Source organism: Ctenopharyngodon idella, chromosome 13 (genome assembly GCF_019924925.1).
Source record: "Ctenopharyngodon idella isolate HZGC_01 chromosome 13, HZGC01, whole genome shotgun sequence".
NCBI lineage: Eukaryota > Metazoa > Chordata > Actinopteri > Cypriniformes > Xenocyprididae > Ctenopharyngodon > Ctenopharyngodon idella.
This window is the reverse complement of record NC_067232.1, coordinates 33,994,035-34,231,333: the sequence shown is the minus strand read 5'-3', so window position 1 is coordinate 34,231,333 and position 237,299 is coordinate 33,994,035. Positions and strand designations below refer to the sequence as shown.

General features: G+C 37.7%; 7 protein-coding genes across 16 annotated transcripts; 3 read left to right on the top strand and 4 right to left on the bottom strand.

The window, feature by feature from the left end:
- The first annotated feature begins 31,636 nt into the window (after window positions 1–31,636).
- On the top strand, window positions 31,637–158,855 carry tjap1 (tight junction associated protein 1 (peripheral)). Of its 4 annotated transcripts, XM_051917016.1 has the most exons (12): window positions 31,637–32,079; window positions 63,482–63,598; window positions 79,037–79,185; window positions 88,467–88,577; window positions 96,998–97,058; window positions 104,438–104,633; window positions 107,185–107,213; window positions 122,094–122,255; window positions 131,513–131,579; window positions 145,301–145,408; window positions 146,958–147,041; window positions 155,347–158,855. In XM_051917016.1, the coding sequence occupies exons 6-12, from the start codon at window positions 104,478–104,480 to the stop codon at window positions 156,781–156,783; spliced, it is 2,043 nt and encodes a 680-aa protein (XP_051772976.1). In that variant the 5' UTR covers window positions 31,637–32,079; window positions 63,482–63,598; window positions 79,037–79,185; window positions 88,467–88,577; window positions 96,998–97,058; window positions 104,438–104,477; the 3' UTR covers window positions 156,784–158,855. The 4 variants fall into 4 exon arrangements, with proteins under 4 accessions (XP_051772976.1, XP_051772975.1, XP_051772977.1 ...); XM_051917015.1 differs by lacking the exon at window positions 88,467–88,577; XM_051917017.1 differs by lacking the exons at window positions 79,037–79,185; window positions 88,467–88,577.
- Window positions 158,856–170,055: 11,200 nt separating this feature from the next.
- On the bottom strand, window positions 170,056–184,713 carry lrrc73 (leucine rich repeat containing 73). 2 transcript variants are annotated; one of them, XM_051917033.1, is made up of 6 exons: window positions 183,867–184,713; window positions 181,696–181,856; window positions 181,144–181,266; window positions 180,640–180,740; window positions 174,313–174,508; window positions 170,056–171,904 (listed from the first exon to the last, which is right to left on the bottom strand). In XM_051917033.1, exons 1-6 carry the CDS (start codon window positions 184,136–184,138, stop codon window positions 171,831–171,833), a joined length of 927 nt encoding a protein of 308 aa, XP_051772993.1. In that variant the 5' UTR covers window positions 184,139–184,713; the 3' UTR covers window positions 170,056–171,830. The 2 variants fall into 2 exon arrangements, with proteins under 2 accessions (XP_051772993.1, XP_051772992.1); XM_051917032.1 differs by having other exon boundaries at window positions 170,954–174,206; window positions 183,867–184,709.
- Window positions 184,714–184,958: 245 nt separating this feature from the next.
- Window positions 184,959–192,204, bottom strand: LOC127524943 (serine/threonine-protein kinase pim-2-like). The gene is made up of 7 exons (XM_051917030.1): window positions 191,991–192,204; window positions 190,143–190,346; window positions 189,823–189,917; window positions 189,614–189,664; window positions 189,030–189,411; window positions 188,752–188,931; window positions 184,959–187,461 (listed from the first exon to the last, which is right to left on the bottom strand). The coding sequence occupies exons 1-7, from the start codon at window positions 192,097–192,099 to the stop codon at window positions 187,436–187,438; spliced, it is 1,047 nt and encodes a 348-aa protein (XP_051772990.1). The 5' UTR covers window positions 192,100–192,204; the 3' UTR covers window positions 184,959–187,435.
- Window positions 192,205–194,951: 2,747 nt separating this feature from the next.
- yipf3 (Yip1 domain family, member 3) lies at window positions 194,952–203,894 on the bottom strand. The gene is made up of 9 exons (XM_051917031.1): window positions 203,624–203,894; window positions 202,876–203,085; window positions 201,936–202,042; window positions 201,793–201,838; window positions 199,814–199,906; window positions 199,567–199,698; window positions 199,343–199,456; window positions 199,130–199,253; window positions 194,952–195,915 (listed from the first exon to the last, which is right to left on the bottom strand). Exons 1-9 carry the CDS (start codon window positions 203,693–203,695, stop codon window positions 195,785–195,787), a joined length of 1,029 nt encoding a protein of 342 aa, XP_051772991.1. The 5' UTR covers window positions 203,696–203,894; the 3' UTR covers window positions 194,952–195,784.
- An 844-nt stretch (window positions 203,895–204,738) lies between these two features.
- On the top strand, window positions 204,739–216,772 carry ncoa4 (nuclear receptor coactivator 4). Of its 2 annotated transcripts, none has more exons than XM_051917020.1 (10): window positions 204,739–204,906; window positions 209,147–209,273; window positions 210,008–210,148; window positions 210,377–210,465; window positions 210,654–210,762; window positions 211,261–211,332; window positions 211,424–211,555; window positions 212,336–213,292; window positions 215,363–215,455; window positions 215,547–216,772. In XM_051917020.1, the coding sequence occupies exons 2-10, from the start codon at window positions 209,148–209,150 to the stop codon at window positions 215,550–215,552; spliced, it is 1,725 nt and encodes a 574-aa protein (XP_051772980.1). In that variant the 5' UTR covers window positions 204,739–204,906; window position 209,147; the 3' UTR covers window positions 215,553–216,772. The 2 variants fall into 2 exon arrangements, with proteins under 2 accessions (XP_051772980.1, XP_051772979.1); XM_051917019.1 differs by lacking the exon at window positions 204,739–204,906 and adding an exon at window positions 205,937–206,204.
- Window positions 216,773–216,958: 186 nt separating this feature from the next.
- timm23b (translocase of inner mitochondrial membrane 23 homolog b (yeast)) lies at window positions 216,959–228,342 on the bottom strand. 2 transcript variants are annotated; one of them, XM_051917035.1, is made up of 8 exons: window positions 228,006–228,342; window positions 227,723–227,834; window positions 227,590–227,648; window positions 227,404–227,497; window positions 227,028–227,112; window positions 224,316–224,374; window positions 224,031–224,141; window positions 216,959–217,720 (listed from the first exon to the last, which is right to left on the bottom strand). In XM_051917035.1, exons 2-8 carry the CDS (start codon window positions 227,832–227,834, stop codon window positions 217,608–217,610), a joined length of 633 nt encoding a protein of 210 aa, XP_051772995.1. In that variant the 5' UTR covers window positions 228,006–228,342; the 3' UTR covers window positions 216,959–217,607. The 2 variants fall into 2 exon arrangements, with proteins under 2 accessions (XP_051772995.1, XP_051772994.1); XM_051917034.1 differs by having other exon boundaries at window positions 227,723–228,341.
- An 822-nt stretch (window positions 228,343–229,164) lies between these two features.
- On the top strand, window positions 229,165–236,960 carry LOC127524940 (zinc finger protein 135). 4 transcript variants are annotated; one of them, XM_051917021.1, is made up of 2 exons: window positions 229,165–229,326; window positions 232,817–236,960. In XM_051917021.1, the coding sequence occupies exon 2, from the start codon at window positions 232,901–232,903 to the stop codon at window positions 234,299–234,301; it is 1,401 nt and encodes a 466-aa protein (XP_051772981.1). In that variant the 5' UTR covers window positions 229,165–229,326; window positions 232,817–232,900; the 3' UTR covers window positions 234,302–236,960. The 4 variants fall into 4 exon arrangements, with proteins under 4 accessions (XP_051772981.1, XP_051772983.1, XP_051772982.1 ...); XM_051917023.1 differs by lacking the exon at window positions 229,165–229,326 and adding an exon at window positions 229,396–229,623; XM_051917022.1 differs by lacking the exon at window positions 229,165–229,326 and adding an exon at window positions 230,077–230,236.
- Window positions 236,961–237,299: the final 339 nt, after the last annotated feature.

Here is a 237,299-nt window from a genome sequence, read left to right as displayed (position 1 = left end):
GAACATTTATTAATAAGCAATTTAATAAATGTTTATTGTTTAATTATTATTCATTAATAAATGTTCATTTCCAACATATTTTGTATTCATTTTAAGCAAGCAATACAGTAATTTTTAAACAATAGTTGAGTTAAATAAAAATACCCAGCAGGTTGGGCAAACATTTAACCCAACCACTGGGTTTGTCCATTTTCAACCCAACTTGAGTTGTTTTTAACCCAGCATTTTTTTTAGTGTTCACATATTACTTTAATAGTCATTTTGCATGATATCTCAGCTCGAAACATCTCTTCCGACCACAGGGGAGCTGTCATTCCTGTCAGCTTTAATTGAATATTGTGACACCATTGAAAATGCAAGAAAATGTGGGTTCTTGAATAAAATGCAAATATGCTATATTTAGTAAAGTCTAATCCTTCTGTGTGACATCAAACTTTTCACACTGTAAAAAAGATTTGAGATCAATTTGAGATAAATCCAGTTAACCTGGGGTGCGTTTCCCAAAGCCAACTACGGGTGCAAGATCCATCATTACCAACACAACTCAACGACCATAGTTGGCTTTGGGAAAACGCACTCCTGGTTTGTTAAAGGGCCAGCTTAGCCTCAAATCACATGACCGCAGCAATCTCAATGGCAGTTGCTGGGCTGACGCATACAGCCCCAGAAGTACACACACAAAAAATATGCTTTTTCATAATGGTGCAGTTACAGTATAGCAGCAGGGACTAACTAGAAAATGATAAACAGCCAAACTTTGACCCTATCAGCTATTCCAGATAAACTCACTCTTAAACAGCACATCAAAACAAACTATAATTGATTGTTTTTTAATGTCACATGGGTTAGTTTTCCAAACTGGACCAGACTTTACAGACTGTCACAGGTTTGCCTATGTAAAACTAGTTAAAGTGAGCTCTGTAATGCTTAGCATGTGATCATACCGTTCATCTCAGAGTTTGATTTCCTGTCTTTTAGCTTATGTTAAACACTTCATTATTTATTTAGTAACATTTCATAGCATTTAATAATTTATAAATAAATATCTGGTGAATCCATTCCTAAAATAGTGTGATGAAGAAAGTCTTTTTTACTTTCTTCTCATCATACGCCAAACAGTTTTGCTTTCTCAGCACACGTGTCTGCGCTTGCTTTAAAGTGTTTAATTATGTTTAAATGCCACAAGCTCAAAAAGCGAAAACATTTACCTGCACTCGAGTGTAAAATGAGGGAAACCTTAAACTGGCAGTCCCAAATTATCCTCTTTTTCCTCCAGATCACCATCACACTCCTCTATGACAGCAACAAAAACTCTCTGAGGCTGTTTATTGCCCACTGCAATATATCAGCTTATTCACTCAGCTCTCGAGTGCAACTGTATGCTCAGAACCACCTGTCTGTTGGCCGATCCTCTTCCAAACGTCACACTGATATTAAATGATAATGCAGATGTGACATTGCCAATGAGTGAGACATGTAAAGGCCAACTAAACATTTATAGATCTCAGAGTGCATGATAAATGTGCTTAGAGCTGAACAATATTAGTCTTATAGTCACACACTGAACGCAGTCACGATTTAGGCAGTTCATCATCATTTAAGGGAAAGTGTAAGGAGATATATAGGCTATCAGATCTCTGATTTCACACACTATTGAGTGACAGCCACTGTAAATGAAGGGGGAGTTATGGGTCTGAAATGCGTCTGTGAATGAAATCAGGTAGTGATAAAACCAGGCTAGAGTTAATAATCCCAACAGTCAAATGTAGTTGTTGACCTACCATATTTTACATGGATGATGTAAATTATCACATGACCAGAGCTGTTTAAATCCAGTTTGAATTCAATTTAAATGGTACACTGCTCTCAGTAATCTCAAACTATTATTTTGCTAATATTGCTAATATTTACCATTACAATGTAAACCCTAAAGTTAATCTATTTATAATTCTAGTAATTTATTTATGAATTTAACTAACTATTACCTAACTATGACTATTCCTTCTGATGATCTTCAGATCTGTTAAATTCAAGCCATTTCTCGCCATACAAAAGTGAAGTTTTATGGACTCTTGTTTTGAGCAGGATCAAGTGTTGTCCTGTTGTCTAGCTGTAATTTGCCTTAAGGTGTGCTCACATTAACGAAATTTCACAGGCAAAAAGGATTCATTATCAGTATTGGCGAAAGTTACTTTTAGAAGTAATGTGTTACATTATTGCGTTACTCCCTGAAAAAAGTATCTAATTGCATTGCTTAGTTACTTTTTATGGAAAGTAATGTGTTAAGTTACTTTTGCTTTTCTCATCTGGGCTGGGCTTTCTTGTTTGTTGTTTAATTTTGACAAATGCAAAGGCTCTTTCACACCAAAAGTGAAGTGAATAAGCCTCAAACTGAAGGAAATGCAAATTCACGCCTGTACAGTAGAGGTCGCAGCTCAAACAAACCCAGATAATTTGTTGTAAATTTAAAAGCAATACATTACTTTGTTACTTGAAAAAAGTAATCTGATTACATAACTCAAGTTACTTGTAATGATTTACTCCCAACACTCTCTATTTTCTATGTAGCATAGCGATATATTAGTCACTTTCAAACCAAGCAGCTTTCTGTTGGTCCTGTGTGGCAAATTCACGAGACCAACTGAATCCGAACACTGTGTGGGAAATTGTTTCGCATTCATGCAAAAGTCCTGATGACGTGGATTCCTTTTGAAATTAATTACCTGCAAACATTTGCCAAACAACATTAAATGTGACTGCATTTTAAGGCTTTAATATGACTATTTCAAATTATTTTGTTCTAATTCAATTTAAATGTTTTAGTAAAAACAATAGGGGTGTAACGGTACATGCATTCATCCCGAATCGAGCGGTACGGACGTCACGGTTCGGTTCATGCAGTCACACAATGAATACAGTCGGTCATAGGCGATCCACACTCCAATCCAGAAGGGGGCGCACATGGTAATGCAACGCTGTTTGCTACCAGTAAAAAGCGCAGAAGAAGAACAGATGATGATCGGTATGTTTACCAGTCTTTCAACTGTGGAAAGACATTGATAAAACTCCTTGAGAATAGTCTCACGCAGCATTACATTCACCTCAGGCAAGTCATTTAGTGTCCACAGCATGTTAGTTCACTAGAGAAATGAACATTTCATTAAATATATGCACTATATTAGCTTAAATATTAATTTTATTTACTTTACCTGTTAGTAATGTCTTGATTATTTAATGTATGTTTAAATAAATTTGTCATGAAAACAAGTTATGACAGTAACTGTATAAATGATATTTCAAAATCCTTCAATCCTTCAATACCGAGGTATGTACCGAACTGTCATGTTTGTGTACTGTTACACCCCTAAAAAACAATAATACTATAATCACAAATGTAAGTCTACTTGAAAAAAGATAACTTTAATGGTTAAGGCAACTCTACATTATGTGAACAGGAGAATGTAATTCCTAGTTCAAATTAACTTTTTTTATGAGCCAAATAAGTTAATTTATATAAAAGACAATTTTAGTTTGTATGCATGATTTTGTATTGTTGTATTAGATCAAACAAAGCAAAAAAAGATATTCTTGTATAATTTTTTATCAAGTTATTTGTCATTTCCTTTTCCCCCACAATTGCCTGTTAGCACAAAATAAAAACGTTGTTTGCAACTTTCTATTGGGTCTGTTTGACCCATTTTTGACTCCCCACTGACTGTTTCCCACAGTTATTTTCCATGTTTGGCAGTGAATAGAGATAGCTTAGATTGATTTAGTGTTATAGTGTTAAATGAAACTGTTGATATAAGTACAGATAATGTATGCACACACCATCTGTCTGCTTTAAATCATTTGAAGTCTGATTCCAAGAAGGAGTCTTCAGCATAGAGGACTAGATACTGAGCACCACCATCATGTTCAAGCCCTGACTATTACCTCATACCTCTGTCTCAGACCATTTCTCACAGAGATGCAGTTGTCAGCGAGTTCACACGTCCAGGCCTCTGATGTACGCCGGTATAAATACGCCCTCAGGCTATTTTGGAAAAGTGCAAGATTTGGACTCAAAGGACAGAAGAAAGTCTCACATATGTGTTTCCCCCCGTGACGCCCAGAGCAGTCTGCGTCACCATTAGACGCTTATTATAACTGGACACCTGATCCCTGACTACTGAAGATGGGGGTGAAGATGCCTCGTAAGACATTGTGAATCAATCATACAGACAGAAAAGGTGACAACTAAGGGCAGGGCGATGGGAGGGAGCTTGTCATGTGAAGACAGATGCTGCTGAGAAAGTGTGAACACAGAAGGACTCTAAACCATCTATAAATTTCACGTTCATTTAAAAAACATACAGTTTAATATATATTTCCCTACCAAGATTACCAATATAAGGTTATTGGAAAACAAGCTATAGTAAACAATATGCTCATTACTGTAATGCAACAATTCTCATTACCATAATCAATTTGGTTTTAATGGAAATGTGCGTAATTGCCATTACGTCCCAGTGCATTATATACAAATATTTACACTTTCTGCATATTACATTGTTATGACGACAAGTGTCTGTCTTTATAAGTGAGTTATTTGAATCATTCACTCAACTGATTTGATTCATTCATGAACAAAGCTGTATCTAAACATGCCAACTATATAGTCAGTGCGGGTATTACTTACTAATTGTAATCGGTTACTGATTCCAAATTACATGACAAAAATTGTAGTTAGTAACATAATCCATTACATTACACATTTAATGCAATATAATCTGACTACTTTTTGTTTAATTTTAGACTACTTTTGACCTAACTCATTTATCACATTGATTTGAATAGGTTAACCTTGTATATTGATATAAAATACAAAGATAAAGAAAAAATATTCCATTCTTTGTTATCAACAACATGAAGTGCATTAAATATTACATTATGTCAAGGAGGGTTAGACTGGGGTTCGTGAGTTTAATGAAAAGCTATTCAATAATTAAATAATACAAATTTAAAATCAAAATAAACATTTTTAAAATAAAAACAATTAAAAATAAAACATAACTAAAAAAGATAAAAATTATTTGTTTACTTGCATGTCATGTGACTATTAACCAACATCACAGAAATGTGAACTTAATTTGATTTATTATTAGTAGTAGTAGTATTAACTTAATTTTATTATTGACCTAACTTATTAACTTAAATCTCAGGGGGTACATCAAGTAAATATATTAGGTCAAAGAGGTTCAGCTGACAAAAAAAGTTGGGGAATTCCTGCATTGCATGTAAAAATGAAATGACATGAATTTGTTTGAATTTTAATATGTGTGAAAGACAAAAGCCTTCCAAAGACAGTAATACATGGCTACGTTACTCACTGAGTGATAATTCAAATAATAATTCATGTGTTTGTAAGGAGCTGATTAAATATGTAGTCTGATTACGGGTTTTTTGAAATATAATATAACCAGGGGTGCGCATGCGCAGTAAAAATAAACGATGCGCACCAGAAAACATGGAGGGAAGCGCTTTTAAGTCAATTTTTGAGTACCGTTTCACAGGGACACATTTACTTACTGGAGTAGGATTTTTCTCCATCTCTGGTAAGATAGCAATCATGATGATAAGTGTGTTCTTTAATTATTAGGTGTGCAACGGATCGCAGTAAATCCGTCCAACGGTTCGGCACGCATGTAATTCGCGGGTTAACTGCTAAATTTAACCATCCTAGAGTGAAAGTTTATCATTTGTTCGTGTTTTGTCTCGCCAATTAACACATTCAAACGATTTTAAAAGCGGAAGAAGGGGCGAAAATCGAGACTCGCAAGCTGTTATCTGCACAGCCTCATGCTGCGTTCACACCGAACGCGAATCGCGCGTCAAATTCGCGTCAGACGCGTCTAGTTGGACGCTTGAACATTTTGAAGTCAGACGCGCGTCAAATTCGCTCTATTCGCGCGTCTAAACAAAGTGTGTTCAGACGCGAATTCGCGTCATGGGAGGGGCTTCTGCCTGTGTCCCTCAGACTCTTCCATCTCTTTCTGCACAGATCCTCTGAATAAACACATCATCTCGTCAGTTGGAAACTAGTAGCGGCAATTTAGCTCGGTTATGCCGGCCGGCTTTTGCTAGCTAGCAGGCGGGCTAGTATCAACGGCTAAATTCATGCAAAGCGTTTTACAACTTACCAGATTGTCCGATTTCCTCGCTTATCCTCTTCCAGGCAAGGTCATTTTATATGATGACACATTATAGAGCTCAGGGTGGCCGCACACAGCGATTATTAATTTATCTTCCATGTTTGTTCTAGTCTCCACTGCTGATCACGTCATAAACACGTGACTACCAAAGCAGAGTCCCTGATTGGTTAACGCGCCGCGAATATTCGCCAAAGTTCCGATTTTTCAACTCGGGCGTCTAGGGCGTCAGACGCTTGATTCGCGCATCAGACGCGTGAACGTTCAATTCGCGCCGCGCCATTCGCGCGTCAACGGCCTATTCGCGCCGCAGGACGTCTAGACGCGCGTTTACATTGACTTAACATGTAAATCAGACGCCCCAGACACCCCAGATGCGTTCGGTGTGAACGCAGCATCACACCCCCTAAACGCGCGCATGCAGAGAGAGAGAGAGAGAGAGAGAGAGAGAGAGAGGCGCGTTTCAGACAGCGCTCGAACACCGAATTAATTCCTCTTTTGCGTTTACTTGTGCTTGAATGGACACGTACACGCAAAATTATGTCAAAATACCTGTAAGTATTCTCTCGGTTACGTCATACGTGAACAGTTGAGAAAGAAACCAGATGTGTGTCAGTTATTCGGTCCGTGCTTTCCTTCTTAAAGTGACAGCAGCCTTTGCTGTTCTCTGTGTCATTAACCATTTGACGCGTACGATCACACCGGTGTGATTAGAACGTGCAGCGCCTCACGTGATCATCTGCCAAATTCAAATGTGTTTGCGCGCTTTGGCTGGTGCTAAACCAGAGACGGACGCGCGCAGCGCTTTCATATATCACATATATGCAGTGTTTTCAACCAAATAATGTTTATTTTAGGTTTCAGACATTTAAATACACATGAGTACTAACCAAACAATATATTTAGAGTTTGTATAATACACAATGATGTCTATAGAAGTGGAAATAACAACCCTTTCCATTATAATTAGACGACATGTTTTATTCATATCAGACACACATTGTGAAAGTAAATTTAAAGTTTACTCTATTCTTCCCCAGTTCACCGACTCACTTACTTTCATGTATTTCGGGAGAAGTGGATGAATTCACGTGTTGTAAATCCAACAGATCCGATTCTCTGTGCGGCGCAAACTAACATGGCGGCGCCCATCACGCATATGGCTCAACTAACGCGATCGTTATAAAGGTGTTTAAACAGCAAAACACATCCACTTGCACGTATTTGACAATCGGAATATCAGATAATTCATGCTATAGTTAACAAATTTGTGAATATTTTGAATAAAAAAGGAAAAATTAAATAAAAGCAGATCATCAGTCATGCAGCGCTGTGGTGTGTTATGTGACAAGCAATGACGCGTCACCATGGAAACAATAAAGTGATACGTTCTAAATAACGGTCGCCTTAAAAAACTCACGCTGGGGGGTCAGCCAGAATATTTTAAACTTACGTGCGAAAGGGTTAATGTTAGTAAAAAAAAAAAAAAAAAAAATTAATTAATTTACATCATCTACCATGTTCAAGAAAAAAGAAGATAGTGAGGAGAGCAGTCAGGAGGAAAGTGATGAGAACAGCTTTTAGGATAAGTGTGTCACGTAAAGTGTGAGTATCAAGCAACATCTCCAGGTACTCCCTTGAGAACCAGACCAAAAAAAGTTATGTGCACCCCTGTATATAACCCAATTACAAGTACTTAATTTATGGAATCTGATCACGTAATCCAGATTACATGTAATCAGTTAATTACCCTTGTGGGATTACAAATTTAAGAATCTGTTTAAGATCTGCTGATCCTACATCCTGACATAACCTCACATGAAATATTAAGGTGAAGTATATTGTATTTAACATTTTGAGGTAAAGATAATGACAATTTAAGGAGATCAAGGCAGGCAGCCCAGGTGTCTGTAACATTAACCTTTTGTCTTCATGCACTTCCTGACCATTTGGCTCAAGATACAGCTGTGCCTTTGTCTCTATGATAATGTAAAGGTATGGGCCATACTGTCAGACTGAGTGGATTAGCACCTATGCATTTGAATGACACCGTTATGCTGATTAGATCATGGCTGGGAAATGTAGGGAATGGGCTGATTCCTGCACTGCATTTGCATGCTTTGTTTAGATTGTCTCCACCTCTACTCTATGTATCCCTCCCCCTTGAATGTATATGAACTACCAAGTACACTGCCTTGGTTGGACTTGGATGACTACAGCGACCCACAGCACGTTTCTCAATAAAGAGTAACTTCTGCTTAAAAAATATCCCAACGTCTCCTGGTCTCTGCTTCGACGAGGAAAAAGTTTCCTACACCCTGCACTGTATACAGTATGTGAAAAAAGAGTAGTATGTTCGAATTTACAGTATTCATAAAAAAGTAGACACAAAGTACCCGGATGAAGTACTACTACTTCCGGTGAGTTTCTTATGTAAGTGTGCATCCAATGGACATTTTTTACTATCCTATGAGGGGTTGTGAATGGCAGTGAAGCGACACAACTGATGCTGTAGTTCACATTACAATAACAACATGACAAATGTAGTATGTCCAGATTACATTCATATTACACATCCCCACCAGGATTTCACTGTGTTTTTGCGGCCTAAAATAACTAAATATGCTGTGGCTTTTCTCAAAAATTGTTATTTTGCAGTGAAAGCCAACAGATAATCATGATGTACTTATGTAATTAGTGTTATTGCAGTAAAATTATCTGTAAATACTTTTGTGCATAATTACTGAAATTTCCTTCTCCACGCATATGGCAATTGTGACACTAGCATAGAAATACTCATAATTCTGTTTTGCTGAAAATTGTCACAGTCACCAGCTCAGTCCCCTTCCCTGCACTCCATTTCCCAGCATCCCTTCTGTTCCTCACCGGTATACCATCATCAATCACCTGCAACTGAAAGCTATCACCATTGTTGGCACTCATCAGCACACCACTACTTAAGCCCCATGTTCACTCCACCATGTGGTCTGGTCTTGTCAATGTTACACGTACCTGGACTACTCCCCTGCTACTTACCCAAGCCATCCGCATCTTCTTCCTCCTGTCTTCCTTTGTCTGTTCTCCATCCATTGTTGATTCCATTCCTGCAAAGAGATATTCCTCAATTACTCTTCAGCTAAGTGACTGTTCATAAGTGCTTATGCCATTACTCACCTGCATTCTCCGTCTGCCAGTTTCCGTGCCTCTGATCTAAATAAACTACCTGTTATACACTTACCTGTCTGCCTCCGTCTGTGTCCCTGACAAAAATACACAATTGTGTTAGACACACCATACCTTGCACTTTGTTGCTAAATCAGTATGAATAATTTACATTTTAAATTTTATAAATTATTTCCTGTTTTTACAATTTAACATGATTTTTTTTTTTTTGTTTTGATTGCATTCACTAGAAATATTTTAAAAGTGCATATCCAGTAACATTATGTACTTATTTAAATCTAATTTAGGCTACTGGTGAAATCGGGCATTATGGTGACTGGCAGATATTTGCCCCAGTATACATTAGGTTCAGTACTACATATAGTAGCTTAAATATCATTAAACCTATTCATATCATCCCACACGCTTCACATAAATATAAACAAAGTCTTGGACAGCTTGTGAATACTAAAGAAAAGAAAAGATCACTTGTAAATATTAAATATTACCCTATCCGTCACTCAAATGGGCCTCATGTCTTTCCTTTAAATATAACCGGGTTTCCCAGTGCACAGTATGGTCAGTCCATCCCAGCTCACTTTACATTGGAATTCACAGCAATGCAAAGAGAGGCAGGACACTTGAACATGTATTGATTAATTAGATTGGACTGTAAATTGTTTTTTATTAGTTAGCTAACATTGTTTCCTGCCCTCTCAGGTTTTCTTTTGGAAAAAATGCAAGCTGCCACAAATAATGTGGAGTTTGATAGATTGTGCATTAAATTCTGTGATCGCAGAATCGTGAAACCCTGGAGGGACTGACTACACACGTTCATACATACAACTTTTTTAACAGTCGCAAAGTAAGTGCTCAAAAAAAGTAATTAATCAGAGACTGTGTGATTTCAGATGCAGCCCAAGTGACGCGAGTCACTGAATAATTTATTCAACCGATTCGAACAAATGAACATGTTCTAACATGTTACTTAAAGGTGTGTAAAATTTGGGAGGATCTATTGACAGAAATGCAATATAATATACATAACTATGTTTTCAGTGATGAATAAAGGCCTTACTTAATGAACCGTTATGTTTTTATTACCTTAGAATGAGCCATTTCTATCTCATACACCACGGGTCCCCCCTTCATGTCAAGTCGTCATTTTGTGCCGGCATGTTTCTACAGCAACCCTAAATGGACAAACACCCTACAGAGTGCGTTTCGTCACTATGTTGTTGTTCTTCTAAATTGTTCATGTTTTTAGATGCAGCTTGCATCGTCACTACGTTGAATACGCACAAAGTACTAGTAGAAGTAGTAGTAGTAGAAGTAGTAGTAGTAGTAGTAGTCGTCTGGTTTATTAGAAGCAGAGACTGTTCTTTGTTAGAAGTAAGAAGAAACCGCATTGATTGACTGGCTAACGTACTCTCTGCTGTCTCAGACGATGACATCTTTGACTTGTGTCAGCCAGACGGCCACCGTAGCTTCTCTATTTTGCATCGAAAGGGAGGGGTGAGCTGCCATTGGTTGCAGTTCGCAACCTCAGAGCTAGATGCCACTAAAATTTACACACTGCACATTTAATATTAACTATTTTCCATAATTTATGACACAACACTTTAATGCCATTGACAGAATTTTCCATCATTTATGCCACAATGCTTCCACACCATTCATAGAATTTTCCAGCGATCCATGTTATACGGTAGGGGGCGCTGTTACACATCTTCTGAAAGAGTGCAGAATCTCCAGATCAAAACACAGACAAAGAAGAAGCAGAAAAAAAATCGATAGAACCATTGCTTATGCTCATGTTAGCTAACGCGATCATCAAACATTGAACAGTGTATGAATAAAAAAAAATTAAGGTTACCAAATGAAATATCGAACCCATAAAGAGGTACAGGACTGTGGAGCTTTGGGGGTGTTGATGGACACGATTTCTGCGAAAATTTTCTGGGGGCCATGAAAGTTTTGTGAAAATGATCAAAATGCTGGCGCTGGCTGGCAACTTGACATTCTATGATAATGTCAAGTTATCAGAAGGCGTTATGGCCATATTTCAGCACGGTAGTGATTCGATATACATTACCATTTCAGTCGGATTCGACTCTTGGTGATTCTATGGCCATCTCTTGCCATTCACAAGAGACTATCCATGAATTTTGTTTTTCCGGGGACTCACACACACATGCATTCACACCTATGGCCAATGTGGCATGACCAATCCACCGAACCTGCATGTCTTTGGACTGTGTGGGGGAAACCGGAGCACCCAGAGGAAACCCACGCTGACTCAAGGAGAACATGCTAACTCCACACAGAAAGGAGTCCTGGCTCAGCCGAGGACCTTCTTGCTGTGAGGCGACAGTGCTACCCACTGAGCCATGGCAGTGATTACTGTACCTGCCTAAATATTATTAAATTTAAATTCTGTCCTCTTTTACTCATACTTAAGTCGTTCCAAACCCATAAGACGTTCATTCATCTTCGAAACAAAAATTAAGATATTTTTAATTAATCCTGAAAGATGTCTTCAAAAAGTTTAGAAGGACATCGTAAAAAGTAATCCAAATGAATTTAACAGTTTAATCCAAGTCTTCTGAAGAGACTTTATACAGTATGATGAACAGCATTAATTTAGGTTTTATTCACATATAAACATTGATCAACACACATACAGTACATACAGGGCACATCAAATACGGTCATTGGTTCTCACGGAGGCTCAAACGTGCTTGCTTGAGAACAAACCGATTGGTTCTTGCACGTCAAGCAAAGATGATGTCATTTTGTGAACTTTTTGAAGCGACAAAGCTTTGGTGGAATTGACTTTCAATGGAGGGACAGAAATATCTCAGGTTTCATTCAAAATATCTTGATTTGTGTTTCAAAGATCAGCAAAAGTCTTAAATAATGAGAGAATTTTCATTTTTACAGGTGAACTAACCCTTTAAGTTACCCTTTGTACTTTCATCTACTTCTGGAGTTCCTGTACGGGCACTACCTGTAGAGTTCAGTTCCAATTCTTATTAAACACTTCATAACCAGCTAATCAAGCTCTTCAGAATTACTTGATTATTACAGGCAGGTGTGTTTGACTGCGGTTAGAACTAAACTCTGCTGGTCGTCGCCCTCCAGGAGCAGAAGCGAATAGTTCTGCTCCAACATCTAAAGCAAATTTTGCCATATTTCAAATGTAGAATTTTTTTGTAATCTGCAATATCATAAAATTGCTCATAATTTAACTGCATATAATGAGGGAGCACATGAAAGGTACACATTTCTAACATTCTATGATAATGTCTAGCCACCACAGGTGTCTGGAAAATTCAGCATTTACACTGAACATTATAAGAAAGTTAATTTCTTCATTCAGCTGCACCTGAGCACCTGTTATGCTCCTTTAGGAGTTCCCATAATGCAACCGGTCTTTGTGTGCTGCTCAGTGGTGGTGAAGGTGGTGAAATGAGGTCCTATTTCAAGTTTGACATGGGGCTCTTGGCCTTTGAAGTCTGAAGTACAAGAAGATTACTTTTATACCGATGCTGTCATCTGTCAACAACCATATATTGAAAGATGAGCAGCCTATCTCTCAGTCCTGCTGACCTGCACAATCTAACTGAGTTTTCCATTAGAGATGGGTCCTCTGGACAGACCAATATCACAGGCCTTCTAAAATAACGCAGATGGCTGCAACAGAGGGACCAGGGTCAGAGCGAGAATGGCAGCTGCAAGTCCCCTGCAAGTGATGGTCATGCTCGCCATTGACGTTCTTCAATGCATTGTTCTCAACAAAATGGCTCATGTAGGTATTGTCTTTCCCTATGACGAATTAAGCTGCACTTGTGCTACAACCCGTTGGAATGCGAGAACGCTGATGCTGAGGGGCTGTCTCTAAGGTCCCTATCGAGATCGACCTGTCTGTCATTGTTGCTTTTAAAAATAACCACATCATTCTTCAGAAAGCAGCTGCCTACACGACTGCAGGGTGGCAATCAACCAGCACAAGGAGGAACAAAATGGAGCGGCTCCCTGATTACTGATGGCTGCTGTCTGATAACAGGCAGTTTTGCGTAATGAGTGTTAATGAGTATCTGCCATCTTGTAGCCTAATCAATAGCCCCTGTGTAAGTACTACGAAGAGCCATTGCACTGATTATTTGTTTGTATGGCAAAATGGGGAGTTATAAGAGGAAACATTGATAATAAGCTGAGTAATTATTCAAGAGAAATTAAGCTTCTGAAGACTTCTTTGCTTCTGTTTCCCTACTGCACCTTGATTTGAATGAATCTTCAGCCGCTAACAAAAAAGTACCACAATAATACCATATGTTTTGGCATAATACACCAATCAGGTATTACATTATGAGCACTGACAGGTGAAGTGAATAACACTGATTCTCTCTTTATCACGGCACCTGTTAGTGGGTGGGATATATTAGGCAGCAAGTGAACATATTGTCCTCAAAGTTGATGTGTTAGAAGCAGGAAAAATGGGCAAGCGTAAGGATTTGAGTTTGACAAGGGCCAAATTGTGATGGCTAGACGACCTGGTCAGAGCATCTCCAAAACTGCAGCTCTTGTGGGGTGTTCCCGGTCTGCAGTGGTCAGTATCTATCAGAAGTGGTCCAAGGAAGGAACAGTGATAAACCGGCGACAGGGTCATGGGCGGCCAAGGCTCATTGATGCACGTGGGGAGCGAAGGCTGGCCCGTGTGGTCCGATCCAACAGACAAGCTACTGTAGCTCAGATTGCTCAAGAAGTTAATGCTGGTTCTGATAGGAAGGTGTCAGAATACACAGTGCATCACAGTTTGTTGCGTATGGGGCTGCATAGCTGCAGACCAGTCAGGGTGCCCATGCTGACCCCTGTCCACCAACGAAAGCGCCAACAGTGGGCACATGAGCATCAGAACTGGACCATGGAGCAATGCAAGAAGGTAGCCTAGTCTGAGGAATCACGTTTTCTTTTACATCACGTGGATGGTCGGGTGCGTGTGCATCGCTTACCTGAGGAACACGTGGCACCAGGATGCACTATGGGAAGAAGGCAAGCCGGCGGAGGCAGTGTGATGCTTTGGGCAATGTTCTGCTGGGAAACCTTGGGTCCTGCCATCCATGTGGCCATCCTTTGACACGTACCACCTACCTAAGCATTGTTGCAGACCATGTATACCCTTTCATGGAAACGGTATTCCCTGGTGGCTGTGGCCTCTTTCAGCAGGATAATGCTCCCTGCCACAAAGCAGAAATGGTTCAGGAATGGATTGAGGAGCGCAACAACGAGTTTGAGGTGTTGACTTGGCCTCCAAATTAACCAGATCTCAATCCAATCGAGCATCTGTGGGATATGCTGAACAAACAAGTCCGATCCATGAAGGCCCCACCTCGCAACTTACAGGACTTAAAGAATCTGCTGCTAACATCTTGGTGCCAGATACCACAGCACACCTTCAGGGGTCTAGTGGAGTCCATGCCTCAACGGGTCAGGGCTGTTTTGGCAGCAAAACGGGGACCAACACAATATTAGGAATGTGGTCATAATGTTATGCTTGATCGGTGTATAATACATGGCAATACAATTGGTATTCTTTGAAGAACCTATACAATGTCAAATCCTGTATGCTGCATCCCTAGTAAATTCAGTACCAAGCCTTAAATTGTGCTGCGTCCCAATTCGCATACTATCCATTCCAAAATAGTATTCAAGATTAGAATTAGTGTGTCCCAATTCGTAGTATGTTGAAATGAGTATTCCAAGATGACCAGATGGTCTACTTTTTCCAGTTAGAATCCGAAGTGTATATCCGTGCACACACTAACTGCTAATATTTTAACCCATTGCGGTGTGGACGATGATTCAATTAGAACTACAAACACAAATAAAAAGTGTTAAAAACTACAAACATGACGGATGTGCGAGACTGACGGCTAAGCAGAGTGGTTAAGATAAATGGGTTTGAGTGATTAATAATCAGTATCTAACCTGATGAAAAGATATTTATTAAATGTGATCCACATCATATTTCATCTGCAACAGCATTGTGAACTTTTATACAGATGCGATTGGTCATTAACTTTTAAATGCATCATTATGCAAATATGAGGAGAGTTCTCCTCATGAAAGACCCATGACTGGCAGATCAACGTGCGACTACATTTCTCTCAGAAATGGTAGGAAATTAAATTTAATTTAATGTGGAGGATTTTATCTGTGACAAGATGATTGACAGGGCAGTTTAAAGGGTGACAGACAGTGACAGAGCGTCCGTTAAAGACGCAGTTATGACGCAGTAGTGTATGTCCCAAAGTTTGCATACTCTTCTGCTACACACTCAAAAGTATGTAGTTTTTCGTCACAAAATACTTTTAGGGCATAGTAAGAAGACGAATTGGGACGCAGCACAAATTTCTGAATGCACAGCCATCTTAAAATTTGTCTTTGAACTTCCGTTTTTGCGGTAGCTCTGTATATTTCTATGTCATCGCTGTCCTTAGCTGGTGAAGTAGATTTTCTTATTGTAGAGTTAATGAAAGTCATCATGAGCATTGTAATGTTTGAAGTGGGTGTCATAACAAATGTAAGTTGTCTCCCCTGAGAGAACTATTTTGGATAATGCTGTTAGTACAAAAGGTACAATACTTTTTACTCTGACTCAAATTGTTATGCTGATGATATTAAAGTTTTTGTAATGACAACATTTGTATTATATTAAAAATAGACTATTGGACCCACTGAACCCACTGTACCTATAATCATCTGATCACTGTGCTTCACTTAAGGATCTCTCATTAAGCTGATGTCAATTTTGAGTAAAATGATAACTGGACTTGCTTGTAATTCCATTAATATTTGTAATATTTTGAAAGAGCTGGTGTCTGTGACCTCCTGTGGGGCTCAGAGTTCAGCTGTAGTGTTGATCTTCCACAGCAGACAGAGTCTTTGAAGTGAACTACTTATAGTACTCAAGGTATTATGAAGCTCAAGGGTCAAACCATTAGGAAATCTTTGTTCTTCCGCCTGGATGAATATGTTTGGAATATTAATGAAAGGTTTACCTGCTCAGACAGAAAAGGTAAAAATGTGTGTCTACCAGTGTGACCTAATACAAAAAACAAGATATTGTGCTTAGAGCACAATTTCATATATCTATTTTGTTATGTATATTTTTAATTTATGTCAAATAATAGTATTATTTACTTTTCTAGTAATCCTGAAGACATTGGTTAGCTTGTTCAGGTGTGTTTGATTAGGGTTGGATCTAAACTCTGCTGAAAACTATAGTATAACCCACCATGAATTCCCTATTCGTCCAGGCTGGTTTATGCTGGTTAGAGCTGGTATAGTGGTGGTCTTGTTGGGGACCAGCAAAACAGCAACCAGCATCCCATGCTGGTCCCAGCATGCAAAACATATCTTATGCTGGTGACCAGCAATGTTGGATTTTTCAGCAGTGAACTCCACAGGAAAGTGGATCCCTGCTAGAGAATACCCATACACTGTGAGTGTCGTGCTGAATCATGCCGTCTTCTGACACTCAGTGTCCAAATCCACTCACTCGTTTTCATCCACTCATTCAGTGGACTATATCAGTGGATTAGTGGATACAGCACAGTTTACACACAACCATTTTACAGTTTTTAGATTCATATCAGTCAGATGGTCTCTTCCTAAGCAAATTTTATGCAGATACTAAAATATCAATCACTCAAAAAAGTAAAATTCAATAATCATTTACTCACTCTCATGTCATGACTTTCTTTCTTCTATGGAAACTAAAAGAAGATGTTTTAAGAGATGTTTTTGTCCATACAATAGAGGTCAATGGTGACTAAAATGTCTTCTTTTGTGCCACACAGAAGAAAGTCATGCAGGTTTGAATGGAAGCTTGTTTCTGCCACAGAATAAAAAACAAAAAAGGTAATTGCGATTTTCTTTATTTCTTGCAGTTCTGAGTTTACAGTCGAACCTAAATTTATTCAGACACCTTGAACATTTCATTCATTATTACAGTTTATTCACTATAGTTAAAAAAAAAATGGTGATAAAATATGACAAGATCTCAGAGTTAAACTGTGTCAGAAAAAAACTAATCTTAATTATGTCAGATAACACTTAAGCAAAACATGATCAGGTCAAAGTGTCTGAATAATTTTTGGTTCCAAATTTAACTGGTAGTCCACTGTATGAAGAATTTTTGGGTATAATATGTCACAGTTTACTTTATTTTGCTATCCTCACTTACATAAATGAACTATAGTGTCCTGTACCTACTAGTAAAAATATATAAAAAATGTCTGAATAATTTTTGGTTTGACTGTATACCTCATAATTCTGAGATTTTTTTCAGAATTGCGAGAAAAAAAGTCAGAACTGTGAGGGGAAAAAATTCTCAATTACCTTTTTTATTCTTTGGCTGAAACGAAAAACAGAATTGCGAGATGTAAACTTAGTATTCCGTGAGAAAAACAAAAAAAATGGGAAAGTCAGAATTGCATGATATAAACTCTACACTCTAAAAAATGCTGGGTTAAAGGGATAGTTCACCCAAAAATGAAAATTTGATGTTTATCTGCTTACCCCCAGGGCATCCAAGATGTAGGTGACCTTTGTTTCTTCAGTAGAACACAAATGATGATTTTTAACTCCAACCGTTGCAGTCTGTCAGTTGTATAATGCATGTCAATGGGAACACAATCTATGAGAGTCAAAAAAACATGCACAGACAAATCCAAATTAAACCCTGCGGCTCGTGACGACACATTGATGTCCTATAACATGAAACGATCAGTTTTAAACGATACCAGACAAGAAATAAGGGTCTTATCTAGCAAAACGATCGGTCATTTTCTAAAAAAAATACAAATGTATAAAGCCCTTTGAAGCTGCACTGAAACTGTAATTTTGACCTTCAACCGTTTGGAGACCATTGAAGTCCATTATAAGGAGAATAATCCTGGAATGTTTTCATCAAAAACCTTAATATCTTTTCGACCGAAGAAAGAAAGACATGAACATCTTTGATGACATGGGGGTAAGTAAATTATCAGGAAAATTTTATTTGAAAGTGGACTAATCGTTTAAAGTACACCAGAGCGTGTACACACCTCACGTACCGGATGCCATGCGCAAGGCAGTTGGACATAATGGTGTATTAGAGGTAAAAAATTATATAAATACTGTTCAGTTTCTCGCACAAACCGATCGTTTCATGTCTTAGGACATCAATGTGTTGTCACAAGACGCAGGGTTTAATTTGGATTTGTCTGTGCATGTTTTTTTTTTTACTCTTATAGATGGAGTTCCCATTAACATGCATTATACGACTGACAGACTGCAACGGTTGGAGTTAAAAATCATCATTTGTATTCTACTGAAGAAGCAAAGTCACCTACATCTTGGATGCCCTGGGGGTAAGCAGATAAACATCAAATTTTCATTATCCCTTTAAAAACAACCCAAGTTGGGCTGAAAATGGACAAACCCAGCGGTTGGGTTAAATGTTTGACCAACCTGCTGGGTAGTTTTATTTAACTCAACTATTGTTTAAAAATAACTGTATTGCTCGCTTAAAATGAACCCAAAGTATGTTGGAAATGAACATTTATTAATGAATAATAAATAAACTTGACTCTTCTGTAGTTACATCGTGTACTAAGACCGTCGGAAAATGAAAAGTTGCGATTTTCTAGGCCGATATGACTAGGAAGTATACTCTCATTCCAGCGTAATAATCAAGGAACTTTGCTGCCGTACCATGGCTGCAGCAGGCGCAATGATATTACACACAAAAATCGCAACTTTTAATTTTCCGTCGGTCTTAGTACACGATGTAACTACAGAAGAGTCAAGTTTTAAATAGGAAAAATATTGAAACTCTTTGGTCATTTTTTAAGGAGATGCTAACGGTCTAATCAGATTCAATGAACTATGCTAAGCTATGAGTTATGCTAAGCTAAAAGTGGTACCGCCAGACCCGGAGATCGGCTGAATGGATTCGAAAACGGTAAAACTCAACTGTTTAACTCTAGGGGAGTTGGAAAATGAGCCTATATTCAAAAAAAAGTGGAGTGTTCCTTTAAATTGCTTATTAATAAATGTTCACCTTTTGGTTATTATTGTTGCCTCTAGTAATTATGTGTCTGATTTTGGGTTAATTTTAATCAAGCCATATAGTAATTTTTAAACAATAGTTGGGTTAAATAAAACTGCCCAGCACGTTGGGCAAACATTTAACCCAACCGCTGGGTTAAAACAACCCAATCGAGTGTTATTATGAGGGTGAAAAAAGGCTGAATTGTGATATATAAACTCACAATTTTTAAGGAGAAAAAAAGTCAGAATTGTGAGATAAAAAGTTGCAATAACTTTTTTAGTTATTTATTTATTTTATTTATGGTAGAAATAAGCTTCCATAGGTTTGAAACGACATGAGGGTGAGTAAATTATTATTAATTTTTGAGTGAGCTGTCCCTTTAATAACAGCATATACTAAATATGGACAAACTGCCTCTACAAATAGAAACAGTGATTGTTAGTTGAAGCTCACTGACAGACAGGGATACCTCAGGGACACAATCAGCACATCTCTGCCCTATTTCACCAAAGACAGTAAGTTATGAGCTGCACAAAGCTGGAATGTATGACACTGCAGCCATTTGGAAACTGCCTGTTTTCAAGGCTAAAGCATAACAATACTGACAGGAACCTTTTGCAAGCTGTGCTTACTCTGATGCGAGCAGCACACAAAACTGGTGCCAACTGTAGGGAATCCATAACTGTGTGGGCAGCTACTGTACTGTACAGTATATGGTGGGAGTCATTAGATTGGATCGGGTCATTTTGCAGAACCAGGTTCATCTTCTTGTTCTATGATGTTCCTTTTTATTTATACCTGTGAGAGAGGCTCCTCCAATAAGAGTAATACTGTTTCTCAACCTTAATCACTCTTCATGCTTATGGTGCATTTAAACGATATGTATACTATATTTGAAACAAACACAATTTCCACATCAGTTTATTATTACAGAAAATCTACTCTGAGAATCATAAATAATGAGAGTGGATGAATATGAGTGCGGTCCTAAATCACTGGCACACATCCTCCCCTTGTGGCTGCTTTTGGTACTGTCAAATAATAATGAGAAATTGTTCATTTTTGAACAGAATACCAAACACATCTGTATAAATCTATTTTACGACTGAATAAAAATAAATCTATTTTTACTATTTTACAGTGATTCTCAATTAATGAGTCAAAATCCAAAAACTGGAGGTTAAAGGGTCTCCTATTTGTTTTGTTGTTGATGAAAGTCTATGTAAAATCTAATTATAAAGTTTTGCTGCAAATGCAAAACTTTAATGCAGGTGCACTTGCAATGAGAATATAAAAGCCTCATGATGGCTGAATTCAGTCATCATTTACTGTCCCTCATGCTGTTCCAAAACTGTATGATTTTCTTTCTTCTGTGGGACATAAAATAATATATTTTGAGAAATGGCTCCATGATTATGTCCATAAATGGAGGTCAATTGTCACTAAAAGTTTGGTTTCCAACATTCTTCAAAATATGTTTGTGTGTGTGTGTGTGTGTGTGTGTGTGTGTGTGTGTGTTTCACAGAAGAAAGTCATACATGTTTGTATGGATGCTTATTTCTGTCATGGAACCAAAAAATTTTTTTATAAACTTAATCTTTTATCTCACAATTCAGATTTTTTCCTCACAATTCTGAAAAAAAGAAGAAGAAGAAAAAAAGATATAAACTCAGAATTACTAAACTTGCAATTCTTAAAAGAAGAGTCTGAATTGTGAAATGAAACGTCACAATTACCTATTTAATTTTTTTATTCCATGACAGTAAAAAAATATACAAAACTTTAAACTTGCAAAACTTTAATGCAGATTCACTTGCATTGAGAATAAAAATATCTTGTGCCAAACACAGTTAGTTTCATATGGTGAATTATTGCATGAGGAAACCATAAAACATAAAGAAAAGGTTTGTCAGTTTTCCTATTACACAGACCTATGCAGTTAATCGTAATACTAATACATTTTTAATGTTTATTTTATTTTGATTTAAAGGGGAAAGATGAAATATAAGTCTCTGGTGTCCCCAGAATATGTCTGTGAAGTTTCAGCTCAAAATACCCCACAGATTATTTATTATAGCTTGTCAAATTTGCCCCTATTTGGGTGTGAGCAAAAACACGCCATTTTTGTGTGTGTCCCTTTAAACACAAATAAGCTGCTGCTCCCGGCCCCCTTTCTAGAAGAGGGCGGAGCTTTAACAGCTTGCGCTTCAGTTGCTCAACAACAACAAAGCTGAGGAATCTCACGCAGCCAAAATGAGGATTGTCAGTAACGGTGTTCAGCCTTACATTGTTCAAACCGGAGATGGACACTGATGGAGAGACTCAGGAAGAAGATACAACTTTTAGAATAAAACTGGATGGTTAGTGGATAAATTAATGTAGTTGCTGTGGAGTTGATTCAACTCATCGACTAGCATGTGCCGTCATGTTAATCTTTTGTGCAAATCCAGCATTGAATTGACCCTTTGCAAAGACCCGCCCCTCTTAGTTACTGTTGCTTTGTCCGACAAGCCATGGTGCTGTCACGCCACACAGAGTGAAAAATACATCTCGGAGCAAAGAGGACACTGACAACACGTCGACAGACAAGACAGAGCAGGTTACTTCTGATATTAAACAAAGTCCCAGCTTTCAAATTGTGTAATTTTTAAAGAAATTCGAACAATAAAAACCGTTTTGTGTCGTGACAGATTGCTGTAGTGCCTCAGCTCAAGCGGCTCATGAACCGATCATCTCTTCCTACTAGTTAATTCATAGCATCAAATAAACATGAATGAACATGAGAAGGAATGTTGTTTCAAACGCGGAAAGACGTCAGTACACACCATTTTTCAAGTTCAAGTCCACCGAGGTTAATCTTCTAACTCCTGACTGCTTTGTCAGACAAAATGGCGGATTCAGCGTTATGATTGGTTAGATCACTTGTCAATCAAACTCCCGGCGAAGGGTCGATTGGCCCTCGTTTGTGAAGCAGTCCGGTGTAAAATGATGGCATGGTAACAACACTCTACTACAACAACTCTTCCTCTTCTCTAAAGCAGCCCAACATGGCTTCACCCCCTTTGTTGTGTGTTCTCAGGGGCGGGGTTTATGTAAATTTTAGGGTTAGTGATGTCACTAACCCGGGAAGAAGCTCGTTGTAGTCCCTACCAGCCGTTTGTTGTAGTCCTTAAACAGTGAATTCTTTAAAAGAAAATATCTCCCTTTGCATTGAACTTTGAGCATCGTAACTTTGCAGATGTTGTTTATGCTCAAACAGCAACATTACACACTAACTAAAGTTAAAAAAAGTGAAATAAAAATCAACAACCCCTTTAATTTTTGTTTTCTTCTGTACACTAAAAAATTTTGGTACTGTGCTTTGAAAAGTTTGGGTCCTGGAGCAAATCCAGCGGGGGACCACTGTTGTCTTGCTGCTAGCCACTTAGCCCAGCTGAAAGCATTATTTAAACCCCAGAAATCTCAGGTCTTTTACACTCCTGGTATACTAGCAGAAGAGATATATGCGTTCAAGCTAAGTAGGTAGTAAAATATCTGCTCTGTGTCAGAGAGCTCACCAGTAACAGAGGATATTTTTTTGCAAGAATTTTATATGACAGTCAAGACAAACAGGCTGACTGCATCATCCTTCCTGATTCACATTAGTGGCTGAGAGCTTGACTGTGCTTCTCCATGCATTGGTAGGAGTGGCAGGTTTTCCCGCTGTGCCACAAATGGGTTTTCCAACAGCCCAGAACCCAACCCAACTGTGGAAAACAAACAGCCAAAGGCGCCCAAAGAGGAAGAGAAGGGGCTGTATATTTGAATCACTGGCCCTCTGTGAAACCTCATTGTTTCACATAAAGTCAAACAGTCTGAATGTATAATTACAATCTGCAGTGTGACTTCTGGCGTGTTCATTCTGTATACTGTCAGAATAACTGCTGACATAATTTGTAGTCACCACCATTGTTTCGTGTTTTGCAAAACACAACTGTTTACACTAGAAACACAGAGTTAGATCCACCGCTATTTATCTGAGTGTGCACTTTCACCCTAAACAAACCAGATTCTCAAAGTATCATTTGACTGCTGCTGGTTAAACACTGGGTGAGTGAGAAAGTGGATTCAATATAATATCAGTTTGTTATCCTCCGCAATTACTGTGTGAATCACACAAAACATGTGACCAGGTTTTCATGTTTTTGAAAATAGTCTCTTCTGCTCACCAATGCTGCATTTTTTTGATCAAAATACTGTAAAATAGTAATATTGTGAAATATTATGTAAGCAATAAGGTACGAGAGGCTGTGCTGTATCGTGAATAAGTCACGGCTGAAGGACGTTGTTAGGCACGACGCGAAGCGGAGTAACCCCTTCAGCCGTGACTTATTCATGATACAGCACTAGCCTCGAGTATCTTATTTGTATCAGTGCAACTTTCATGAAGTAAAATCACTAAAAGCCTTAATTCCGCTAGGAAAAAAAAAAGTCCCTGACCATGAACAGCAACAGAATTACAGTAATTACATTATTACACCATTAGATGGCGGCAAAGACTGTCTTTATGAGCGAGTCAGTCAGTAACGAAGACTTTTACATTGAAAGGACCGAAACTTGTGAACATGGAACACAGGTATTGACCAATCAGAATCAAGGACTGGAACTAACCATTTTATAATACAATTTAAAATAACTGTTTTCTATTAGAATATATTTTAAAGGGTTAGTTCACCAAAATTTCTGTCATTAATTACTCACTCTCTTGTCGTCCCAAACCCGTAAGACCTTCGTTCATCTTCAGAACAAAAATTAAGATATTTTTGATGAAATCCGAGGGTATCTGATCCACACATAGGCAGCAACAACTTTGCACCTTTTGAGGTCCAGAAAGGTAGTAAAGAAATCGTTAAAACCGTCGACGTGACTGCAGTGGTTCAACCTTAATGATATGAAGCGTTGAGAATACTCTTTGTGCGCAAAAACAAAACAAAAATAACGACTTTATTCAACAAATTCGTCATTATCACATGCATGCGCCGTGCTGCTCACGAGATCAGATCCGGCCAATACTGAGCTGCCGTTCGGACGTAAACACTGAAGCTCTGCAATGAAAATACCGTAGCAGTATGACAGAGGACAGACGAATTTACTGAATAAAGTCTATATTTTTGAATTCCTGTCACTTTATAACATTAAGGTTGAACCACTGCAGTCACGTCGAAGGTTTTAACGATGTCTTTAGTACAAAGGTGTTGCGGGTTTGGGACAACATGAGGGTGAATACTTAATGACAGAAATTTCATTTTTGGGTGAGCTAACCCTTTAAAATATAATTTATTCTTGTGATCAAAGCTGAATTTTCAGCATCATTACTCCAGTCTTCAGTGTCACATGATCCATCATTCTAATATGATGATTTTCTGCTCAAGAAACATTTCTGAATTAATAATGTTGAAAATCTTTTGTAACATTATAAATGTCTTTGCTGTCACTTTATTGAATGAATTATATATATATATATATATATATATATATATATATGGGTATTTTCACTGTTTTAGGTGCTCTACTAGAGCCGCTCTGCTGTGGGTTGTGCCTAACAATGTCCTTTAGCAGTGACAATATTCACAATACAGCACAGCCTCTTGTACCTCACTGCTTACATAAAGAGTAGGTGCTTACCAAAACAACTTACGATAAAGACCATTAAATGTCATTTTTTCCTGCTAATTTCACCCAAAGTGCCTTATGACATACTGATCTGCATGTAGCAATTAGGGGTGAAGTGTTCAAGTGCTGAATGGTGATAAGACTATCAGTAACTCTGCACTTCATGGGATCAAACCTGAGATGTTTATATGAAGAGCCTTAATCACTAGACTCCCACCACCAGGGAAATTTATTTCCTACTGGTAAGCCTTACAATCTACTTTCTACAATCATTTTCCTTTGATTCTGTCTGCTTTCATATAAAATCCTTATGGAAACATCAGTGAAATTAGATTCATATTTCAGTCACCTTTCTTTGTCTAAACAGAGGCATGTTCCCTGTGTTCAAATCTCGTGGATTTGAAGGGATTTACTTGCATTTGTGTAGGCACTCTCTGACCACACAAGTCCGCAGGTGTTCTGAAAATGAATCATGCAGGGTTGGTGGTTTGAAGTCATTGAAGTCTCTCCTCTTTGCTTGAAATGCAAATGTTTGCCTGGCCAGCTTTTCGATACAAGCCAGCAGGAGGTCTGGGGCAAGCAGACTATGACCCCTTTAAAAACACATGCTTTGTGCCGGCTGTTCTGAGGTCAGCTGTCTGCCTTGGCGACAGAGCGGTTCAGCATTAGTATTCACCTGAGCGCTGACACTACCTGTCAGATGAAGGGCCTCACATCTGGAGAAAACAACTAAGACAACGGCACCTCACGGACGGATGTGTTTCCTCAGTGAATCGATTTTTCCTTTAAATGCTCTGTTAGACCCAAACAGTGTGGGAAAAAGTTTTTTTTTTTATTTATCTGCTCTGTTCACCACTCCTCTAAGGTGAGAAAAAGAAGATTGTATAGTGACATGATCTGATTTACTGATGTGACTCTAAAATGGGAGAAGAGGGAAAAAAGGAGGAAGAGAAATTAGAACACTTCATTTTCTGTTTATTAACTGTCAACATAATCTGCACACAGGAACCAGTGAGTCAGTGTTTCTCAATGACTGTTGGCCAGGTCTCAGTACACTCTCATTGATGACACAATTAACTACACAAACATTCTGCATGCTGAAGCCCTCTTGGCAATGAGGCGTAGCAGCACCCTTGACTGCCATCTGCTGCTGAGTTTTCTCTCCATGACATATTGTGTTCAGGCCTCTGTTTGAATGCCATTTGTTAAGTTCTTCCCTTTTGGATAAGGAAATGGATCAGAAAAAAAATAAGATATGGATAAGGGAAAAATAAATAAATATATATTCATTTATTTATTTATCTAGTTTAACAATGTGAATATATTTATTTTTTCATATTTTATATATATATATATATATATATATATACAGTATCTCACAGAAGTGAGTACACCCCTCACATTTTGGTAAATATTTTATTATATCTTTTCATGTGACAACACTGAAGAAATGACACTTTGCTACAATGTAAAGTAGTGAGTGTACAGCTTGTATAACAGTGTAAACTTGCTGCCCCCTCAAAATAACTCAACACACAGCCATTAATGTCTAAACCGCTGGCCACAAAAGTGAGTACACCCCTAAGTGAAAATGTCCAAATTGGGCCCAAAGTGTCAATATTTTGTGTGGCCACCATTATTTTCCAGCACTGCCTTAACCCTCTTGGGCATGGAGTTCACCAGAGCTTCACAGGTTGCCACTGGAGTCCTCTTCCACTCCTCCATGACGACATCACGGAGCTGGTGGATGTTAGAGACTTTGCGCTCCTCCACCTTCCGTTTGAGGATGCCCCACAGATGCTCAATAGGGTTTAGGTCTGGAGACATGCTTGGCCAGTCCATCACCTTTACCTTCAGCTTCTTTAGCAAGGCAGTGGTTGTCTTGGAGGTGTTTTTGGGGTCGTTATCATGTTGGAATACTGCCCTGCGGCCCAGTCTCCGAAGGGAGGGGATCATGCTCTGTTGGCATTCATGGTTCCCTCAATGAGCTGTAGCTCCCCAGTGCCGGCAGCACTCATGCAGCCCCAGACCATGACACTCCCACCACCATGCTTGACTGTAGGCAAGACACACTTGTCTTTGTACTCCTCATCTGGTTGCCGCCACACATGCTTGACACCATCTGAACCAAATAAGTTTATCTTGGTCTCATCAGACCACAGGACATGGTTCCTTAGTCTGCTTGTCTTCAGCAAACTGTTTGCGGGATTTCTTGTGCATCATCTTTAGAAGAGACTTCCGTCTGGGACGACAGCCATGCAGACCAATTTGATGCAGTGTGCGGCGTATGGTCTGAGCACTGACAGGCTGACCCTCCCACCCCTTCAACCTCTGCAGCAATGCTGGCAGCACTCATACGTCTATTTCCCAAACACAACCTCTGGATATGATGCTGAGCATGTGCACTCGACTTCTTTGGTCGACCATGGCGAGGCCTGTTCTGAGTGGAACCTGTCCTGTTAAACCGCTGTAAGGTCTTGGCCACCGTGCTGCAGCTCAGTTTCAGGGTCTTGGCAATCTTCTTATAGCCTACGCCATCTTTATGTAGAGCAACAATTCTTTTTTTTCAGATTCTCAGAGAGTTCTTTGCCATGAGGTGCCATGTTGAACTTCCAGTGACCAGTATGAGAGAGTGAGAGCAATAACACCAAATTTAACACACCTGCTCCCCATTCACACCTGAGACCTTGTAACACTAACGAGTCATATGACACCGGGGAGAGAAAATGGCTAATTGGGCCCAATTTGGACATTTTCACTTAGGGGTGTACTCACTTTTGTGGCCAGCGGTTTAGACATTAATGGCTGTGTGTTGAGTTATTTTGAGGGGACAGCAAGTTTACACTGTTATACAAGCTGCACACTCACTACTTTACATTGCTTTACAATACTTTACAAACTTTGATCACTGCCTTAATCGTTTAAAGAACTGAGAAGATAACTGCATTTTATAAAAACCACCTGTCAAGTTTATAATATATATTACACCAGCATATGAGAGTTAACACTTCATCTATTGCCAAAATTATGAAAAAAAGATCGGTCAAGAATAGAAAATTATTAAAAATATTAAAATCAGGAATGTCAGAATCAGAATGCGTAGTTTGTGCATAAAAGTCTGTCATAATCTTTATTTATTTATATAGCGCTTTTTACAATGCAGATTAACCAACACATGCTGAACGATGTTCACTAACCCGGCAAAGTTTTTCAGTTGGATTGGCGTTTATTGTCTTTAGCATGCAGTGTGAAGTATTTTACTCAGTTCCCTGATCATTCCGATTCAGTTTCAGCGAGTGAGCGTGTGTTATGTATTATGCACATTATTGTCTCTGAAAGACGGCATGTTGAAGCCGCTCAGGCCGCTATTTTCTCCCTCTTCTCGGAAAGAGAGATGCAAATGACATAGTCAAAGAGAAAGCAATGACAAAACATCCGGTAGTGTGCGTTTTCCAGGAAATGCGTGACCTCTGCTTCTCATAAATACTAGTGTATTGTGCACATTACTTTTTGACAGACATCGATGTTGTGATATTCAAAGGATTTAGATCTGAAAACAGATGGATTGTGAAGAAAATATTATTTATTTCCAGCCAGCAAGTATTCAGTGATTGATGCCCATGGGCCCTATTTTAATGATCTAAGCGTATGGTCTAAAGCACACAGCGCAAGTGCACTTAGGGCGTGTCCGAATCCACTTTTGGTAGTTTAACAATGGGAAAAATGGTCGGCGCGCCCGGTGCATGGTCTAAAAGGGTTGTCTCTATTCTCTTAATGAGTAATGGGTGTGTTTTGGGCATAACGTGCAATAAACCAATCAGAGTCTCATTTCCCATTCCCTTTAAAAGCCAGTTGCGCTCACAATTTGCTATTTACATGGCGGATTTTACAAGCGGAAAGACTGAACGCTTCTCTAGCAAGTAAACGGATCTGCTTGTGAGCGAGGTTAAAGCACGCAAGCAGACCATCTACGGGACCAAGCCGGATTCCACCAAAGCATTTTTTAATCTTTATGCACACAATAATAATCTTTTACATTGTAATCCTTTTATTTTTAACATTTGGCATGTTTGTGTGCTGCGCGTCCCTGTGTGTGTAATAAGCAGCATGTACACGCGTTGTGCACTCGCCTATAGGCGCATATTACTAATGCGCCCTTTAAATTACTAAACAAATACTGCGCCATTGAATTTAGACCAGGTTTTTGTTGGTCAATGGTGCAGTCATTTTCAGTTGCCTCAAAATAGCAATGCACCAACAATACGCCTGAACACACCTCGTTTTCAGACCAGCACGCCCATGGGCGCACAAATGGGCGCAAATGCATTTGCTATTTAAACGTGGCGCAAGACGTGAAAATGATAACTGCGTCGGGCTGAAACTAGCAAAAAATCCCTTAGCAGGCAGTCGTGGCCTAATGGTTTGAGAGTCAGACTTGCAATCCAAAGGTTGATTCTCAATACTGACAGGAAAAATGTAGGTGGGGGAGTGAATGAACAGCGCTCTCCACGACTGAGGTGCCCTTCAGCAAGGCACCTAAAACCCAATCGCTCCCCAGGTGCCGTAGCAAAATGGCTGCCCACATTTCTGGGTGTGTGTCCATGGTTTGCAGTGTGTGTGTGTGTTCACTACTCACTACTCCTAATGTGCTTGCATTTACTTGTAGGGCTGGGACAATACTATCGATGCATTGCGATTCGTGGATTGTTTCTGATATTTTCCAAATTAATTGCAAATCGATTCTGAGCTTAGATTTTAACAGCAGATGGCGCTCTAGGCTATTTTTTAACCACATGCTCAAATTCTCACGAAGAAGAGCGCTCGTGCGTTTGACTGAGTCTGAGAATGTATTTGCACCTCAGAATGCTTTTATGACTCAAGATTAATGTAAACAGCCCACTGTAAACACACTTGCTTCAACCTTTTCGAACTTTATGAATGATTATTTTATAGAAGGTTAGTTCAAGTGGTGTGTGTAAGGTATTGAAAGGAAGCAGAGTACGGCTGTTCTAAAGCATGCAGTGCCGTCTGCTTTTAAAAACTAAGCTCAGAATCGATTCGAGAGAGAATCCCGATACATACGGAAAATATCAGAATCGATCAAGAATCGTTTCTCAATTTGCGATACATCCATGTATTGTCCCAGCCCTACTAACTTAGATTGGTAAAAGGGTTAATTCACCCAAAAATGAAAATAATGTCATTAATTACTCACCCTCATGCCGTTCCACACCCGTAAGACCTTCGTTAATCTTTGGAACACAAATTAAGATATTTTTGTTGAAATCTGATGGCTCAGTGAGGCCTGCATAGCCAGCAATGACATTTCCTCTCTCAAGATCCATAAATGTACTAAAAACATATTTAAATCAGTTCATGTGAGTACAGTGGTTCAATATTAATATTATAAAGCGACGAGAATATTTTTTGTGCACCAAAAAAAAACAAAATAACGACTTATATAGTGATGGCCAATTTCAAAACGATTTCAAAACGATGTCGAATCAGCGGTTCGGAGCATGATTTCAGCAGTTTGACATGTGATCCGAATCATGATTCGATACAAAAGATTCATAACGCTCCGAAGTTTAATGAAGCAGTGTTTTGAAATCGGCCATCACTATATAAGTCGTTATTTTGTTTTTTTGGCGCAACAAAAATATTCTCGTCGCTTTATAATATTAATATTGAACCACTGTACTCACATGAACTGATTTAAATATGTTTTTAGTACATTTATGGATCTTGAGAGAGGAAATGTCATTGCTGGCTATGCAGGCCTCACTGAGCCATCGAATTTCAACAAAAATATCTTAATTTGTGTTCTGAAGATGAACAAAGGTCTTACAGGTGTGGAATGGCATGAGGGTGAGTAATAAATGACATTATTTTCATTTTTGGGTGAACTAACCCTTTAAATCCAGAGGAATACTGAGTAAGGGTTACCATACTTACCCTTCACATCAATTTGTCACTTTTTATATAGCCTATATATATATATATATATATAGTCACATTTTCACAACTTTTAGGATTTAACTATTTCAAAATTCCAATAGGCTATAAATAAAATTATGATATTTCCAGGTTTTCCATGATCATAGCCATTATAATTACTATAAAACAAATTCCAGTTTACTAATTTGACCATGGAACCTTTTTGAAGACCTTGTGTAAAGAGTTTGTAAGGGGTTTTGTAATGTATTTATAGAGTCTGCAATTGTACTTAAATTGACAGTGACATTCTACACTTCTCATACTATGGATTATTAGGCAGCCTATTTGTTATGGTAGGCCTATCAGGCTATTTTCTGGTCCTTTTACACACTGGAATAGCCTACAAAATACTATGATGTATTAGCCTACTATGGTAGGCATTAACGACATTATGAAAGTAAAAGTATTAAGTAAAAAATGATCACATTTATGGGTAGCTCTACTATCATTTGATTTGCTATTGCCAGTATAAACTATGAAAACTAAATCATCATATAGACCCGAGGTGTGTGTCTGTATTGCCTAATGCTAGAAGTGAGTTGCACTGCTCTCCTCCTCTGCTGTGTCTCCCTGATCCCAGCAGCATTCCAGCACTCCAGCACTCCTGGACGAGCAGCGAACGCGTCGCGTCGCATCGGGATTCCTGAGGATTACCCGGCGTGCCCCGCGGGAAAGATGGCGCTGAACGGGAGAAGATGGAGATAAACTTTATCTGAAATCTGGAACAGCAGTTATCCACACCTGCGATCCGCGGTAACACTTCAACTCCTCAGAGAGAGATAACGGCGAGAGGACGCAGGATCGGCATTCGCTCTTGACGGCACGAATGGAGAGATTTTAGCGGCCGTTAGCAAGTGTGTTAGCCAGCGAGGAGAAGAAGGAAAAGCGGGCAAAGTTTATTCAGTTTGAGAGCGAGAGTCAAGACTGATCTACACCAAACTCTGGGTTTAACTGCGGAAAATTCACTAGTGCCAGGTAAGAAGTTCATGAATATATACCTTCGTGTCAGTAGTTCATTTTGGTCATGTACTATCAAATCTTATTTTCATATATTGTTGATATACGGGAGCAGTCACGGTTCAGATGAACTGATAAACACACCCAGTAGTGCTGGGTTTAATCTCAACATCATATCCATGTAATCAGACCTGTGAAATAATTCTCGATCAACATATCCTCAAGGTTCTGATCGAATAGCAGATTAGAGATGGTTACTAATCTTAAAAGTGTCGATGTCAGGTGTTTGACGCGTATTTATTCGGTGGAGTCAGTCATGGCCATGGGCAGTGAAAATAAACCCTTCGGCAATGTAGTCTGTGTAATGTGTCTTCTCTATTCGCATGGTTCGAGATTTAAATATACATATATTTAATTCTTTAATGCCTTTTTGTTCTTCTGATCACAGATGTACTCATTATTACTACCAGATCCGGTTGTGCAACCGATCCTGTTACGCGGTCTCCTTTAATACTCGACCGTTTAGCGGGTTGATCTATGATGATGATTATGTATTAAAGCGATGGGGATTAACGTTTTATTCACGTGTCCTAACATGAAATAGTTTAACTTCGTGGAATACTACTGGGAAGAAAAACGATGCGATATTTCGACGAATACTGTCAGTTTATGCTGAAATAACTCGTGGAGTCCATCATGGACACTCAGGTAACGAACGCCTGAGAAACCTGCGGTTATATATCAACCCTCCGGCTGTCACGATCCTGACATTTTGTTTGACGATTAATTATCATACAAATAATTACGATTGACGATTTAATTGTCTGTTTTGTTAATGTCGCTTAATACACATATACCTTAGGAAGAAATCATCGAACATGGACTCGCATTATAAATTCAATGGTTTCATTAAGGCTTTGTAAACAAATACCCTTTTGTTTAGGTGGATAACGTTATCAAATAATCATATTTTAAGTTCTAACACAGTTAAAAATATTTCTCCTTTGCATCCACTTGGGTTCAACTTTTAGTTCATTTTAATGTCTTTTGCAACACAGCCAATCTAAATGTTATATTTTATTAGAAACGCCTTAAATTGTTTACTTTTACATGTAATTTTAAAGGGATAGTGCACCCAAAAATGAATTGTAGTTTATGTAGTTCCAAGCCCATAAGACTTTAATTCATTTAAAGTCTTCTGAGGAGACTCTATCGCTTTTTATATGATTAACAAATTTCATTTAGGCTTTTATTCACATACAGCAAACATACAACAAATACTCAAATGGTAAACGGAAGCTCAACTGCACTTGTTTTACCCTTTAAGGTAGTTTGACCTATAACACTCAAAAAACATCTTCCATTATTACACAAACATTAAAATGAAGTGAAACTAGAGTGCTTTGCATTCACATGTAGACTTGTTGATACTTTAGCATGTAATGCTAACCGCCGCAGATGGTGCGGACGCAAAACCTTTTGTTCGTGGATGTACATTGTGTTCAAAAACTGCATTATTTTATGGCGGATGTACGTCTGTGGCATATTTACATGGTAACACAATTGACAATATGTGAGTATTATCAAAATGTGAGTGCACAATAATTGTGAGAAATCATAAATCGTTATCACAAATACCTAATCAACTCAATAGCAGTGCAACTCTCAAACTGTTGATTTTTATTTCATTTTCAGTCAGTGTGCTTTTTGTGAGCAATACTATCAATCTTTAAATATTATTTTAAAAAAAATGGTTATAAAAATGTGTATTGATCTGTGCCATTTAAGAAAACCAATTGAAGTTCATATTTACTTAAAGTAATAAAAGTAATCAAAAATTGTTTATTTGGTCAAGTTGGATGAGTGTCTTTTTTGACTTGAATTTATATGCAGTTGAAGTTACCTTACAACTGAATCTCCAGTATAGGAAGAGTCTTTATTAAAGGTCATCTGTATGCAATAATGTTCAGTTTTCGCTTTAAATCACCTGCAGTTTGCAACGTAATGCACAGACCTATTTCAGTAGCTGTAGTGTTGATATAAGGCCGGAGCATCACTAATCCAGCTCTGTGTAAAGTAGATCAGCATCCTAATGTCATTGACTTCTCTGGCACTGTCTCAAACCTAGTGAGCTGCCTACCTAGACGGCATGTTTCAGGCAGTGTAATGTTGTATCTTGGTAATTCATCACTGTGCATACTGTGCACAGATGTGAATGGGCAAGACACTTCTTTTTGCATAGTACATAAAGTACTTCAGAGAGTACCATGCTCCTCTTATTGTTAGTGTAGGCAGCTCACTAGTGTGAGACGAAGACTCTGTGTTGGATGCCTCTCAGGGGAGGTCGAATAAACCGCTGTTTCTCAGTGTGTAATGCTTGCTTGATATGACAGCCTAGCTGCTCCCATACCTCCTCCCTTTTTTATTGAGTGCACTTAAAGTGAGTTGATAAGTCATACATTTCTCATGCCATTACTTACAGATGGGTAATGTCGATAAATAATTAGTAAAGTGCTGTTTGTTAGGAGCTGAATATGCTGCTGATTAGGGCTAAATGTTTGGGCTTTATTGGGGTTGTACAACTAACTAAATCAATGTAAATAAGCAATTCAGTTTAGGGATGCACCAATATGAAAATGTTTTATGAATATGAAAACTGATAATTCTTTATATTTGAAAGCCGATAACCGATATATTGGCCAATAAATCTAAATCAAAATTTAAATACTTTTTGAGAGCCTGATTACAAAAACAAAAGTCTCACCATTAAAATCCATGTCCCAAGCACACAATTATAATGTTCTCATTAAAATATTATGTAACCTTAATGAGAGACTTGTGCTGTACATGTGGCACTTAACTGTATTTTCCTTTTTGAAGTGATTTCAATCATATTTCAAGCAATTCAAAACCATAATGGTGGACAGTGTGCATCTGAAGCGTCTCAGCTGAAAGAAATAATCAATTATTTATCGGCTTTAATATATCGGCCAAATTTTCTTATCAGGCCAATAACGATTAAAAATGAACACATATCGTCTGATACCGATATGGTGGCAGATATATCGTACATCCCTAATTCAGTTCATTGCAAATTTCAGCAAATCAATCCTGAGATATTGATAATTGCCATTATGACTCCAAAATATTAAATGTGTGATGAACTGAAATTATTTTTTTATTGAAACACTAAAAGCTTTCATGTAGCCAAAAACCAAAACTAAAATTTTGGTAATTAGATTTGCTTAATTGGGTAAGATCTCCTGCAATGAACCATCTATATATTTTAGCCGAACAAATTGTTATGGGTGTAACAATACACTCCTGTCACAATTCGATACAAATCGCAATACAGAACTCACGATACAATACTATTGCGATATTTAGAGATTTTGAACAGCCATTCAAAAAAAAAAATCTCTTCATCATATAAAGCCGTTGTGTCTTTTCAGAAGACTTTTATTTGGATTAGACCATTAGATTGATTGATTATTTTTTTTATGATGCATTTATTACATTTTTTGGTTCTTTTATGTTTTAGAGGAATGGACTTTAAATGGAGGGACCGAAATCTCTCAGGTTTCATAAAAATATCTAGTGTTTGTAGGTTGAAAGAAAATCTTATAGGTTTGAAACGACCTGAGGGTGAGTACATGACAGAATTTACATTTTTGGGTGAATTATACCTTATAAATAAAGTAAGCTAAGCCTTGGATAAAACTAACTTTTACATCAACGATACATGTTGCATTTTTCATATCGCAATATCTTGATATAACAATGTATCGTTACACCCCTACAAATTGTACATATTGCTCTACGGTTTTGTTCACTGTGATATACGTCCACACTGCTGATGTGTTTACTTTTTTTAGTTTATCTCTTGTTGTGTGACGAAATAGACAGAGAAGTGCTAATGGTTTCGGTCAATGATTTTGGCCATCCAGAACTATTTTGGCCAAAACCGATTTTTTTTTTTTTTTTTGCAGTTCCGGCAGAATAGATTTGGTTGCCGAAATTTCTGCAGCATTCTGCATTCTCTCTCATCCAGCTCCAGACACTGATGGTGTGGGCTCTGTTAGCACCTCACACACATACCGCTGGTGTGCGTTGACTCTTTAAGGCAGCCGGCGACTGGTGGATTTGTGCTAGGCGGTGTCGTATGATAGCGCAGCCCCCCGTGGAGGTTTATCAATTAGGAAACAGCCAGTGTGAAAATGTTTGGGGAGGGATTTGTTGAAAGATTACTCTATCAAGTGCCGCTGTGTGTAGCTGGGCTTAGCTGAAGAGATAGGGGTTGTGCGCAGTCTGGAGTGTTTAATTGGGTAAAGGTGGCTGAGAGTCGGATAATTGTTGAACGATTGATGCCGTTGAGTCTTCTTCCATTAAAGGGATGGTTCACCCAAAAATGAAAATTCTGTCATCGTTTACTCACCCTCGTGTTGTTCCAAACCTGTATGAGTTTCTTTTTTCTGTTGAATACAAAAGAAGATATTTTGAAGAATGTTGGTAATCAAACATTTGATGGTAGACACAGACTGAAAACGAAAAAAAATACTATAGAAGTCAATGGCTACCGTCAACTGTCTGGTTACCAACATTCTTCAAAATATCTTCTTTTGTGTTCATCAGAAAAAAGAAACTTTTATACAGGTTTGGAACGGCATGAGGGTGAGTAAATGATGACAGAATTTTCATTTTTGGGTGAACTATCCCTTTAGGTAAGATGTAATGGTCAGAGGACTTCTGCTGTTTCACTGAGGTTTTGCTACTGTTTGGGGAAAATAGTGACCATTATAAAGGGTTAAACAGCTGTTTTCATCGTTTTAAAAATGCTGAAGATACTTTTTTTTTTTTTTTTTCTTTCTTTCTTTTTTTTTTTTTTAAATTTGCAGATGATAACAGATAGGGCTACATGATTGAAATGAAACCGAAATCACAGCTTCTAGTAAATAGTGCAATTGTAATTTTATTATAGTTATTTTATGGTCATATTGGTATATAATCACAAAATCTTGGCCAAATTTTGCAGCCCTACAAGCACAGCAAACCTGGATTATTTTAAAACGCATTTTAAATCGCAAACACGATTTTTATCAGAAAATACGCAGTTAGATTTTGCCTAAATTGTGCAGCCCTAATTACAGAAAAATATTGTTAAAGAAACATATATTTACAGAAATCTTTGTTAGTGTAAAAGCCCAAAGTATAATATAATGAAAATAATAATAATTGTAATAATTTCATTTTAAAGCTGCAGTCTGTAAGTTTTGGCTCTTTGTTGCCATCTCTGTTTGAAACCTGCAATTGCAGTTATTTGCGGAATTATCATCTTTATGTGGGCTGTGCATCGGCACAGCTCCTCAGAGCGGATTAATCTATGGTTTGAGCAGAATGTGTGGCTGTCAGTCACCGCACCAGTGGATACTGTACTTTAGAATCACAGATTGTAATCTTGGAAGTAGAGATGCACCGATTGCAATTTTCTTGGCCGATTCCGATTTTTTTTGTTAGTGTGATCTGCCGATACAGATTTTTGCCGATTTCGATTTTCTTTCTAAGAACTATAATTGACAACATATACAAACAAAAATCTACTTTTCTTCAACGCAAAGTTTTATATTCATAGAAAAAAACACAAGTAAAAAGTCAGTAATAAAATATAAACAGCTCAAATAAATGCAATAGAATAAAGAGAGCTATGAAACTAAGTTTTTCAGGTTAACTGGGTTTTTATTCAGGTAAGAAATACTACAGAAATTAAGGTAACCAATGTAAAATAACACTGAATGTGTTATTTTACATTTGATTACTTTAATTTCTGTAGTCTTTATTGTAAATATTAATACAGATCAATTCTTACCATTAAAGTTATAAAACGTATTCAGTCGAGAGCAGAGAGTGATTTTCTTTGTCTTTTGTTCTTTGATTAACATGACAGACGGCAGCAGGAATATTGGACTGCTGACCCTTTAAGAGTAAATGAACGGCGTTCAACGGACCCAATACTATTACACACAACATGGGTTCACTTTCTTAGCTATTTAACGATTCAAAACTGACTGTGTTTATCTGAATACTCACTGAGATTGCCTGTTCCGCTGGTTTTGACATACTTTTGTATGTAATTGACAGTTTAAGGGCAGTAAGCCACTCATTTTGGTACTTGTGACTCTGTTTGACTTCTGTCTCTGTTTGAGACTGAGCGTGGCTTGTCTGCTCCACCTATATAGATCAGTGGTGCGTGCGCTTTTGGTGTGAGCACGAAACCTGCGGGAATGACTAAAATTATGCGCAATACAAGCACTATTTAACCGGACAGAATGAGACGAGTGAGAGAGGAGGCGCCCGCGCGGGTGTGTGTCACTTCACTGTGACAGAGAAGAGAGCGAGAACACGCAGCTGACGTTATTGCCTGTGCCGCTGGTAACAAAACGGATCGGCTCGGAATCGGTAAGAAGTGAGACTGATCGGCCGATTCACCGATCCGGGACAATCATGAGAGAAATCGGCCGATTCCGATCCCTGGCCGATCGATCGGTGCATCTCTACTTGGAAGTTTGACCAAAGTAAGAATTTTCACTGGAAAATGTCATCAGAACAAGTAACAAATTTGCCACTTTAGTTCTGACCAACTGAGGAAAAAAGCATTACAGTAAATTGCGCTGCCAATGGTGATTAAACCTAACAATCGCTTAGCTCGGATCACGTCAAACCGTGCAAATTATTATTGTTATACTTTGTTCTCAAATTGTTAAAGTTAACAACATCAGCATTGTGTGACTACGTGTATTTAGTGTGTATTAGCGTTACCTGTAGATTTCAATTTCTGTACAGTCTAATCTCTAACATTAATTTGTCATACCATACAATCCGCCATCAAAATGGTAAGTTTAATTATTGCAGCTGCTGTGAGAAAAGGCTATAAATGATCCGCCACCTGGAGCATCCTCGCATGCCATATACCCTACTAGCTGGGACTCCTTCTTTATGTAAACAGACGTGACGTAATGACGCAAAGACGAACGGCGGCATGCTCGAATTTCCCGCGGAAACCCACCAGAACCACCCGAATTATAAAACATTACATGCTTACCGTTGTGAATCGGGCTAAGGTAAGGAGATAGTTTTGAACACTGTCTGGTTATGTACTTCCTCACAAATTGATTTTAATGAAACAGTGAATTCAGTGTGATTTTATGCCTTGTTTGCCCTCATATCTAAGCAGAAGCAATATGAGATGTAAAATGATCCTCATATTGCAGCTCAAATCACCAATATTTGTCAAAACAAATACAATGTTTTTTTTTTTTCCTTGAAGCCCTGTTCCAAATTGTCACCTTCCAACACACATACTCAATTCAGGGCAGGAATCATCTGTTTTTTTTCTTTTTTCTTTTCCTTTAAAAACAGCACAAAGCAGGGCTGTTGAAGATGACCTTGGTAGTCCAAATTGGTTTAGAATTTCAGATACACTCTATTCATCAGCGTTTGCCCACACACTGCACAGCCTTTCATTTAGAAAAGCTACCAGACAGTCATTTTTAAAGCAAACATTTGAATGGTTTTATTTAGATGGCGTGAACAGTTGTTTTCACTCTATTGGAAGTATGCACCTGTGATTTTCCTCAGAAATGCCAAGGCTTTTGTGCATCTACATTTTTAGATGGCACAGATTCTTAGCTGATTTTGGTTTTCACTGTAATCTCATTCAAACCTGCATGAATGAACTTTCATCAAAGTTATTTTAAAAACAAAAAGGCGTTGTTGTATTTATGCATCATGATAGTAACGTTATTCTTTGTACTGCTTTGGATTACCATGATTGTTGGTTAAGACAAGATGTGAGGCTCCGGTGCCCTTCAATGCAACAAGTTCTTTCTTAGAAATATTTGAATTATTTTAAAACCTCATTTTGCTATCACTGAATAGACTGCAAGGACTTTTTGTGCTGAGAAACGACCTACATGTTGGAGTGTTTTGGAAGCTCCTCTGGAATTCGCTCAGATCTTTTTTTGAACGGGAAGGAGTGAGAGTCGTGAGGATTGTGTGAAAACATTCCTGTGCTTGGCCGAGCTCCCATGCTGGTGGAGCGCTCCTCAGTAACCAGCATTCAGTTCTTGTGCAAATTTACCCTCCGCTTGCTTGCTCCCTTTGTCAGCCTGTCAGGTCTGTTTTTATGTTTGTTGCTTGAATCCAATTATCCATGACCTGCAACATAGCCTGCACCTTTTTTCAGAGCTACAGACACAGGTTACTGATTCTTTCCTCCATCTGTTTCTTTCGTGGCACTTTCTGTTCTCTACCTTCATCCATTTTCAAACAGTGCTTGGAGAATCTCGCTTAAAGGTAATGAAATCACCCATTTGCCCATAATGACCAAATAAGCAGCTGAAATGTCTCGCAAAGGTCAGTACTTCAGAGAAGGAAGAGCGCCGTGTACATGTTTTCAGTTCCGAAATTCACCCTGAAATTAAATTCCTCTGCCTTAAATTTGCTTTTTTCTGTACCTACTGAACCTTAAAGAATGATTTAATTCTCAGAGTTGGTGTTTATGACGTCAAAGCTGACATAAATCATTGTATATGTAATAATTGTTTTAACATGCTCATGGTTTCTTAAATGAATACATGACGTTAGCTAACTGCATGATCTGTATTGTCTTAGAACTGTACATTTCTGACATATGGACATTATTTTGACACAGTCACTTGATAACAGATTACTCTTGATTGTAACGTAGAAACAAGGAATTTCTGTAAAGCTACTTTGAAACGATATGTATTGTGAAAAGCGCAATACAAATAAATGAGAATTGAATAAATTTCATGGGGTGTTAAAATGCGTTCAACAGTGAAAAGACATTGATTACAGAATTGAATTGATATTTATCGCAGTAATAATATATTAAGTGTTATACTTTTCATTTATGATCCAAAATATAGTTTTTATAAATGTGTACTTTTAAGTATCATTTTTATTTTTAAAAATATATTATACATTATAATATTTTTGAAAAGCATAGGAAGCATATTTTAAAAACTATTTTATAATGATTCAGATTTAATTTGGGCCTAAATTAATTATGACACCATTAGTGAGTTATGCATAATTTATTAACCCTCTGGTGCTTTTCGCATGGCGGTCAAAAATGATGTTTTTTTTTTTTTTATTTCAGTGAAATAAATTTATTATTTTTTTAGTTGGATAATGTTTATTTAATATTTTGTATTTGTAGGGGATTTTATGGTACTAAATTTTATATTTATGCAGTAGTTATACATTTATTCACTTTTTGAGCATAGACCTGAAAATGAAATTTTCCTTAATCTTAAATGCTTTGGAGCACAGACTTAAGTTTGATCTCTTTTTAAAGATGACACTTAGCAGATTATTGCTGAAGTGAAAAAAGTTTTAAAAAGTGAATTTAATGTTATAGAATTGTACTTTTATTGTTATGAAAAATGCACAAAAATACTATTTTACTATTTTATATGAAATATATTTTCAAAAACATGTTTTACTCTAAAACTGCAAGCAAATTAAAGCCATAAATCTAAACAAATTGTTTTCCAAATTTGAGCTTGATATCTAAAAAAAATGAGCTTTTAGTAATATTTTGTTTAGGCACAGTACCAAACGCTTCCACTAGCTGAAATTAGTTTCCTATTCATTTCCAATGCGGTTATTCTTGACTGTGAGGAGTAAAAGTGTGACTATTTTTTTCAGGACCATTTAACGTTTTTGAATCAGGTCCATTTTTTTTTTTTTTTCACATAGCAAGTGCCAAAATCTTTACCAAGTTCTGTACCATTTCAAGTAAAAAATTGGAAAAAAACCTAAAAATTTTTTCGGTCAAAAATGGCCAAAGAGCACCAGAGGGTTAAAAAATCATAATCGAATCCTTGATAAACCAAGTATTTACACCCCTATTTCTCTGTATTATTAGGTCATTAGGAACATCGTTGCTCCTATAACCGGAAATGTTTTTTCATACATTAGGAAGAAAACATGTTTCCTATAACTGTGTTGTCAAACTGTATCATTTCTGCAGCTCTCAGATGTCACATGGAATCCCAATATACAGTGTCCAGGAAGTCAGACTGTTCTTTATGAGGACAACTGGCTTTCCAGGGAGCTCAAGTCTCCAACATGTTCCTGTTCTTCCTCTCTTGTTTCTTCTCTTACCTGCACTTGTTTTTGCCCTGCGGTGTTAAGTGAAGCCGGGAGCGGTAATCCTCACCGCACATTCGGCCTGACTACACACACACCAGCTGCTAGAAAGAGCTTAGCGCTCTAGATCTCACAATGGCAGGTGGCTGTAGCCCACTGCTTCACCACTTGGGTCATAAAGAGTCCCGTAGACCTCAGGTTTGCAGTCAACATCAGTTCCAAGCTGATCTACTTATTTTAATTGTCTTCTCCTGCACTTCCTTTGGAACATCCTACTGTCATTTCATCTGAAGAAGTGTGCTGCTGGTCACCAAGGACATTTCATAACGCTCCATATTTCAGCAGTTATGTTTGCATGTGTACAGCATTACATGCCTTCCAGATTCATTATTATGCACTGTTAAAGGGACAGTTCACCAAAATAAAAGAGAAATTCTGTCATCATTTAGTAGGGCTGAGTATTGACACACATTTCATGAATCGATTTGATTCTGATTTACAAACTATTGATTTTTTTTAATGCCTTTAAAATTATTATTATTTTTTTTATACATGCGCTGCCTCTTCGCTTGAACTGAGTTGACAACAGCGATATGTCACGCCACATTAAATAGTGCCAAAATGCTATTTATTGTATGGATTTTGTGATAAAGCTGACAGAATTTGAAAGCTGAGATATTCTCAAGTCAAAAGTTGCAAAGCACAATGTTTATTGCGATTATTGGATGGGAGGCATGCTATATATAATGTTCAGTAAAGTTTTGTTCAAGCATTGACTGAAAACAGCATTGACTAAGAGAGAGATTCTTGTAGGATTAAGATAAGAATAGATATCAGCTCATCAAAATGAAGATTGGTTAAAATCGATTAATCAGTGTTCTTAACCCAGGCCTATCATTTACTCACCCTCATGTCGATCCAAACCTGCATGATTTTCTTCTGTGGAACACTTACTTTTTGAAGTGTTCTTTGTTGAAGCGTATCCTGGTCGTTCTGTTCTAGATAATGAAAGTGAGGCTGTCAAGCTCAAAAAAAACTCACCATTAAAATATTTTATTTTGGAGCTTGACAATCCCAGTCCACTTTCACTGATAAAACAGAGCAGATGAAAGGAAGTCAGATGAGTTTGGAGTAGGGATGCTAACGTCTAATCATATGCAAAACACGTGCAGCAGACACAGAAGGTACGTATTCTGAGCGTATTAATGTCTTCAAGCTATGTTTATTTCGAAACTAGTGTTGTCAAAAGTACCGACTGCGATACCAAGTCAGTACTGAAATTTTAAAAATGTGTGTTTGAGCGCTGTTGAGCACACATTTGTAAACACCTCTGATTGGTCTTTGTGTTCATTTGCTCAACATATATGTCTGTGATTGGCTACAATGATCAACGCACGGGAGCGTTTAATAGGAAGTTTTGAATTTGAAAACATTTTTGAAAGCGGGAGTGCATGAAAACAGGCGTCTATAGCCGCTTTTCCACCGTCTGGCCGAACGGTTCTTAGAATGGCAAGGAACGGTTCCGGTTGTGTTTCCACTTGAGCCTGAAACAGCACGGCATGATTACAAACCGTTCTCAGCCCAGAATTCTCGGCGCGGTTGTCTAACCATGCTGAATCGTGCTGGTAGAATCCGTGAAGTGATGTCGCCACTCAGGATTGGTAATTTTGTTTGTTGCCTGGCTACCAGTTTCTCTGTAGCTGGAAAAGCGCTCTCTTTGAGCGTCGTAACAAATTAATAATAAAATTAAAAGAAATATCTCATCATCCTTCATAACGCGGTCGTTATTTACATCTCATATCATCAGTAAATCGCTGTTACACCAAGGCAACAACTGACGCTTTTATATTATATTCCAAAGTGCGGCTGTTATCAGCCCCACAGTGGAAAAACCGTAACCGTAAACTGTATGAGTGATGATCTTCCAGCCCTATTTCAGCTGTGCACTCTTATTCTGTGATGCATGGTAAATCAAGATCTGTCAATCTGAGTGATTAAACCAATTCAAGTGCACTCCAGCTGTAAAACAGTGTCTGATTGGTCTCAACAGATCGTCCCTACCCACTGTACCAACCCATCCAGCGCCCCCGCTTCAGATTTAAGAGGTTAAGGTTAATGATTTATCGATTAATTGATCGTTCATTTAGGGGCTGTTTACACGACACCGTTTTCAACTAAAAACTGAAAACATTTTATGCCTTTTGGCCATTCATTTTTGGGGTTTTTGGAGGCCTGAAAATGCAAACTTTTGAAAATGGGTTCAAAGTGTAAATTGTAAACAACAAAAATCTGTGAAAACGGTGACAGCATGAACATGCGTATTATGTGTTCAGTCTATAGGCATGAATAATACAGCGTTTTTAGTCATTTTCACGGATCTGTGTGAACGGGGATCATTTTGACAGTGTTGTCATCTATACAAAGAAAAAACCTTTCCGTCATGTAAGGGTCGTGTAAACGTACCCTTAAACAACGATTGATTATGGGAATTTATGTAAATTGACATTGCTAGTTTGGAGTGACGTGAGTAAATGATGACAGAATTTAATTTTTTGGTGGGGGTAACTATTACTTTTAGAGAAAATGAAGGAAAATGTTAGCTGTAGTGTGTAAAGAACCCAAATCGTGATGTGTCATTTGCTTTTGCGCCGTTGCGAAACATCACTTCAATAGGCTGCCAGCTCACGGCAGGCTGTTCATTGACTCATCCCTGCCTTTCCTCTTCCTGTCCTTTGTTCAATATCTCACTTGTTTTTTCCTCCAGACATCAGCACTTTTACTATTTTTGTCCCCAATGGACATTGTCATGGAGCTATAATTAATATCTCTTGTTCCTGAGAACTACAAATTACCCTTTAGGAGTTGGGTTTTGTAAGCCTCGTCATTCTGTGAAAGGTCATAGTGGTTTGGATACCTTTTATATGAGATCGTATTTAGTTCACATGCATGGACAGAATGGCCTATTTCTGTCAGTGTTGCCCTGGAGCTTATGTTACAGGTGCAGCAGACGTCTTAAGTTATCCAGCTGACATAGTTGAGTATTGGCATTTCCATTAGTAGTTTTCCATTCACTCTCCTTATGAAGAAACATTAAGTTGACCTGTAGTTGACACCTACACTAAATAAAGTGTCTGGAGTTGTGGCAGTGGACAGAGTTCAGATTTGTGTCAAAACAATGTTAAAAGAATAATTCACTTAAACATGAAAATATTTAGGGAAAAAAATAAAAAATGAAGAACATAAACAACTGCAACATTTTTACTTCTTCATATTGAAACATTGCAGATGACTTGAAATATACTGTACATTATATAGTGTATTGTCCTTTTGGAGCTTGACAGTAAAAAAAACCCTCTACTTTCACTGAATGGGCAACATGAGCCAGAACATTAGGCAAGTTTATTTATATAGCACATTTTATACACAATGGTAATTCAAAGTGTTTTACATAAGGATTTAAAAAATAAAATAAAATACAAAAATAACATGCTTAAGTAATAAAATGAACAATGAAACGTAAAAAATGCATATTCTAATATTTTAAATAGTAAACATAATTAAAAACCAAAAAGAAAAGAACGAATAAGATGATGCAGTGCATGTTATTCAGAATGATACATTATTCAGAATTTCTCCTATTATGTTTGATGAAAGAAAAAAACAATAGATTCAGTACTAAATGAAGGTGAGTAAACGATGACTTTTACCCTATTTTGCCTGTTGCCTGTATTAGGAGTATTAGGAGCATTTCCAAGGTTGATTCAGGCTTGAGTGGTTCCTGGCAGTTGTGCTGATTGGATAATACGCCTGTGTGGACACACCCCCACCCTGCAGCAGTAGAAAATGAAATCACTCAGAGGAACTGAAAGAACCACCTCAGCTATAATCTGTCCTCCGACCAACCCAGTGCTAGCAGCTGGAGGTCCCATTACTACAATGCATAGTAATTACTGGTGGTTTCTAATGCAGGAACCATTGTCCTTTTAAGAATAACAAAAAACCTCTAACCCCAAATTTTAAACAGTGCTGTTTTTTGTTATTTTGCCGCTTGTTAAAATGATGTGTGTTTTAAATTTAGGTTTTGTAGGGTTGCACAATACATCGGCCGATATAAGAATTATTTTAACTTAAGTCAAGTCACCTTTATTTATATAGCGCTTTATACATTTCGAATTGTTTCAAAACAGCTTTACAGTGATAAACAGGAAGATATTGATCAAAGACACAAACCAAATTTGTTAGTGAGGCCAGCAGGGCCCTGTGGTCTGTGTCGGTCCGTGTCGGTCCTAACACCCCAGTATAGTAATGGGGACACTATACTGTCAAAAAGCACCATCCTTCGGATGAGACATTAAACCGAGGTCCTGACTCTCTGTGGTCATTAAAAATCCCTGGATGTCCTTCGAAAAGAGTAGGGGTGTAACCCCGACATCCTGGCCAAATTTGCCCATTGGCCTCTGTCCATCATGGCCTCCTAATCATCCCCATACACTGATCGGCTTCATCACTCTGTCTCCTCTCCACCAATAAGCTGGGGTGTGGTGGGCGTTCTGGCGCAATATGGCTGCCGTCGCATCATCCAGGTGGATGCTGCACATTGGTGGTGGTTGAGGTGATTCCCCCTTCCGTATATAAAGTGCTTTGAGTACCCAGAAAAGTGCAATATAAATGTAAGGAATTATTAGTATTATTATTAATTTAATTCTGCAGTAAAGCAGCTCTAAGAAAGACAGTGTCATTATTCAGCTGAAGTTGGTTCAGTGTTGATTGTGTCCAGTTCACTAACTGTGTAAAGTTCATCAAATTATAAATGAGTTCAATTCTGCAGAAAACAGTGATGTCATTGTCCAGCTCAGTTCATTTCTCATCCAATAGTTTCAGTGCAGTCAAGTCAATAATTTTGCTGAATATTAAGTGTCTAAGTCCTAGTTTGATGCCCAGTTTTTTCTCTCTAACCCTTTTCAACGTTGGCAAGTATACGATGGCTAGTGTTTAAAAGATTTTAAAACTTTTGTAGTGTACTCTAGCCTTAATAGTTTTAAAACCACTAATTTAATAGTACTGTTAAATATAATATTTTACAAATCTCAAAATGAATATCTAATTTTTCAGATTGTATCAACTGTACTGATTTTACTTTTTAATGTCTTATTTTTAAATATTTGGCCATTGATAAGCCAGTTGCCTACTGCTGCTTAAACGGCAGCTCTACCTTCATGTTTCAGCATGCCGGATAGATTACAACCCTACCTTTTCTAAACTAAGTTTGCCATGGTTTATCCCAATGTCCAAGCAGAAGGAGATTTTGAATAATATCAGTTAGGGCTGGACGATTAATCAAAAAAGTAATTGAAACCGAAATTCAGAACCTCTAACCGATGTAATTTTCCCATGTCGGTTATTTCGTTTTTTAATCCTGTTAACACTTCCCACTTAAAAACATACTACCTCGTGTGTAGCCACGTGACTCCGCCCCGTCCAGTCAACACGCAAGTGAACGGAGAGTCAACACACAGAGATGGCGTGCGAGTGGTGAGCCTTGCGTCTTCACTAAACTTTGTCAGTTGTATGTGTTTTAAGGTTTGCCAGTTTAGACATTCAAGCGATTTAGACGATCGGATGTGTATTATTATACCGAGCTACCATGCTCCTGCAGCTGCATTGTGGCACGAACACTCATAAACAGTAATGTTAGCTGCACAAAACGTGAAGATCGCGCACACTGAGGAGCAGAAACTAGTTGTCAGCGCTGTCCTGTGATTTATCACTAAAGTAGCTTAGAAACTCAAAAGTTATTATAGCATATATTTTCTACTTTTAAAGTAGCTATTTACAACCCACAGCTTCACAATTAATAGAGAGATGGTATGTCTAATTCACACACGCAATCACTCTCATTATATACTGGTACTGTGCTAGTTTATCTGTATCTGATTTACAACAAGCAGAAATCTGTAAGAAATGTTACAAACCATAGACAAAATAACTGCTGAAAGTGAGCTGTTATGTCGGAGCACTCTTTCATTAGGAAAAAAAAATCCCACCTTTTATAGTCAAGCATATTTACAGTACAAACCTTGTCAGTGAACTATGAGGACAAAAACCCCCAAAACAAAGCAAAACAACAACAACAAAATAATCGTTCATTAATCATAATCGAGATTAAACGTTTAATAATCGAGATTTTGATTTTAGGTCATATCGTCCAGCCCTAACTGACAGTTATTGAGCTGAATTGAATCAAAACTGAATTGAAACTAAATTGAGTTGGATAATCACACTGTTGTCTTCTGTAGAGCTGCTTTATAGCTGAATTGAATTCTTGTAATTGATGAACTTTCCTTTTGTTGGTAATTGGCCAAATAATTATCGGTTTATCTGTATCGGGCAGAATTTTCGATTCGGTGCATCCCAAAAGTGTTTGACAGTAAAACAGGAATAAAAGTCCCAAACTTACATTGAAGGAGGGATCCTAGCCATACCTTAAGACTTTTGACCTGGGCTAATAAGCAACAACCTAGCAACCAACCACCCAGAACCACCATTGGCAACCATCCTATGCCATACCTTTGCTTCGTGGCAGTGAGCTTTGCGCTGACATGTACTCGCTCACATTTATTTAATTTACTTCTGACATCTTGGAAAGAATGTCCTTTGTCCTGCCTTTGTAGGACAACTTCCTTAACCTATAGCAGCTCTATTTGTACAGTCTTCATTTTTAGTTTACACAGCAGACAAACAGCCTGTTCATTACACCTCAGCATTTGAGGTTATATGCATTGGCCGCTATTCTCAAAATGACATCTACTGAATTTAGTTCAAGTGTTTGTGTTTACATTTTTTTTTTTTTTTTGGTTTCTTTCTGGTGCGGAGGCATTGAATCTCTTTTGAGCAAGTTTTCAGTTTGCTCAGACTTGTCAGATAAAAGTTTTAATAAAACTTTGACTTCAGAAACTTTGCAGGATCAGAAAGTTTTGTACTAGTCCTGTGCATGGAAGAGGATGAGACCTTCCTGCCTCTTAAAGCTGGATTTCTCACAATCCCTTGTTACGGAGTCAGCATCTGCATCAATAAAATATATGACTTAAGTGTGATTTCTTGCTGCTTTTTCTATGCTTGGAGCATTTGAAATCCCATTGAATTCGTGCCTGAATATTGAGGTAGGGTAATGTGCTGACTTTGGCCTGCAGGTATGGAAATAAACGAAACCATCTAAAAGCAATAAATGAAAGAGCCCCATTCCGGATTAGAAGTGTCCATGTCCAATATTCTCTGTCGTCTCTTTAGGTATGTTCAGAGGTGATTTCTATATGAAGCGATGGTAAATTAAATTTCCCCCATGACTCCTGGTCTGGAGTTGGCTGGTGATAATATAGCGCTGATGAAAGAGGGTCAGTGTAGTCAGAACTGTGGCTTCCGGCATGGGATTTGTATTTACATGCCTTAGCACAGAAGCCCACTGAGCCTCCCAGAGTGTGAGAGAGTTGCTTTAAGACTGAATCCCCCTCACTCTTTGGAAGGAGCTTGGTTTAGACACAGGAAACCACTCAAACTTGCCCCTGAGCTCTGTCTGCATTCATACATGGAGGTCTTCTGGGACTTACTGGCATTCAGCTCTAACATGACATGGCTGAGACTGTCCAGATTTTCCAGTGTCCCGCTTCCTCTGCTGTTTTCTATCATGAAGAATCACAGCAGTGACAGTGATTGATGGAAGAAACATCATGCACAAGTCTGTAGGAAGAAGCAGGTTTGAATCGATTTCCGGGCATGTGAAAAACTACATTTTCATAATCGACTTTTCATACTAATCTTCAACTGTAACTGTTAATATTGTTTGCTAATGTTAACTGCTAATGCTGTTATGTCCAGCACAGTTGGTTTGCTCAAACAAACAGATTGCATTTCCGCTTGGTTCTGTGAGTGGCACATAAATTACACACTTCATCTGCTTCCTTCCATGAGAAAATGTTTTGGATTTCGTAAAATGGACACTCATTTATTACTGCTGGAACTAAGGCATTTCCAGGAGGCGTTTTAGCGCCGCAGGGGAACAGTGGTGAATCGGGATGCCTCCCGCAGCCCTGCCCTCATGTCTGACTACTCCCACAGTCAGGAGGTTCATAATAAAGGCCAACCGAGTTCAACCACTCAAATCTAGTAGAGAGATCGATGTCTGTCATGAAATGTTTTTCATCACATAACACTTTCCATCATCCTTGAAGCATGTCTTCTGTACTGATCACACACTCTGAAAGGCTTTGTATAAATGGATGTATATAAATCAATAAACCTTCTGGGAAATGCAGACATGTTTTCTATTCACTAAGGAAGCTCACTTCTGAGGTAACCAAATTCTCAGGATTGTATTGGCATAGAAAGCAATCCTAGAATGCAATATGTCATGCTCTGTCCATCCCAGTTTGATTGTCATTAAAATATACTATTCTACCCAATGCTTGTGTGCTTATTTTGTGTTGTCAGCTTAGCAACATGCTAACACAAACTCTGTTTAGTTTTAACCAAAGTTGCTTTAAGGGAAATCTCCAAGGTTGGCAAAAAAAAGCGTAATGCTGTGATACACAGGGATAAATACAAGGCAGTTTATTTGAATGGATGTCAGTGAAGGAGAAGCTTTATTATGTTGAATAGACTGATTTTGTGGGGAAACATCTGATCATTTAATGAATCTACAGCCTAACGGGTAATCTTTGACATATTTATCATTAAATGTTCAATTTATGTCTATTTTTAGAGTTTACACTGACAATATTGCTGTTTTATAAGAGACGTCAAAGACAATTTTGAGACAGGTAGGATTCAGTTTATGGCACTTCTCGTTCATTTCTATGGAATCCGCAAACAGTGATTCATTGTTGCACAACTCTGATAGAAATCAAATGATGTCAAGTATGTGATGTAATTGCTTATTACGGGCACACCTGATTTAAGTTGACCGTTACACCTTCTCCAATGGTAGAACCGTGAAGGTTGATATCTCCTAATAATTAGACCATGTCTGTTTTAACCTTACTGATTTCTTTCTGATTTCCTGTCACATATTGTAACACCTTACTTTGCATGAATAATGAACTAAATTTTGGACCATGCCTTACATATGTTGTAAAAAATATCCCTGGTATGTTTCTGATAGTACAGGATGGTGTATTGGTGCCTGTGTATTTTGCAATGCATTACTGTATATTTTAAGTGATATAATGTTAATGTACCAATCTATTTGAACTACCTAAATCTGCTCTTTACCATAAATGATGACCACCATATTAATACGGGTGGTAAAACCACATGATGAATCAGAGCTTATCGTTAGTGTCTTGTCCATAAAGCATGGCCAATAATCGATTCTTCTTTGAGAATCGATTTATTTTTTCTCCCACCCCTAGTATGTAGTGGACCAATTTGGTTCTTTGTGTTTTTTTCATCCTTCGTGGAGCTTGACAAGTGTGGTCACTGTGGTCACATTTGTTGTTTCATGGAAAAATGGGGAAAGAATCTTTAAAAAAAAAAAAAAGAGACACACACACAAAAAAAATGTGTTTGGAGCGTAGAGTAAATAATGATAATTTGTTGTTTTTAATGAAATTTGACATAAGCCAAATAATTGAGTTGTTTGGATTGCTAATGTTGACTTTTGTTTTATGTCCACCTTTGTTATTTGGATTTTTAAGTAAATGAAGCTAGTGTTGTCAAAATTACCAACTTTGGTACCAAGTCGGTAATGAAATTAAAAAAAAAAAAAGTGATGATACCAGCATTGGCCATTGATTGGCCATTGTGTTCACATGCTCAACATGTCTGTGATCGACGCTTCAAAAACATGTTGTAAATAGACCTCTGTGACGCTCTTCACCGAGAGCTTACACAGATACACATGGGAGCGTTTGAAAACAGGCTAGATCTGTCAGCGGATCCGTATATCAGCGGATATATTAGGGATCAGTGAAGAGCGTCAACGATGTCTATTTACAACATTTTTTGATCATTGACAAGTGTTGATCATTGTAGCCAATCACAGACCTATCTGTTGAGCACGTAAACACAGTGGCCAATCAAATTTTTAAATATTTAAAATGTTTAAGTTAGTTAGAATCAACATCACTCAAAATGCGAGGAGGAAATGCTGGTATCGCCACATTTTTAAAATTTCAGGACCAACTTGGTACTGAAGTCAGTTGTTAGACGACACAGCTAACAACTGAAAATCTGTGGAGAAAATCAGGTAGTGGGCTTCTAGTTTAAGGAGAGCTGACGTGGATAAGCTAGAACAGACCTTTCATTGTATGTGGTCTCTTTTCAGCTTTGCTTCACATACCTCAGTGTCTCTAGATGCTGTATGCTGTAGTTTTTCCTGAAACTCTTTTAACAAACCATACTGCAGCTGTCTTGTTCCTGACTGCTGGTGCGTCAACCTGGAAAACAGTTTATTTGTTTTCTGTTTATTCCACATCTTCTCTTGCCTGCTCTCTTCCTTTTCGTCATGCTCTTTCTTTCTACCTTTATTCTTTCAAAATAATAATTCTCAATATGTCTGTGTCTTGCTTAGTTTACTGAGAGCTCTTTCTAATTAAGCTAGTAGGTTAATGCTGTGTGGCTTGTCCTGTGTTGCTTTGGACTGTCTTTGAGATGCAGACTGTGGGAACATCTGTTGAATAGCTCCTGGATCCCGTTTGCCTCTGCCTCATTGTTTCTCCTTCGAAGAGCCCAGTGGTGCAGAGAGACAGATGAAGAGGGAAAGCGCTGAGGTTTGTAAGTTAGGCAGGCTAATATAAGAGAGACGTGACTTCACACATGCATGGGAGTCTCCATCTGTTGTTGTTCTTGGCTTGTCTCTGCACTTCACGCAGATATATCGGCATCACTATGCCACTCTTGCGAGGCAGTACAGTTCATTCTCTCTCGCGTTCTCCCTGGCTGGATCTCGGCGCACATTCCCCTGCTCTGTACTCCCTGGAATTGCCCTATGCTGTAATGAGCACTCTATCTGGCTTAAGCAGGCTATGAACAGTAGGGAAAAGACTCAAGGGTTTTCAACACTTAAAATTGTTAATCCAATCCATTTGGGTGAACCTAATCCTGGGTTATTTTCACGCTTGTCCATACTTAATTAGTTTATTATTTCACTTTTTATTCTTTTCAGGTTGGCTAGGAATGCAAGATATCTTGGTGCCATATCAATTATCAGCTGTTAATAAAGATTTTTTTATCATTTATTTATCTTCATACTTTACACTAATAATTTGAAAAGCACTGTAAACTGTAATCTATAGCAGTCTCGAAATAGATTTTTCGTTTCTGTACATTATAGTGTAGTGATGCTTAAATTCACTAAATTCACAAATGATTGTTATTAGTGTTTTATTTTTCATACTTATTTCAACAAAATAATATAGAATTTTAATATCTGTTCTCAGCTATGACATGGCAATAATTATCTGCTTTTTCAAAATTTGAATATCACTGCATCCCAATTCATAATCCCCCATTATTGCGGTGTATGATCTCATATTACGGTCATGGGAGTTGTATTATATTGTAATGTTGGTTAAGATAATGTTTTTGGCCACACATACTAGGTGGCATTAACTACTATGTACTAACATGAAATACCTACAAGATTACTGTGTAACTGCATGTTGTTCTGGAAGATTCCCACATTTACTGCAAATGCATTTGTGAGGTATGGTTAGGGGTTAGGGTTAGGTTTATAGGGGTTGGGTTATGGTTAGGGGCGTAACTACAAATGTCAATTAAATGCAAGTACATTAAATGTCATTACAATGCACCCCTATATATATATATATATATATATATATATATATATATATAATAAACTCAACACCCTTTTTTCGTATTTCTTCACGTAATTTCATTGTGAGAGACTCTTTGAAAGTTACAGGTGTGAAATGTTTCTTAAACTAGGGTTAAAGTGCCCCAATCTAAAGAAAGAACAACTCCCAGTATTGAGTGATTTGTGTGTGGTCACATTTTCAACTCATGGAGGAGGAAGGTGGTCGGTGCCAATAGCCTTGTGGGCAGCATGCCGACATATAGCCTAACGAGTTTGAGTCATGGCTCTTGGACCTTTCCTGATCCCGTCCCCCCCTCTATCTCCCACTTCGCTTCCTGTCTGCTTACTGTCCTGTCATAATAAAGGCAAAAACAACAAAAATAAATTTATTAAAAAAATGGAGGAGGAGGAAGGTGAGTTGTGGTTCATCTGAATGTGAAAAATTCTTTATATTTGATCGAAGAACACGTCATTTGACAAAGAATTATTGACAGACCTGTGTCCATTGCATTATGCTCAAACTCTCATTAGCATAATTTGGAAAGTCAGTGGTCTGGCATCAACACTGACATTTATAATGTATCAGCAGACCTCAATATAGTGCAACGATTAAGTCTGATGACGGGCGCGCTCGCCTGCAGACAGGTTAATCAGGCGGCGCTGGGACGTAGAATGTCAACTGTTGTGTTATATTCAAATGTCTCTGACATGCACATATTTTAATCCCATATTCATTTATTGGCTTTATAAGCCATTTCATATCAGCTGAGCTTTAAAGTCACTCATGTAATTACAGGTGGGTTATGTTAATTAGACAAAGTTCTGACTTTGACATTTAAGCGTTCTATATTTTTCCTGTGATAACTGCAGAGCGCTTTAACTTCATGAAGGATTACTCATGTGGTTCTTTCTTTCAAACATTTCCATCTGGTTCTTTTTCGTATATGGAATAACTAAGTTAGAGAGCTAGTCAATGTGTCATTTACACTGACCTGGTGACAGGGTTATCGTTGACAAACTAACACTGTTAAAAACATTTCTGTCAATTGAAATAAAGCTCAAAGAAAATACAATATTCGTAAATATTAGTTGAAAACTTAGACTAAACCAAAATTAGAAATGTTACCTTGGCAATATACTGTACTGAAATTTTGAACAAAGTTGAAGCACTTAAATTATTAACTGGAAATAAATAAAAAAACTAAAACTAACTAAAATTAAAACTGAAATAAAAATAAATGAAACCTAATAGCTATATATATATATATATATATATGACAAAAGCACATAATGAAATTACTAAAAATTAAACTAAAATTATCATGAAAACTAAAAATATATATAAAAAAAAAAAACACATTCTAAATAATCATAAAGCTATATTAAAATTAAATTAACTGCTTGGTGATTAGTCAACTACTAAAAATGACTTGTGTAATCCTTAATATAAATGTGTGCAAATTAGTGTTGTCACGGTACCAAAATTCCAGTAGTCGGTACCAATACCATGAAAATTTTACGGTTCTCGGTACTGGTTTTGGTACCACAGCAAAATCTGTTGGAACTGTTTTACTATTTTATATAGCCTATTTTAAAAACATATTAAATATGATTTGGAGCATGTGTGTATGTTTGTGTGTGTATATATAGGCTACCTCAATGAAATAAATTTTGAAATATAAAAAAAATAAATAAATGCTCAAACATCCATTTTGTATTGTTGAAAAAACCAGCATATGCTGGTTAAGGTAGGTTTTGAAGCTGGTATGCTGGTTTGAGCTGGTTTATGCTGGTCAAATGCTGGTCCTATGCTGGTCCATGCTGGTCCTAAGCTAGTCCTGGACCAGCATGGACCAGCTCAAACCAGCATACCAGCTTCAAAACCTACCTTATCAGCATATGCTGGTTTTTTCAACAGACGTGCGTGTTTATTTTAGCTATTCCGTTAGTGAAACTGAAGCAAAAAGGTTTCTGTCCTACGGTATTTTTTCTACTTTACCACAGTAAAGAATGCGAATAGCCTATAATAGGCCTAAATGCGAACGAAAGGAAGAAACGTTTATAATCTCCTTCGTGAGTGAAGATTTGGGAAAAGAAAGAGATTCCTTGTTTAGTGGAATAACTAATGGAATATTGTTAAATTCTCTGCTAATCGGGTGATCAGATCGCGATTCGCAAAACAGAATACAAAGCTTAAATTTATGGACTCACCTACCTCTCTCATTCGGCATGAACCAAAATGTTTCCATGGCTGCGATGTCACATTTAATTGCTAACGTATTATTTCTTTTGTAAACAAAGCTTTGACTTGTGTCATATTCAAGTAAATACTGGCACAGCCCTATCAGTGGGTACTGAATATACCCGGATTCTCGGTACTACCGGTACTACAGAAATGCTGGTATTGTCACATTTTCCAAATTTCAGTACTGACTTGGTACTGAAGTACCGGTATTTTTGACAACACTAGTGCAAAAATGTAGCTACTCTTTACAGTACATAATTCATTAACATCATGAATAGCTGCATGATTGAGTACCACCGATCTAAAGTATCAATGCAATATTTGCAACAATGTAATAAGGAAAATCGTTAGATTATCTAATTAGTTATTTTTTTCAGTTATTTATATATATTCGTTTCAATTTCCTCACATAGATATAATCCGAAATACTGCTGCAACCAATGCTTAGAGTTGTGGTCCTCATGCAGGCGTCTCAGCATTTGCCCATCCCATTCCCTCTTTTTCTCCCTCCATCTTTACCCATCATTTTCTCTGCTCCCCCTTAGAGTAAAAAAAAAAAAAGAATAACGAAAAGCTCACTTTGAGATGTGGAATGTCAGTATAAGTTAAGGAGCTGGTGAGCAGTGATTTACTTTCACCATTTATAAAGTCTCAACCCTTGACTTGAAATGTCACTCGAGGCACATGGAGCCAGGGTTAGTGCTGTGGATGTCAAACTGAAGACGTCACACACAAATGCGCACAGTTTTTCTTATGTCTTTCAGAGGATAGGTTGTATCAGCTCGCTGATTTATAGGGCTGCCCCCTAACAGCTGACTAAACATTAGTCGACGAGAAGAGGTGTAGTCGACCAGATTTTAATTAATCGGTTTGTTGCAGAAAATAAACCCCTCTACATGATTTGGTGAAGTCACGCAGTAAGTAGTAGCCTAACATTAGCCACTTAACATGGCTGCTCGCTCTACGTTAACGTTATCCTAGATAAATATTTGCTATTATTATGCACACAGGATATCCAAGTTAGGGATGGGCAAATTTTTTTCCCGATTAATTCGAATTTAATGGTGTTTTTTTTTGTTTTTTTTTAATCAGGAAATCACGTTTTAAATAAAAATGTTAGCGAATGTTACAATTAGACGTTGACAATACAGGAATTATAACTGTTAAGAGAAGAAAATGATCCGACCACATGATGGTGCGCCAGATTGATTGCTCTCGTGTGACGTAGAACATCGCTAGTCTTAAGCAGCTGTTCACTCAGAAATGCGTTATTGTGTTGAAAAAAAAAAATAAAAAAAGAGACGCGGGCAGTTGAATGGGGAAAAAAAGCAAAGTTATTAAACGCGAGCTGAACTATTTTAACCTGAGGGTTGCGTGTTTAGAATGCCGTTTCAAGGATGAGACGCTGCAAAAGATGCGAGACACGAGTGCAACAGCGAAACACGTCAGCCAAATATAAAAACAATAGGAAAAATGGAATGCAAAAACCTGCAAAGAACTACTACTGTATGTTTGATATTTCATGTTTGCATGATGGTGACAGACTGAGAGGGGCTGTTATTTCCTGTTTTTACAAAGCGTGTGCTGTTAATAATAGCCTATTACTGATATTATTTATTGCTATTACTTTTTGGCTAAGACATATGTTTAAGATAAGTTTGTACAACATTTGCCTTCATATTTCATGAATATTTTCTGCAAAGATATTTAACAAATAAGTCATTTGTAGTATATTGTAGTTGCGTTTTTAAGTTGACTAGTTTATATTTAAAAACATTGAAATCGTGAATCGGTCAATCGCTCTGAAAAAATCAAGATTTTATTTTTTTGCCATATCGCCCCCAGCCCTAATCCAAGTGTTCGTGTGGAGTGTGGAAGCTAAATTGTACAGCACTTACTGCATGACGTTTAACTTAATATGCATTTCGACACATCCACTATACTGCCAATATGAGTCACTTCATTTTTGCCACCAACATTGACTCAAAAAACACTAGTTTATTAATAAATTATTAAAATCCTTGCTGGTTTGCTCTCTCTCCTCACCAGAGCATTTTTCCATTCCCTGGATCTGAATCCATCTCATTGTTACCAATGGTTCCAGGGCTCTGCTTTGTTTCCTGAGCCATGGATAAAGACAGCACATGCAACAGTAGTTTGGACTGGAGCTGATGGAAATGAAAATAGGATTTTTTCTTTTCTTATTGGCTCCATGTCTCTCAGCTATTTATGATGTCTTCCCCTGCTGCGTAATTGCACGGCCCACTCATGAGCCCTGCTGGGTCAAATAGGAGAGAATTGTCAGAGGTGCGATGCAAACAGCCTTTGAAATGAGTCTGTGAAAGCAGAGGTATGGTTAAAGACAGGAAATGCCTGTTGCCCGTCGACTGACTGTGGTGGAGGTTGAGTGTGTGTGTATAGACTTTGGGATTCCACTGTATAGTATAGTATAGTATAATATATTTTAATTTGTAATAAATGCATTCTCTATTTTTTTTTTTTTTAAATAGAGAGGAGCTTTTTTTTCTTTTAATTGCGTGTTTTGGTTTTTCTAACGTCATTTGTGCTTTTGGGTTGATGTGGGGACATGTGTCGTTGAATGTATTGTTTTAGTGAAGTGTGGCTTTTTTGCTCTAGTAAAGCACTGTTGTGAGAGCACTTGGAGAGGGGATGAGAGCTCTGTTAAAGTGCTTTGTATTGTTCAGGTGAGTGTGAAGAGCAAGATCAAAATTAATAGAGGGTGTTACTCATTTAATTAGACCCCTTCAGTTTCATTAGCTGACGCAGACCTGAGAGCCGCCACACACAGACACACAGCAATACTGGATCTCAGAGTTAAACTGCAGAGTACTATGTGTCTGACTAACAGCTGGACATATAACTGTGCATTCACACCGCCGCCGGTGAGAGCGTCAAAATTCGAACTTGGCTGCCCTGCCAACAATGCTGTACTTTGCGTTCAAACCGCCGCCGGCGGGAATGTGGCAACCAATTGGAATCCTCTCAAGCGAGGACCTCTACATTCCGATTGGTTGCCGCTGAACCGCGTCATAGCTCATTACCATAAAGTTGACCTGACTTCAACTCTCACCATCCAAGACGCGCCGCCGCGCCGCTCTCGCTGGAGCTTGCCGCCGACTGACACTTTGACGCTCTAGCTAGCGGCGGTGTGAAAGCAAGGTAAGACTTACAAAAAAGTACCAGAGTATAACCTTGAGTTTAGTATAAGTAGTTGTATTGGTTTTTTTATTTTTATTTTTTGCTTTACGGTAATGAGAATTTGGTGGTAAGGTTATTTTCATTTGCTTTTTTTCAAAATAATCAAAAAAAGCTGCAGTCCGTAACTTTTTTGGTTAAAAATTACCCACAATCAATTTTTGAGTAAGTACATAACCAGCCAGTGTTCAAAAATATCTCCTTACCTTAGCCCGATTCACAACGGTAAGCTTGTAATAATGTTTTATAATAAAATTGGTACTGGTGGGTTTCTGCGGGAAATTTGAGCATGTAGCCGTTCGTCTTGCATCTTTATGTCATGTCTGTTTACATAAAGAACGAGTCCCAGCTAGTAGGCTGTATTGCATGTGGAGGATGCTGCTGGTAGCGGATCATTTATAGCCTTTTCTCACAGCAGCTGCTATAATTAAACTTATCATTTTAATGGCGGATTGTAATCCAGAAAGGTCCAAATGACAATCATCAGTGACAACTGGAGATTCACCCGTAGTCAAAAGCAAAAGACTTAAGACTCCGGAGTGGCTACGGAAACTGAAATCTACAGGTAACACTAATACACACTAAATACACATAGTCACGCAATGCTGATGTTGTTAACATGAACAATTTGAGAACAAAGTATAACAATAATAATAATTTGGATGGTTTGACTTGATCTGAGCAAAGCGATCGTTAGATTTAATCACCATTGGTAGCACGATTTATTGTAATGCTTTTTTTTTTTTTTTCCTTAGTTGGTCAGAATAAAAGTGACAGACTTGTTACTTACTTGTTCAGACATTTTCTGGTGAAAATTCTTATTTTGGTCATACTTCCAAGACGTAGAATCTGTGATTCTGAAGTACAGTATCCACACCGATGTGGTGACTGACAGCAAACATTAGATACATCCTCGCTGAGGAGCCGTGCCGATGCACAACACACGTAAAGATGATAATTCTGAACGTAACTGCAACAGTAACTGTTGGAGGTTTCAAACAGAGATGGCGACAAAGAGGCAACACTTACCGACTGCAGCTATATATATATATATATATATATATATATATATATATATATATATATATATATATATATATATGTATATATATGTATATATATATATATATATATATATGTATGTGTGTAATATATAATATAAAAACTATATAGATTTTTCCTTTTGATACTGAGTTGAAATATGACTTGAACATATCTTAGTGAGATTCACCCAAACACACATTACAGTTTTGATAGAAATGCAGGGCTAATCCATAATGAAACATTTTTGAATTTCCCTACAGTGAAGGGAAATTCATGATAATAGACAATACACTTCACACTGTTAGGTGGGGGAAAAAAAATAAGACCAAATCCCTGTGTTTTGTTCACTCAATCTTCCGGCTACTCTCTTGAATTTGCATGCATATAGCCTAGCTCAATAAAGAGAGTGCAGAAAAACATCTCTGAAATTTGGTTGGTAATGACAACGGGTTTGGTTGTCAGACTTTCATTGACCTTTTAAAAGGAAAATTGTGAATTATGCAGACATTCCTTATTCAGGGTTTGATTTACTATTAGAATAAATGATAATGCCAAGGTCAAGTGCTGTTAATGCGGGACTGTTCTGTGCTCCACAGGTACTGGGTAACACAAGATTTGAAAGGAGTCATTCTCTGAATGGACTTTGGTTTAGCATTAATACAGTCAGCCATAATTCTCACTGCTCCTCACTGGTGATTTAATTCTCTGGATGTGTTGAATAGTTTGAAGACGTTTTATTCTTGCTAAGGAGTCACTTAGCAGACGTTTTTATTTTTTATTTTTTTTATTTAAAGCATCTTAGACTGTGTCCTAACTAGAAGTGACACAATAAAGTGACATTTCTGTCCTGGTTTGATATCAGAAGGTTTAAAGGGGTCATATGATGCTATTTTAAAAGTTCATTATTTTGTTTATTGGGTGTAACAGAATATGTATAATAAATAAATAAATAAATAAATAAATAAATAAATAATAAATACATAGTATTTTTGATACATAGTACTTTGATTAGCCAGCTGACCCAATGCATTGTGATTGGCCAAACACCTCAAGCGTGTGAAAGAATTGTATCTCCTCTTACCATAAATAGCTTCCAAGGCTTCTAAAACAATTATTAAAACAGTTAATGTCGTCCACGCAATTACCACTGATGCTTCAAAAAGTTCATAAATAGATCGTTAAACTAACCCATATGAATCGAACAGCTTAGTCCAAATTTTCTGAAGAGACTCGATCGCTTCTGTTTGTCCACTGATCAATGTTTATATGTGAATAAAAGCATAAATTAAATCTGTTCATCATATAAAGTGATCGAGTCTCTTCAGAAAATTTGGACTAAACTGCTCAATTCATGTGGATTAGTTTAACAATATTTTTATGAATGTTTTGAAGCGTCAAAGTGGTAGTTGCGTAGACTGTCAATGGAGGGACAGAAATCTCTCAGATTTCATTAAAATTTCTTCATTTGTGTTCCAAAGATGAACAAGTCTTACGGGTTTGTAACGACATGAGGGCGAGTAATTAATGACATATGTTTTATTTTTAGGTGAATTATCCCTTTAACCACTGATTCCTAGTTTCATCCTTTTTCAGAAGGCCAAACAAAGGGGTTTTGCTTTTATATCTAAACACACAGTGTCTCGGTGACGTGACGACAACAATTCACATTGTGCTGTAGACATTTGTGGAAGTAATATCTGGACTTGATTGAGGTGTTTCTGGCAGGTCTGAATTAGTGTCCTTTGTTATATAGAATAAATCCCCTTGTGGGAGACTATGAGCTTTGTACCTTTGCAGATACATGCACAAACCATTTGGGATGGGCGATATACCGGTAGAAATTTGTCAAACAGTAGAGATTTTGGAGTATTGTCTCTATCGCGGTTAAGCTCACGTGATGTGTCTTTTCTGCATGATCATGAAAGTTTATCATTTACATGCAATTTTAAGCATTTAATGTTAAAAAAACGTTGAAGCGCATTAAGCACATATCGCCCACCACTACATTACACACTATAGGGGGAAAAAAAAACATTAAAAAGCATCATATGACCCCTTTTAAAAGGGTGGTGCATTTTTACTAGCCCAGGACTGCTTTATCTTTGATAGATATGCTTGAAACTAGGCCAGATTTGGTCATTGGCATAGACGCCTGCGCTGGTACCCTGTTGGTGGAAAAGGTCTAACTTATGTGACTGTGCAGACTCTGTCTAGAAAACTAAAAGCACATTTTCAGTTTGTGGCATGGGTTTCATTTTGTGCAACAACTATCTTCAAGTACATTTAAGTGTATCCTCTAAACAACAGCCCTGCTGATTTCTGCTTCACAAGGTGTAATTTAATCCCACTTTCCAACCTCCAACAGCAGTATCGGTACATGTATGGTTACTTTAGAGTTTTTCCTCAGTTGCACCATGTAATATGAGCAGAAAAACCTTCTCAGTAAGAGTGAAATTTGAGCACAACCTAAGGATTTGTTTTTCTTCAGTTGTCTTTAACAGTGGTTCCCAAACTTTTTCTGCCAGGCCCCCTTTTGTAGAGTAAAATATTTTCAAGCACCCCATCTGCATGCACCCACATAAAGACACTCTCAGACATGAAATCCTATAGGATTTATTTAAAACATTGTAATCAACAACTTCTCAACTTCAACGGGCTTCTCTTTGTGTTCGGGATGTGCAGTCTCTAAGTGGCGTCTTAATTTGCTCAGCTTCATACTGTCAGAAGTTAATATTTTGAGGCACACAGTTCATTACCCACTGATGAATCTGAGGGCAAGATACACCTAGTCATGTTTTCTTGTCTTAGTTTTGGTAGTAGTGATCTTTGAAGTAGATCCATTGTGCTTTACATTTACTTGGCATTGGCAGTCACTTCACAAACTTGTCCATGCCTAGTGCTAAACCAAGCATCATTCATTTATATTTTTACAGGGCTTCCTGCGACACTCGACTCTGATTCTTCAATCACGCCATCTAGTGGTCTATTATTCCAGGACAGCAACTGCTCAACTGATAAGACTCAAGCGGGGTACTGCGAGTCATCTTGAGGTAATAAAATATGTCAAATTAATATTTTGTTCAATTATTTGCAAGTAGCTGTATAATAAGTGTAATAATTTAGCAGTGGGCTGTTTCATCACCCTGAAGAGGTTTCTTTTGAATAACAATCTGCTGACTGTACACTATCCCTGTAGACTTGCCCCCACCCTCAAGCCATCCTAAGTGATTTTCTTCTTTCAGCCAAACACAATCGGAGTCATATTAAATAATATCCTGGCTCTTCCCAGCTTTTATAATGGCACTGAATAGCGCCTGAGATTTTGAAGCTCCAAAAAGTGCATCCACCCATCATAAAAGTAATCCATACGACTCCAGTGTATATACAGGCCTTCTGAAGCAAAGTTATGGTTTTCGTAAGAAACATTGCATGTCCTGAGACATTTTTTTTCTTTAAAACTTCTCATTTTAGACTTCTAATTTGTGACCGGCATTTTGTTTTGCTTGGTCCTTTGTGCTTCCGCATTCGCCAATTCTCACCTAAGCTTATAACAAACAATGCACCAAAGCCTATAACAAAAAAAAAAGAGAAAACATTAGGAACAGAAGTGTGTTAGTGGCTCTTCACATGTATGCTCCATTGTATAATGGAAAAAAGGATGCTGAGGCAGAACTACATCCTCCTTATGGTGCTTGTTCATCTGAAAACTGCACATATGTGAAGTATTAGCTATTGAACAGAGGTTGGTAGAGTATCCAAAAACTGTACTCAAGTAAAAGTACAAGTACTTATAGAAATATTTACTCAAAGTAAAAGTGAAAGTAATAATCTTAATAGTTACTTGAGTAAGAGTAAAAGGTATCCAATGAAAAAACTACTTAAGTAGCTAGTTACTAGTTACTTTGTAATTTGTATATATATATATATATATATATACACATACATACATACACACATATATACATATACATATATATACACATATGTATGTATGTATGTATATATATGTATGTGTGTGTATATATGTATGTATATGTGTATATATATACATACATACATACACATATATATATATATATATATATATATATATATATATATACACATGTATGTGTGTGTGTGTGTGTGTGTATATATATATATATATATATATATATATATATATAATATATGTGTGTGTATACAATAGCATGGGAGCATATTATTTAGATATTTAAATTATTATTATCATAATTAAATGTCTTTGCAACAAACACAGAAGAGACGAGCATTATTTCTGGTATCTGTAGACCGAATATCATTGCATGTCCTTTGCTTTGTAACGTATACAGCTACATTTGAAAGAAGAGAGAAAACTCTTCACATGTGCTTTTGCTCATAACCGCTGAACATCAGCACACAAACAATGATTAAAGACACAATGACGGATCTTCTTCCGTCTGTTCTCCAAAATGTAATCAAATGTATATTTCTGCAGGCGCATGTAAACTGGTTAATTATGTCTACGCAAATGCATTAATTTTCAACACAAACAGGTTGCCGGCGCCACCACTGCACCCACAAATTACCACGGGACGGCGGGTGTTCATTTCATACTCTCTGGTAGCTTATTTAATGTATAAATTAAGATATGTCTAAAAAACCGGTAAAGAAATGCTACATACTTTGTAGTGGAGACGTCATCGTGGCGTAACAATCTGTTTGGTTGTAAAATGTTGGCTGTTGGCTGTATTAATTTAAATCAAATGAAATCGATACCTGTGGAATTGTTCACAGACAGCATACGCAGTTCAACTAATAGAGATCTTCATCGCTGTGAAACAGTAGGATGCATTTGCAGATTTGCTTTTAATTGACTGTAGGTCCACTGCCACTTGATCCAACGTGAGAAACCACTTGAGACGATTCAGTGCTTGCAGGAACTGAACAAATCATTTAAACTGATTCACGAACCAATTTAGACAGTTTTGCCAACTTGTTTGATCAAGTATTTGAACAGAATTGACTCAAAAGAGTGATTCATTTGTGAATGGTGCATCGTTCATGAAAAAAGAGACAGCGCGCTTGGAATAAACTACGCATTTCTTAACATGTACAGTATTGCATTAAAATACAGTAGCCCAGCATAACAAAGTAAAAGTACAGATTTTGCATTAGAAATGTACTCAAGTTAAAGTAAAAGTACCCACATTTAAACTCTTAAAAGTACAAATTTTCCACAAAAAAAAAAATACTCAAGTAAATGTAACGCAGTAAATGTGCTTCGTTACTACCCACCTGTGCTATTGAAGCACTGTCTGTTGTAGCAGGCCGTAAAAAGCTATAACACTTTGATCATCTATGTGACATTCGGCTATATGTTAGTGTGACCTGTGCTATAACTGCATTGCAGAGGCTTTATTTTGAACGTAACAGATTCACATTCAAGTTACAAACCTTCATTTATAGAGAATTGTGTTTTATAACATTGAGAATTCAGATGTTCTTTAATATACTATAATGTGTTATGAAAGCAATTTCTGTTATTTCTATGAATCAAATAGATTTTTTTTTCCAATGCAAAGTGAGAACACAGCAGAGAAGCAAACCATTTGACACTTGCTGGAGATTGACAATTTTGTCTTTAAATGTGAAAACTTGCACATGCAATAGCTTGAAATGTGTTGTTTGAGTTGTTTCGCTGCTCCAAATCATTTATTTAACAATTAAACTGTTGTCATGATGTGCAATTATGAGACTGGAGCTCAATCAGATGAACAACACAAAGAAAATAATTGCATTAGAAAGTAAATGCATGACACACTTATCAGAATGCTTTTGTGAACTGCAAACTGCTTTAAAGTTTCATTTATTTTTAATTTCCTCCACAAACAAAATTAATCAGACAGGAGTAATTAAATACACCTGTCTCCGTGGTAATAGTTTCCATGGTAATCGGTTTTTGATTCATTGCACCAATATATATTTGTGCCTTTCAGACTAGTTTTTCATTTCATCATGACACACACTAGATTTGAGTGTGAAAATATTAGTAACAGTTTCTCTTTTAGCTGGATTTCGGTTTGTGACTTTTGCCATTTACAGGAAAACAAACTATTAAGTGCTGTGAAACTGCTAAAGCTGACACACATAAGAGGTTTATGAGGTTTAGAGGTTTTACTCCACTGATGGCCGGTTACTGTTAAGGTACATTTACCATGGTACTGAATGCAGGGCTCTATGCTTGCTTTTCTTTTTAGGAGCACTTGTGCTGCTAATTTAAAAAATTTCAGAGCAGAGTCATAATTTTAGGAGCACCTTCTGATCAGTGACAGAAATTAACTTTCCCATTATGAGGCAATATTTCACTCCTTAAAATGACTTGCCGGTGCTTCTTTTTTTTTTTACATTTCTAAGGGCATTTTTTCTAACCTTATTAAATGTCATTTTTATGTCAAATTCATACATTTATATTTATAAATTGAGTTGGAATGATAAAACACAATCAGGAAGAGAAAGTTGCCAATCAAATGAAATCAGTATTGACAAAATTCATCTTTGCACTGCAGAGGTGGCCAGAAGAACAAAAAGGTGGCATTTAGGTATATTTACAGACTGTTTAATGAGGAATGCATTTAAATTCATAACAATGTTATGAGATTAATGTTTCAAATAGTTTTGAATATAGAAATATTACATGATTTAAAAGGAATAACTGAAACGATACTTTGAAAATGAAACTAAAACCGCCAGTAGGGGCGGCAGGTGACTGTCTTTGTCACTGAATCATTCATTCAATCGATTCGTTCAAACGGCTGATTCATTCAGAAACAAAGCAAGCGACTGTCTTTATGAATGAGTCATTGAATCATTGACTCACTAGGTTCGTTTGAAAACAGATTCATTCATAAACGAAACACCTGTGTTTTCTCTGAGATTTGCAGCAGTTCAGCTGTGATTTTGTTTGGAACTATTTTCATTGATGAAATCTGACAATACTGTTCCTAAAATTTAAGTCACTACACTTCTTTGTGAGCTTGCATAACTCAGCACTGAACAAACTCCAGCGTTTTGAGCGGTGAGTGGATTTTAACTTAAATGCCTCTGATTGGCCATTGTGTTCAAAAAATCAACAGATATGTCTGTGATTGGCTACATTGCTCAACGCTGCAAAAACATGTTCTCTCTCCACGCTCCTCAGAGTGCAAACACAAATACGCACTGGCACGTTGGCAAAATCTGTTTGGTCAGTATGCTGTTATTAATTTCAACTGAGGGTTCACCCTCTAGCACCCCCGCAGAACTGGGCCTGATCGGGTCAGTCGCACTGGTGCTCCTAAATACTTTTCACAGTCGATTCTAGGCCCAAACTGAGCAAAAATATGTAATTTGGTGCAGTTGCTGATATTTATATGGCCAAAAAGAAAGACATTCTTTCAAATGTAAATCAATTCAATCTTTGTAGCAGTATATCAGTCTATTTACATAATGCATGTAAATATCAATTGTCACTCTATATCTCTTAATAATGTCTTAGGGGCCGTTTACACGTCACCGTTTTCAACTAAAAAACGTAAAACTTTTAATGCGTTTTGGATGTTCATTACACAACAACGGCGTTTTGGGTGCCTGAAAATGCAAGCTTTTGAAAACGGTCTCCGTGTAAACAACAAAATGCGAATCTGTGGAAACGATGACATCATGTACATGCGTATTACATGTTCAGTCTATGGTGTTTCATCACCATCTAATGGCCTGGCAGCAGAATACAGCATTTTAAATAGTTTTCGCAGATCCGTGTGAATGGGGATCGTTTTGACAATGTTGTCGTCTGTACGCAGAAAACTCAAAGAAAAAAATTCTCTGTTTTTAGCAAATCGTTGTCGTGTAAACGTACCCAAAGTTTCATGATCAAAGCTCTGTAGTTTTTATTGTGGGGGGCAAAACATATAATGCAATGAATGATGATTGAAAGATGAACAAATAAACTCAAATGCCTGATGTATCATATTTGATACTCACATTTGAACTCTTTCCCTGCCAGCCACCACCAGCCTTTTTGACAAGTTTCACAAAAATTTCATGGCCCCCAGAATATTTTGTTGCATTAATATCTGAACATGCAATACATCAAAAGAAAGAACCGAGTTTTTGCTTTTAAACAAACAGCAAAAAAAGTTTTATTCTAGCTTCATGCATTCTTTTTTTTTTTTTAATCAACACTCTTCATTGAAAAAGCAACAATTTGAACAAAAAGCTGAGAAAATCGCATTCTTTTCAAAGATGACAATGTGCATGAGCAATGCTTTTATTGCTTGTTTCTGCTAATTTTTTGCCTGTTTTCAAATATGATACAGTAGACTTTATAGGGTTAAGAAACCTTTGGAAGACTAACAGGAGTGTACAGGTAAGAATAGGGGAGTTGAGGTCACATGAGCCATGTTGGAAACGTCATGATGACTAAATTCATTTCACGTCAGTCCTTCCATGTTTGGCAGATGCTGTTCGGAGACAGCTGCCCGTTGCCACATGCTCAGTGTGCAGGCCAGCTAGAGCGACCTTAGCATCAAACGTCTGCTACACATTGAGCTGACAGCTTCCAGACCCAACCACTGACTCAACTCAATCTGTCACACAAACGACAGCTACTTCTGTGACTCAGCCCATCCCTTCCCCTGCTTTGTGAGTGTGTGTTTGTGTGCCCATGTGACCAGTGCTGTGTTTGCCAGCGTCCAAGGAGCAGAGGGGCTGATGGGATTACATGGTGATCAACAGAACTGGATTTAGGCCTTTGTGGGGGAAGCTGTCTTTGTGTAGACAATGCTCACAGAAGACAGAAAGAAAACAACATTATTGTTGATTCTAGATTAGTTTATCAAGCTGACTTTTTAATATCAGCCATGACTGTCTGATGCATATTGCACACAAAACTCCTTTCCAAAATTAACCAGTTCCAACCTGATTGGCCCTCTTTTGCAATTTCCTCCAGTCAGGGTGCACCAGCCCACCAGGTTTTTAGCTCTAAAAAAGCAGTTTATGCTGCTTGATATTGCAAACTGATATTTCTTACGATATAATTTTAATGTATTGTCGTAATCATAAACACAAAAATCTTTTTACGGTTTACTGCACTTCGCTATTCTTCTAGTTATTTGCCTGTAGCGGCTAATGAATCAGAAGTCTCACACTTTCAAAGAAAACCGCTTACTTCCGCATTGCAAAATAAGGTGGATACAATGAACGCTTTTGTAGAATAACTAAGCTCTGGATTTGCCAAAGTTTTCCAAGTTAGTGGCATCAAATCTTTTTTGAGTTTTGTTGGAGGCTAAACTAAACGAGGGCGGGCCCCCAATTTGTTATGGCCCCTGGCTCAAGGGGAAGCAACAAAACGAGGGACACGTTTAAAGCAAATTTAGGCTCAAATGATAAGGCTTTATTAATCACAAAAAAAAGAACAATTAAAGAAAATAACTGTTTCTGTAAATGTCAGTATCATCAGTTTGCAATGCAGGGTGCCTGGCTGGATGTGTAATATACTGTTGCAAAACCCAAACAGAACACAACACAAATGATGTCCCAAACCGTCTTGAGTCCCAATCTTGACTTAGTTAACAGTCTCTTTTAAAAAGAGCATCTGAACCATAGCAACAGGTGTATCCAATGGACTGCAGATTAAAGTAATTAGTGGGCGGAGCAACTAATCACAAAGCTCCCGAAACCAAACAGCAGGGGTCGTCACACTAGTAAACTAGAAACCTTCTGAACGGTGCATTCTGCTTTGTTTGAATCCAACTTTTTCCTGAGCAAACAAATAGTGCCGTCATGATGGATTCTAACTTCCGTTTAGATGCTGTCCTGTTTCGGTCTCCATAGGAGCCCATTGTTAAAATGGGGTACATAGAGCAACTGAATTAATTAAACAGAAACTTTTTGAACATTACTAAAAATGAAAATGAGCGCAGGGTTAAGGTGTGCTGTTGTTGACTGCCACAACAACAGCAATAAACTGAAGAAATTCCTGGAAAGTACGTTTTGAGCTCCAGCAAATCTGAAAAGTATGTCCGAATACAGCGCCATACAGTATGTCTTGCATTTTATGCCAAAGACTGACAAGAGAAAACAAGCATGGCTTGCAGCACTTGTTAAAATACTCGCTATAAAAGGTATATGTGTGTGCATTTTGAGGATAAAACAAAGTTCATCATTTGAGTGCGTAGTTTTGAGGTGTGTGCGGCTCATGCGCAAAACACGTGAAGCAGACACACAAGGAAAATGCCGTAGTTATGTATTCTGAGTGTATTAATGTCTTCAAGCCATGCAATGGATTATGTATACTCTCATGTCGGTCCACATGCGTAAGACCTTCGTTCATCTTCGGAACACAAATTAAGATATTTTTGATGAAATCCAAGAGGTATATGACTTGTCCATAGACAGCAATTTAACTGACACTTTCAAGGTCCAGAAAGGTACTAAACACATCGTTAAAACAGTCAACATGACTGCAGTGGTTCAACCTTAAAGCTGCGGTCTGTAATTTTGCCTCTGTCACCATCTCTGTTTGAAACCTGCAATTGCAGTTGTTTGCGGAATTATTATCTTTACGTGTGTTGTGCATCGGCACGGCTCCTCAGTGCGGATGAATCTAATGTTTGCTGTCAATCACCGCATCGGTGTGGATACTGTACTTCAGAATCACAGATTCTACGTCTTGGAAGTATGACCAAAATAAGAATTTTCACCAGAGAATGTCTGAACAAGTAAGTAACATGTTTGCCACTTTTTTTTTCTGACTGCGGGAAAAAAAACATTAACGTAATTCGCGCTACCAATGGTGATTAAATCTAACGATCGCTTTACTCATATCACTTCAAACCATGCAAATTATTATTATCGTTATACTTTGTTTTTTAAATTGTTCATGTTAACAACATCAGCATTGCGTGACTGTGTGTATTTAGTGTGTATTAGCATTACTTGTAGATTTCAATTTCTGTACAGTGTAATCACCAATGTTAATTTATCATACCATACAATCCGCTTTCAAAATGATACGTTTAATTATTGCAGCTGCTGTGAGAAAAGGCTATAAATGATCCGCCTCACATGCGATATAGCCTACTAGCTAGGACTCGTTTTTTATGTATACAGACGTGACACAATGTCGCAAAGACAAATGGCGACATGCTCGAATTTCCCACGAAAACCCACCAGTACCACCCGAATTATATAACATTGTTACAAGCTTGCTGTTGTGAATCGGACTAAGGTAAGGAGATAGTTTTAAATACTGGCTGGTTATGTACTAGCTCAAAAATTGATTTTGGATAATTTTTAACCAAAAAAAGTTACGGACAGCAGCTTTAATTTTATGAAGCGACGAGAATACTTTTTGTGCGCAAAAACAAAACGCAAATAACGACTTTATTCAACAATCTCCTCTTCCCTGTCATTATCCTTACGTAGTTGCCACAGTAAGCACAGTAAAGGCTTCTGTGTTTACGTCCGAATGCCGGCTCAGTATTGGCCAAAGCTGATCACTTGAGCAGCACGACGCATGTGTGATGCTGACGCAGGAGCCGGCCAAAGTCGACGAAACAGTGTAGGAGAATGACACAGAAGAGAAGATACTGTTGAATAAAGTCGTTATTTTTGTTTTGTTTTTGCGCACAAAATGTATTCTCGGCGCTTCATAACATTAAAGTTGAACCACTGCAGTCATGAATGTCTTTAGTACCTCTCTGGACCTTGAAAGTGTTGGTTAAATTTCTGTCTATAGACGAGAATATACTTCTCCATTTTCATCAAAAATATCTTCATTTGTGTTCCGAAGGTAAACGAAGGTCTTACATGCGTGGAACGACATGAGGGTGAGTAATTAATGACAGAAATTTCATTTTTGGGTGAACTAACCCTTTAAGTCAGGGTTACTCAAGTTCGGAGGCCAAGAGGGCCGCATTTTAACCACATGAAATGCAAAGGGCCACAAATTATAACTTGGATTGTAAGACTTTTATTTAGGCCTATAAGACAATATTTGTACTTGTTTTCTTGTTTTACTGAGTATTTACAAGTGCAGTTTATTATCTAGCTAAGTCCTACTAGTACTTTAATGGTTGTCCTATTTAAAGTGTCACTGAACATGAAAAAAAAAGGATTAATAGCTTGTCTTGCTGTATTCTTAATCCACAAATGCATAAAGAAAAACAATAACTGATGAAAAGAAGTCCTTAGTGAAATGTCTGCATTATTTTCACAAGTAATTTCAGGTCTGGCTGTTGTTGTCAGTAAGACGAAAACATTGCACTTTTTTAGTTTTTTTAAAACTCCATTTCACCTTTTTAACACTTTTTATTGCGCCTATTTATACTCAGGGTCACTCAAAGGTTTTATTATTATTACCTACCTTGGTCAGAATCCAGTCTTTTTTTGTTTGTTTGTTTGTTCAATCACAGTCTCATGAATGATCTAATTAACCAACGTTGTAAACATGATAAATAAGATATTCTCCGTGAGCTCAATGATGTGATGACAGATCTGTAATGGGAACGCTCTCTGCTTGCTTTCTGTTTATAACACATTGACATTAAGAATAAAAGTTTTGTTTTTCATGCTGCTAAGAGGACTATCGGCAACTTAAACACTGCAAAGTTTGAGGAGTGTCAACTGCATTACATGATGGAAAACACTTCGTTTTTTACTTGCGTGCACAGTCTCGATCCTTTGATAGCGTTCACGAACACAAGTGCTCGACACATGCACACTAGAGAGATTCATGCTTATCTAGTCTTTTTCGCTCAAATAGTTACAATAAAATCTTTTTGAGAGTTGCTGATATCTTTTAATCCCCTCACACGAGCGCTCTTCAACACGGTCGGCTATTGTGTTTGTTTGTTTTTACTCTTGTTCTGTCTTCTCCGTTTCTTTCAGACTGAAACGACAGCCCGTTTCAGTGCTGACATCTTGTGGACAAACTAAATTAGTGCAAAAACTATTCAATGCGAACGTGCAAAATGCCTTCAGTCTACATTGTTCTTTGCGGTTAGAAAAACTGTGCTGCACGCGTACACGATGCGCATTCTGTGCTAATGATTACAGCGTCACGCGCAGTGTACGCCTATCCAAGTGTACGTGTAAAAAAAAAAAAAAAAAGTAATATTCACGCTAATTTTGAATGCAAATTAAAATAAAAATACATTTATATGTAGCATGCGGATGCGAGCCACAAATCAGCGTGTCGAATCTGCAGTTCGGAGCGCCAAAGTCACGTGATTTCAGCAGTTTGGCGGTTTGAAACGCGATCCGAATCATGATTCGACACGCTGATTCATTATGCTCCGAGTCTTCCTGAAGCAGTGTTTTGAAATCGGCCACCACTAAATAAGTCGTTATTTTTTTTTTTTTTTTGGCGCACCAAAAATATTCTTGACGCTTTATAATATTAATATTGAACCACTGTACTCACATGAACTGATTTAAATATGTTTTTAGTACCTTTATGGATCTTGAGAGAGGAAATGTCATTGCTCCCTATGTAGGCCTCACGAAGCCATCGGATTTAAACAAAAATATCTTAATTTTTGTGTTCCGAAGATCAACGAAGGTCTTACGGGTGTAAAACGGCACGAGGGTGAGTAATAAATGACAGAATTTTCATTTTTGGGTGAACTAACCCTTTAAGGTTAACGATTAGTCGATTGATTGTTAATATAAACAACGATCCATTATGGGAATTGATGTAAATTGACATCCTTAATGTGGACCAGACTTTATGGTCAGTCAAAAGTCTGGCTACGTGAAAATATACTGTATGCAGTAACTTATTCATACCTCATTGCTGTATCTTGTTCTTTTCTGTTATTCTGCAGAAAAAAATTCTGCCTTCAGCTTTTAGAAGAACTTTTGTCATGTTTAGCATGTTGAAATGTGCCTCAAATGTGCAGTTGTGATCCAAGGTTTATGTTCAAACCTTTTCATTTTGTTCTTCAGAGTAAAAAAAAAAAAGCCTCCCACTTGATTTACATCCCCCAAATATGTCACCTTTGTCCATTAGATCATATTATTACTGCAAATTTGATTTGTCAAAGGTTCACTTATCACTCCACTTCATTATGGTGAGATTGCGGGTTTCGGCAAGTGAGATTGCTTGCTTATTTCTTACTGAGGTGAAAACTCAGACTCTTAAGTGCATTAGATAAGGTCAGTCGACAAAAAAGAAAAGCTGAAAGATGAAAGGGTTGAACCCTTGGCATCATAATGCAGAATGATGATTGTACTTCAGAATTTGCTCTGTGCGGTAAATGTTCTGGGCGTCACGCTTTTTGCATGATGCTGCATGCCCATATTGTGAAGGGTTAGAAACAACCTTGAATCACAACTGATCCATTCAATTTCCATATGGGCTTTGATGTAAAATGACGTGGTGGCTGATGATGCAGAGGCGTGACTCAATCACAATACGTCGTCCACCTCTCAATGCAGTGTTATTAAATGTTCCCTTTATCTGCTGCCCGAATGTCTTGCTGTCAGAAGCTCTGCGTTCATTGTTCATGTAATCAAACACATCTCTAGCAAGGCTTTCAAAGCTAGTCTCATCCACAGCTGCCTAGAGCACCATTTACACATGCTGTTCTCGGCTGTCTCTACATTTTGAGCTCTTGATTAACAAAATACTAGGGCTGTTGGTGGATTAAAGTTAATTGAATTAACGATTCAGTTAACAATGATATGGCAGTTAATGAATCTAATTAATTTCAGCTACACACATTAATCTACGTTTAGCGAAAATGTGTTTCTAAAACCCTTGATAGTACATTATTGTGCCAGATGAAAACATTGAATACATTACAAAAAATTGCTCAATAAACCACATATTGTTTGTTTTATTTCCGTATCATTTAACAAATGCCTTTCACAGTCCTACATTCGACAAAATCCATTTTAATAGTTCACATGAAGGTACTTCTAGCTTGAATTGGTCTGATGTTTAGTAAGTTCCTTATTACGTATTTTATGTATGAATGGGGTGGCATGATTAATTGAATAAATTCATCACATTACTTTCTCTAAGTGATCACACCAAATTAGCACATTAAATTGACAGCCCTAGAAAATACATTTCCATTGGTTTGTCAGTTTGATTCCCTAATAATGCTAGAGAAGTTCCCATCATGTTATATCCTGCTGTGCAGTGGTCCTCTATACATAATGGCAAGTTTTACGCCTTAATCTGATTCCAGTGCTTTCATGCTAGTCAAAAGCCAGACGCTATTAGCCAAAGTGCAAGCCTGCCCAGCATGGGCGTCTGCTCCAAGTGAAATATGGGAAGAGTTTTCAAAAGCCTTTTGAGCTTTGAGCAGCTTTTACAGCTCTGAGTAACTTGGGATTTCTTCAGCCAGTACTAAATAATGTGTGGCCGAACTAAATCTAGGTCTTTTGTTTATTTCGTACGTTCTTGGTTAAAGCGTTGGACCTCTACGAACATTGTGTCTTCATTGACATCAATCACGATGATGGCCCTGGGAAACCGGCTGTTGTCTTTGAGACTTTCTTATGGGACGTCTGTTTAGTGTTTTCCAATGGAACTATACAGGAATACAGAACTGCAGTCTTGCTTTGCTAAAACAGCCATGCAATTGATTTTCTTGGGGTTTTATTGCTCTTGCAGTTTTTTGTTCGATGTGGTCAGCTGGCTTCTCTTCTCTAAGTAGAGTAAGTGGATTAGATTACATTCGCTGTTTGTTTTTGTAATTTTATGCATATTTAAAAGATTGAACCTTTTAAAACTTGTTTATGTCAAGTCTGAGCCATGGCCTAACAGTAAGGAGATAAGAGTTTGATACTGCTCGTGCCATGCACCGATCGTACGTTTGTTTCCGATCTCTTCTTAACTGTGAAAAAATGTAAAGCAGGGGTCTCCAACTCTGCTCCTGGAGAGCTACCATCCTTCAGCTCCAACCCCAATCAAACACACGAACCAGATAATCAAGGTGTTAAAGTCGCCATGAAATCAAAATTGAAGTTTTTTGGCTTTTAGTATGAATATGTTAGCCTTACTGTTGTCTATAATCTAGTGTACTCCAAAACAATGACAAAATTCATATTTAGAAGATAAAAGCATTCAAAACTTAGTCTCTCACTTCCGCCAATAATGATTTTGATGACAATCACTCTGCACTTCAGCTTCTCGTCAGATCTTCTGTCCAATTAATTGCTCTCTAGAATCTAAAGCGTCCCGCCCCCTACATTATAGACACTGAAGCTGCGGCTAAAATTGGTCATTTGTTCACACTTTTACTATTTACTACATGGTGAATGGCACATAGTGCACTATATAGGGGATAGGGAACGATTAAGACAGTGTAAATATGCTTTCCATTGAGGAGAATGAAGTCTGGTTTCACGTTAGTGTCATGTGAACCGCTGCAGCGCGAGCACAGTCTGCTCCGGTCCAGAGACACAAGAGCACAGATCGGATCATATGCGCGAGTCAAATGAAACGCTATTGGCTATCTTAAAAAAGGGGAGGAGCTGTTCGATATGTCCCGCCCTGTCTTCCTGTTTCAGTGGAAATTACATCAATACATTGAAGAATGCTCTGCGTTTCAAGTCCCTTCAGTGGGCCTTTAAGGATTACTTGAAAATTTCAAGCAGGTGTGAAAAAAAAAAAAACAGTTTTCTAAATTTTAAGGTCATAAAAAGTGTTAAGTGTCCCAATTATTATCATTTTATTTTGGAGGTCTCCTACAATAGGTTTACAGGCATCCAAGGTCAAAAAACACTTTAATTTTCTCATATATTGCAGCATCATCTCTTTTCTCTCAGTGTCTAAATGGTAAAGGATTCAGTCTTTCTAAACCCCACCTTTCTGAGAGCCTACTCTTCTCTGATTGGTCAGATGGCCCAGTCTGTTGTGATTGGTCGTGTGTCAGTAACAAAATGCCCATTACCTTATTTGAATTTCAGCTCCGGATCTTCCTCAGCACTTGAAACTCAGTGATACAAACAGTAACGATGGCGTCGGTTTTACCGTATCAATTCCAGCGCGAGTCTTCATTCTTTGGCAGTGCAGCAAAGTAGATTTGCTGTCGCAGCGCAGAAAACTAGTCTTTTCAACATGTTGAAAACGCAAACCAAACTCTTCCAGTCTCAGCTACAACTATAGTGTTTGAGGGTGGGGCAAAGTAGACGTTGTTTGCGGGCAGCCAATGAAGACCATAGGCTGGCATTATGCAAATTTGTTACAGACCTACATAGGTTTGTATAGGAAGTAAGACTGAAATGACTGATGACTCGTTTCAGGCAGTTCAGAATCGATTCTTTCTTTTGGGAGACAGAAACTCCATTTATCTGCACTTTGATCTTTGAAACTTTACAGACCTTTTACATTCACAAACAGCTGTATTACACATTACATGAGGAGTAATATCCAAAAAAGCATAATAGGGGCACTTTAAATTGTATAACAAACGTCTTAATGATCATTTTAAGAGTTCCTAAATTTGGGGATGTTTACTTTATGGTGTTTGTTGCAATATGTGGTAGAAGCATATTTATCTCCCTTATCTTTTTGAAGTTTATAAATATATATTAATATTACACTTTTTTTTTTTTTTTTATGCACTCCTAAATTTTTCCACTTAGCAGTACATGTGCTCCTTTGGGGAAAAATAAAACGACCATGCAGGGCTTGATGCTTACTATGATGAACAGATTTAATTAAGGCTTATATTCACATAAACATTGATCAACGGGCATACATTGGGCACATCAGAAAATAAACCTCACTGGTTCTTGCTCGTCAAACAAACACTTTTGAGCTTTCCTTTACTATTGTTTGAAACAAGATTGGAGTAATAGATGTCAGAATTTTTATTTATTATTGTTCATTAATTTCAAACAGGAAGATCTTTATTTTCTGGTTAAATTGTATTCTTAATCTCAGTTTTGAAACAATCTTGATGGGGAATTCGCCTCTCTCAAAAACTGCAGGTTAATCTTTAAGGCAGATCTGCTTAGACAAGAACTTGCTGCAAAGAAACATTTTCAGATTGGTCTTGAGTCGCCATCACATACGTTTAAGCTCTCAGTCTCCGCTTGTTCTTGCTGTTTCCCCCCCCCCAAGCTTCATTGAGTCTCGTCATGTGCCAGGCAGTTTGTTTGGTGTGCAGTGTCAGGGGAATATCCAGCTTTCCGCAGAGCTGTCCTTCACATCCATTAATCAAACCACTTTCTCCTGATGGAACACACCTTAATTAGCATCTAACTGCTTTATGCCTGTGACTGTGCCCCGGCCTGTGGGGACCACAAGTGGTCTGTTTTATAGTGAGCAAGTCAGTGAGTGTGAATGCAAAGCAGTCAGGCAGACGTTCATTTGAGACACGCTCCAGTTGTCCCACGGGCCCTGTCGTGTCTTCGCTGACACTTAATCCCGGGCCCGGGTGATTGGCAGCGAGCTGCTCTGCCGCCAATGACGCTCGTGTTTTTCCATCCACCTGCTTTTGTTTCAGGTCATTGATAGCCCTGAGGTTCACATGCTGAACGGGGGAGGAGGAGCGGGAGGAAGAGGAGTGAGACGTGAGCTAGATTGAGTTTCCTTGGCGACCGGAGGGACCCACTTGGGGCGATGACTCTGGAGAATGCTGCATGCACACTTGAGGTGAGGGGCGATGCCATGCGGTATTTTGATGCTGTTCTGTAACTTTATGTGTCTGTGTCTCTTGTGATTCTCGCTGTAGCTACATCTTCTGTGACTGATCTTGCCAAACAGCTGTAATTAATTCAGATAGTTTCCTGGAAATAAATCATTTGTACTTTATCTCCAGCTCTTACTCTTGCTGTACATTAACTGCTGATAAGTAGCCAGGTTTTTGTGCTTGTCTGCTCTTATGAGCTGGGATTTATTTCTTTAATCTAGTTTGTAGTGTTCCTCATTGAGATGTTCTAACATTGGTTCTTTTGCATAATGAATTGGCCATTTGGTGGGAGAGTAATAATAGTGTTTCATCCTAATTTGCCTTGAACATCATCTCTAGTGGTCTAGAGGCTATTTTAAATCAGAGATGTCACAATTCCAAAGAATAATTTGTTATTGTACAGATCCCCTAAAGAGACCTTTGAAAAGTAAAAATATACAGACATTTGCGTTTGCACGAGAATGTTTTTTTGCGTGCTCATGAGAAACTTTTGCATGCTCATGAGAAACTATTGCTTGCGCACAAGAAACTTTTCACGTGTGAAAATGGATTTTTTTTTTTTTTTGGGTGCTCGCACGTTACAATTTCCAGTTTATGTATATGATTTTTTTGCAGTGAATCTGTTGTTTAATTATCATTAAAAACACAGACAGCGTTAGGAACATTAGGCTGCTGTCACTTTAAGACTAATGCACGGATCCAATATACTGTTACACATGCGTTTAAATTCTCAACTGTTTACATTCACTTAAAACATAACCGACTGTTTACTAGGATACTCACTAAGACGGGAATTTTTACTTAATTTTGTGTGAAATTGCCCATTCAAGTGCAAAATGTGAAAGAGAGCTCAATTCAGTACTCGCGTGCTGTCAGACGCAACTTTCTGTGCACGTGCTTCGGTTGTACAGTTTGCGCACACTTCTCAAACTTCTCACACGGCGCACGCAAGTTATCTTTTACGTCTTTTTGCACTTTAATGTTTAAATTGGCAAGGCTTAATTGGCAAGGGTGGTTAATAAAGGTTTTCTGAAGTTATGAAGTAAAATATCTAGTTCCGCCAGACCGCCTTCCGTATTCAAGTTACGAAGAAAGTGTAAACTGGCGTTGCGTCATTTTTTTAACACAAATGCATCGCTTCACTTCAGAAGGCCTTTATTAAACCCCCCACGAAATGGACTGATGGCACAATACGGCTGTGTACATTGTCCTTTATGCTAAGTTTAACAACTTGCTCAAAATTTGGATTTTGTTAGGGCAGTATATTTATATTGTCCCATATAAAACTTTAACGGCCAATTAAAAATGTTGGTACAGTAAAATGTGCTAAAAATTAGATCAATAAACCCTTTATTAAACCACTTTGTCGCATTTTACGCATCCTTACAGGTGGCGGAGAAATGCTGAATTTCTTCATTCAATTCTAGCAGCGCTTGCTAGCAGCATCATAGACCGAGGACTTTAGAAAGCATTGTGTTATAAAGGGGAGCCTTGCATCAATATAACTGGCAAACAAATAAGTAGCTGGATTCAGCTTTGTACTAGATGAACTGCTATAACAAAATCCAAATTTTGAGCACTTTTTGCCATACAAATCTTTTTTTATGATCCATTGAACTTAGCATATTGAGTTTTATTTCATATATTTCATTTTGCAGTGCGATTTCTCGGCCTAAAATCGTTAAAGCAGACAAAAGACCTTGAAATATGATGTACTGCCCTAACGAAAGCCAATTTTTGAGCAGTTTTTATTGTACCATTTTTTTTTTTTTTTTTTTTTTTTATTGGACCCTTGAACCAAAGTCTGTATATTTTTTGTTTTTGCAAAGGGACTCTATACTATTGAATAAATTTAAAAAATATATATATTACAAATTAAAACAATAAAATGTTTAGTCACTTTAGATATAATTGAGTGTACATTACATCGCAGAAAGGTATAAATGAATTTTTGACAGTTCACACATACAGCCATATTCGCAAGGTCTGAGTGCGCTTGCAAATAATTTGAAATCATTTCTCTTATTCAGCTACATAAGGGAGCACAAATAAACCACCACATTTATAGCAACAGAGGAAAGACGTGAACAATACAAGTAATTGTGAACAGTACCATTTACCCAATTTACATCCCTCCTTATCTAGAGCAAGAGCAATCATTAATCATTTGAGTTCTTTCCTGTTTGTTGCTCTTACATTTGTGTTTTTCTCTAATATGTTGGAAAATTTATTTGTGCTATTTTTGCATATTTATACTTTTTAAATAATCCCAAGGAAGCTTAGATAACATTAAAGGCTAAACCAAAATGCATAAAGTTTTGTGTAATTAAAGGATAAACTATTTGCACTCAAGCGGACATATGAAGTCAGTAGTTTGAGACCCTTGTTTTAGTAGATTTTATAAGTCTTTCTATATTATTATGACACATTTGGGACTGTTGCCCATTACATTATTGTGTCCAGCACAGGTATCGGATTTGAGTCTCTTCTTGCTACTACAAATATTGCAGAAAATACTGCTAATGTTACTTTTTGAATAGGTAATTTATATACTTATATGTTAATTATGTATGCAAAATTTCAACTTTAAATGTATTTTTTATTAATATATATGGTCCTTAGGTGATATATGGCCAGATATTACACCAGATCTTTGTCCAAAGGCAGATTTTTCTGTATTTTCTATATATAATTTTGTGTTATTCTCCATCAAGAGTGTGAGAGTGAAGCAAGAGGTAGTCTGACTCGACAAGTGGTTTAGAGACCTGCTATAATGAACCGAGTTATAATATTCACCTCTCTTTAAGTTCCTGAAAAATAAAATACTTTTTTTTTTTTTTTTTTTTTTGCAAAAACAGATATATGAACCTTTGCTGTGTTTAATTATTTACTCCAGGCCTGAACAAAAGTGAGCATGGGCCAGTAGAACTGAACGCTGCCCAGCTCAGGTGCTTGTTAATAATGAAATGCTAAGCTCCAAGCCTCTGTGGATAGTTTTTTTCTTTTTGAATGTTTTGTCTCTCACTCAATGCTTTAGGCTCTGAATGGCAGTGACAGTCAAGTAAACTGAACCCCTCCTCCATCTTTTTCAGTGTCAGTATGTGGACTGTATCAAGGTCACACATGGATCATCACTTCATCCGTGCCACTAATATTGTCTGGCGAGTTCAGTCCCACTCATGTGTGCGTGTTATGCAGTTATGCGTTGTTCAGAATTTAATAGAATGTCTTTTAAAATGAAAATATATATATATTGAACACACACACCATCAACACACGCCCGGAGCAGTGGGCAGCCGTATTTGCCGTGACTCCCGGGGAGGGTCAGATGCTTTGCTCAAGGTCATTAGGCCACAACTGCCCCACAATATATATACTCACCTACCACTTTATTAGGTACACCTTGCTAGTACTGTGTTGGACCCCCTGTTGCCTTCAGAACTGCCTTAATTCTTCATGTCAGATTCAGGTGCTGGAAACATTCCTTGGATATTTTGGTCCATATTGACATGATCGCATCACACAGTTGCTGCAGATTTTTTTGCCTGAACATCCATGATGCGAATCTTTTGTTCCACCACATCCCAAAGCTGCTCTTATAGATTGAGATCTGGTGACTGTGGAGCTCATTTGAGTATAGCGAACTCATTGCCATGTTCAAGAAACCAGTTTGAGATGATTTGAGCTTTATGATGGTGCATTATCCTGCTGGAAGTAGCCATTAGAAGAGGCAACAATACTCAGGTGTGCTGTGGCGTTTAAACGATGCTCAATTGGTACTAAGGGGCCCAAAGTGTGCCAAGAAATTGCAGATTTTGACACTTTTCAGACCAGGCATCGTTTTTCCAATCTTCTATTGTCCAGTTTTAGTAAGGCTGTGCAAATTGTAGCCTCAGTTTCCTGTTCTCAGCTGACAGGAGTGGCACCGGTGTGTTTTCTGCTGCTGTAGATCATCTGCTTCAAGGTTCGATGTGTTGTGAGTTCAGAGATGCTCCCCTGCAGAAGCCAGTCTGGTCATTCTCCTCTGACCTCTGGCATCAACAAAGCATTTTCACCCACAAAACTGCCGCTCCCTGGATATTTACTCTTTTTCAGGCCATTCTCTGTAAACCCTAGAGATGGAGTGAAAATCCCAGTAGATCAGCAGTTTCTGAAATCCTCATACCAGCCCGTCTGGCACCAACAACCATACCATGTCACTTAAATCACCTTTCTTCCCCATTCTGATGCTCAGTTTGAGATCGTCTTGATCATGTCTGCATGCCTAAATGCATTGAGTTGCTGCCATGTGGTTCGCTGATTAGATATTTGGGTTAACAAGCAGTGGAACAGGTATACATAATAAAGTGGCTGGTGAGTATGTGTATATGTATTTATGTATATACTGTATACACTATGGCCAAAAGTTTTGGGACGCCTGCCTTTACATGCACATGAACTTTAATGACATCCCATTCTTAATCCGTAGGGTTTAATATGGAGTTGGTCCACCCTTTGCAGCTATAACAGCCTCAGCTCTTCTGGAAAGGCTTTCCACAAGGTTTAGGAGTGTGTTTATGGGAATGTTTGACCATTCTTCTAGAAGTGCATTTGTGAGGTCAGGCAGTGATGTTGGCGAGAAGGCCTGGCTCGCAGTCTCCTCTAATTCATCCCAAAGGTGTTCTGTCGGGTTGAGATCAGGACTCTGTGCAGACCAGTCAAGTTCCTTCACACCAAACTCTCTCATCCATGTCTTTACGGACCTTGCTTTGTGCACTGGTGCGCAGTCATGTTGGAACAGGAAGGGGCCATTCCCAAACTGTTCCCACAAAGTTGGGAGCATGAAATTGTCCAAAATGTCTTGGTATGGTGAAGCATTAAGAGTTCCTTTCACTGGAACTAAGGGGTCAAGCCCAACCCCTGAAAAACAACCCCACACCATAATCCCCCCTCCACCAAACTTTACACTTGGCACAATGCAGTCAGGCAAGTACCGTTCTCCTGGCAACTGCCAAACCCAGACTCGTCCATCGGATTGCCAGACAGAGAAGCGTGATTCATCACTCCAGAGAACACGTCTCAACTGCTCTAGAGTCCAGTGGCAGCGTGCTTTACACCACTGCATCCGACGCTTTGCATTGCACTTGGTGATGTAAGGCTTGGATGCAGCTGCTCGGCCATGGAAACCCATTCCATGAAGCTCTCTATGCACTGTTCTTGAGCTAATCTGAAGGCCACACGAAGTTTGGAGGTCTGTAGCTATTGATTCTGCTGAAAGTTGGTGACTTCTGCGCACTGTGCGCCTCAGCATGCGCTGACCCCGCTCTGTGATTTTACGTGGCCTACCAATTCGTGGCTGAGTTGCTGTTGTTCCCAATTGCTTCCATTTTGTTATGATACCACTAAGAGTTGACCGTGGAATATTTAGTAGTGAGGAAATTTCACGAATTAACTTATTGCACAGGTGGCAACCTATCACGGTACCACGCTTGAATTCACTGAGCTCCTGAGAGTGATCCATTCTTTCACAAATGTTTGTAGAAGCAGTCTGCATGCCTAGGTGCTTGATTTTATACACCTGTGACCATAGAAGTGATTGGAACACCTGAATTCAATGATTTGGAGTGGTGTCCCAATACTTTTGGCAATATAGTGTATGTATGTACTGTATGTGTATTCGTTTTTACATGACAGAATGCTGTTCATAGACATTTCTAAGTAGATTAAAATCATGTCACTGCTGATGAGTGTAATATTTGAACTGAATGGTATATTTATAGCACAAAGTCACAGTAGATGCTCAAACAAAAGAGAGAGCACAAATAAACCACCACATTTATAGCAACAGAGGAAAGACATGAACATTAACAAGTAATTGTGAACAGTACCATTTTACCTAATTTACATGCCTCTTAATCTAGAGCAAGAGCATTAATCATTTGAGATCTTGTTTGGTGCTCTTACATTTGTGTTTTTCTCTAATAACAAAAAATTGTTTACATTTGGCTGCTTTTTCTATAAAAGAAAGCTATAAACCAAAATGCATAGTGATATTTTTTTTATTTTTTATTTTTTGGGGTGGGGGGGTGGGGGGGATTTAACGATAAACTATTAACACTCGATGGGCCGTATGAAATGCAAGGCGGTAGTTTGAGACCCCTGTTCTAGTAGATTTTATAAGTCTTCCTAGATTTTTATGACACATTTAGGACTTTAGTCCATAACAAGATAAGGCCCATGCAGGGGTCAAGGTGAGAAATATTATTCATTGTGCTGTGACTCAATCGTTGGATACAACCTAACGTTTGTGCATGGCCACAGAAAACACTACTGATTGACAATGTCTACTGAACTAAAGTGGCATTGCTGCCTCTGATACTAGGTTTTATAATGTTTTTTTTATTTTATTTATTTTTTTATTCCTGTTGGCAGATCAGAGCAGATGTATTTACGTGGCTTCTAATCTTCTCAAAGAATTTAACAACAAGCTATTTTAAACACTGAAGCATTGATATGCATTGAGCATCAGCTTTGATATTAGATTCTGCTCTTTAACTTGAAGTGTGAGATGCTGAAATATTCCCACTGCTAGCCAATACAGTTGCCTCAAGTGTTCCTTGACATTTGTTAGAGAGATTTAATGAGGCTGTGCATTGAAAGAACAGGTAGAGGAGATTATCGTAGAATATTCTGCTAGTCTAGACCTGATTGATTCATCGTCTTTGCTACTCACGCAACAGGTCAAGAAGCCCTGTCTAAAGAACATCTGTTGTCTGCAATCCATGTTATAAGAAAAGCACTTGACACCATGAATGATAAGACTGTGTAGACAGTATGGAAATGGGTCGGTCTGAACACTCACACCAGCATAATTTACACCAGTCATCTGGAAAGTGGGCTGAAGGTGCCGGATATTGAATCAGCTTTTGCATGTTAAATATGTAAAGGAGTGGTGATAAAGCTTATCAGAGCATCACTTTTTCCGTCTGACTAGCTGGTCTGATTGGGATAACCTCAGATGCTGGGAACGTGGTATTCTGGAGCTCTGGTTCCTCGGTATTGGTACTAAATCCATATCGTAGGCAACAAATAAACTGCTTCAAAAGAAAATGAGTTAACTGCATAAAACCTTGTTTTTTTGTGTGTGTGCAAGTTTTACAAAATAAAAAATCTTTTTGTGTAAGTTAAAAAAAAAAAAAAAAAGGATAATTGATGAATGAATCATTTTTAAATGAACTATTCCTTAAAAATATCAGTTTTCTGATATTATTAGGATTATTTGGGTAGTTTGTATTTGTTGACCCAACAATGACATTTCTGTCATTAAGTACTCACTCTCATGTCGTCTCAAACCTGTAAGACCTTCGTTCATCTTCGGAACACAAATAAAGTATTTTTGATGAAATCCGAGGGTTTCTGAACCACACATAGGCAACAACGTCATTGCACATTTTGAGGTCCAGAAAGGTAATAAAGACATTGTTAAAATAGTGAACGTGACTACAGTTCAACCTTAATGTTATGAAGTGACGCAAATACTTTTTGTGTGCAAAAACAAAACAAAAATAACAACTTTATTTAACAATTTGAACTTTTGTCATATGCAGTTGACGCAGTGAAAATAGTGCAGGCTTCTGTGTTCTGCATCTGAACTCCCATTTGATATACCCAAAAATTATTTATACCTCATATTTAAACATCTACATAAGAGCCAGCACAAATTCCCGAAGCACTGGCCGAGATGAAGCTGTTCTCGGCGGGTACATGAGCACTTAATGGCTGCTGACGGGCTCGAGCTCACATTTCCGAAAACGTCTAAACGTCTGAAATGGTTCCTGTGGTGAAACTGGTAGAATATCGCATGGCTAGCAAAGGCTCTCAGCCAATCAGATTCGAGAACCAGACTGTTGTATTAAGACACTTATAAAAGCCTTCCATAGCGAATCTGGTTAAGACAAAAACACATTTTGTTAGAAGGATTGATGTATTGACTTTTTTTTTTGAACAACAACATGCAACATGGTTATGTTGGCTTGAGAAAAAATTGTCTGAGCAAAAATGCCCCCTCTAGAGGAGCAGTACTGTCCACTAGAGGGAGCTTCAGAATAAAAAATCTTTGAACTCCCCTTACTCATTTTCGACTTCAGCTGGTTAAATTTACAACTAAATGCATATTTTCTCTTTTATATTGGCAAGTTAAACCGACATTCAATGATCGCCTCTATCAGTCCTTGAATGGACAAATACATTATTTGTATTTTGCCATGTATTTTGACATTTTCATCATCAAAATACATGGCGAATCTTAGCGAATATCATCGTTTATGCCTCGAATGAACAGAAACTGTTAGTCTTTATTCATTAATTTAAAACAATGTTTTTAGATCATTGTTTCTCTCAACGTGAGTGCCCACTGCTGCTCCTCACTAAAGTTCGTCATTTGCATGTGTTTTTAAGCCTTGCTAATTAAAACATTCAAGCAATTTTACAAGATTCTAGCACAAGAGCGCATTAAAGAGCTACATTTATAGCTTGGAAGCAGTTTTGTGTGACACATAGAGAAGTGTCTCTAAGAACGCTCGCGCCCCGAAGCTCGTTCGTTCTCGCTTCTATCAGTGCTCTTCTTTTATCATTTTGGTACCCCTTTAGAACACTTTTCTTACTTACTGCATATCTAATAAGGAATTACTGAAGAACTAATAGGTATTTCTTCATTAACACCTAAGTCACTACTTTTAACTACTAAGGAAGATGTGTTAACTAATCAGTATGTAATAGAATTTTATGATTATCTTAAGTAACAGTTAGCTAATCAATAACTACTGAATTCTGTCATAACTCCTGAAGAACTAATATTAATTATCTACTAATTAATGTTCAAGAAAAATAACTATGAAGTAACTACTAATGAACAGAAAGTAATTAATTTTCAAAATTACTTGAGTAAAATTACAACTGCTTTGTACTGCTTTGTCACAGTCCACCGCTTATTATTATTATGGAAATTTAATATGCATTTATATGCTGCATAATATGCTGCACTCCCAAAAAGACTCATTACTACAAATTGTTCAGAAGTCTTTGTCTGTATGGTAAATGACTACTTTGTGCGCATTTTCTGTAAGAAATCAGCTTCGGAAAGGAACCCCACCCCCACTGCCTTGCCATAACTATCCAACTTACCACAGATATAAAATGTTATATTTATTTATTTACCCAAATGCTGGGATGAGGCTGTTGAGTCATTTTTGGGTTATTTTTTCAGTGTTGGGTAGTTGTGTTGTTATTCTCCCCGCCCCTCCCCCCTACTGAGCGCGGGCATTTTCATCCTCTTCAGGAGAGAGCAGTTCTGGTACATTTCTTCGCTGAAATACAGGTTTGTGTGCGTTTTATTTTATCTATAAAATCATTGCTGTGCTGTATATCATTTTATTTTATGAATATCAACATACAGGTACGCGATGTCAGTCACCTAACTAACGAGTGTCGCATCGGTCCTTTTGCATGATGGCCTGATCCCTTGCATAAAACACATTAATTTATTTCTAAATATACTAAATCTAATTACTTAAGATGTTAAAATATGTTCTCAGAGCTGTGTATGTTTATGGGCAGGTTATGGAGTCAGTCACAGCATCTTTCGGCAATGAGTGAAACACGGCGGCATAAGTTCGATTTGAGTCAGAATTATGTGGTAATTATTTATTAATTACTAATGGGTTCCTTAAATCTTCACTTTAGAATACTGTTTCAGGTTCTAAGTAATTACTGCAGAATTATCTAATAATTCTTTATGAATTGCTAATGGGTTCCCTGTATTTTCACTTTAGAATACTGTTTCAGGTTCTAAGTAGGCTAGTTCCTGCAGAATTATCTAATAATTCTTTATTAATTAGTTCTTCAGTAATTCCTTATTAGTTATGCAGTAAGTAAGAAACAGTGTTCTAAAGTGTTACCATCATTTCTTATTCATATTCTTTTCATTTCTTTGTTTGAATGTTTGTGTATGACTGTGTTAATGATGTGTGGCATCTGTGAAAACTACATTTCCTAACGGATGAATAAACTGAACTGAACTGAATGGACAAATACATACAAGATCATGTCAAAATACATGGCGAATCTCGGCGAATTTCATTGAAAACAGTTGTTTATGTCTCAAGTGAACAGAAACTGTTAATTAATGAAGTCTTCATTCATTAATTTAAAACAATGTTTTTAGATAATGAATTCATTTAAATATTTTTTTACAGACTCATAACATTTAGACATTTATAAACATTAAATAGAACATTGTGTTAGAACCTCAAGTACATTATATTATTTTGTTTGGATGTCTAAAGTTTGTTTTCAGAATCATGGGACAATCGTGATCTCTATCTCTAAAAATTACAGATTATACAGAGTCATAAATGAAGCTTAAAAGAATATATAACAATATGTAGCATCTAACTTATATCCTATAGCACTAATATTAAAATGTACACACATAAAGTCTTTATGTAGCCTATTCATAAACAAAGATTTGGGACAATTATAATGCATTATAGAATTCTGAAATGTTTTAGTATTTTAAAGACATGGCACTTCTCATCCATTGTGGGAAGTTCTGCAAACCATGAATCGATATAAATAAATATCAATACATTTACTTAGTTGACATTATTTAAATAATAGTAATTAGTAGTTTATCCAGCTCTAATAAAAAATTGATATTGTAAAAATAAACAATTTATGTAAAATGTGTTTTGACTACTTTTGTATGCTGTGTAATTATATCTCTAGGTAAAGAAAATATATTAACAAAAAAAAAAAAAAAAACTTATAGAATGGACTCGTTGATTTATTCTCCCTGAGGCCCCCACTTAATGTAGGTTCATCTCTGCACATAAAGACTCCACTTTGAGTCCTGTTCAAGGTTCGTTTAGCATTATATTTCTTTTTACTTTTAAAACTACAACCCACAGCTTCCCTATTAATAGAGAGACACTGTACAGACAGGTAGGACTAATTCACATATGCAATTGCTATCTCATTAATGCATTCAAATAAATGTAATGCTTTTATCTGTATCTGATTTGCAGCAAGCAGATATCTTTAAGAAATGTTACGACCCATGGACAAAATAACTGATGAAAGAGAACAGTTATGTCGAGCAATAGCACTGTGGGAATGGACTTCCAAATGTGCCATAATAATACATTTGTTGCAGCGGTACACAAGGCGAACTTTGGCTTCTAGTTACATAGTGTACCTTTAAGTTGTAGTAGTTTTATGTTAGTTTATGTTATGGTAGTTTTATGTGTTTTTGTAATTTTTATTAGTTTAAAAAATATTTTTAAAAATATTTCTAGCTTTATTTTTATTTCAGTTTTAGTAATTTTAGTACAACTAATTTTATTTCAGTTGCAAAGTCAACAAGTTTAAGTTTTCAACTAATTTCTCTTGTTTTATTTCAGCTTTTTTGAAAAATAAAATACTTTGTTTAACAGCACATTCATTGACTAATATTTTGGCTAAATTAATTCTGCTTTCAGTGTTGATTTTTTTTTTTTTGTGTGTTTAGTGTTTCATTGTATTGTAGTACTCTCAGATCCATTTAACATTTTACCCATTTAAATCCATTTTGCGGATTTCACAATATGCATAGAGAATGCATTTTGGGGTATTGTTATAGGACCTCTTAATATTTCTTTAAAATTTGGGCTATAAGGCAAATTTTCAAATATCTCTTCTGCTCATCACTCAACGTCTCATATAACAGCAGTCGATGAACATGTTGATGAACAAACTGAATCATCTGTTGGCCTAAATAACGATCCCTGAATCATTTGATCTGCTGTCCATGTTTCCTGTTGTTTGCACAGTGATAGTGAGGGCGCAGCCGAATCCCTGACTCATGTATTGAGGGTGATCCTGCCAGCAAGGATTGGCAGGCTTGTGTTGTCTATTTGGCTGGTCTAATGTACAAATATTCGGTTGTCAAATCCTGATACTGTTCATTCTGATTAGCATTGGTTGAGAAAGTGTTTTTTTTCTTTTTTTTTTCTCTCCAGTGGGGACTGGCCATAAAATATTTTCAGCATCATTACTCCAGTCTTCAGTGTCACATGATCCTTCAGAAGTCATTCTAATATGCTGACTTGCTGATCAAGAAACATTTCTTCTTATCATTATTGTTGAAGCAGCATTTATTTGAAAAATGTAAAAGTCTTTACTGTCACTTTTGATTAATTTACTGCATCCTTGCTTAATAAAATTATTAATTTCTTTAATAAAAAAATCTTACTGAACCTAAACTTTTGAACAGTAGTGTACACTATAACATGTTTCTGTGCTATTAAAAACCATTTAATTTCAGTAATTTGACATGATTTCTTGTGGAAATAATTATGGGCAGGGCAAGATTAGACTGGAATGTGAAGGGATAAAAACATGTTGTGCCACAATCCAGTCTATCAGTTAATATTTTATTTCCCTACAGCCTAGGGGTTTTTTTTTTTTTTTTTTTATTATTTTTTTTTTTTTTTTTTTAAAGAACAGGTATGAAAACAAACATTTTCTTGAATACTTTGAACTTGATTAGTACACAATAAGACCAGGGTCATTTATGAATAAACACATAGGAGCTGTTTTGTTCAGCGGTTGTTCTTTTTTCCAGTCTCTTAGTAGAAGATAAACAAAGAGTGTTTGAGGGAAGTGGAGGTGAATGGGTCTCAGTATCACAGCAGCAGCTGACTGTCATGGATGGCTAACTGCCACGGGCCTCTAGTTTGATATTCTCTGCCATATCTTGTGGAGAGGCATTCTCATCCACAGCAGACGACTCTGAATGCTGAAAAATAAACAACAACTCTATAACAGTACTTTAATATTGCATGCTTTCAGGTCAGGGAGAGCAAATGTTTTCCATCTGACAGCTGAAAACATCTCCAGGGGTAATTTACAGTCTCCTTGATGAAAATGTAATTACACTCAGAATGTTTTGCCATTGTAGCAGTGTTTCATTGGAAGGGCATGGCACCGTGCCAAGGTCATGAGTTCACATGCTGATAAAATGTGTAGTGAAAGTTTCAAATGCAAAAATGTAAATGTTATAAAGTCATAAACTGTAAGTTTTAAGCACAGATAGATTTTTTTAAAACCCTGAGATTGTGAATATTCAGGATATGCTTTCTTCTACAGTAATGCTTTTTTAATAAACTTATACGATGAAACAAGGCGCACATTTGGAAGACCAAACCTGCAAAAATAATGAGCAAGCAAAACTTTAGTTGAACTGCACGTTCCATGATCAGTTAGCCAGTAGGGGTAAACGGACCACACCTTCATTATAATATTCGAGGCGGAAATATCATAATAAAATAAATGAATAAATACAGGGGAATTTTTTAGATAATATAATAAAAACGCTGTGTCGTCAACATTGATATTGTGGCTTTATCTATAATCCTGCCTTTACATGCACTTGAACTTTAATGACATCCTATTCTTAGTCCATAGGGTTTAATATGGAGTTGGCCCACCCTTTGCAGCTATAACAACCTCAACTCTTCTGGGAAGGCTTTCCACAAGGTTTAGGAGTGTGTTTATGGGAATTTTTGACCATTGTTCTAGAAGCGCATTTGTGAGGTCAGGCAGTGATGTTGGCGAGAAGGCCTGGCTCGCAGTCTCCTCTAATTCATCCCAAAGGTGTTCTGTCGGGTTGAGATCAGGACTCTGTGCAGGCCAGTCAAGTTCCTCCACACCAAACTCGCTCATCCATGTCTTTATGGACCTTGCTTTGTGCACTGGTGCGCAGTCATGTTGGAACAGGAAGGGGCCATCCCCAAACTGTTCCCACAGAGTTGGGAGCATGAAATTGTCCAAAATGTCTTGGTATGGTGAAGCATTAAGAGTTCCTTTCACTGGAACTAAGGGGCCAAGCCCAACCCCTGAAAAACAACCCCACACCATAATCCCCCCTCCACCAAATTTTACACTTGGCACAATGCAGTCAGGCAAGTACCGTTCTCCTGGCAACTGCCAAACCCAGACTCGTCCATCGGATTGCCAGAGAAGTGTGACTTGTTGCACAGGTGGCAACCTATCATGGTACCACGCTTGAATTCACTGAGCTCCTGAGAGCGACCCATTCTTTCACAAATGTTTGTAAAAGCAGTCTGCATGCCTAGGTGCTTGATTTTAAACACCTGTGGCCATGGAAGTGATTGGAACACCTGAATTCAATGATTTGGAGGGTTGTCCCAATACTTTTGGCAATATAGTGTATGTTTGATTGTACCATCTAAATGCTCAATATTAATCAGGTGAATGCACGTTTAAACAGCTTATTGTACAGGTACGTTAGTCGCCGTTCTAAACTGTGCTGCTACGTAACACACACACACACAGAAGAGCGCAGATCACGTGCAGATAGATCGTGCGCGTACAGAATCATTGTCAACGCTGATCTGTGATTTATCAATAAAATAGCTCAGAAACTGAAAAGTTCTAGCATATATTTCTAGTAATTAAAACACACAGCTTCACTATTAATAGAGAGATGCTGCCAGGTAGAATTAGTATTCACACACAATCGCTCTCTCACTAATGCATTTATATAAATGTAATCTTTATTGTGCTACTTTATCTGTATCTGATCTAGAACAAGCAGAAATCTGTAGAAATATAAGGACCCAAAGACAAAAGAACTGATAAAAATAACTTATGCAGGAGCAATAGGCTTGTGGGCAGCGCTGTGTCATATGCCATAGCTGTGCACAAGGCAACCCGCAGTGGAATGGGTCTCAAGACGCGTTTTTTAAAAGTTGAACTGATTTGAACTTGAGCGCCGCATTTTGGAAACGACATGTCATGCTCGAGACGCTGCAAAAGACGCAAGACGAGAGTGTAAAGGTCACATACATGTCCGTCTAGCGCGTATTTACATAGAAGATAATGGAAAAGGAGCGCATTGGAATGGATTTGTTCATTATTGACATCATCGTCGACTAGACAACGTCGACTCGACTTTTTAATTACATAACTGTCGACTTAAAAAAATCCGAAGTCGTTCAACCCTCTACTATGCACAGGCTATTTGAAACAGTATTGGCTGTGACTTGATGACAAATGCTAGACTAAGACACTCTTCTCCGCTCCTCAAAAACGTAAAACATTAGCCTTTATTTACAGGCCGGTTTCACAGATAAGGCTTAGATTAAGCCAGGATTAGGTCTTCAATTAGGACATTCAAATAGCTTTTATAAATGTGCCTTAGGAAAAAATATTAATGGTGTGCATCTCGAGACAAAACAATGGTATACTGACATATTTTAAGATACGTGCATTTTAGTCTAGGACTAGCTTAAGCCTTGTTTGTGAAACCGGGGGTTAGTGTTTCTTGAGTAATAAAAACACTGTACTTATTTAAACTACTAGTTCTTTATTTACTCTTGCATTGCAAACAAGCAAAGACGGTCCAAAATTCGTCCGCCATTTCGTTCACGTTAGAGGTGGGTAAAGTTATGAGGTTTTGACTGATAGTTTGAGGATCCAATGCAGTTGCAAGATTTAGTCACAAGCTCTTTTTTCATTGGTTAAATATTTGCAAAACCCACACAACATGTAAAGGGTGACCAATAGTAATGATTTATGAAAAACAAATAAAAATGACGAAATATGGAGAAACAAGATTTCTGCGACCATGTACTAAACTGTATGAATATTAAAAGAAACTCCAGTTATCTGTTTTATTTACAACTTCAATTTTTTTGTTTTTTTTTTTGTTTTACATTGTACACAAAAGCAAAAGTTGTTACTTACTGAAAATCTGAACAAATCTGAACAAATCATTAGTTACTTTAAAGGATTAGTTTACTTCAGAATTAAAATTTCCTGATAATTTACACACCCCCATGTCATCCAAGATGTTTATGTGTTTCTTTCTTCAGTTGAAAATAAATTAAGGTTTTTAAGGAAAACATTCCAGGATTTTTCTACATAGAGTGGACTTTAACGGTTACCAATGGGTTGAAGGTCCAAATTGCAGTTTCAGTGCAGCTTCAAAGAGCTCTACATGATCCCAGACAAGGAATAAGGGTTTTTTTTTTTGTAAAGGCCATTTGAAAGGTCTTTGAACGTTCGCTTTGTGAACACTTGGTTGGTACTTCCACCTACGTCACGCGTGACCTTTCCTACGTGATTAACGTAATGCGTGAAGTCATGGACGCACATTGCAGAGCAGTGCAAGATGAGCATTTGTGGTTAAAATATGTGTGTATATGTGTGTGTGTGTATATATATATATATAATGTACATATATGAAAACTGAAACTGCAATTTGGATCTTCAACCCATTGAACTCCAGTGAAGTCCACTATATGGAGAAAAATCCTGGAATGTTTTCCTCAAAAACCTTAATTTCTTTTGGACTGAAGAAAGAAAGACATAAACATCTTGTATGACATGGGAGTTAGTAAATTATCAGGAAATTTGAATTCTGAAGTGAACTAATCCTTTAAGAATCTAAATCAGGTCAGTTGTGAGTTCATGTTTACTTTAATCTGAGCAGTTTTCTCAGTGTTGGGCAAATAGAGAGAGCCCAGTGCTGTTTGACTGTTTTACTTTCATACATCCTGTTATGTACATTGTGTGCACATTGCTTACATTTCGTATTGTGCTTCATTTTGTTGTAATATTTGATAACATAAAAAAAAAAAGTGTTCTTATTTACTATGCTGTCTTTAATCTAAACTTATCTTATTGCTTATTACCCAGAGCACGTACCAGTTATCTTTCTAACTACACGCTTTACCTTCTGTTATCTATAACTAAATTGCCCCTTTTTCAGTGACCTTATACTCTATACAGTCATTCTCTGTAATGACTCTAATGTCATTCATCCTTGCACACAGTGTGTCTGCAGTGCAGGAGTTCATTATTCCGCTGTGGTAACTGTGAGGGAGGAGGCCTGTCGGATATGGCTGCTAATGAGCAGCCTCTGTGTTAATTAGGCAAAGGAAGAACAATTGCTTTGAGTTGTGACTGAATGAGGTGGTTTCTGAGAAGGCCGTGAGTGAATGCACCGACTGATATTATTAATATTAATATAACTTGTGATGTGTGTCTCATGGCAGACCAAAAAAAAAAAAATAAACGGTTCACTTAGAGTTTACAGACAAAGTTTGTGAATTTATAAACCAGATGCTAATGTGATATTTTACATTTATACCATCCCGATTTCTACTTATGCTACTGTTATTTCTGTAGCAAAAAACTGCATTAGTAATTCATTTCTGCCAATCAGTTCAAACTGTTTCAGTAAATCAATGTAAAACTGTGATTTAACGCATTTATTTTGTCACTCAAAAACATTCCTAGTATAAAGTCCTTGTCCATTTTTTTCTCTAGATTTCACTTTTTGCAATAAATGTTTTAAATCTGATTGGCTGGAAGGGCTGTTTAGTTGAAATAAGGGGTTTGCTTGATTGAAGATAATAAAAAACCTTTTAAATTCGTTTTAGAGCAGTTACATAAAAACTCAACAGTCTGTTGTAAGTTATTCCATGCATATTGTATTTTTTATGTTTACTGATTTTTTTTGTTTTGTTGACGCTATATATAACCCCTTGGAGTATAAATAAATTTCACTCTATTTTTTACATGTCAGGATTTTCTTACCAGATGACCTGGATTAGATTCAATTCTTGCCCTGTTTTGCTGCTGATATTTATTTAAGTTCTTTCTCTTCATATATCATGTTTCAAGACTGACAAATCGCATTTCAGTAACCCAAGCAAATGTGTGTTTCAGAAACGCTCAGGGCCTGAGAACCTGTGAATGAGGACACCACTGAAATCAACTCAAGTTTCGGGTATGAAAACACACTATCTAAATAATTTGTTGTGTTTGTGCATCCTTGTCTTACATAGCTGGTAATCTGCCTCCAGAAATAGCTCTAATTAGAAGATGACATGTCTCTGCAGAGCTCTCTTGTGATACGCAGTTGTGTCTCATGATGTTCTCGTACAGTCATCCTCAGTTCAGTCATGATGAAAGAGATTTACTGAGATTTGGCTGTTCCAGAAAGGAAGTGTTTTCTCTCAACAAAGTTGATGTTTTTCCCTTTTTCCCATGAACTTTATCTGACTGTCTTTCACACCTTGCTGTCTGTTACTGTACCTAAAGGCCCTGATATATTCACGTGAAGGTCTTTTTCGTTCTTTACTTAGGGATAAAAAGGAAGTTTGAAATGCGTGACCAGCGGTATACTGTTAACAAACATCCTGATGTCACCCTGTGTTTAGATGAATATGTAAATATGTTCTGCAGCCTTTCCTCTGAATAACAGAATAAACACAGAACAAAAATGACAGTGGTGAGAAAACAGCAGTTAAGAAAGCATCTGATCATAGTGATGTGGACGTTTGCATGAGCTCTGCAAGTCGGCACTCCAGTGAAGTCATATCACGTTTACTTATATATAACACTTTATACAATGAGAAAACCATCAGTTATCTCATTAAATTAGAAATACAACTTCATTTTCTACTATAAAGCATCTCTCCAGTGTGTTCATGTATTTACTCGCTGACGTCTGACCTTGATGGACTGAACAGAAGAAATGAACTGGAGAAGATTTCCACGTCATAGAAGGTGGAGCCTCAGAACCACACCCACCTGTTACGTAATCACCACGGACCAATGGTACTGTAGTTTGAAGGTGTTTACCAGCCAAAGCAAACTGTTCCAGAAAGTTCTCCAAACTCCAAACAATCTTTGTTTTGGCCTGATTTTGTTTGAAATGATGTCATACTAGTTTGTTTCTTCGATTTAGCTTGAAGTATATCAGGGCCTTAACAGTTTAAGGTCATAGTCAAAATTGCCCTTTTTTAATACACATTCCTGGTCTTAATGCGCAGCTTGGTTCTGAAATACTTGGTTCTATTTGGTCCGTAGTGGCGTTGAGCTGTCGGGTATTTTTTGTAAAATGACTACTAAACTCTAGTTCATATTTGATTGTCCATGGCAAAATACAGGTGCTACTTTCTCACACACACACACACACACTGTAGCTGAATAATAATAGGCTAATGTATACAAATTCATATTATTATTCTTTAATATTAATTTTAATTACTATTTACTACATAATTTTAAATTATGTACATTAATAATATATAAATCAATATTGTAATATTGTTTGTGTTCATCTTGTTGCGAAGTTAAAATGGTGAACACCATTTCATGTTTCATGACTTTAAACCAGACAATGTACAAAAACAAGACCAAGTCCCAACACAACTCAAGGCCCACAGGATGACACATTCTGCTTGTCCTCTCTAAAGAGCTGGATTTATTTAACCAGGCTGTTTTGCTTGGTCTGCATCATCTGATATGCAAGTCATCAGGGAACTGAGAATGATCTCTGTCTGAAGCAACAGTGAGAGAGAGTCAGTAAGAGGAAGTGAGTGCGGTGCCAGAATGTCCTGTTGTCTAACTGAGTAACTAAGTAACTTATGCAATCCAGACTTCTCACACTTTGTGAAAAATATTAAACTTGGCAAATAATGTAAAAATATGTCATATATTACTTTTTCTACTTTTTGGTATGCAGTAAAAATCTAGCAAAATTGCAACAGTTGTTTAAAGGAACAGTTCATCCAAAAATTATCCCATGATTTACTCACCCTCAAGCCATGCTAGGTGTATATGACTTTCTTCTTTCAGTCAATCACAATCAGAGTTATATCCTGGCTCTTCCCAGCTTTGTAATGGCATTGTATAGTTCCCGAGTTTTTGAAGCTCCAAAAAGTGCATCCATTTATCATTAAAGTAATTCATACTACTCCAGCCAGGATATTATTTAATATAACTCTGATTGTGTTTGGTTGAAAGAAGAAAGTCTCATAGACATAGGATGCTTGAGGGTGAGTAAATTATGGGACAATTTTCATTTTTGGGTGAACTGTTCCTTTAAAGTAATTAAATAATACTTATTTTTATTGAATATGGGTTAAAACTACATACAACAGCAGCTTACTCTGAAAAGTATAAATTTTTTTGACTGGAACATAGTTACAATCTGAATCTCGGAATATGCCAAAGTCACACAACATGATCAAATTTAGCAATGAGAACGTTCGCATCTTTAGAAAACAATGGCCAAAAAGTAAAAAAATAAAAGCATTAAGACTATTTTGTGACAGAAAATGCAGGTTAATGTTACATTGCTACCAAAATAATATTAAAGACATACATTACTGATGTTCATTATAGTGCCCAGTTCTAGTAGTAATGTCATAGAAAGTCTTTAGAATACTTCTAATTTTGATATCAAAATTCACATCTGACTTAGAGACCTGATTTATCTGTGGTGCACAGTGATGTTTAATTAAAGCAGCTTAATTAAGTGTACAATCTGCGTGTACAATGTCAGATTGCTCTGAAATGAAGCTACGCAGCATCTGTGTGGGCATGTGACGGTGTGAAGGTCAGTATGTACTGTAATTCCATCCCTTCTGTTCACATAGAGCTCTAACCCTCACCCACAGTCATTAGTTCTGTCATGACAAATAGTAGGCTTAGCTGTAATGCTTTTTTAAGGTGTGCAATGTTTAAAAGTGTCTGAAAGCAGCTTTAATTAGCTTTTGAAAGAGTAGAAATCACCCTTAGGCAGCAACAGACACCTTCTAATGCACAACCAAATGGTGCGAGAAGTTCCACACACATTTGAGACCAGAGCATGTTAGAACAGAGACTCCTGTTGGTTAAAATGAGGCACATCATCAGGCATAGCTTGGTCACTGTTTTTCCATTGAACAGCAGTTGTGTACCTGTTAGTATCACAGGTGATGGTTGAAATCTTTGAAAATAGGTGTAGGCCTGTTACCAACATATGTTTCATCACATGAAATTTGGTTTTAAATCTCAAGAAGCAATTGAGGTGTGTTGTTCTGATAGAAGACTTAGCTTTTTGCCCTTCAGAAATTTCACACTAGATCTTTGAGGTTCCTTTGTTTTTCAACCCTTGCGTGGCTAGCAGCAAAAGCTTCAGGCCTTTTGCCCTAAACGCTTGTAAAATTTAGAAGGTACAAGGAAACCTTTCATCTGGATTTAGATGTTTTAAAAAGGACAAGCTGCCGGAATCTCCCAAAACACAGTTGTATTATTCTGTCTTAAAATGAATTCTTTCTCTCTCAGTTGTTGATAGTCTGTGAAAAAGTCATTTTTACTGGAAGAATGTTTAGGTAGATAAGTTGGTAGGTAGACAGATAGACACGTAGATAGATATAACTTACAGTCCCCCTGAAGTCAATAATTTTATCTCTTAAAACTCATCTTTGATCACCAATATGACATATTTAAATATTTTTTCCTGTGAAAAAAAAATTTCTTCATGCCTTAAAATAGCTGTAACTCTACACCCTTGCCTCAATTAGTATACACGGATCAATTAATATGCAAATTAGCCCCACCTCCACTCACACCAGCTCACAGATCCACTCGCTCAACTTACTGAGGTAAACGCTGCACAATGGTATCGCTCTTTACAACATCAGACACATGACGGTGATTAATATGATTAGCCTTTATCAAGCAGCTAATAATGTGTTGCTAATGTTACACAAACCAAGTTTCACGTTCTCCATGTCAGAGTCAGACAACTGCCTTCTAACAATCAGTATCCTTAAAGGAACACTCCACTATTTTTGAAAATAGGCTCATTTTCCAACTACCCTAGAGTTAAACAGTTGAGTTTTACCATTTTCGAATCCATTCAGCCGATTTCCGGGTCTGGCAGTAGCACTTTTAGCCGCAGCTTAGCATAGATCATTGAATCTGATTAGACCGTTAGCATCTTGCTCAAAAATGACCAAAGAGTTTCGATATTTTTCCTATTTAAAACTTGACTCTTCTGTAGTTACATCGTGTACTAAGACCGACGGAAAATGAAAAGTTGTCAACTTTTCATTTTCCGTCCGTCATTTTTTAGCGAGATGCTAACGGTCTAATCAGAGTCAATGATCTATGCTAAGCTATGCTAAAAGTCCTACCGCCAGACCCGGAGATCAGCTGAATGGATTCGAAAACGGTAAAACTCAACTGTTTAACTCCAGGGGAGTTGGAAAATTAGCCTATTTTCAAAAAAAGTGGAGTGTTCCTTTATGATACATAGATGTAGATGATAGATGACATACATAGATGATACATGTGGCAACTTTTTGAACAATATTGCTGGGCAATGTTGCCGTCAACGGGCAACCTGATGAGACACAGGGCAACTAATTAGGGCAACGACAGTTGGCAGCAACCAATCAGAGAGGAGCAAATCTATTGCCAACCCAATAAATACTTTATTATAAACACTTGTTGGGCACTTTATTTCAACTTTTCAAATATTTTCTTTGTTTTTATTAAATATAAATGTCTTTCCGGTCTGATTTGTGATAGGAAAAGGGAGAAGAGCGAGTTTGCCAAAAGGCGGATTCAAAACACACGTCAATTGCGTCAAAAGCTACATGCATGTGCCATACGCCCTACAGCCTACACCACTACAGACATTAAATAGATCACGTATTTTTAGTATTTAACTGAAAACACTGGTATTTTAAGCATTAAATGAGATAAATTCCCTGTTGATAAATTTGGGTTGACACATGATAACTTACCAGCGCAAAAAGATATAAGTTCACTCTCCTTTTCTTCACTCCACTGCCGCTGAGAGGCCGCCATCTTGTTTGAATTTTTCTGAAATCTTCAAGCCGGTCAAGTGATCGGCTGTTAGCATTCTAATTGGAGGATCTCAAAAAATTGCCCACGACCGATCTAAAGTATCCAGATATAAATTTGTTGCTCATTCTCAATGGGAAAGTGCCCAAGCAACATTGCCCGGCAACATTGCTCAAAAAGTTGACCCGTGTTTCACCTTTAGAAACGCTTTGAACAACTCAGAACGTCAGTGGAGAAAGACATATAGTTCATCATAACATCGTAATATACATCATACACCCGTTATATTGAAAAATCTACACGATTTTTCATATCAACGGAAAAATATACCTGGATAACCTGTCTTGTCTCGAGACTCCGCTGTTAGTTCGCTGTTAATGATATGCTAAAGCCCGCCGGCATGTTGACGTGATTGGTTACAAAGCAGTTTGTGACATCACAGACACCAGCGATTTTAAACCGGTTTGAGACTGCAGAAAATACTCAGCAATGGTGTTGACCTATGAATTTGCACATGGTTTGTCTTAAAGCATATTAAAAACACCACATAGACATATAAACAACTTGATTTTCACCAAAGGGGGTCTTTAGGTTTCTTTTACTGTTGGTGTAGGTAGAATTTAAGGCCAAAACCTTGACTGAGTGATAAGATACCTGCTCAGACGAGGATAAGACCTGGTTGAACTTTGTGTGAAACTTTATCAGTTCAGATGGGGTTGCTGATTAAAATCAGCTGTCTTTTGAGTCAGCTTTTACAAACACGTTTAGTTCTACTTCCTGTGTTTGGTTGTATAGGGCAGGCCTGGTGTGTTTGTGCATTGTGGGTAGAGGATGACGTCAAGAGGGAAAATCAGCCTGCCAATAAGTGGCACATTTTGCCAGTGACCCCCTCACGTGTGCGTGTGTGTATATGTGTGTCCCAGCCTGTGCCCTGCAGCACATTAGCAGCATGCGCAGGGAACACCATTGATTTCTTATTGGCGCCACACTGTGACACACCAGCCAATTCTCCCTTCATTTTTCCCATTTTACCAGTCAAGAACTTTAAAAATAGCCACACCAATAAAGAAAGCTGCTCTCCTGCAGGGGAAGGTGTGACCCAGGAAGAAGTGGAGAGAATCTGAGTGTTAACCATGGCCTGCTATTATGTGTAGCGTTCTGATTACAGGGAGCCACTGTCATCAATGCAGGTTGCAGTGATGAAGCAAAAGGAAGTGATCTAAAACTTTATTTTCTTTGACAGACTCGAACTTACTCTCCCACAATGTTGTTTTGTGTGTAGTGCCTGAAGCAACCAAATGTCAAGATAATATCGAATGGTCAAATATGTGAAAATTGGATCTACAGGGTAAGGATTTTCATTAACCTAGTTACTGCAAGTGCTTAAACTGAATGTTGTTTTGCAGCAGATGTTTTTGGCAGCTCTGTTCATTAGCAGCCCCACAGTGGGTTCATCTTACAATCTAATGGTGTTGCTGGATAACTTTAGCACTGTATGGGCAGGATTACATTTCTAAACAACATTTACAAATATTAACATTGGATGACTTTGAATACATACATATTTACTATAGATGCTTTTACTATAGTGGCCGTTCTGAGCAGTTTGTGATCCGCACCTTTCTGTTAAATTCATATTCCATGTCAGATACTAGCAGTACTTCAGGCAGCAACTGTTATCAACTATTTTTAATTTTAAATTTCTAGCAGCCTGGGATTACATTTCTAAATTACCAAAACAACTAAAAAACAGTTGGTAATTATTTCAATAACTTGTGTCAAGAAATCACAAACTTGTTTGATTTGAATGGGATTCAAATGGCAAAGTTTGTCTAGGCAAACTTCTTAGGGGAAAGTAGTATTGTTTGATTTGAATTTTTAAGTATATTTTGAATGACAGTGAAGATACTGTGGGTCAGCCCTACGTGCCTCAGTAAGTGATTGGATCCCAACCACACACCCACTTTTCCTATTCTATACATAGCTTCCTGTGATCAATAAGAGTCATGCAGGCAGTGGTTTAACGGTTTGTCTACTGGAAACACACTCCAACATGTAATCAATCACCCGCTTTAGAACGAGTCAACTTTTTACCCTTCCTCCCTCGTGCCTCTATGTTTGTGTCTATAACACCCTGTATCTAGTATCTTTTTGTCTTTCCTCTCCAATTCTCATCTTTCCTCAATTTACCACACAGATTATGATAATCACATCACAGTAGATGTATAGACAGATGTTTGCTTGTTGTTTGAGGCTTTTTTTGCCTCTGATTTTCCCTGTATCAGCTCCTGCTGTCTTTTACATCCATAGCTGTTTTTTATTGGTTGTTGTGTTTTTAACTGCCCAGTGGTGCTGATCAAAGCCTATTGATTCAAACTGCTTTTTTGACGTTGCCGCTTAGGGAGGAAGAGGCAGGGTGGCACAGGGGAGAGAGAGAGAGAGGATAGGGACTGTCTTTTTTGCATGGGACAGAGCTGAAGGGTACTGCTACTTTGGATTCTCATGCTTCTCTCTTGGCAGGACTAACGGACAGTGTATGGAAGCACACTGATCTACCAGAATGACGAGTGCTGCTCCCGCCCGGAAACCTTACCGAAAGGCACCTCCGCAGCACCGTGAGACGCGCCACACTGTTCCAGTATTTCGAGAGGATGTTAGCGGGAGTGCCTTGCCCTCTGCCAACCCTGCACCGTCAGCCCAGCCTGACCCCTGCCAGGTAATTTTTTCCCGAAATCATGCACCTATTTTGCAGCGTACGCGATTTATAGGCCCTTATCCACAAAGCCCTGAGAGACCCGTATGGTCGCAAGAATCTGACAGCGAGCTGGATGTCTCGAGCCTGTCTAGTTTGGAAGTTAGCGTCCTCCCCCCACCACGAATCTTCAGCCACGGTTCTCTTGGCACGAGACTTCCTCCCAAGCATCTCCGGCAACAAAGAATGAACCGTTTTATCAGTCGTAGCGATGACCTACTGGCGCTCTCTCCTGACGATGATCTCTCCTCCTCGGAAGGCTCCCAGCAGTGCATTCGGGGCAGCTCCCCGTCACATTCCAGCAGGAGTGCAGAGCGCTCCTTGGTCTTCAAAGAGAAAGCGGAGATATTTGTACCCAGGGAAGAACAGAGTCCTCCCCATGCAGCATCTGTGATGCATGCCCATCCACTGAAGAGCATCCTCAAGCAGTCTCATCAGTTGGGAGTGTACTCTTCCGACAGTCTGCGCAAGTCTAAGTCGGCAGAGATGCTAGGCCAGACGCGAAGTCGTGGACGTAGCAGGAAGCCCAAAAGCAAGTCCTTGGACAGGGAAAAGGGCGTACGAGTCTCTCCCACAGGACGTGCTACTTCCACATCATCTATATCTCCCAGCTCTATGCCACCGGATTGGAAGATGCAGCTTCTTGAGGAAAAGGTTAAATTTTCCCAATTTCTGGATGAAATCACTTACCGGGTGCTGAGCCCTGCCAGTCTAAAGATGTTGCGCGGGAACCTTCCCGAGCCAACAGTGTCTTCAAAAGAGAATCAAACCAAACACCACAGCAATCCCCAACAGTACGAATTCAAGGACAATCATGACAAAAAGCAAGAGAGGTGCAGACCATGGGATAAATGGGCTGCCCAGCATAGCAGAGCCAGCAGGAAATCAAGAGAGGCAAGACCCAAGACATGGCACACGTCAGTGGACAGTCCAGAAAGAGGGTCAGAAAAGCAGCATGCAGATCCCCATCGGGAAGGCGCCCGTCCTAAAGCCGAAGGCCCAATTTACACTCGGGTGGGGGGCAGCAATGATTCTGAAGGGGATGACAGGGCTCCACGGGGGGTTCAGCACAAGCCTCAACTCCACCAGTTGCCCCATGTAGAGAGCAGAGCCCTGCAAAAGGACAATATGGATAAATCAGGGCTGCCAAAGGTTGAGATTCCCACCATTCGTGTGGAGGGTGAGAAAACACCTTTATCACAAGTGACTGCCTTTTCTATATTATCACAGATCAAGGTATGTCATTGACAACATTTCTTTGACTTTACCCCCTCCTCAGATATTGATATTGATATTGATATTGATATTGCATTGAAGAACCTATCTACTACATTCTACAACAACAATTGTGCCTGAATGCTATTGCAATATTCATTTAGAGATAAACTAAATGTTCTAGAAATAGTTCACTAAAAATGAAAAGGTTTTTATTTTGTGCTTTATTTCGGTTTCCACTTTAGATGTTCTACTAACTATAAGTAAGTTTACAACTACATGTCAGGTCTACTAACCCCAGTTAGGGTTAGTAGAATAAATTGACATGTATTTGCAAAGTTACTTATAGTCAGTAGAATGTCTGTTGGGGGACTATCAAAATAAAGTGTTAGCAGATATTAAGCTGGTCACAATGTTTTAATTATATGGAAAAGAGCAGCTCAGAGATTCTTTAAAATATTCTTATCTCACTGTTCTGTTGTTCCCTAAGGACATTTTGCTCAAAATATGAGCGTTTACTAAAACCCCATCACCAATTGTCACTTCTGCAACAATGTTTCATGAACCTTTGTTCTGCTGTTTTATCTTGATCACAGATTTTCATCCATCAACAACAAAATGCATAATTAGTCTTTAAACAACCAGCGTTGTTTACAACCTTTCTCTACATTAGGCAAATGTTTAAAAAAAAAAAGCTTTGCCATTTTCTGCTCTGTGGGATATGGTGGACATTTAGCTGGCAGAAAAAAACAGGATGTCAGACCAATTTCATAGCTTCACTAGGCATGTGCATATTGACCTGTTTGGCAGAAAGCACAGAGTATGATGTCAAATGCTTCAACTGCGTCACTTGCTTTTTTATTGCAACTATGGAATGAATTATCCAACAAATACAGGTCATTAATAAAACTGTAATATTTCATTTATACCTGCCACAATTTACGTCTTTTGATCGCAATGAGTTTACTTACTGTATCTCAACTTTAAAACAATTAGAAGAGACACAAGTCTATCCATCAAAGCTGTTTCCTATGTGTGCAATAATATGAAACTGCTTTATCACTAGTTAAATGTTTTAGGAAGCTTTGACATTTAGAAATTGTTTTATAGCCACACAAAAGATCAGTTCACACTCAAGTCTTGAGGAAATGTTATGTTTGCCCTATTGGTATAAAAGACAAATATGCAGCAGTGTGGGTATTAAGAATATGTGAAATATTTATTTTAAAATGCAACTCAATTTTTATGTGTAAGAAGATATTCAGTGTGCACATACTAAATGAATGCTCTTTTCTTACAGGAGTCCTTATCAGATGCCGACAGGATCAAGTAAGTTTATTTTTTCTTCAAAAATTGTCATTGTTTTAACATTGTTGATTGGCAGTGTATAATTCTTTGTTTCAATACGCAATAATAGATTGGCCTTGTATTGTTTATGACAATGCACTGAAGTGTTCAAGTGTTATGTGGCATTAACCACCTAATCTGACCCTAAAGCTGATTATTCATTGGCTCTTGGTGTTGTATGGCATGGTTGGCCAAGAGCCAATCATGTGAGAAGATGCCTGTATGAGATCACTAGCTGATTAGCCTAGAAACTTCAGAAGGGTTCGGGTGAGTCCCTGGTTTATGGGGGTAACTGGGTGACTGTCAGAATGACAAGCTGTTGGCTGTGAGGTCTTGCGATAAGTGAGAGTGCCCACCTGACATCAGACTTCCTCTCTTCTTCGCACTACGCCTCGGGTGCTCACTGGGATACTAGGTTGAATCCACTTTGATCAGTGACATCTTGCCGTCTTTCCAGGCTTACAGGGATTTCAAGGCTTTTAGGCTCCAACACCAAAAAGCAGGTGCACACAACTAGTGACGAGGTTCTGCTTTCAACTCAGGGGCTCCCAATACCTCTGCTCCATTTTTTTCCCCAAGTACTGCATTAGCTTTCATGTTCTCTTCCTGTTCTGTGTTCCCTTTGTTGCTGCTTTTCTCCCACTGGAACTAATGCTATAAAGTCAGCACCTTAGATCCGGTATAGCTTAAAAGTTATACTAATTTTTAAAGCCGTTCCTCAAGTTGCCACTCCTCAACATCAGCACAAAGGTTGTGCTAGTGAGGATACTCTAGGGATTTGCAAAGCAATTTTTTTTATTATTTCTACTAGTCGGTAACCTAAATGAAATTTTTTTAGAATAGAATAAAGCAGACTGCAGAAGTCGCAAGACATTTTTAACGCCATATGCTTAAAAACAATGCGAGATATGACACGATCACAGTGCACTAAAATCGATGAATTAAAAGGCACAGCTTTTCAGAAAGGGTTTCACCCTGCAAACTGTCTTTACAGCTAAGGCGCAGTATAAAACAGTTGCTCAGTTACACCATTGTGACCCATGCTAGATTACTCACATGTAGGATTGGCTAACAGACTCGGTGTTCCCTTCATCATCTCACTCGTGATGCCAAGCGGAAGCATGCAGGACATGGTCAGGCAGGCGGATGTATTGATTGGCCTAGTTGTCTGTTTGATGGGTGGAGAGAGCTGAACGGTGGATGTGGTCTGAAGATGGGTTTCTCCATCATGTTTCCACCTCCCTCAGGGTGGAAATCTCGAATAAAAGTGGGCTATTGTTGAGGCTTCCTGTAACTCACAAAAAAAGCATTGTGAGTCTGTTATAATATACTCTCTAGAGTTTTTCAACAATTCCAGACATGCAAGAGATTGCCTGTGGATCTGACCACTCTGAGAGACCTATGATATAGTTGCAATGAGCTCTTTACTTTACACTTTAACTGGGCTTTCCTGATCTCACACAATTGGTTCTGTTCAAAACCTAGTGAGCTGCCTCTGTCTACTGCCCACTTAAAGGATTAGTTCACTTCTGAATGAAAATTTCCTGATAATTTCCTCACCCCCATGTCATCCAAGATGTTCATGTCTTTCTTTCTTCAGTCAAAAAGAAATTAAGGTTTTTGAGGAAAACATTTCAGGATTTTTCTCCATAGAGTGAACTTCACCAAGGTTCAAATGTCAGTTTCAGTGCAGCTTCAAAGGGCTCTACATGATCCCAGATGAGGAATAAGGGTCTTGTCTAGCAAAATGATTGGTCATTTTCTAAAAAAATAATAAAATGTATATACTTTTTAACCACAAATGCTCGTCTTGCACTGCTCTGTGATGTGCCACGCATTACGTAATCACGTTGGAAAGGTCACGTTTTTTCAGTGTTTTTACGTTTTAGTGCTATAAATACGTCAATATTGTATGTTTCAGCACCTTTCTAAACATACAAAAATGTACGTTTCGTGTCTTTGAAAGTTACGTATTAATACCTGCATATGAACAATGTGACCAGGCTGCCTGATTCAGTGAAGTAATTTTTGCCACCTTAGGGACACAGGAAACACAAACAAAGGACAAAAGGAACTTCCAGTCCAAGTCCAAACATTGAACCCAGTCTGTATGTGACTGAAAGGGATTTTTCTGGTCTTTTGGAATTGCTACAGTATAAGAGAGCATGTGCACATATAATTTCTATGGATGTACTGATATAAATGTATTTGATTATATATTATTGTTGATCATTTAATTGTAATAAGGCAATACTGACATTAAATATCTATAGATATTATAAATCAAAATGTTATTAATTTATAATACTGATCTTATAAGTATATATTCTGTCAGGTTTTGTTCAAAAGAGAGACGCTTTGTAATCGTGATGCTGGAGAGAAATGAAGCTTTGCTTATATCCATTGTGAGATTCATGGGGCTTGCGTTGTCATGAATAGTGTCAAAAAACAGCCATGTCCCACTCACTCATAGTTCCTGTCAGCCTCTGCTGACATTTCTATTCATTTCATGAGCCTCAGAGCCATTTACAAGAATATTGGTTTCTGTTAACACTCCATATAAAACCTCTCCAGTTTCACTTTATTTTCATATTTACATAATTCAATTTGTCCATTTCACTGGGATGTTTTATGTGGAGGGAGCTGTTTTCCTTCTGCTATCATCATCATCAAATACAACAAGGGCAACTGCAGTCACGTGATCAAGACTATTTGACACAGACCAAAACATTGACTAATGTTTTTGACTATTTGACTACTCATAGTTCTTCAAGAACTATGTTTTCAAGAACATCAAGAACTGAAGTTTTATATTTAAATGCACACTATAACATTCAAAAGTTTTTTTTTTTTTTTTTGTAATGCTTTAAAGTATGTCTCTTCTGCTCAAGGATGCATTTATTTGATCAAAGTTACAGTAAAAACAGTAATATTGTGAAATATTATTGCAATATATTATTAAAATAACATTTTCATGTAATTTATAATCATGTAATTTATTCCTGTGATCAAAGCTGAATTTTCAGCATCAATACTCCAGTCTTCAGGGTCACATGATCCTTCAGAAATCATTCTAATATGCTGATTTGCTGCTCAAGAAACATTTCTGATCATCAATGTTGAAAACAGTCATGCTGCTTCATATTTTCGTGGAAACGTGATGCTTTTTTCTGGATTCTTTGATGATTGGAAAGTTCAAAAGAACTGTATTTATTTGAAATAGAAATCTTTTTAACAATTTTGATAAATTTAAATAATATTTGATAAATTTTTTTTCTTTCTTTTTTTCCCACTAACTATTTGTCTCATGGATGAGAATCTCTTTGCTAACCTTGAAAGAGATAAAGCCACTTTGCTACGTGCCTGAAAACAACATATGCGCATTCAGAAATGTGTGACCGACAATTGGAGGAACTTTTTTTCCACACTGAATGTGGCGGTCCTTGTCAATTAAATAAAGTGGAGGATTTTCTAAACCGATGTTTGCACACAAAAGCCCACAATGTGTGTGTACCTCACACATTTAATTTAGCATCTTTTATGTCATAAGAATAATGAAAACAATTAAGCAAATCGTAATAGGCTGGATGGTTCCACATGTTCTTTCAGCAAGTGTTCAGAAGTGCTTTGGGGAATGTGTGTCTCTTAAAAGCACATGCTCACTTTGTGCTTTTTACATTTAGCTACTTTGTTCTTTTGCTCCATTTGTGCTCTAAACATGGGCCTGCGAACAGGCAATTTGCCACTAAAAAGAGTTACATTGGTGTATTTATAGCTTAAAACCCCTGCCCCCATCTAGGTCTATAACATGAATCATTGATGTTCCTGTTTCTCTGCTTTGCTGTTGCTTTCAGCAGTGTCACTTTGGCAGATATGAGTATTGGTCTGGACGTGTGTTTTGAGTTCAACGCTCTGTGCTTCCTTCACTCTGAACTGGGAAAGAAACTAGAAAAGGGAAAGGTGTTGCGTATTCTTAGGGAATCTCAAGAGCCTGTCAATGAAAGGTTTGATGTCTGTGAGCTTTTGGATGTTACAATCACTCATTTGTGTGTTGTCTAGCACTTGAGATGCTGTGTGGAATTCAATTCCCACTAGTCTGTCTACTATCACTCCCCATCTGATGACACAGTGATGGAGATTTGCAACACTGGTCCTTTTTTGCCACCACTTTTTGTGTTTCTTCTTTTCTTTTCAGAAGCATTTAACTATTTCATCAGCTGTCACTCATTTTTATTAAGAATACCTTTCATTTTTTCTTTTTTTTTGGGCTGAGAGTTGAAGACACAACAGTAAAGAAAATATTATAGTATATGCACCAAAAGATTTTTTTACTGAAATATCAAAACAGAGAAATTAAAGTTTAATTTTGCCGAAAGCTGAAGCTGAGTTTGCGTCATTTTTTGTGCGTCCACACTGCTAACATGTTTACCTATTGTAGCTTATCTACGTTGTGTGCACTAAGTACACGATGACGATAAACACATAATCTGAGAAGCATTAAGTAATCATCCCTTTTTCAGTCAATAATTTTGGCCCTCCAAAACTATTTCTATTCATTTTCAGTTGCGTAAATTTTGGTGCATCACTTACATCTTGACAATAATTAGACAGCACAGCTTTTTTGTTGCATTGTACACATTGTACATGCAATTCAATGTACTGTCCAATTTGCTAGTGAATGACTCGCTCAGTTCTTTTTATTTACTCTGTAAAATTACTTTGCAAATTACAGTGAATTGAAATACTAAACCATAATAATGAGTATTTAAAATATAATTTAAAGGGTTAGTTCACCCAAAAATGACATTTCTGTCATTAATTACTCATCCTCATGTTGTCCCAAACCCTTAAGACCTTCGTTCATCTTTGAAACACAAATTAAAATATTTAGGCAGCAACATCATTGCACCTTTTGAGGTCCAGAAAGGTATTAAAGACATCGTTAAAATAGTCAACATGACTACAGTGGTTCAACCTTAATATTATGAGGCGACGAGAATACTTTTTGTGCGCAAAAACAAAAAAATAATGACTTTATTTAACAATTTGAACTGTAGTCATACACAGTTGACATAGTGAACGCAGTTAAGCTCTTCTGTGTTCTACGTCAGAACCAGTGGTGTAGTCGGGGCCATACGCACGTATACGCCGTGTACGTACTTTTTGCCCAGGGCTGTTTACGTATTACGACTTCTAAGGATCAGTATTTGCGTATACCCACTTGTATTTTTTGCTTCGAAAGTCCGTAATCTTTTGTCATGTTAGATTCCCGTTAACTGTGTCCAATGCTGTTGTGCAAATTTGCGATTCTCTGTTGTAATTGGTGCATTAGCACTTCTATCATTCAATCCTTTTCCCGCCCATCGTCGACTAAAAAACAGGCTTGACACTGCGTGTTTGCGCTGAGAGAACTCCGCTTAAAGCCTCTCTGTGTTTTGAGTGGTGCACTGAACGCAGTTCTCTCACTGCAGCCGACACGGCGTGAGAAATATGGTGGTGAGCAAATAAGACTATGAATTAATTATATAGCCTACATCATGCATTCGGAGCTTTTATATGCGCAAAAATCCTGTACGAACTGAAAAGACCAATTATCAGCGCAATATAACGGAAGCCCGCTTTATTTAATGCATTAGTGGCGCATGAATCACCCTAGCTGTAGGCCTACTCTGAATCTTATCACGCTCCAAAAGTGTGATAAGATTTCCACGAGCCATTCCTATCGTGACACTGATGATAAAATGCGATCCATTTGAGTTCTATTGAGAGTTAAACACTTTAAAATGCTATAGAGAAAGTCAAACATGATCTAGACTGATGAACAAATGACTGATGAAAAGAGGGAAAAAAACCCCATCATCTTGCAACATTTATTAGAAAGCTTTTAAACTATTCATGACCCACCCTTACTTACTGAAGATGAACGAAGGTCTTACGGGTGTGAAACGACATGAGGGTGAGTACTTAATGACAGAAATTTCATTTTTGGGTGAACTAAACCTTTAAATGCTCAAGCATGCACATAAAGCTTGCCGCTGTGACACCAGCAAGCATGGCACAAACTTTTCTGAGATTGGGACACAAACTAAATAAGTACAATACAATAGGGCTGTTATTTATATCTTAAAAAAAAAAAAATATTAAAATATTTTTAAAATGTTGGACATAAATGTATTAACAAACAAATAAATAAATACATATACAGCAACCTGAAACACTTAAAAGAAAGATATCAGTACAAACATAATCGTCAATGGACAAATATAGCCTTAACATCGAATCAAATCTCAGAGGTCCGAACACAAACAAAATAAATATACATTATAAAAATAAATAAATAAAAAAATAAAAAAATATAGCAGCAAACTGAAACACTACAATAATATGGACAATTAGGCAATAGCAGACGTCACTATCTCAGTCTTCTCATATTATGAGAAAATAAACACAGGTTTGTCTGAGTTGTCGAGGAAAAGTGAGCTCTGTGTCTTGCTTACAATGAAGCCGTAACACCGGCCTTTGAGAAGATATGCTCCAATGACATAGACATGGAAATTAAGTTAAACATGTTGTGCAGTAAGCGCTGTACTAATTTATATTTCACACAAACACTTGGAAATGCACCTAACATTAGCGTTCAGTTATCTAGGTTTACTTTAGCGCGAGCGGACATGTAAAGAGGCTATTGGCTAACTTTAGGCTACTACTTGCATGGTTCAAATGATATTTTTTGTTCGAGGTCGCACTTCACCTTTTTGTGGTCATTCTTGACCCTCTTGAAATGTTCCCACAATTTGGATTTTCTGCCAAACATATTACCGCATGGACCGACCATGTTAGTGATCTGTCACTGCGTGACTTCGCCAATTCCTGTGGAGTTTTTTTTTTTTTCTGTGACTAGTCGACCAAGCCTCTTCTCATTGACTAAAGTTTAGTCAACTATTAGAGGGCAGCCCTACTGAAAGCAGTGGTAAATATGCAAATTTGTAGAAATTGTGAAAGTTAAAGAGGCCATATTATGCCCTATTACAGAGTCTTGCTTTTGTTTTTGGTGTCTATTAGAATGTTTTCATGCTTGAATGTTCAAAAAAAAAAAAATGCAGCACCTTTCTTCTCAGTCTGTCAGTAATGCTCGGTTTAGTTCCTGTCTCTATGAAGCCCCTCCTTCTGAAAAGTTCAGTGTGCTCTGATTGGTCAACTAGACCAGTGTGTTGTGATTGGTCTGCCGCTTTGAGCGCATTTTGTAAATGTCACACCCCTACAAAAACTGCAAGTTTCAACACACGACTAACTAACTCAACCTGACCTTTCCCCCTTTTTTTTTAACGTATGCCTTGTTCGGGTCACTGGGAATTATTTAAATGAGGAATATCATGATGTGTTAATTTCCGGAAGAAAACTCAAGACTACAATAGAGCCGTTTCAGTGAGTTAGAGAATAACTCCCACTGGAGTGACTTTGTGCTTTAAAACTTTACAGAACTTTTTCATGCTTAAACAGCAACATTACACACTAAAGAAAGATGAAAATGTAAAAAAGCATAATATGTCCTCTTTAAATCAGAGTAATTACTGAATATTTGTCCACATGACAATATGTAATAAAAGAGACAGATTTGGTTGTAATAAATAGTGTTTTAACAGACAAGAACAAATCATTTCCGCATTAGGACTCACGTCTGGCTGGTCTCATTTGGACTGTGCCCCATATTGCAAATGCTGCCCCCTTGCTACCAAAAAGAAAAAGGTCACTGGCTCATATTTGGGATTATGGGGATTTGAACAAACCTCTTCCCATAAGTATTTTGCAGTATTGCGACAGTATTCAATCTCTTCAGCATCTCGTCTCAACATGTGCCAACCAATAGGCCAAATATCAAACAAAGAGCCTTTATTGGAGAAATTCACTGTACAGGACCACCCTGTTAGTCACTAGTGGCTCAGGATAGTAAAGTGTCTGAGTGTGTTTAAATCTTGTGGCCAGACTGAGGCTAACTGCCCTGATTGGTGGAGCTTGTCTAAACTCCCATCCTTGCACCACAGTTTAATGACTCTTTTGTGCTTTCATGCGTCAGGAAGCGTAAATGCCCTGCTGCTCAGGCTTTAGCTGGTCCTGATAAGATTCTTCATTTTGTGTTAAGCACTTGATGATAGAATTGTTATGAGAACAGGTTTAGTTGTAAGAGTTGACGCTGTGATTAGCTCTGTGGCTTATTGACTCTGTTTCCATAAAATGACTGTTATCAAGTTTTGTGTTGTTCTTGGTATAATTATGCCAATTAATTTGATAGAAGATGCTGCCAGATTACTATTAATCCACAGCTTGCATGAATAGAGCTGAATTAAATTATATCTTGATATTTTTTCATACAGTAGACATTATTTGTCTTATAAATGTCTTAATAGGTTCTTTTCAAGATATCTTGATATAGAGACAGACATATATCAAGTAGGTTAATATTAAATGTAAAAAATGCAGTACAAAATCTAGTTAACCCTTTAGAACCTAAAGCTAAAATAGCCCGTTTTCACATATTATGTTTTTTTTATTATAAAATTCTCTAACAATGTGCTATCTTCAAGTGCAAGGTGTCATTTTTTTCAGAAAACAACTGGCTTTCAATAAATTACAGTTATTGACCATTAATGTATATGGTGAGTTTGTAAATAGAATTTAAATAAAAAAAATAATAATACATTTTCTGCTTTTTATTTAGAAAAAAACGAGAAAAATGATGATCGAAAGAATCTAACACTTCAAACTTGAAAATTCAACTATATTACATACATACAAGTCATTTTGTGACACTTGGTTGCACAGTTTTCATTCAGGAAAATTTTTTTTCATACACACATACATATACTACATATGCACGCATCAGCACGCATACATTTACCGCACGGACACGTTATACAGATGCACACACCAAATGCGAAATGCGAGTCTCACTTAGCCTCCTCCCAAGTCTTATAAAAAATCATCCCAATTGACTGTGTACTCCTTCGCCATGTTTTTGTTTGTTTCTTCTATTATTTATGCGATCCAAAACTCCCTAAACTGCCGCGCTCCATATCTCTACGTTCAAATCCTCCTTCCACCCGCTCTCCCCGAAAGCGGCTGCCATTTGGTGACGGAAGGAACGAAATTACTGTAATAACCCTTATATTGCCGTAATAACCCTTATATTATAAAAGCCCATGTTGTCTACTATCTGTAGCAATTTGAATTATTACGATGGCACAAACGGTTCAAGAGTTACGGTAACATGAATACAGCTTGGTTGGATGTGTCGCCGACGACACATACGGTTTTAAAGGGTTAAAATAAATCAAGGCATGTTTTAAACTTTTTTTCTCTAAACGAACAGGCATTACATGGAAATAAACTGCAATTTTAGCAATATATACTTTTTATAAGAAGTATTAATGTATTAAAAGGCTGGGACACGATGACACGAATCAGTTTTGAATTAGTTCACTGAAATGGAGACGTGGAATTGATTGAAAGAAATGAATTGAACTTACCAACATTAAAGGCACGGTCAGTCACATTAGTGAAATTTTGCAGGCTAAAAAGGTCCATTGTCTCTTATCAATAATGTAGCGATGCATGAAGCACCACTTTCAAACTAAACAGCTTTATATTGGTAAATGTAGCGAATTCATGTGTTCCAAGTTATCTTGCAAATTTGGCCACTGTAAAGAGAGTAAGTTGCAATTATATAGCTTGTCCTAAATTGTTACATTAACCTATTACCTGCTGATGCCTTTCTGTGTTTTATTATGTTTACATCCCTTGAGGCTTTTAGTCCAAATATAGGCTCATTCGGATAAAAACTTATGGATTATCATATGTTTACTTCAAATATCTTTAGAGAGCAGTATTTTTTCAATTTTTACCCAAAATAGGGCGATGTGAGCGTTATGGAACACTAAACTCTCACATTTAATTTTTAATTCATACTCGACGCCAGAGGGCGCCTTCACGCAGAAACTCCACAAGTGAGACTCATAGGCGTAAATAAAGCTTATGACGTTCCAGGAAATCCCTATTATGGACAAAAACATCCAGCTATCGCTGTAGCTGAATTAGGCTTGCTACAGTAGTCAGTGTTACCGGTGTTCAGTCGCAACACCGGTTTCATCACTTGCCCACCGTGGCACCGAGGTTAATTTTTTTTCCACTTTAACGCGTTAAAAATATTTGCATTTAATGCAATTAACGTAGTAACCGTTTTCTGCGTTATATGATCAAGTTCTTATTCATGCTAATGCTTTTAAACCATCCAAGCGCGACAAGGCAAAAGAGAACGCGCTGTCTTGTGAATGTCCTGCCTATGTGACACACACACACACACACACACACACACCGCTCCAGTATCGAGTTCTTTTCTGCTCTTAACGAACCATACTATACACACATTATGCCAAAATGTCTGTTTTGTCGAGTGTTTTTCAGTAAGAGTAACCCACCATTCAAGCAATTGCCATTAATTTGAAAGTGAAAGCCGGCCTTTCCGTAACAAAACGTCAAAAGCTCGGCCGAACAGCTGATCATAGCTGTACAGGGTGGGTTTTTATTTTTTAATGTCAAAAACATTTCTCGTCGCGGAGAGCGCAGTTCATGGTTGCATAACAATGACAGATGCCACAGGAGCGCAAGCGCTTTGGAAACAAGGAGAAAACAACGTGGCCGCGCTTTCCACGCGTTTTTAGACACGATATGTGAACGGCCCCATAAGCGGTTTAAAAAAAAAAAAAAAAAAGATGCCCCGCCCCCCGGTGACACCGGTATTACCAGTGTTGTCACATGTCGATTAACCGGTGGGAAAATTTTCTCACCGTCACATCCCTAAGCTGAATAAAATGCAGATACAATTTGACTGATTAAACAAGAATTCAAAAATGATATTGTATGCGCTCCAAAAGATAACCAGTCCGTTCTCAGGTACGTAAATCACGAAAAGTTTGATCAACCAAAGAAATAAAATTTTCTGCACACTGAAGGACATGTAATTAGACCAAGGCAAGGGTCTGTCACAAAAATTATTTTAATTTAACATCTACAAGATGAAAAATGTGCTGGAAAATATCTTAAAAACAGACCAAAGAGCAGATGTTTCAGCTCATGCTTTCTTCAGTGCTCATGGAACAAACAACAACACCACTCTACTATAGACAATTACTAATTGTTACCAGCTGAGCTCAATCAGCTGATAACATGTTAAAGTAATTTTTGTGATAGACCCTGTCTAATTGCATGTCCTTCAGTGTGCGGGCAATTTTGTTTTTTTTGGTTAAACATGAAGAATTAACACACCATTGCGACAATATATGGTTTATCTGTTCTTCAAGCCATTCATGTATTTTCATAAGGATAATGTATATTTATAAAGCAATGCCAATCATAGCCTTTATCACTGTATAGAATACTATAAAACAATATAATTTCTGCCTCATTCTGTGATAAGAAGCCACATCAGTTAACAGAAGGAAGTTATTTCAAACTGGTTGCATTAAATGTAATTCTTGCTTTTCTATGCAATGCTGTAATTCTTCAAAAAAAGATGAATTTGACTGATAGCTTTTTAAGAGAGTTTAACAAACTTGAATGCAGAATTGCATGGGAAAATGTCTTGCCTCACACGAAATTACAGATCGTGCTGATTCGTGCGCCCCTCCTTTCGAAAAGCATAGTGTGCTCTGATTGGTCAACTGGACCAGTGTGTTGTGATTGGTCAAGCGCTTCGAGCCTGTTTGGGAAATGTTCCGCCCCTTACCATAACCGTGAGTTTCAACACAATACTAACTAACTCAACCAGGCCCCGCCCCTTTTTTCTGCGTATGCCTTGGGTGGGAATTATTTAAATGAGGAATATTGTGATGTGTTTGTTCATGAAAGAAAACTCAAGAGTACAATGGAGGTATTTCAGGGAGTTCAGAAACAGTGACACTGATAGAGAGAATAACTGGAGAATAGCTGGAGGGACTTTGTGCTTTGTAACTTTGCAGACCTTTTTCCAAGCTCAAACAACAACATTACACACTAAAGAAAGATGAACATGGATAAAAGCATAAAAGGTCTTCTTTAACAAATATAGGATGGTGGAAAAAGATAATTTTTTTCCCTATACATAGTATACATAACAATAAACACAAAATGAGAAGTGAAACATGGTGAAACATGGCATTTGTGTGGGTATAGTAATGAGATGGCAAAGTGTGACTGCTGGTACACAGCAGATGTGTTCTGCATCACTGCAGCTGCCCGTTCAGCTCAGCACAGAGCCAGCTGCTCACAAACACACACACACACACCTGTACTGCTCCTAATCACACATTCACACACCTGCATGACTAAACCTTAACTCGCTCTCAGTAGGCACAACATTTAGCCTAATGTTGTACTGCAGAGAGCCTTTTAATCATCGGGCTCAGGATTGTTCAGTGTTTTGCACACATACAGTTTTCTTTGCATTAGGTTTGGGAAACATTCTTCAGCCTCCCCAAGCCCCATTTCAGCACCTTCAGATTGCTTTAAAGTGTTGTGGATGTGGTTTTCTTTGAGTAATTGGCAGCTTTCAGGAGTGTTGGCTGGGTTGTAGGCTGAGGCATCATTATGTGTTTGACACCTTCTCCCTGTACATTGGATGTAGGATGTGAAAGCTCACATAGCTGAGGTGCACCTGTAGTCCTGTAATAGAGTCTGTAGGGTATTTTGTTTATTGGACGACATCTTAGTTTTGCACTGTTTTTCTTTGTTAGGCCCTCGTTACACCTGGTATTAAGATGCGTTTTGGTCTATTGGATCACAAGTAAACGAGGGAGACACTGTTTACACCTAGTGTTTTAATCATCATCTCTTTTTTCCACTTTCAACCACTTCTGTCCTGATTTCTTCGAGGGGAGGGTCTATGGGCGGGTAAATGAATGGGTTTTTTCAGATCTTTCGATCTATTGGACGGAATAAGCTTGTGCAATTTACATATGAACGCGAAAGGAGACGACAGGAAAATACAGAGGCCAGCAGCTTTTGTTTCTGCTCTGATAGCCGCAAGACCGTCCAAATGCTGTGATTGTGTGTTAGAAATCAGGAGTGGTGAGAGAACATTGTGCTTGGTACATTTTTAGTCTTCAAACCAAACTTAGGTCTTCAGCCGACAAAGTTTAAATCCTGTCTGGCTAGCGCGCTTCCCATAATGTTCCCATAACAAAGAGTATGTAGTCTTTTGTGGCTATTTGAACACATGAAAGCTATGAAAGCAATCCTGTCGAATGCGTTTTCGACTACCTCGGGACAAGCTCAAAACGCTTTACACCCCGTTTGCACCTGTATTTAGCATCGTCCACTTGTGATCCAACCAAAACGCATCTTGATACCAGGTGTAAATAGCGTCTTAGTCAATAAAGCTTTACAGTGACAGTAAATTGTTGTAACATTGTTAGAATTTTTATTTTTTTTTTCAAGTAAATGCAGCTCTTTTGAACTTTCTATTAGTCTAAGACTCCTGAAAAACCCAGAATTTCCACAAAGATATTAAGTAACATTTCAACATTGATGATAATAATAATGTGTCTTGATTACCAAATCAGCATATAAGAATGATTTCTGAAGGATCATGTGACACTGAAGACTGCTTTCAGCTTCAGAAATTCAGCTTTGCCATCACTGTACATGAAAAAAAAAAAATGCTTTTTTTTTTTAAAATTATTATTAGTTAATATTTTTAAATCATCTTACCGTCCCCAAACTTTTAAACGGTAGTGTATATCATTAGAGACAATTTAAAGTCAACATTTTTTGAAGTTAAAGATCATAACATAGACAGAAATGGTGTACACAGTCTGGTTTGTAGGCAGAAAAAGATTGAAAATGAAGTCATATATGATGCATGGCTGGAAATTACAGCTGCTATTTTGAACCAATACAAAAAAAAGCATCTGAACGATGACATGCATTGTTTAATTATTTATTTGGCTCATATAAAATTAATCAAAATCCATTAAAGTTGTTGTTAATATAAAATCTCCTTGTCCAACAGAAAATAATTTAAGCACTCATTGAAAATCATAGGATTTAGCCTAAAGGTTCAGATCACATGATTGTGTAAAACCTTGACTTCTATAGAAGAGGACAACTTAAACAAGAGACTTATTATTCTTCAACACTAAAGTGAAATTATTTATTAATCAACACAAGTTAAAAATAAAATGCTTCATTATGTCACAGTGAAAGAGGATGCGTGGTGCTGAGGTCCACAAAGCACCATAACATTGTTATAAAAAAATCACCCATATGAATCATACATGATGTGAATGGTTCTGACACATGTCTCACTAGTGCCTTTTGGCGTCATTGATGTCAAACCTGGTGCAATGCATTAACACACCGTTTATGACTCTAAATACAAACACGAATAAGATGCTCATGATGTTGGAGAGACAGAGACAGCCTCTCCTTAATGCATATTCAAATGACAGTTGTATCACAAACATCTCTTCTTAGGTCATTACATTTCTGTTCAGAATATGAGCTGTAAAATGATACCAAACATGACAGAGAGATCTATTAAAAGAATAGTAAGTGTTGAGAGGAAATGTGAGATTTCCCAGATATGCATCCGGAATGTGCACACAAATGTTTCCCGGGCATGGCAAGGTGATGTGGATGATGAACAGTCTCCAGTATGTGTATTAAAGAGTCTTTTACACTGGTGTAGTAAAATGAGAAGCAGCGTCCCGCGTTGAAATGCATGAGAATGCTGTAGAGTTTTGCCCTTTACAGCTACAGTGGTGTGAACTCTGTTTCTCATGTCAGTGGCATGCATTTTTCATGTCTTTCATCGTCTCGCTTATTTTGCAGGATCCTGCAGCAGCAAAATGAAGACATCCGTCGCCGGCTGTCCCAGACCACTCATAAGATGGAGGCCATGGAGACGGAGTTCGAAACCAGTCGACATTACATGCAGGCAGAGTTGGGTCGAACCAGAGACGACCTGGAGAAAATGAGAGACAAGTTCAGAAGGTCAGTCGTGCAGTGTACTCGCACTCCCACTTTTTTCTTTTTTTTTTTTTTTGGAAAGAAATGAATTCTTTTATTCAGTAAGAATGCATTCAAATAAATTGAATCAAAAGTAACAGTAAAGACTTACATTGTTACAAAAAAATAAAGTAAATGCTGTTCTTTTGAACTTTGTATTCATCAAAGAATCCTGAAAAAGAACATCTCAGTTTCCATGAAAATATGAAGCTGCAGAAGTTTTCAACATTGATAATAATAAGAAATGTTTCTTGAGCAGCATATTCAGCATATTAGAATGATTTCTGAAGGATCATGTGACTCTGAAGACTGGAGTAATGATGCTGAAAATTCAGCTTTGATCAAAGGAATAAATTACATTTTAAAATGTATTAAAATAGAAAACATTTGTATTTTACATTGTAATAATATTTCACAATATTACTGTTTTTACTGTATTTTTCATAAAGTAAATGCAGCCTTGGTATGAATATGGGAAATGTCTTTCAAAATCATAATTGAATGGTAGTATGTCTATAACCAATAGCCAGTTACTTAAAAAAAAGATGTGAAGCTGATAATTGGCTGCTAATTAATCTCTTTGACAGCCCTAGTATTTTCTTAAAGTTGTTTTTTCTTTCTTTTTTTTCTTCTTCTTTTTTTAACTTTCTTGGTATGCTTCTTGGTAGCATGTAGCCCTGGTTGGTCTATAGGGCACTGATCATGTGACCACTGCAGGAGTCACTATATCCACAAGTTTATAAAATAAGATCTCTAGGTTCATTTGCCTGATTTCCCTTTCTGTTTCTTAAAAAATCATTGTAGAAGCTACTTGCACACTGCAAATCAGAGCTGTCTGAAATATGAGATTCAGGTTCTACATTTGTTGTTGGTTGCTACAAAATAATATTTTAAGTAAATATATTATTTAGAAAAATGACAAATTAGACAAGAAAGTCCCACAAACGAAGAGTAAAGAGTAGCATGTATCTTTACTTGCAAGCTAATTCTGGCACGCTGAAATGGGGAAACTTTTAATTATTTAACAGCAGGAATTTGAATTTGTCACTTTTACATTTCAAGGCCATTTTTCTCCTAAAATCTGCTTTTTCCCCCAAATTCTTTTATTTGTCTGTTTTAATTTTACTAAATTTTGTTTTAATTTGTCTGTATTCCATTTTAATGGTTAAATTAAATTAATAATCAAAACGCATGTCTAATTAAAATCCTGTCCAATTGAAATCATGGAACATAATTTAACAGCAATTTATTAAAAGTTTTACAAAAATTATATTTTTATGGCCCCATTAAATCTGTTTTATTTTTCCCATAAAAGCATGTGAAATAAATTGCATTTATAAAACATTACCATTTTAATTTTTTTTTTTTTTTTTTTTTTTTTTAACTACATAATTCATAGGGCAACATTCATCTAAAATTTTTTTTTTTATAATTTAATACAGATTTATTATCAGAAAAAAATAATGTAGTGAAACAACTATTTAATTAATCTTTTAAAATGTAATCAAATGTAAATGTAACAATTTCTTCTATTTTTGCCAAACAAAGTACTGCACCACAGAGGTTAACAGTTATTAAAACATGGGAGAAAATTGTGCGATGTTCCTTAAAAAAACAAAGATTTTATTATTATTATTATTATATTACTTCAAAATATGCATTCTGCTGCATAAAGTAATATATTAGTCACATTTACAAGTTAAAACAAACTTATTTCATTGAGTTGTTGTGAAGACCTTTGAGTCTCTGTCGGTGGTTTCATTTTCTCAATGAAACGGTGAAATGTGAGAGAAATGAAGTTCAAATATTCATGTCAGACACTTGAGTATGTGCAGTAGAACATGCAGACTTCATATTTAAACAGAAGTCTTTTTGTGGGTTAATATTCACAGACACTAGTCCATATCACGATTTGATTAAGTGTACAGTCCTACTTTTGATTTATTCATCCAAAATTGTCCAAATTCTGTGACATTCCGTGTTATATTGTAAATTCCATTTGTAAGACTGCAGTCCACAGTTCCGTCCACGTTTTTCGCATCATGGAAATCATAGGGCACTAAAGGCCAATTCACACCGCACAGACAAACACCAACAAACAAGTTGGCAGTTGGATTTAAAATTTTATGAAAAATGACTCCACAATAACACCAACACTGACTGAACATTGTCAATCAGGTGAAAACAAACTCTGACTAACTCCAACAGACACCAACAGGGGTAACACACTGTTCAAACAAAACCCAACAAACATGTTTGTTGGTGTTTGTCTGTGCGGTGTGTATTGGCCTTAACATTTTCACTGACTGCAAAATGTCTTCCATTATGAATCTTCCATGTTCAGGAAAGAGGTGGATAAAACATCTTTTTCTTACTGAAGTTGCAGGCGTAGATGAGGGAGGGAGATGAGACGAGACATGCAATGGACTGCAATCCATTTTTAATGATTATGATCAAAGCAGCCAAATTAATGAGCTCTTTGTAGTTATATGAAGCTGGCAGGCAGCACTTTAATCCCCCTGACCGGCGGCTGTGTAGTTGCAGGACCCCTGCTGCAGGACTCACTACAAAGCACAGCAGGATTGGCAATGCAAAGCATGCTGGTCAGGCGGACACAGTCCGTAGGAAGACGAGGGGACTGCAAACGTGCCTAGATGTTAATCACATATAAAGCATCTGGAGGACCTCCTTTCCCAACAGTATTTAATATTTTTGTTGTCGTGTGAGATTTCGAAGGGCAGCACAGTTCTCGCCTCACACAAAGCCAGTCATAAAAAATGTAATGTTTATGGTTCCGATTCCACACATTGATTCCATTAACAATTCTTTCAGGACTTTTTCTCACATTTCAGACAGCAAGTTCACAACTCGCATAAAACATGAATGCAGGCATTGAAGATTCAATAATGGAGCCAAACAGCATGATTCCAAAATTTTCTAGAAACAGTTCTCAGTTCAACTCTACTACACCCACTCTTGATTAATCGATCTGGATCTGAATAGGCCACAGCAGTGTAATTGTGAATTGTTTTGTATGTTCTTTTTTAGATATTTTAAGTGGACAGTCACAGGTTTTTCTAATCAGCATTTTAATTTTTTTTAGAGTGTGGTTTAAATAATTGCTACAATGTTAATTAAATTGAATCAACAAATGTTGCTCTGTTGTACCGTAAAAAAAAAAAAAAATAAAGTGCCTGACAGCATAGGCTTCAGGAAATAAATAAAAAATGTTTAACAGGCAATCAAGCAGCTCTATTGTCTGACGAATGCCTTGAGTTTTTGCCGGCTAATTAAGGACTGCATTTGAGACCCTTAAGTGACTGTAATGTGTTACTTTCATTACAGGTAAAGCAGGAAAACAGCAGAGTGGCAAGCCTGTGCCTGATTTTAATGAGCTCAAGCTCACTGTGAGGCTGTATTATTTGTGCTGGTGGCACTGTAATGACCACTTTATCTCTGTCTAACTGTAAACTGTTGCCTCTGGCATGCAGACAGGCTGATTTTTGTGTGAACAAAGGCGAAATATAGTACAGATCACTGTATAGGTTTTGAAGAATGATTATGAAGATAGACTTTTTTCTTTGAATGCACTAATAATTCTCAATAAGGCCAAGAACATCTTTTCCTTTTTTAAGACCTGTTAACACTAACATGAATGTTCAGCATTTCGCTGCTTATAAAAAAAACTGTTTGCTTATCAGGATGGTTAAATATACTATTTGTATTTTTTTTCTTTTTGATATTTGTCATAATTGCCTTTAATTACGTGTTCAAAATTTTGCTATAAAAACACAGACAGAAGGGCAACGCTGCGCAGCTTTCCATTTCTGACACCTGCTTGTCACGAAGAAGAAACAAAGTTTCAGCAAAGTCAGCATTTACTTGTTATCAAACAGCTGTTCAGATTTTTGTATTTGCTATGATGTTTATCAAAGCCATGTGAGCCGGGTCTGTTTGTGAGGCAGTGCACGGAAACCATCTGTTTGAAGCTCAAAAAAGTGCGTCCATCCATCATAAACGTACTCCACATGGCTCCGGGGGGTTAATAAAGGCCTTTTGAAGCGATGCATTGTGTTTGTGTAAGAAAAATATCCAAATTTAACAAGTTATGAAGTAAAATAAGTAGCTTCCACCAGACCGCCTTCTGTTTTCAACTTATGAAGAAAGTGTAACGCCTCTCGCAGTTCAAAACGCTTACACTACGTCCTACAGCTTCCACATTCAACTTACAAAACTAGCTTTTTTCGTAAGTTAGTTGAACCCCCTGGAGCTGTGTGGAGTACGTTGGAGTACGTTTATGATGGATGGGCCCACCCTCACACTACAAGATAATTAGGCAGATAATTTTGGGCCCAATTCTCCCCTTCTGACAGTCCTAGGTAAAGTCCCGATTATCTTGATGCACACCATCCGAGGTGCAAGTCAAAGATAACAAATCTGTATAAAGGAGATGTGAATGCACACTCACTTGCATATACTTTATTATACCAACGTTTCGGCAAAAAGCCTTTGTCAAGGTGTGAAGACAGACGGAAGACAGAAGCATAACAGGACTTCATCCAAGCCTTTTTCTCCTCACCCAGATTTTCTGTAAAAAGCAGTACAAACACTAATATTGCCAATTTTTTCTTGCCCGTCGTCCACCACCTTTGTTTACTCTCAACCGCCAGAGATTTTGCGAGATTTCTCGTGTTTACAGTCGGGACTCTGGTGGTTTGTGAATTGTGTGTGTTGTCTTGGTCACATTGTGGCACTCCACACATTAAATCTATCCAGGATTTTTTTATTGTCATGTTTGCGGTCTGATAAAATTTTTAAAATCTTTTAGTGTGGGCCAGCCTTTAGTTGACATGTAGTTGCAAATTAATACAAAGTTCTGTCATGAAACTCTAGATGGCACAGGCTGATAGGTCCTTAACTCATTTGGTAGCAATCACATCATCTCATAGCACAACTGATTGGTTGCTGTTGCATTAGCAGCCAATGAGCTGTTGCTCAACATTCAAATATGTGGCAGTATTTGCTGTAGCAGTCTGCAGTGCGCTTTCAGAAACCCTCCAACTTCCCCAGCTCCACCTGTATAGATCTACTACGGAGGTTATACATGTATGTTACATGTGCAGCAGCACCAAGTATTACATGCTCACAGCAATGTTTGTGAATGTACTGGCAGTAGCAAGTCTCTGTACTTGCTCTGAAGCAGCAAAATACAAGACCAAATACATTACATTACCATATTCATTACCATGCCAATCTCTCCAAGAGTTGTCATGACAGAAATGAGAGTTAGTTAACATGTAGTTGCTTTTAGAATGTCTAAAGTGGACTATCAAAATCAAGTGTACCCAAAATCCTTAGCGTTGAGCCCTGAGACAGAAACTTTACTTCGCACCTTGTTTGGACACAGTGTTATAAATTCAGTTTAAGATTAGCAGATCTGAGTGCAGATTCTCATCATTTAATCTCATATCGGCCCGATATGCCCCTGATGGTCTGAGTGCAGCGCTTTGTGATTGAGTCGGTGTGTAATTTGGCTGCAATCATGCCACTTTATCTCCAATCAGGATGCATCTCTGGCTTATATGCTTTCAGACGGCAGAGAGATTGAATTACCCAGCACTCCTTCCATCAAAAAAGTGTGGTGCTCACATTTGCTGCTCCATTTCCCCACCTGCCACATCCGAAACCTGCATGCCAGCTCTCTGCAGATAATAGCCTAATTGGATTGTAATTGGTTAGTGATTCTGCAGCGTGGGCGTTTGAATGCGATCTCTGATCTAACATTGTAACATTGTCACATGCGCTGTGGCGATTTGCACCTGGTGCTGGGGCCTCTGGGAACCCTTGGATGAGAGGTATTGTTATAGATGTTTGTTTGTTTACTCAGTTACCCATTTATTTTGTGTGTTTTTATTGAATATATTTTGCTTCTGAGTCTGTTCAGTTGGACCTTCCCCTCCTCTGTGATTCAGAGCAGTCATCAAGCAGCAGTAATTATTGCGCACATTTTGCATTCCATCAGCCCCGGCCGTCTGCAGCTAGAGTTTATGACTGCGCTCAGTGCAAATCACCACAGCTTGCTAAAATGAATTGATTAAATTCTAATTGTTATGAAGCGAGACAGTGAAAGTCTCTTATGATCTGCCAGGCTGTGAAACAGTATTGATCCACAAGAGGAAAAGAGTGATTGAGATGGAGGTTTCTGCTGTAAACCGAAAGGCAGAATGGAGATAATGTGGCATGAAGGCCAGATGGCCTTTGTAAGCATGAATTCTGTGTTTGAATTGATGTTTCCTTCAAAACGCTCTATGAGCAGAAGCCTTGGCGCCTCGTGCTGAACCTCAGCGTTGATTCAATAAAGATATAAAATCAAAAGGTATCAACATCACCCCATGTAACCCACCCCTCATTTCTTGGAGCTTTGGTCTTTAATACCCCTTAACCTTTTAAAAAAAAAGTAGTGTAAATTATTAATATAAATCTTTCTCTCTTCCTTAAAGCACAAAAGGTAAGTTTTTGAAGGATATCCTGGCTACACTTTTCCATAAAATGAAAAAGGGCTGGGTCTGTCAAGCTCCAAATTGATTAAAAAAAAAAAAAAAAAAAAAAAAAAAAAGGTAGTAGCACAACATCACAATGCCTGTTCATTTCAGTTATACGGAAAAGAGCGGTCAGGGTAGTTTTCAGAAAAAGAAAGTCATACTATGAGAGGTTTTTTGTTTTTGGGTGAAATATCCCTTTTTGTTTCCACATCAAAGTGGACGTCTCTAGTATATATATAGTATTCAAAAAGCACAATGTAAAATGAGCAGTATGACTTAAAACACAATATTCATAAAACAGTAGGGTTGTCAAAAGGACCGAAGTCGGTACTGAAATTTTAAATATGTGATGATACCAGCATTTCCCCCTAGCATTTTGGGCGCTGTTGAGCGGATTTTTAGGGGGCTTTCACACTGGCAATTTAGTTCGAAACGGGCCGTGGTTCGCATGAAAAATCGCTAATATGAAAGCTGTCATGCGAACCCGTGTGCGCACCGGGGTACCGAACCTGAGACTACCTGAAGGAGGTAGTCCGATTGTTTTATCCGATTGTAATGTATTTACTTAAGTAAAACAGATGTAAGAGATGATAGTGTCTGATTTACCTTGGATTCGAGCAGGAGTGAGCCTGCAGTGTATTCGCGCTTTGCGAGTGCAATTAGAATGGCAAATGAATGGCAGTCAGCTGTCTCCTCAAAATAGTCTGCTTGCAAACAGCGGAAAACCGTCTACATGCGGCACACATACAGTAAACACAGGTGTCGTTTACTCTGCTGCACATAATAGCACCACATTAATAAAAAACACAATTTATTGACCCGCGTTCTGTTTTCTGTCATGCGCCGTGCACGTCTGTGATGACGTAAGATGAACGCAAACGCACTAGGGTTCGATAGAATCAATTTGAGTGTGAAACCAGACCAACGCTGCGGGGGGCACGGGGGAACAGTCGTGCCCGGGCTCAGACCGTGGCAGACGGGCCCAGTGTGAAAGCCCCCTTAAACACCTCTGATTGGCCACTGTGTTCACGCGCTCAACAGATATGGCCGTGATTGGCTACACTGATCAATGCTTCAAAAACATGTTGTAAATAGACATCTTTAAGTCTCTTCACCGAGCGCTTACACAGATACACACGGGAGTGTTTAAAAGCAGGCGTCTGTAAGCAGATTCCATATGCATCTGCTGATAGGGCTCTGTGAAGAGCGTCAAAGATGTCTATTTACGTTTTTGAAGCGTGATCACAGACCTATCTGTTGAGCACATGAACACAATGGCCAATCAGAGGTGTTTAAGAATCCGCTCAAAATGTGATGGGGAAATGCTGGTATTGTCACATTTTTTTAAATTTCAGTACTTTTGACAACCCTATTAAACAGTAGGTAAAAAAAAATGCTGTGATAATGTATTGCTTTCACTAAGAATTTTGAAATTCACATCCGATTGACACTTTTGGGCAAATTTGGGCACAGTGAACAGATTCTGTTCTCAGCTTAATCATCTTTAAAACCACTATGAAATGGAAGTAGCGACAGATCTTTTCTTTTGTATTGTGACACACATCCAAATGTAACAGATTATCAAAAAACAACCTAGTCCCCAATCAATCCAAAATTGATTGGATTTTGAGATGTGGCTGTTGTACTCAAAAATAAATGCAAGCTTGCAATTTAGTCAATTGTAATAAAGGGACAGGGTTTAAGTGGCATATATCACCAGAGAGAACACTGTCGCTTCACTGGAAGGTCGAGGTGACATTTTCATTAAGCATTTCAAGGTCGTAAAAAAAAAAAAAAACATGGATGAATTGTTCACATTAAGATCTATCACATGCATTTACATAATATAGAGGGTGAATTTTCATTTAATGCCAGCTATAAGGAAAGGTTTCCAACTTTGTGCCACTTTCCCGTTTGTGCTATAGACTTGAATGATACCTTGATACCTCACTTTCAACAATTTAGTACATAGGGTTTGTTCAAATTAATTGTTTTTTATTTATTTGTTTCTTACAACAATTATATATGTGACATTTGTGTGTATATATGCACATTCATTAGTTTGCGTGGTAAAACAAACAAGACATACATATTTGCATTCATTCAATAACAGATATACTACTGTTGTTATGGGTTGAAGTACTGAAATGAAAAAAAAAAAAAAAAAAATGCCTTGTCTTTTTATTTGCAATATTTTTCATGTAACACAAAATCTGCCCCTTTTTTTTGTTCAAAACACTTGCACAGAGTCAAGCTTAATGGCTTTTTGTGATGAAAATGTCTTTAAGTGCCTCTCCTTTTCCTCTTCTGGCTTATTCTGTGAATTGCGTTGGTGTTGTGACCGCTTGAGAATTTGATTACTTTAACATCAGACACAATCTCTTACAACTCTGTGTTTGAAATATGAGGTCTTATTATTGCAATAACTTGTGAATATTCTCTACGGCTGGCATACCTCCGCCTTCAGCTGAGACGAGCTATAGTGTACATCAGAGAGATGTAACGTTATCTCGTATGTGATGCGAAAGGATGCAGTAACAGTTCCCAGCACTGCAGAGAAACCTCGTACTGTTTCCTGTGTCCTTTGATGTCAATACCCATATGTCCATCTCGATCCCACACCAGGATATATCGTATAACATCAGGATATAACTTTATACCCTGACAGTGACATACATTTGTTTTGTTTGCCCCCTGCAGACTGCAGAACAGCTACACGGCGTCTCAGAGAGCTAATCAAGACCTGGAGGAGAAACTTCACGCCCTGGTAACCTTTACACTTGACTTCACTTTCCCTTTCTAAAGCCCTTTATCTTAAACACTGATGTCTTTAATTGCCGTTTAATTGTTTTGAGTGCTCTAATGACGCCACGCTCAGTCAGTTTGTCACAAGTATTATGAACTGTAATTGAGGAACCTTTTGCTTTGCTTCGTTCTCTAGGGACTAACAAACAAGTAACAGTATTCCTCAAGCCACTCATGCATGCTGGAAGTTCATTTTCCACTGGGAAAATTGTTGTTGGAAGACAAGCAACAGTGATTGTCTTGCTTCGATTCGCTCTTGAGATAAAAACACCATCATTCTTACATTGTGATTTAAATTGTTGCAGTCCTGCTTCAAGCCCACTGTGAGTTTTGTTTACTTGCCAAGTGCAAAGCCAAATCTGATTTACTTTTGGCTCTTTCTGAATGTTCATTTTGGACCATGCCTTCATAGAGGAACTGCGATATGCAAATAATCATGCCATGGATGATCATAGTCACTGGCCTTGTTTCTTCCCACTGCTGTCATCTCACTGCAGTGCAGTTAAAGTCGCCGTGAAATCAAAATGGACAATTCTTATTTTTTATGGAATATTGCAGTGTTCATTTTAAGACCAATTCACACTGCACCAACAGACACCGAAAGACACTTAGTCAGGTTTTGTCAGATCAATGCATTACTCCTGTCGGTGTTTGTTGGTGTCTGTCGGAGCTTGTTTTCATGATTAAACATGTTGAATGTCTGAGAAGTGACGTACTGTAATCTGGTGATTGTACACTTTGGTCGGCGTCATCACTGATCACTTCTCTGATGACGTTTTTAATGGCGCGAGGGCAGGACAACTTGTCAATAACAAACTGTAATGATCCAATCAATGCCCTATGTACAAAATCAAGTCCGACCTACATTTTTTTTCTTGTTCGAGAAGCCATTTTACTCAGATATACACTCTAAAAAATAATGCGTTGGTTTGTTAATTTTTTTTTTTTTTTTTTTTTTTTTTTAACGCAACTGTTTGCATGTTTTTGACAACTTTGTTATGACAACTTTGAGTGAATTTACGTTCAACCAGCAAGCTACATTGAGTTAGAGGAACTTAATAATTTGTAGCATAAACACAAATTTTTAAGTTGATTGCTCAAAAAAATTAAGTCGTTCCAACTACCAGAGTTGTAGCCCTGGAAACAATCCGATCTATTTCAGTTCAAATCAAGAGCTATCATAGCTAACATAACTTATTTAACATGTATATTTAATGAACATGTAAAATATTATTTGGCATTCGCATTAGCGCAGTCATTTCTTATAGAGTCAATATTGTTTACCTTCATGTATCTACTCTTCAGCACAATGGTAACCACAAAAAAATTCTACAACAGAAACTCTAGTAAATTTCAAACATAACAGCATTAAACACTAACAGGTCCTTCTCTTCACTAAAAACAAATAAATTAACACTTAATTTTTCAACATTCTCCTTTCATTCTCATTCAACATTCTCCTTTCCGGTCCTATGCATAGTATGCTGGGAACTAGAAATCCACTGTCTAATTTCCGAAGATATCAAGACAATTTTATTAAGTTACTACAACCTTTTGTTTTGTTTTTTTTTAAAGCCAATTAACACAGAAATTTTAGTTTAAATTACAGACAATATTAAGTTGATGTAATTATTAACATTTATGTCAACAGAACTCTACAAAATAATGTTTGAAACTTTAAAGGTTTAATTAAACCAATAAATTAGAATTTTTAACTTGCAACCATGCATTTCTTTAAGTTGTGGTAACAGGTCCCCTGAATTAATAGGAAAGAAAAGAATATCGCAGTTTCCGTTTCATGTGGACTGTAAAACGGTGTGTGAGTGCATTCATGTTGTCATGATTTCCCTAAAAACTTTTGTCAATGTTTCAATACACTTTTACAGTAAATGTATGGGCGAGTGCACAGTGCCATACATTCATCAGACAGAATCCAGCCTTTTTGCCAGTGCTGCTTTGCTTTTAAAAGATTAGTTCACCCAAAAGTGAATAGAAAAATTGGAAATCATCATTTACTCACCCTTTTGTCATTCCAAACCTGACTTCCGTGAAAGACAAAAAGACATTTTGAATAGTGGTCGGCCTAAATGTTTTTTCGATGGCTGATGTTGATATCTCAACCTGGTCTTGTGGAAAGACGTGCCTGTGGGAACTGTTTTCGTGAGTCACAAAAATACGTACCAATACATACATACATATCACTGCAGTTTCCAACAAAAAAAATGAACACCAGAGGCAGTAAAACAACAAATGCCTTTAATCGTTTTCATACACAGTTAAGATTACAGGGTCAGATTATGGATTAATAAAGACTTGTTTTTATGTCTCCTTGCACAATATTATGTTATGACTTCAAAACGCTTTTTACCAAAGTGCTCGATTTGTAAACGAATATATTTTGGACTTTGCATCGCTTAACCAGTTTCACTTTTCTGACATAAGTTTGCTCGGTAGCTCAGCTGATACAGAGTTGTACTTAGGACGATTAAGCCATGGGTATGAATCCGGGGAAAAACTAGTCACGGTAAAAGAGTTTAAAGATGAGAGATCAAAACAAGCTAAAACGGCACGATTATGGATGCTTTTTATGTTACATTTGCTTTTGTTAACACTATCGGGTAGGTTTAGGTGTAGTGTTGGTGGTACGTTATTTTAAAATGTAATGGAGCACTACACTTTTAGCGCCACTCACCGGTTAAAAATTCAAATCAGAACTGCGGTGATGCATATAAAACCAACGTCATAGAAACGTACCCTTTTCATGTTTATCTGTTCCAGCAAAAAAATGAACATGCTTTAAGCGCCACTCAGTGGACATTTCACATTAAAACTGCAGTGATATGTACGTATTGGTATGTATTTTGCGACTCTCGAAAACGTTTCCACAGGTACATTTTTCTAATGAGACCAGGCTCTGATATCTTGCACGGTGGCCGATATAAAACCGATGTATACATCACATCACATTATTTATTTTAAAGACAATAAATAGTCTATAAAATGCTACACTCTTAAAAATAAAAGCTCCAAAATGGGTCTTTAGCAGTGATGCCATAGAAGAACCATTTTTGTGAACCATTTTTCATAGTGTGAAGAACATTTTCAAAATCTACAGAATCTTTTTAATGAACTCTTTGTGTAATGAAAAGGGTTCTATTGATGTTAAAAGGGTAATTTCACCCAAAAATGAAAATTCTGTCATTAATTACTCGCCCTCATTTCGTTCCAAACCCGTAAGACCTTCGTTCATCTTCAGAAGACAAATTAAGATATTTTTGATAAAATCCGATGGCTCAGGGAGGCCTGCATTGACAGCAAGATAATTAACACTTTCAGATGCCCAGAAAGCTACAAAAGATATGTTTAAAACAGTTCATGTGGTTCAACCTTAATGTTATAAAGCGACGAGAATACTTTTTGTGTGCCAAAAAACGAAATAACGACTTTATTCAACAATATCTAGTGATGGGTGATTTCAAAACACTGCTTCATGAAACTTCGAAGCTTTACGAATCTTTTGTTTCGAATCAGTGGTTCGGAGTATGTATCAAACTGCCAAAGTCACGTGAAGCATTGAAATTTTGAAACGTTTCGAAACACTTATGACGTAACGAAGCCTCGTTTACTGAAATCACATGACTTCAGTAGGCAGTTTGATACACGCTCCGAACCACTGATTCAAAACAAAAGATTCGTAAAGCTTCGAAGCTTCATGAAGCATTTGAAAGTGTTAATTCTCTTGCTGTCGATGTAATGTAATGTATTACACAGAACTAAAAACAATCAACAATCAACGGAGAATGGGAGCTCCTGTGAGTCAGCGCTGTCAAAATAAAAGTCCCATCTCTGACCAAATATGCCAAATACTGGCCGATATATCGGCCTTGATGATATACCATTAACCGGTCAACCACTGATTTTGAATAATGTACAAGTCTTACGCATTTAAAATGAATAAAAGCTTTCGAGCTTCAAAAAGAACACAAAAGCTATTGTATGGCTTCAAAAGACTTGGAATATAATAGTCATATAGAGCACTTTTTGATATTTTGGAGCTTGACAGCCTGTCATTTACATATATTTGAAAAGAGTGACCAGGATTTTCTTCAGAAATTCACCTTTAATGTTGCACACACACACAAAAAAAAGTCATGCAGGTTTGGATCGACATGAGGGTGAGTAAATGATGACAATTTACATTTTTTGGTGGACTATTCCTTTAGGTAGATCAAAGATTTTCAAGCATTCCTGTTAAATTTATCACTTATTCTCCATAACATGCTTTAAAACATTTCTGCATAAAAAAACAATACTTGTCATTTTGTTTTAGCATTGTCATTCTTTTTCCACTTCAGTTCTGTTCAAAAATTCAGTCACATGAAATCAAAGCAGATCCCACTTTTTAAAAAGATTGATTTGCCATTGATGTTTTTTCCTTTCAATAAAAGAACAAATGCCGAATGCCCCGAATGACCACTCTGGTTGTAGTCGTAATGGTCACGGTTTGTGGTCGTGCTGATGGATCAGTCAGGCATCTTGGTAGCAGACAGAACTCAGCGTGTTTTGCATGCTTTTTTCTCTAAAAGCTTTGTTTGGGTGAAAATTTTCTGTGCTTTAGAGCCCTTCTACCAAACACAGACAAAGACAAAGTCATTTTCTGAGAACAATCGAGAGGGAAAAAATGAATAACATCAAAAGCTAAAGATTGAATAAATGTACAAATTTGTCCCTAAGCCTCTTTCCCTTCATAGAGTATAAAACAATTCCCACTGGATCTTCTAATACATCATAATAACTGTCATAGACTGCAGTCGTCGTCCGACAATGTGATTCAATTATGGGATGAATGCGATATAAAGATTATTTAAATGTGATTGTGCATCACAGAAACAGTGCGTCATGTGTTCAGCGTGATGCATTCATTAAAATATCTTTGGAAGCTGTTGTTGGAATAAATTGTTAAAGGATTTCATGTTTTATTAAAGCCAGTATGAATCTAAATTTCCCCCCGACTCTGCCCTTTTCCAGTTTCGCTCAAATGAAATTTTAATCAAACATGCATCTATAATAAGTTATTTTAGGAATCTTTTATCACTCCTAGGTGGTCTGCAAAATTATCTCTAGAGTAATTTAGCATGACTGGAAAACTTCAGAATGAGATGCTCGCTCTTAATCACGTCTGATGTCTCCATGCGTGTATAAGGACAGCATTAGCTCATGATGATTTATGTTCATTTTCAGTTAAATCCCAGTGCTACCTTAGTTCAGCATGGTGAGATCTCATATCCATGACCTCTGCATACAGCTTTGCCAATCACAGGTGAAACAGGTGGCATTCTGCTCGGTAATCTCTCGTAGCGTTCACAGGGATTATCCCCGCCGACCTGTTCCACCTCGTGAAGGGCCCATCATTTCTTACCGCAGGTGCTCTCAGGACACGAGCTCATTCAGAGTGCTGTTTTAGCAAATTCATCTCTACAGATACAATATTTTTTTTTATATATATAATTTCAGAAAGAGCCTTATAAAATGGATCCTTTCTTGGTTGCTGATTGGTTAATACAGTGTATTCATTGATTGAAAAGCATAGAGGAGGACATTTTTATATGATTGAACTTTTGTTTGCATTGAAGTGCACATTTCGTTTTTTGCTATATTGTGAATACTGTCTCTTATGGAAGCCTGTTTCTGTCACGGAATAAAGCTATTTAAAAGATAACTGCGACTTTTCACCTAACAGTTCTGACTCTTTTTCTCATATTTGCGAGTTATAAAGTCAGAATTGCGGGATATAAACTCACAATTGTGAGAAAAACTCAAAATTGCAAGATGTAAACTTGACTTTTTTTCTTGCATTCGCGAGTTTGTCTCGCAGTTCTGACTTTATAACTCACAATTCTGACTCTATAACTCGCAATTCTGACATTTTAACTTGGAATTTCGAGTTTATATCTCACATTTCTGACTTTATATCTCGCAATTCTGACTTTATAACTCGCATTTCTGACTTTATAACTCGCAATTTCGTTTATATCTCAATTCTGACTTTATAACTCAGAATTTCGAGTTTATGTCTCGCAATTCTGACTTTATAACTCGCAATTTCGAGTTTGTCTCGCAATTCTGACATTTTAACTTGGAATTTCGAGTTTATATCTCACATTTCTGACTTTATATCACGCAATTCTGACTTTATAACTCGCATTTCTGACTTTATAACTTGCAATTTCGAGTTTATATCTCACAATTCTGACTTTATAACTCGCATTTGCGAGTTTTTCATGCAATTTGGAGGAAAAAAAAATTACCTTTTCCATAGTCTCAGCTGAAGTGGTTGCCCTATATTCACAATATAGCAGCAGTCTGCTATACCTTAATGCTAAAATAACACTGAAACTGACTGAGATTAATAAATCCTTTAGTAGTTTTTGAATTTAGTTTGTGTTAGTTAACTAATGTTAACAAACAACCTTAATGTAAAGTGTTGCTGTTTTTTAATATTTCTATTTAGTTTTGCTTTATTTTCATTTCAGTTTTAGTTAGTAGTAGTACTTCAACTCATTTTATTTAGATGGCAAGGCAACATTTCTCATTTTTAAGTTTTTATTTTAGCTTTATTTCAATTACCAAAACAATTTTTCAAAGGATAATAATATATAACTGATGACAAAGTGGTGATTTAGAAGTGTGCACATATACTGTATCCTTAACATGGCTAATTTCTATCTTTTTCCATTCTTTCTTGTCTGTACTCATTTGCATTCCATCTTATATTTGCAGAGAATAAAAACAATATTAAATCTTTCTCTTCTTTTCTTTCTTCCCCCTTTCCTCTCCTCTCATGCTGCCTTGTGACTTGGGTATTTCACCATCATCATCATCATCATCTTCATCGACATCATCAGGCTGCCATCAGTCAAACCTGGGTCTATGCAGTTGCGTTCTCATTCTTTCTATTTATCCATTTCCTTCTCTCTGTCTCCGCTCTCTTAATAAGTATCACCGTGGATACCATTCCCATGACTCATTGCATCTCTTTCCTGTCTCCTCTCCTTTCTTCCTGCAGTAGATGGCTGGATATAGCTGTGGCCATGCCCGTGTCTGTGCATGTGAGCAGGGGGATTCTGGGATAGATGCAGCAGTCCAAATGTTTAACACAGTGGTTAAAATGCACAGCACAACTTTGAGAACACTGTAAGAAAAGCTGCAAAATAGGCAAAAATGTGAATTACGAATGATATTTTTACACACTTTAAGGGCGCTGTAAGATGGAAAGGCTTTTTGTGATCAATTGAATCTCTTCCACGAGGCCATTAGCGAAGCGTTCCGTATCAGTGACCGTACACTTTTCAGCCTTGTTGATACAGGAAGTAGTTTTCCTATTAATTTTCTCCACAGGCATTTAAAGTTTTAAGCCTTGATCAAACGATCCAGCTCCTAATTGAATCAGATCTTTTTGAAAATAAATAAATAAATTACATATATATATATATATATATATATATATATATATATATATATATATATATATATATATATATATAGGCAGAAAAAGACTGTATTCACGTATATGAATGATCCACTCATAACATATAGGGCTCTATGAAATCTGTTTTATTTTTTCCCAGATTCCGTTTTTTTTTTTTTCTGGATTCCATTTTAATTTTAGTAATCAAAAGGCATAACTGAAATCATGAAACTTACAATATAATAATTTTAACAATTTAAAAAAAAAAAAAAGGTTTAATAAAGGATTGCATTTCTAGTGGCCTATGAAACCTGTTTTATTTATTTTTTGTGTTTTCAGATTAAAATTTTCTGGATTCTGAATTATTTAATAATAATAATTACATTTTAATCATCAAAAGCATGCCTGATCAATTCAATTCATAAAACCTTAATTTATTAATATATTAAAGTACAATAATAGGGCCCTATGAAAGTTTTTTTTTTTTTTTTTTTTTTTTTTTTTTCTCAGAAATGTTGTGTTTTCTGTTCTAATTTTGATCTTAATTTTAATAATCTTTAGGATAGGTACTTCACCAGGAATTTTGTAATTAAACATTATTTTTAAAATGGTTTATATTGGGACTATCTTGAAACATTTACAGCAAAAATTTGATTTCTCTGTGGAGAAAATGAATGGGATTTTTACTTCTGGAGACTTACTGATGTTTTGCTCACATATATGGGCTGTCAGCTGACATGTTTCCTTATTGTTAATTATCAATATTCCTATATATAATACAATATTCTCTTAGTAGCTACATATGAGAAATTTGCAGCTGTTTGTCAAAATAACATTATGATTCAAAATAAACTGGAAATAACCCATGTCTTTGTAGATGTTGTACCAAACAGGCATATTATATTAAACACACATATATTTCCTAAATAAAGGATGTTTTATTAGTCAATTAAGAAGCATTTTAGAGTAGCACTGACGCTCTCTGTTGACACTCTGTTGGCATTTTGACCACTTGACTACAACTTTGGATGGTGTGAATGCAGCTGTTAAACTGATAAAAACACTTTCTCTCCCTCCTTTCTATCCCTGTTTCCTGTTAGTCTGTCAGATGTGCGTTATAATGGCTGTTGCATTGCCTTAGTTACACGTGGACTCTGCATCATGCTGAAAGTCTTCCCATCCTTAACTCTCTTTTATTGGTCCACATTGTCCGCTTCAGTCAAACGGTGACTATAAAGATAATTGCTTTGTTATGAACATGCCAAGTTGGTGATTAAGGGTCACAGTTTCTCTCTACTTTTTCTCAGTGCCTCTCTTTGTATCTCTCTGTCTCCACTTAAACCAAGAGCCGACAGGACTGAAGTGTGTCTTAAGTAGCAAAGCTTCTGCTAAGTACGTCCTCTTTAAAGTTCTTTGAAGAGCTTTTGTTCAGTCATTTTAGTACAAAGACATTTCTGACTTTGCCATCACAGCAGGAGTGTAGTGTCCTCAGACAGCACTCACATCCCTCAATTAGAAAAACACTGAACTCAGACAGGAAGTCAGACAGAAGACATTTTATGTGTATTAATGTAGCTGCCATGGTGTTCTTCTTTAGTCTCAGTCGGAGCCCCTTCACTGGCTGTCTGATGCATGTTGAAAGTACTTTCTCGTTCCTATGATGTTATTCTTTCCATAAAACGCAAAACGAATCTTCAAGAGCAGCTCATAGTGACATGAAAAAAAGCTGTTATGAACTGCTACACTCTTCCAGTCCAATGACGGCAGTGAAGATTATCACTGAATAACAGCCATCTTTGATATTTTTCACAATATAACTGTTATATACACTAGTGATTCTCCACTAGTTTGGCCTTGGGACCCACATTTTCCCATGGTCATTAAGCTGCAGCCCTTTTTTTTTTAGGCATTTGACTTAATCCCTAAAAAAATCAAAAAGTTATATAAATAGTTCCACTTTATCTAACATACACATAAATTGTAAGACTGTGACTAATACTGATGAATAAGGAGTATAAGGTAATGCTATTACATAGCAGTCCCAAACTATTTTTTGTTAATGCAATAAAGTTAGTAAGTTGGTATGAGCCACCACAGTCATTTAAAAATGTACAAAATAACACTGAATAACAACCGTCTTTGATATTTTTCACAATATAACTGTTACATACACTAGTGGTTCTCAACTAGTTTGGCCTTGGGACCCACATTTTCCCATGGTCATTAAAGGCATAGTTCACCCAAAAATGAAAATTATCCCATGATTTACTCACCCTCAAGCCATCTTAGGTGTATATGACTTCTTCTTTCAGATTAACACAATCAGAGATATATTAAAAAATATCCTGGCTCTCCAAAGATATGGTATAAGATATGGTATTATAATGGTAGTGAACGGGGGGCGTGTTTTGAAGCCCAAAATAAATGCATACATCCATCATAAAAAATAATCCACACAGCTCTAGGGAGTTAATAAAGGCCTTCTGAAATGAAGCGATGGGCTTTTATAAGAAAAATATCCATATTAAAAACTTTATAAAGTAAAATAACTAGCTTCCGGCAGATGGTCGTACGCATTGATTTGCAGCTGAAGAGTGAGCTCTGACCCGACGCATGACGCAGTGACGAACACGGAAGCAAAACAAAACACCGGTCACAAATTAGAAGTCTAAAATGAGAAGTTTTAAAGTGAAATGTCAGAGGATTTTGATATGAGAGAAGAGGAGCTTGAGTTTGTTGCCCAGTCGTATTTGTTTGGACAGCGAGAGGCGTCTAAGCTTATGATACTCCTACATACTGCGTCATACATCGCCTCAGGGGTTACTCTTGTGGCGCAAGTCGACTTGCGCAGTATCCGTACGGTCATCTGGCAGAAGCTAGTTATTTTAGATTATAAAGTTTTAATGGATATTTTTCGTACAAAAACCCATCACTTCGCTTCAGAAGGCCTTTATTAAACCCCCTGGATCTGTATGGATTATATTTATGATGGATGGATGCTTGGCTTCAAAACACGCCCCCTGTTCACTACCATTATAAATCTTTGGAGAGCCAGGATATTTTTAAATATATCTCTGATTGTGTTCATCTGAAAGAAGATAGTCATATACACCTAGGATGGCTTGAGGGTGAGTAAATAATGTGATAATTTTCATTTTTGGGTGAACTATCCCTTCTTTTTTTTTTTTTAGGAATTTGACATAATTCCTAAAAAAAAAATATATATATAATATATATATATATATATATATATATATATACAGGTGCTGGTCATATAATTAGAATATCATCAAAAAGTTGATTTATTTCACTAATTCCATTCAAAAAGTGAAACTTGTATATTATATTCATTCATTACACACAGACTAATATATTTCAAATGTTTATTTCTTTTAATTTTGATGATTATAACTGACAACTAAGGAAAATCCCAAATTCAGTATCTCAGAAAATTAGAATATTGTGAAAAGGTTCAATATTGAAGACACCTGGTGCCACACTCTAATCAGCTAATTAAATCAAAACACCTGCAAAGGCCTTCAAATGGTCTCTCAGTCTAGTTCTGTAAGCTACACAATCATGGGGAAGACTGCTGACTTGACAGCTGTCCAAAAGACGACCATTGACACCTTGCACAAGGAGGGCAAGACACTGCAAAAGAGGCTGGCTGTTCACAGAGCTCTGTGTCCAAGCACATTAATAGAGAGGCGAAGGGAAGGAAAAGATGTGGTAGAAAAAAGTGTACAAGCAATAGGGATAACCGCACCCTGGAGAGGATTGTGAAACAATTCCATTCAAAAATGTGGGGGAGATTCACAAAGAGTGGACTGCAGCTGAAGTCAGTGCTTCAAGAACCACTACGCACAGATGTATGCAAGACATGGGTTTCAGCTGTCGCATTCCTTGTGTCAAGCCACTCTTGAACAACAGACAGCGTCAGAAGCGTCTCACCTGGGCTAAAGACAAAAAGGACTGGACTGCTGCTGAGTGGTCCAAAGTTATGTTCTCTGATGAAAGTAAATTGTGCATTTCCTTTGGAAATCAGGGTCCCAGAGTCTGGAGGAAGAGAGGAGAGGCACACAATCCACGTTGCTTGAGGTCCAGTGTAAAGTTTCCACAGTCAGTGATGGTTTGGGGTGCCATGTCATCTGCTGGTGTTGGTCCACTGTGTTTTCTGAGGTCCAAGGTCAACACAGCCATATACCAGGAAGTTTTAAAGCACTTCATGCTTCCTGCTGCTGACCAACTTTATGGAGATGCAGATTTCATTTTCCAACAGGACTTGGCACCTGCACACAGTGCCAAAGCTACCAGTACCTGGTTTAAAGACCACGGTATCCCTGTTCTTAATGACCTTAACCCCATAGAAAATCTATGGGGTATTGTGAAGAGGAAGATGCGATATGCCAGACCCAACAATGCAGAAGAGCTGAAGGCCACTATCAGAGCAACCTGGGCTCTTATAACACCTGAGCAATGCCACAGACTGATCGACTCCATGCCACGCCGCATTGCTGCAGTAATTCAGGCAAAAGGAGCCCCAACTAAGTATTGAGTGCTGTACATGCTCATACTTTTCATGTTCATACTTTTCAGTTGGCCAAGATTTCTAAAAGTCCTTTCTTTGTATTGGTCTTAAGTAATATTCTAATTTTCTGAGATACTGAATTTGGGATTTTCCTTAGTTGTCAGTTATAATCATCAAAATTAAAAGAAATAAACATTTGAAATATATCAGTCTGTGTGTAATGAATGAATATAATATACAAGTTTCACTTTTTGAATGGAATTAGTGAAATAAATCAACTTTTTGATGATATTCTAATTATATGACCAGCACCTGTATATATGACTAATACTGATGAATAAAAAGTAGGTAATGCTATTAAATAGCAGTCCCAAAAACTATTTTTGTTAATACAGTAAAGTTAGTAAGTTGGTATGAGCCACCACAGTCATTTAAAAATATTCAAAATGACACAAAGTGAAAATAAAGTGGCATTTTGGTGTTACAGAAACATCAGTTACCATGGTAAATACATAATACTAACATGAACCGTTAATGAAATATTTGGAAACTGCTCCTGATGAATAGAATGAACATCATACCTGCATCTGAATCCTTCCCAGCTAACACATGAAGTACCAGTTATGTAATTTATTGGTACTTTTTGGTAATTTCGTGACTTACTAATTGACAACAGAACTATGAGGTTGCATGCTCATAATTTCTTTTGTGCTTTATTTATAATGAAGTGATATACACCACACGCTGCCACATTTGCGCATGCAATTGAAGAGTGCCTACAAGCACATATAATGGCTGACAGGACAGGAAAGTTTGTTTTTCTGAGGTGAGAGACTTTTTATTTCGTAACAAGTTGCGAAAATAACGTTAGAATAATGACACTGACATAGCCTGACAACATCTCATCTGACCGCAAATACTGAATCAGAACAGTACGTTTTTCTTAGGCACTCTTTACTTAAACTTTGTCTGAGCCAACAGCTTTCACGCACGTCTTTCAAAATAAAAGTCTCGCCTCAGAAAAACATAGAATTCGATTTTTTTGTTGTTTCTTTGACTGCACACTCCTCGACCCACTCAAAATGGTCTTGCGACCCACTTTTGGGACCCAATAGTCTACAAACACTGATATACACAATATAGCATAAGAGACAAAAAACGTTTTGAATGGTAGTGTACAGTATGTGGACTACTGTGATGGTACTTTTTATGTTGTCGTTTCTTTGTGAAGCCTGACAGATGTGGTCCCTGTGAACTGTCATTGTACGAAAAGATCAACATAGAAAAAAAACTAGCATATGTGTTTGGAAAGCCAAAAGTGTAAGTAAGTAAAGTTGGTTTATCAAAGATAGACAAAATTGGACAGAAATATTGGAGACACTGAGAGCGAGACACTTCGAGAGACTGTGATGCTTATTTGCCATGAGATTCAGCAAAGTGATTATGACTCCTTATCTTTGTTTTCTCATGGGATGCACCTCAGTCATGTTCCCAGGCTCTTTGGATGAGTTTTTCTTTGCAGCCGGTGCCATTTCCGCAATGAAATTAGGACTGATGGAAAAGTTTTGTTTTGTTTTGTGTTGTCAAAAGGCTAAAATGGCTACTATTGTTTTATAAGAGAGAGGTTTAACCTCATATGAGACCTTTTACATTTAAATTTACATGAATGTCCTTTTTCTCCTTACAGCTCCGTAAAGTGGAAAGAGACAAGAAAACCATGGATCAGGAGATAGTGGAGCTCACAAATAAACTGGTGGACGCCAAAAACACTATCGACAAGCTGGAGGAACTGAATGTACGTGCGGTATCAGAGCTTTGTGTGTGTTTGGACTAGAGTTGTCAGAGCTGGGATTGATAACTACTGGAGCTGAAAATTGAAAGTTGCATGAGGAGGATCTGTGCTGAGTTTTCACAGAAGTCTACTGTCAGCTTCCAGAAATGATGTCTGGCTTTTGGAGCTTTACTGGGGAACACGAATCACCTGCACATAAATAACTCCACTCATCCACTACGCACTAGACCAGCATTTTTACGTCAAATACAACCTGTGGCACTGGTTGCATGGGAAAGCCCTTTATTTATAATGAGAGATTTGATTCACATTATATAAATACTGTTAGCATTCAAGTAATTGACACCGGATTGTAAATTAGCAGACAGTATTCTGACAGTGGGTTTTTAAGATGGTAACTCCATGAGGAATAACAAAGCAGGTAATTCTGAAATGTGCCTTTATTACACCGCATGTATGAAACGGTGCCACAGGGAACTAATTATAGCACTGGAGAAACTGATAGCCGTCTGTTCACGGTGTTTAAACGGAGCGCTTCATCTCCTTAGACAGATAGAGCACACATCAATCATAGCTCATTCCTCAGAGGTTGATGTCGGGAGAATTTTTTTCTTCACTTTATTGGCTTTTTTAGTTATAAATCCTGAAGACTGCTACCCTGGGTGCCATTTTCCTCGTTTTACTTGCAAATTGTCAGTGAAAGCTTCGGACAGAACTACTCATTCTTTATTATTATTTATTTGTTTATTTATTTATTTATTTTTCTACATGTTAGATCATTGGTTCTCAAGCAGGGGGCTCAGCAAACTTTCAATGGGTGAACTTTCAATTCACTTTTTGTTTCCTTTGAAGAACCAGTGTTCCCACTGTCTTTGAAAACCATAATATATGAGGTGGCCATAATATATGTTTAAAAGACCTGAAAAAGTCATGAGAATATATATTTATATATCTATATTTATTCTTTTACAATCTATATTATGCAAGTCTGTAATTTACTAGCTCTAAAATATTACTATTTTTTATTATTTTTTTTGGAGCGCCCACAGAATAAAATACGTTTTGAAAACAAAACTAGGGCTAGGAAGCCTTTAATATTGTTGAACACAATCTGGGGCCTAAAGGTTGAGTCATCAAAATTTCAAAATTAAAGCATTATTGTAGTGATCAAAAAATTTTAAATGAAAACTCTCTTATATTTGAGCTTCTTCTTTGCCTAGACACACTTGTTGGCTGTTTTTCCTTCACTGTCCAGTCCAACTTGCATATAAAAGAAGATTCTTAGGCACGATTTATATTAATTTACAAAACTAATTTCTAACTATAAGCCTTTAGCTCAACAGATTTGTAATGACCTTGTGCCAGGTGTTTCCAAACTTTTGACTGAAGCTGTTTCTATCTTCTTTAATAACTGAGAATTTCTGTTTTATTTAAGGAAAGTGTCATTCCAAAAAGTTGACATTGATGACTTTTTTCTTTATTTGATGCGTCTCATATCTGTTTCCCTGACACTTGTATTGTAATCTTGTATCCATTTTCTCTCCTCATGCAGGAACGTTATCGGCAAGATTGCAATTTGGCTGTGCAGCTGTTGAAGTGCAATAAATCGCATTTCAGGAACCACAAGTTTGCTGATGTAAGTAATAGGATCTGTTCCTCATAGGTACCTAGTTTTAGGGCACACCCCCTCCCACATTTTAAAGGGTTAGTTCACCCAAAACTGAAAATTGTCATTGTTTACTCACCCTCATGTTGTTCCAAACCCGTAAGACTTTCGTTCATCTTCAGAACACAAATGAAGATCTTTTTAGTGAAATCTGAGAGATTTCTGTCCTTCCATTGACAGCTATGCAACTACCACTTTGACGCTTCAAAAAGTTCATAAAGAGATGGTGAAACTAATCCATATGAATTGAGTGATTTAATCCAAATTTACCAAAGAAACATGATCGCTTTATATGATGAACAGATTTAATTTAGGCTTTTATTCACATATAAACACTGATCAGCAAACATAAACAGAAGCTCAACTGATCCTTCTTGACGTGAGAGAACAAACCTCATTGGTTCACAAATGAGCTGCATAACACGAGAATGAACCTCATTGGTTCTCACACGTCAAACGAACATGCTTGAGCTTCCATTTATCATAAATGATGTGTGAGTTGATGAATGTTTATATGTGAATAAAAGCCTAAATTCAATCTGTTCATCATATAAAGTGATTGAGTCTCTTCAGAAAAATTCCACTCAATTCATATGGATTAGTTTTACGATCTCTTTATGAACTTTTTGAAGCGTCAAAGTGGTAGTTGTGTAGACTGTCAATGGAAATTTCATTAAAAATATCTTCATTTGTGTTCCGAAGATGAATGAAAGTCTTATAGGTTGGGAACAACATGAGGGTGAGAAAAAGATGACAGAATTTTCATTTTTGAGTGAACAATTCCTTTAAGGAATCGTTCACCAAAAATTCAAATTCTGTCATTCTACTCATCTCATGTCATTTCAAACCCTTGTGAATGTTATAAACAGTGCTGCCATACGAGAGCCTTGTTTGTGCAGCAGATAAGTCAATATGTGTGCGAGTACATGGACAATAATACACTGCTAAGTATCATAAATTAGCTCCTGAAATGTAAATATGATTTCTGAGTAAGTTTATAACAAAATACTGCCACTAACCGGGTTTCCATTACAGATTTGCGCAAAACATTTTGCGATATTTTCTAAACGTCGATAAAAAACAATAGCGAAATGACGGCGTTTCCATTAACTGATGTTGTGCGACTAAAACACAGTTTTTTCCAAGTCATTCCAGAACTCATGCCAACGGATGTTAGTAGGTTTAAATATATCGTAGCCACTGCACTAGCCATTATTTTTATTCGAAGGAGACGTAGGAGTGTTATCCAAGCATTAATGGCAAGGAAAGACCCTTATACTTTGGAGTGGCCATGTGTGAGGTGTTTCTGGGTGTTTCTCCATCCTATCTGCTTCAAGGTCTTGATAAATTGTGGCATTTCTTTGTTGTTCAGAATCTCGTCTTTGTGTCCAAACATACCGCGCCATCTTTAAAGAATGATCGACTTTTACGTACGCCAGGTGACCTGTAAATGCCAAAAAACTGTTTCCAATGCAGTTTTGCGAAATATTCCTTTTTCAAATTGCCTGAAAAACCACCTCATGCGAGCGTAAAAACTTTTTTGCAGTATATGGGAGTTTTTGCGAACTTGGTGTGTTTCCATTGGGTGTATTCGCAGTTTCAATTTGCACAATTTGAAGGGTAATGGAAACGCAGCCACTTTTAGTCTCTTCCTCACACAAAGCTATAATATTGCTTCAGAACTCTGGGAATACAGTCATACGTACTACTATGTTTTATATTCGTTGTCCTTTTTGACGCTTTGCAGTATGATACGCCATCCACTTTTAATGTATGTAAAAGAGCAGCTTAGACGTTCTGCTAAACATCATCTTTTGTGTTTTCGGGGGAAAATAAAACTGATTTGGAATGACATGAGGAGGAAATGATGACATAATTTTCATTTTTGGCTGCTTCTACCCCTGCAGCAGAGGACTTGTTGGAGTCTGAATGTGTTTTGCACTCCGCAGTGACACTCATGGACGGTGGTGAGAGAGAGAGAGAGAGTGTGCACGATTGCCCCGTGACTTTTTTGTTATGGACATGGACCTCTGATTTTACGGACTGGGATCAGAGAGGAATAGTCAGAGAGAGAGATGAAGAGAAAGAGACCAAGAGAATAGAGAGAGGGAGAGGATTTAAAAAAAAAAAGCCATGTCTACAGGATGTGCTTTATGGCGGCGTTTAGCATGAAGAGTGTCTGTTAGGGCAGTCGTGCTGCGAGACACGGCTGGTCTTTGGATACGGATGGTCTCGCTGGCAGAGGAAAGGCACAGTATTGACAAGGTGCCAAACTCCAGACACATCCGTCTGTTTGGCCTTTGTGTCTGTCCGTGGGGGAAAATAGGGCAGATTTCAGGCTGATGGACAGCTCTGTGTGTACAAGAACAGAGAGGTATGATAAGACAGGTTGACCTCATGGGCATATAGGTATTGAACACATCACGACATTATCACCTGTGGCCTGCTCTCTACATTAAACCCATCTATCACTCTGTCTGTCCTTGTTGATCTATATTGCAAACAGCATTAAGTCTGTGCCTGGTTGCATAAACTGCTTGGACTAGTCATCTATTAGTCAGCAATTTTTTTTTCTTCAAGACTGGTCATACCTTTTTCAGTTAGGTAGATTTGTCTATTTTGAATCAAAAAGCATAACTTACCCCTTGACTAACTGCTAGTTGGTCAGTCTAGTTTTTAAGACAGTCTTAACACACTGGCTATGTTTATTCAACATGGGTGCAGGCCAACGTAAGGACAACACTTTTTGTAAATTTTTTTATTTGAACTTCTTGCTGAATAAAGCAAGTCTTGTTTCAAATGCATTAAAGTGCCCTGTTATGCTTTTTTTTTTAACATTACCTTTGATGCAGTGTGTAATACAGCTGTTTGTGAATGTAAAAGGTCTGCAAAGTTTTAAAGATCAAAGTGCTCGGCAAATATTGTTATTGTCTCCTAAAAGAATCAATTCTGAACTGCCGAAACGAGGCGTCAGCAATTCCAGTATACAATCCTCATACGATACATACCTATGTAAAAATGAAATGAAATTTGCATAATGCCAGCCTATGGTCTTCATTGGCTGCCTGCGAACAATGTCTACTTTGACCCTCAAACACTGTAGTTGTAGCTGAGACTGGAAGAGTTTGGTTCGTGTTGTCGACTTGTCATGAAGATGCTGTTTTCTGCTCTGTGAAAGCAAATCCACTTTGCTGCACTTCCAAAAGATGAGGACTCGCGCTGGAATTGATACAGGAAAACCGACGCCATCGTTAATGTTCGTATCACTGTTTATCAAGCGCTGAGGAAGCGCTGGAGCTGAAATTCAGATATGGCTAATAGGCATCACATTTCCGACACGTGCTGCCTGTAAGTGGTAGACCAATCATAACCGACTGGGCCCTCTGACCAATCAGAGCAGAGTAGGTTCGTGGAAAGGAGAGGTTTAGAGAGATTGATTCTTTGAATGAACCATTTTCAGACTCTGAGAAATGAAGTGGTGTCCAATGTATATTATGAGAAAACTGAAGTGTTTTTTGACCTTTGATGCATGTAAACCTATTGTAGGAGATGCCAAAACAAAATTAGGAACCTTTAAAATGGCATAATAGGGGCACTTTAACTCTAACTTTAACTCTGCTTCTTTATTTTTATGGGATTTTGCTTAAAGATGGATAGAAAATGAGATTATTTTCTCGGCCAACTTAAACAATATTGAAGATGTTGAATTTATACAGACACTTATTGGCTTTTCCTTCACTGTTTTATCTAACATCAAAAAATCATTAAAATTTAACTTTTTTAAAAAGAAATTAAAGTCACAATTTGTCTTTTCTAAACTAGTTTAAGTATTTAAACAGAAACCTTTAGATTTAAACATGTTTTGGAGAGCGTGAGAAACATGTTCAGTTACATTTGTCCAAACATTAAGGTTATGCAGAATTAAGGTGGCATTAAATTCAATTGCCATATTGACTGACTGAGTGAGTGACTGCCGGCGCACAATCTTCCTCCTTGGCAGCAAATTAATTCACAAAGGATCCATCTTCATCCTTTTTTAATTGAATTGACCGCAGTGACTGAATTGTGATCTCTCTATGAGAACTGTAGTGATGAAGTGAACTCACTGGAGCCATGGTATTTTTAGAAAATATTTGATTCACTGTCCATATTATCCTCTTGCCCTGCTCTCATGAACTCTGTAATTCATTACTCTGTAAGCAGAGATCACAGACTATTCCATTGGTTATTTTAAAACTCAGTTGAGCCTAAGCCATTACCTGTTTTCATTCTGGTACTGCTAACATAAAGCCACTGTTTTAAAGCATCCTCTTGCAAAGCACCATTTGTAAAATTCTCCAAATGAATGTCAAACTGATCTGCACTACATATGCATCAAACAGGCCACTTGTGTATTCTCTCACAGGCTTTAGAAGTACTTTGAGAACTTGAGAGCCATTATGCTTCAGTCCAGTGCTGGCAAACTGACAGTTATTATAGAAGCTCTCATGTAGCAATTCTCTATCTTTAGCTAAAGATGGAAATTATGCACAGTAATTGGCATACAGTCTTTGTTAAGTGTAGGTCACTGCAAAAATGAGAAGAATTGTGGCTTCTCTTTGTTAGGTTGGCTTAGGAAGATGACGACTATCATGCCATGAGCTGAAGAAGATGCGAGTAGACCTAAACGAAATATAGATAATCATGGTCATTATAAGTCTCAAGACGTATATAAATTTGTATATTTAGTGCATTTTAGGCTGCTGAGCTTGTGTATAGTCTCATGGAGTCAGACTTTTGTCTTACAGGATAAAGTCCAGTCTTATACTGAAGATTTTTCTGGCTAGGAAGCTCCTGTCTGACTGAAGCCCAAAGACGGTCGTTGACCGGTCTGTAAACATACCTGAATTTGTCCTGATTTTCTGACCAGAGTATTGTAGCACTTTGTGTAACATCTGACTTCCCACACTAGCATGTGATGCTTCTGTGGTCATGGGATACACATGCACTCTGCCCCCTGGGACTATTGATTTAGGGAACGTCATGTAGATTTCTAAGCTAGAAGGCCATGAATGGGTCATGCTTGGAAGTGGATGGGTCAATTTTCCCATGCCCTCACACCTAGGGGAAGTAAGGGCATTTTGGGTATTTGCCGCCCCACAGGATCGTTACAACATAAAGCTGAACGAGGCTGTGTGATCACTGATTTTCCCTCCCTTTTGTTTCCACAAATCAATGACCTAGCCTGGCTTCGTTAAACCGTGCCATACTACAGAATGAAATAAAGGCCTCATAACCTGCCTTTTTTCTTTTAGTCTCTCTCTCTCTTTCTCTGTCTGTCTCCCCTCTTCGGTAATAATCTAATTTGAGGTGAGCTTTTTACTCTTTATTCTTCTTTCTCGCATCAGGGCGAGCAGACATTGGATGGTGTTAAATGAAAAGATGCTATTTTCTGCTGTTCTTGATCATGACTGAGATAACCTTCATTGGTGCAGTGTGGTAGATAGGCCTTGTCTAACATCTATTACCATCCAAGTGTCATTGAGTACATGTTAGTGTACCTTTTAAGATTACTACAAATCTACTAAATGTGCTACGTAGTGGTACGTAAAAGCTACGTAACATAAGTGGTCCCCAAAAAAATATTGGACTAGACAAGGCAAAATTCTCCCAAGAAAGAAGATTCTCATCTTTGTTATTTCAAACCTCTCTTAAACTTACTTCTTTGGAACACAGAAGAAGGTTGTTTGGGCTATTTTAGAGTACTTTATTGTCCTTTTTGGAGCTTTACCTAATCACTGCTGCTTCTATTGTATGGGAAAGACAATGTAAACATTCTTACATTTCTACTTTTGTGTTCCACGTAAGAATTGTGCAGTCATATTTTAAAGGATTAGTTCAATTTAAAATGAAAATTACCCCAAGATTTACTCACCCTCAAGCCATCCTAGGTGTAAATGACTTTCTTCTTTCTGATGAACACAATCAGAGTTATATTAATAAATATACTGACGCATCAAAGCTTTATAATGGCAGTGAACGGGACCAACGAGTATGAAGCTGAAGAAAGTGCATCCATCCATCATAAACGTACTCCACACGGCTCCGGGGGGTAAATAGTAAAATATCTAGCTTCCACCAGACCGCCTTCCATATTCAACTTACCAAAAAAGCGCACCCGACGTTGCGTTGCGAATACGGCAGCCGTACGATGTAGCGTAAACGTTTTGAACTGCGAGAGGCGTTACACTTTCTTTGTAAGTTTAATACGGAAGGCAGTCTGGCGGAAGCTTGATATTTTACTTCATAACTTGTTAAATATGGATTTTTTTTTTTTTCTTTTTTTTTCAAACAAACACATCACTTCAGCAGGGTTCCCACGCGTCCTGGAAATCCTGGAATATTAATGACCAATTTTCCAGTCCTGGAAAACACATGGAAAATGAGAGAAAACTGAGATTGTCCTGGCCGACAACTGGTTGAAACAATTAACGTTAGTAACAGAAAGCGCTCTGTTCAGGGACGCTGAGTTTTGACACGTGATCTCATGGTGCGCTTTTTTTGGACGCTGTCTCGTGCTGGCGGGTTTCAGGTGCTAGGATTTAAATGCTCGAATGTTTGCAGCAAATGTTCACTGGTATGCAGGTAATATTTAATTACCTTGTTAATATTATTGTAAAGTAATTATTTTGATACGCATGTGCAAGGGGTCTGCACGGCGAATTACAGCATGCGTGACGTCATTAAGGTTATCGATTTGTTAAGTCTGTTTTATTTAGAATCGTTGCACCCCCATGACAAATCAGACCCAAACTTCCCAAACCTGTTTTATGAACGATATAGGAAGTGAAAATGAGATGCTGACGCGATGCACAGCGATAATTGCATGTTCATAGTGCAGCACAGACTTGTGAACATGAGGCGGAGGCCGGTAATATATAATAGTACTTATATAAACGTAATAAAGGCACGTTTGCAAACGTGATACTGATTTTCTGCAACAGTTCACTAAACAAGACGTCAATATAAGTGACTTCCTTTTTAGACAAACTATTGTCTGTTTGCTCTGTTTCACCAACCATAGTAGTTCCAAACAATGCCGGAGCAGAACGTTTCTCTTAGCAACATGCAGTACAGTGGCGTTTCTTTGCCGAATGAATCTTCGTTTTTGAACGAATCGTTTGAGAAACGATTCATGACCCATTCATGAAGACCGTCTTTTCTTCATTCCTAAATGAATAAGCGTTTTGAATGAATCGTTTGATAGAGTGACTCCAATGATTCACTCATTAAGACTGTTATTTGCTGCCACCTGCTAGTGGTAAGAGTTTAATTTTTAAAGCATCTTTCCTTTCCTCTTTCTATTCTAAATTGTATTTATTTTAAAACATTAAACTTGTTGCGTTATTTATACAATTGTGATATACTGTTTGTTATTTTATTAAAACACTAGATTATTACTAGTGATTTTTTGTGTCATTTTATTAAATAGTTGGTTAATATAATATGAATATATAACATAACTTAAAATAAATATAGAATGTGTGCTTTCCAAAAAAGAAAAGACAGTGAAGTACAATGACCGGATACAAAATTAGAACAGGATAGGATGCAAAAAGAGATGGTAATAAAAAGAAAGCTATAGAACATGTAAAGGTGCTTTATACCCTTCATTGAATATGTGATCCTTATATTTTATTCCCATCATCATGAAATTTGAAATGTCCTGGAAAAGTCCTGGAAAATGATCTCTGAAAAAGAGTGAGAACCCTGTTCAGGCCTTTATTAACCCCCCAGCGCTGTGTGGAGTATGTTTATAATGGATGAATGCACTTTCTTCAGCTTCATAGTCTTTGGTCCCATTCACTGCCATTATGAAGCTTGAATGAGTCAGTATATTTATTAATATAACTCAGATTGTGTTCATCAGAAAGAAGAAAGTCATATACACCTAGGATGGCTTGAGGGTGAGTAAAGCTTGGGGTAATTTTCATTTTTGGGTGAACTAATCCTTTAAGGACTTTGGTTGGTCCTTAAAAAGCTTGTCACTATAAACTGAATTGACCCTGTTCATTTATTCAGAATGAGGCCATTTGAATGCCTGTTCATGGTTACAATAAAGTTCTCATTATCCAGGCTCATTATCCATTTTTTTTTTTTTTTTCCAGGATAGGTTTCAATCTTTTTATGCATAATATATATTTTTTAAAAATTGGTTTAAAAACAATACTGCTGGAAAATGATCCCTAGTCATGTTTGTTGTCTGTGTGTTTATTATCTCTATAATGTTTTGCAGTTGCCATATGAGCTACAGGACATGGTGAACAAGCACATGAAGAGCAGCTTGCCTAACAAGACTCAGGGCTCTCAGGGAGCTCAAGCCCAGGATCCTGACACTCTAAGCCTGACTCCCGCAGACGTAGTGCCCACTTCGGTGATTGCTCGTGTTCTTGAGAAGCCGGAGCCGCTGGTGCTCAACTCAGCCCAGTCAAGCAGCAGTGCAGGTCGGCCAGTGGCTGAGGATGTATTCGTACACGTGGACATGACAGGACCGCAAGATGATGGTGGAGGGCATGAGAATGGTGGTCCTGTTCATGCCAGGCCTCCTGCGGGAGCTGGTTCTGATCAGCAGCATGTAAATGGCATGTGTCGAAGCCAGGGGAGTCTAGACGGTCCGACGGGAGAAGATGGGGCAGCCCCCTCTTTTGAGAAGTTGAATCCTTACCCAGCTCCTCCACCACCAAACCCATTGTACCCTGGACGCAAAGTAATTGAGTTCACTTCAGATGACAAAGTCAAGATCCCCAAGAACAGCCCACTGCCCAACTGCACCTATGCTACTCGTCAGGCCATTTCTCTAAGTCTTGTACAGAACGATGAGGAGGCAGCTGAGCGCCAACGCACCGTGCCCAATAGCCCTGCTGTATCTGATGGGGGTTGGCGGTCAGGGACCTCCTCATCTTCCGGCGGAGGGCATGCTTCTCACCAGCGCACACCTCCACAGATGGATGCTACGGACACTCTCTCCAGTCATTCAAGTCCCTTTAGCAGCCCCCCTCAGCCCCCCAGCGCCTTTGCCAGCTCTGGGAGTTCTGAGGAGGACCTACTGGCCAACTGGCAGCGCATGTTTGTAGAAAAAATGGCACCATCTTCAGAAGGCTCCCTTGTCAACCGTACGTCCTTTAGCAGTGAGACGGTAAAGGATCTCCAAAGAAGTCACAATGGAAAATCAGGAGAAGGTGCTCTGAGAGGTGCTTACTCTGACGGTGAAGAGGGTTCCTCAGCCCAGAGCTGGACAGCAAGTAGAGAGTCCAGTTTGGATACAGACACCAGCAGCGTGGCGGACCTCCGGGCAAAAAAGACACAATACGGAGGTGACTTTTCCCAGGAAGAGGGTGAACGCCTACTGATGGCCCTTGATCCACTTGACAATGATGGTGCTAGTGGTGACACCATGGTCACCATTGAGAGCAGTCCAGGCTCTGCTAAGCGTCAAGAGTTTGCTGAAGATGCGGGCTCGGCAGGAAGTTCATCTGAGGAACGAGATGTCCTACCCCAGGACTTTCCTGTTATTGGATCAAAGGTCCTACCTTCCCTTGAGGATTATACAGACAAGCCCCCTCGGACTGGCTCCACACGACCTCTGAAGAGTCCCAAGAGGATGGGGGTTCATCACTTGCACCGTAAAGACAGCCTTACCAGAGCCCAAGAACATGGAAACTTGCTGGACTAAGACTTCCAGGCTTGTTTTTCTTTTTCTTTTCTTTTTTTCTTTTTTTTACCTTGAGTGCTCTTTGTCTTACTAGCAATCACTAGTCATAGCAGCACACAAGTGGAAGGGATCGAATCAGCCTGGCTGTAGTTATCCCAGATCATGCTGCTGTTGCTGAGGCATCATTCTGTCCTCTCTTTGAGGCGTGGAGTTCTCTTATCTGTGGAGCCTATGGTATTGATGGAATCAGTGGTAAAGTACAGACTGCAACTTCAGTTAGTCTGGCTAGTGAGTGGACAGTGCTTCAGGGATTGTACAAGAATGTCATATTCTGATTTAAGGTGATTTTCACCACTCCAAGACTTGCTTCTGCTTGATCTGACATGATTGAATGGGCAACAGCAGGACATAGCCATACAATCACACTTTTGTAAGAGAAAGAGTTCTTCAGAGGCAACAAGACTGAGCAGCATTAGGATTGATCCCTGTGGCACTGTGCAGACATGGAGCATCTCACGTAATGGATGTTTTGACATTTACTTTTGCCCTCGGGTGAGAGTTTTCTAGCCAGATAAGGATATCTATCCAGTATCCCAGTACAAGTCCGATGTTGTGGAAGATGGGATGGTACCAAATGGCCACAGATACCACTGTGTCAGGCATTCTGCTGGTTGAAGCAGGTTAAATGTAATCTATGGGACTCTCATGTCAATTTTCAGTGCCTAACCCTTGCTCTGACAGAGGGGGCTCTCCATCACCCTTTAAAAGAACATCTTGTTCCTTTAGTCTGCTTTTAGTCATCATAAACTGAGAGGATCCTTCACCTCAGATTTTCAGTTACCTCTCTTCACTGATCTACCACTGTATTTCAACACCCAACCTAAGGACAGTTTTTGTACTTTAATAAACAACATGAATTATGAAAGGATTTTGATGTATTCAGTATGTGTTTCAGTGATCAAGTACATGGATATACTTCCTGATTTTCATTCTGACCTGTTTTGTTTGACTAATGGTATTTAAAACTGATTATGATTTTAAGTAAATATTTAGAGTTAGTTTTTTTTTTTGTATTTATTTGTCTTTTACTGGTCTAAAGTGTCCCCTCAAATCAGTTAAGCACTTGCAGAAGTATACAAGAAGTGCACGGGTTACTGAACCCTGTCGTAAAATGAAATGAGAAGGTATACAAACTCTTACATTATTACTCATTAGTTATTACACTGTAATACAATGGAAATGCAACCCAAACAGTGCTGTATTTTGGCATTTTAATTATTTAATCTGGAAAATATTCCTTATTTTTCAAAGATCAGTATTTAAGAGTAAAATATTTTAGGCTGAAACATTTGGATGTGTCATTAGTATTTCATGTCCTCAAATTTAGAGGTGTATAAATGCGTCCCCTCACTGCTGACGGCACAAATTGCCATTCAGAGGGCATATTAATATTTTTTTAAACTATGCATACAGTACTGTGTAAAAACACCACAAAAACTTGAACCATAGCAAAGCATTCTGTCTGATATGATGACATTACTGACTTCTAAATAAAGAATGTTGCATACAGTAGACAGACAAAAACAGTGAGCTAAAACACAGAGATTTCAGCCACAAAACATGCCTTTGTTTGTTAGAGAGGCACTGACACAAACACATTGTTTTTTTTTTAAACCCTAATTTCAAGGAAAGCCATGTTTTGATCTTAACGAATGTAATCATCTTTATGTAGCATCCATTTCCTTTGGTTCCTTATTATTTGTTAACTAATCATATACTGCTGTATGTATTTTAAGGGGAATGTGCATCCCGCCATCATTTAGTGTGTTTTTCTGTGTGTATTTTTTTGTGTGGAAATCTGAATTCTCTTGATAATGGATGATCAGTCTGTCCAGCAGATATTTTCTGCAAGTTATTTTTTTCTGTTCCAGTCTTAAATTTCAGTCATTTCATTTCAAGCCTTGTTCAAATAGCATTTTAACATTTATCAGCTTTTCTCAAAGAGTTTCAGATGCGACCACTACAAGCATCCTCATTCTTTTGTTTTGATGAATATGTTTTAGAGACGATTAAACTCTGTGTTGCCTTTTTAAGAGCTGCTTGCTTTGTGTTCTTTTCATTTACAAGTTTATAGTCTCTTGACCAGTCATTACCCAGATGTCCCACCCTGGGTCGAGTACTGTACTTCATGCAGTATTGTACTTTTAAAAAATCTGTGTGTTTTCTAGTAATTGGACACAGAACACCTTCCACCCTGACTAACTTGAGACATTTACCCTACTGGTGATATGCAACAGTGTTCGGCGTATGTTGAGCACTTTTTTAGGTTTGTCTTTTATTTATGAACATATCAGCCAGTCAGAACGTATTACGTTTTAACAGTATTACTGGAAGGACGTCAGACTTTTGTAAAATGTTTGCTGTATATATTCACGGTCACTGTGATTTTCTAAGCAAGACATGTTCCTGAATCAACATATTTAGTTGATCCTGGAACAACATTCTTGGCTGAAAATGTAGTCTTAACCATATCCCTACCCCTAACCCTACCCATAACTTATCCCTAAAATCAGAGGGAAATGACGGATGAATAACACTGATGTAGAAGCACCTAACCCTGGTTGTAAGCCTAAACTTGACATAAACTGTAAACTTGTACCTCAAATCTGATTGGTTGATTGGAATGTTGTTCCAAGATCATCAAAGATGTTGATCCAGGGACATGTTGTACATGGTGAAATCACATTGACCATATACTCACCTCATAGCTGGTCTGCCACAGCACTCCTCGCCTTGAATAATTCAGCTATATGTTTCTCAGAATGTGTGATCGAAGGGCTCCTAAGTCCACACTTACTCTTCTTGTGTTACACTTTGGTCTCTTTGTATGTAGTTATCAATCTTGCTTCGCAATATATGGGAGAACCACTAATAGCCCATGATTAATTGAAGTGTAACTACCCACCATGCTGAATAATTAATATTTTATCTATCATGTTCTAAAATAGTTCTGTGATGTTTTAAAGAGACAGAGTACAGTCTCTTGCATGTGGAAATGGATGCCTTTAAATAATTTAGTCTCATCAGATGTTACACAGGCCCCAGGTTGTGCAAATAAATACAAAAAAGACATGACAATGGCCAGGATGTGTTTAATACACTCCGTGTATAAATAAGCCTTTCACTTCTGCTCTCATACAACTTTAATAACTCAAATTTAATTGCACACATAAGAGACGCGCACATCTTATTTAATCCAAGGTGACCCTCAGGCGTGTGGTGCGCAAGTCTTTGCTGAGAAATCTAAAGAATTAACAAAAAGAAGTCAAGGTTATCTTCCAACTAATACATTCCAGTCCCACTTCTGTCCAGAGTTGACGTGTCTGTGATGAAAAAACATATTCAATTCATGATATCTTCTCTTTAACCTTCAAGACGGTGCATAATCTGCACTCCTTTTCCTTTGATCTGATATATAAACGCTTTTATTCATCAGTAGACCAACGTTCATATAACCATCAACAAGATTTAAAATGTCAAGTCAAGCTGACTCTGAAATTAGCCTTCGTTGTTGACTAATACACTTGCATTAAGGTGAAAATTGACCCTGTTATTTTAATACACATTACTGATTTTACTGTCTTAGTAATCTTTCATTAAAATGTAATAACTCACTCCCCCTTTACTGATGATAAAGTTAAACATTATCCACTGCTAAGCCCTGGTTTAAGCATTGATTCAACAAGCTCTCATTCAGGCTCCATTCTGGTATGGAACGACAATCCTCGATCCAATCAATTCCTGATAGATAAAATCAAGTTCTGCCTTACATTTTGTCATTGACTCGAAAATGTGTAACATTACGAAAGCAAGTTGTTAGTTGTGCTTTTTTTTGTAGAGTCCTTACAATTCTATAAGTAATTTAAAGGTTTAGTTCACCCAATAATGAAAATTTTGTCAATCACTCACCCAACCTGTAAGACTTTCGTTCATCTTCAGAACACAAATGAAGATATTTTTGATGAAATCTGAGAGATTTCTGTTCCCCCCATTGACAGCTACGCAACTACCACATTCAAGCCCCAGAAAGGTAGAAAAGACATTGTTAAAGTAATCCACATGACTCCAGTGGTTGAGCGCTTTGTTTGCGCAAAAAACATAATTTACCACTAAATCTACAAAATATTAATCTCCCAGCGCGCATACGCAAGAGAAGACGATGTTACGGGAACGAGGTGGAGATTAATTTTTTGTAAATAAAGTGGTCTCACTTTTATCGCTTCATAAAATTGAGGTTAAACCATGGATTACTTTAATGATGTCTTTGCTCTCTTTCTGGGGCTTGAAAGTGGTAGTTGCTAAGCTGTCAATGGAGGGACAGAAAGTGTTCAGATATCATCAAAAAGATCTTCATTTGTGTTCCAAAGATGAAGAAAAGTCTTGCGGGTTTGGAACGACATAAGGGTGAGTAATAAAAATTTTCATTTTTGGGTGAACTATCCCTTTAATACTTGATGAAATCAGGATGCTGTTTTGTTTTCTTTGCTGTTTGTACTTAATTTACTTGGATTGTGTTGTTTTTGAAGTTGGACATAAGGTCTGTGAAACTCTAAATCTTACTGTCCTGATGCTTTAACATGGTGGTGGGATGTCATATGATTGTGAGGTGATATTTTAAGGGTGCAAAAACCAATTAATGTTGATGGTGTTGGCTTCCATAAACTTATTTCAGATGTGTGTGATTTTACCATTTGTCTTCTGAATTCTTCAGGCAGATTTCTGGTGCATACTCCACATACCTTGTCTAGCGGTCTTATGTGTGTGTAACTGTAGCAACGGTGCTTTTTCCCTTGTCATTTGTTCATTTTGATTTTCTCCTCATGCCTGTTTATTTTGAATTTTACTTAATCAGGTAAAGCTTCCATGGTTGTGTAGATGTACCATGCGCCGATTATTTTTCCCCTAAAAAAAAAAAAAAAAAAAAAAGATGCTTATGACTGGAATGATTTTATTTTCTGAATTTGTAAACTGATGTATATTTTAAAACAAATAAAACTATTTTAAACAATGGGTTTGGACTGTGCACTTTGGCAGCGTCACCTCCAGGCACTACTATGATTCACGGGTGTCTGTTTTTGGTGCCATGTGACGTCGCTGTAGCCGTGGAGCGGCAGTGCTGATGTAGGAGTGCCCACTGGTGGTCATGAGGGTCCAGTGCTGATTAAGTGGGTGGATACAAGCACCTAGCAACAGTGTGCTAACAAACCTTCATTGTAATTGTCAAAACAATTACAAGCACTAATTAGGGTCAGTAAAGCATATCAACAGAGCTGACAAGAACTATCTGGTAATTTGTCTGACAGGTTCCAGCATGACTGCATAAATTAACACCTTGAGACTGTTTAAAAAGCAGCGTTTATTAATATAAAGTGGGACTCTTTTTTTTTTTTTAACTGTACTAATATTTAAAGGTGCAATATGTAAGAATTTTGCAGTAAAATATCTAAAAGCCACTAGGCCAGTGTTATATATTTTGTTCACTTGAGTACTTACAATATCCCAAATGTTTGCAACTAGTTGTAAATTGTGAGAAAATTGCACTTTTACCCAAGGCTCCGGGACGTGTGAGGAGTCGCCTGTCAATTGCGTCGTACCCGCGTTGACCTTCGGTTTCTGGTTTTATTTTGTAGAAACCATGGAAACACCAAAGACGCTTTAATATTTACATGTTTTAATAGACAAGGGAACAACTGTTTTGATATATTTATAGACAGAAAACTAATTATTGTTATATAGCTCAACACGTTTAGTCTTATTGTTTAAATCTAATTTTCTTGATTTTTTGTGAGTACCATGCTTTACCATGCCTCAGAGAAAAACACTATTTTGTCAAGTAGCTAACATAGCATAATCAGATGCTTTATTTTTAGTAACAGTAATACAGCATTTTCTCCATCACACAATACGTTTTAAAATTTATTGCATGCCATTTATCAACAAGCCATCCAGCATTTATTAATATGATATTCTAAAATCGATCTGTCTTACTGCAGTGTGTCTCAAACAAGTGTCTCACAGCAGCCACCGAGCGAACGCACAGAGTAACGTTATAACATCATTTTCAACACTCTCAAATGTATCTAATATGTTGAACAGGGCTGCTTTACCTCGAAGGCCCTGTCCCAAATGACACCCTAAACACTCACGGCCTTCCTACGAGTCCGCACTTTCATGACATAACGTCACCCTTCTGAAGCTCAAAATTGACAAATGGGACACCCTACGGTCTCGTGGACTTAACGGACACACGCACGCGGCAGCCATTGTAAGTCCACAAGACCGTAAGTGCATAGAAGTGTGCCATTTGGGACAGGGCCATACTCATGACCGGAAAAGCGGAAGCAGCGCCGGCGACTGTGGCATAATAAAAGTTCCGCTGCTCGTGAGGCGTGTGTTGCGCAATCGCCTCGTTCAGCTCCCACAACACTCGATCCCGCTCTGCTTCATACTACAGTAACGTTAACTAGATAAAAAAGTTTGTAGACTAACTTTAAGTTGGCTCGAAAAAGCCTAGCCAGAAAGTCTGAAGAAGTTTTAAAAGCTTGTAGTTTGAAGCTTTTCAGTTTGAAATAGTTTAGTTTTGTAGTTTTAAAAGCTAGATAGATAGATAGAATCAGATGAGATAGATTAGAAATAGATAGATAGTTACTAGGGTACTTGGGGTTGTTGCTAGGGTATCTATCTATCATAGCAACCACCTAGAACACCATGGCAACAGCATAGCAACCACACAGAGCACCCTAGCAACCACATAGCAACCACCCAGAACAGCATAGCAACCCCCTAGAATATCCTAGCAACCTCATAGCAACAACTTAGCAACCACCCCAAGTACCTTAGCTAAGGTGTTGCTATGCGATTGCTAGGGTGCTCGGGGAGGTTGCTAAGGTGTTGCCATGTGGTTGCTATGGTACTCGGGGTGGTTGCTAAGGTGTTGCTATGCGGTTGCTAGGGTACTCGGGGTGGTTGCTAAGGTGTTGCCATGTGGTTGCTATGGTACTCGGGGTGGTTGCTAAGGTGTTGCTATGCGGTTGCTAGGGTACTCGGGGTGGTTGCTAAGGTGTTGCCATGAGGTTGCTATGGTACTCGAGGTGGTTGCTAAGGTGTTGCTATGCGGTTGCTAGGGTACTCGGGGTGGTTGCTAAGATGTTGCTATGCGGTTGCTAGGGTACTTGGGGTTATTGCTAGGGTGTTGCTATGCGGTTGCTAAGGTATTCCGTTGGTTGCTAGGGTGTTGCTATGCAGTTGCTAGGGTACTCGGGGTGGTTGCTAAGAATGCATACTATAATCTCACACGATTATTTTATGCACTCTGTTTTTCTGTTTGCTTGAAATTGCCTTTATGTCCCATAAATTGTAATTTTTGCAATGTCTGTTTTTTGAAATGAGTGGGTCTTCATAATAATGGTTAAAAAACGTAAAAGTCAAGATTATCTATATTAAAGTTATTTCTACAATCTAAATACATTAGAAAAATAGAGTTTAAATTTAATTTTCTTTCAAAATATTTCATTTTATTGTTTGCAAAAATTCTGTCAACTATGTAACTAATCAAACACCCCCTGAAAACTAAAACATGCTTTATCCCAAAACCATGTGACCAGCATCATGTGATGTGATTTTGTACATTTTGAGCACTATAGGTGTGTTGGACTTGAAGGGGTGCTGTGCAGACCGATCGGTTTATGACACCAAAGTACAGCGAGAGCGATTTGAAAGCATATGAAGTCGTCTGCTCTCTAATCGCTCTCTTTTTATGATTTTATTTCAAATTAATATTAAAATGTGAGGTTAACCTGATCAAGAAAATAACATCTAGTTGACCAGACAAGGCCTGCCATTGAAATTATGAGGCTGAAGTAGTCAAACTGTCAACTATGTTACTATCATTGATTACTATGTTTTGACTGATTTTTTACATTTTAAATATCTAGACTGCTGCTTTTGATGTTATTTCAGGGTTAACATAGTTAACATCCACATGGACTGGATTTCTGCATGATATTCTTAAAACTATACAGTTTGACTGTAACATAGTTGACAAGCTTACGAAGGAAAACATCTTTTTTTTGTAACATCAAAATCTTGTTTAATGATTTATCATCACAACTAGCAGATACGTTACACTGATAAAATATATAAACTTAAAGCATTAGTAGTTTTAATGAGAAAGAATATTGTTTTGTTATTGTTATTTATCGAGAAAGCATATTGTTCACAGTAGTGTGTTTCATTCCTGAATGAACTGGTGTTTTTGAACAAATTGGTTGAATTCATGATTCATTGACTAATGAAAGATTAGATAATTAGAAGACTGGATAATTCTAGACTCCTTCAACATTTTTGTGCACTACGTGTCCTGGCTCAGACCTCATTTCGGTTCCTTCCAGACTCTTATATAGTTCAGACTAATGAGTATTTCATCATGCTGAATCCTTTAGCATACTCCTGTCAGTGAAGAGGATTCATTACAGCATTACCCACTGGAAAATTGGCCTTCCATTTGTCTCATTTCTTTAGCAGCTTTGTAGATTGATCGGAGGCCTTTCATTAATTATAGACAATGATCTCCTTCCTTATTATATGCCTTTCCTGGCAGCTGCTGTATGAGAGAGGAGATAGACATTAGGAAGGCGACACGACTATACCTGGTGTCCATTTCTGCATTTGATCCCTGGCCGGAAATAGAGAGCTGCTTATTCAAAGTTGTGGAACAGTAGATATCATAGTACGTGAGAGAACAGCTTATAAAGCCAAATAAAAGTGAATTCAGACTTTCTCTGCCAGTAATGCAATGTTCCAGCAAAGGAATGTACCTACAAAGTTGCAGTCCTAGAAAATAAATATGCTGCTGTTTGGAATAATGAAAAGGTCTGATGATATTCAATCAGATCCTCTGAAAATTACACTAAATTGCATAATTTAAAGCACTTTCCTTGGCAGCATTTCTTGCTGCCATTATTTATATGCATACACTGATCAGGCATAACATTATGAGCACTGACAGGTGAAGTGAATAACACTGATCATCTCTTCATCACGGCACCTGTTAGTGGGTGGGATATATTAGGCAGCAAGTGAACATTTTGTCCTCAAAGTTGATGTGTTAGAAGCAGGAAAAATGGGCAAGCGTAAGGATTTGAGCGAGTTTGACAAGGGCCAAATTGTGATGGCTAGACGACTGGGTCAGAGTGTCTCCAAAACTGCAGCTCTTGTGGGGTGTTCCCGGTCTGCAGTGGTCAGTATCTCATTGATGCATGTGGGGAGCGAAGGCTGGCCCGTGTGGTCCGATCCAACAGACGAGCTACTGTAGCTCAAATTGCTCAAGAAGTTAATGCTGGTTCTCATAGAAAGGTGTCAGAATACACAGTGCTTCACAGTTTGTTGCGTATGGGGCTGCATAGACACAGATCAGTCAGGGTGCCCATGCTGACCCCTGTCCACCGCCGAAAGCGCCAACAGTGGACACGTGAGCATTAGAACTGGACCACGGAGCAATGGAAGAAGGTGGTCTGGTCTGATGAATCACGTTTTCTTTTACATCACGTGGATGGCCGGGTGCGTGTGCGTCTCTTACCTGGGGAACACATGGCACCAGGATGCACTATGGGAAGAAGGCAAGCCTGCGGAGGCAGTGTGATACTTTGGGCAATGTTCTGCTGGGAAACCTTGGGTCCTGCCATCCATGTGGATGTTACTTTGACACGTACCACCTACCTAAGCATTGCTGCAGACCATGTACAACCTTTCATGGAAACGGTATTCCCTGGTGGCTGTGGCCTCTTTCAGCAGGATAATGCTCCCTGCCACAAAGCAAAAATGGTTCAGGAATGGATTGAGGAGCACAACAATTAGTTTGAGGTGTTGACTATGGGTGCTTCTCAATATCCCTCCTCGTTTCCTCGCTCCTCCGTCCTCCATCCTATGACCCGAAAACCAATCGAACTCAGCCATCTTGAAGGACATCTCAATTCTCTAATTGCACCACGAGGAGGCAAGGAACAAGGAGTGAGGAAGCTTCCTGAGGAGTCATGAGCGAGGATACACAGGTGTATCCTTTGCAGAAGTCTTTCTCGTTGAAAAACCTGATGCACGTATAAATTCTCCTCCCCCTTCATATCTGTCACAATAATTTAAATGTATGCTTTACTTTTGCAGTTTAAATAAACTTTACATCTCATATATTTCAACTGGGCATCTTGCTTTATTAATATTTATTATAATTTTTTTTAAATAACAGCTGATGACGCTTTGAAGTGACGCTAAAGGGAGTGGGGATGTATCATTTCACTTGATTCAAATTCTCCGTCCTTTTCCTTTTGTCCTTCCCTTGCATCCTGAAAGGGTGGAGCTAAGACACGAGGAAAGGAAGTGAGGAAAGGAAATGAGGATGCACAAATAAGAAGTGAGAAGCACCCTTGGCCTCCAAATTCCCCAGATCTCAATCCAATCGAGCATCTGTGGGATGTGCTGAACATACAAGTCCGATCCATGAAGGCTCCACCTCACAACTTACAGGACTTAAAGGATCTGCTGCTAACATCTTGGTGTCAGATACCACAGCACACCTTCAGGGGTCTGGTGGAGTCCATGCCTCGACGGGTCAGGGCTGTTTTGGCAGCAAAAGAGGGACCAACACAATATTAGGAAGGTGGTCATAATGTTATGCTGGACAGTCGCACTCAGGCTTGGTTCAAAGCAACCGTGCCTAGTGTGAGTACACCCTTACTCTGTGCTATATACTGAATACAATATAATTAAGCAGTATCACTCAAACAAGAGTGTTGTTGTACTGAATGCCATGATATTCAGACCAGCAGCATAATTGCAAGTGTAATATTACCTTTATACAAAAGTTATTCATATTACCACTAAAAAAAAATGGCTATATGTGTGTGTTCTTGTGTATATGGTTTATGAGGACAAAAATGTGTATAATGACATGGGTATTACAACATAAACGTGGTTTATGAGGACAGGAAGTGTCTTAAAAATGGCTTAAAACCAGGGGTTAAAAACAGGGGTTTTTTTTATTACAAAAAGTTTTCTGTACGTTTAGGGGTCTGGTTAGGGTAAGGGGCTAGAATATACAGTTTGTACAGTATAAAACCATTACGTCTATGGAGAGTCTCCATATGCACTGGCCAGTCTCCTTATCATAAAAGAAAAGGTGCTACTCTAAACCCTAATACTCAAAATAATGAATTGGTTTGAGTAGGACAAACTTAAATTAAACAAATTAGTTCAGTCAAATTAACTTTTATGAGTATTTAACACTTTCTTTTCCTTTCAAGTTCACAGAACTGACATATTTCAAGTAAACTGAACTGTTTCATTGTTTTGAGTTTTATAAACTTATTTCTTTTAATTTAGATGAACTTAAGTTTAACTGAAACTGAGCTGGGATTTCTGTTTCCCAGCATGCTTTGCCCATGGCACTCGAAAGGGAGAGTAAATGCTAAAATTAAGTGTTATATAATGTTAAAGAATGTTCACATTGAGGTTACATGATAATTTTAAGTTAAATGTATGAATTAATGTACTCAAACATTTCAAGTTAAGAACAATTAAAATGTATGAGTACAAAATAAAAATCTGCCAGTTCTGCTTGCTTAAACTTTGAATTTCTTAACTTAAAAATTTTGAGGCAACTGATTGCCTCAAATTTTTTGAGTTTTGCCAACTTGTTCGGATTTACAGATTCTTGGCTGCATGCTGCAAAGCTTTTGAACTCCACAGTACATTGGAAGCCTTTGCAGTGGATTAAATTATTGACTACACAAACGCTTTTAATACCCTTGTGCTAAAACTGCATCTGAAATACTCAAAAACTGCTCTAACTCTAAAGTTGATTTCCTGAGAAAAACGTCTCTCTAAAAACAGCAAGCTTTTAACCATATCACACCGCTGTGCCAAAGAGAAAGTGCAGGTTAAAAATGCATGAAGCACAAGGGTCTGGGAAGGCTTAAATGTGGATCGCAGTTGTTCTAAATGGTATAAACAACATAATCAGCTTTGCACAGGAGCTGCTGTAACAGTACTGAAGCACTGAAACATGACGCCAATGTGACTGTAATGGTAATGTCTGCCTTTTTTCATTGCGCTATGGCACTTTTAATGCTTGGATGTATTCCGAGTAGGAGTATCGTATTTACGGTGCACAACTACCTGAATCCAAATGAAGGAGACTGTGAAAAGATGGTGACATCAAACAGCATTAGAGGACACCAGACACCACACTGAAGCTTCTGAAGCACACACACCTGTGTAATGGAAACAGACAGGTGCTCACTGGAGAGACGGTCTGTCAGGATCATAAACCACCACTGATCAGGTGCGAGCAATATAAATGAGAAATAATGTACAGTTATCGTACAATGGCAGTCACTTATTACATGGCTTTATTTGAGTTTAAATTATTTTATAATTTTACTTTAAAGTGACACTGGATGAGTGGTTTCATATTACAACATTGCCATGGATTATGGCGAATATAGGAACAGTTCTAGAAGTAAAAACTCCATTCATTTTCTCCATAATGAAGTAGATCTTTTTTTACAACAACTTATAAATCTTTAAAGACAGACCTGTGATTTCTGAGGTTGTTTATCAATACTATATTTTTTTGTTGAAGCCATTAGCCCACATCAACTTATTTTAAAAAAATTATCATGTTTAACAGTTGAATTTGTGGTGAAAAACTACATTACCCACAATGCTGTACAGAAAACTCCACCAATCAGAGAGTTGGAGAACTTGCAGGAAATTTATGCTTCATTCCCATGAAGCACCGCAAATTATGTAATAGAGCTGATCTCGTGTTGATTATATATATATATATATTATGACCACCTTCCTAATATTGTGTTGGTCCCCCTTTTTGCTGCCAAAACAGTTCTGACCCGTCGAGGCATGGACTCCACTAGACCCCTGAAAATGTGATTCATCAGACAAGGTCACCTTCTTCCATTGCTCCGTTGTCCAGTTCTGATGATCACGTTCCCACTGTTGGCACTTTCGGCGGTGGGCAGGGGTCAGCATGGGCACCCTGACTGGTCTGCGGCTATGCAGCTCCATACGCAACAAACTGTGAAGCACTGTGTATTCTGACACCTTTCTATCAGAACCAGCATTAACGTCTTGAGCAATTGAGCTACAGTAGCTCGTCTGTTGGATCGGACCACACGGACCAGCCTTCGCTCCCCACGTGCATCAATGAGCCTTGGCCGCCCATGACCCTTTAAAGACAGACCTACTGTGATTTCTGAGGTTGTTTATCAATACTATATGCTTTTGTTTAAGCCATCAGCCCACAATTGTTTTTAAAAATGATCATGTTGATCCTGATCATAATTAGCTGAATTTGTAGTGAAAAACTACATTACCCACAATGCTCTACAGAAAATTCCACCAATTAGAGAGTTGGAGAGCTTGCAGGAAATGGCCGCTCCAATGAAGCACCGTGAATGATGCAATCAATTTGATCTCGAGTTGTATATACAGTTTTGGTTACTACTAGTAATTAATTACTAGCTACTAATTACATCTTTAACAGTGTAATTAGATTACTGCACTAATTACTCTCTAAAAAGTATTGCATTACTTATTACTGATTACTTTATCAACCTCGATAAGTTGAACAATGCAAGGACAAAGATGAAACTGCTCTTTTAATTCTTTCGAATAAATAATATAAAATTGCATAAATTATTCTTAAATCCACTATTGTTTTATATATAATTGTTCTGTAGTCTATCATTTTGCAATACACTTAAAATATATTGTTTCTATAAATGTAATCAACAACTTGAAATTAGTTTTATATTCTCCATCTTTTTTTATTAGATTGTCATTTGCAGTGCTTCATGGGATTGTAGTTCTTTCCCTCATTAAAGCCGTTAATTACAAAGTCTTGTGCCGTTGTCTTTGTCTGATTTCCAAAGAACAGCTTTAATGAGGGGAAGAACTACAATCATTGCAAACGACAAAATCAAGTTAAAAATGAGAGATAAATATAAATCTATTGATTAAAAGATGTTGATTGTGTGCACATTGAAATAATTTAATTTTTTAACAAATATTTAAGTGCCATAGTTTTAAAGCTTAGGGAGATTGACGCGATTACATTATTCGCTGTGCTTCTTGGGAGGTTAAAAGCTCTTTTGGCACAGTTTGTTTGTTTCAGTGGAGATTACTGGAGATTTCTTTGCAGAATCATGGGTAATGTAGTTTTCCACCAGAAAATCTGCTCTTAAACATTTAAATAATGTTGGCTGATGGTTTCAACAAAAGCATTTACCACTAATTAACAACCTTGTAGCTCACAGTAGTTCTGTCTTTGTTATCCTTCAAAATCACTTCCCCTATGGAGAAAAAGAATGGGATTTTTAATTCCGGAACATGTTGCATTAGAAAATATACCTCTGAATGCTGTGATTGAATATTAGAATCAAGCATTTTATATAGCGAGTTTATAACTGATATTAAAGAGTAATTGGGGTTTTTACATTTTAAATTTACAGTAACTGAAAGGATTGGCTGGTTAGTTTTATCAGTTACCCCCTGTTGGTATATGCCATAACCCATTCCACTGCAAAATATGACCATTCAATACTAACCATGTATATCTCTTTGATGTAGTTCTTATCACAATATTTGAACTGTCAGGTCAGACACAGCAAGAAAAGAAAAAAAAAAATCAGAGCAAAAAGCATTTAAAAATGTGTAAACTGATTTATTCAGGCAACAGGCCATCACATCAACCCTATACAGCTTATCTAACAGAGTATACTGTTATCGGTTAAATACTCATTTATAAATAGACTGTACATCTGTAAAATAAATAATTCACTATTGCGTATTATAAGTCACTTGGTGTTTAAGGTTTTTGTTCCAGCTTTGAACTGTCTTGCTCTAAGTGCTACAGGTCATGCGGTGTGAGAGGTTGCACTCTAACTGGTGGTCTTGCAATAGTCGTACAGTGCAAGCAAACATAGGCAGCTCCAGAATCACATCTCTGTCTCTGCCAAAAAGCTCTCACCCAGTCCTGATGTCATCAGGACCATCTGGGAGCTGGAAGAGTCTGGAAGGGTCAGAGACAATTTGGTAAATGTTTGTACTGTATGAAGAGGACAGGAAAAGGCTATTCCAGTTCTTAGTCTACTAAAGATTCTTCCTTACAGGAGTAATTCACATTCTCTCATCTTTTATTTACCCTCACACCTGTATGACATTCTTTTGTCCGGTGTATTTTTGGAGAACATCCTGGCCACTCTTCTTCATATATACTACCAAGTTTGGGGTCAGTAAAATTTCCAAGGATCAACATTCTCCTCTAAAAGTGATCGGGCAGACCAAACACTGTCTACAATGTCACCAAGGCTCGCCCTGATCAGCCTGACGGGGTGAAAAGTACGAAATCCTAAAACGTTGTATCTTTTATTGTTGGAATCCTTGGCTTAAGACGGACAAAATACATGTCTCGGATTCACTCGTCGTTCAGGCGAAATTTTCGGGTATTTTGGATTTGAAAAAACCTACTTTTGTGAAATTCAGATTCACAGCCCCTAAGGGCCGCCAAAACGTTCCAAGTGGGTGGAGTCACTTTTACTAAAATGGCTATAACTCGTGAACGGAATGAGATATTTTCACCAAACTCAGCACACCTATGTAAGAGCTCATTCTGCAGTCGCGTGAAAAAGGACGCAGCGACTGGCCACTTGGTGGAGCTATAACAGGAAAAAAACAATGGCAATGGAAAAAAACAATGAAAATGGCTATAACTACTTCACCGTTAGTCCGATCGACTTGAAAATTGGCATGCAGTGTCTTCATCCGCAGTGCCATGACTGTCTATGAGGACATTGACGCATCTCAAAAAACATGTCCGCCATTTGCCACTGAATTTTGAGCAGCTATCAGACAAGGTTAACGGAGGCCGATTGGAACAAAACTGTTTGATTCACGGCCCTAGAGGTCTGTGAGAAATTCAAAAGAAATCGGCCACCGGAAGGCACCTTCAAGTTTTTTACGTGCGTAAAGGATCATGTATCGTGCACGGCCATGACATTCGTGCCACATGGTACAATTCCTCATTCTGAGCAACTTTGCCTTTAGGTCCACCACTGCCCACTGATTCATTAAATATTGGAGATTATTTCAAAAACTAACTTTGGTGAACTAGTCCTAGGATTTTGGCTCAACCTCGGTGACTGTTAAAAAGCTTTATAGACCATAAATTTCCTACGGAAAATTGGCTGTAAATGGTCTTTTACATCTATGATCTAAGTGGTTACATGCTTGCTAAATAAAACATAATACATTTTTACGCATGTCCTTAAAGGCCTTAAAGCAACTGAATCCTGATAATTGCTGCTCGCAGCTATATTTTATTCCTGTGATCAAAGCTGAATTTTCAGCATCATTACTCCAGTCTTCAGTGTCATGTGATCCTTCAGAAATCACTCTAATATGATGATTTGCTGCTCAAGAAACATTTATTATCATTATTAGTGTTGAAACAGTTGAGCTGCTTAATGTTTTTGTGGAAACCATTATACGTTAATACTTTTATTTTTTTTCAGGATTCTTTGATGAATCGAAAGTGGGGAAAAAAACAGCATCTTTACTGTAAAAGTCTTTACTGTCACTTTTGATCAGTTTAATGCGTCCTTTCTGAATAACTGTTTTAATTTCTTTACAAAAAATCTTACTGGCCCCAAGCTTTTCAACAGTAGTGTACAATAATGGAAATGAGAGGGGACTGGGTCTTTTAGGCTCCAAAATGACAAAACAAACAAACAAAAAAACATAAGTACCATAAAAATAGTCCTGCAACTTGTGTACTATATACCAAATCAGTGAGGAACAAAAATTTCAGCTTTTCTTCTGAAAATAATCTCTCCCAAGCTCTGAAATTGGCTATAAAAGTCTTGTGGACTATAAAATGGGGCATCGACACCATTGACATCATTGATTATACTGATATGGAGTACTTGTTCGATACTTTTAAGGTGTTTTGTTGTCATTTTGGAGCTTGACATCTCCAGTGCCCATTAACTTTCATTGTATGGAAAGGACTGGTCAGGATATGCTTCCAAAATTCACCTTTTGCGCAAAAAGTCATATAGGTTTGGAGCGACATGAAGTTAAGCGATGACAGAATGATCATTTTTGGCTGAACTTTTCCTTTAAAATGTATCTTTACTAATAACGACCTCTAAGTCTAAAGACTTTAGTACATACAGGACAGAGAACTCACAACTTGGCCATTATAAGAAATTCAAATTTCTATTTCGTAAGTAGCAAATGATCTCTCCTAAGTAATGCTTGAGAAATGTGAATTTCTGTACTTCCCTTTTGCCCCAGCCTCTTAGAACCAGTTACTGCAGGAAAGTCATCCACACACAAAGAGGGAAAGAGAAAGTCTAAGTGAAACAGTCTCGAAGCAAAGACAACAGGCTGAGAGAGAGAGGCTGGGTTAGCCCTTACTGCTGTGGGGAACCCAGGCGGGTTTCTCCCGGGGGGTCACCGAGCTGCCGCGCGCCTCTCCGTCCTTATCCTCCTCCTCCTCGCCTTCAGAGAGGAGATCCGAGATCTGCTGCTGCAGCTCAGGGCTGATGTCGTTCTCGGCTAGAACCAGGACACGCAGGCTGGTGGGGTAGTTCTCCACCATGTCTAGGAAGACCTGACCACAGAGGAACACCGAAAGGCATGAGGAAAATAAATGTGCCCAATGCATGGGATATTACATGTGAAGAATGCTGAAATAGAGCAAATAAATCTCATACAATCATATCATAAACAATCCAGTGGCAACAACTATCTGTTTGACACTCCAACATAGTAGGTGGCAGTATTGCAGCTTAATGTTTGTTGCTACCCATCATAAAATGGAAAAAAAGAAGACGTATTGTATAGCTGCCATACAAAAACATGTTGGAGGAAAAAGTTAGCTTGCCATTGTGGGAGTTTTTTTGGATTCCATCAAAAAGCCAGGGTGTAAAGGCCCGATCACACCAAGGACAACAACGATAACTTTAACAATAAAGTTTTAAAGTGTTCTGAGGATGTGATAATAGCGGGATAAAACGGGATAAAAGCGTAACAGAGGCACTTTAATTATCAGTCCAATTCTATGAGAATAGGGAATCCACACCATATCTACTGTAATGATAACAACACAGAGGAACGCTATCATTGGAGTCATTTTCAGAAAGATTTTTTCCAGCTGACATTGACAGCCATTCATAATCCAGCTGACTTTAAAGAGCTCAAGCATTTAAACCAGCAGACGACAAAACTGCAGTGCACTTATAATAAAAGGATCTGTATAGTTCTATAAAGATCTATATATAATAAATCTTTGTAGTTATCTTTCTTGGTGTGAACGGGCCTTTAGACGTCCCAGTCTGCAGGAAGTGCTGATCAACAGGAAGTTCTTTTAGTGCACTTTTGTACAGTTATGGTTACAAACTCTCTCTCTGCCTCCCTACACTCATATTTTAAGTGCAATTTGTGTTTTTGTGAAAACACAAAATAAAGCTAAAAATGAATTTGTATTTATTAAGTATTTTCCTAAAATTTACAAACCCGATCCCAAAAAAGTTGGGACACTGTACAAATTGTGAATAAAAAAGGAATGCAATGATGTGGAAGTTTCAAATTTCAATATTTTATTCAGAATACAACATAGATGACATATCAAATGTTTAAACTGAGAAAATGTATCATTTTAAGGGAAAAATAAGTTGATTTTAAATTTCATGGCATCAACACATCTCAAAAAAGTTGGGACAAGGCCATGTTTACCACTGTGTGGCATCCCCTCGTCTTTTTATAACAGTCTGCAAACGTCTGGGGACTGAGGAGACAAGTTGCTCAAGTTTAGGAATAGGAATGTTGTCCCATTCTTGTCTAATACAGGCTTCTAGTTGCTCAACTGTCTTAGGTCTTCTTTGTCGCATCTTCCTCTTTATGATGCGCCAAATGTTTTCTATGGGTGAAAGATCTGGACTGCAGGCTGGCCATTTCAGTACCCGAATCCTCCTTCTACACAGCCATGATGTTGTAATTGATGCAGTATGTGGTCTGGCATTGTCATGTTGGAAAATGCAAGGTCTTCCCTGAAAGAGACGACGTCTGGATGGGAGCATATGTTGTTCTAGAACTTGGATATACCTTTCAGCATTGATGGTGCCTTTCCAGATGTGTAAGCTGCCCATGCCACACGCACTCATGCAACCCCATACCATCAGAGATGCAGGCTTCTGAACTGAGCGCTGATAACAACTTGGGTTGTCCTTGTCCTCTTTAGTCCGGATGACATGGCGTCCCAGTTTTCCAAAAAGAGCTTCAAATTTTGATTCGTCTAACCACAGAACAGTTTTCCACTTTGCCACAGTCCATTTTAAATGAGCCTTGGCCCAGAGAAAACGCCTGCGCTTCTGGATCATGTTTAGATATGGCTTCTTTTTTGACCTATAGAGTTTTAGCCGGCAACGGCGAATGGCACGGTGGATTGTGTTCACCGACAATGTTTTCTGAAAGTATTCCTGAGCCCATGTTGTGATTTCCATTACAGTAGCATTCCTGTATGTGATGCAGTGCCGTCTAAGGGCCTGAAGATCACGGGCATCCAGTATGGTTTTCCGGCCTTGACCCTTACGCACAGAGATTGCGTAAGATATACAGAGCAACCGCAAAAACGGAAGTTCAAAGACAATATTCTAAAGATGGTGGCGCACTTCTTTCTCTGGAAAATAAGGTCTATAGAAACAGTGAAAAAAATGGGTCATTCTGAAGAGTTGCATTCAAGCATGGTACTGTGATAGGATGCCACCTTCGCAATAAGTCAGTTCGTGAAATTTCATCCTTGCTAGATATTCCACAGTCAACTGTAAGTGATATTATTGGAAAGTGGAAGCGTTTAGGAACAGCAGCAATTCATCCACAAAGCGGAATACCACGTCAAGTCACAGAGTGCTGAGGCGCGTAAAAGTCACCAACGCTCTGCTGATTCCATAGCTGTAGAGTTCCACACTTTCACTGGCATATCAGCACAAAAACTGTGTGGCAGGAGCTTCATGGAATGGGTTTCCATGGCCGAGCAGCTGCATGCAAGCCTTACATCAGCAAGTACAATGCCAAGAGTCTGATGGAGTGATGTAAAGCATGCCGCCACTGGAGTCTGGAGCAGTGGAGACGTGTTCTGCGGAGTGACAAATCACGCTTCTCTGTTAGGCAGTCTGATGGGTGAGTCTAGATTTGGTGAAAGCCAGGAGAACTTTACCTGCCTGCATTGTGCCAACTGTAAAGTTTGGTGGAGGGATAATGGTATGTGGCTGTTTTTCAGATGTTGGACTCTTACTTCCAGTGAAGGGAAATCTTAAAGGGGTGGTTCATTGCGATTTCACTTTTTTTTAACTTTAGTTAGTGTGTAATGTTGCTGCTTGAGCATAAACAGTATCTGCAAAGTTACAGTGCTGAAAGTTCAGTGCAAACGAAGATATTGTCTTTTAAAGTTATGGCAGTTTAATGCCTACAAAAACAACCGGTTTGGACTACAACGAGCTTCTTCCAGGGTTGGTGACATCATAAACCCTGCAATTAACATAAACACTGCCTACAGGAACATGCAACAAAGTGGGCGAGGCCATGTCGCGTGCATACAAGTCTTCTTCCTAGGGACGCTGGCTTCGGGAACAATGTTTAAAATTTATGTTTAATTCTGTTCCTGACAATTATAATGCTAATTCAGCTGGCTGTGCTGCACATTTTACGGAAGACAGCTTCCAGAATCTACAATGCTTCAATGCTGGATTTGCACCAAGGCTATTACTGAAAGATGAAGCAGTTCCCACTTTAAAAGCAGAAGCTGCTGTTTATGGGCCCCAACCTGTAAGTATGTTTTATTTTTTTATAAAGTTATATAGTTTTGGGGACGTAAACAAAGACCAACGTGGTTTGGATTCGCTAGCCAGTTAGCTAAATTCTATTTCATACTTCTCCAACAAACGCCTACAAACGCTAACAAACTTCTATGTAATCACACCAGCGAACTTCTGTTGGTGTTTGTTGGTGTTTCTGTTATCAGTGTACAGCATTGTATTATTACATTTTTTATGTTGTGTTTACCCACCTGCTCATGCATGCTATAAATTAAACAATACCTTTACAAAAATGCTACTACTCAGTCATGTATTCGGGTACAGTAAAGCTTTAATCAGGATAAATACAAACAAAAATACTTTATAAACGTCCTTTAAAAGCCGTGCTTGCAGAGGTTCTGCTTGACCCACTTCATCATTACTGCTATCTGGGTCTGATTCGGGCTCAAATTGATACGGCAATATTGATGCCATTATTTACATTTCCACCGAAGCAAAGACTGGACTTTGACCGAAGCACATGCGACGTTTGCCCGTAATGGTGGCCAGCTAACCAATCTCAGTCCATTGCGTATTTCTGAGGGAGGGGCTTCATAGAACCAGCTGTGTAGAATAAAGGTAAAATATATGAAAAATACGGCGTTTTTTTTTAAACGAAGCATTAAGACATGTTAAACTGCGCCCCATAAACACAATAAAGCCTAGAAAAAACAGTGAACCACCCCTTTAATGCTTCAGCATACCAAGACATTTTGGACAATGCTATACTTCTAACTTTGTGGGAACAGTCTGGGGAAGGCCCTTTTCTATTCTACCGTGACTACCCCAGAGCACAAAGCAAAGCCCATGGATGAGTTTGGTGTGGAAGAACTTTACTGGTCCGAACAGGGCCCTGACCTCAAACCCATCCAACACCTATGGGATGAACTGGAACAGAGATTGCAAGCCGGGCCTTCTCTTCCAACATCAGTACCTGACCTCACAAATGCTCTACTGGATGGGCAATAATTCCCACAGAAACACTCCAAAATCTTGTGGAAAGCCTGCAAAGGAGAGTCTATGTCTATGTATTTAGAATACAGTCCCTGTTTGTGTAATGGCCAGGTGTCCCAATACTTTAGTCTATATAGTGTATGACCTGTAAACAAATATAATTATGGAGTAAGTGTCTTCTCTCGCCTCTGGCTCGCTGCAGATAAAGTGTGATTAAAATGTTTATCTGGATTCTCAGCTAAACTTCACAGGCTCATACAGAACCAAAAGACTTTCAGTGTTGAAAACATAATAAAATTAGACTAAATATTCAATAAGTCAACATGCAACGAATGAAAGTTTATTCGTATTCAATGAATGATTGGCGTTCCAATTCTGTTAGTGTGCCTTAAGGTACGATTACTTTGTCGAAATTTAGAGGGCAAAAAGGTCCATTGTCTGTTGTCAATAGTGTAACGATGTATGAAGCACAGCTCACACCGACCCACTTTCAAAACAAGCAGCTTTCTGTCAATGCAGCAAATCTTTCGCCCTCACAAGAAATCCTGATCCCTATTGAATCGACTGGGTTTTGCCAGTGAAAATTCACTGAGCGACAGTTAATGACACTGCGCCTTTAAGCTGTCCATTTGTGCAGTCATTTGGCTGTGTTGGAAGAAAAGCTGATGAGACCATGTGTCCAAATATGCTCCACATTATCATCAAATACTTAATAATCAAGATACAGTAGCAGAAATACCCTGATGACCTACTACACCTGCTGAGATTCTGCAACCAACGCACGCTTTATCATCCCATGACATCAAAGCATCAGGAGCGATCAAGTTCTCTATCAAAGACTTCACGGTGTCTTTTCAGGACAAAGGTCCACACTTTGTAATCACAGCCATCATGAGAGTATCACACACACTGAAGAACAAACACTGAGAGCACAAATAAGGCATTTTCTGTACAACCTTGCCCTCTAGTGGAGAATTATGAAGACAAAATAACCCTCTGCCAATTCTACCTCCTGTTGACAGTATACAGAGAAGGTTTGAGAGCTTTTAAAGCAATAGTTCACCCATTACTGATGTCATAGGTCATGTTGTTTTGATCCTGTGGTGTTTTCTTTCTTCCATGAAACATAGATGAAGATTGATAAATCCAGACATTCTGCATAACACCTCACAGAAGAAAGATAATAATATGAGGCTGCAATGAGATGAGGGTGACAGAGGTATTATGGATTAAAGTTGTGCTTAATCCATTATTTTCCTCCACAGTGCTATTTTTCAGCAGGTGGTGATAGGAAAAGGTTTAGGATTACTCATCTGGTTTATAAAATGCATATCTGAACTACATGCTTGATCTCCTTTCAAGGGGAAAATTAATGTAGCTACTGCAGAGATTACCTTATATGCATCATAGATAATTCACCACTGATTTAATTTAGGGTTTGAAGTAGAAAAAGAATAGGGTTTTTTTTTCTTGCAGCAATCAAAGTGAACTTATATATATATATATATATTACAGTTTAAAATAACTGTTTTCTATTTTAATGTGATATAAAGCTGAATTTTCAGCATCATTACTCCAGTCTTCAGTGTCACATGATCCTTCAGAAATTATTCTAATATGATGATTTGATGCTCAAGAAACATTTCTGATTATTATCAATGTTGAAAACAGTCATGGTGCTTCATATTTTTGTTTTTCTGGTTTCTTTGATGAAGAGAAAGTTCAAAAGAACAGCATTTATTTGAAATAGAAACCTTTTGCAAAATTAGAAATGTCTTCACTGTCACTTTTGATCAATTTAATGGATCCTTGCTGAATAAAAGTATTAAAAAAACGTTCTGACATGAAAGTTTTGAACAATAGTGTACTGGTTATATTCCACAGATGAAAGAAAGTCATACAGCTGTTGAAATATGGAGGGTGAGTTTGGATGTACCTGTGCTGATTGATTGGTGAGGCCGGTTCCCTCCAGGTCCAGAACTTCAAGAGTTCGACTGGATGCGACAGAGACAGCCAACATCCCAGCGATGTGATCCCCTGGAAACCACAAGCAGTGGGAAAAGCTGAGACAGAGGACTGCAAACGTAGTGGTTTTCAAAGTGCAAACCCTGCATTTCTCCAGGAGAAACATTTGCGTGCTTGGATGGCTGTTTCATTCACCGGGGAGCGACAGTCAGCAAAATAAACGTCTCAATATATATATACTGTGACATCTACACCCTCCACTATACTTCAGGGAAAGACCTGCTTCTTTGAATTAATTGTTAAATAGACTTAAGCGTACAACTGATAAAAAATGCTATAAAGCTATACAATAAATGTCCATGGGATTACAATTTGCCTGAAAACTAATCCCTGATCAAACTTACTGTCACTTTACCAATATCCGTGTATCATGGCCAGCACACATCCATACCTCAAAACTGCAGAAATCACTCACCTAATGGATTGTAGTCCAGGTTGAGGACCCGTAACTGTGAGCTGTGAGCCACGGCGATGGCCAGCCGAGCCCAACCCTGGCTGCTGATGGCTGGGTTGGCACTCAGTGTAAGCTCCTTAAGCCCTGTGCAGTATTATTGATCACACTGTTCATTCATAATAGCTCCCAGCATGCTTCTAGATTTAAAGCTATACTATCCCAGCAAACAGGGAATGTTCTCAAAACATTCCCTGAAAGTTATGAGTAAACGTTCTTCCAGTAAGTTATTTGTGAAAATGTGTTTTGTTCACAATGATGAATGTGCCAAAGCGCTGAGAGAGTTTTGCAGAAAGACTGCAGCAGAAGTGCGAAAGCAACAGCAATTTATCAGTTTTGCACAAATGGTGCACATTTCTGACACATTTCTTGGCACACAGATTCAGCCAAATCAAAAGTACTGTAATATACACTAAAACACCTAACATAATATATAACTAACTGCTTATTTAATCAGAATGTATCACAGATTTGTGTATGGAAACACCGTTGACTGGTGAAGCTGTGACGTTTTACCTGATTTGGCTCCATCTGGAGGAAGCATGCCACAAATGAGACGAACGGCCTCATCTCCCAGCATGCAGTCCCCCAAATCCAAGGACACCAGTGAGGGGTGAGTGGACAGGGCTCCGTTCAGGGTGACCAGTCCTGCATCTAAAAGTGGACTTCCGTGGAGACTATAAGGGGAACAGGAAAAGTGGACAGAGACGGACATTACATTCTGTGCTAAATTTGCATTCCCTGAAGAAAACAGCAAAACAATAGTGTTTTATATTTAGGTTTTAACAAATACCGATAGCCAATCATTCAGAATGATATCTGCCGATAACGATACCGATAGTGAAGGGGGAAAAAAATCTCTCCCAACTAATGCTGTAAATATACAGGGAACCCTCTCATTTGGTACATTACTATAATATTAGAGGTTAAAACTAACAACAGAGCCCAAACTATTATATTCGTATACCTGGCAACCCTGGCTTGAATTACTGGTACGCTCCGTTTTTGTGTGTGTCCCTTTAAATGCAAATGAGCTGCTGCTCCCAAGAAGAGGGCGGAGTTTCAAGAGCTCATGTTAGCAGCTCACGCAGACTCACTGAAAATGCCAGAAACTGTTCAGCCTTTTATGTTCAAACCGGAGACAGAGAGACTCAAGAAGAAGTGAAAACATGTAGAATGCAACAGGATGTTTCTGAATGGTTAGTTGCTTAATTTATGTAGCTGATGTGGGATATCTTAAAGTCATTGATTAACATATTCTGTTATGATAATCTATAAATCACTTGTGTGGGAACTGTTGTAACAGAGCCAGAGAATATATGCTGCATGAAGACAGAACAGGTATGGTTTAGTTTAATTACGGTTATAACTTATGTTGGCATCTTGCTTTTATGACATGCATTTGTGTTACGTACTATTGCAATAACATGGCCTCACCCCCTTTGTTGTGTGTTCTCGGGGCGGGGTTTATGTAAATTTTAGGGTTAGTGATGTCACTAACCTGGGAAGAAGCTTGTTGTAGTCCTTTAACAGTGAATTCTGTAAAAGAAAATATCTCCCTTTGCATTGCCTTTGAGCGTTGTAACTTTGCAGATGTTGTTTATGTTCAAACAGCAACATTACACACTAACTAAAGTTAAAAAAGTAAAATCATAATCAACCACCCCTTTAAGTGTTGGCTTTTTTGTCGTTATAAAAACAAACAGCCCAGCCCAGATGAGAAAAAGTAACGCAACACATTACTTTCCATAAAAAGTAACTTTTTTAGGGCACAACGAAATATTGTAATGCATTACTTTTATAAGTGACTTGGTCAACACTGGTCATGACACTCAGCTCTTGTTTTCTGTCAGCTGTGTATGAGAGTGGCTTATGTGTAGCTTTTTGAAACACAATCAGTTAAACTAATTAAAAGAGGTGAAATCATCATCCACTCGAGGTGATGATAGTAGTGTTGTAAGTCTCTGAGTACAATTATAAAGGATTTACAAGACAAAGAAACACTAGAAATATTATGACTGAGCAGACAGGGAGGGTTGTAACATTCCCCAATGAAGGAAACATTTTGACACGCAAAATGAAAACGGTATGCAAATGATCTGAGAAGGACGACCAGTCACAATTCAGTGTGCTAATGTTAAAATGACGTCATCGAAGTCCCTTGAGATTCCAACAAGTCAATGTGAGATCTTCAAACTAATTTTATAAAAACATATCTATATTTAATATTTATACTAAACTATTTTCGGGATCAAATTATTAGCCTACAGCTTAAACTGAGAATAAAGAAGAACTAAATTTAGAGCTTCGTTGTACACAATAACATTTATCATTTAGCGGATGATTTATTCCAAAGCGACTTATAAATGAGGAACATCACAAGCAATTTGTCATAGAGCCAAAAATACACAATGCCGATTTTAAAGATTAAGGTAGATTAGCACACAAGCAGATATACTGGATGTGGTTTGGGGTTAATTAGCCTACTTGTCAAAGTAAAAACAGCCCACCCGAAGGTCTCTCGAAATGTCGATTCATTTCTTCGATTTAAGTCTCTTAAGTCGTTAAATCAGCTCGCTTAGAAAAGTAGGCTACTCGCACACTTCTCGATAATATCGCTTAAGTATGCGCTATAATAATACTGTCGTTTGCTTATCTAACTAAGGAATCCTTTAGGAAACACTCACAAGAGGGTCTGAATGGATCTGTTGGCCTTCAGAGCATCTGCCAGATGCTTGGTCCGGCCGATGGTGGACACCACGCCGAGGTTCAGGTTGAGTTGAGCGAGAGAGTGCGACTCTGCCACGCCGCGACATACACGGCCGAAGTCCCGGTCGGACAGCTGACAGCCGCGCACGGACAGCAGCCGCACACTGTTCTCCTTCAGGCTGTCGCATATGTCTTTGATTTCAGCACCGGACAGCGCCTCTCCAGTTATCTGAATAGAGCCCGGCAGCATCTCGGTGGTGTCAGGCTTGACTAACGGGCATTATGGATCCTGGAGTTCGGATCCGCAATGTCTACTCCATCCGACGCCAGAGCACCAGCTGCAGACTCGGAATATCGCGGAAGGCGTGGTGCTGCTGCTGCTGCTGCTGCGACTTCAGCGATGTGTGTTTCCTCTGTGTTTGCCTCCCGACATGCTTGAGGATCCTCAAGGCTTCGGTCTGAACTACAGATGACTGGTGCTGTCGGTTACTAGGACTAAATGTCCCTCACATTAGATTGCTCGCTTCTCACAAACACCACCATTCGCGAAACAGGCATTAGGCGACTCCAGGCTTGAGGTAATCCGTCTGACAGCTGATGGTGGGATTGGCCACAAGGAGAGAACGTGTCTCTGTCGAGCGCGCGTGTGAACGGAAAACGGGCGCGAGCTCTTGAGGGGACGAGTGTAGCCTACATCTATTCCACTGTACCGATGATTACTTGGGTCTTGGAAGTAGGTTGCAAATATAGAAAATAGAACACTGAGACAAGTTGTCACACATTTTACTCAAGTGAATATTTGTCTGTGTGATTATTTTTGAAAGTATATAGGCCTACTCTAAAAAATGCTGGGTTGTTTGAACCCATGTTTGGGTCAAATAGGGACAAACCCAACCGTTAGGTTCAAAAATGTAATTTAAAAATTTAAACCAACGGTTGGGTTTGTCCATATTTGACCCAAACATGGGTTCAAACAACCCAGATTTTTTTTAGAGTCTACACCCTAAAAATGCTGGGTTAAAAACAACCCAATTTGGGTTATTTGGCAACCCAGCACTGGGTAAATATTGGACAGAACACATGCTAGGTTATATTTACCCAGCTTGCTGGGTTTTATACATTAACCCATTTGCTGGGTTGTTTTTTTAATCAGCGCTGGGTCAGTCAATTTGATATTGTTTTTTAATTTTAAATAATAAAAATGCACTTTAAAATCTCCCTATACATAAAGGACAGAAAGAGTTCATATACAATATTATTTATTCAATGGCAAGTCAGTCTTTTACAATCATAAAATACTCCAAAACATTTTTCAGTCTTTGCGACTTAGTGACTCGTTCATAAAACAATCTTTGCTGCCATTTAATGGCGTAATAAATGTAACTTCTGTTGCTGTTCATGGTTAGGGACTATTTTTTTCAGTGGAAGGAAGCCTTTTAATGATTTTCCTTCATGAAAGTCGCATTGATACATATATATTTTTTTTTTCTTTAATATTTGTATTGTATGTACCAAAACAAAATGACTGTTAAGTTCCAGTTTTAACCGTTTTGGCACAGACTACCCAACATTGGGTTACATTTACCCAGCGCTGGGTAGATATGTGAGGGGGTTCATTGACATTAAAAATGACTCAGCACCTGGGTAAAAATATTACAAATAACCCAATACAAATTACCCAGCATGCTTATCCCAGCATTTTGGTTTAAAAAAAAAACAGCCCAGCATTTTTTTTTTAGAGTACACCTTCATTATCTAATTGACTGCTGTCTGAATGTGTCAGTGTAGGTTTATTGGGGTCATTTGTTGCAACAGCTAAATACAAAATGTTGTTGTTGAACAGTGCATTCAATTGTTCATGCGTAAGCACAAATAATCTTCATCCAACTGCAGCTCTGTGTGGCACTTGTGAATAATATATTGAATGGATCCACATGAATGTCACTTGTCTTTCCCTCAACAGTCTGAGGATGTGAAGGTGGATTGTATAACCAATTGTTCCCACAGCGTGTCTGGTTGCATGGCCCTATCTCTGTGACAGTCTCAGTGAGAGCAGGGAAATGTGAGCCCTGAATTAAACAAACACAATTAATTCCTAATGCAGCCCAGTGTATGGACTCACCTCAACTTACCCTGATCAGTGCAATCACAATGAAACACCAAGCACAGAAAGAGTGTACATTTAAATGGAATGGTGCATTTAAAAATCAAATGAGAAAGGTATTATTATTAGGGGTTCAAGCGCGTAGCTCTGAAACTCTATTGTAATCTTTAAATTGTCCAAGGATCAGCATTCTCCCATAAAAGTGATTGGGCAGACCAAACCATAAGTCGTATAGAGACTTGAAAATTTGAGGGCTGGTGGCATTCACACCTTCTACAACGTCAGCAAGACTCGTCCCGACAGGCCTGACAGCGGTCAAAAATATGAAATGGCTCATAACTCCTAAACCATTGTGTCTTATATCGTTGGAATCTTTGGCTTAAGACAGACAAAACGCATGCCTTGGATTCGCTCATCATTCTGATTGTTCTGGCGTCGTTCTGATTGTCAATAATTATCAGAAGAAAAAAAAGTTGACATTTCTATTAACTGCCCCTAGGGGCCGCCAAAACATTCGAAGTGGCCGGAGCCACTTTAACGAAAATGGCTCATGAAGTGAATGAGATATTTTCACCAAACTCAGCACACCTATGTAAGAGCTCATTCTGTGGTCGTGTGAAAAAGGACGTGGCGACTGGCCACTGGCGCTATAACAGCAAAAAAAAAAAAAAAAAGAAAGATTTTATCGCTTCTCATTGTCGCGTCGCGTCTGGTGTGGACAGTCAAATTGCTCGTCCCAGGAATCTTTTCGCATCGCGTGTAGTTAGGACACAGTGTAAAGTCCAATCAATTCATTACTCGCTGTGTGGAAAGTTTCTGTGTGCAAACATCCGAAGTGCGCATCCAGACAGCTGCGTCTCGGACATTGGGCTAATACTGAATTGAGCTGTTTCACGTCTTCTCACGCTTGAACAGACAAATTCATAGACATTATGTATTAAAAAAATGCATCTCGGCGAGTATCCTAGTAAACATAGTCAGTTATGTCTTAAGTGAACGTAAACAGCTGAGAAAGAAAACGCATGATACAATATAAGTAGGCTATATCGGAGGTCTTAAATAGCAGCCTAATAATACTGGACAAAGAAAAAATAATTCACTGCTCTTGACTGAATAACTTTTGTAACTTTAATGAGGATTAATCTGTTTCATTTACACAGAGAAGACGATGCAGAATTGAATTCTGTTTGTATCATTAATCATTATCTTACTGTTTATAACTATAATTCTGCTTTGAAACAATCTGAATTGTATAAAGTGCCATATAAATAGGTGACTTGACTTTTAAAACAAAGCAAATGTGATGACTTGATGACTTCTTTCCAGTCTTCAGTCTCTCATGTTCTTGCTCAGATGTGGACAGGCTCTGAGCTCTGGTTTGGTGGCTTGAGTTCCTGTCAGGATGATATCCATCCAATCCTGCCTTTAATCCAGTGTGTTTTTCTAGACTGGATGGTGTGTGTCCAACCCTGGGGAAGAAAAGCAAAAGAATTCTTCACACTGACAGTCTATAACATCCCATTCTGTTAGGTGGACTTCAGGATTCAGGTCAAGTCTCGAGCTCGAGCCCTCCACCAAGGACAGCAAGCCAAATATGTTATTTCCTATCCAATACAAAGATTATATGAACATGTGAACTTATTAATTAGGGCTTCTTTACAGCAGAATTGAATTCTGTTTGCATCATTCTGTTATTTCCTGTTTATTACCACGAAGCTGCTTTGAAACAATCTGTATTGTATAAAGTACTATATAAATGGAGAACTGACTTGACTATAACAAGAACATTAAACTGAACTCAGTCGACTACACAAATTTTAAAATCTCACTACAAAAAGAAAAATTCCAGAATTGAAGATAAATGATAACAACTCTACTCTGTCTGTTATACTTCCTCACACCTGAATCACTGATCGAGTGAATCTCCTGAACTTCTCCAATCTACAGCAGATCATTTCTGATCCATTCATGTTGTAACATCTGCTCTAACGTCAGGCGTTTAGTTGGATCCAGGGTCAGGCACTGGCTAATTAGATCACTGCATTCTGTACACATTTTATTAAGGAGAGAGCTGATTAGTTATGACCATGTGACACTAATGTTGGCATCTATGAAAACAGCATCTGAAACATGATTAATAGTAAAGGTGAAGTATGTATTTTCTGCGGCACTAGTGGCACCTAACAGAATTACAAAAATATAACATATTTTCAAACAACCCTCTTAAACATCACAAATGCAGCTCTTACGGCAGGCATGTTTCAGTTCCAACATATTGGGAACACTTTTAGCTGTGCTGCATTTGTCTTTATGAACATTTGTCTTTCTGAACGGGTGCATGATGATGCTGTGTGATATTGAAGCGTCTTTTGTAGCGAGTAGCATCACAATGCTCTGTTCGCTTTGACGTGTTCATGACCTCTTTAAAGGTATAAATGCTTTTACTCCTTAACTAAAGCTAAATTTCTTTTCCCATGGTCCCACTGCGGCTAAACACCCTCAAGCTCCGCGCTGCTACAGTAGCCACGCCCCCAAACACACGCTATAGGTTGAGCTGGAAAGAGATTGACGGATCTGAGCAGACCGTTCTCAATGTTTAGAAGGTGCCTGGGAGGCTCAATGTTTACACTTTTGTGGGAGATAAACACATGAATGGCAAACTAATAATATTTTAACATAAAAACATCTTACATACTTCACCATTAACAGCCTTTGCTTTATGTGCGTGTTTATCAATGTTATCAATATTGTTCACTCACCTTTAGATAAGCTGGAGTTCTGAAATGAAACTTTGGCTTGTGTGATTTCCTTTGCGTCGCGAAAAGGAGGACATGAGTTCACCATCTCGTACAACAACACTCCTAAAGACCAGACATTCGCTGGGACGGCGTGGAATCGAGGTTGTGTGAAGACTTCAGGTGGGCAGTAATCCAGTAAACCTGTAAGCAAGACATTTGTGCGTTGTTGAGCAACTTTTTTCAAAGTGTCAAATAATTAAGTCACTACATCCTGGTTTCTACACTCTAAAAATGCTCACCAATATAAATGTAGCTCTCGTAGCCATTGCTGCTCAACAGCTGACCGCAGCCAAAGTCTATCAGCTTGAGCTCTAATGTGTCTTTCTTCAACAGGAAATTGTGCGCATGAACGTCATTATGGAAAACGCTGTGCTCAATGCAGTGTTGTACAGCGAGCACAGCCTGTCGCATGATGACTCGCGCTGTTGTTTCGTCCAGTTGAGGATTATGAATGATGAAGTCCAGCAAGCTCTCGCAGGGTTCAGGGAACTCCATTATGAGAGTGAATTTTCGAGGATGTTCAAACCAGTCGTATAGTTGTATGACGTAGGGACTTATGGGTTCTTGCCTCATCATTAGCAGCAGTGCCACTTCTGTAATGAGAGGTTTGGGATGCCCAGGCTAGAGAAAAGTGGAAGACAGAAGGGTAAAAATCTGAAGAAAACATATTATTTTTAAATGTACTTTTCTTTGATCTTTGTAGATACGATCAGCAGAGCTTATTTGTCTGTTACATTTACACCTAATGCTTCCTACAGGTGTATTATCTACAGTAATCTGCACTTAAACAACTCAACACACATTCAGCTTTTGGCCAACTTACAATATCAAGGTAAAGATCGTTGCAAGTCTTGCGCATCCGCTTGATGGCAACCTGCAGAAACGAAAAAAGAAAGACAGTATTCAATAACAGTAACCGTATTCAAGCGCCTGACATTGCACATAGCATCTAAGTATCAAACCATCTGTATTAAATATGTTTTGATGCATGCAAGAGCAAAATGTTTCTATAATTCAGCAAGATTGCTTTACCTTTTTGTCGTCAAATTTGCGGGTTCCCTTGAACACTCTTCCGAATCCGCCGGATCCAATCATCTCTCCCACGTTATAGAGAGATTCAAAGGAGTCTGAAAAACAAACAGAAAATTAAGAGAAATATATGAGCTTGCTAGATCCTTTCTTTTATATTAAAAATATCAGTGCTGGTTGTGTCGAGAAAATAATATGATTATTAATATGGAGAAAATAATATTATTATTCTCTGAAAACAAGCCTCAAGATATCTTTAGTGGAAAAACAAGACAACAATACTGTTTAAAGCAATGTTTGAGAAATAATGACTGCAGATTTACCATTATTTGGCTTGACACCGGAGTGATCTGGATCAGGTGATGATGGATCGGGATCGGGATCAGGATCGGCTGGAGGAATGAAAGGCTCCACAACATCCACAGCACTACTGTCACAACAGCAGCCGAAGGGACTCTTCATAGCCTTCCACATGCTCCTGAGGAAAGAACAAATTCTTTCCATCTTCTTACGTTTTGTAGGTTTTTCTGAAAGAAGGGGGAAGAAAAAATAACACAAACAAAAATTAGAAACATCTCTGACTTCATATTTAACAATAATATAATGACGTAACTTTCATTTTACTATTAAATTCATTTCTTTAATGTCACAAATCCAAAGTAATGCAAATATTTCCAAGCTATCCGCCTGACGACGCCTTGCTTCTGCTTTATACCTGCATAAATGTCCCTTAGGGGTGACCAAACATTTCTTTCACAATATTAAGTAATAATAGGTGTTTTATTTCACGATAATGATATAGTTATTTTTGTTATTTTAATTGATCTTTTATTAAAAAGAGAGCATACATTTCCAGGCCACATTTGGCTCAGTTCTGGCAATGGCAAAGGTCATAAGGTCATATATTTCACATATATTTACATTAAATATAATGGTAACACTTTAGTTTATGGTCCAATTCTCACTATTAATTAGTTGCTTATTAGGATGGATATTACTAGGATATTGGCTTATAAAAGCACATATTAATTCCTTATTCTGCATGATCATATTCTACATCCCTTAACCCTACCCATACCTAAACTTAACAACTACCTTACTAACTATTAATACGCAGTGATTAGGAGTTTATTGAGGCAAAAGTCGTAGTTAATAGTTAGTTAATAGTGAGAATTGGACCCTAAAATAAAGTGTGTCCAATATAATATATTTAAATAAACATTGATTTTATTAAATACAGCAGTGTCTTATTAAAGACATATCCGACTCTGATAACATGAATACTGGTCATAACAGCCATTTTGACATAATTATTTGCTTATTTGACCATTCAAGCACAGTAAGTTGAGCTCTATTCGGGATCGTATCCTGTCTGAGAAGAGGCTTTCTGTGTGCGTGTTTCGGGTGTGTGTCAGACAGCGCGAGAACCGCATTGAGTTCATGGCTTATTGTGCTTCCCAGCTAATAAAAAATATATTCTGAGAACGTTTTGTCCAACTAAAATATTTCAGAAAAATAATTCAGAAAATAAAATTTCAGCAAAATTTCCCTGAGAAACAGTAAATGTGACCAGAACTTAAAGGGTTAGTTCACCCAAAAATGAAATTTTTGTCACCCTCATGTCGTTCCACACCCGTAAGACCTTCTTTCATCTTAAATTAATCATCGTCGTTCAACACAAATTAAGATATTTTTTAACAAATCCAAAAGTTTTTTTTTTTTTTATCCTCAATAGAAAGCAATCACATTCAAGCTCCAGGAAAGTAGTAAAAACATTGTTAAAACAGTCAACGTGACTACAGTGGTTCAAAGTGGTACAGTGGTTATGAAGCGACGAGAATACTTTTTGTACTTTTTGTTTTGTTTTTGTGCACAAAAAATATTATCGTTGCTTCATAATATTAAGGTTGAACCACTGTAGTCACGTTGACTATTTTAACAATGTCTTTATTATTTTTCTGGACCTTGAATGTGTTAATTTCATTGCTTTCTATTGAGGAAAAAAAAAAAAATTTCATCAAAAATATCTTAATTTGTGTTCTGAAGATGAACAAAGGTCTTACGGGTGTGGAACGACATGAGGGTGAGTAATTAATAACAGAAATTTCATTTTTGGGTGAACTAACCCTTTAACTTGTCAAAAAATGTAAGCAGTCATCATTCTGTCCCACCTGTCGAGCTCTTGTTCACAGGAGAAGCCTTCATGGCACCCTGAGCAGTCGGGACATTTGAAGACTTCACTGGCTCGACAGGAACTTGACCTGGCAGCGGAGGACACATCCACTCTTGGAGGCTACTGGACCTGGACAAACTACTGTTGAGGCTGTCGGACCTGGACAAGCTCCTGTTGCCGCAACTGCCCTGTTCATATTGGTTGTCCGATCTACTGTTACTGCACCTCACGATGTATGTGCCTCTGCTGCTAAAGCTTGTCAACCCACATAACCACCTCTCTACATTGCCCACAGAGGGGGGTAAAGACGGTGTGGACATGATGCCCGGTGAAGAATTGACAAATCTGGAGATTGTGTGAAGACTCTGAAAAGGCGCTGTTTTTGCAGATCTGGACACTGTGGCCTAATCACTGTGTAGACGCTATAAAGCCCGCACACCGTGTTTAGTCTGTACACTGTGTTTCAGTATCTGCAAATCGGCACTAGACTGTCTCTCACACAAAACTCGCGATACTCCTAGCCATGAACCCTCAGAGAGATTCTGCTCGTGTGCGCAGAGATATGGAGCGCGATTACTATGACATCACAGCACACAGTGCAGGAGTCGCGAGGTGCATTTTTCAAACAGTAGAAGAACTGAAGAACTCGCGGTCAAATCGCTGAAAGGAGCGGAGCGGAAGCTCGAGCGCGTCCCTACTCGGGCATCTCGCTTCTAAACAAATTAAGTTTGAGTAAAATATCACAATTTAACTTCATGAATGGTAGTTTATTTGACATGGTTGTACAGTGCGATAGTGTTCCTCACATTTGCTATTACAAATATTGGTAAAGTTCCATTTGTTAACATTATTTAGCTACATTAGTTAGGCTAACATGAACAAATGATGTTATTAAAATCACAGTTTGTATATGTTAATATCATTTAATACACCTGAGCGAACATGACCTAAAAAAAGTTGTATTTTTATATATATAGCCTATATATATAAAAGATTAGCCTATTAAACAGTAACAAATGTATTTACTTACGTTAAGTAATGGGAGCTTACAGACAAGTGTTACCAAATATTATGCGTGAAAATGCAATTAATAAATGCTAAGTGCTACTGAAACTCATCTTAAAGGAATTTTTTTATTTAAATGTAAAAAAGTGGCAATATAGGTCACGGACATGTAGCGCCAATGCGCTTCGGGCGACCCGAGTTCGAGTCCCGGCTCGTGGTCCTTTCCCGATCCCGTCCCCGTCCCCCTCTCTCTCCCACTTCGCTTCCTGTCTAATCACTGTCTTATCATAATAAAGGCAAAAACGCCAAAAAAAAATCTTTTTTAAAAAAGTGGCAAAATAGGCTATTCAGTCTACAGTCAAATACAGAAGTTTATATGATTCAAGTGACCTTTTTGTACTTGTTAACTGCAGTGGATTATTTTTACTGAACTGCATCTACAGTGGGGAAAATAATTAGTTAATCCCCTGCTGATTTTGTTAGTTTGCCCACTTACAAAGAAACGAGGAGTCTATAATTTATGGTAAACAGATTTTTTATTTTAAAGGATAGAGACAGAATATCAAAAAAACATTATATAAAGGTTATAAATTGATTTTCTATAGGATTGGGGTCTGGAGACTGGCTAGGCCACTCCATGACCTTAATGTGCTTCTTCTTGAGTCACTCTTTTGTTGCATTGGCAGAATGTTTTGGGTCATTGTCATGCTGGAAGACCCATCCACGACCCATCTTCAGTGTTCTGGCTGAGGGAAGGAGGTTCTCGTCCAAGATTTTACAGTACATGGCCCCGCCCATCGGCCCCTCAATGCAGTGAAGTCATTCTGTACCCTTAGCAGAGAAACAGCCCCAAAGCACAATGTTTCCACCTCCATGCTTGACTGTAGGGATGCCGTTCATGGGGTCATAGTCAGCATTTCTCTCCCTCCAAAACACAGCGAGTTGAGTTGATGCCAAAGAGCTCAATTTTGGTCTCATGTGACCACAGCGCTTTCTCCCAAGCCTTCTCTGGATCATTTAGATGTTCAAACGAGCCTGCACATGTGCCTTCTTGAGCAGGGGGACCTTGCGGGCACTGCAGGATTTCAATTCATCGTGGCATAGTGTGTTCCCAGTGGTTTTCTTGGTGACTGTGGTCCCAACTGCCATGAGATCATTAACAAGCTCCTCCCGTGTAGTTCTGGGCTGATCCCTCACCTTTCTCATGACCATCCTTTCCTCATAAGGCAAGATCTTGCATGGAGTACCAGACAGAGGGCGATTGATGGTTATTTTGTATTTCTTCCGTTTCCGAATAATCACACTAACAGCTGTCTCCTTCTCAATAAGCTTCTTGCTGATGGTCTTGTATCCCATTCCAGCATTGTGCAGGTCTACAATCTTGTCTCTGATATCCTTTGACAACTCTTTGGTCTTGCCCATGGTGGTGGAGAGGTTTGAATGGAAGATACAGATTCTTCGGACAGGTGTCTTTTATATACATAATGAGCTGACATTAGGAGTACTTTCTTAAAGTGACAGGACTAATCTGTGTTTCACATGGGCACGTAACCAATCTGTAGGAGCCAGAATTCTTGCTGGTTGGTAGGGGATCAAATACTTACTTGACTCAAATGCAAGTCAATTTATAACCTATATATAATGTGTTTATATTTAGGCTACATCAAATCATTTTGGGTAGTGGCTTTATTGTGTGAGTTCAGCCAACTGTTCCAGTTCACAGCATCAGTTATGTACAGTTTTATCTTATATTTAGTACAAAAAATGTGGGTATTATTTAATTGCTTTAATCTGAGTCTAAATTCCACAACCTACCAGCTTTATGCTGAATCAACTTTTCATCTTTTTCCTCTATAGTTATATCACTATTACTATTGCCTATACTAAGGGTTTGGGATTTGATCATGAACAAACCCCTAACTCTAGTATTAAACATGACGCCTCTGATCCCAAATAAGGACAACAGCATTTCTTTATTTTCTCTTTACAAGGACCCTTTAAATAAGCTCACAAGTAAAAGACAACATAATGAGAGAGCACAGAAAACCCTCACACCCAACCACAGCTTTAATAGCAGGAATCAGACTGCAACACAATGGCTGGTTAAATATGGATCAGGAAAAAAAGATTGAATGCACCATAACAACCTTTCTCATCTTCAAATAAAATATCATTTCTTTTCTGTATCTATACACTTTGCCTTCCGATCAAGACAGACTTCTTTACTGAGTCTTGAAGAAGACTGTTCTTTTCAACTGTGAAAACATCTAAAAAAAAAAAAAAAAGTTATGCAACAAGATCTAAAAACAGAAGTGTTGTGTGATGTCATTAGCTGTCCCAGTAATTGACAGTGCACTCTTAACGAGCACAAACATACAGCTGCATTTAATGACAGCAGGGTTTTACAAAACATTGTGAAGAATAACCTCAGTTATTAGTATCGGCATCCTTAAGGAATCCACACATAATCTGAATAAACCAAACCATTCGAACATTAGCAGATCATAGGTACTGTAACTCTTAGCAACAAAAATGATTAAGACAAGCATACAGTGAATGGGATAGTGTGCCAAAACTGGTGTCTCCTATTAATGAGCCAAAATGAAGTGAAGCCATCTTGACCTAAAAGCATCCTTTTGGGTCCGTTTGATGGCGTCAAGAACAATATATGAGATACAAACTGAGCTCAGACCTAAGGTGCGCCCCATGATTTTGTTTTGCCCCGACCCTATATATGTATACCAGCCTCACTGGACTGTGCGACCAACCCAGAAGCCCAATATATGATCACTGTGACTGTACAAGTGCAGCTATTGACTTGATTGTTGCATTCACAACAGCGTTTGCAACAACGGGGACATCTCTGGCCACTCTCTGGATGGGTGGAAAGTTGGGTCCTTCCAAGGTATCCAGAATACCTGCAAACAGGAAAACACAATAATGACAAAACCGCAATAAGGCCTGTAAAGACCGTGACAGTGAGCCGACGTCAAAGAACTAGCAGTGACGAATGGCGATTGTGCTGTTTGATGGATTAAAGCACTTAATGTAATTTTCCCATTTTCCATGACCTTTAATATAAAGTGAGAACTATTTATGTAATAACCAATTAATTTCTTTACTACGAGCTAATTAAACAATAATAATTGTGTTAATTAGAGTGACAATGAATATTTGTGAATGGGCCATTCTACAGAATTGGTGCAAACTACTGTCCCACAACTAAAAAACACATTCAAAAAGCATTAAAGTATTCAAATTTTAGATGTTTACTAAGATCCTTCTATTATCTATTGAATCCCACAATAATATTTAAAATATTACTGTGGGATTCAATTATAAGCTTAATCTATATAAAATAAGCTTAATCTATATAAAATCATCATTTATTGGGTACTTTCAATTGGGAGGTGGCTGTCCCGAACCCCTAAATTTTAACTTGTGAAATTGATATTAAAATAATTTTTGCAATTTTTAAAAATATATATTTTAGATTTTTTTTTTTTTTTAAAGTGAAGTTAAAAAATATTGATTTTATATTATATTTTTACATTTTTAAAGTTCATGTAAAAAATGTGTCACTACCGAAACAGTATGTGTTTTAGTCCATTGGCTGAGTCTGATTTTATCCACACTTCTACATTTTTGATCAGGAAATATTCCTGTGTCCCTCCCTCTCGTATCCTCTCTTTCATAGTAGATAGATACCATCATTTTGAGTTAAATGTGTTCAAAACTCTAAAAATCTGTGTTTTATTTTATGTGTAAAACTGTTCAGAACTGTGCTAGCTAACCATGTGTTGATTAGCATCTTTAAGCTAGGTTCAAAAGTATCTTGTCACTACCGAAACAGTCACAACCGAGATAACATTATTGTTTTTGGGGGTTATTCGATAAAATTTAGTTGTGTGTGTACGACTGTTCAGAACTGTGCTAGATAACCATGTGCTGACGAGCATCTTTGAGCTAGGCTCAAAAGTATCTCAAATTGTCATTACCGAAACAGTCATGACCGAAACATGTCATCATTGTTTTGGTAGTGACAAAAGGGAACACATAATCATTTATTTGGGGGAAATAAACAAAATGTTAGTATGGTTATGCAAATCATTAGTATTTTAATATGTTTTAGTAGTGTTTTAGTATGCGAGTTAAAATTCTGTAGTGTGATGTGGTGTCTACCAAAACATTACTGTCACTATACTGAAAATGTGCAGTCACAACCGAAACATGTGATGCTTTGTCAAAAACAAAGTATAATGAATTATCAACTAAGATGTTATTATAGTGTTTGGTTCAATGTATATTCAAACTAATAAATCCTTAACTTTGAAATCAGTATGATAAACGTAGTCTTTTACAAAGAAAAACTGGTACTACATCAGTGTAATCCGTCAAAATTACGGAAAATATTCTGTTAACGCGACCTCTGGTCTTTGCCGTCTTGACCTCTTTTCTTGCTTTCATCACTTCCATTTTTATTCTATTGCACTGACTTGTTCGATAAACTGAACAGCCAATCAGAGCGATCTCTCTCACAGTTGGCCCCAAAGGCGATTCAACATGCTGAAAGGGGCGAACTACCACCATAGTGAGCCCGATTAGAGCAGACATGTGGAACACACCACAAAAACGAACCCAAAAGGTGCACACAGACAGCCCGATGTTGGCCTGGTGTGTCACGGCCCTAATAACACTGTGAAATCTTGACTGTAAGCACAGTAGCCCGATAGCTTAGGCTTTTGATGGCTTTGTCATCTTTTGACTTTCACACATTTATTAGTTTTTGAGGGGGACTTGGTACTAACAATAAAAGGTAAATCCAGGTTAGACTAGAGCTGGGCAGTAGGACTTAATATAATGTGTGACAGTAGAAATACGAGCAGGATTGCTGTATGTTTTTTACATGAGAGAGCAACAAATAGATGTAGAGTAATACAGATATAAGATTTCGGTCATACTGTTCAGAATTACTGCATGTGCACCATGTTTCAGACAAATTAAAGTTTCACACTGGCCTCATTTTGATGGGCTAAAAATAGAAAAGACCAAAAACACACAGGTGCTTAATTGTCTCTAAAATTAGATTTAAGAGGGAATTTCAATTACTAAAGGTCACAATAAGTCCTTGAAGACATTCTCATGCACCATCTGTTTCATTGTTTTGTTGCTCTACAAGGATAACACACTTATGATACATTATTAATTTATTATAAATTTGTTTTATACATTTATAGACCTTCAGTCAGCAATTCAACACTCCAGTGATGTATTTTAACAGTCCTAGAGTTACTTTTCTTAACCCTGTATAGCCTGACATTTGAAATAACAGTCAAAAATAAATAAATAAATACATCAGGCTTTTATGGCTCATATAGTATATATTGAGAATTTAGAGCACATACGTGAAAAGGAAAAAAACACCTCAAACTGATCAAAAATATGCAATGCAGTTGCATTATATGCCCAAAAAGTTAGATGAAATTCTGATGGCTTGTAAAGTAAATCATTAAATCATTTACAGTAGGCTTTATTTGGTTAACTTAGTATTTTGGACTGAACAACTCTTGCCACAAGGGTGATCATATTGTATATTATTTACTATATACTAACAATGATTTTGTTACAGATTAGTAATATTGCAATTGCATTAATGCAGTTTTCATTTTGACATTGCAATTTCTTAAAGACTGAATCATTACATAATATATATGGCTAGTTCAAAAAGAGAATCAGTTAAAACTGCCATTTCCTGGGTTTGATTCAAAACTTGATTTAGTGATTCCTTTGTATCACCATCACTCAAAAATGCTAGATGTCTCTGCATGCATGCATCAAAAAATGTTTTATATAAAAAATGTGCTGGTAAATATTGCTGTTTATTTACGATGTTTTGCTATATTAGTGCATATGAATAAAAATTATTAAATTGTGTTAATTTAATGGTGAAGAGTGTGGAAAATATGCCTTTTTATTTTTTATTCTAATTATTTTAAGTATTTTTTACTGTGTTTTTGTTTTTCAAAAACATTATTATATAATGTTACATATTAAAATGTATTTTAAACATAAAATACATTGATTTGTTAGCTTTATCGCACAGCTTTACTTGCTCTCAGAATCATGTCTTACCTTCAACCATCTTATGGTAAGCAAAGTGCAGGTAGAGCAGAAAGAGCATGTGAAGAGCAGTCAGTGTGCCACACAGGATGAGGCGAGGAGTCTGACCAACGGTACGGGAGATGAGCACAGCCACCTGAGAGGAAAAGACGAAAGCAAGGAAGGTGACTACAAATCTTATAGTGATACATGCATAATTCTGGCATTCTTTCCTTTTTTCTTTACCATGCGTAGAGTAGAGAGTCCTCCAATCACCAGCCAGAGAATGTAGAAGAGCGAGTGGAAGTGGACATTGTAAGTGATGAAAAGGACCACACAGTGGCCAAAGAGACCATAACCCTGAAAACACAGAGAATAAGAAACACTTCTTAACACATCGTAAACTAAACAGCCCCAGTGTGAATTGGGTATGTCATACACTCTCTTCAGTGGTAATGTGAGCCACTCACTAGCAAAGACAACATCTGCAGCATGGTAATCTGAGCGTTGCACAGGTAAGCAAGGAAATAGATGAAGGAGGACACTCCCAGCCAGTATCCAAAACAGGTTCCAATGGCAGTGCCCATCAGCGTTCCCTCTCTCTGTTTCAACAAACAAACACCAGTCATGAGCGAGAGACTTCTGATGAAGAAAGCATGCATGGAATTTCATTTTGAATGAAATTTCTCACTGACAAATATATGGAACGCTGCTTACAATGACGGTTCCTGATGTCTTCATGCCATGGAGCAGAATAGCCACTAGTGTGAAGACCAGCATCATTGGTCCATACAGCTCTCCTGCAACTTTCTGGGTTTAGAAGGGGAAAAGAAGTACATAATGAAGCAAAAAGAGCTCATAACATCTGCCGTTATAAGTCTGCGCTGTCCTGCCTAGTGGAATGAGTAACACAGTTTCGTCCCACTTTTGGCTTTCCACACAGCTCAAAACTAAATAAAATGTGCTGTGGGACAGTGAGGAAAAGAAATGCAGATATGCAAAACACACAAGTAAATACATTAATATTAATTAACTCTGTAGAGCCTGACAAGAAATAACAGTCAGGAAAATCCATTTTAATTTAAATTAGAACAGTTATACAATCTTTAAACAAAAATATTTTGTTTACAAAAATACTTTATTGTTTTTTAATGTTTATATATGTTTTTTGGTTGAGTATCATATTTGATATTTAAAGGGTTAGTTTAGCCAAAAATGAAAATAATGTCATTTATTACTCACGCTCATGTCGTTCCACACCCGTAAGACCTTCGTTAATCTTCGGAACACAAATTAAGATATTTTTGTTGAAATCCGATGGCTCGGTGAGGCCTGCATAGCCAGCAATGACATTTCCTCTCTCAAGATCCATTAATGTACTAAAAACATATTTAAATCAGTTCATGTGAGTACAGTGGTTCAATATTAATATTATAAAGCGACGAGAATATTTTTGGTGCGGCAAAAAAAAAACAAAATAATGATTTATATAGTGATGGCCGATTTCAAAACACTGCTTCAGGAAGATTCGGAGCGTAATGAATCAGCGTGTCGAATCATGATTCGGATCGTGTGTCAAACCACCAAACTGCTGAAATCACGTGACTTTGGCGCTCCGAACCGCTGATTCGACACGCTGATTCATTATGCTCCGAAGCTTCCTGAAGCAGTGTTTTGAAATCGGCCATCACTATATAAGTCTTTTTTTTGTTTTTTTTGGCGCACCAAAAATATTCTTGTCGCTTTATAATATTAATATTGAACCACTGTACTCACATGAACTGATTTAAATATGTTTTTAGTACATTAATGGATCTTGAGAGGAAATGTCATTGCTGGCTATGGAGGCCTCACTGAGCCATCGGATTTCAACAAAAATATCTTAATTTGCATTCCGAAGTTTAACGAAGGTCTTACGGGTGTGGAACGACATGAGGGTGAGTAATTAATTACATTATTTTCATTTTTGGGTGAACTAACCCTTTAAGACTTTTATGCCGCATATACTATGATATTGGTGAATATGGAGCTCATATTCAAAGATAAAAAAAACACCTCAATTTTATTAAGACGCCCAAACTGAGTAAAAATATGAAATCTGGTGCAATTGCTGATATTTATATGGCCAAAAAGTGAGAAGAAATTCTGATAGCTTGTGATGTAAATCAGTGAGATCTTTATAATAGTATAGAAGACTAAAATTAAATGCATATAAATATCAGTCTCTATATCTCTCTATAATATGTCTTAGTAAGATGATATTTCAATGCTTTTATGATCAAAGCTCTGTAGCTTTTATTTTGGGGGGAAAAACATATATTGCAACGCAATACAATGATGATTGAGAGATGAACAAATAAATGTTCCTCAAAAACCTGACGATCATATTTGATACTCACATTTTAACATGACTTTTCTAAATATGATCTATGGATAATCAAACTATCAGTCAGATGACAGAAGGCATGTAGTAGATTGTGTGCAACAGGTTTTTCAGCAAAGATTTGATCGTAATGATAACACATTATGTTAGAAGCCATAGAAATTTGCATATCAAATAATGATACAGTAGGCTTTATAGGATTAATAATATTAGTCTTTCTCACTCAGGATTACTAAACCCCTGCTCTTATCAATACAATCAAAATTGATTTCTATTGTTTATTGCTTAAGGCTAAAATGATCGAATGCTTTACCTGTGGAAAGTTGATCATTCGGACTGGGATCAAGGATTCGACCAACCTGTGGATTAAGCATTTGGTTAATTGAGTCTGAAGCAGTGGTGAAGCTGCAGTAGATACTGTGAAAGCGCTGCTAGAACGCTTGACACACAGCTCACCTGTTTCTGACTTGAATAGGTTCTACATCAAAGTACGGCCGGAGAATGTCAATATTGGCGTAGAGATTAAAAGCTTTTGAGGCCTGTCGCTTTCCTGCCTGCCATACCTGTGTAGATACAAGTTATATTAGTAACAATCTTTTCTACACAAAACTCGACAGAAATCCAATTAAAATTTCCTGATAATTTACTCACCCCCATGTCATCCAAGATGTTCATGCCTTTCTTTCTTCAGTCGAAAAGAAATTAAGGTTTTTGAGGAAAACATTCCAGGATTTTTCTCCATATAGTGGACTTCACTGGGGTTCAACGGGTTGAAGGTCCAAATGTCAGTTTCAGTGCTGCTTCAAAGGGCTCTACATGATCCCAGACAAGGAATAAGAGTCTTATCTAGAGAAACCATCGGTCATTTTCTAAAAAAAATTAAAAATTTATATACTTTTTAATCACAAATGCTTGTTTTGCACTAGCTCTGCGATACACCATGCATTACGTAATCACGTTAGAAAGGTCACGCGTGACGTAGACGAAAGTACCATGGTAGGGCGAAGGTCTCAAGACGAGCATTTGTGGTTAAAAAGTATATCAATTTTTATTTTATTTTTAAAAAAAATGACAGATCTTTTCACTAGATAAGACTCTTATTCCTCGTCTGGGATCATGTAGAGTCCTTTGAAGCTGCACTGAAACTGACATTTGGACCTTCAACCCATTGAACCCCAGTGAAGTCCACTATATGGAGAAAAATCCTGGAATGTTTTCCTCAAAAACCTTCATTTATTTTCAACTGAAGAAAGAAAGACATAAACATCTCGGATGACATGGGGGTGAGTAAATTATCAGGGAATTTCAATTCTGAAGTGAACTAATCCTTTAAGACAGAAACAGTTTTGTTCAGTATAAATGATCCACATTTGTCAAAGCCCTTCCTCTAGCTCACCTCATCAGCAACCTGTCTGCCCAGCTGTCCCTTCAAGCCTTTCATCCCGAGGAATTCTCCATATTCTCCGTTGTCCTCCTCCGTAGCGGCTGCCTCGGCTGTCACCTCCTCCTCCTCCTTCATACGCTGATGCATCTCCCCCATGTCCTCAAAGCTGGAGCCGGAGGTGTCGTCCATATTCTCCATGTCTACTACTGCCGAGCCACTGCCCTGGGGTCAGTCATGTGAAAGAGAGAAAGTTGTGTCACAAAGACTCAATGCAATTTTGTAAAAATAATTAATTAAGTTTGAGAATGTGATGTAGCATGCAGGGCAGGATTATTTTCGCTTTATTTTTGTATAATTTGCTAAAGTTTTCTGAATACTGCAAATATATAGCAAGTATTAAAGGGGTAGGTAAATGATTGTGGATGCTAAACCGCAATAATAATGGTTTTGGACATGATACAATAATAATAACATGGTTATTTGTACATATGCGTTTCTGAGCATGTAACATGGTAATCATTTATCTCTCCCACTTGTATTACCTATATGTACAGAATTGTTTACATCACAATTTATCTTATTGTATTTGAAGTACACAAATGGTGCATGAATATGGTAATTAATGAGCAAGATACAATAGAAATAAAGATAGTACCACGACAACGGTGAGGTCAGACTAAGCAAACGGCTTGTTTAACAGACAAATCGTGTGTTTTTCATACGTTATGTTACTGTATAATGATGAGTTGAGGTGAATTACCTGGATAATGTTGTCATCAAAACCACCCCATGGTTCCGTGTTCGTGTTTTTGCTTCCTTGTGATGCCGACATTGTTTTGTACAAACTGGTACAAGAATATAAGCAGAATCTTTAGCTGCTAGAGTATCAAGACGTTACTATCTATAGTTTGAGTCTGGTGCTCATTGTAGTTTGATATTAAAAATGGTTTATGTGAATTGTTTTGCCAGCTGTACAGCGCTGGGGCAAAAATGTGACGTGATGACGACGAGTATTCTGACGCTACTTCCTCTAAACGCAGATCAAAACTTCCGGATTTTAACAAGACAGGCTAGTCTTGGAATATTTACATATCAACTTGTATTAAAAATTAATTACATACGTAATTAATGTAATTACGTATTAATAAACACAACGCTTTGCCGTTTTAAAATGTTAACACCGGGAAAGCGTACAATTTTGTCATGTCAAAATAAAAGTCGTGTGACGTGTAGTGTTGCTAAAGAATCTGTTTGAATCATCTTTTCTTTTTTATGTTTTTTTATTTTTTATTTTTTTTATCTAACTTAATTTCTAGGTTGTTTGGAACATTAAAACAAATTGAACGGTATGATGTCGTTATTATTATTATCGTTGTTATTATTATTACTATTGTACAAGATACCATTGATTCCAAAAGTACAGTTTCTTTTTCATTCAACTTTTTATTTTACTTGGAAAATATCACATTCATGTGATGAAAAAGCCAAATTGTGAACAATTTATAAAAGAAATTATATGGCACTTCTTTAAACAATATTTTAAAAAATATATATATATATATATGAGGCACTATGTTACTTTATTTTGTTTACTTGAACGTTGTAATTTTACCCCTGGCATAAACTGATTTGGGTTTTCCCTTACATATATCCAAATGCTTTTGTTTATTTATTTGTTTTCTTATTTGTTATGAGTTGTAGATGTTTGTACGAATTTTGTACATATTTTGTAATTAATAAAAAATGTTGTTTTTTTTTTTTTTTTTTTGATATTGTGAATAAAATGTTGTTTTTTTTTTTTTTTAATCTTACTGAATCTGTGAAATGGCTTTCAATCGCCATTAGATGGTAGCATCGCATTTGAGAACGCAATATCGTAATATCGCGAGATCATGATCTCTCGCGTCATTATCTGAACCTCCTTTGACATTAGCCTCGCAGGTAGCGTAGCAGCGCATGAGAGGACGAGGCACTGCTTTCCCCCCGAAGGCTTTATTATATTAGTAACAGTTCATTTCCTTACGAGGTTACCAGGTGGTGCAGGTATGTATAAATCGAGGCTCTGCAATGACATTTTTTCTTTTTTTCTTTTTAGAAATCGTTTTAACTGTTAGCTAATACGGTGTCGGAATGTTAATCTGGGTTAGAGGGGGTGAGTGCACTAGCTCACCATATTTTGTAACCAATCGAACTTTCTTCTGTGTTTTAATGATCTTAAGCTTATCACCATAACAAGTTTATACGTAATCTGAGAATCGTTTTAATGACATACTATAAAATGCATATTTTTTACGAATTACGAATTGAGTTCACTATCTCCTCAGCGTGAGATACAAAGGGGGTTACAGACGCGCGACCTGTAGGGTATATTTTCAGTGTCCACTTCAGATGTTCAGTCATTGTTTTATTTTGCTCCTTTATATGATTTCATATGATTAAAGTGTACACTTGTTCCGGGCTCTAATGTTGCGTAATTTTCCATTTCAAGCATTTGAATTTCGTCATTGCAAGTAGTGTCTGTTTAGTGAAAGTTAGTGAACAAGTGCAATAAATTAATCATCACGATTACATGTAATTTAGTTATTTAAGCAGCATGAAGATTTGGTTAGGGGTAGGAAAAATTTCACCTACATATGAACGGTGCTTAATTTTTCGGGTTGATTGTTTTTAGTTGGTGGCATACAGATGTTTGCATGTTTTTTGCATATCTTAATTTGGACTGACACTCGTGCTCTATTTGTGTACCGGGAGTAACATTACCAGGTATTAATGTCGTTTTAACGATTACAACATCTCTAGTGAAATAACATGTCGATAAAATAAGATATGGTGTAATAAATATGCCCGTTTATGTCATTGATATTATCACACACTGAACTGTGATAGTGGTTGGTTTGTTCATTCTTAACTAGGGTCAGGTCAGATATCAGCATTTTTTGCAGCAGTCTTATTTTTAAAAGTCAGCATTTAATCCTCCGTTCCGCCTTCCTCTTTTTGGTTCCTCTTAAGACACGAATTGCACCGCCTTTTTTCCAGATATGTGATCTTTGTGTGTTTGGGGGTCGTTTCTTGGAAGTCATTGAGTTCGCTGGATTCTGGTCGAGCCGTCAGTCGCGCGCCCCCGTGAGTGGGCCCCGTGTACGTGCAGAATCAGTCGGCGTGTGTGGAGCCGATAGAGGCAGGCTTCCTACGTATGCGATGACGGCGCTGTGGGCCGAGGAAAGGGGCTCTCAGATAAACCCGAGGACAATTAGACTTTCATCCATTGACAATACGCAAACTAAGCTACACATTTGGATCAAATTGACGGCCGGTGTATATCACTTGATTGACAAGAAGAGGTAGGAACCGAATCAGTGCTTTGAATACATCGAGATTGGAAACGAAATGACTTCTCGTGAACGCGCTCGTCTGTTTATTATAAGTACCCATATGAATATTTATTACTTGCACTAACCAAAAACGTACCATGGTATTACTTTGTTTTGACAGTATGGTAATTCCATGGTATTCTCTGAAATACCATGGTACGTGAATATGGTAATTACAATACCATGATATCACCATCAAATGCTAACATTGACTGTACCTTTGTAGTGATGCAGTACGTTACTCATGTAAATGCACGTTGTGTTTAATTGAAACGCAGGGAGTTATGTCTGTAATTAAAGATATTTGCAAAAGGGCGTTCCTTAGATTAAGTTGTTTTAATTGAGATGTCTAAATATGGTCTTGTTTCCCTTTCCTCTGGTTTAAATGCCATGCATGCAGTCTGAATGGAAGGCTCTAGACTGGCTGTTGTTCTGTCCACTGCATGCTGTGTGCAGATGTTGCTGTTTTTATGTTCCTCAAAGATGTTTGTTTTCTTAATTCTGTTATTGGCTTTTATCACATCTAATGTTTATACTGTTGCACCATCCATCAGTCATTGTTTTTTTTGGATTAAAATAATAGCCGTCTGATCTAAGAAATGCGTCTCGGGATCTGCACTAAACCGCTCTTCCTCTTATTGTTATGGGCGTGTGAACAGTGTTTTACCCCGCTGGGTCACGTTTAGTCTGTTTCTGTTGCACGAATATTTGACAGGTCACGTGTTGCTCTAACTTAGGCAGGCACATCACATTCCTGACACACAGACATTTGCAGGATGTCAGAGAGGCTTTGAGTTCACAGGAAAAAGTAATGCTTCATGAGGTGCATTGTGGGATGTTTTGTATTGAATGCTAGAAGCGTAATATTTTTCTATCTCATTTATTCAAAAAACGTTTAATTAAAATTATAACTTTTTGAAGAAATTCATAAATGGGCAAAATGTTTATTTAGCTGCAAAAACAGTTAAAGTATTTAAGCATAAGCCTTAGGCTGAAAAGATTATTAATGTCGAGTGTAGCCCAACTTTTATTTTTTAGTAAAACAATAAAACATTTTAATTATAGCAGATGAAACATGCATAAAATAATGGACATTAAATAAAAGGAGGTTTGTCAGGCTGATAGCTTGATAAACCTCCTTTCATTTAAAGGATTATTTCACTTATAAAGCTTTGATGTGTCAGTATATTTATTAATATAAGTCTGATTGTGTTCATCAGAAAGAAGAAAGTCATATACACCTAGGATGGCTTGAGGGTGGGTAAATCTTGGGGTAATTTTCATTTTAAGGTGAATTAATCCTTTAATGTCCATTATTGAAGATTATCATTATAGTGATTATCAGCGTTTCTAAGTAAATCAATATAGAACTATAATTCTTTCTCAAGGGATGTTTTTGTTGTTAACCCAAGTTCACAAATATGGGCACCATATACAATTTTAAAATGTAAACTACAAATTTAAGACTTAAAAACTGAAATGCTGTTATGCCATATTTGACCTTATGGTCCGATAAAAAGGCATCAAAAAAGTTCACCCAAAAATGGAAATTGTTGTTCCAAACCTGGTTGACTAGACTTTCTTCTGTGAAATATAGAATATATTTTTTAAAAATGGCACTTAAAAAAAAAAAAAAAAAAAAAAAAAAAAAAAAAAAAAAAATCAGAGTTTGGTTAACATTTTACTAGGGCTGCCCCCGACTAAAGATTTTCCTAGTCGACTATTAGTCGTTCATTTAAGCCATTAGTCGATTAGTCAGGGGAGAAATATTAAACCATAATAATGAGCATTTAAAGGAGACCTATTATGCCCCTTTTTACAAGATGTAAAAGAAGTCTCTGATCCCCCCCCAGAGTGTGTAATATTTGAAATTTTATCTCAAAATACCCCACAGATCATTTTTTATAGCAAGTAAAATGCTACCATTTGGGTGGGAGCAAAAACGCACCATTTTTGTGTGTCCCTTTAAATGCAAATGAGCTGATGCTCCCGGCCCCCTTTCCAGAAGGGGGCGGAGCTTCAAGAGCTCATGCTCTGGCATACCGGCAACAACAAAACAGGACAATCTCACGCACTGAAAATGTCAGAAACTGTTGTCTCCTCATATTATCAGAAGGAGCGCGAGTTTGTCTGAGTTGTCGGGGAGAAGTGAGCTCCGTGTCTTGCTTACAATGAAGCCGTAACACCGGCCCTTGAGAAGATGTGCTTCAATGACATGGAAGTTAAGTTAAACATGCCCTACAGTAAGCGCGGTTCTAATTTTATTTTCCACACTCTGCATGGACACACTTGGATATGCGCCTAATATTAGCACATTTATCTAGCTTTACATTAGAGCGAGCGGAAGGTAAAGAGGCTATTGGCTAATGTTAGGCTTCTACTTGCATGTTTATTAAATGATAACTGTTGTTTGAGGTCGCACATCACTGTTTTGTGGTCATTCTTCACCCTCTCGAAATGTTCCCACAATTTGGATTTTCTGCCCGGCATATTACAGCATAAACCGACTGTGTTAGTGATCTGTCACTGCATGACTTTGGCAATTCCTGTGGATTTTTTTTTTCTGTGATTAACCGACTAATTAAAATTTAGTCGACCAAGCCTCTTCTCGTCCACTAAAGCAGCCCTAAATTTTACCAGCTAATTCTTTCGATGAAATTAGCAAAGTTCAACCAAATATAGTTTTAGAGATTTTAGCAAAAATAGATTTTAAAAACATGATATAGTTTTACCACAAATGTTATCTCAGCATGAAAATAGCCACAGAAGCGGGCATGGCATTAAAAACCAACCAACCAAACAAGCTTAAATGAAACAATTTCAGTTTGTGGGTAAACTATCCTTTTAACCAGTCAGTTGGGAATAGAGAAAAATGCCATTAATTTGACCTGTCGTGTTTGCTTTGTCCGCAGCATGTCAGCCGTGGGGCAGAGAGAGACGGCTGCCCTCAGGCAGTGCATTCAGGCCCGGGCCCAGCTGGAGGAGGCCATCGCTGGGGTCATCAAAGCTGAAGTTCAGCTCAAGAGCAACTCCAGAGAGGTGAGATACAAAATCTTTTGGCCCTGTGTGTGTTTGATGTCATAAAGGGTAAGAGATGAAGTACAGATCTATTTTTATTCTTTTATTTATATACTTAAATCATGCTTGTGTTATTAACGGCTCAGTGTTCCAGTTATAAACATCATTTATCTTTTCTTACCGACTTTTCTAGTGGGTGTGTGAACACTGACTTTTCCAAACATTGTGGCTTATAATGTGCTTTAAGCTCATTAGTGCACAATGAGATAATATTTTCTTGTTTGTGTTATAAACATAAGAAAACATCCATGCATATGACATAATAATTTGTCACCTCAGACACAGTCAATAATTACTACTTAGATGCAGGTAGTCTATAAGGAGAAGGGCTTACTAGACCACAGCTAAACAAGTTCAGAAGTATTAACAGTTGAGAAATTGTCTCAAAAATAGTTCGTAGGCAAGTAAGCTCTGTTGAGAAACCTCATTGGGCTTTCCCATAATCTCTCCAAACAGCTGCATGGTTCAGAGTATAATACTGTTTCTCTGTTTTGGGTGAACAAGGACTTTGTTTCTATTATTGTAGACCTAAGATCATTGCAGGCTGTCCTTCAGCGTCTAGGAGGTGGGGTCGTTTTATCCACCTCTGCAGGAGTTTTAAAAGCTGATCGCTTTCAGATCAAAGGCAGACACGTCAAGACTCGTACCTGCTTGCATTCACATGTGTGTGTGTGCCTCTGTCTGGTTACTCACAGGTGAAGTCTCAGCTGCACAGCTGTATCAGTAGACATTTGGAGATCCTTCGCTCTCGTGAGGTCTGGCTGCTGGAGCAGATTGATCTGGTGGAGCAGCTCAAAGGAGAGACTTTACATCAGCAGCTACAGCAGCTTCATCTGGTGAGTTAGTTTTACTGAGCATCATTTTTTTACTTTAGTATTGACTTGGTACTTAAGTGAAGGTAGTTTTGAGATCCTCTATTACGAAGCAACATTTCTGAGAAATGAAATCTAAATATTGACTCTGAATACTGAAACTCTCATTTAAAGGAGAAGTGAAGCTGTTCTGCTCTAGTTGAGTTACTTTAAAGCTGAAATGACATTTGTTCTCTCATTGATTTCTCACAGCTCAAAGGCCAGTTTGACATCCTCATTCATCAGCTGGAGTATTCGAGTAGTAACAATCTCGCCACCCAGCTCACCAACTGCCTGGAGAAGTAAGACACCGATTGTTGTGTAACTGCTGTAGTGTGCTAAAAGTCTGTTTACATGTCAAGCTAGTCAACCGAGACACTGTATGGGTTTAAATCTCCCATAATCAATGTGAATCTCTGAGGAATGCCTATGTTGATGATAAATGTGTCTTAGATAAAAAGCAGTTTAAAACTATCTTTTGTCATTTCAGGTTATCTTCGCTCAGTCTGACTCCTGAAGAAACCCCAGAGATGAGTTTCCAAGCAGATGCACGCACCTTGCGCCAGGCTATCACATCCTTTGGGACCATTTCCACCCAGGTTTGTGGAATTGCTTATATGCATACTTGGACACCAAGGCATGTTGTTAATATAGATTGATAGCTATAAATGGCAACATATTTTATTTTAAAACAGTGACACAGCATTATGTGGCAAAAGCAAATAGAGCCCATTATAATCCCTGGATGTGGCATGACGGCGACAGTAAACTGATGCCCTGTTCTGTTTCTGATTTACTCCACGCATTTGCATTACTTCTGACAACAGTACAAATGGATTCTGACCTTTTTCTTTGATGCGTTCAGTGTAGACGGCCTAAAGTTGTAGACACGGTGTGAGACTCAAGTGAACATTTTCTGATTGAACATATGGTCCAGTTATTAACGTAGGATCGAAATGTTCATTGACTGTTGACAGGATCACAGTGTAGCGGAGGAAAATAGTTTGTCAAAATACTATGTACTCATACCATTGCTATAAATAGACCTGTGCACCCTTCCACAAAGCACCTGCATTCATAACTCTTCTCTGCTGCAGCTAATCGAGACCTCAGACTCTTTTGCGAGACCATGGCTTCTCCAGGACTGCCCAGTTTCTTGCAAGAAACAGGTTTGTTTTTGATGTTATACTTTGTTAATCTAACTTCCTGCACAGTTTTTTTTTTTGCATACAATGTTAAATACCCATTTTGTTTACTTAGAAAATAGATCCTGAACGGGCCACACCTCTGGCTGAGTGGCTTCTAGGAAACCGTCCAGTAAGCAGCGCTCCTGCAAGACACCACCTCAGCACAAACCTCCAGGACTGGCTGCTTGTTTCCAAGGAATCTCAGGTGAACTGATATATTTAGTTTTGTGTCCTGTGTGAACATGATGGAAAGGCAATGATACTCTGATAAAAGAACAGACCTACTTGTTAAAGGGTTAGTTCACCCAAAAATGAAATTTCTGTCATTAATTACTCACCCTCATGTTGTTCCACACCCGTAAGACCTTCATTCATCTTCGGAACACAAATTAAGATATTTTAGATGAAATCCGAGAGGTTTTTTATCTCCCATGGAAAATGTTTACGTCCGAACGCCGGTTCAATATTGACCGTCGCTGTTCACGTGAGCAGCACGACGCATGCGTGTGATGCTGACGCAGGAGCCGCCTAATACAGAGCTGGCGTTCGGACGTAGAACACGGAAGCGCTGAATGTAAACAGTGTAGGAGAATGACAGGGGAGAGTAGAAATTGTTGAGTAAAATCAATATTTTTTTCTGCACACAAAGTATTCTTGTCGTTTCATAACATTTAAGATTGAACCACTGTAGTCATGTGGACTACTTTAATGATGTATTTACTACTTCTCTAGACCTTGAATAATTACTTTGCTTTCAATGGGGGATAAAAAAAACAACCTTGGATTTCATCAAAAATATGTGGTCTTACAGGTTTGGAACGATATGAGGGTGAATAATTAATGACAGAAATTTCATTTTTGGGTGAACTAACCCTTTAAGAACCGTTGAATTATTCACTTGACTGTAGTCAAAGTGCTACTTTTGTCATATTGATGTTTAGGAAATTGCACACTGAGTTTTTTAAATTTTATTTTCACCATACAGGAAGAGCAACAACTACCTGCCTTTGACTTCCTTAAAGCTTGGGGCCAGCTTCATGACCTGGAGTCATGGCTAATAAAGGAGAAATTGCCTAATCGTGAGCGAACCAGCAGCGGCAGCTCAACCTTCTCGATTGAGATGATTGATGAAAGCGACTTAAATCTGGATGAGGTGGAACTAGAAGACCAGCAGGAAAAAGTGGACGACACTTTTGAGGAGGAAGAACTCAGCAAGTGGCTTGCCAGGCCAAGCACAATCAAGCAAGATAAGACCAGCCAAGTATCAGATGCTGACCGCTTCAATCTGATCATCAAACCCTTCTACGAGAGCTTTTCTAACAGCGATTGGCTCTCAAAGTCTGACTGCAGTTCTTGCTGTGCCACACGCACCACGGCTGTGGAAATCGAGAACCTCGGAAAGCTCAAGTGCCTAAAGACTCCCCCTTCATCCCCTGCCAGCACTCCAAACACCAGCTCCGATCCCATCGAGATGTGGCTTCACAAGACCATCCCTCTTGAGACCACCTGCAAAGCCAATGAGACCTGTGCCAGCTACGCTCAATGTGTCTGTGACGACAACTGTGGAAAAGAGGCCCTCAGTGCTTGGCTCCTCAAGAAAGAGGGTCGAGATAAGAATGGGGTTCCCGTCAATAAGAATGCCACAAACAAAGCCTCCAGCCACCAGCAGCAGAAGGTTCAGGCCATCTTAGAGGCCTGGCTGCACCCAAGCAACAGTGCAAAGTCTCCTGACCTTTCATCCCTCTCTGCCTGGGTGACCCCGCACATCAAAACCTCAGACTCTGAGAGCTCCATCCAGAAGCCTTTGCAGTCGGAGAACTGGCTTCTGCCAGCAAAGAAGCACATTAGCAGTACCACTGAGACGCCAAACAAGCCAGACAGCGAGAACACAAAAGACCTTGAGGAGGACAAATGGCTTTTACGAAAGCGGGCCAATGCACAGGTGAGGCTGATATGTTGTCATAGTCTTCTTACCCTTTTGTCATTCCAAACCCTATTTTTAATGAAACCTGAGAGATTTCTGTCTCTCCATTGAAAGTCTACATGATTAAAACTTTGATGCTTCAAAACTTCATATAAAAATTGTAAAAGTAGTCCATATGAATCAAGCAGAATCAAGTCTTCTGAAGAGACACGATCACTTTATTTGATGAACAGATTTCATTTTACACACATATAATAAACATAACATATTCACATATAAACCAAGGCTGTCAAAATTAGCGCGTTAACGCATGTAATTAATTTTTTCAGTTTAACGCGTTAAAAATATTTAACACAATTAACCTAGCATCTGTTTTTTTTTTTTACAATATACAATATATGATCACACTCTTATTCACGCAAATGCTTTTAAACTATTAAAGCGCCACAAGACAAACGAGAATGTGCTGTTTGTGAATGTCCTGTCATGTGACACACACGATTCGTGCACAGAAAGACACATGCCAGTATCGAGTTCTCTTTCGGACTTGAACAAACATCACACCAAATTATGCAAAAATGCCAGTTTTGTTGTGTATCCTCATTAGAGCAGTCTTAAATGAACTTAAAGAGTTGTTCGGCAGCAGCAGCTCTTAAAGTGACAGCAGCCTAATAAACCAGCTGTCATTAATGTTTATCAAAGAACAAAGAAAATTGCAGCTTTAATAAGGATTAATCTATTATAATTTATGCAGTGAAGACTGTAAAGTGTTTGATAACTTCTGTATATTTTCAGGAAGGCCACAGGTAAATGTGACATTTATCATAATAGGTTTATGTGAAGATTGTTTTAAGTTAACTTAAATTATTTTTTTAAAGCCAAATAAATGTTAAAATTGATACCTTTCAGTTGTACTGTAATGTTGAATATCTATAATTAATGTTTAAATATAGACATCAGTAGCAGTATTAGTATCAGTGATACTGGCCTTCATTCATAAAAACATGCCATTAAACAAATATTTAAAATAAACTGTCTTTAAAGGGTTAGTTCACCCAAAAATGAAAATTCTGTCATTAATTACTCACCCTCATGTCATTCCACACCCATAAGACCTTCGTTCATCTTCAGAACACAAATTAAGATATTTTTGATGAAATCCGATGGCTCAGTGAGGCCTGCATTGACATCAAGATAATTTACACTTTCAGATGCCCAGAAAGCTACTAAAGACATATTTAAAACAGTTCATGTGACTACAGTGATACAACCTTAATGTTATGAAGTGACGAGAATACTTTTTGTGCACCAAAAAAACAAAATAATGACTTTATTCAGCAATAACTAGTGATGGCCGATTTCAAAACACTGCTTCATGAAACTTTGAAGCTTTACAAATCTTTTGTTTCGAATCAGTGGTTCAGAGTGTGTATCAAACTGCCAAAGTCATGTGATTTCAGTAAACGAGGCTTCGTTACGTCATAAGCGTTTAGAAATTTCAATGGTTCACGTGAGTTTGGCAGTTTTATGGGTGTAAAATGACATGAGGGTGAGTAATTAATGACAGAATTTCCATTTTTGGGTGAACTAACCCTTTAAATTGTTTCTACATTAATTTGGAGAGTAACTGAGATTATTACAATATAAAAATATTAACTTCAATGTTTTTAATTGATTAATCGCAGAAATTTCTGTTTAATTACAGAAATTAGCGACATTAATATAAACTAACACATACAAACAGAGCACATCAAATATGGTAAACAGAAGCTCAATCACATTTGCTTGACGCGCAATTGGATTACTGCCTATGAACTTTTTGAAGATTCAAAAGTTTTAGTGGAATAAACTTTCAATAGAGGTACAGAAATGTTTCAGGTTTCATTAAAACTATCTTTATTTGTGCTTCAAAGATGAACAAAAGTATTATGAATTAATAAGAGAATTTTCATTTTGGCGTGAACTTTCCCTTTAAAGAACCATCTTACAATTTCCATCCATAGTATTAGTTTTTGAGAAAATCGGATCTTAAAATTTGGTGATATGCATGCATTCATTCCATCCCATGTTTTCCTGTGGTTTGTCCAGGAAAGGCTTGGCCTACCCACAGTATGTGACCTGTTTTCCTGTATGAAGCTCAGTGGGGACAGAGAAAAGTGGCTTCATCAAACAGCTACACAGGTGAGAAAAAATTATATAAATGTGAGCATTTTTAAAAGTAGAGCTGTTTTTGCGTTCAGAGGAAGTAAAACCATTTTCTCTTCTTTTACAGATATGAAGGCAACATCCAGTGGGTTTTTGAGATTTACTCTAGCGCTATTTAACCGCTGATTATTGCACAATATTTTTCTTCCGTGCTCTTTAGGGATTCTCTCTCTGTAATCTTCTGGAGATTGAAAGGGTGATGTGGACTAAAGGCCCTGTCGAGGAGCCAAGGCTTTTGGTACACCATCACTTGAGGGAGTGTTTATGCTGGGGAATTACTGTGTTTTTGGCTTAATACAGTTTAATTCCAGTAATGTGGAGGAGACCAATGTGTTTATTATAATTCAGTAATGTGATTCAAAAATCACAAGGAAATGGACCAGATTGGTGCATACAAAACAAATATATTTTTATTTTTTTCCCCATGGGGGCATATTGGGAGGGGGGACTTGGGAAGAACTTAAATAAATCTATATTAATTTTATTCACGCACAGTTACAGCTTCATGTTTCAAATCTTAACAAACCTGCACATTTGGAGGAAAACATGCTCTAAAAACAGAATGATCTCCATCGCTTCTTGGAGTATATATTTATATAGAATTTTACTATTTCTTTTCAAGTATGGAATGAGCATCCCTTGCTGTTCACATTACTTTATTATTTGTAATGATTATATTATACACTTCTGTGGCATACCAATCTCATATGCCAGTTAAACATAGCAAAACTTCCGTTATTGTAACCTCATAACATTCAGACAACTCGTGCCTGACATGGAATGTGTAGCAGTGCTTGCTGTCAGTCCATCTCATTGTATGTAGGGAAAACAATTCATAAAAGTTTGCCGTTTCTGTTGCGTCATGGGCTACAGCAGTCAGCGTTTGATGTGTGGTCTTTAAACTCAACCTTTGCTAAATGTTTACCATAGAATCACTTTAGCTCTTTTTAAATTGGATCTATCATATTATAATCACTGATACGGCTTTATGTCTATGCTGTGAAACACCCTGTCAACATATAAAACAAGAATTATACTTTGCACACACAGAGCAAAGACTACAGGTGAATTTAAAGCTGGTGCAAAAATTAAACCGTACTAATCTTTCACTTAGTAATGGACCAAAGACTTGGTACAGAAACATTAACAATGCAAAAATCGTTGTCATCATGTGCCAGTGTTTGGATTACAGTATTTCACATGTACACTTATATGTAGGTTAATATAAAATATTGCTTTCATGACCTCTGCTTTGATCACTGTCACCTGAATAAATAAAAAGACATAAATGTGTTTAATGTCGTAAAGTGACTCATTTCTATTTCCTGACACAAGAAATGCCAGTTTATGCTCACAGAAAGGAACTTGTGGACCAAAAGCTTCACAAAATTTGTTGTTGATTATATGGGTTACAGTGCAACCCTTCTGATAAGAATCTGAGGCCTAATGAACCTCAATATTTCAGTGAACACACAAATGTAAGTTTTTATAGCACATATTTAATTTAGCGACATTTACACACATAAATTCTGGTGTCCGTTAACAATGCTGATGGAATAAGGCAATGTGCCCAAATATCATTTCATGTAATAACATACATTCATAATTACCAAATATTATATCAAAGAATTTTAGTAAACACCCATTATCCAGTTCTAGTGCAATGTTTAATTTTGTTCTTAACATCAAGTCATCTGTTTTGAAAAATTAATTACAGTTGGTACAACGTTTGATTGCTAAATGTATTGCAAACAAACATTGAAAACAAGCAACGGTTTATTTCACTATTTGGTTTTTCAGCCATTACTGGATATATTTATATAAACACACACTGTGCATTTATGGACACCATCAAATGGACAGTTAAGCTTCATTAATCAATTAAATAGTGTCTAAATCATTTTTAAACAATTAGTTACAAACATTCCTCAAATCATAAATTATGACATTTTAGAAGATGATCATGAATTGTCATGAATTTGAAGCCTCCAGGTGCAGTTTCTTGACCGTCTCATCTTAGCAGTAAAGTTGATGGACATTGCTTCTTAACAAATGCATTCAATTATGCTTGGTATTTTGAAAAATTGACAATTTTCGGACTGCTTTGTTGAGTATCTTAACAGGCACCTCAGTAGCGTGTAGGAGAGCTTCCCTTCAGGTGGTCCCAGTTGTTGTAGAGAGCATAGAGTCCAGAAAGCGTCAACCCAACCAACCCACCCCGCGCTGCCCCCCGAAAACCTCCTGCAACAAAACACATACAGAGAAGACAGGAATCAGCAGTTCCTCTACATCTGAATTTATCTGTAGATGAACTTGCCCAACTTCTCTCTGAGTTGCACTCATTGCTTTCACTAAATTGTATCATAACGGTTGTCATTTTTTCAAGCAGCTCCCTATGAAAGTCTTCTCACCTAGTCATTTTTAACGTAAGAGCAATGCGGCCATTTGTAAATTGAACGTGTGTGTTGGTGTCATTTGCTTCCAGATAGTTTCAGCTGTACAAAACAGCCCATTATGCTGCTTGATACTGAAACTGGTGTTTCTTACCATATTATTTTAATGTATTTGTATTTGTTTTACTGTTTACTGCACTTTGCTATTCTTTTAGACCTTATAATGTTGAAAACCCTTTAAAACCTTTGGTGTTCCCAGTCAAAAATGATCAGCTTCTTAAAATAGCTTTAAAAAATAAATAAAAATAAATGTGACTTTTTATCTCAAAATTCTGCCTTTTTTTTCTCTCGCAATTGCGAGTTATAAAGTCAGAATTGCGAGATTTAAGCGAGTTATAAAGTCAAAACTGTGTGATACAAACTTTTTTCTTAAAATTGCGAGTTTATATCATGCAATTCTTACTATATAACTCAATTCTGAGAAAAAAAGTCGCAATACCTTTTTTATTTTATGATGGAAACAAGCTTCCATATAGGCCTCACTGATCTCAGCTCAGTGTGAAAAAAGCAGTATTTGTGGATAATTTTGTTGATATTCAACAAAATATGGGGGGGAAAATGCACAGTTTATTACACTAGTGTACTTTAATGTTTAACCAGGAAGTTTGTTTTGAAATACTTTTATTTTGTACAAAAATGGAACAAAGTCGCACTTGTGGTGTTCACTGTCAAAAATGAGCGGCCTACAAAAAAATAGATTATAAATCTCTCGTTATGCTATATTATCACCAGATAATGGATTCAATCTTTTTGCCAACTTTCAGTTTTAGGACAGATTTTCTATTTCTTTCTGAAACTAAGTGATCTGAGGATAAAGTTCATATCTGTGAAAAAGAAAGCCTGTAATACTCAAAAAAGGCACAGTTCCTGGACCTTTATCTTTACAATCACACATGTACAAAAAAAATAAATACATAAATAATAATTGGGAAGTAGTTATACCCTGTGTGAACAAAGTCAGTAAGTTTTAGTCCAATGCGATAATATTAACATTTTCGGGAAAAAGAAAATCCTTTCCGCATCAAAATGACCCAAACACATCATAGCGCTAGTCATTTCCCTACAGCTGCTAATGAATCAGAAGTCTCGCACATTCACAGAAAACAGCATTGTTTGAATTCACAAAGCCCGAGACGGTATAAGAGCGTAATGATTCATTTATTCAATCCTAGGCATCATTATCATAGTAAAACTAAAATTAGAATAACATTTTTGGTTCAAAACGAAAGCTTTGTTTCACACATTCTCTGGTGAGCAGCACACAATACAGCCAGATCAACTCATTGAGCTCCATTGACAGTCTCACAGCTTAAAACAGATGGAGAGGAGCTTCAGCTCACCCTGACCGAGAACATGGAGAAGAGCGATAGAGCCTGACAAGTGTGAGGACTCCACACCCACCACGAGTCGAGGCTTGATAACGGCTGAATGAACTGGTGGATGTGAGCCAGCGAGAGCCCACCCATTACAAAATAACAAAAAGGGACTCTTTCTTATAGATATGTTGCTTCATGTCTACATTCTTGTTTTCTGTTAATATTAAACAAAAATGCCCCAGATATGAAGAACAACAAAACATACAATGCCAACACATGTCAGTAAACACTACTGTGACTGTAAATGATTTTACAGCACCATTATGATCAATGAACACTTCCTGTGCACTTATAAATGTGTTTGAATATATCCTGTGTGACACATGACTATGAAACGTGAGATAACGAAAGTTATGAGTGTGAACTTGTGATGGTCGGAAAGGCATGTGACGCACCGAACACAAACTGCATTCATGGCAAAACTCTTATCTGACACTAAACCCTGCCAAATAAATGCTTTTCAGCTGCATCAACTCAATACCCAGGAACCTTCCTTCTAATAAACTCTGCAGCAAAGCATAATGGGAAATTATTTTGTGGCATTCTAGCAGAGCAGTTTTCCCCAATTGTCTTTACAACAACTCTTCTCTTCTAAATATTCCCAGTCACAGCTATAGGAAAACACCTGTAGGGTAATTCTGAAGGTACTTCCTTGTAGAAACAATGACATTTTGTGTTTATAACCACTGAATGACCTAAATAAGACTTTTCTATTTGGATATATAGTAAACTGTAATTTATTCCTGTGATGGCAAAGCTGAATTTTCAGCATCATCACCTTCAGAAATCATTCTAATATGCTGATTTGCTGTTCAAGAAACATTGTTATAATATTGAAAACAGTTGTCCCGCTTAATATTTTTGTGAAAACCATGAACTTTTTTTTTTTTTCATGATTCTTTGATGAATAGAAAGTTCAAAAGAACAGCATTTATTTGAAACAGAAATGTTTTGAAACATTATAAATGTCTTTACTGTCACTTTTGATCAATTTAATGCGTCCTTGATTAATAAAAAAAAAAAAATATTCCTTTTTAGAAGTAGTGTATTTGTATCTATATTAATATTTTGCAACACATTTTACAATTATTGTTTATACTTGTAATCAATCATTTTATGTTCTACGAATCATGTCTAGGTTTATATTAATTTATTATTACTTATAAATAAACAATTTTCATATACTCTGCCATCTTTATAAATACATAATTCTCAGTGCTTTATGAGATTGTAGTTCATTCTCTCATCAAAGATGCTAAAGAACATGAACTTGCCTTTTTTCTGAATTATATACTTTTTTTTTTGCTTCAAATCAGTTTCCAATGTTTTTGATTTATAAGGGAGCTGGTCGGGTTGGTTCACACGGTGCTTTGTTCTTGTGGTACTTTTCCATCCCGTTCCCCCCTCTCTCTCTCTCCCACTTCACTTACTGTCTGTTCTCCCTACAGTCCTCTATAAAGGCCAAAAATACCTTTATTTAAAAAATATTAAATTAAGATTTTATTTAATTCCTAGGGGAAAAAAATACTTCCAAAACCAATTAAGGCCACTGAACATTAAACTACAGTGTCAAGTAAAATCCTTAATGTTTTAAGTGTCCAAATACTTTTGGGGGTGCTGCATTTGAAGATATATGAATCAAAACTTCAAACTAATGTGAGTTTACATTAGCTAACCTGTTAAGCATTATTTAATGTAGTGATGTCTGTTACTGTTATTAATGAGTTTTATAAAAGGTAATGCATGTTTTCTGTAAAAGATAGCGTGCAATGACTTTCACAACAATACTCTGTTGTCACCAGAACAATTTCCCTTTTCACCTTAATCTTCCACAGAAAAGGAAGTACATCACATTTCTGTTCCTTCTCCTTCAGTCTGCTGACAAAAGGGTTTCGTTTTTGCTTCTTTAAGACAACAATATAGGTGTTTTTTTTTTTTTTTTCCACACTTGAACTCGTTAACTCTGGGTCAATAAACCCCGGGTAAATGGAATCATAGGTTATCTTGTTTCACGTTTCACACTGCTCATACTTTACCCAGGTTCCCTAGTAAATAAAAACCTATACCAAAATCTATTTAAAATACATTTATTTCATAATAAGTATATACTTCAAATCCATTAACATATTTACTGACATATCACTTAAGACTTACTGATATAAAATTATAATTAATTTTATTTGGAGTATTTCTTTATTGCACAATGCACATTTCTTAATATTATGCCTAAAAAGTATTTTAATATCACTGTTAATAAGGATTGTATGATCTTAGTATAATATCAGTCTTTAAATGCAAGATATTTAAAGTGTTCCTAAAGTATGCTTGCAATAGTTCCACTTTAACACAATCAAATATACTTCAGTATATGTTTAGTTGGACCTCAGCACTACTTCTGCACAATTAAAGAGCATTAAGTAAAACATTAGTTGTTTCATTTAGCAGACTTTAAGTATAACAGTTTAGTATACATAAATATGTTAATGTGTTTGTAGTATACTTAGCACAAAATAAATGTATTTCAAATACATTTTAGCATATTTTTTTTTCACTAGGGTTAACAGTTAATCCAGGGTATTCATAAACTGCCATTTCACTCTGTACATTCTTAAACCCTAGGTTAATGTTCTTATTTGCATAATTTTGGTGTCAGTGTCATTGATGGCATGTTTCCATAAAGGCTTTTCACACTGCGCTTAACCCTGGGTTATCGTTGTTCTAAACACTGCTTTTAACCCCGGGTAAAGGAACGTTTCACACTTGTAATTTAGAAGCAGGGTTAGCACCACTTTTGCGGTGTTAATCCCGCATTGCAGTGCCAAACTTGTACAGTGTGAAACGATGCGGTGTTAGAATGTTACAGCCAGACGCTTAGCAACAGACAACCAATCACGTACTCATATTTGCATAATCTGCACAGTCACGGAAACACTGCGCATAGTATAAAGAGTACTTTCAGCTTCTGAGGGGAAAAATGTCAAATGGTTTACAGAAAAAGCATCAAGTGGAGTGAAGAAGAGTTTCATTCTTACCTTTAGTGTGAAAAGTCCATTCAGGATAAACTTGATAGTACAGATGGCAATATATGATATGAAGAGGATGCTCAGTGCTAGAGCCTTTATGTAATCCTACAATTGCATGCAGTGTTCGTCCAATCATCGACACTGACATTACAAATATCCAAATGAGAAAGTTAACCCAGGGTTTAGGAATGTACAGTGTGAACCGTCAGTTTATGATTACCCAGGATTAATTGTTAAGCCATGCTAAATTAAGCAAGATAACCCAGGATTCCGCTTACCCAGGGTTTAGAATTACCCAGGGCTAACTATTTTAAGTGTGAAAACCCCTATAAAGGCTCTAGTATTGCGCATCCTCATAAGAGCTTATGACACTTGAAATAGTTAACCCTGGGTCATTCTAAACCCCGGGTAAACAGAATCCTGGGTTATCTTGCTTCACGTTTCACACTGCTCACAATTTACCCAGGGTTAACAATTAATCCTGGGTATTCATAAACTGATGTTTCACACGGTACATTCCTAAACCCTAGGTTAACGTTCTTATTTGCATATTTGAGGTGTCAGTGTAATTGACTGGATGAACGCAGCACGCAACCTGTTTACACAGCTCCAGCATTGTGCATCCTCATATTAATGACTGTACTGTCGAGTTTATATTGAATGGACATTTCGGACTATAAAGGTAAGAATGAAATGGTCTCTTCTTCACACAAATTGTCACGTTTTCTGTGAGCATTTGGCTTTTTCCCTCTCAAACGGTGAATTTACTGTTTATATACAATACACAGTGTTTCCGTGACTGTCTAAAGCAGGCAAATATGAGTATGCGACTGACCCTTTGCCGGGAGTTTGATTGACAAGCGATCTAACCAATCATAACGCCGAATCTGCCATTTTGTCCGACAAAGCAGTCAGGAGTTAGAAGATTAACCTCGGTGGACTTAAACTTGAAAAATGGTGTGTACTGATGTCTTTCCACGTTTGAAACAACATTCCTTCTCATGTTCATTCATGTTTATTTGATGCTATAAATTAACTAGTAGGAAGAGATGATCGGTTCACGAGCCGCTTGAGCTGAGGCGCTACAGCGATCTGTCACGACACATTAAAGAGCCACAAAACAGTTTTTATTGTTCAAATTTCTTAAAAAATTACACAATTTGAAAGCTGGGACTTTGTTTAATATCATAAGTAACCTGCTCTGTCTTGTCTGTCGACGAAGTGTCTGGCCGTAACATTCTAACAATGCATCGTTTCACACTGTACAAGTTTGGCACCACAATTTTGGCACCGCAAAAGTGCAGCTAACCCTGCTCCGGAGCAGTGTTTCATAACCCCGGGTAAAAAGCGGTGCTAACCCCGCTTCTAAATTACAAGTGTGAAACCTTTACCCGGTGTTAAAAGTGGTTTTTAGAACAATGATAACCCAGGGTTAAGCACAGTGTGAACAGCCCTATATTATATATTGTCTCCAACCGTACTATCAAGTTTATCCTGAATGAACTTTTCAGACTATAAAGTTAAGAAAGAAATGGCCTCCTCTCCACTCCAATTGACGTGTTTTCCCTGCTTCTAGATCACAAATTGGAAGCGTGCCTTTACCCGGGGTTAAAAGTGGAGTTTAGAACGACGATAACCCGGGGTTAAGCACAGTGTGAAAAGCCCTAATGTGATAAACATATTATTATACATGATCTACCTGGAGATTTGTAGAGGACACCAGTCATGGTCCCTGCAACAATCGTGTTGAGGTCGTCCTCTGCCCCTCTGGCTTTCTCTACAATCACCCCAAATGCACTGTACAGCAGAGCTAAACACATATATTTATATATATTTATATCATGCATGCAACACAGCATTATTATATGACTTCCAAGTGAAAATATATTGAAAATAAAGATACCCTTCTGTTTTAAATGAGTCGACTACAAAGATGGACAAGATTCATTTTGAGGGTGAAGGAGACTGAAACTGGGCCACTCACCTACTGAACCCAAAGTGTTCGCCCATGTGGCACCTTGGCGGGTCACCATATTCAGGATTCTGAATTGGAGAGAAGGATGGAGATTAAGAGTTTAAAATAAAGTCACAATTGACCCAAATCACTAATGATTTTGGTTCTAAAACATCATGCCATATACAGAAATTCAAATGTATTATGCCTTGGGAAATGGCTGCAGAGTCTCCATAATATCATATTAACAAAAAGGCTGTATAAACGCATGCATATTTTTGGTTCATAACCCATGAATCAGCACTTGGTGTTTCAAGGTTGAATCATTCAATAACAACTTCCTTGACCTGTGTCAGTGTTTAAGAGAATACATTATGGCAGGGTGATCATGCCACTTTTCACCCAAACACCCTATCAATCTGCTGACAGTGCTGGAGTCTCGCACGTAACAGCAGTGGAGCGGCAGACTTTGGCCCACTGTACTTGTCTTGTACAACATAAAAAGAACTGCATGTGAACAGCCTTGACCACATGATGCTTTGGGTCGCACAGGTGTGTACACACAGATGTATTTGAGCTATTGATTTAAAACAGCTGTCAAGACATTGTTATTGATAACGTATAAAAAAAAAAAAAAAAAAGCATATGTCAATGTCTAGCAGCGTATCAAATGATTTATCTAGGGCTGATAACAGTGGCAAAAACACAAACATTGACAGAAGGGGATCAGTCATCTCAATCAGCCATCTTGATTTTTTTCAGTTAGGATTTGCAATAGAAGAAAAGCTGTTTTATAAATCAGAAGATTTCTGTAGGGTGTACTGTTATGGGTTTGGTTTTCTTTTCCATTTTGTGACGTCAAAAACCAGCTTGTCTATGAATTCCCCCAACTGCCTGCACCACAATTTGTAATTCAAAGGAAAAGTGCACATGACTCTGGTTTTTGTGGAATGTGGTGCATCACCACAAACCAAAGGAAACTTGACACCACAGAGCTCTGAGTGGTTTATACGCCTATCCATGACAATGCTGCCTCTGACGTCACGGAATACCAGTATTGTGTGTTACCTGACCCACCTTTACCAGGAAATACACTTCTGCCACTTCTGTTCCTATAATCGACATGGTGAACACTGTGGTAAACACTGCCCTCTGCTGGTTAACTTCATGAAAGTATGCAATGTGTTGATAGAGTCCAGTAACACAAACTATCAATGCAGTGGATGTCCTATTTTAACCTCTCATTAAGAGTCTGTTATTAATTGCTATGGTAGCCATTTTCCACCACATAAGAAAAACAAATCTTTGGTAAATCATAATTATTATGACATCAAAAGTCAGAGTAATGAGAAACTAAAATTAAAATTCAGAGATGAAGTTAAAATTCAGAAGTTGAAGTTATGACACGCCAAGTTATAATTGAGATAAAAAGTCAATTATGAGATATGTCAAAATTGACAAATTTGACTTTAAACTGACTTTTTATCTCATAATTTTGAACTCATCATAATTATTAACTAATAACTGACAGTCACAATGATGAAATACTAAGCTATAATCATGAGTTCGAAATTGATAGTAAATCATAATTGTGAGATAAAAGACATAATTATGAGATACGTCAAAGTTATGACAGAAATTCGACTTTGAATTATGACTTTGTATATCATAATTTTGACCTTTTATCGCATACTTAACTAATAAATTACTTGGTCAAAATTATGACAAAAGGTCAAAAATGATAGTAAATAACAAAAGGTCGAAATTGATAGTAAATAATAATTATGAAATTAAAAAGTCTAAATGACAAAAAGTCAGAATTTGTATCTCATAATTTTGAACATTTATAATTAACTAATAACTTATAATTAGCAATAATCACGAGACAAATTCGAAATTGATAGTAAATCATAATTATAAGATAAAAATTTAAAATTATGACACACTAAATCATAATTTGTGAGATAATGTCATAATTATGAGATACATCAAAATGAACAGAAATTCAACTTTGAATTTTGACTTTGTATCTCATAATTTTGACCTCTTATCGCATAATTATTAACTAATAAATGACTTGGTCAAAATTTTGACAAAAAGTCAAATAATTTGTATCTCATAATTTCAACTTTTTATCTCATAATTATATTAGCCAATAATTGACAGTCAAAATTATAAAATACTAAGCTATAATCATGAGACAAGGTCAAAATTGATAGTAAATCATAATTGTGAGATCACAATAAGTCATAATTATGAGATATGTCAAAACGATAACTTTGTAGCTCATAATTTCGACCTTTTATCGCATAATTAATTTCGCAAATTTACAAAATAAGCTATAACCATGAGACAATAATGATGAGATAAAAAGTCGAAATTATAACAAAACGCCAAAGAATTTGTATCTCATAAAAAGACCTTTTATCTCATAATTAAATTAACTAATAACTGACAGCCAAAATTATGAAATACTAAGCTATAACCACAAGACAAAAGGTCGTAATTGATTGTAAATCATAATGAGATAAAAATTAAGACTTTGTATCTCATCACTTTGAATTTTATCTCATAATTATGACTTTTTACATCATAATTATGATTTACCAAGCATGTTTTTTTCTCTTGTGTGTCATTCTGTAAGATGCAGACCATTTAAGCATATATTTTTTTAAAGTAAACTTAACTGACTTTTTTTTTATATTGGCATTTAAATTTGTACAGCGCTGCTGCAGTACTCACTGTACGTTGCGAGGTTTGGACCAAGCCATGTTTCTGGTTTCAGACAAGCCCATTCGAAGACCATTCACAGCCCCAAATACAGCACCTGTATGCCAATACATACATTGTAATACTTGTAAATAAAATGTTAGAATTTTTAAAAAATCATTTAAAAAACATTAATCGAAAATAACAACCAAAACTTATCAAAAGCAAATACTAAGACATTCTGAAATATTTCTCAATTAATTTTGTAATGAAAAATGTTTTATTATATCAGACAACAACAAAAAAGGAAGCATTTTGACTAGTGTACTCAGAAGTGTATCTATATGACGGAGGAGACTGTATTATGACGCAGGAGAACCTGTATATGAGGAGGACGAGAAAAAGATACCTGTGATACAGCATCCTCCTATAGTGAAGAAGGCCAGCTCAAAGCGTCCTCTTGTTTTATTTGCTCCAGTGGGTAAAATGAACTCATCTGTATCCTGTGAGCACATGATAATGACAGCTATCCTTTAAATCTCATATATTAAAAACAAATAAAGGTAGCTTGTGGCCATAAAACCACAGATCTCACCTGTAAGAGATACTTGGGGTCCACGTTAAGGTATGGAGAGAGAGGACTCATGCCTGTCACTGTTCAGAGAAGCAAACTTTAGTAAGCTACTGAATATGGATACTGAGTAATATAATAGATATGCCAGACTTACATGGCACTCCAGAGAGCTCTGTCTTTGAATACTGAGGGCCAGATCCAAACAGACCGAAGCCTCCTGGACTTCTGGAGCCTGTGCTGGATGATTCTGATGGCTCCTTATCCATCTTTAGGTTAAGAGGTTCGTACACCTTTTTACTTAACTAAACATTTAAAGGTATGCCTGCTTTGCGCAACTACCGTTAGCCAACAAACAGCAGAAAACAAATGTAATCTGTTCCCTGATGAGCTTTAACTTAGCAGGCAGTAATAAGGTCAGAGAAGGACTCTAGACTTACATTAATTTGGACAAGTTACACATGGCAATCGGTCATTTTTCTTCCAAAAACACAATTAAATTGTTTAATTATTCAGCGTTCACCGAACAAGTGCCATTTTTGCCACCACTACACGGCGAATGTTCAACCTGATGCTCCACTTGTTTGCCGTAAAGTAAACTGTGGACGGTCATTTAACAACCCATAACAAACAGTTCTCATCCCTCAAACCCATACATTAAACTTTTTTACTATGTTATAATATGAGAAAGCACAATAGGTGTGGTGATGGGGACAAACTGTGGATAGGAAATGGATACTTGCGAAGCTTTATCGAAGCACATCTACGACAGTTTTTGCGACAGCAAACGATTTCTGGCCAGATCAATACATACAAAAAGTGAAACTAAAGTGGAGTTTTAGTAAAACAGCTGATAAATTGTATATTAATAACTAAAATTATAAAGTTTCATATAAAATAATGCATACGAAATTTGATGTGAAATGAATTATGAATTAATATTGGTTATTGGAACATTTTAAATTGAATTGCCTATTACTCGTGATAGTAGCCTAGTTAGTAATGAAAAGGAAATGCCTTTACATTCATTTTGCTTAAAATGTTTTAGTGGCTCCAACCATTATATAAAACAAATAATGTATGTTTTGTATAACTGTAAAAGCAAACAGCCTAGAGCATGTAATGTTATTATTAAAAATAATATGATAGATAAGTAAAGCAACACCTTTTCTCTTTTTAATTGCTCTGGCATTTATTATTATTTATTTTTTTTTATATTTTTATTCTATATATATATACTTTGCAAAACATTTTTGAGATTCTCTCTGTATTATGTTATATAATCATAATAAAAAATACAGTGATATCAACAGATTACTGTTACGCATATTGTGACACATAAGATGATATCAATTAAAATACATATATCAATATAAATTATGTTTATGGTCATGAACATGTTATTTCAAAAAGGAAATGTGCAATTATTATTTTGTTCTGTTACTAGGGAAATATTATGTTAATGCGTAATAAAAACCAGTTTCAGTCGCGTCCAGGCAGTCCATTTAAATTATTTTGAGTATATAACATTTTCAGAAAACATTTTGCATTAATGCTGTTTATGTATTTTATTTATTCTGTTGTGCACAATGGAATGCGGAAGTCGATCCAGGTGTTATATGCATCAACGGTGACGCGCCGAGCCTGTGAGAAAAAAAAGAAAAAGAAAAATGACATCCGTGACGACATCGACGATGATCTGACAGAGGTGCGGCAGAACCGAACCGATTTCCAACGACCAAACTGCACATTCTGTGCTTGGTAATTACTTTAAAATACATTTTAATCGACACAACACATTGCAAAATGTTTGAACAGTGGATGTTTATGGCTAATCAACAAATGAAGTGCAATCATGGGGACAGGAAGACGCGCTGTGATAATATTACAGTGACTGTACTGAGGAATTTAAATACAACAGATCATGCAGTCACACCGGCCATATGTCACTCTCGGAGTCTTGGTCACAATAATACCTTTGGCTCTTTCTGAGGCGAATTGTATTGTTGTTATTGCTCCAAGTGAAGCATCCGTTGCTTATGAATAACCGATCAAAAGGTATTTTAAACACCAAATGGGCTCGCGGATTGTCTGTTTCCTGTCATGTATTGATCGAAATGGTCACTAACTAACGTTATAATATATATTCTCGAGCAACCGTAAGTGCGAGTTATTTCAGCACAAGCTGGCAGTAGTACAGAAAGTACAGCCTGTACATATCGTATTCAGTTTCAGTATGTGTGTATCTGGGCCTCGGTGTGAGATATACGCTTAAATCGTCTATAATGCTGAATATATGTGCAGTTTTATGGCGGGCCGATTGAATCCTGGCCATTATAATATGTTTACAGTCAGGCTTTGCCGAACGCCTCTTCCGTGCCATTACAAGGTCAGACTGATTCACGACACAGTTCGTCTGCATTTTATTATCGAGATCTTAAAACGTTCTTGACGTGGACAACTTGAACACGAGCGACATTAAATGCTTTTAAAAGAAAAATACAGTACTCGGTTGCAGCCCCATTTAATCCTTTCCCACAATGCACCGTGTCAATGCACAGTTGTGTTTCCTGTTTACCGTTGTAACGCTTTTGTTTGTCTGTTTTTCCCTTTTTGTTGCGGGTTAAAGTACATTGTTCTACATGTCTTTTATCACGATTGATCAGAGAAGGTGAGTTTATAAATAAATAATCCCAGCGTAAACACGCGAAAATGCGAGATTGGCGAGACTTCGCGGCATCCCGCTGATGAGGAAATACCCTGGCGCGAACGTCCGCTTTCATTTTACAGTTCGACATATTATGTTCCGACGGGTTTGACAGATTTCGTACTAACTGCAGAATGATTCTTCAGTACGTTCTCTGAATATCAGAGTGATTCTTCTGAACAGTCTCTAAATGTCAGATTGATCCTTCAGTACGTTCTCTGAATATCTAAATGTTTTTTAAACGTTGTTTAAATGTCAGAATGATTTCTTGTAATGTTCTCTAAATATCAGAATGATTCGTTGGGACGTTGTTTTAAATGGGAGAGTGATTCTTCTGAACAGTCTCTAAATTTCAGAATGATTCTTCAGAACGTTCTCTGAATATCAGAGTGATTCTTCTGAACAGTCTCTAAATGTCAGAATGATTCTTCAGGTCGTTCTCCGAATATCAAAATGTTTTTTTTTTTTTTTTGTTCTAAACGTTATTTAAATGTCAGAATGATTTCTTGTAATGTTCTCTAAATACCAGAATAATTCGTTGGGATGTTATTTTAAATGTCAGAGTGATTCTTTATAGTATTCTGTAGAACGAGTTCGGTGAATGTACGACCGATTCTTCAGAACGTTCTTGTTTGCATCTCTTAAATGTCAGTCGTGGAATAGTCTGTTGTTACAGGGATAGTTCACCCAAAAATGAAAGTTCTGTCATCATTTACTCACCCTCAAATTGTTCCAAACCTGTATGAATTTCTTTCTTCTGCTGAATGCAAAAGAAGATATTTTGAATAATATCCGTAACAAAACATTTGATGGTCCACATTGACTTACATAGTGTGGGGCCAATCAATTGTTTGGTTACCAACATTCTTCAGAACATATTCTTATTTGTTCAGCAAGCTTTGGACCAACTTAATCACAGAATTTTCATTTTTGGGTGAGCTATGCAGATATATTCAGGGTTCATTATACTGTAGTCATGCATATAAGCTTAAAAAAAAAAATCAATCTAAGAAGAGGAAGTAAAATATCTTGCACCATAGCTCATGAGTCTCCATGCAGCCTGTACTTTTTTTTTCTAGCAGACTTGCATGGTTTTTCAGTGCCCTAAAGGATTAGTTCACTTCTGAATGATAATTTACTCACCCCCATGTCATTCAAGATGTTCATGTTTTTATTTCTTCAGTCGAAAAGAAAACATTCCAGGATTTTTCTCCATTTAGTGGACTTCATCGGTTTCCAACGGGTTGAAGATCCAAATGTCAGTTTCAGTGCAGCTTTAAAGAGCTCTACATGATCCCAGACGAGGAATAAGGGTCTTATCTAGCGAAACGATTGTTCATTTTCTTTAAAAAAATAAAAATTGTATACTTTTTAACCACAAATGCTTGTCTTGCACTGCTCTGCGATGCGCCACGCATGACGTAATCACACTATAAAGGTCACGCGTGACGTAGGAGGAAGTACAGATCCAGTGTTTACAAAGCGAACGTGCAAAGATTAAGCCAAACGCCTTTTACAAAAAAAGGTAAACCGACGATATCAGATGATTTTGAAGTTGGAGGAGAAAATGAGATGGAGTTTTTCGAACTACAGCGGTACTTCCCTTACGTCAAGCATGACCTTTCCAATGTGATCACGTCAAGATGAGCATTTGTGGTTAAAAACTATATACATTTTTATTTTTTTGTAGAAAATGACCGATTGTTTCACTAGATAAGGCCCTTACGCTGCATTCACACGGGGCGTCAGCGTCAACTCTTGATGGAGGGCGTGTCTGAAGCTTGTGTTGACGTGACCGTTAAAGTGATAACAGCCAATCACGTTATTTTTCAGTGTAGCATGAACGCAATTGGCTAGCAACTGCATAAGGCGATCTGATTGGCTGACACCTGCGTTGGCGCTCTAAAAGTTGAGAAATCTTCAACTTCTGCCACGAGCAACACGAGTGAAGCGACGCGACGGAACCCACAATTCAGTTTGGCAACGCATGACGTCACCCATTCAAAGTTAACGAGAAGCGTTAACGCCGACGCCCCGTGTGAATGCAGCGTTATTCCTTGTCTGGGATCATGTAGAGCCCTTTGAAGCTGCACTGAAGCTGCAATTTGGACCTTCAACCCATTGAACCCCATTGAAGTCCACTATATGGAGAAAAATCCTGGAATGTTTTCCTCAAAAACCTTATTTTCTTTTTGACAGACATGAACATCTTGGATGACATGGGGGTGAGTAAATTATCAGGAAATTTTAATTCTGAAGTGAACTAATCCTTAAGAGTAATATAATGCTGATATAAATGTAGTAATGCTATCCCATGACCATAAAAAACATCTATTTTACTCAATGTGAACTCAAAATTAGCTACTACAGAAAGGGTTTATTATAAACTGACAAAGCTGTTGCTTGAATTGACACAAGGGGGAGATAATAATCTGTCAGACTGACTAATTATCAGCAAAATAGCCAAATATTGGCTGATGTATGTTATTATTGCTGATACTGTTTAATTGAACTCAAGCATTTTTTGTTTTTGTTTCCTACTAGGATTTGCTGAGGTGTAAATTAAGCCTGGAATAGGCACTGCTTCCCAGTGAGAAAGCAACAGAAGGGCTGTGAAGATCAGCCCTAATGGAAGAGATCGAAACAGAGCTGACCTGCTCCGAGCAGGACGCTTTAGGAGCAGACTTCATCACGGTGGAGCTGGACACCCAGCCCATCGAATATGTTGTCAAGTGGGCCGAGGTGGGCTCAAAATTCACTTTAGCCTGTGTGAAAAAGGATTTGGACGAGGCTGCTTGCTTCACCTCCGATCAGATAGTGAAAGTGGAACCGGACGAGACGTTCTTTGTCCCTTACGAAGCCGTGTACCCAGAATGTGAAGAAATAGATCCGAATTTGATCCCGACGCACGAGGAGGAGGTAGGAAGTGAATCGGACTCCGACGACAACACAGAACCGGGGAATAGCCAGCTGTGCGAAGAGGAGGATGTTTCTGATATTTCCTGGGAGAAGGAGGTCTCTCATACTAGAACCTATAAGTGCCACTTCTGCGGCAAGATCTACAGCCATTCCTCCAGTCTTGCTCGCCATCTGCACGTGCACTCGGATAGATCGTCCCTCCCTTCCTCGAAAGGTTTCAGCAAGTTAGGCGACAACAAAAAGTCTCTGCAGTGCAATCTGTGCGGGGTGAGGTGCAACGGCAAGCGGCTTCTGGCGATACACAAGAAATGCCACAAAACCAAGAGACTGCACACGTGCAACACCTGCGGCAAAACCTTCAATCACAGCTCTAGTCTGTCGCGGCATCGGTTAATCCACAAAAAAGGCTTGGATAAAAACGCTAGGCCGCTGTACCCGGCTCCAACCCCAGCGCCCATCATGACCCAGCACAGTTTCCACAGCACGAATAAAAGAACGCCGGTCCCCTCAGGCGAGCGTGAGAAGCAGTACCAGTGCGCGCAGTGCGACAGGGTCTTCAGCCACTCCGCCGGCCTCTCCAAGCACCAGGTGGCTCACGTGCGACAGCTGCTCAACTCATACACGCATGGCAAAGACACGCTCGACAAGTCCTCGGACCTAAAGATCCGCCTGAAGCTGTGCTCCCGCGACAAGCCCAACTACTACACCCTGTGCAAGAAGAACAAGCACAACAAAGGGGGCAAGAAGAGGCTGTGCTTGCCGAACGAGGAGCGGCCGTACCCCTGCCGCATGTGCGAGAAGCGCTTCAGCCACACCACCAGCCTGTCTCGGCACGAGCACACGCACGCCAGCGACAAGTGCTACACCTGCAACATCTGCAAGAAGACCTTCATACGGCTCTCCAACCTCAAGCAGCACCAGCAAACGCACGCTTCGGGCAAGCTCTACGAGTGCCCACAGTGCGGGAAGACTTTCGTTCACTCCTCCAGCTTCTCGCGCCATAAGAAGGTCCACGCGGCAATGAGGCTGTCACCGAAACTGGAAGACATTAAGTGCGAAGAGGAACTGGTCATCGATGAGGTGGCCCCGCTGGAATACGAGTCCGAGTGAGAAGGACCGAGGTTCTGGAACTGTCCTGGCACAGTCGACACGGATGTTCTTGAACTGTGATGGGGAAAAGTGTTGTTGTGTTTTTGCCTACGTTATCTCACGACCAATTCGTACGTATTTTACGAGGTGGCAAATTCGTACGACCTCACTCGTACGAATTCATACAATTTGTCTAAACCCCAGGACGGGTAGGTTTAGGGGCGGGGTTAGGGGTAGGTTATTAGTACGAATTCATACAAATTTGGCAATTCAACAAAAAACAATCAAATTCGTACGACCTCACTCATTCGTACGAAATTCATACGATTTGTCTAAACCCCATTGAGGTACGAGTGAGGTAGCCTACGTTTTTTTGCTAAATCGTACAAATTCATATGAATTAACCACCTCGTAAAACACATACGATTTAGCAAAAAACGTATAAATTCGTACAACCTCACTCGTACGAATTTATACGATTTGTCTAAACCCCAGTGACGGGTAGGTTTAGAGACAGGGTTAGGAGTAGGTAATTCGTACAAATTCATATGAATTTGACAACTCGTAAAATACGTACAATTTAGCAAAAAATGTACGAGTGAGGTCATACGAATTTGCCACCTGGTATAATACGTACGATTTAGCAAAAAACTTACAAATTCATACGAGTGAGGTCCTACAAATTAGCCACCTCATAAAATATGTAAGATTTTGCAAAAATCGTATGAATTCGTAAGAGTGTGGGTGTACAAAGTAGCAACCTCGTAAAAAAATACGTACGATTTGCCATGAGATCAACTTGGTTTTTGCTGTTTGTTTTTTTTACCTCACTCGTACAAATTCATATGTTTTTTGCTAAATCATACATATTTTACGAGTTCGGACGAGTGATCTACGAATTAGCCACCTCGTAAAATACGTACAAATTGCCGTGAGATCAGGTTGGTTTTTGCTGTTCTTTGTTTTTGTTTGTTTGTTTTTGTTTACCCCTCATTCTTATTTTACGACATCGTAATTTGGCTGTGTGGCTTCTTTCTAATAGTCTTGTAATTATTATAGCCCTTTTCAGCCACATTATAGGGGATATAGTAGCAATCTTTGTTAATAAAAGAAAAGTTTTTCTTTTTGTTTTGCTTTGGTTGACATTCCCTTTTGTTTTGTTCATTCGGTTTACTGGGAAGGTAATTCTTTGCAAGCCAAATTGTGTAATTCTCATTTTGTCCACAAGAAAAACAACGGAGAAAAGCAGATGGCATTGGCAGTGCAGGTGTTATTTATTTTTCGTGCTTGCACTAATCCTGTGAACCCAAAATAAAGTACTTATTGAGGTGTGGGTTGGAGTAGAGGGGAGTGAGGGGCGAATTTTGTATGCAAGAAGTAAATTTTATATGCAATTTACTTGAACGTTGTTCCATTAAGTGTGTGGTTTGAATCAATGATGTCCCCTGTAATTATATTTATGCGACCTAATTTCTTAGACCAACTAATTGAAGGCTTTTCGCACTTGAAGTATGGACACACAAGAGCAGGTTTTGCTGTTTGGTTTTATGGGATATTATATATATATTAAAAAAAAAGTGTATACTGTTTCATTAAAAACTGCTGGATGAGTGCAAATGGAGATGTTCTCCAAACTAACAAGTTGTTTGGGGTGATTTGATTGGTTTGACTAGTTTCCTCAACATGTTGTCTTTGGTACTTATTTCCTCTTTGATGTTAATTTGTCAAAATATGAAATCCATTGTGTCCATGGAGGGTGTTTGATGCTTGTTGGACATGTACAGATGCACTTAAAATATTGTTCATTTAAACTTGTGTGCGTGCACTTGATAAATATGAGAAAAGAATATACTCACAAAATGTGTGCTTTTTACTTAATTCTGCTGTATATGTGTAAAAAGTTGCAGTTGCAAAAAGAAGTTCTATCTGATTTATTTTTCTGTATCTTCATAAGTTATGGAATAGCCAAGGGATTTCATATTTTAACAAGCATTGCACTATTGTATTTATAGACAGAAGCACTACATATTTAGGAAATTGGAATGCGACTTTGGATCTCCCGGTCAAAACCTCAAATGATCGAGGCACGGAAATATCTTCCATGCATTTTTGAAAAATTGATCAAGTGCCCTCAGCTACTTTGTGTAAGACCAAAGCTCTTCGACGCGCCACAGAAGACGTGCGGTTCAGCTCATCAAAGGTGTTCAATCAGTCTCCTGTTCCATGTTCAAACGCGTCTGGACTTTCGCTCACCGTTGAAATTGAATAGCAATTACTAACCCATTTATGGTGTTTGAAAAATGAGACTTTGAGAAGAGTTGAGATGCACGTATGAAGCACAGATGACACTGTTACACCCAGAATGATGTTATCGAAAAAGAAAACGCTCTTGGTACTCTCTGTAGTTGTTGGTTGTTTTAATATATTTCCTTGGTTCTAGTCATTGTTTTTAATTCTTTCCAATAATATAAGGTTTATCCGCTCTCCTGTCCACACTCCACATGGTTTGATTTATGTTTGTCATTTTCTTTGTTTTCAGTTGCTGTAGCTATTTCATCTCTCGATGCAGCAGACCTACATCTTATATAAAGATGTATGTTTTTGTATTGTGTTTGCCATTAGATTACAGTTTAAGAGTTCAGTCTTGCATTTTTTTTGTAATAAATAATTGGTTCATGAATCACTGTATCTGTCTGTTGAATCTTGGCAGTACCGGTGTGGTTCAGTGATTAGGTCCACATATAGGTTTGAATAATCAGTTTACTAGTTTGACTTATTGCATACTACACTTTATTGCCTCATGTGCCCATCTAATTGTCTCAATAACTGAAACCAGCTCGGCTGCATAAACTGCTAAGGCTAGCCTTACAAGTTAGACATCAATTTATTCTTTTCTTCAAGACTGTTCTTATGTCAGTTACATCAAAATGTAGATTGGTCTAATTTGATACTGAAAAGTAAGACTGATTACCTCTTGGCTAACTGTTAGTTGGTCAGACTAGTTCTTAAGACACAGCCT

Coding starts and splice junctions, on each gene's coding strand:
- tjap1 (XM_051917017.1), top strand. CDS start 104,478: ATGACGAGTGCTGCTCCCGCCCGGAAACCTTACCGAAAGGCACCTCCG. Junction 107,214..122,093: donor TCAGATGCCGACAGGATCAA/GTAAGTTTATTT, acceptor CTTATTTTGCAG/GATCCTGCAGCAGCAAAATG. Junction 145,409..146,957: donor ACAAGCTGGAGGAACTGAAT/GTACGTGCGGTA, acceptor CTCCTCATGCAG/GAACGTTATCGGCAAGATTG.
- lrrc73 (XM_051917032.1), bottom strand. CDS start 184,138: ATGCTGCCGGGCTCTATTCAGATAACTGGAGAGGCGCTGTCCGGTGCT. Junction 181,857..183,866: donor AGATCCATTCAGACCCTCTT/GTGAGTGTTTCC, acceptor TTCCCCTTATAG/TCTCCACGGAAGTCCACTTT. Junction 174,207..174,312: donor CGCCTGGGTTCCCCACAGCA/GTAAGGGCTAAC, acceptor ACTTTCCTGCAG/TAACTGGTTCTAAGAGGCTG.
- LOC127524943 (XM_051917030.1), bottom strand. CDS start 192,099: ATGTGTCCTCCGCTGCCAGGTCAAGTTCCTGTCGAGCCAGTGAAGTCT. Junction 188,932..189,029: donor CGAGAGCTACATTTATATTG/GTGAGCATTTTT, acceptor TCTTGCTTACAG/GTTTACTGGATTACTGCCCA. Junction 187,462..188,751: donor GAACTCCAGCTTATCTAAAG/GTGAGTGAACAA, acceptor TTTCTTCCCCAG/GGTTGGACACACACCATCCA.
- yipf3 (XM_051917031.1), bottom strand. CDS start 203,695: ATGTCGGCATCACAAGGAAGCAAAAACACGAACACGGAACCATGGGGT. Junction 201,839..201,935: donor CCTATTCAAGTCAGAAACAG/GTGAGCTGTGTG, acceptor CTTAATCCACAG/GTTGGTCGAATCCTTGATCC. Junction 195,916..199,129: donor TTACCATAAGATGGTTGAAG/GTAAGACATGAT, acceptor TCCTGTTTGCAG/GTATTCTGGATACCTTGGAA.
- ncoa4 (XM_051917019.1), top strand. CDS start 206,062: ATGACGGCGCTGTGGGCCGAGGAAAGGGGCTCTCAGATAAACCCGAGG. Junction 210,149..210,376: donor AGCTACAGCAGCTTCATCTG/GTGAGTTAGTTT, acceptor GATTTCTCACAG/CTCAAAGGCCAGTTTGACAT. Junction 210,763..211,260: donor TTGGGACCATTTCCACCCAG/GTTTGTGGAATT, acceptor TCTCTGCTGCAG/CTAATCGAGACCTCAGACTC.
- timm23b (XM_051917035.1), bottom strand. CDS start 227,834: ATGGATAAGGAGCCATCAGAATCATCCAGCACAGGCTCCAGAAGTCCA. Junction 224,375..227,027: donor TCCAAACCTCGCAACGTACA/GTGAGTACTGCA, acceptor TCTCCAATTCAG/AATCCTGAATATGGTGACCC. Junction 217,721..224,030: donor TGTCCTCTACAAATCTCCAG/GTAGATCATGTA, acceptor GTTTTGTTGCAG/GAGGTTTTCGGGGGGCAGCG.
- LOC127524940 (XM_051917021.1), top strand. CDS start 232,901: ATGGAAGAGATCGAAACAGAGCTGACCTGCTCCGAGCAGGACGCTTTA.